Below are 234,418 nucleotides of genomic sequence, written 5' to 3' on the forward strand. Positions count from 1 at the left end.
CTCGGCCGACGAGTTGCAGCCCGTCAACCACCTCCTACATGTGTACCGGAACTTCGGAGAGCATTGCTTGCTGAGTGGAGTGATCTTCCCCAAGATCAGATCGATAATTTGATACCCAGCATGCCTAGGCGTTGTACGGACTGTATTTCATCGCATGGGAGACATACAATGTATTAACCATCATACCAACCATGTAATAGTAAGATTTTGTAAAGGAGATATTTTTTACAATTGCTCTAGGAAGCAAAAATCGTAGTTTTTATGAATGGTGTCATACATACACTATTGTTTTTGTTCTATACCTTTTGTTTAATAAATGGGCTTTATGAATATGTAACGTTTGTTTTGTTTCTGAACCTCTATTTGCCGGAGCTGGCATTATCCTTAATTTATGGACATGAGTGTATTTCTTCTCAATGGCTAGAAATAAGCATATTGGCCAACTCGTAATAAAATCACAGAAAAGTCACCAATCTTCGGAAATGAAGCCTGCTTCAAGTTGCAGTGAGTTGAAATAAACTGAGTTTGGAACATACTTTTATTTGTTGATTTGATGAATAAAATTAAGAGTTAAAAGTGAAGTTGACTTCGTTGAAAAAAAATGAAAAGCCGGGACATTTTTTGCAAAAAAGTCGGAACAGCCAGAAAAACAGAAATGACCGGGACTGTGCGCGGAAATACGGGCCGTATAGACGCCCTACGTACGGCTCTTATTATTGCATAGCGTGCTATAATGCAACAGACACGTAGTCAGCGAACTATAAATATATATTTAGTGCGGTGTTTATATAGTCACTTCCCTCCTCATTCTAGAAATATGCACGAATATGACACAGTTCCGCCCCCCCCCTCGATTTTTTTTATTTCGATAATATTTCGAGATTAATTTACACGTCCGTGGTTTATGTATTTACTCTATAATATAAAATCACAAACTCGAAAAGAGCCCGTTTCTAGGCAATGTGACCGAAATTAGTTACGATTTTATGTTACGGAAGTCGGTTACGAATTTGGGGAGTTTTCATTTAACTCTTGCCTATCGGGACCCATTTGATTGACCCCTGGGAACTAAGTTATGTGTATACCGAGAATCTCCCACATCCTACAGCAAAGCCCCTAGGATGGGAGAGATGGCGGGCCCCAACACAGGTTCAGGGTACGGGTGGCATTGCACATATACCTTCACGGGATGGACCTCATTCTTTTCTTGTTGCTTTGTAATTGAAAAATTTCCGATAGCGGTAACATAAGATATAACCAGTCTTGGGCTCCATAAAAATCTGCGAATTCGGTCCCGAGTAATTGCGTGTGGCGCTGGATTTTATTCGTTGGTAAAATGAATACTAATGAATATTTGCCGGGGCCCTCACGGGGGAGGAATGCCCTATTAGCTTCCGAGTCGGGGACCCCGTTTCATTTTTGGGGCTAGGATGAATCTCATTCTTTTCTGGGTCCGGGGTAATTTGTTGGGGGCCTTGGGTTTTATCCGTTAGTAAAATGAATACAAATGAAACTTTTTCCTGGTACTCCAGCGGGGGATGACCGACAAGCTACCAAGTCGGGGGCCCTCATGAGTGAATTGACAGGTTTCTCATTTTAGAAGCCTGGATGACCCTTTTTCTCGTTCGAGATATCTGTAATCCGCTTATAGAGCAAGCAGTTGTATATATTACATTTTCCCCTTTCTTTTCTCTTCTTCTATTTCTTTTTTTCTTAGTTTTCTAACATGCGCGCGAACAAGAAAATCCTTTTCATTTCCATTACAGATACCGCAAATAAAGATAGTCTAAATTTGTTGCCAAAAGTGTGTATGTGAAGGGGTTAATTACGACAAAAAATTAGCACATTCATTTCACATATTGGCCATAATTTAAATGTTTTATTTCGTAGAATTTATATAATCCGCTTCAACTTGCAATAGTGCTTCACTTTTCGCCATTAGGAAACCAAACATAGAACTTGTGTTTCGGCAAGCCACTGTATTTATTGCATGTCAATATAATTATTATTACATAATATATATCATTATTATTATGATCGTTATATTATAGTATTGTTAAATTATATCATTGGAATATTATCGTGTGAACAAAATGAGACGTAATGACAAAATAATAACGAAATCGTTAATAGACGCTGGTGTTTGGCGATAAGTTGCCAAACGTAACAGCAGGAGGTACACTTTACAACGTCACAGTAGTCTGATTCTGATTGGCTGATAGTGTGGTAAGAATAAAAACTTCTAAGCTTTAAGCCGGGTTTTCCTAGGAATAGGTTTGTTGCGCAGCGTGAACCGAATTAGACTATTTCGCGCCGACAGAAACGAGTTACATAATCACGCTACGCGTTTGTGTTTTCCTAGCGAGGCGCGTCAGATGAGGACGGCTATATTATAATATATGGCCTTGGCATCAGCCACTCTGTGGTCTGCATGCTCCGGTTTGAACGGAAGTAAAAGAAAACACACAAGAGCAAAGCTGCATTAAGAGCTGCATTAACCTTTCAAGCGGCTTTGCACAAGAGTGAAGAGAATATCGGCAAAACCGCGGCGCACGACGCATTTGACTCCTCCAGAAGCAGTCGGCCAATCACGCCAGACGTAAAGCACCGTCGTGAGCAGTATAGCGCTCTGTAGGAAAACAGTCATGCTGCTTCTCTTACTGGTGAGTGGACGGCGTGTCGCGCTGGGTGAATCGCGTTGCGCGGCACAGGAAACCTGCTCCTAGAAAAACCCGGCTTTAGATGTTTTTGGTTGGGGCTCTATCAGCCCCATCTTTGGGGGGCATGTGTTAGGTCACACAAACTCAAAGTTTATATCCCGTTCAATTTTTGCAAATATGGTCTATCATCTATCAAATTTCAACCTTATAATAAATAATTTTATTGACACTAGATGTCATTACACACAGCTATTTTCATGTTAGGTTTTTGAATTTGGCAACATCTTAAGTTTATTTACATTTTTATTTTAGCTGTAACACGTGTAGACTTATCAGGCGATTTATTTTGTGAGCACGATGAAGGTGAAGAAACAGAGTAAACGGATGAAGTGCAGGAGGAAATACAAGATCGTCAAGAAAGTTGCCGCCCACAACCGCAAAATACGTAGAGAATACAAGAAGAAAGCTCCCCAGAAAAACAAGAGGGTGAAAGACCCCGGCGTCCCGAACAGTGCTCCTTTCAAGGACGAAGTGCTCCAAAAGTTCCGCGAGCACCAGTCCAGGATGGACCAAGAGAAGGAGCTCAAGAAGCAACTGAGGAAAGAGAGGAGGAAAATGAACCGAGACCTCGCCAAAGGCATCGTCGCCGAAGATCCGGCTCCAATGGATGAAAGTCCCTCTGAGGATAGCGTAGAAGATGAGCAAGGAGAAAGCAACGTGGAAGATGATGAGCAAGGAGAAAGCAACGTGGAAGATGATGACCAAGGGGAAAGCAACGTAGAAGATGGTGATCAAGGAGAAAGCAACGTAGAAGATGGTCATCAAGGAAAAAGCACCGTGGAAGACGTTGATGGAGAAAGCAAAGAGGATGACGATGAAGAGAAAATAGAGGAAGAGGATGACTGACATGCGTAGACTCTGTACAGTGTAATTGTGTTTGTTTGTGTGTGTATGTATGTGACTTGTGAATAAGCATGAGCTTGTTGACTCTTCTCTGAAGCAGTGTACGCATCACGTGCGCAAAAATCACAGTACCGTGCTCTATAAATAGCACAGAGTTACATATAGATTCCTACATGGTGAAGATTTTGTTAATTTTGACTGCAGGGTTATCTGCGGCTGAAACTTGTGGTGAATATGTAATAAACGTGGCCTTTTACCATTATTAGATTGTTTATAGATGCCTTTTCATAAATTCTTATCACAGATTTGCTTTATGAGAAGTTTTCAAATTTTTAGTGTCTGTGGTACCCTTGGAAATTTAAGAACAAAAAATCTTTTAGCGGCCCTCTACTGTATCGCTGGGTATTTCGACGAACCGTAAACTATGTGACGCGTTAGTTGGGAATTCTAGCATTGTTTGGAACATTTTCACTTTATTCCTCTTTTTCGGCTATTTCTTCCCACCAATGCAGGGTTTTGACATATCCAGAGGCAATTTATAAGGAAGCCATGTGGTGATTGAGCGGTCATAGTGACGGACTTGCATCACAAGGTGTCGTGTTCGAACCCTGCCAGCGCCACAGTGGTGGTCGGCTGAAGTTGGTTTTCTGCGACTCCCAGCTTAGAGGTGGGAATGCTATCTCCCTGTTAAAGTCTCTCCACAGAGAGCAACAGGTCTACAATGGTACAAATATTCCATCGGTATTACACTTCATTCACAATTTGAAATATAGATGGCAGCACTAAAATTTTTCACACAATACTATGTATGCTCTCAACTTCAGCACAACTCACTAATTAGTAAATTGCCCAAGGTGTTATATAGACCTGAGTTGTGCTCAGTTTGAAACAAAAGAGGTAAATTTATGGCTTTGCTGCCCTTCTCCCCATTCTGATCTGACTTTTTTGACCGCTCATTTCTCAAATTTACCGTCCTGGGTTGTAACCCGCTCGGTCCCCGTAAATATGCTGTCTGAGTCAATCTTTTCGTCACTTAGATGCTGGAAGCTTGTTTTGGTCAATCTTTAGGTCATTCACTGATCCAGTCACTACTATGCTCGCACACTTTCTCGGTTTCTCACTGTTCATAATTCCAAATCATTTTATTGGCGCTTCCAAGAAAGGTCTTTCATTCTTGTCATGGTCAAAAAAAAGTGTGGATATCGTCAACATCCAATAGGGATAAAAATCTTATTTATCGGGAGTTTTGATATTGTCTGTTGTGGAGAATGTTTTTGGGGGAACTTAGTTTTACGATTTCTCATAAAAGGAGTAAAAGAAAAAGAGCCAAAGCCTGATTAGAAGCTGAATATGTCATTTGGTTTTCATTGTGGATATCAATGGCCGTGAATGCAGTGGCCCCACGCAAACTTCATACTTTAACTTTAAAATGGAAAATTTCAACATTTGCTAAACATAAGGGATTTTGCCATCATTTCTAATGGAAATCAGACTTCAGTGATGTGGAAAAAGCTAGTCTGTGGTTCAAATCCACTCAATCCCATTATCAGGACCAATAATTCAAGAGAAAGCAAAAGATTTCACAAAAAGTCTCAGTCAAGGGGGATTTCACTGCGAGCAGTGGATGGTTGACCAGATTCTCAAAGAGCGCCATGGCATTGTTTTCAGGAAAGTTTATGGGGAGAGCGTATCTGCATCTCGAGAAACCATTGAAAATTGGAAAAGTTATATTCTCAAACCAATGATAGAAAGGTGTTTAAGATGCAGATGTGTTTCACTGTGATGAGAATGGTTAGGCAAAAGCCGAAAAAATAAACCTAACTCTTACATTCTAAGGAAGAAAATGTGAAGGATGTAAAAAACAAAGATCTCTTGGCAGCAAACTCAGACGGTTCTGAAAAATTGAAACCGTTAGTTATCGGTAGGGTTCGTAAAAAACCGGTTTTTGGTTTTAATACCATTTACATAAAAAAATATAATTTCTGAAAACTATTCAAACACAATAATTAAAATAAAATGCTTATTGATGTAATTAACACAATTCCCATATTAATTAATCTATAAATAATTGCTCGAATTCTCTAGATATACAGGGTGATTATAACTAAACTTCTGATTTCAAAATACTGTAAAATAAGAACCACTGGTCAGAATAACTTGGAAATTTACACGAATACTCCTGCAGCAATGGAATTTTCTATGGGGGGGGGGGGGCGACTTTAAAATGTAAAATAGAAGATGCTGTACTCATCCAGCACATGAGAAATTCACTGACAGAATGGAAACGATAGCCAGTCAGGGCAAAATGATAATGTAATTAGTATCACATGATTTCATAATTCCTGGAAACTAAAAAAATAGTCATTTAAACAAACAGCTACAACTTCCACAAGAAATGTTTAATATGTGGATGCTTTTTCAGTAACAGACTAAAGTATGTCATGGTAATGATGTGCTTTCAATTCACCAACGTTTGCAATCCAACCACTGCACATAACGTTTTGGGGTATCCACAAAGCCGAATGTTGCAAGGATTATAGTAGCGTTCACCTGGCAACCAGGTGTATTGTTAAAATGGTTCTTCAGCAGCTGCTTTGCTGGTGTTGCAATGTGCATCTTGATACACGTTGTGTTATCCACCAGGCCTGGACAAAGGGGCCGTTCAAGTATTACGTAAGCAAATTTTTAGCCATTTTTGACCCCCCCCCCCCCTTGTCAGCAAAATTTCGTCATCAGCTCTGCCCCTCTGAATCCAACTCATATTTTCATAAAGGGTGGTTGATGACGTAAGAATTATCCAAACCCCACTCCCTCCTTGTCATCAAATCGGAAACCCCCTCCCCCATTGATGATGTAATACTTGAACGGCCCCAAATCATGAAAAAATTAAGTGCATCAAATTCATTAGGAGTGAATCATGTTTTCCCCCCCAAGAAAAAGCAATCCTGGGTATTTTTTTTATTTTCTGGGACTTTATAACTCATTCTCATGTTGGAAGACATTATTACGAAATCAAAAAAAAAATCCCATACTTACAATTTATTTCAGCAATAATGCATGTAAAATTTTAGATGCCAAAACTGATTTCCTAGTTCCCCTGGCATTTGTCCAGCCCTGCTGTTCACACACTGATGCCGAAATGATATGATTGCACAAAATAGATTATAGAGTTGGCCTAATCATTTACTTGTACATTTTAAAGGGTTTTTCCCTTTGCCAATGAAAATTCCATTGCTGCATGCAAATTTTCAAGCCATTCTGACCAGCAGTTCTTATTCGTGTTTTGAAATTGAAACTTTTTGATTATAATCACCCTGTATATAGCTGATTGTTTTTCATAAATCACTACTGTACATCCAAACCAAACGGTAACCTAGTCCATATTCAAAGGAATTTCTAACTGAAAATTATTTGGACGGGGATCACCTGCCACTTTGCGAACAGGCTGATTTCAGGCTTTTGCTAGTGCACAGTAGAACCTTGATTAACTGGGGGTAATGCTGAACATATGTTATAAAATATATTTAATATTAAGCCTGGTGGTGATATACAGTACGAGATGTGCTGCCACCTATGGAAAGAAAATGTGTGAGGTAATGTGTGTAAATTAACACACTAGACATTGTCCTTTAGGATTATAAGACCACCTGTCCCTAGCATGCTGTTGTCATGCTAAGGGCATGTCACTACTGTTGCTGCTTCTTTGCGAAGGGGAAAAAAGCCTGTGAGATAATACACCACCACCACATATATGTGTGTGAGGTAATCCTCATTCACGGATTTGCTTAAAACAGCATCACAATATAGCGCAAAGTTAGAAAATGCCGTAAGAATGAGAAATTTCAATACTGTATATTACTTTGAGCAACTAAGATACTTAATATGTAAGAAAATTCATATTCAGGCCAGATTTTTTTTAAAAAAACAATCACTTGTCATCTTACACCATTTAAAGATATGTCATTAGAATGTACCCCAAGAATATAAAATGTAAGAATAAAACTTTTTTTTTTTACTAATACAACCTCTGACAATGAAGTCAAAACGGCCGATCTGGCAAAGCAAAACGCTGCACATGCATAGCCGCAGGTGTTGACCATCTGCTGCCACCGTTGTTCAGTTGAGCGTCGTTTGTGTTCCGTGAAAGACTTGTTTTACGAAGTGCTTGTTTAGTGCGTTGGTTCTTAACTGGGAACGACGATGAATACTGCAAGGTACATTGAAATTTTGACCCGTTTCATGAAACGTCTACGCAGGGTACGACCTCAGTACGCATAACAAGGTTCATGGTTTCTTGTTCACGACAATGCTGGCCCTCACACAGCCAATATCGTCAGACAGTTCCTATCAAGAAAAGGGGGTGGGTGCAAATTGAACATCCTCCAGACTTCCTATTCCCACGACTCAAACTCGCTTTGAAAGGAAAGAGATGTGACAATATTCCTGACATCCAACAAAACGTGACGAGGCTTTTGGACTCCATCCCAAAAGAAGAGTTCTTGCAAAGTTTCCAGGACATGTATAGGAGATCTCAGCGGTGCATAGTAATGGGAGGTGACTATTTCGAAGGACAGTAAGGTAACTTTCGTTAACATTTCATCTACGTTAATGTTACAGGACTATTCACCGAACTTTATTGTCAGAGGTTGTATAATGAACTAATATAATTTTAAGGGGGGAGTATTATATTTAGGCCACTTTTATGGGATTTTGTGAAAAAACCACTTAGTTTAAACGAAACAATCCTGGTTATCGGGAAATCAAAAAACTCGGTGCTTTAAAAATGTTGAAACTCAACCAGTGGACTATGATGGCAACAAAAAGATATGGATGACATATGAGATTTTCGAACAATGGTTGAGGAAGCTAGATAGAAAATAGGAAAGTTTTATTTACTTTTTCGATAATTGCAGCGTTCATCCAAAAATAACGGACCTTTCAGCAATCAAATTATGCTTTTTATTACCTAATTCAACAGCAATTTTGGAATCGCTGGATCAAGGAATTATCCTAAATATGAAAACTTTTTACAGAAAATTACTTTTTAGCAAAAAAATTTGTGGAGGTTGGAATGGACGCAAAGATTTCTGTTTTGATGCTGTTGAAATGATTGATTCGGCATGGAAGTCAGTCACAAGTGCATGATTCGGAACTGCTTCCAGTCATGCTGGCTTTTGTTCAGAGTCTTTGGAAAACAATATTTCTCTGAACAGGGACGTAACTAGGATTTTTGCCATTCAGGGCAAACATTATTTTGATGCCCCCACCATTTCGTCATGATGCATTAACAGCTCTAGATGTAATATGTCGGTTTCAGGAAAAAGCCGAACAATCGTGGGATAAACTGAATAGTGTAGAATTTTTTTCTCACCGAAAAAGAAAAACAAATATACTTCATTATTTTTCACGAGGTAAATTTTTTTTAAAAATTCTATTATGAAACAACCCAGAATTAAAATTAATGAGAATTAGCATTTGATTTAATGGAATTGTTTGAATGTGTATACGTACACAAAAACGATCAGACAAAAATTTTGAGTGAAACCCTGCAAATTCGACATCTGCTTAGTCGACATGTTTGTCTATACTTCCGGGGTGTCGAGTTACCAAGAGTCTACTGTATCTCAGTTTGTTTATGGGAATACATTATTTACGGGATGGATATGATCACTACAGAAACAAGTAAAAAGAACAAAAAAATTACAACAACAAGAAAACAAGAGCATATTTTAATTGGTTGAAAATCGACTTTGATCTAATAATTCAACGACTAGTTCTCGACATAGAAAATATTTCCACACGCACAGAAAAAAAAAACAAATACAAATAGTAATTATAATAATACAGAGATATATAGTCATTTATATATATGAAAAAGTTTTCGAAAGACTCACGAAGCTTTGCAATAAAGTTTTTTCGATAATTAAATAATTACGATAAGTTACATTTCAGTCTGTTTTGTTAGCATTCTCTGGTGCTTGTGCGACGATATTCTGTAACTGCACTTGAGTCAGCGGTTGTAAGGACGTCAACTGCCCAGGGTCAGCAATTAGGATTATTTGTTGAGATGCCTCTGAGTTGCCATCAGTATGCAGCTGGATCGCATAAACTGGCGTGTGCTGCAATGAAATAAGCATTATAAAAGACTGTAACGATGGCATGTATGAATACATAGGTGTTGATAAATTTAAGCTCAAAAATTTATTATACGATAACAGTTATGAGAATGTACAGTGAAACCTCAATATAATGATACTCTGGATCAAGAAAAAATATTATTGTAGAAGAATTACCGTTATATCGAGAGACAGCAGTTTAACCCGAGAATATGGATATTTCTTTTTTTTTAATCAATTTTATTCAAACCTAACATAACTCTAGTCAATCGATAATGGCAATTTACTACAGATTGAGGTGCCAGAAGTATGTATGTGTATGTACCTACCCCAAAGCTGAATGTTTCGCATTGTTCTGCAACGAGCTCTCAGCTGATTGGAAATGTTCTGCCGTAAAAATCCCATTAACAGTGCTTTCTGCACTTTTTAAAAAAAAATTCTTCTACATTATTATGCAGTAGCACTAATTGTTTTGCAATGTACATTATAGATTTTGACATGTTTTGGGGGTATCTAACAGACTGAGTGCATATCTAGAATCATGTTTTTGAATTTGCAGCGCTGCCATCTATGAATGAATATTTGTACCATTGTAGGCCTGTTGTTCTCTGTGGCGAGACTTTCTATCGGGGAGATTGGCTCAATAGCTGAAAATCGTGGATCCTTATTGGGCTTAACATCAGGAAAGCCAGACATACCTGCTGTCATGCAGAGGTGGATGGCTGAAGATAGTTTTCTCTGGTTCCCTTCTGACTTTAAAGCATGAATGTGAGTTTGTTTCTATTTAAAAAAAAAAGTCAATACAGCCAGCAGCAGAAACAACCGGGGTATCTGTTGTCAATCGCCATTGTGCCAAATCTCCATGCAATGCTTGCTTTTTTTTTAATGAAAGAGTTACCTCCTCCAAATAACGAGCGTTAAATCACCAATAAAAAGTGCTCAATCACCAAAGTTGCTAAATAACAACAGGTGTTAATGAAGTCAATAGGTTTTCTGGATATTATGCTGAGGTGAACAGGAAAAAAAGTGTCATTTCTCTCCACCAGGAATATAACCCAGGATCTCTTGCATACCGAGCAAGTGCACTATGCAAGAGGTCTTGGGTTCGATTCCCGGTTAGGAGAAACTTTTTTCCTGTTCATCTTGGTATAATATCCAGAAAGCCTATCACTTTCATGTATCTTAGCTGGGCAAAAAACTTGTTAAAAAAAATTTAACAAGTGTTAAATCGCCAAGTAATAGGTATCCAGGGCCATCATTTTAACTTTTTCCAGGAGGGGAGGGCAAAGCACATGTACTCAATGTATGTATATATATATATATATATATACCTTTTTTTAGTGTATTTTCAAAAGCGGGGGGGGGGGGGGAGCATTGCCCTCCTGATTCCCCCAAATGACGGGCCTGTGGGTATCTGATGATTTTTCCATTGGGGAATGTGGTAGGCAAACCTGTGAGTGCAAGAAGACTGTACCTATGCCAATTACGAGTATGTATTCGTTCGATGAAATTAATACTTAAAAAATCATAAAAATCTCTCAATTATGATAACAATAATCCTCGTATAGGGAACGATCATACCTTGGTAAAATGTCACTACCAAGAAGACTGAATAAAAATAACTTCATATATAAGCGGGTTGACCTACTACTAAGTAATCTCAATTTACTAAATATTCTGGCAGAGACCAATAAAAAAGGGACATTATAGACCAGACACTGTTAGAAGTTATGGCGTTATATCGGTGTTTCTGAACCTTTCTAAAAACATGGACCAGTAAAACATCTGGAACAATTCGATGGATCATTCTGTGTTACAGGACGTTCCAGTAATTATCGTTGATCCAATTTTTTAAATGCATGCCCCATTTTTTTCCAACATTGCTTATTTGAATTTGTAACAATTACTAAAGTCGTAATACACAGCATTTTCATAATATAAATTATATTATGGTAATTATGAAAAAAATTATAAATATTCATCTCAGATATTTACCAGGTTTAACATTTTTTCCCCGCAATTTTAATTATGATCGGTTATTGTGTTTACTTTTTGGCAATTGTTTTTCAATGACAATTGGCTATGCCTTGTATTTTACAGATTGTTATTTAAGCAGCAATTTGTAGCAGCCCTTTATTTCTACACCCTTCAGCAATTGGCAAATTGCAATTAATGCAATAAATTGCAATTTTTAGCAAAATTTTATGATATCCCGTATTTAAGATCACAATTTCCTGCGTTCTCCTTGATATTTGGTGAACCTAAATATGAAGGTGTTATTTTATTTGAACCCATATGGGTATTACTAATATCAATTACAACGAGTGAATAATTTTATCAAGTCTGCCTGCAGACCACCTATTGCCATCATCATTGAGAAATGCTGCCTTATACCATACCGAGGTCTTACTTATATTAATAAACTTAGGCTTTGTTCTATTTTGCCCTTCTCAGTGTAGTGATTTCAATGGCCAGTAGTGTATAATAAATTCAAGGGCATACAGGTAAACGAGAGATTATGACCAGAAAATGTTCAATATCAATAAGTTTTGTGCATGTGTAAAAAAATTGTGTCAAGTGATAAAAGGGCAACACAGTCTAACAGCCAAGTGCATATCCAAAGGGGGAGAGGGCAATCACCTCCCTTAACCAGTCAAGTGGTTAAGACGGCGTTTGCCGTCGCGGCCATACGTAATGTTGGTGGCTACGACGGCATTTGCCGACGCGCAGACTTTCTTCGGTTTTTTTCACCAGTCAAGTGGTTAAGACGGCATTTGCCGTCGCTGATATACGTAATGGTGTTGCCTACGACGGCATTTGCCGACACACAGACTTTTCGGTCTTTTTCACAGATATGACGAAATAATTTGTCATACATGTGCTGCCATCTCTGTGCAGCCATCTTTCTACTCTATTATCTCATCACTAGATGGAGTTGACAATTATATTTCAAGGTCTGAGATTATTGTTACTATTATCTTTGTCATGCTTTGCAAAGCTGCATCCCCATCGTTTTTGTTTCAATTTCCAACTCCCTTGCGAAGCATCTGTTTTATTACTGATATATCTTTTAGCAAAGGTTCAACTCCTATGGTTCCACATAAATCCATCAACAGCATTTCATTTAGTCACAGGACATTATGACCGCCCCTTCCCACTTTTGGGGTGTCATATTATGTCTCGACACATTCCAGCTATAAAAAAAACATGCTATAAAAAATATATTTTAATATTTCAAACTTCCAAGAAAAGGGAAAAAGCGCGCCCATCTTCAAAAAAAAGTGGGCACTGCGGGTAACGCTCTGAGAAATTAATTGGACAGTTGACTGGTTAAGAGCCGAATAATATGGGAAAATTAGTCATTGTAAAATACGGGATGATCCGATTCACCTGCACAATAAGTCACTTCTCTGACTAATTACCCTGGATCTGCCTGCCTCTGCTCTATTTGCAGCTGAAGATATCTGCCTCGGCTTCATTCACAGCTGAGGATATGTGCCTCTGCTCCATTCACAGAACAGAACAGATGGACCGAGCATGACCAGGCTCTGTTGCTTACTTTTAGCTAATTGCCTCGAAGGGTGTGGTTGTGCCAGAGAAAATTCTGAAATACAAGGAGGAAAAAAAAGAAAAGATAATAATAATACTTGGGGGGGGGGCCCCCTATAATGGGATTTAAATGACTTCTAGTCCTGTACGTGCATTGATATGCGATTCGAAAAACCATGTGTGAGGTCAGGCACAATGAATATACTTAAGTTGTACAAAGATTTCACTCCATTCACAGCTGAAGATGTCTGCCTTCCCTCCGTTCAAATTTGAAAAGTTTTGTCTGGTTCTGTTCCTTTGCAACTGAAGATGCCTCTACCTCTATTTCATCCATAGCTGAAGATGTCTGCTTTCACTCCATTTGAATCTGAAGATATCTGCCTCCGCCCCATTCACAGCCGAGTATATGCCTCTCCTCCATTCGCAACTAAAGATGCCTGCCTCCGCTCCATTTGCAGCTGAAAATGTCTCTCTTTACTCAGGTGTAGATAAGGGGGGGGGGGAAGGGAATGGCCACTCCTCCCAAGAGTTATAAATAATATGGGAAATTATATTTCCTCATAAAGTACAAGACTATGAGGTGAACTTGCATAATTCATCCCTCCCGTCACATCTTGAGTCTACCGCAAACCCTATCTCCAGAAACGGAGAGTTATAATTTTTTTTTAAATAATGTCATGGATTCTAACAAATATATATATAACCAAGTTGTCTTGGTAAAGGTAGGTAAAGTCTTGGAAGGTAAATAAAAAAAAAAAGTTAATTACCTCCTGAAGAAGTTGACTCGAACACGCTTGAACAGAAATTATTGCAGGGAGTTTCTTTGGCACCGTACAAGTTCCAGCATTTTCCTACAAAAAAAAAATCAATTGTTTTTCCCCATGTAATATCCTATAAATAATATTTAATTATTTTACAGGTATATATAGTCATCACATTACATATAAGGCAAAAATATACACTCATTGTACAGTCTAACTCGGCTATAACAATAATTGACAGTTGACTCCCATGAAGAATTGTATTAACAACTCATCTAATAGACTCAGCCTTCACATTTTCTCTTCCTAGACGGCAATAGCACTATTGATTAGCTGTCTCTCAATCTTGTCAGGTTTGAGTTCATAACAACCACAGTTCACTCAAAACCTTGCAGAATGTGTTTTGACCAAAATGATCTGTTAGGCTCATTTTGCGCCTGATTACGGAACATTTTGAAATTTAAGTACTTTAACCCTCTAGTTCATGGGTTGGGTCTGTGAGGCTCATGCACATGTGTATATTTCTATCACTTACCAACAGGCGACAGGAACGATTTTCTTGAGGTTCCTGCTAATTTCCTTCCGTCTAGCACATTTGACCTGACAGGCGCACAGCGGCCATTTTTTCACCTCCTCTCGCAGCATAAAAATTTGTTTGGCTGGTTTTATGTCAAATACATGAGTTTTTGCAGAAGCTTTTGTATTTTTTTCTCTATCGACAACTCTAATAATGATGTTAATCACTTCGTATACATGAACTTAACTACTTTATACATAACTTGTATACATGAACTTAACTACTTTATACATAACTTGTATACATGAACTTAACTACTTTATACATAACTTGTATACATGAACTTAACTACTTTATACATAACTTGTATACATGAACTTAATTGGGTGTTTATTATGTGTTTTGAATGCGTGTTCAAGCAATCAAGACATTGCACCCAATGGAAGGTTAATATACCTTGGTTATGCATTGATGAGATAAATCTTGTCAGCGGGGGAGGGGGGCTGCTTGTTCGTTCAAAACTGTAGTGGTATAGGCGAGAGGTCCAGGGTGGACACTATCGCCACCCCTTTCCTCCCTTTCGTTTGAAGAGCCTGTATCAGCTTACTCATACCACGCTGAATGTACAATTGCAATTAAGCAGATTTTAAGCATACACATGCCAAAATCGCCATAAGGAGACTCTGTTTGATGATGGGCATGAGCAGTGCTTACGATTCGAGAAAGGTTGAAGAGCCCTGCATTAGGTTGTTGATAGGCTATTTCTAAGTAGAGAACCAATCAAACTCTATTTCAGCCAACATTAGCCAGCTGTTCATCTACTTTCCTCTTCGCAACGTCATCAAAAGGGAAAAGATTTTGGTTGGCAGTGGATGAAAAGAAAAACCATTTTGAAAGAAATTAAGGTGAGAACCCTTACAAAGACAGAAATTACCGAAGAGTTTAGGATTCAAAAAACTAAAGAGAGTCCTCTAATCAAAGTTCAGCAAAAAATTGTTTCTACGGCAAGGGGTTCCAGCAGCGTTCCACCATCCTGAAAATATTTCAGAGAAGTGGAATTCACTTGGACTGTTACCCTACATCAATTCTATAGAATCTTATATTCACCAACAATGTTACGATGAAGAAAACAAAATAAAAGATTTTTACGGAAATCATCAATAAAGGTGAATGACCAACTCATTTTTTTTCATGCTCTCCCCCTTACAGACTTTTGATTTTATGCACTAAATATCAACTCCATACAGGTTCGTAAAAATGAATGCAGACTGTATGTAGTAAAATTTAATATTTTAATTTTTGTCAATCAAAATTTTTTTTTATTTTCTTATGCACAAACTCTATCTTGAAATTTTTTTCTGTCCCGCCAGTTTCGAGTTAGAGAGGTTTGACTGTATAAGAATTTCATTTGGTGTAGAAATGACTGTCATTTTTCTAGAAACATGCCAAGATTGGGATATGAAACAGAGTAAGGTGAAAGTGATTTAGTCTAAAAAATGTATAATAACATTGGCTTAATGTACATGGGGGGGGGGGTTTCACTGGTGTGCAATCAAAACTAACTCACCTGTGCTGAAGAATTGCTTGTATCTATCACAGCAGCCTGGTTCGAAGAAGATAAGTCATCGGGTAACAACTGTAGACAGGCTATCCTGTTCCCACTGTCACCTTGTTCAATTTTTACATCTATACCTAAACCAAAATATATACAAACTAATGTTGAATTTAAGAGATGATGTTTTTCGACCTGAAATATGCTGACAAATATGATTTTCTGGATGTTATGCTGAAACGAATCTTTGGAAAAAAGTGATTTGTGTCCTCCGGAAATTCAGCCCAGCTCATCATCATTTGGGGTGGAAATCGCTGTAGTTAAGCAATGTCTTCACTCAGCGCTTCCTGCTAATAATGCATGTTATAAGGAAATGATGTGTCTCCTTAGTGCAGTGATTCCCAACGTGGGCGTTAATGCCCCCTGGGGGGCGATGGAATGATCCAGGGGGGGGGGGGCGGTAGAAGCTACGGGTATAACATAGGATCCTATAGGTTAGATTGTGTTGGGGGGCGATGGGAGAAAATTTTTTCTGAAGAAGGGGGCGATGGGACAAAAAAGGTTGGGAAACTATGCTCTAGTGCATTGATTAGCACATATGCCCAGTATACAAGGTTCGATTCCTGGAGGAGAAAATAACTCTTATTTCCAAAGATTTGTTTCAGCATAACATCTAGAAAATTCTATTCTTAGTATGTCAAATTTATTGAGAAAATCACTTTAGCAAGATCTATATGAATATGTGAATAATTACAGCATGCACACAATCCAAATCAAATTGGTATTTTGTGAAGAAGATATAAGTCAGTAAGTGAAGATTCAGCAAACACAATTACTCTTGGTATTCATGGGCTTTCGCATTCGTAGATTTAGTATTCACAATTTCCCTTACAATGATAAAATTTTATTTTATCATTCTAATTTTCTCTTTCAAAAAAAAAAAAAAACCTATTGCTAACACTCTGCAATCCACTACATTGTGTGTGTGTGAGCATACAAAGCTGGCTCTAAATCAGTGATTCCCAACGTGGGCGGTAACTGGGGGGCCCCTGGGGGCGATGGAATGTTCCAGGGGCGGGGAGCGGTAGAAGCTATGAGTATAACATAGGATCCTATGGGTTAGATTGCATTGGGAGAAAAAAATTTCTGAAGAAAGGGGCGATGGGACAAAAAAGGGTTGGGAAACTATGCTCTAAATCAGTGGTTCTCAACCGGTGCTCCATGTGAACTCCCAGGGGCTCCGCGGCCACTCGAGGAAAATAAAAAAAACCAATTATTAATATTTTTGAATAATCAAAATAGGCTCAGCTATAGAAATTGTATACAGAAAAGGGCTCCATGGGTCAAAAAAGGTTGACAACCGCTGCTCTAAATGATCTACTCTGGTTGATTTAAACAAGCAAACGTGTTTTATAAACAAAAAAGGGCTAACAAAGATTCAAATTCTGCATGGTTTCATGCTAAAAAAAAAGTGGCTCATAGAATTAAGAAATATATGGGGCGATTTGATTTACACGCTTTTGTTTTGTAAATTACTGAAAAAAAGCCCCTAGTGGCCAAGCACGGATCCACTTTTCATCTAACCCAATAGGCAAATTATATGGGGAAATAAGCCTTTGTAAAATAGGGAAAGATTCAACAAACCTATGCAAAAAATCAATCCAAACCTGATGGGTCCTCACCCTGGATCTGTCCTATCTCGAGCTAGAGTTCAGTGAGCTTCCTTCATGTGGAGTTCTATGAGTGGAAGTCTGAACATCATGGGTCTCAAGCAGTGATGTTCTGGGATCCCATACTTAGCTGGGTAACAGCTTACATACTTACATTCAAAAACCATAGCACCAGATCTCACCATGTAGGCCCTATAGTCATGAAGCCCCAGGCTATGAACATCACATAGGTTAAATTTGCCCTGGTACCATGAACAGCTCTGCTAGATTTTGAAAGTAGTCACATTTTTGCCCACCATATTTGACTTGGAAGCTTTATTTCTTCACAGTTCTCTATGGGAGCCCCCCTTCATCTAATTTTCACTTGTGGTCCCCTTAGAACAGCGGTTCTCAACCTGTGCTCCGCAGCCACTCAAGGGAATTTTTTTTTTATAATAAAATTAAATCAGTCACTTTGATGAATAAATAAAAAATGGGCTTATGGAGCGTCGCTATAGAAATTATTTCTAGAAAGGGCACCACGAGTCAAGAAGGTTGAGAACCACTACCTTAGAACATCCCAGGACTGTAGGGTGGTGGGGGGGGGGGGTGGTGTCATATGGCCCCTTGAGAGAAAAACTGGTCTACTGCACGTTGCTTTGCTTGCAGTGAAATGCAGTAGATTTTCACTAATGACACATATCAGATCTGGGTGCACCGGATTACCAAAATCGCAGGATTACTGGAAGTTAATATAGAAAGCCCATTTGAATAATATAAACTTCTATGCACAGACATGCAATGGCACATTTTCCTCTTCTATGCTTGAAAAATAACGGATTGCTGAACGGGTCGAATTAGTGTATGGCCAGATCATCAAGAGCCCACAGTGTTTCAATGACAGCCATACACATCGATGAAAATTTCAGCAAACCATTCAAGGAGACAACATATAGCATGTGTAAGTAGACACACTTAAGAAACCATCGATTAGCCTAATGTGTTGTTTGCCATAACATACTCGCAAGCTCAACAAGTCATGCGAGTAGTGTGAACCTGCCTTAAAATACCAGGGCTTAACAAATCGAGGGGGAGGGGAATCTCTAGGTGACAACTGAATATTTTAGGAGCCAAACATTTCTTTAACCCAAGCTAGCAATCATATATTGAAAATTTTAGGCACTGATAACAACGATTCAGTTGCAACCTGTTGCCTGAGATTTATCAAACCCTGCTGAAATGTATGGTTTGGTTTATTCACAAATCTTCCATACTCCCTGTGACTCTGTTGATTAAAAATGCCTTAAATAAGTTTTGATACTACAGAATGATGATTCTCAAAAAGGAAATAACTGCTTACAAATGTTGTCGTCATCCACGCTGGTTGCGACACTCTTTTTGACAGGTGAATTTTTGTGAGCAGTCCTCTCGTGCATGGCTAGCGTCGAAGTCTGACGATAATTTTTCCCGCACGTCGTGCACACGTAAGGTTTGTCTCTGGTGTGGACTATGTGGTGCTTGTAAAGACTTGAATATTCCGTAAATTTCTTGTTGCAGCCCTGAAAATTGCACTGGTATGGTTTCTCACCTGTAATCGATAACAATTTTAATGGACATCGTTAATTATTAATGATCCAAAATTGTATTTGCAGAAAATTTATCACCAACGGTTCACAGAAACAAAAATTACTGCTGGGAAAATGCATAGCCATGTAATTCACAGACATGACAATTCATTGACAGACGTGAAACTCTGGGAGGGGGGCGTGATGATGTGTGAATTGATGATGTCAATTCATATATACGCATATACATTAAATCAATAGACTTCACCTTCGATGCTGGGGGGGGGGGGAAGCAATGCCCCCCACATCTCTGCCCATGTTGACAAAGTGACATAGTCAGTGACTGGATGAGCATTTGAGTGATCAAGTGATTCAGGAAATTAGTGAGCGAGTAACTTTTTTGGTCGCTCACTTACTTGATAATTTACCCACTTCACTCATTCATTCATACTGTCACTCTGTTAATCATATCATTACTCAGCCACTCATACTATTACTCACTCTGTCACTCATACTGTTACTAACTCACTCAATCACTCATATAGTTACTCCCTTGTTCAATCACTCATATGGTTACTCACTTACTCGATCACTCACTTAATCATCACTCACACAGTCACTCATTTAATTACCCACTCTCTGTCATTCATAAGGTCACTTGCTTTCTCACTCACTTATTCACCAGTTTGTTCATATGGTCACTCAACTGCTCACTTACCCACTCACTCAGTCACTCTCAGTTGGTAACTCACCCCCTCACTCTCAGTTGGTAACTCACCCCCTCACTTGATCACTAATACAGTTACTCACTCTGTCACTCACCCAATCACTCACTGAATTGTTCACTCACTCACTCTGCCACTCATAAGGTTACTTGGTCACTTATATGGTTTGAGAGTCACTCACTCGCTTATATGTTCACTCACTCAATGGTGATCAATTGTTGTCAATGAATTTTCTTAGCAGTGATTTTTCCGACTGTGAATTCCCTTATTGGTGAATTTTGTGGCTGTGAATTTTCATCAACTGAAATATTGATCAGTTTCAGTTATGTGATGGTGTTTCTTGGAGAAACAAAGACCAAGTTTCATGTCAATGGATAAATACATTTTCAAAAACTACTAAAAAATATAAAAATAAAGGAAATACAATACAAAGAAACTGAATGAGACACAATCATATTTACCCGTATGTATCCTAATGTGATTCTTGAAATTTGTTGCGCTAGCAAAAGCTCGACCACACGAGTCACAGATATAAGGTTTCTCACCAGTATGGGTCCGTATGTGAACTTTCCTAATATTAGAGGTAGTGAAAGCACGGTCACAATTCGGATATGGACACTTGAATGGTCTTTCACCTGTTACGGGACATAATCATATATGTATGCATAGGAAGGTGGTATGAAACAATACATCATGCATTGTAATAGAGAAAATCCATTTACTGATGGCATTATTAATATTTTTAAAATGATGAACCATAGAATAAAACACGTGAAATGTAGTTGAGTTTGTTCATATTGGAATGGTATAATTCCGGGAGTTAATACACTGGCTTCCAAAAGTTTCGAAATGCAAATTACCAGTTTTTGAAAGCGTAATTGAATTTAAGTGGCTGAAAATCGATGCGGATGTAGATGGCAGTATGCAAATATCATATGTTACAGTTAATCACAATTGACTATCTGAACATATGCTAATTAGATAGTCGTTGAAGATGCACACATTCTGAAGGGTTACCACCCCCTCTGATGATCAGTATATCGCTATAGTAGCCAATCAGAAATGACGAGTAATCCCCCAAAGCTGAATATGCCGAAATCAGTGACATATGTCACAGAACAATCTGGAAGAATTTTTCACATATTACATTTATAATACACTATTGTGGGAACTTTTACTGCAGAACATTCACTGTCAGCTGAGGGGTTGCTACAGAACAATGCAAAACATTCTGTTTGGGGCAAGCGCGACTTTCACAACTGTGACATCCATGGCTGCAGCGTATTTGTGTTCCCCTAAGTATTCAATCTGGAGGGGCAAGATTTAAATTATGATGTCAATTGGACAGTCTTAGATTGGAACAGCATCCTGTTCATGGAGGAGCCCAGATTTGCCCTGGAATCAGATTATAAGTATGCAAGAGCCTGGAAAGAATGAGGCACACACACACACAATCAGGCCAAGAACATCACTGCACATCACTTATTCAGAATTGGAAGTGTCATGGTTATGCGCTAGAATTTCAATGGGATCATGCATCATCATTCAATGCATAAAGTTGCACATCTTTAAAGGTGATTGTGACGGTTAGGGTATGAAGTCCTAGACCTCTATTGTGAGATTACACTGCAGCAGTTGGTCCTGATTTCCTCTTTATGCATAATAATGCCTGTTTCCATCTAGTCAACATAGTTGATAAGTACCTGGAGAGTATTTCTCGTATAGAGTGGTCGACGCATTCTCAGACCTCAATCCCACGAAAAATCTTCAGGATGCCCTCAGGTCTCTTCACATTTACTTCCTCCAGCCAGTCTGAGAGTTGGAAACTGACCTAATGGAGAAATGTCTTTTCTGGCATATCTGCAATGCAAAGGTTTTTAACAGCTGGCTGATGCGAAGATGAATTCAGGAAAAAGAGGGAATTCAATTGTCCTTGCGACTTATATAAGTTGCCATCAGGTGGCAGTGTCAGCAATTATGAGCTCTGGCCTGAGTTAGGTCCAACCGTCCATGAACAGTCCCATTTAGTGCACACAAGCTCTAAGAAAAGATTGAGAATCATTGCCTTTGTCTAGTGATCTAGGGCGTTCACCCAGCAAGTAAGAGAGCGTGAGTTAGATTCCCTGTGCAAGTGCAGTTGAATTTTCTCCCTTTCCTGAATTTATCTTCGCATCAGCCAGCTGTTGAAAACCTTCGTATGAATAGTGAAGAGTGACATGGATATCTGTGATGGTTGATTACCTCATTTAAAGCATGGGCAATTGCTGTAAAGTTTGTGTGAAGGTCTAGGGTGGCCACATATTTTATTAATGTAAATTTGTTAGTTAGTTTTTGGCTGAACATAAATTTATTAATGACCCAAATGTGACGTTATCATATAATTTAGGAAAATTAAATACTGTTTTAATTTTTCCGTGTAATTCTTTCAATATATTTGCTACTTTCACGTCCAATTGCAGTGTTAATCTAAGCTTTGCTTTTCAATTTCTGTTTACTTTACTACCATGTGCTTAACACGAAGGAAGCCAGTGTATTTGGAAACCATCACAAGTGGGATACCCCGCAAGCATGTTAGTTGATTACATATAATGAAAACTCATATATAATGATACACAAGGGACAGAAGAAAACCAAATATACATGATTTATCATTATAGATGGAATATATTAACACCGTAGAAAGTATAGGGCAGAGAGTAATATCACACATACATTATACAGGTAATATATCATTAAACAATACTAATGTTAAATCCTCTGTATATAACACCCATACTTAGGAATCATATTTTGTTTTGATTTCTTTTCCTTTTGCTGGAAACTATCTACAGCCCTCTACAATGCGGCTGGACAAATCCTAATCACCAGGTCACCATGGCGACTAAAAAGTTGGCATTGGCATCTAAAATTTTCTATATGTGGTTGCTAAATCAAAGTCTAAAAATGACAAAATTTTCTGATTTTATAATCAACGTGTCTTCTAACATGAAAAAAGGGTCATTAAGTCTTGGAAAAGTCGAAAATACAATATTTAGGGCTGTTTTTCTTGGGAAAAAACTATCTTTGGCTCCTAAAAAATTTTTCTGGCCCTTAAGATTTTCTTTGATTTGTCCAGCCCTGTGCTACAATATCTATGCTCCATTTCCTTAATCCTAGAATACTAACTAAAATAAAAACTGCATGTTAACTACCTATACATCTAAGTTTCTGAGACATAGTTAGTATTCAGGGGTTAATCCTCTCAGTAGCATTGACAAGATATCTCGCCTCCTTGAAAACCTCTTATTTTAACATTGATAAGCTTAGCTATTTTGTAAAGTTTATTTCTCAATGGAGAACTCTTTTTTCCCCTATACCCCCCCCCCCTTACATTGCTCCTGCTGAAAATCGGATGAAAGTCTACTTCATTAAGAAAGACATTTTTAACACGAGCGCCATACCTGTATGAGTTCTCAGGTGTTTCTGCAGATCTCCAGAAGTTTTGAACGCTTTTGAACAAGTTGCTTCAGAACACTTGTATGGAGTTTCCCCTGTATGAACACGAACATGACTTTTGAGACCATAGCCAGTAGCAAATGCCTTGCCACACTTCGGAGCAGAACACTTGAATGGTCTATCTCCGGTATGAGATCTTTCATGCACCTATGCCAAGTGAAATAAATAATTTGATTTTTAAAAAAAACACACGCACACACTTTTTTCCAAGTACATGATAAAACTTCAAGTATGTGTTAGATAACAATAACAGTAGTACGGCATTAGCCGGCATGTGTGCAATACATGTATTTTCTGGCATGTTGGAAATTCGTCACAGATTCTGGAAAATTTGTAAATATCTTCATCCTGAAAACTTATTGAATTGGCTAAATACATATTGTGATCCTAATTAAACCTCACTTTTCCCAGCATTCACTTGTTACAGCATGCCCGAAATGGACCACAACCCCCAACATCAGGGAAGCTGATGCCCCTCGAGTTCTAAGGTATGCAGGCTAATGCAGGGGAATATGGTAAATGTCATAAGAAAAAAAACTAACATAGAACTTAAAAAATAATTTTTTTTCTTTCAAGATGAAAAAAAGGATATGAAAACCACATTAATTACTTTCAAGTGATGCGGTGTTGTGTATACTCGATCGCAGCCATCGTATTGACAAGGATAATTCTTTTCACCGCCGCTACTATTTGTTCGAGATTGGTTCACTTTAACTGGCGCATCTTTAGTAGTCTACATTGGAAAAATAATAACAAGCATAAAAAAAAGAAGCAATTTTAATAAGCATGGATGGGGAAATTTTGTTTGTGAATCTCAACACACATGCAGTCAAACTTTGATGTGCACTATGTTTCCAAAAATTGGTCTGTTTTGTAGTTCAAGACATCATCTCAAAGTTCTAAAAAAAATACTGGGCAAATTGTTCTGAAATTTTGGTCACGTGAACCCTATGTTTTTACTGACAATTTCCGGTAAAAATTTGGTCACAAGTGCATTTAGGGGACTGACAAAAAATTAAATAAAAAACAAGTTTCTGATCAACCATGTAGGATAAAAAACTGCAAATTTGGTATATAATTATATTACATATTGTATATAACTTTCATAAAATATTGTAATAACTTTGCACAATACTTAATAATTTTATTGCCAGATACATAGTGCAACTTCTATAAAAATTCCAGTTTAATGTCATGAAAATTCAGTAAGATATACATGATATTGTGAGCTGTAATTTCAAAACTTAAGGGATGTTCTACAAATTGGTATACAATTATTTGCTGTTATTTCACTATATTGACTTCAGTTTGTTTATTTTGACATCATACAAGTGTGTTATTCTAAAACACTTCTCTTACAAAGCATCAGACACACGTTTTCGCTCATTTGCATAATGCTGTGAGCTTATTCTTGGAATAATCGAACAGAAAATAACCATATACTACAATTTGTAGAAAATCCCTCATTATTCAATTACTTTCAGCAAGTTTCAAAATTATAGCTCACAATATTGCAAATACCTTTGTGAATTTTCATGACATTCAACAGGAATTTTCATATGAATTGCATTATATATCTGACAAGCAAATTATGAAAAATAAAATTTATATTTCTTGCACATGCGCAATTAATGATCACATACATTTACTAAAAATACTAATATCTCATTGAATAATGACTGGTTACATTTTTATATACTTTCCACACAGTATATCTCATTGTACAGCGCCATGTTTTCCGCAAATTTTGTAAAAGTTGATTGAAAACTCAGCATGCTATAAGCAAAAATCACGCGATGAAAATTGGAATTTTTATAGAAAACATTAGTGTTTTCGTGAATATATGTGTTATTGTCACACAAAAAATGCACAGAATCATTTCACAAAGTTAGTACAATATTTTTTAAAAAACTGCAAATCATTTGTAGCTTTTTCTGATACAGGGTTGATCAAAAACATTTTTTTGTTATTTAACTGTTTTTGTCGGTCCCCTAAATACACTTGTTACTATGTTTTCATTGGAAATGGTGAGTACAAATATAGGGTATATATGACCGAAATTTTAGAGCAACTCGCCCAGTATTTCTCTAGAAATTTGAGAAAATATCTAAACTCCAAAAAGAACACAGACTTTTGGAAGCATAGTATATCTCTGAACAATTAATATTGCTTAGAGTTACAAAAACTTTGATAGAATTTTTTTTTTGCTGGGGATTAAAATAAATTAGAGATATTAAAAAAATTTGAATGATAGAATTTGTCTTGACTTTTGCGGTGCAAGGACCAATTTGGTCAAGTTGCGCCAAAACAAATGACCATATAAAAATAAGATAAGACTTATTCTTCTCATGTCAAAAAAGTAAAAGTATGCATGATAAAAAACAATGTAGCATGAAATGCAAAACAATGACATAGATTGTAAAAAATATAATTTGTCATATAAACCAATGGCTTTGATGAACTTCAAAATTTGAGATGCATCGCAACGTGGTCACATAAAATGTCATGAATGGGAAGATGACTGTGACCAAAAGCGGTCGTAAAATGATGACAATGATGTGAACAAGTAAAAGTATGAGCAATGGACTGACAATGTGGGCACTCTGGTTGACTTGTCTTAGTGAAGATCGACAGTAAAAATTTAATACATATCTGAAACATAAAATAAAAACATTCCCAGATGCCTCTAAATAAAGTGAAGTATTTTATGGTCTATTGCAGGGCTGGACCAATCTATTGCCTGAGGTATGTAATAAACAAAACCACAGTTTGTGTGTTTAAAACAATTTTTTGTTAATTTTTTTCTGAAACGATTCTAGATATATAAATAAATGGGGGGGGGGGGGGAGAGGGAGAATCAATTTTTTCCACTTGGCAAAAACTGATCTAAACTTATGACTTAAACTTATTCTAAATAACGATACATGAAGACGAAAATAAAATTTATCAGACGTACTGCTTTGGCACCCGTTTCTTTATCATCAGTACTTTCTCCTTGCATCTGAAATACAATATCAAAATAGTCAGATAACAGGAATCGAAACATAAATTCAAATAAAATATACAGCATCTGCTTGAATCTAATGCACACATTATTTCTGAGCTGTGAGAAAATGCTTTACTGTCTTCCCATTCCTAAATCGGCATGCCGGAAAAAGGAAGGTTTGCTTATTGTTTTAACAGGGAATTTATATTTATAATTAAATTGGAATAACCTTGTTCATGGCTTTGTCAGAAAGTTAATTCATATACTGTCGAGCCTGTATATAACAGTCACACGGAAATGTGAAAAACACTTGCGCTATCTGATATTTGTTATAACCGATACACAATAAATACTCAAGTTATTAGCAGAATCCATTAGAAGCGGCATTTCTCAACCTATGGTTTGCAAAAATGGATTAATGGTTGTCGGACAGACTTGAAAATTTAATTATAATTGTTCATGTGTCATAAATATTTAATACAATCTTCACACAGGCTTGAATAAAATATTAGACCCACTGTCGTATATGACCCATAAGTCAGTGGTTTTCAAAGTCTGCATTGCAACTCCTATGGATGTTGCCAACCTATGTCAGAGGCAAGCTTTTAATGTTACGAATGACTAACTCACCGAACTCTGACCACTGTTCAGAGGTTTTAAGTAGTTCTTTATTAGATTGTTCTGGGGAGCAGCAGCTGAACATTGACTGTGGCAAAAATTTAAGAGAAATCACTTCTGTAAGTCCACCAAATTGTTACAGGAATTTTAATAGTCCCTGGACTTACAAAGACTGATAAGCGATTTTTTAAAAGTTTTTTTGATATTGCAAGTTCAGTGGGATGAAACAACTTCGCAATAGCAGACACTTTGTAATATTTGATTTCTTTATACATGGGCTCATCTGTATTAAGTTTTATTCCATGTAAGTGATTTTCTACAAAAAGAGGAAGATTAAAAACGAAACAAATTACTTGTAACATGAGAAATTAAAGCATAGTAACAAAATTACTGATACATATGAAAAAAAAAGAAATTTTTTCACGTTTTTCACAGGAAAAAAATCTCATTACATAATAAAAAATGAATTACAACTTACCTGAGGTGATGAAATTTGTTCCAGGTCTAATCCCGATGCTTCTCCGTTGAAAAGTTCTTCTCTTGACTGTGACAAGTAGGCCAAAGTACCATCTTCCAGCTGAACGGGTTGAAGACCTTCTGAAAAGTTTAATTATGATGGATAATAATCGACAAAATATTTATCACTTATCGCTACTAAATTTTTTAATATTTTATTTCTTTTGGAATTTTGAATAGGTACTGACACACGTTTCGCAAAAATATAATGAGCAATCAAAATAATTAAATGAAATGATTGAACTTCCTGTCACAAAATATCAAAAAAATACCAAACTCATATTTACCTCTTGGAAGAGAATGGATGAACGCAGTAGTTCCATCCTCTAGTTGCACAGCCTGCCCATCAATGAATTTAGGATTACCATCGCAACTATCAGACTCGTCAGCGATTGCGAGACTCTGGGTGAAACCGCTGTTGCTGCTGTCAAGTGGCATGGGATTAGATGGATTGTCCAAAGAGTTCTGTATAACATCCCCAGATTCCAAGAGAATTCCGGCATCGTTCAGTTCCATGTTCGTTATGTTCAACGGAGATGAAACAGTCGAGGTTGGTATTGAAGTAGCTGTGTTTTCTGTGAGTTCTTCTTCGGAAGTAGGTTCGGGTTTGCAATCCACACTGAAACTGACTTCCAAGGAGCTGCTACATTCCTCACCAGGTTTCTGAAAACAAAAATGCATTTAATAATTTCTGTCATGGTATTCAGCCACCTCGTTGGGCATTTTGCCTGTTGTGGCGTTGTATTTGTATTTCCTGTATGTGAGGGCTAATTAGACTGACACCTAAATGCCCTAAAACTGCTTCTTATACTGCACAGACCTACTGATACCTTAAACACAGGATTTTGATACCTGTGAAGAGACAAAACTAAATGTAATAACAACAGTAATATCACAATTTACGTCAGCCTACATTTATGCTGTCTTGTCCTGGAAATGATTTTTTCGCTTTTCAGTTGGACGCACTTTGAGCAAATATTGAAGCCATTTAATGTCAGGTTCTTAGAAAGGAAATGTTTCCCAGCAAACGTCATATTGGAAAAATAGACGGATAAAAAAGAACTAAGAAAATTTACACATTTATACAATACAGTGGACTCTCTCAATAACAGATACCATGAGAAAGTTTTGTATGATAATGGAGAGTGTCTGATGATGTATAGCACAATATATTGAGGCCTTGTTTCTCAGATTTCCAGTGTTCATTAACTGGAGGTGTCCGCTAACAGGGAGTGTCCATTGCAGAGGTTCCACTGTGTGGGAAATTTCTCGTTAACCAATGAAGCTCTTTTGGTCATGTGTGGTCATGCACATGCACAGCTCAGCTTTTGGCATGTGGAACGCTATAACATAGGTGGCAATTCATGGACTTGAAAAATCTGTAGTTTATCACCTGATGACATATTCCGTCTCAAAGAAAACATGTCAAACAAATAAAAGGGAAAATTTGGACATTTTTTGAAATTTCAATGGGTGACCATATATAAGTTCTGTTTATCTGGGACACATTTTTCGCTGTCCTAATTTTTTCAGCTATAATTAGCTACTTTGCTTGCTTTTGGTGTCATATTTGGCGACAACTACTGATTTAGAGATTTTCCATTCAAACAAAGCTCAATTTGAAGACTTTTAGGGATTTTTCCATGAAGATACAAAAAAATCAGAAGAATTAGATTTCCAACCAGAAGATTTTAATAAGACTGAAAAATCGGAAGGCTTCCCGGTAAATCGGAAGCATTGCCACCTATGCTATAGCTTATTTTCATATGTTACGTGTGCATGACAGTCTGAGAGAGTATAAAGTGTTGTGCGTGAATTTTTTAGCGCTGCCCTCCATTTTTCAAACTATGAGTAAAGTGCAATGATTAAATATTTATAGTTGTAGGTCTGTTGTTTTCTCTGGCACGACTTTTTAATGGGGAAATCAGCCTGCATTCGTAACTTAAAGTTGGGAACCACAGGAAAAAAACAAACTTCGGCTAACCACCACTGTGCCATTGGTGGGATACGGTGGTAGTTAGCTGAAGTATGGGTGTAGAGTGCAGGCCACAGCACTGGTTTGAAAATGTGTTGTAGGCCCTGAGTGTGCTGGAACTGGGTTGCGGGTGACTGAAGTGATCTGTAAATATGCTGTGGTTCACTTAAGTGAACTGGGAAGGAGTCATGGGCTTTATAAGTCATGTAAAAAAGTACTGCGAGCTGCTTGATTGATCTGGAACTGTGTCACAAGTAACTAAAGTAATGTGGAACTGTAGTGCAGGCCACTTAAGTGCTCCAAAACTGTGCCGCAGGTCATTTAGGCTAAGTTATATGTAAGTATGCCATGGGTTATTTGAGCGATATGTAAATGTATGCCCCTTAAGTGATCCATAAATGTACAGATTTGTTCCTTTTTGCAAAATTAGGTTTGAGCTTGCAGGTCACATCACAAGACTCTGAAGGCCACAGGTTTAGCATGTATGATCTAAAACAAAATCTGTAAAACATCTAAAGAAGAAAATATAAACATGATGCATACCTCGAGCAGCAACGATTCAGCATTTTTAACATCGGACGTTTCATCATCAATGGTGTCATGTTTCTTTGGTAATATATATGTTACTTCGTCCATCATTCACATATTTTCTGAAACACAAAAAAAGAAGAAAAAAGAAATGTTTTTAGCAAAGGTTAGAATCACTATTATAAGAATTGCTGCATGTATAGACTCGTTAACTACAATATACATCAGGGCTCGACATATCCTGGGCGCCATAGCATCTATAAAACTGGTTATTGGGACCTAAAAGTTTCTGTGAACAATTACTAACATGGATCCAGTCTATTTTTGTAATCAAGTAGGCACTTCATGCATGTACCGGTAGGCATGGTCTTAGATTAACAAATGATCATTCACAACTTGATTATTTATGTTGGGACTGGTTTTACAGTACTTGAAGACTGAAAATTTAGTTAACTACTTAATCACTTAACCTGTGTAAATAGGCCTTTAGACACATTGATATTCTTGCACTCGTTCCAGGCCACTCTTTTAGTTGTTCACATTCTTGCTCCAGGTCACTTACCGCAAGGCTGGCAAATCGTAGGAAAAGCTAGGTGTCAGAACAGTTCTGTGCTCAGATGGCAAAATGTTAAGTAACACAAACGAGACTCTAGAATGTCTAGAATAAGAAAACTTTAGGTGCCAATACCAATTTTCTAGTCATCATAACGCCCTGGAATTTGTCCAGCCCTGACTTACTGGCCTGGTCTTTTGCTCTCTCTGTCACTCTGTTGTTCACTCATGCGCTTGCACACTGCTATGGTGACTGCCGGGCATGTTGCCCACTTTTTTTGGTCACTCACAAGCTTATTAATTCTTTTGGTCACTCATCTTCAACCCCTAGGAGGAGATAGACTTCAAAGTCTGGGGACACGATGATGATGTCAATTGATATATACAAATATACCAGGGTTTACGCTAGATAAAAAACTCCTTTAGCAAAAAAAGGGCTAAATCTTTTGCAAAATGCTACAATGCTAATGATTGATGGTTGGGTGTGTGTACTCGTATTGTACCTCCCGTACACATTTTTGCGAAAGTAGCTTATATACTTCTTTTGCATTCTAAGATTTTCATTTGCATTTTGCGAAAAATGTGACCGTAGCTTAAACCCTGACATACACATGAGATCGCTCAACTCAACCTTTGCCACTGAGGGGGAACTCAGCCCATGCTTCAACTGGTTGCTTGCGAGCACCATGAGTACAAAATGCCCATGTTCAACTTCATGCTCCTGAGGACTCGATCAACATCTAAATTAAACATTCTGTAAACATTTTCATTCAAGAATTACAATTATGCATATCTCAGGCATTAATACGTCAAAGTAGCCATAAGAGAGGTGCTTTTCATTTGATGATGGATATAGGCAGTGCTCGGGACTCGAGAAAGGTTGGAGACCACTGCTCTAAACAGAGGATTTGTGAGCTATGGAGAATTTGTTGCTGTTGGCCGATAAGCCCCCTTCCATCAAAGCTTTGATTAATTTAGATAAAAAAGGCATTGTCTATGAATATCTCGTGCAAGGAAAAGACACTGGGGTCTCTCTCGTTAAAAATTCAAGGATGAAGGAATGCCGTGATAATGAGGTTGCCAATATTTTGAGCAGTTCATGTTGGTTTTGTTTTTACCCCCTACTAAATAAAATAATTATTTCTCTTTAAGCTTTGAAAAAAAAAAAAATAGTGTAGTTATTACAATGTGTAATGCAATGAAATTCTTCTCCGTTTACTTTAAAATGCTTCTCTCTTAAATTTCTCTCTCTCTCTTTTCATGATTGGGAATTGAGAAATTCCCATTTTAAAAAACAATCATGTGAGCTTGATAAAAAAAGAGAAATTCCTATTATTGACGTTTTGTCACTGAGACAGCCATCAACGCAGCAATTGACATTGTCAACAGAGAGAGCGGCGGGGAAAGAAAAGAGAATCAGCAATTCAAATCACACAGATCAAGGATTTTACAGAGAAAAATAGTGAATGTCGGGATAGATAATCACAATGAACACTGGGAACTTACAACTGCAGGACCACCATGCAAAGCGTCATTGACAAGATGGCCGAACGGCGACAGGAGGAGATCGCCTTTACACCGGCTGGCTTCGGACGTCACACGCTAGGTATAACAATACTGACCATATTTTCTCCGATAAGAATGGGGTACAATACGGGACGCTGCCAATTATTGCTGAAAAAGATGACCAAACAAAAGCTAAGTTGCCAAATACTGCCAGAATTACAGCGATACATTGACCAACGAAGATAATTCTTTCCGGATATCACGGTTCGTAAGCCGAAATCTTCGTTAACTGAAACGTGATTTCTCAATGGTGTCTGCGGGAAATGGTTTTTAACACATTTTGACTAACGTTGTATTAACGAAACTCTGGGTTTAAAACTTTTTTTTCCAATTAATTTTTATTCAAATTTTTGTACAAAATTAACATTTTCGGAAATTAAAAGGTTCAATGAGTGCCATGGTATTTTTTTTTAAATTTGTTTACAAATAAATTTAATTTTCAATGGCTTTTATCGTGATTTTTGATCTGGAATTTTTTTTCCTCACTATGAACAGAAATAAATCAACTCTATAATGCCCAGATCGCCCGAAGTCGGCCGAGTAGGTTAATGCCCATAACCGCCTCAAGTCGGCCCAGCTAGGGGGTATGGGTATGTTTTGGTGGGCTTTTGTCACCTACGGGGAAGGAGGTGAACGCTCTTGTCAGAGGCGGGAACGGAAAAGACAACTGGAACGCCCTATCAATGGGATTTTAAAAGCTGATGTACTAGAATGTTCCTTGAGAATGGACTAAGGGTACTCAATGCATTTTACAAAGAGATAATACTGTGAGGAAAGGGGTGTTTTCAGTATATATATATATATATATAGACAAATTATCTCCCGAAAATCCATTGAAATGAAAGGGTGAACGTCAATGCAAAGGGTGGCATGAATAGAAACTCATGGAGAAAGGGTGGGGGAGAAGGAAAGTGGCCGAAATTTGGACGAGTCCACTTCGAACACAAAAAACGTGGTATTTTCACGACCCTCCCAGGTTTTCTATCTGGGCGTTAAAGAGTTAAAACGTTTTTTAAAATTGATGCCGGGCGTGAGGAAGCAACCTTGCCGAAATGAGTGGCGGTTGGCGGTTTCTGTCGAAGTAATTTCAAACTTTAATAGCACCGCCATAAAAGTTTGTGCTAGTTCTGCGTCGCCATTCGTTTCAGTCAGAGATTGTGAGCTCAAAGTTTCTAGAAATTTAACTGGGAACTGTGTGCTTGCGCAAAGTGAACCCCCGATTTTCGGTTTCGACATGTGTCTATAAAAGGGGTCATATCTCTGAAGGACTAATTCTCCGATCTGAGTGAAACAAGTGTTGTTTTGAAGAGGTGTACATGTACTACAACTCATTTTGAGCTTCAAGTATGTATCTTTGAAGCTAAAAAAAGTTACAAGGCCACAGTTTAAAACGTTTGGAAATTTCCTGATTTTCTTAAAATGTCTCGATTCATGAGGGCAAAGTGCAACCAGAATTACAAAAATCGAGCACGAATGAGTGAGCACAAAATTTCAAAGAAATTGGTATCAAAAACACCGAACCCATGACCCCCACATCCAGGAGTAGGGCCATAGGCTGGGATCTTTTGCGGGCTCCCCCTGTCAGACTTCTCACGGGCCCTTCTATAGTTCATGTATAGCGCGAAAAAGCAAGAAATAATGAGATTTTTGCCGGGCCCTAGGGGTGGGGGGGAGCATTGCCCCCCCCCCCCCAGCATCAAAGGTGAAGTCGACAGATCTAATGTATATATGTATAATTGAATCGACATTATCATCATCTTGCCCCCCAGCAATAATGACCGTGCCACCCCCCCCCCCCAGACTTCCAAGTCTATCACCCTATCACTGCCTATGGTAGGGCGCTAGAGCCCTGTCAGCCCCGACCTTGTGGGGGCTATGGCCGGACCCGAACCAAAAATTAACACGCATCACTGCAGTGAATATACGGGGGATAACATAAATCCCTTGGCCGCAAATGGTGAACTGTTATTCCAAGCGGTATACTTACAATTAAAAAATTATCCATATATCCCGTGTAGACCTCAGATGAGCCATTCATATTGCAAGGAGGTCTCAAAGTTATTGAAATAAGAAAAGTTAAGATGAAGCACTACTAAATTACAGTGCATTAAAACGAATTCCAAGAGAAAAAAGTTCAAACATCACAACTCGCAGCTGAGGGTGCTGTGGGTGCTGGTAATAGCACCCTCAAAGTGATTCGGAAATCAAAATTTCCCATATAAAACTAAAGACGAGCACCCACGGGCTCAAAACACTTCCGACAACTCTGATGCACACGCAGAAACATGTTGGCTGAAAGAATATTTATAGCCATAATTATCATAATAGTTACAAGTTGGGAAAATAATTTTCATCCTTGATATCAGTAAAGAATAAAAACTAAAGCTCCGTTTAAACAAAGGGAAAAAAACGGGAAATTTTTCAAGAAAAAAGTCGGAAAGGGAAAAATGACGGGAATGTCCTAGGAAATATGGGTTACGCGCTTTCATTACCCTTCACTCTTGTGTAATCACTGCTACTAAACCGTAGACATTCCCAGGTGGAATTTCTGACGATTCGGTATTATCTTACTTTGATTAATTAGTGTAAGTTATCAAGGAAACATTTATTTTGTGGATATTATGCTGAGGTGAACTCGGAAAGAAAAGTCATCTTGTCTCCGCCGGGACTCCAACCCCGGCCCCCTCTCGCATACCGGGCAAGCATGCTACCATCTAAACCACTGGAGACACGACCCTGCCTTCCTTATTTCACGCACTGTGGCGGGAATAAGGCTTCACGCCACAGTGAAGTAATACTCTTGCTCGCTCGGTGGGCAAGAGGGCCTGGGTTCGAGTCCCAGCGGAGACAAGATGACTTTCCTTTCCGAGTTCACCTCAATATAATATCCAGAAAATAAATGTTTCTATATATATATATAAAAGTGTCCAATAAATTTTACTGGTTTGATAACTGAGAATACAACGGTATGACTTTGAGACCACACCCGCGGGCTTCGTGTAAAGTTTAATTTGGCCCGCAATGTCTGAAAGGTTGAAGGTTACGGAAATCAGTTGGCGTTTTGGTCCATCTTTTTGGACCATCTCTTGAAGATTTGATAAAAGGCTTTCCTTGTTTTTTATCTGTACAAATTATGGCACCAACACCAGCATAAGTAACAGTAGTTCCTTTTGGTGTCACTAGGAAATCAGGCATGTTATAAATTGTGAAGCAGAGGGCCAAGGACACAGCCCTGAGCTATTGAGGCCATGATAAGTCTAGGATTCGAAGTAGTATCGTTTATTTGGACTCGAAAATTACGTGAGTAAAGATCTTGTTTGACAAATTTAATATTCCAGAATAATAAGGTTAGACATATAATCTTATATATACCTCACCCTTCTCGTAAAATATACATTACAGGACTCTCGTATAATGTAAGACCTCGGTATAACGATGATTAGTCTACTTTCAACGTCGAATGTTTTGAATGTCCTGTCAGCATTGGCAAATTTTGTTTGCTCATTAAATCTCGCCCCGCTTATGAAGTCACTTTTATTCGGTCCGTCTCCGTGGGTGATGTTATACCAAGGTCTGACTTTTCAATGGGTGTGATTAATTAAGCAATATAAACTAGTTTATTATAATATTCTTATTAATTACAAGAATAATACTGTAGCTTATGATCATTACCCAATATTTTTTCAAATACTTAATGTAATTTTACATTACGTATTTGAAAACCTAGGTTAAGTTCTTTAATAGAAAAGTTGTTTTAATATATAGTTATCATGAAAATTACTTAAAAAAACATTTTATTAAATTAGTTCTAGAATTATTTATTCCATTAATTCTGGAATTATTTATTCCATTAATTCTGGAATTATTTATTCCATTAATTCTGGAATTATTTATTCCATTAATTCTGGAATTATTTATTCCATTAATTCTGGAATTATTTATTCCATTAATTCTGGAATTATTTATTCCATTAATTCTGAAATTATATCTCATTAATTCTGGAATTATAACTCTCATTATAATTAGGGTGACCATACGTATGTCCCGTATTCCCCGGGACAGTCCCGGTATTTTCGGTTTTTATGGCCGTCCCGACTTTTTGGCAAACGCATCCCGGTTTTTCCTGTATTTTACGAAGCCTACTTGAATTTTTTTTCTTTATTAAAGTCAAAGATTGAAGTTATTTTTCAACTCATAAATTATATTATGATAAGAATATTAATCTCCCACATTTGTCTTGGTGAAAGTGTTTTTATCATGGAATTCATTTTAATCCACTACAATTTGCAGTAACGTTTCATTTCCCGCCATTGTGATTTTTCCGTAAATTTCAGCAATATATTCGGTTTTGGTATCATTTTTGGCGATGTCCCGTATTTACCCGTATTTCTCTCGGGAAAATATGGTCAGCGTAATTATAATATAATCTGGATGGTCGTCTGCTTCTACCAAGGTCGTTTGTTTGCATCTCCTCATGTACCTAAAAAATAACTGAACTGTGAATTGCAACATTCAGTTCAGTTCTTCTGCTTAATTTATAAGGAACCAGACCGAATGAGGTCGCCTGCTTTTTTCTTAAATGAGCTTCACCTTATAAATTGTTATTATTTGTTGTGTAAGATGGCAGCAGCAGTAGTAGAATAGAAAAGAGGAAAACTTATTTTTCATGTGTCGTCTGCTTCCACCGAAGCTATTTGTTTTGAATGCTTCCTTATGTACCAGAAAAATAACTGAACCGAGTATTAGAATATTCAGTTCAGTTCTTGGGCTTCTACCACAAGGAACTTGACTGAATGAAGTATTCTGCTTTTCTTGAAAATTAAGCTCCACCTGATAAATAGTTACTATTTTCAAAATAAGATGGCAGCAGTAGTAAAATAAAAAAGGGGGGAACTTTTTGCCTGTCGTTTGCTTCTACCAGGGCTATTTGTTTTTGGCACTTCCTTATACCCAGGTTTTCCTAGGAATAGGTTTGTTGCGCAGCGTGAACCGAATTAGACTACTTCGCGACCGACAGAAACGTGTTTCATAATCACGCTACGCGTTTTTGTTTTTTTAGCGAGACGCATCAGATCAGGCGACTATATAAAGTATATGGCTTTGGCATCGGCTACTCTGTCGTCTGGTCGTCTGCATGCTCCGGTTTGAAGGGAAGAAAAATAAAGCACACAAGAGTGAAGAGAATATCGGCAAAACCGCGGCGCACGACGCATTTGACTCCTCCAGAAGCAGTCGGCCAATCACGCCCGACGTAAAGCGCTGTCGTGAGCCGTATTGCGCTCTATAGGAAAACAGCCATGCTGCTTTCCTTACTGGTGAGTGGACGGCGTGTCGCGATAAGCGAATCACGTTGCGCGTGGCACAGGAAACCTGCTCCTAGGAAAACCCGGCTTTAGTACCGAAAAAATAGGGGAACCTGAATTCGGACATCCAGTTCAGTTCTTCAGCTTCACTCAGAATGAACCACACTGAATGGAATATTTTGCTTTTCTTTTTTTAAATAATCACCACACAAATAGTTATTATTTTTCCGATAAGATGGCAGCATGAATATTATGGATGGAACAGTATAACCTCCGGAGTTTTAGGGGGGAAGAGGGGATCTCTTTAGCCTCCGTTTGCTTTTTCAAATGCTATTTGTTCAACTCCTTAAATACTACTGTATATCAAGGTCCATCCCTTTTCGAAAGAGCGAAAACTATCCCAAGATGGTCTCTCTCTGGGCGGTCAGCGGTCATGTCCGTCTGTATATCAAGGCCATAGCGGGGTGGAGGGGGACTTGGTGGTCTGGTCCTCTCCCCGAAATCTGAGAAAATGACCGAAAAAGGGGGGGGGGAAGATGGCTGAATCTATTGCTCTATCGTTTTGGTCTCCCCCCCCCCCCCGCTTCCCGAAACGAAAGGGGTTCCCCCCCCCCCGAACGAAATTGAACTCTATATCAGAACCAAGATGAGAATCACTCTGCGATTGACTATTTACATCGAGCTTATGTGTATTACTGGAGGGAGCATCCAGCCGCCGCGATGGCAGCGGCATCGAATGCGGGGAAATCACGTGACTCGGTGAAAACACAGTTCGTGCCTGGCAATTTGTCCATAGAAATGTACAGTTCGTTCTCTAAATATTGCGTTTTAAAGATTAAAAAAACAACGGATAGATGAAAAAAAAAGATTAAGTTATTTATTTCATTAATGCTGGAATAATTTCTTTCGTTAATACTGAAAAATTTCTTTGATTAAGTCAGGAATTTTGTTCCATTATTTCTGAAATAATTGCTTTCATCAATTCTGGATTTGTTTCTTTCATTAATGCTGAAATTACTTCTTTTATTAATGCTGGAATTATTTCTTTCATTAATTCTAGAATTTTTTCTTTCATTAATTTTGGAATTATTTCTTAGCTTAATTCTAGAATTACCGCTTTCACATGAATTTTGGAATTATCTTTTTCATTAATTTTGGAATTGTCTCTTCCATTGATTCTAGAATTTTTTCTTCCCTTAATTTTGGAATTATCTCTTTTCTTCATTCTGGAATTATCTCTTTCATTTATTTTAGACTATCTCTCATCAATGCTGAAATTGAAATTCAGCCGTGGCCAGAAATTTCGTTCGGGGGGGGGGGGGGAACCACTTTCATTTTGGGGGGGGGGACACCAAAGTAATAGAGCAATAGATTTGGCCATCGTTTTCCCTTTTTTCGGTCATTTTCTCACATTTCGGGGGGGGGGGGGGGGAAGGACCAGACCCCCAATTCCCCCGCTACGCCCTTGTCACACGCGGAAGCATATAGACAATTGTAAGATTGCGGAAAGTAACAAAAACTTAAATTTTGCTCAAAGCTATTTCACTTTTGATGCGTTTATCCATGCCGAGTGTTTATTTACATAACATTCATCATAACTTCTTGTGCGGAGCATGCCAGTACCCTTTTTTTTTAAAGAAAATGCTTCCAGATTGCCAAAAAATATGCATCTTCAAGAACGAAAACATCGTGTATTGTTGCTGAAGTGGGGAACGCTTCGAAAATGGAATTGATCCATTTCATGCAGAAATGTTCATTTTCGATTTTGACTGACGGCAGCAATAAGTCTGAGAAGTACTACCAACTTATTGTGACAGTATTCACTTCCAAAAGTAGTCTGATTGAAAATGTTCTTTTCCAGGTGCCTGTTCTGGTTGGTGATAGCACAGGAGAAAATATCTACAAATTGATAATCATCTGATTGGAAGAAAAGAATATTCCATTAGGAAATTGTATTGCCTTAAGTGTGGACAACGCGCCTGTTATGGTGGGCAAATTATGATGGTGTTTCAGCATTTTTAAAAAATAATATTGACCATTTTAGCTGTTATAGGTTGCCCGTGTGATCTCATTCATTTGGCTGCCGAAAAGGGAGCCGAATGTCTCCCAGGAAACATAACAGAATATCTTACCGATATTTTTTTTATTATTTTTAAAGTAGTCCCAAGTGAAAAGAGAAGTTTCAAAATTTGTGCAGCAAAAAACCTGAGTACTTGAACACGTAACAACAAGATGGCTCTTCTTAAACAAATGTTTGGCAAGGTTGTTGGAGCAATGGGAAGAATTACTGTCATATTTCGAAGGAAGAACTAAAGTAGAATAAGGCAGATACCCCCTAAACATTATACCATCCCGAAAGTCAGAGGGAATACAAATACAAATACAACGCCACAACAGGAAAAATGCCCAACGAGGTGGCTGAGAAAAAGATGCCCATAAAAATATGGATGTCATATATTTCAAAAATACAGCAACCCAATTACAAATGCAATTAACACAAATTGTAAACAATATATACACATGATAAAATATTATACAATGCCCATAAAGAATACTTATGGTTGTCTTATTCTAAGTATGGATAGCTTCTCGATTTACCCCAACATGTTTATCGTATTTCTTTTTAAATGTGTCAATTGTGTTACAATTTACTACCTCCGGGGATAAGCTATTCCATTTATTAACAACCCTATTAGAGAAAAATTCCCTGCGACACCATAACCTTGCATTGTCCCTCACCAATCGATACTAGTGTCCCCTTGTAAAAGCAGTCGATTGGCGGTGTACTAAAAGTTCATGGTCCATCCCATCCATCCCATTGAAAATTTTGAACACTTCGATCATATCTCCTCGACACCTGCGTTCGTCCAATGTAAACATATTCAGAAAATGAAGTCTCTCTTCATAACTCAAGCCTTGTGTGCCAATAAGGACACGCGCAGCTCTTCTCTGCACCCCTTCAACCAAGTCTATGTCCCTCTGCAGGTATGGTCTCCAAAACCTTACAGCATACTCCAGTCCAGGACGAACTAAGCCTCGAAAAAGCGGAAGAATGACTTTAAGAGAACGCGAAGAGACTTTTTTGAAAATGAGACCAAGCATTCTATTCGCTTTTTTCACCACCGCTGAACAATGTTCAGAAAACCTAAGCCGCTCGTCAATGAGAATTCCCAAATCGGTGACCCTAGTTGCATCCGGGATAGTGACACCATTCAACTCGTAAGAGAACCGTGGGTTGTTCGAACCAAAATGAGCGACCATGCACTTATCAACGCTAAACGTCATGCTCCATTCATTTGCCCATGCTGCAATCCTGTTTAAGTTGGTCTGGAGCAACTCCCTATCGCTTTGATTCCCGATTACCCCCATTAGCTTCACATCATCATCTGCGAATTTGCTAGTAATCCCATCGATACCCTGATCGAGTTTATTGATAAAAAGTGGAAAAAGTATGGGGCCAAGGACACTTCCTTGAGGAACTCCACTTGTGACGCCTGTCCAACCAGAGAATTCCCCATTCACCATCACTCGTTGTGGCCTATCTCTTAACCACGATTCTATCCAATTCAAGTTTCAACCAATCTCAATCTCGCGTAAACGCTTCAAAAGTTTACCATGTTGGACCCGATCGAATGCCTTCTGGAAATCAAGGTAAACAACATCTACATTTTTGCCCTCACCCAAAGCCTTAGTCACGTGATGATAGAAGCAAAGGAGGTTAGTTACACATGACTTCCCCTTCCTGAACCCATGCTGATTATCCGACAATACATTATTCTCGTCTATCCACTTCACAAACTGCCTTTTGATAATAATTTCCAAAATTTTCGAGGGAGCTCGTCAAACTCACTGGACGATAATTGGACACACAGCTTCTCTACAACCCTTCTTAAATATCGGAATATCAGTGGAATATAACGAATTCCTGTAAGACAAGAACAAATGAAAAAACTACTGGAAAAATGTTGCTAAAAAACCTAAAGTGTCTGAAAAGAAATCAAAAGAGTCCCAGAATATATAAAATGTCCTCGTGTACTGACACGGGAGGAAAGAATTTTCATGTTGTTGTCAAATGATGTAAACAGAGTATCTGTTCATTTCTGACATTTATTTTGCCATCTTTCGATATAACAAATTTACTGTTACCATCGAATAAGCCCATTATCCACAAGGTCAGATCAATTCTCCTGTATCTCTTGGAAGATATATTGTCAAAATTTGTTTGCTATCTGTCGTGAAAAGTGTATCTTCAACTAAGAGTATCAAACATGATTCAGTTGAAAACCAAAAAACTGATGCAGATTTAATGATCGTTAGGTCTTCAGAAAAAATGGTTTCGCTTTTGAAAGATTCACAAAAAGTAAAGGTAGAGTTTCATTGTTACGTGAGAAAATTTTGCATTGCTACTTGTAATTTACATGACTCAAAAGGTCCCTAATGATCATGAAGTGTTCGTTAATGCTGACGTGGCTGACAACGACTTAGTAGAGAAATCTTCACTTTCTAAAGCACGTTTTTTTTATGAAAAAATATTCATCAGTCATCTTAAGAGCAATTGAAATTTCACATGAAGATGAGGCTTATGATATTATCCAGTCTGAATTTTGCCATCTACATCATGAAAAAATTCCAGATGAAATTCTCAAAGAAGAACGAGCTGACATTCAGTGGAAATTGATAGGCGGACTCAATAACTTTGAGAACAAAAAAAATGTCCTGTAATCCAGTGGTTCTCAACCGAGGGTCATATGGCTCCCTAGTGGAACTGGAATAATTCAAGGGGGCCACGGAAGAAAATGGAGAAAACCAGATGGCTATATATATGACATGAATGTCGCTCTCCACTTCTTAATACAAGATATACAGAAGACTGGATGTTGTGAAGATATTTATTATTTGAGATGTTAATTTTTTAAGGAAGGAAAAAACTCATCTCTGCCTCTACCGGGAGTCGAACCCGGTTTCCTCTAGCTCTAGCGAAGGAAAATCTCTATCTCCTCTGTAGCTTAGTGGTCAGAGCACTCGTCCGGCAATCGAGGGACCCGGGTTCGACTCCCGTAGAGGCAGAGATAAGTTTTTTCCTACCTTAAAAAATTAACATCTCAAATAATAAATATCTTCACAACACCCAGTCTTCTGTATATCTTGTATTAACAAGTGGGGAGCGACATTCATGTCACATAGGTTTTTTATTGTATATCTCGTTTATTGAATATCACGAGAAAGAGCAGGGTGACACAGAGGTAGAAGGGAATGTAAAAGAGGATGCAGCGATTGTTGGCGATGTTTTCTGAAAGAATGTTGTTGTTGTTGTCATTTTTCTGTTTGCCGTGTCTTCTTCATATCATTAAATATGTCGGAGTATGCTGGCAAGGCTTCCTCTACTAATTTTTCTACATGTGAAGAACGTAAAATAGAGGGATTTATGTTATGAAAATAATCTATTGCTGATTTCAGCTTGCGAATCCCTTTCGCTATGTTACTTGTGGTGAACTTGTCTTCTACTACTTCATAACACCTGGTGAGGTGCATAACCCTTCTCTTTAATAGTTTTCTACAAATTTTTCGAAATTTTCTAGCTGCCTCCTGGTCGGCAGAGGCTTGATCGCCAGTGCTTTTTACATTGCGCAATCCGAATCGTTTCTTAAACCTATGAAACAACCTTTACTTGCATAAGATTCTGATGAAATAGACGTTTCACCAGCCCTTTCCTTATGGAATTGTAAAATTTTTCGCATTTTCTGTTATAATATTACAATCAATTAAAATACTTTTTTGTGTCAGTCTTGTACCCACAAAACACAGTGAAACACATGGATCCCATAGGTGCTGCAAAGTTTTGACTGCCACAGGTGCGGCTACAGCTACGACTGAACGAATTTCAGATTCCGTTTTCTTGATATAACTCACCGAACATTCGTTGATTCCGTAATGGCGGACCACAGAAGGTATTGACTTCGCCAAGCAGTCAATATATCAAATTTTTCTTGTCAAGTTTTCATTTTGATTTACGTTTCAAAGCATTATCAGTAGCACTAGAAAAATGAGCCATCCTAAACAAGCACAACTCAGATTTTGTAAATAAAACACGGGAACGACGATTGCTGAGTATTTTAGAGAAAAATTCCAATAAAGGAAAAAACCGCGAATACGGGAGGCCGACTGTACAGTAAATTTTGAAAATAAGTAGGATACATGTAGGCTGTTTATTTCCAGCTATAAGTATTGGGACTACCATAGCATCACTTTGCCTGAGGGGGTTCATGGTGTTGAGACGGCCCTGAATAGAACTCGGACTGGCGAGGAACTTAATAAATTATAGTCCAGTGGTCTGGAGGCCAATCTTATTTGCAAAATTTCCATTCAGTATAAATTCACGGAAAAAAATCAGTTCAATACGTATAAAAGATATCTTGCTTCTAGATGAGGGTCGAAGACTCTGGGTAAGACAGGGGAGCCACGAGAAAAAAAAATATGGTTGAAAGGGGGGGGGGGCCACGGGCCAGAAAAGGTTAAGAAACATACATACAAACGCGTAAATTTTTATTCCTCTTTAATGAAATCTTAAGAGATTCGAGCACCTTAGGGGCCGTTCAAGTATTACGTAAGCACATTTTTAATTTTTAACCATTTTTGACCCCCTCTTCCCCCTTGTCAGCAAAACGATGACCCTCTCCTCCCCCCCCCCCCTTGTCAGCAAAATTTCATCAGCTCTTCCCCTCTGAAACCTAACTCTTATTTTCATAAAGGGTGGTTGATGACGTAAGCATTATCCAAACCACCCTTCCCCCCTTGACATCAAAAGTCAGCAAATTGGAAATCCCCCCCCCCCCATCGATGATGACGTAATACTTGAACGGCCCCTTATAAAAATATGCTCATTTTTTACATTTAATTCTTCTTTATTTTGACTTTTACTCCACGGATTATACACAGGAAGTTGTCGCATAACTGCCAAGTCTCCCGGATTTTCCGGGAGTTCTCCCGAATTTCCACTCTATCTCCCGGACTCCCGAAAAGTTCTTATATCTCCCGAATTTCGACCATGATGGTAAAAAAAAATCCCTAATTTTAGGGAAAAATTATTCCCAAAGAATTTACTTGGAAGAGAAAGACATGCTTCCAGTTTTAATCCTCCGAAATGACGTCACAAGCGTAGTGTAAATTGTCACCACTGCGCAAAATAACAAAAAAAAATACAGTCGAATCCCGTTATAACGAACGCCAAGAGACCGGAGGAATCACTTCGTTAAAACGAAATTTCGTTATGAAGGAATTCTACGTTACCTAGCATTGTCCCTATGTAAAATTATTTGGGGGATAAGAAAAGTGTTCGTTAAAACGAGATTTTCGCTATAACGGTATTCGTTAAAACGAGGTTAGACTGTATTTAATTTTTCAGTGTGGGGATAAGAGAAAATTCGCTAAACAGCCAACGTCAATTGGACCTTGTAACATCCGAAATTGGCGAGATTACTTGTATTTTTGCTTTGACCATATTTCCAGTTGCGTCTGTATGGCCCCGTTTAGAGCCCGATGGCAATTGTTTTGTTGGCGTAATTTGATTGGAAAACAGTAATGACAGGTAATTTAACTTAACCTGGTTGGCAATGATTGGCGACTTGGAGCGATGTCTTTGCACGATGTCACGTTTTTTGCAAAAGGAGAAATCCCTACATTGTTTTCTAAAAAATTTTAGAATTGTATTGATTTTTATACACAGAATTTGGATCTGCGTAAAAACCTCCCGAATTCTGATTCCCCAAAGTTGGAAGCTATGCTATCGTATGCTTCTTGCAGGATTTTCGCAGGGAATTTCGGGATTTTTTTGCAAGGATTTTTGTGCGGAAATTACAGGAATTTTGCTTTTCCAAGGTTGGCAGGTCTGAAAATGCATCTAGGGTTTTTATTTCTAGATTCTAGTTCTTAATTTAGCCCATTACATGTTTAAATTCTTTATTTCATGCAAAATGCAGCTGGACCAAAGCTACCCTGATATGATTCGGGATCAGTCAAGTTGGCGCATTTTTTTCTTGATAATTATGTCCACAATAGTCATGGCAACACATCAAATCCCAGTGACGATGCGGTAATAATTTTTTTCCCTTCAAAATTTGGCAGAAAAGATCTTCTATGTAGACATGTACCACACGTTGGCGATTGAAAAATAAAAAATTATTTGGTTCCTACCGGCCGTCTTACATCATTAGCACATCGAGCTTTGGCCAGGGATTTCCCGCCTTTTCGCGAAGTGGCCGGCCCTTGCGAGAACTGGTTTCACTTCGGGCTTTGGCAGTAACATATACATAGAATAAAAATTTTGGTTTAAAAAAAAGAAACCTAAAATGTCAAGAAAATTTAATCAACAACAACAACACGAATCACACCATGAAGAAAGTGACTGTTTTCATTGAAATATTGTTATTTCAATGAAAATTGAATTCGTTGATTGTGATTTCTGTTTGCCGTTTGTTCTTCATATCATCAAGTATGTTTGGAGTATGTTGATAAGTAGAGCCCGGATTATATGCACTAAAAAAGTGGCAAAATATGTTCTAAAAATATGCAAATAAGCACTTTAAAATGCAAAAATATGCACTTACAAATGCAAAAACATGCACTTATAAATGCAAAAATATGCACTTGCAAATGCAAAAACATGCACTTATAAATGCAAAAATATGCACTTGCAAATGCAAAAACATGCACTTATAAATGCAAAAATATGCACTTGCAAATGCAAAAATATGCACTTATAAATGCAAAAATATGCACTTGCAAATGCAAAAATATGCACTTATAAATGCAAAAACATGCACTTAAAAATGCAAAAATATGCACTTATAAATGCAAAAACATGCACTTATAAATGAAATGCATATTTTGGAATTTTCAGTGCGTATTTCGGCCTTTTAATTGCACATTTCGATATTTCTAGTGCACATTTTGCATTTTAAGTGCTTATTTTTGCATTTTAAAGTGCTTATTTGCATATTTTTAGAGCATATTTTGCCACTTTTTTAGTGCATATAATCCGGGCTCTACTTATCAACATACTCGATGATATGAAGAAGAAACGGCAAACAGAAATCACAATCAAGGAAACAGTTGTCTTCCGGATATTATGCTGAGGTGAACTCAGAAAGAAAAGTAATCACGGCTCCACCGGGACTCGAACCCAGGCCCCCTCTCGCATACCGGGCGGGCATGCTACCATCTACACCACTGGAGACATGACCCTGCCTTCCTTACACTCATGCCCATAAATTAAGGATAATTCAGAATCACACGGAAATCGAAATCTAAAGTAAAAATTTCACCTGTAGAATTATCACACACATCTGCAAGAATGATATGCAAATTTCAGGAAGCCACCAGATGATGCCGATAGTACGTCACAATGACGAGAGTGTAAGAGGGGGTATATAAGGAATGGTGGCAATGAAGTGAAATTGATCACAAGAGTTCTATAAGGCGCTTAGTGCCATAAGCGAATAGTTATGACACAGAGGACGCGTGTGGATGATTTTTTGCGTGGTAGAATTATCGGAATGTGAGCGTACTCAGATGGAAGTATCCGAGGAACTTGGAATTGCCCAAAGTGTCATCTCTAGGCTTTGGCAACGATTCCAAGTGTCAGTAGACGTTACAGTACAGGTCGCCCCCGAGTTACAATGCCGAATGAAGACCGGTATTTGGCAGTAACTGCCAAAAGAAGCAGACGGAGCACAGCATCCGACCTGTCTCGTCAGCTATCTGCAGCCACGGGTACCACAGTTTCAAGGCAAACCGTGCACAGACGTTTGGGAGATATTGGTCTATATGCTCGCAGGCCTGTCAGATGTGTTCCGCTCACGGCAACTCACTGTCGGCAGCGATTAGCCTGGAGTAGAGAACATGCAATGTGGACATCGTCACAGTGGGCTTGTGTGATGTTTTCCGACGAGTCCAGGTTTAGCTTGCAGTCTGATTCACGTCGGACTTTCTTATGGGGAACGCCAGGTACCCGTTACCACCAAGAGTAACACTGAACATCATTGAACGACACCGTTACGGTGGTGCAGCATTGCTCGTTTGGAGTGGAATTATACTGGGTTCCAGAACAGATCTGCATGTTCAAACCGGAACCATGAAAGCCCAAATTTATCGGGACATCATTCTGGAACAACATGTACGTTTGTTTAGGGGTGCCATGGGCGCAGAATTTGTGTTTATGGATGGCAACGCCCGTCCTCACCGAGCAAACATCGTAAACGAATGCCTTGAATCTGAGCATATAACCCGTATGGAATGGCCAGCATTCTCACCTGACTTGAATCCGATAGAGCATGTGTGGGACATGCTTGGCGGACGAGTTGCAGCCCGTCAACCACCTCCTACATGTGTACCGGAACTTCGGAGAGCATTGCTTGCTGAGTGGAGTGATCTTCCCCAAGATCAGATCGATAATTTGATACTCAGCATGCCTAGGCGTTGTACGAACTGTATTTCATCGCATAGGAGACATACAATATATTAACCATCATACCAACCATGTAATAGAAAGTTTTTGTAAAGGAGATATTTTTCACAATTGCTCCAGGGAGCAAAAATCGTAGTTTTTATGAATGGTATCATACATACACCATCGTTATTGTTCTTTATCTTTTGTTTAATAAATGGGCTTTATGAATAAGTAACGTTTGTTTTGTTTCTGAACCTTTATTTGCCGGAGCTGGCATTATCCTCAATTTATGGACATGAATGTATTTCACGCACTGTGGCGTGAGGCGCGTTGAGGCATTAGTAGCCTCAACTTCAGGAAATGGCCCCCGGGTGGGACGGTTTAGAGAGAGATATAGATGGCTTTTTTCTCAGACCAAGATATATCAAGGAATGGGCCGGTATACAAGAGGCCCTGGGTTTTCGAGTCCCGGCGGAGACGTGATGACTTTTCTTTCCGAGTTCACCTCAGCATAATATCCGGAAAATAACTGTTTCCTGCACATTGAATGTTCAAATCAGTAGTTGATGGAAACCCTTCCTGGCGGCGATGTATGCTTGCATACGTCGAAATTTGCATGCAAAATTTCGAGATGACTGGATTGTTTTTTAGGGGTGCTCCCTGTTTTTTTTTTTTTTTTTTTTAGTGCAAAAGCCGTACCATAAAAGTAGTAAAAATTAGGTTATCAGTATAATTAACGTTTTGAAGGCTATATCCTTTTGATAGGAAATGTATAAAAATGCCAACTTTTGGGTCCAAGAGAGTAACCCAGTTTACGGTAGTTTTTCTAAAAATTGGAAGTATGCCTCTAGGTTTGCCAGTAATTTGCGGCCAAGGTACTTAATAAGGCGTCACCCTGAATATTCGCGTATTGCGCGTTGGTATCGGGTTCGGGCCCGGCATTTTCGGTGTCATTCTCTTCAGAATTTTGTGCTCTACGCATTCGCACCCGATTTTTGTAGTTCAGGTAGCCCTCATATATCGCAGCATTAAAAAAAAGATCAGGAAATTTCCAAACTTTTTCGAATTCACAGCCTCGTATTTTTTGACTTCTAAGATACGGACTTAGAACCCTAAACAAGTTGTAATATATATAATAACACATACCGTATATACTCATGTATAAGCCGAGTTTTTTTCTGGAAAAAAATCGTTCCTCAAGTGGGGGGTCGGCTTATACTCGAGTCAGTTTTTGATGGGAAAATATCGACCCCCCACAATCAGTAGTCATTTTTGTAGCAGTGTTCGAGAAACCGGCATTAGTGGTATGGGATATGCTCAAACCCCACAGAACCGATAATGTCAAAGCCGAGGCAAAGAAATCGAAAACATCATTGGCTGGTGGTGGCTAACGTTGATTGTACAGCCTTTAGATATGAGCATCAACAATCCTTTCAAAGACTATTTGATGAAGATGATATCCTCTTTGAAAGTGGCAATAGCGATGACCGCCCAGATGAGGATAAAAACGAAGATGCCGCACCCCCCAATGATGATCTGGTGGATTGCGATGAGCTTGGAGACTCAGAAAAAACGGATAAAAAAGTCTGAATCATTTTCTATTGTAAATTTCCGTAAACTATTCATTTTGCGTGAAAATACAGTATAAGAATTTTATTTCTCTGAAATGCACGGTTTTTTTGGGGTCGGCTTATACACGGGTTTTCAATTTGTTGCGGCTTTGGTGGTCCTGAAGTGTGGGGGGGGGGGTCGGCTTATATTCGAGTCAGCTTATACACGGGTATATACGGTATACCCTTTTTTTACTAACACATGTGCTTTTTTCCAAACAATACTTAATTCACCCCGATAAAGTAATTAGTCTCTAAGATATGATCCCGTTTATGGACACGTGTCGAATCCGGAAAGTCGAAAATCGTGGATTCCACTTGCGAGTGCGCAGTTCGTGACGATCGACACGACTTTCAGAACGCAGTAATGACACTAATTGCCATCTTTCTTCTTTAAAACGAGGCCCAGATGGTGGCGCTACGTCTATTATTTTTAGCTGAGTTGTTGAAATTTGAAATTAATTCGACAGAAACTTAGGCTCGTTTGGGCGGAATTGCCTCCGCACACCTGACATTTTCACGCCAAAAAAAGAAAAACAACACCCAGAACTAATTGAAATATATAATTAATGAAATAAATAGTTCTACTATTGATGGAAACTTAAATATTGAAGTTTTCGTATGGCCAAAGTATACGTACAATAACAACGTGAAATAATTAAAAGTCAGTGACGTGATAAGCCCATCAGCTTCCGGCTCGTATCCAAACTGAGATGGACCTCTTTGTGCAGACGCTCGAAATCGTTCCTATAACCATGTGTCTAGGTTTGATCGTCCCGTAAGCGAAAGATGACCGTACTCACCAGCAGTCACGGGAAGTGACATGAATCGTTGTCGACAGATCGCCGCCAGATTTTTGCCATAAAAACGACAATCTGGAAGGAAAGGGGGTATATGTACGTGTGTCACCAAGGGTGCTCCATCTGATATGAAATAACCCCCCCCCCTCGCCGTATCGCAAGGCATCTTAGAAAGACCTTCAGATGTATGCCGTCGTCTATACAAAGTACATAGATAATCATCTCGGATAATACAGACAAATGGCCCAAGAAAACCGAAAAAAAGAAATGATCCATCAAAACTCTGTGTGATCATCGCCATGTTTTTTTCATAATTCGATGTCGCCTCATCTCCGATTTTTTTTTTTACTTTGTGCTATCCGTTGGCAACTAATTAACAGAAAGTCATTTGCTGATGTTTGGCGCCGGTAAGATTACCCTAGATTCCGCCATTGCCGTTTTACTCTCGGGTAATGTGATCGCGTACGAGAACAGGAGTGCAGAGAGAGGATACACGAGGCGGGAAAAAAAAAGCCTAACCATGGTAGACGGATTCATCTGAAATTCTGGAACAAATCTCAATTAACCTTCGGTGAATGACATTTTTTTTTTTAATATGTAGCTTTGTTGGTGCCCGGGAGACCCGTCGATTGTGTCGCTCCAACTCTTCTCACATCGTAAGAATATGGGGTTTTTTTTTCACCCCCGTGTGTGCATCTAAAATGGCGGCAGAGTTATTAGGAAGCCATGACGAATCTGATTTTTCCGGTCGTTTTTTGAGATAAGACCGACAAAAAGCAAAACCAGCTGGAAATTTCGAATAGTTCGTGAATGATGAATGCGGCGTAATTCTGCATAATGGAATATTGCAGACACAGTAGCGGTAACGGTATCCTAGTATAATGATGTTCCTTGTCGGCAAATTGAGCTTCCACGAAAGTGTACTGAAAATGCTAAGTTATAGGATGTGTTTAGCTGCATTGTTGGGCACATTGTGTAACCAACGTCACCGAGAAGCCTAGTCTCAGTTAAAGACACGGAAATGATCAGCACTGCTTAGGCTCAGTTAACAGACCGCTAGTTAAAACGTTCAAGTCACCAAATATTTCTGTTTATCTGAACACCAAAGAATAACGTTTAACGTGAGAGAGAAAAGCAGTGGTGTCGAAATGATCGCTCTCTAACAAAAAAAAAAATTCATGTCACTGAGAAATTTCTTTCACTGAATGAAAAAATTTACGTCCCTGATAACCGTTTCTATTTGAACACTAGAATAAACGTTTCACACACACACATGAACGATAAATAAGTTTCTCTGACTGATACAAAGCCGCATTTTACGCCACCAGAGGTCCCTTTCACACACACCGGTTTCGTCTGTTCCGAAAGATGCTGTCACGGTTTGCCATCCGGTCGTTGTCTTTTGTTAACCATTGTTAATTAGCCGTTTGTTACAGCCTGCTAGTCGTTTGGCCGGCTGCAACTGTCTCCCGCCCTTTGTGAAGGGGCCCTATTTTTTCTTGAGTTGACCGATCCCCACCCTCGGGGACGGCATATTTGGGATGGTTTTCGTACGGATGAAACCGGTGTGTGTGAAAGGGGCCTAACGCATTTTTTCACGTCACTCAATAATGTCTATCGCATTTTTTTGACGTCAATCAATAATGTCTACAGCATTTTTGACGCCAATCAATAATCTCTACAGCATTTTTGACGCCAATCAATAATCTCTACAGCATTTTTGGCATCACTCAAATACTTGATAAAATTCAATAATCTTTATCGCATATTTTGACGTCAATCAATAATATTTATCGCAATTTTTAGACTGACCCAATAACCTCTATTGCATTTTCTAACATTCAAATAAGTGACGCTACTGAATAATCTCGAACACATTTTTTTGACCTCACTCAAATGATTGACGTCACTAAATAATTTCTATCGCATTTTTTGACGTCATTCAAGAATCTCAGTCGCATTTTTCAACGCCATCCAATAATGTCAGTCGTATTTTTTGACGTCACTCAAATAAATGACGTCCCTCAATAATCTCTTTCGTATTTCGACGTCACTCAAATTTTGATAAAAATGACTCAAATAAATGACGTCCCTCAACAATCTCTTTCGTATTTTGATAGAAATAACTCAAATAAATGACGTCCCTGAACAATCTCTTTCGTATTTTGATAGAAATGACTCAAATAAATGACGTCCCTGAACAATCTCTTTCGTATTTTGATAGAAATGACTCAAATAAATGACGTCCCTGAACAATCTCTTTCGTATTTTGATAGAAATGACTCAAATAAATGACGTCCCTGAACAATCTCTTTCGTATTTTGATAGAAATGACTCAAATAAATGACGTCCCTGAACAATCTCTTTCGTATTTTGATAGAAATGACTCAAATAAATGACGTCCCTGAACAATCTCTTTCGTATTTTGATAGAAATGACTCAAATAAATGACGTCCCTGAACAATCTCTTTCGTATTTTGATAGAAATAACTCAAATAAATGACGTCCCTCAATAATCTTTATCTCGAATTTTTTTTGAGGTCTCTCAATAATCTCTATCGTATTTTCTATTAGTTACGCATCTTAAATCGCAAAAAATGCAGGGCAACATCATCACATCACACAACATCATCCTTCACTTCCCGAAAGTGACGTTACATATGTAACCAAAACAAAAAATAAATATATATATATATACTAGCGTATATCCAAGACCAAACAATCTTAAAGAAAACAAAAACCACAAAGCCTTGTTCTCATTTTTATCTATGGGGGTTCATACCATAGTATGAAGCCACACACTTACACACACATACAAACCATGGATAAGAGAGTCAGAGAATCGACCTCGAAGGACGTTTTCGCACTTCGCTGTATAAACAACAGACGCAATTCATTCTTTTTTTATTGCATCATCATTCATTCACTTCGGTGCGAAGGATCACTTATATAAGAGATGTGCATCGAAAGGACTTGAAAATTAAAAAAAAATAAAAAGTGGGAATATCTGTTCCCAGTGACTTCCTAGAGACTTGTAAGAGGAGACAGTTCGCGAGGACTGTGTAACCGAACCCACAACAGACACTGGATGGTGATTCTGTCTCTCTCTCTCTCTGCTTTACCAGCCAACACTATGGAAGGATTTCTATGAAGCCTTATCTCTCTTGCCTCTTCTTCTTTTTTTTTTTTTGCACTCAACTCACACAGACTCATCATCTTCCGAAAGACGTTGTTTTCTTCTTTTTCCCATGTTGAAAATTCACCATTAGGACTATAACCACTACCATTTATACGAGAACAAGTTTAGTGGCTAATTGGGTGATAGTCCATCTTTTTTATTTTCTTGTCTCCAGAAAGAGAGGATTCACCATGGCTCGCAGCAGTCAGTCCTGGTGTCAACACCTCTTTTTCCATTCATTTTTTCCAGTCTTGAAGAATGTTCATACTCCAATTCTTTTTTTTTTTTTTTGTGCGTGCGTGTGTGTGTCCGCTGTATTATTATTATTTCGAAGCCAAAATGTAGACGTGAGCAGAGCCACGTACTTTAGGGAATGACAGGAAAAACGTCTTACTGCAGATGGAGAAGAAGATGTGGCTCTTCAGTTGGACCTATCCCTACTTTTTTGCAGGGCATGGTACATGTCTAGTTCGGAATAGCTCCCATCGTTGTCTTCTTTATTTATTTTTTTTTTGTTTATTTCTTAGTGTCTGAGAGGTCTGTCCTGCTTCTCATCGACGGTTAGATGACTTGTGTCACTTTTTCCTCTCGAAATTATTTATTTTAACTCGTGACTACGTGCCAATACAGTCGTTTGTCATCCGAAGGTTATGTCTTCACATCTGTGATCGAGCACGCACGCCATCTTTTTTATCTTTTGGGGGCCATCTGCAGTGTTGTGACCAGTACGTCTCGGTTGTCATTACATAACGCCCGCTTTTCGACCATTTGTCTTGTTGTCAATTATTTTATTACATATCTTGCAGGCGCGGGGACTTATTGTGTTCGTTTATGAATCGTCCCGTATTTACCTCCCCCCCCCCCCGGATCAACGCCTGGGTGAAGGTAAGCATTTTCAGCTTCGAATGGAGCGGAGAAGACATCTTCGGTTGTGAATGGAGAAGAGGCAGGCATCTTTAGCTATGCATGAAACGGAAGCAGACGTCTTCAGATACGTATGGAGCGGACGCAGGGATCTTCAGCTATGAATGGAGTGGAGACAGGCATCTTCAACTGCGAATAGAGTGGAGGCAGGCATTTTTAGCAGGAATGAAACGGAAGCAAACACCTTCAGTTGCCAATGAAGCATAGACATACATCTCCATAGTGGAGAGCAAGGGCGTAGCGGGGGGGGGGGGGGGGGAACTTGGGGGTATGGTCCCCCCCCCCCCGAAATGTGAGTAAATGACCGAAAAAAGGGAAAAAGATGGCCAAATTCATTGTTCTGTCACTTTGGTCCCCCCCCCCCCCAAAATGAAAGTGGTCCCCCCCGAACGAAATTTCTGGCTACGCCGCTGCTGGAGAGGATTGGGTATTTTTAGCTGCTTATAGAGTGGAGGCCGGCAGAGATGGATTTAACGGCGGGTGCACTGGGCACGCGCCCGAGGCCCCGACTTCTAAAGGGTCCCCGAAAAACCCAAGCTTCACACATTTTCCAATTTAAGAGGTCCAATATTTTCTTTTGCGCCCGGGGCTTCGACCGACTTTCATCTGCCACTGGAGGCAAGCATCTTCAACTATGTATGAAAATATAATATGCAGTCACGAATCCAGGCCGATGTGTTTGCAGATGTGACTTGTGTAGGTTCGTTGTCCCGTAAAGTACCTGACGTCACTCAAATAATTCACATGATTAAATTATCTATCGCATTTTTAGACGTCTCTCGATCACTACTCCCAAGAGTTTATGAGCAAAAAATCCAACATTTGACTAAGTGCCGTAATTTTTCCGCAAATAAGCCTCTGGGATGTCTGCAACTTCAAGAATCAGACGAGGGCGATTTCATTGCTAAAGCTCGTACCCTTAGCGTATTCTTATCCCCCTATTCCTCAAAACAAAATCTGGCCAATGTATTTTTCACCCCCACCAGGGTCTTCATTAGGATTGAGACGCACGTTTTCATTTTTCAAAATTTTTCATACATAAATTGGGCTCAGGACGCCCCGAAAATGACACTTTTTTTTCTTCTCCCGAAGTCGTAACTCAATGAGGCTTTCCTTGAAGAACTGTAGCTTAGGGCAAATTGTGTGTCAATTTAGTACATCACTTCAAGTCAGATGCAGATGGCTTCGATCACTCTTCCCAAGGGCTTGGGAGCAGAAAAATCCAAGATTCACTACTGCAACCCATGGCTTCTACTCTTTGTAAAATATCTATCTCCGAAGAAGAGAATAACAATGACCAATAATTTTCCAAGAGGTCAAATGTCTCCGTGACTAGTCAGCGTCTTCAGAAATCGATCAATTGCCATGTACGATAGCGATTATTCGCGTGGATGAGAGCGTGTTTGTTCGATTTCTTCTGCTCATTAACTTCAAGGCTAAAAAAAAGAGCTGGCGAGCTTGATGTAGTTGCCGGATGTCCGGGAGAAACCGTAATGTTACGGAGAAGGATTTCACCCTGAAATTAACGGGATCGGTAAGGGATATCCAGCTGAGAGAAATATTGCGCGATTAACATCGATTTCATTCCTTGCACGTAACGCTGTCCTACATGTTACGTATGTATACGTCTCCTTATTTCGCTTGTTTCAGTGAAATAAATGACGTCTTAACGGGTCAGTGAACGAATAGGATCCGAGGATTGCCTTTAATAGCCCCAAATTATTGCATTTTTGGGGCCATTCAAGTATTACGTAGGCAGATTTTCAGCCATTTTTGGCCCCCTCCCCTCCTTGTCAGCAAAAGTCAGCAAATCCGAAACTCCTCCCCCTCGATGCTGACGTAATACTTGAATGACCCCTTTTTACTATTTGTGAATTTTCATCAATTCCGAACTAATTTCTGAGTTTTCTTCCATCGATTCTAAAATTATTTCTAAATTCTCATCAACTCTGAAATAATTTCTAGATTCTGATCAGTTTTGAAAACAATTTAATTTTTATCAAATCTGAAATAATTTCTGAAATTATCTCTTTCGTTATTTCTAAATTTCCACTAATTCCGAAATAAGTTTCTTTCAGGTTTTTTTGAACCCTCCGCAGTCTGCTCGTGAAGTCAGTAAGTGGTCCATTTTCCCTCAGAATATTCAGGGGTCGTTGTGAGGAAAAGAAATGATCGAGCTCAGAATTGGCGATTCCTATGCCCCACATCCAATCACTACGCGGCTTTTTGTGAGCCAATCAGGAAGATTCTACTCCAAAATAAGAAGAAACGAAATAGGACGCTGTGTTTCAAAATGTGGCAAACTTCCTAGGTAGTCTGAATGGCGTTTATGGTAAACACTGCAGAGGCCGTATATCTCTAGGGGAGGTGCTGGTCAGACACGGCATACATTCTTTAACATAAAAATGTCTGTCTCGCCTGCGCAGCCACGATGTGATAGATATGAATACGTTCATTGCTTTTATGTTAAACGATGTTTGCCGTGTCTGACCCGACACGGTGAGTGTCTGCAGATGTGAATCCGCCCTAATACTTAACTGTTACAAGCATCTCGTACACATTCCTCTACGGCAGTGATTCCCAAAATTTTTGAACCACGACCTCCTTTGCTCATGTTGAAATAGCATTTGGTTTTCGTTTTGCCGATTTGATTCTTATAAGTCGGGGGTCTTCAACTCTTCGGACACTCCGGGCAAAAATGAAACGCCCCACAAAGAACGCGGACTACCAATTCACGTAATTTAGTGACCTTAATAGGAGGGGCCCGTTGGGCGCCGAGTTAAACAGGGACAAAAATAACTGAATTCTTTTATTTATTCTGAAATTATTTCTTTTATCAATTGAGATTAGTTCTGAAATAATTTTTTTCACTAACTCTGAAAAAGTATTTGAATAGTTACTGATTAGATTAATTAATTGTAATCTGAAATCACTTTAAATGATTCTTTAATTATTTATTTCCGTAATTCTGAAGTTAAATTTCTTCTCAATATATCTTGAAATCATTTGACATATGACATGAATGTATACATATATACGCTCTAGCGAAGGAAAAGCTCTATCTCCTCTGTAGCTTAGTGGTCAGAGCACTCGTCCGGCAATCGAGGGGCCCGGGTTCGACTCCCGGTAGAGGCAGAGATGAGTTTTTTCCTTCCTTAAAAAATTAACATCTCAAATAATAAATATCTTCACAACATCCAGTCTTCTGTATATCTTGTATTGAAATAATTTGTTCCAGTAATAATGCAATTACTCTTTTATTGAGATTGTTTGTTTCTATCAAAAATCACGAAATTATTTCTTTTGTTGATTTTGTTATTTTTTCAAGTTTTGTTATGCTACTTTTTTTTTAAGTTTTTTTTTTCACCAATTTTTAAATTATTTTTCAATTAAATTCAAAAATTATTTCTATCCGTAATTTCTGAATTTTCATCAATTCTGGAATTGTTTCTTCCATTTATATTCTAGAACTATTTCTTTCGTTACTTCCGAAATTATTTCTTCCATTTATTCTAGAATTATTTCTTACATTAATTCTAGAATTATTTCTTTCATTAATTCCGAAACTATTTCTTTCATTAATTCCGAAACTATTTCTTTCATTAATTCCGAAACCATTTCTTTCATTAATTCCGAAACTATTTCTTTCATTAATTCCGAAACTATTTCTTTCATTCATTCCGAAACCATTTCTTTCATTCATTCCGAAACCCTTTCTTTCATTAATTACGAAACTATTTCTTTCATTAATTCCGAAACTATTTCTTTCATTAATTCCGAAACCATTTCTTTCATTAATTCCGAAACCATTTCTTTCATTCATTCCGAAACCCTTTCTTTCATTAATTACGAAACTATTTCTTTCATTCATTCCGAAACTATTTCTTTCATTCATTCCGAAACCATTTCTTTCATTAATTCCGAAACCATTTCTTTCATTAATTCCAAAATTTATTTCTTCCGTTTATTCTAGAACTATATCTTTCATTAATTCCGAAATCATTTTTCTCCTCTCTCTTACATTTATTCTAGAACTATATATCTTTCATTAATTTCTGAATTATTTCTTCCATTTATCTAAAACTATTTCTTTCATTAATATTCTCCGTTTTCTCTCTGTATCGTTCCAATTTTAGTATTAGTACTGCCGAAGCGAGTACTCATTAATATTCTGGAATTATTTCTTCCATTTATTCTAGAACCATTCCTGTCAATAATTCTGAAACTGCGAGATATACAGAAAACTGGATGTTATGTAAATTCTGAAACTATTTCTTTCAACTAATCCTGGAATTAATCGTTTTCCAATGATTTCATTCATCTCCTAAAAATGATCGGCGGGCGGGCCACGACAAAAAAGCCTCCAAGGGCTGAATGTGGCCCACGGGCCATCCGTTGAAGGACACCCCCCCCCCCACTTTATAAGCAGATGATTCTTATAAGCGGTGGCTACTGTACCAATTACCACCAATTCACTCGCCGAAGGATACGTCCAGTTCAGACGTAAAAAAAAACCACGCCAAGTGGTTCTAAATCATTTCGAGAGTTATAAAACCATTTCTAAAAATAGAACCGAAACTTTGTTTCTGTTTTTTAACCGCGAGTGTCGCTATAAATAACCGCAATTCCGCGGAAGACATTGGCGTCAGTCTGCTTTCATATATTTTTAATGAGTTGTGTGGTGTGTGTGTATATATTTCTTATTTTAGTCGTTGTCCGTCATATATTTTCAAGATAGCAATTAATTTCTTCGAAATAGACTCGGTACGTATCACTGTCGAATTAATTTCGCGAGGTTAATTAGTAGAGATGAGCCGCGTCATTACGATGCGTACGAAAAAGGGAAAGTTTACTTCTTTTTTTCATTTTGTACGCAAGGTCGGCAGCAACGACATCTTGTAATTTAAGATTGACAATAATTGTACCACACACACACACACAAAAAAAGTACAGATATTATTCAAGTTTTTCTTAGAAAAGACACGCAGAGTTCCGACATCTTGTCGACAGCTCTCTCCTATCTGGAATTCCATATCCCTTACGGGAATTTACATAGACCATATTTTTTCCCTAAATGCTCGAAAAAACGCTGTCTATTCATATTGAATTTTTTTCTCTTTCTGATGATATCCTAGCTTTATGGAAGCCATTCTATTTTTTTTTTCAATGGACAGTGATATTTTCGGACTTGATCGGCCATTGACGTCAAGTCTGTTCCAGAATGAGTTCGCGTCGTGGTCCATTTTCTTTCTCTTCTGTTTTTCCCTATCCCTTGGCGCCAAATTTCCTGCGAAATATATATATATATATATATATATATATATATTGCTCTGGAATTAATACCGTCTTGTGTTTTTTCCGGGACTCCCGACGCCAGTCCGAGCTGTGGTGCTTTCCTCCTGGGATTGCGAGAAGCATTCATAGATGGCGCCTTCCCCCCGTTTGAGAAATGGCTAGAGATCAGGAGGGGTTCTTAACCCTTTTTTCCCCTAGCCGCGACCCGAAATCAACAAAAAGATCGAACCAGCTTCGCGACTCGTGGGACTTTTTGGTTCTTCGAAATTAACGTAGCCAGTGACGCAATAATTTCGTTTACAACTGGACTGTAAGTGGATTCATACGACTCATCTCAAAAAACCCCCTACGAATCGACTTAGGGTCGTGACCCATAGCTCAGAAATCCATGGCTGTAAGTGGATTTCCACGACCCATCTCCTTCGAATCAGGTTTTGGTCGTGGCGCATAGCTCAACAATCCTTGGATTTAAGTGGATTTTATACGACCCATCTCGGAAGCCCCTGTGAATCAAATATCTGTGTAGTGACCCATAGCTCAAGAATCCATGGTTATACATGGATTTGTACTACCCATCTCGGAAACCCTGAGAATTAAACTTAAATGGTGACTCATAAATCAAGAATCCCTGGCTGTAAATGGATTCATACGAAACTGCTCGGAAGACCCCGCGAATCAACTTGGGGTCGTGACCCATACCTCAGAAATCCCTGGCTGTAAGTGGACTTCCACGATCCATCTCGGAAGCCTTGCGAATCAAATATCTGTGTACTGGCCCATAGCTCAAGAATCCATGGTTATACATGGATTTGTACTACCCATATCGGAAGCCCTGAGAGTGACTCATAGATCCCTGGCTGTAAATGGATTCATACGAAACTGCTCGGAAGACCCCGCGAATCAACTTGGGGTCGTGACCCATACCTCAGAAATCCCTGGCTGTAAGTGGACTTCCACGACCCATCTCGGAAGCCTTGCGAATCAAATATCTGTGTACTGGCCCATAGCTCAAGAATCCATGGTTATACATGGATTTGTACTACCCATATCGGAAGCCCTGAGAGTGACTCATAGATCCCTGGCTGTAAATGGATTCATACGAAACTGCTCGGAAGACCCCGCGAATCAAGTTGGGGTCGTGACCAATCGCACAATAGGTCCTCGGTGTTAGTGAATTTTAACGACCCATCTCGGAAGACCTTGCGACCCATCGGTTAAGAATCCCTGGACTAAATCAAGGGTTCTTCACACCTTTTGGTCTTCATCAGGGGTTCCTAACCTATGGTTCGCGACCCAAATTTGGGTGACGTGTGCTTCTGAGATGGGTCGTTCAAATTCACTACGAGTCAGGAGCTCTTGAGCTATGAGACACGATCAACCTCATTCGCAAGGACGTCCGATATACGGGCCGTTCAAATTCACTTACAGCCAAGGATTCTTTAGCTATGGTCACAAATCAACACTGATTTCCAGGGCTTTCGAGATCTGCTTATAGCTAGGGATGCTTGAGCGGGATCACAACCGAAACTTGATTTGCAGGGGCTTCGGAGATATGCCGTAAAAATCCACTCAAAACCGGGATTCTTCAACTATGGGTCACGCACAAAAAATTGTAGTGGGAAATATGTTTCTGAACTCACACACACACACAATGGTTGCAGAAATATCCGCTGAGCAAACAATTTGGGATAGCCTATAAAGGAGAGCGGACTCACCGTCCTTAAGACGAGGAGTCCGCAGAGACTGGAAAAATCGATAACACTGACACGCTTTTGCTCAAGGATAGTTGATGAATCAGCGTGTATTTCATTTTTGCTCTAGTTTCAGATATTTAAAAAAAAATAGTCATTCCATGTCTCGTAACCTGACACATATGAGTCCATTCTATTCAGCTGATTACTGCGACTTGTCTGCAGTTGTTAATATGCATTCATCAGAATTCATCGTAACATTGAGAACGTCTTAATGAAGTCATAAGAAAGAAAGAAAGAAAGATTCAATATATATATATATATACACTCATGTCCATAAATTGGGGATAATGCCAGCTCCGGCAAATAAAGGTTCAGAAACAAAACAAACGTTACTTATTCATAAAGCCCATTTATTAAACAAAAGATAAAGAACAAAAACGATGGTGTATGTATGATACCATTCATAAAAACTACGATTTTTGCTCCCTGGAGCAATTGTAAAAAATATATCCTTTACAAAAACTTACTATAACATGGTTGGTATGATGGTTAATACATTGTATGTCTCCCACGCGATGAAATACAGTCCGTACAACGCCTAGGCATGCTGAGTATCAAATTATCGATCTGATCATATGGAAGATCACTCCACTCAGCAAGCAATGGTCTCCGAAGTTCCGGTACACATGTAGGAGGTGGTTGATGGGCTGCAACTCGTCGGCCAAGCATGTCCCACACATGCTCTATCGGGTTCAAGTCAGGTGAGAATGCTGGCCATTCCATACGGGCTATATCCTCAGATTCAAGGCATTCGTTTACGATGTTTGCTCGGTGAGGACGGGCGTTGTCATCCATAAACACTAAAACTGCGCCCACCCATGGCACCCCTAAACAAACGTACATGTTGTTCCACAATGATGTCCCGATAAATTTGGGCTTTCATGGTTCCGGTTTGAACATGCAGATCTGTTCTGGAACCCAGTATAATTCCACCCCAAACGAGCAATGCTGCACCACCGTAACGGTGTCGTTCAATGATGTTGTCTTGGTGGTAACGGGTACCTGGCGTTCTCCATATGAAAGTCCGACGTGAATCAGACTGCAAGCCTGGACTCGTCGGAAAACAACACACAAGCCCACTGTGACAATGTCCACATTGAATGTTCTCTACTCCAGACTAATCGCTGCCGACAGTTGCGTCGTTGCCGTGAGCGGAACACATCTGACAGGCCTGCGAGCATATAGACCAATATCTCCCAAACGTCTGTACACGGTTTGCCTTGAAACTGTGGTGCCCGTGGCTGCAGATAGCTGACGAGACAGGTGGGATGCTGTGCTCCGTCTGCTTCTTTTGGCAGTTACTGCCAAATACCAGTCTTCATTCGGCATTGTAACTCGGGGGCGACCTGTACTGTAACGTCTACTGACATTTCCGTTATCCTGGAATCGTTGCCAATTCCAAGTTCCTCGGATACTTCCATCTGAGTACGCCCACATTCAAGGCGGCCGATAATTCTACCACGTAAAAAATCATCCACATGCGTCCTCTGTGTCATAACTATTCGCTTATGGCACTAAGCGCCTTATAGAACTCTTGCGAACAATTTCACTTCATTGCCACCATTCCTTATATACCCCCCTCTTACACTCTCGTCATTGTGACGTACTATCGGCATCATCTGGTGGCTTCCTGAAATAATTTGCATATCATTCTTGCAGATGTGTGTGATAATTCTACAGGTGAAATTTTTACTTTAGATTTCCGTGTGATTCTGAATTATCCTTAATTTATGAACATGAGTGTATATATAAAGGTTCCAAAATTTTCCTCCGTAGAACTCATTTATGTTTTATTCAGAATTTGACATCAAACTAGATTATTGATTTCTGTCGTTAGGGCAAAACATGCTTGACTGCTGTAGTAGGCTTTTGTCGAATTTTTAAAATAACATGTTCAACTACCGAGCACACAGCAAATTTGAAATGCTGTGCAAGTGACGCAACATCTTATCACTCCGATCTGAAAAGATGTTGCGCTATCATGACAGATCGATGGCGCTTCGAAATGTCCTGATATTGTACACCCATACTGAGTTGGCCTCTGGCGACGTCATGAAACGTCACGATGAGCGATTCCATTTATCTTCTTTCGGTAAAAAGGTCGCAGGGAAGAGGAGCAGGTTGGTATTTTTTCCATCGAATTTTTATTCCTTCCACCCGCCCCCCGTTTCCCCTCCTTGGAAAATGAACCCTCACTTCCCGCGTCAAGATCAGAGGCCAACTCAGTATGGGCATACAATACTTAAAATCTCAAGGATCGAAGTTTGGCGATCCGAAAAGAGCAACATCAATTCAGAAATGGATTTTAAGCCTCCAATATTAACTTTTACAGCACACACAAGGGGTGTTCACTGTTCAACCTTTTCAAGAGTGTGCAAGCCACTTCATTGGCAACCGTATTCACCGACAGAGTTTAACTGAACTCGCAGGTTAAAGGATTAGAGATCGAAACGAATTGGTTAAATTAGGGATTTTAACCGATCCTTGTCAGCCTCTAATCCTTTACGAAGTACAGATGATTGGATACCAATCGAAGATAATTGGAAAGAAAAGTTGAACCCCTCTGTGGGTAATCGAACCACCAACCTCGCACTTTCCGGGCGCGTGCTCTACCTTTAAGCTACAGAGAAAAGACATTTTCTTTCCTAAAACCACTGTGTTCTTTTGCTCTGAATGGGACTGCGCAATAGACAGCCTCCTAACTCAGCAATAGCTCGTAACGGAATTAGCCTCCAGATGGCGACAGAGAATGAAACTAAACTTGCTGTGTTAGGAGGCTGTCCGTTAAACCCAAAGGAACACAGTATTCTTACGAAAGAAAATTTCTATCCTCCGTAGCTTAATGGTGGAGCACGCGTCCGGAAAAAAGTGCGAGGTTGGTGGTTCGATTACCCGCAGAGGGATCCGACTTTTCTTTCCAATTATCTTCGCTTGGTATCCAGTCATCTGTACTACGGGGCCCCGAGTGGCGAGGTGGTGAGATGCTCGTCTACCACCGTGAAAGTTGCCGTCACGGTCCCGGGTTCGAACCCAAGGGAGGATACAGATAAGATATTTTCCCTAACGACCTTGAAGCGACCACCGATAGACAGCACCTTCATTTGCAATCCATCTCGTTAATGGCAGTAAGTTGCAATGTACCCCATTGAGAGAACTCAAATGCACTGTACCTCCAATATGAGAGTTGGTGCTTGTGATGAGGTAGTCATCTGTAGTTCGTTAACCCCTTTCGCTTACACGCTATTGGCAAGAAATTCGGATGACCTCTATTTGACGAATCGGCGATAAATATGGTAACGTTGTCCTAACCTAATCGCACGTTAGAAAAAGGAAAAGAGGAGGGGGAAAAAGTAGAAGAAAAGGAAGGATAAAACAAATGGAAGGAAAACAGCATAATAGATAAGAGAGTAAGTATGAAGTAGATTTCATCCCCACCGCTCCCTGTTCTCTTTCGCTCTTACATGTATATAATAGAAGGATATACATCATATATGTGTGTGTGGGGGGGGGGAATCCCTAATCGAAATAAACGAAGGTGAAAAGAACTATTTCATATTGTTGCAATAAAGCTTCGCGATGATGAGGAGAGAGGAAAGAAAGCAGAGAAGTTGTTTGAATTTATTCCACTGGCGTTTGGACGCAATATTACGTTCTTAATCGTAAAGTGATTAAAGTCGAAGCAGGAATTTTTTTACGTGCTAGGTAAAATCCATTAGACCATCTCAGGGTGTGAGGAAAAAAACTGAAGAAATTGTTGGCATATGAGAGTGTCTTTGAGATTTAGAGTTAGCGAGTGTGAAATTAGTATATATATAGAGAGAGAGAGCAACACAGAGTATTGAGATGATTAGAATTGATAGCATCAAATCTGTATCATGTTCCTGAATTAATACGGAAAAAACAATATTTTTTGCTACATACTTTGGTGGTTGTTTAAGCACAAACATCTTTTGATTGTTGCACAAAGTAATTATTATTATACACAAATTTTGTTACTTATAATGATGAGGAATCAAATCGAAGTTGGTGATTTTTTAGTGACAACAACATAGCGTTGTCCTATCTTTGCTGTTGAAGCTTTATCGTATTGCGTGCGGTCGTAATAGATATGCTTAATTCAGGCGGATACTTCAGTAACCGTTGACTTTAGAAACACACTTAATTTCCTATCCATTTTTTCTCAAATGACGTGGGATTTCTTAACCTTTTCAAGCATTTTTTTTCCAAATTTCACGGATCCGCATTATAACTGCCGAAGTGGAAATCACCAAACCTTACTGTAAAATGCCACACCTTTTTTTCAAGAGAAATATGGTTTTTTTTTTTAATTTTGTAATTTGTGCAGGTGAGAGAGGAGATAGTGCTTTTGCCCTCAACTTCGATAACAATCAAAAAACAACTTTTTATACTGGACTCATACTTCTATATTACCCCGAAGCGAAGGGAAAACGGTCTCTCTCCTTTACGTCAAATTACATGTCTTTACCTTATTAAACTTGTGAACAAAAACTGACTCCGGCAGTTGGATGGGAGATAGAAAACATGTTTACGAACAAAGTCCTCTGCGCAAAGCTAGGTGTGTTCGGAATTGCCGAAATAAGAGGGTTTTGAGGGAAGCGAGCTATCTCATAATTGCCACCAAAATACAGAGCATAAGTTAGCCGAGATATCTCGTCATTACCACTATTAGGATAGAAATACCGTAAATTTTTTGAGCGGTTGTATAACGATTGTACACGCTGATGGTGGCCACAGAAGTAGCCGCAAGTCTAACAAACATGCACGCATGTTCAATCTTTATGTATAAAGCGTGCTTGAGCGTCTCTCTCTCTCTCTCTCTCTTTCTTTAGGAAAATTTTGTGTAAGTATTTTGATTGCACACGCGGTTTGAAGATTTTATCAATTTCGATTATACATTGCTTGTACGAGCTAAACTGAAGGTGTGTACCAGTTTGTACTGGTCTTCATCCTTTGGACGCTGTAGCCCAGCTCGATAAGATACTCGCCTAAAGTACCAAAGGATGTTTAGAGGTGTCGCGAGTTCGATACCCGCTTCATCCTTGTCAAGCAACTTTCCTGACACAGGGGTACAACAGAAACGGTGACTTGGCCAGGGAAAAAGATTGCTACCGCAGGGAGTCCCCCATCGAGGGGTTAGCGCACCAACCTCTCGATGAGTATAAAACAAACGAGCCTGCCGTTCGGATCCGGCAATAAATTGTAGGTCCCGGTCTGATTAATCCTCGTTTGCAGAAAATGACCGTGATGCGACAAAAATGATCAATGATCTTCATGCTTCAGTGTTAGGTGAGTACTGATTCAACATTCCCTTCTCGTTAGGGGTGTTGACTGATTGGTGTTGCTAATTTTTGTTGTCATTTTACTTCCGTAGGTTGCCAAAGCAAGAACATCACCGCCCGGGCTCGATATTATACACGCAAGTACAAACTAGTTCTTGTGAGAGCATACTTTAACCTTTGGATCGATAGGGGAAATTGTGCATCCTTATGCAAAAAACATCGAATATGCCATCACCTCCTAGAGATAGAAGGCCTCTGCACTGTTTGCCATAAACGTCATTCAGACAACCTAGCAAATTTGCCTCATGTTGAAACACAGCATCCTATTTCGTTTCTTCTTATTTTGGCGTAGAATCTTCCTGATTGGCTAACAAATACCGCATAGTGATTGGATGTGGGGCATAGAAATCACCAATTCTGAGCCCGAACATTTTTTTTTTCCTCAGCAGGGAAAATTTTTATCCCCTGAATATTCTGAGGGAAAAGGGACTACTTATTGATGTCACCAGCAGACTGCAGAGGCCTTCTATCTCTAGGAGGTGCTGAATATGCACGCTTGTCAAGCTTGCATTTCCTTATGTAGCCGCCTTTGCACAACGCAGCCGTGTTGTGAGAGCTGAATTTTCTCCCCAATCATCATTACCAGAATTAATGTCGCTCGAGCCCGCTCAATTTATATCTCCTCAGAATTACCTTCCAGATACCGACTAACGAATGCAATTTGGGAACAAATACACAAGTGAATATCCCATACACTTTGGCGTGAAAAGCTGTCTGTAATAAGCAAACCGACATCGCCAAAGCCCGCCAAGACAGAACAAAACCGACCGTCAATCCGTCATAATTGCATTAATTTGATAATAACGTAGCAAAACACTTTTCCATCACGAAGTTGGTCCCCTGTATAAAGAAAGAGAGATAGAGTCGGATTAATTCCTACGAAATATCGATTTATCACGATCATTTCACCACCATTTAGAATCGACGTCGAAAAACAAAGTAGAAAAATAAATAAATACGATAAATATATATCGTCGCATCCGTTTTAGCGAGAGACGTTTTAATATGTTCCATCCGGGCTACGTGTCGTCACGTAGCGTCGTTCAATTCAAAATATACAGCGAGGGCGAACAAGAGCGAATTCATTCGGCACACTGAGTTCACTTACCGACAAACAAGAGAATCCCGAGATCGCCATTCAAATACAGCGAAACCTCGATATAACGATACTCGGCGGACAAAGGAAAAAATATCGTTGTAGAGGGATTATCGCGTTGTATATCAAGAAGCAGCAGTTTAACATTGCAGTACAGACATTTCCAAGCAAGACTTAAGAAACATATCGTTGTACAGGGATTCCCATCGTTATATCGAGCGAGATTTCACTACATTTAAAAAAGAAAATCTGTCAATATTGGAGACAGAAAATTTTGTCACCAGACATTTTTATAAATTTATTTTAAGACCGAATTATTCGGCCTTAAAATAAGTGTTTCCCAACAAGATAATTTTCTTTCCTTCCTGAGCGGAAGTGTCACTACCGGAAGGAAGTTCCCGGCCAATCAAGCTCACTGATATAGTCCGATTTTTATTCGTTTATTCATTTTGTTTTTGTTTGTATCATCCTCCTCCCGGCTTATTCCGTTCCCCCCCCCCCGATTCAAATTACTGATTGGCCGTGGGTGATGTGACGTCACTCGCTTTCGACCAATCGTCTAGCGACGAGGTTTGTTTGTCTCGGGCAGTCGTTTAAAATAGTACTCATTCTCTGCTCTTGTTTAATACCGTTTGGGTCAGGGATTGATGACACCGGACTGGAATTTAACTCCCCCTCCGATTGTTGTTGACAAGGTGGTATTGGAATCAACACGTGTGTCTTCCGACTGCAAATTTCAAGTGTCTTCATTTTCTGCAATTAAGACCCGAATGATATCCGCGTACCTTGATGCCTTGAGCACGATGTATATTTAGATTCCATTTGGCCGTCCAGAAAGGTATATTCCCAAGGTACCACCAAGTCATCCACCCAAACTAAGCAAACATTAGCTTCTCCTCCTTCCTAAGGGCGTAGTCTCTTCAAATACGGAAAGATCGAAGCTGCCCTGTTGTGTGCGATCAAAGTGAACTTTCGATTGGACGCACGTTTCGAGTTACCATCTAGAGTCCTTTTTCGGTCTGTGGAGTGTTGGTGCTTGCTGTGTGCGTGTGTGTGTGTGGGGATTTACTAGAGTTTCTCCCGATGAATCGTCAGACGTGAAAGGGGTGGTGTGGAAAAGAAAACTATGTATGGACTAATACTGGAAAACCTCAGCCAGTATGTGGTGACCGTGTACGGTGAAGAGAAATGGGAAGAGATTCGCAAATTGGCGAATGTTAGGTACTCGACGTTCAGCACCCACCAGGTTTACAACGACACCTTGATACCGAGGCTCACGTCAACCGCTTGTCAGGTAAGTGGACTACTAATCAGACTCTCTTGACCGTTATAAAAACCATATGCGGACATTGGCAGGGCCGTCTCAAGAGCGTCCTGGGGTTCCTGGCCGTGATTTTTTTTTTGAGCCCACCCCCCTAGCTGGCTGGAAATGCCGGCCTACCAATTTTTCATGCTTACTTCTCGAAATTTTAAATATCATTTTCATGAGGACCCCGGGCCGTACCCGGGTGGGATCATGCGTTAAGATGTCGGCCAACTCTGGGCTCGGGGTGAAGCATCTCTGGAAGGGTAGGCCTTCATTCCTCAGAAACTAATACTCGGAATATAGGCCTACCTGTTTCGGACCAGAAGAATTCGGGTGAAATTTGATATTGCCTTCCGAATGGCAGTGTTCTTCAACCTTCTTTACGACTACACGCCGGTAAAACTAGCTGAACAGATTCACGGACCGGGTGGAAATTTGAGAAATAACTCACAAACCGGGGAAAAAATTGGAGATAATTTGCAGACCGGCAAAAACGACAACTAACGGGAGAAGTAATTTGCGGACCAAAATAAAAAAAAACTTAATGAGAGGAACTATTTGCGGACCACCAATAAATAAAGGAAATAATCTATATATTTGACATTGTAATATAATTTTCTTTCATCTTGCACGCGTCGCTAATTGCCAATTTTTTTTTTGGCTATCAACTCCATCCCTGTTTTCTTAGTTATATGTGTGTGCATTTTTTCCCTCTTTCGTTATTATTTGTACCGTTACATGTATCAATAATTGTTTTTGCGGGATCACACAAGCTTGCTTAGTAGCTAAATGTTTTGCGTCTGTGTTTCCAACTGACTAAAGTATAAGAACTTATCCACTACTCCGGCCATACCACAATTCACAGCCATTAATGAGATGGTGGTCGCCTCAAGTTCGTTAAAGAAAATACCGTATACTTCCCTCGGGTTCGAACCCAGTACCGTGACAGCATCCTTCACAGTTGTAGACGAGCAGCATACCGCCACGCCACGCCACACCGTGGTGAAACCCCTTTATGAGGGGTTCCTCATTAAGGTATCCGACTACGTTGAAAACGTCATTTTGGAAGAAAAAATATGGATTGCATTTTTTTTTTTATTTTTTATAAAAGCCCTATTTGTTGTGATTCCAAAACGGTCCTTGTTTTGTTTATACGATGCTTAGAATCAAAGTTACGTTCACTTTAGTGTTGCGTTTTTACATACAAGTAATACGCGCATAAAGACTTTAAACGTGTTTTACGAAGAATGCTGTTTTTGACATTTTACTTAACTTTGTGACATGATTTGTAAAAATTGATGCATTGCATCCTCACGAAATTTTAATGTGATATGGGTGCGCCAAAAACGAGAAAAACCTTTCGATAGTCTGTGGGCGATTGAAGTAACATTCCCTTATTGATAAGTGCCCTATAGAGCCACTTTAGTGATCTCAATGTTTCGCGGATCCAAGTGATCTGGAAATGTGTTCGGGCCGCTTAAGTGCTCTGGAACGGTGCCACGCATCACTTAAATAATCTGAGAATGTGCCGCGGGTAGTTTGAGCGATGTAGAACCACACTGGGGCCATTTAAGTCCTCTAAAACTACGTCACATGTCACTCAAGGGATCTTTAAATGTGTCTCGGGTCATTCAAGTGTTCTAGAACTGTGTTTCGGGTCATTTAAGTGATCTGAAAATATGCCACGGGCCGCTTAAATGTTCTGGAATTGTACCACGGGACACTTAAGCGATCTGTAAATGTGCCGCTTAGTTCATTTTTACAAAATTAGATTTGAAGAGGGCAGGCCGCATCAAGTATTCCCCAGGGCCATATTTGGTCCGCGGGCCAAGGAACTTTGTGTGATTTATCATTATATGGCTTAGAGGGTGGATCGCAACGGATTTATTAAAGATAAATTTTTTGAGTTCATAGCCTTCAAATAACATTGAAATTAACAGAAAGTGATTATAATAACATATAAATGTATTTTCTTCGGAATTTCAATTTTAAAAAAAAAATTATTATTTTTTGCATTAAAAAAATAAGTTTTTGATCGTGGGAAGGGGTAACGAGAGAGCCCCCCCCCCCCCCCGTGTACGTCTCTAATCCCACCAATATGCGTTAGGTTTCAGAGGGGCAGAGCTGATGATGAAATTTTGCTGACAAGGGTGGGGGGGGGGGGTCAGCGTTTTGCTTACTTCTGCTAACAAGGGGGCAGGGGTCAAAAATGGCTAAAAATTTGCTTACGTAATACTTGAACGGCCCCTATATTTTAGCCATAATTTTCGACAGTACCCCTGATTAACAGGCTATTTACATTCGTTATTTCTAGCGACGATAGCAATTAGCTATGTTCTCATCACATTACCTTTTTTGTATAAAGGTATTGCTCTTGAAGTTTGACATGCGGACGCTATTACCCCATTTCTTACGCCACCTCGTTGGGCAAAGTTACCTTATTAGGACCTCTGTATTTGTTGCTGAATGCATATTTGGTGTCCTGCTTACAGTGACGAAACTTTTCCGAACTCGCAATGGCCCCTCGAGATTACAGCCGACTTAGGTTACGTAGATCTTAATGATTCCAACGAGTGAAAATGTGTCATATTTGATGGTCGGGTTCATGTTGTGCCGTTTAACAAGAGAGAGTTCCACACCAGACCCGATAATAATTTTGTGTCGAAAACACAGAAGTAGTCATCTCTAAATTTCGACATAGCAGGTTGGTGGCATTCCACGTTGAAGCAGACTAACACTTTCTCAAACCAAAATACCGATATTTTGTTCCAAGTAATAAGAATATGTACATTGCAAATCTGGTTCCGTGGACGTACAGGAGCACCAGGTAACGGTGCGTGCGCGCATGTTTTCATATCTGCAGGTAGTCTGCCTGATCCATGCGACGTTAAGTCTATTTTATCTTGGTACAATCACGGGTTTACACACGATACTCAATACTATCGGCACGACTGGCTTTCGGCCCGCTTTCCATCCCAATAATAAAACTCCTCTCGAAGTCTACAGGCAAATTTTTGAGTTTAGGTAAGAGTAAAACGGGGACCGTTTCGAGTTTTGGTCAAGAAAAGTCATGGACATTTTTGAGTTTTTGTTTCAGAGAAATTTTCGATTTTGAGCAGGTAAAATTTTGAGTTTCGTTCAACGAATTTCAAAGTTTGATCAGGAAAATTTTTTAGTTTAGGTCAGAGGAAGTCGGGGACCATTTTGAGTTTTGGTCAAGGAAATTTTAGATTTTGATCACACACAGCGACATTTCCTGAGTTATAATCAACGAAAAGCTTGAAAATCTTTTACTTTTCGTTAGAGAAAATCAAGGAATGTTTTCTGTTTTGAGTTTTTTGGTCATGGAAAGTCAAGGATATGATCAAGAAAATTTTTCTAGAAACCCTGATATTTCAAATTTCTGTATAAATTCTGCTTATAATCATTTTACTTGTCACCTATCACAGCTCAATTCCCCTTCTTGGTGCTGATTATTTTCCCACATTTTAATTTCAGTCCCCACCACGCAATTTTTATTCCTTCGGGGCACTCGTCGCGAAACACCATCTGAATTTGAAATGTTTTTCGCACCAAAAATACCGCAAATTTCGGAATACAGAGGAATAAAACAGCCATATTACTTTTATTGTTTTTGGAAACGAGCTGAAATCTGAGAACCACCAAATTACACGGCCCCGATTACGTAAATGAATTGAAATCCGAAAACCCCACAGAATCGATCAATTTCCAGCGTAAAATGTCGGTGAACACTTTTTAATCAGAAATATAATACGTGTACCAGCTACGGCAATGAAATTTGAAACGTCTTTTGCCTAACCGTCCACTAGTTGTGTTTAAAACGCTAAAAACCCGTCTAGACTCCATAAAATACCGAATACAAATAGGCGTTTCGTTTTCGTGGTGTCCAATCGTCATTTTGCACTGACGAAATTCTCTGCAGGTCTGGGTTTCGAGTCTGATTCGGATGTCATTTGAGGAAGCCGTTTAGGCTAAGGAGGCGGATTCACGGTTTTTCGCCGCCCTTCTCACATTCTAGTCTAATTTTCTTGGTTGGCCTCTATGCCTTTGAATACGCCCGTGTCTTCGAGTCAGTATTTTGGTCACTCGCATGCTTGAACATGCTCTGGGTAACTCTTTTGGTCGCTCACTGACCTGGTGTCTTGCTGCCTCTAGGTCGCTCTTTTGGTCATTCGCATCCTTGCACGTGCTATAGGTCTCAGTTATAGTTACCTCCTTGCTCTCATATTATCTAGGTCATTCTTTTGGTCGCTCACTGGCCTGGTCTCTCGCTTTCTGTAGTCATTCTTTTGGTCTTTCACATCCTTGCACACTATTTTGGTGTGGTTCATTTCCTAACACAGTATTTTGATCCTTCTCATCCTTTCACGCGCTCTAGGTGTTAGTTATAGTCACTCCCATGCTCTCACATTATCTATTCTTTTGGTCACTCACTAACCTGGTCTTTTACTTTCCTCTTAGGTCACTCTTTTGGTCACATCATTGCACACTGTGTTGGTAATTTGCATCCTTGCAGGCGCTCAAGGTCTCATTTACAGTCACTACGATTCTCACACATTATCCAGGTCACTCTTCACCTCTAAAGGGCCCCTCAAAACCGCAACTTTACACTTTTTCCCTAATTTAAGGGGACCAATATTTTCTTCTGCGCCTGGGGCCTTAACCGACCCTAATCCAGTTCTCGCTTTAAGTCATTCTTTCCGGCACTCCAATTCACACACACTCTCTAGGTCACTCTTTCAGCTGCTCACTGACCAGGGCCCTCACTCCTTACGTCACTCTTTTGATCACTCACGCGCTTGCACATTGTTTTGTTTACTCAGATACTTCCAAATTGTCTAGGCCACTCGTTTGGTCACACATTGACCTAGTCCGTCGCACTCTAGACAGAGGCAGATATATGGTTTTACCATCTGTGGGCAGCACAAATTTTGTCACCTTTCTCCTATATTACTATAATTTTCTTGATCATCTAATTCCTCAAATTTCTCGCCCTGACCCGCTAAGCGTCCCTGTAAATACGTCACTGTGAGGCAGGCTCTGGGCATCACAGCAAAATGAAGTCATATTGTCTTGTCTCGATTATCTAGCCTTGTATGACTCAGATGGCCTCGCCAAGAAAAAAAAAACAGCAATTTTTTTTAATATTTAGTTTCTCAGCTGTGGCAACAATACTCCTACCATTTGCCAATGTCTGGCGAGCGTTTACTTTTTTTCTCCTTCCCGGAAAGAACTGCAGATGGCACTTGAAATGAATGGGAGGATTCAAAGCCATCTTTCTTCTCGTTCCTCCAGAAAATTATTGATATTATTTGAAGTTTTCTTTCATTTTTCTGGACGGACGCTCAGTTTTCAAAGATAACAAGAATCTCTTATCCGGGGGGTGGACTCTTCCCTTCTCCTCTTCCGTAGCAAGTCTACGGAGACTTGTTTCGGTTTTATATGGCCGATCCTTTCCCCTGAAGATAAGCTTGAATTATAGAGAATCTCCTCGTTCTTTCCTTTCTAGATTTACGTGTTTGTGAAATACCCTAAGAGAGGGTTCGTGTTCGGCGATTTATTGCAGCATCGTTCCTGTTTTAAATGAGCTTCCACCAACTGCCAAGCAAGACCGTTTCAAGAACATCATGGGTCCTCGGGCAGAGCGATTTTTCCTGAGGCCCTCCCGTAACTGGCTGGAAATGCCCGCCTACCCCCCAATTCACATGTTTACTCTCGAAAATTTTAGGCAGATCTCAATTTTTATGAGGTCGCTCGAAGCCTTCGGGCGGTACCCTGGTGGGTCCATGCGACAAGATGGCACTTCTGCCAAACTAGCTTAATTGCTGGAAATATGTTATGGAGATTTCAAAAATAGTTTATGAAACTTTTTTTTTTAAACTGAGGTGATGTTTCTTAATCATTCGAAAAGTGCTCTGTTTGTCCCCTAGCAGGCGTGGACCCTGAGGAGGGAGAGGGGTGACGGCTTTCACCAAGAACCAGAAGTACAAGTAGAATGTAAGTACGGGGGATAGCCCCCCCCCCCCACAAAGGACCAGAAATATAAGGTAAAATAAGGAAAAATATTTTTGTTTTTTCGGCCCGAAAAAAATTGGGAAGTAGGATTTTCGCTGGATGTTATGTTGAAACGAACCTCTTTGGAAAGAAAAGGTGTTTGTCTCTTGCTGGGTATCGAACCCGGGTTCTCTTGCATCCCCGGGCAAGTGCGCTAACGAATACACCAGAGACGCAACCCTTAGTTCCGTATAACACGTGTTACTAGCGTGAAGCGCTGAGTGGCGACATTGCAGCCTCCCTTAACTACAACAATGGTCGCTCTCCAGGTGACGACAGTATCGAGATTTTTTCCCCTCCCCAACAATTTTGATTTCCAAAGATTCGCTTCACAGTATAACATCCAGAAAATCCCACTTTTCAACAAATATCGGGCTGAAAAAACACCTATACTACCTGCACCTGGGACATCTATCGCTCAAGTTAATGGAGGCTGCAATGTCTTCACGCTAATGACGCCTGTTATAAGGTGAAGGTTGTGTCTCTGGTGTACTAAACTACTCCAAAGACCGTAGGCAGAACGGACACTCGATTTTCTCATATGTCCTATCCAAAAGATATTCATCCATATTCAATATTATTCGGAGAGCAAGAATATCATATTTGTAAACTCATACTGTTGCACCCCGTGGCACCATTTTTCACCTCTAAAAGGACGTTAACTCACTAGTGCCATCTACTGTCAATTTATTTCTCTACTTTGTTACCTGCGACTATGTTATATTAGTGTGTAATTAATTTGTTTTAATAAGAAATTTTTTGAATCACAATGGTTCGTTTTGAATCCACCTACACTTGCTGGTTGGCATTTTGCAAGAAGTCACTGGAACGTTTGAGAACATTCTTTGAGCGCGTTTAGTGACGAGACATCTTAGAAATATTCCCGTATTATTAGAACTATCAAAGTCATTCAAAACCAGCGTTAATTTTTATTTCGAGTTAATTCATTGCTAAAAACACGTCAAATTAATCCAACACATATCAGTTAATTTTTTAAATAAGTATAACTTAATGAGTATTATATTATTTTTAAGCTTTCGTTTCCTGTATTGTAGTTTAAATAAAAGTGTAGCAGGTTTATCTCTAGGTGAATCTCGTACATCGATCACACAATAACATTTGAACACGTGATTCTTTGTAAATAAAACACTGATATGGGGAAAAATGTTTTCAATTTTTTGATTTGACCAAATAACTACGGAGTTATAACGCTTTAAAAATTGATCACGTCACTTCACATAATCTCGCCAAATTCACCGAACGTATAACTTGGCAGACGAGGTGAGCACATTGGATTAATTAATTCTATTTTGATTGACGATTTAGTCGTAAAGGAGATGCAAAGTCGTACTGACCGTCTATCAGTTACTATAAGTAATTATTTACTACATCAGTTATAAGCAAAAAAATACGATACAATTGGAATATTTATAGAAAACGTTTACATCTTCGTGAATACACGTGCTATTCGCATGAAAATACAATCGAATCCCGTTATAACGAACTCCAAGAGATCGGAGAAATCATTTCGTTATAACGGAATTTCGTTACAAAGGAATTCCAGGTTTCTGTATTGTTTCTATATGAACTTATCTGGTTGAAAACTCTGTGCGTTATAATAACGCACAGAGTTTTCAACCAATTTTTATGAAATTCACACAAACAAATACATGAGATATCATTTATAGAAATTTAAAATTTGATAATTTATTATTCAGTGAGACATGAGTATTTTCAGTAAATAATTTTTTATTGCTCATGCGCAGGAAATATCTATTTTTTTGATAATTTGATTGTCAGGTATATGAACGGTCGTGAAAACTCAGAAAGATATACGCGATATCGTGAGCTATAACTTAAGTCACTGGCTGCGAGTGTACGTGGATGATGAGGGACCTTCCACAAATTGGCATTTCGATTATTTTCTGACATTTGATTGTTCGTCCAGTTTCTTCATTTTGACACATACACATGCGCTATGTTCAAGTATTCCTCTTATGAAGCATCAGACGCGTCTTCGCTCATTCGCATACAGCCATAGGATTATGTTATTTGAAATAACCAAATATCGCCAAACCCACAGCCTTATAAGCTTCAAAATAATCGAAATACCAATTTATGGAAAATTCCTTATCATTCATGTACTCTCAGCTAGTAACTTAAATTACACCTCACGTTATATCTTTCTGCATTTTCACGATGTTCAACTGGAATTTTTTATGCAAGTTATACGTCATTGTATAACCAAATTGGCAACCAAATTATGGAAAAATAAAGTAGAAATATTTCCTGTGCACATGCGCAATTAAAAACTATTTACTAAAAATGCTCATATCTTATTGAATAAAGAATATGTATCAAGTTCTAAATTTATCTTTACATCGATTGGTGGTAGATTTTCTGTGAATTTCATAAAGAAAATGTTCGCAAAGTTGTTGGTTTGATGAAAAAATTGGAATTTTTTATATAAAACATTTATATCCTAGTGAATATTAATGCTATTCTTACGAAATTACACACAAGCATTCTTCAAAGTTAGTACAATGTTTTGTGAAAGTTGCAAATAACTTTTAGATTTTTATGATGCATGGGTTGATCAAAAACCTTTTTTTGCTTATTTAATTTTTGTCATTCTCCTAAATGCACTCGGGTCTAAATTTTCACTGGAAATTGTGAGTACGAGCATAGGGTTCACATGCCCGAAATTTCAGAACGATTTGACCAGTATTTTTCTAGAAATTTGAGAAAATGCGGAAAAACTCCAAAAAAGGACGTACTTTTGGCAATATGATCCTGATTTTCCTCTAGAAATGAAGGTTTCCGACCCAACTCGATCGGTAATAAATTGCGTTACGGTTAGGAGTCGGTGTGCTGTGAAGTGGTTATAGCCGAGGTGTCGTTACAACCGAGTATGGCTGTATTTGAGAAGACATTTGATAACATTAGATGAGGTGCATTTACAGATTTTTAGTTCAGTGGAACCTCTCACAACGGACCTTTTTCGAATTCCGTCAATGGGTTTTAACGTATTTTATTACCTGTTAACGGGCACTCAAGGTTAGCAGTCAAAATTTTTGTTCCCCACGGGTGTCCGTTATCTCGAGAGGTTTCTACATATAGGCTGACCATACTTCCTCGAAAGAAATACGGGAAATGGGATTCCAAATACGGGACATCGCCAATTATCGCCAAAAACTACGCCGAAAGTAAACAAAGTTGCCAAATATTGAAGAAATTACATAAAAAATCAAAATGGCATCAATAAAGCATTACTGAAAATTGCAGTGGATTTAAATGAATTCCACGAAATAAAACAAATGTGAGAGATTAATATTCTTACAAGATATACGGAACACTGGATGTTGTGAAGACATTTATTATTTGAGATGTTAATTTTTTAAGGAAGGAAAAAACTCATCTCTGCCTCTACCGGGAGTCGAACCCGGGTCCCTCGATTGCCGGACGAGCGCTCTGACCACTAAGCTACAGAGGAGATAGAGATTTTCCTTCGCTAGACCGTACATATGTGCCGAACGGAACCGTGCAATGGACGGTGAACCGATCAGCCAATAGCTCATGGACGACGAGCCACCAGATGGCTATATATATGACATGAATGACAATCGTCCGACAATCGAGGGACCCGGGTTCGACTCCCGGTAGAGGCAGAAATGAGTTTTTCCTTCCTTAAAAAAAAAATTGATGAGTGGCTGACGGAGGTGTTCTTTCGTGAACTAGTGGAGTCGGGGCCGGCGGAATGTTTTTGCTGGGTCGGAGATCTGGCGGGCGGTCCACCTGTGCTCCTTCTTGACCATCGGAGGTTTCCGGAAGCTTCTCGGAGTGTGGCTGCTTGGGATGGAGTGGGGTCCCGGCGGGACGGACCCGGTGGCTTGCGAGTCGGGAGATGTTCGCCGGGCCTGGATGTGTGTCAGGAGAGTTCTTCCAGCATGTCCCAGCTGCAAGGTAATCCGCTTAATATCCCGCAAGGGACAGAGCGGGGGCCATGTTTGGTGTTATAGTCGTCCGTGTATCTTGTATTAACAAGTGAAGAGCGACATTCATGTCATATTAATATTCTTATTTATAATTGTAATTATCATGATATAATTTATGAGTGGGAAAATAATTTCATCATTTGACTTCAATAAAGAATAAAAATTCAAGTATGCTTAGTGTAAAAAGCGGGAGAAACCGGGACACTTTCGCTAAAAAGTCGGGACTGTCCCGGGAAATACGGGACGTATGGTCACCCTACCATATAGTACCATATAGAGTGCCGCTTCGTTCGACAATCAAGGAATCGTCCAACAGATCTCGATTCACATCCCAATTGTAAAAAAGACAGAACATCAACAGCTGGATTGAACGAAGAAGGGCGATTATTGCCTTTTTATTTCGGTGCTGAATCTTTTTTCTCATATTTCTTTTGGGGGGGGGGGTGATATTCTTGCGGGCGTCAAATTACAAAAGTCTGCTCTGGGTTTTGACCTTCGTCTTCTTGTGCCTCTTCAGAAGCTCCTTTACCTCTTCCTTGAGAGGAAAAAGACTGTCGTCTCATCTTGACAAGATGGCTCGTGGACCTACTCTTCTTTGTACGGTGGGAAGAGCTTGAAACAAAATAAATAAGAAATGGCGTGTTGTTATCTCTTGAAAATTTCTATTTGTGTGTTTAAAGTGTTTTCTCTCTCTCTCTTCTCTCTGCTTTCTCTTTGTTACTGTTTCGAGAGTGTTTAAAGTGTTTCTGTTGCACCCTGTCGTGGAGGATTTTGGTTTTTATTTTACTTGTGCTTATAAGACTCGGGTAGGAGGAAAACGACTGCACGCAGTAATTGAAATTTCGGGAATCTTATTTACATTGTAATTTTTATCTCGATTTTGAGAGAGGGGTCTTTTAAAGTTCTCTGGAACACGGATGACATACGAAGAATTCGTGATGTGATGATGCAATCATCCATACCAGAGACGTATTTACGGGGGAGGGGACTACACAGGCTCCAGCCAGCACCTCCTAGAGATAGAAGGCCTCCGCAGTCTGCTCGTGTCGTCGGCAAGTAGTCCATCTTCCCTCAGAATATTCAGGGAAAAAAATTCCCTGCTCGTGCCAGTATTACCGTTGTGAAGAAAAAGAAATGATCGGGTTCGGAATTGGCGATTTCTACGCCCCACATCCAATCACTATGCGGTATTTGTGAGCCAGCCAGGAAGATTCTACGCCAAAATAAGAAGAAACGAAACAGGAGGATGCCGTGTTTCAAATTGTGGCAAACTTGCTACGTAGTCTGAATGACGTTTATTACAAACAGTGCAGAGGTTCTCCAGCCCAGGGAGGCAATTTTGAGGTATGAATGGTCAAGAAAGTCAGAGTGAATCGCGAGAACAGCAGAACCGTAAATCTGCCTGAGAGCACGGGAATAGGTCTGTGAGCGACCAAAAGATACTGAGCATGTGAGTTATCAAAAGAGGGACCAGGTCAGTGCGTGATCACGAGACGTGATAAAGGATAAAAGTCACCGCTTCTTATCCTGTATGCAATATTTCAAACCATGTTTACATATGAACCATGTTGCATGTTTAAATTAATACAAATTTTCGTTTTGGGGACTCGTGATGTCGCAATGTGGTCTGCCACGGATGTTGTCCTTGCGTAACTTTTTTTTTTTGCTGTCCCTTTACGTTAGAAGCTCCTCAGGAATATTAACATTTGAGTGCGTTTGATTTAATAAAGGACTAAGTCAACGAGTGGCAAATAGAATGACATAGAGAGAGTGAAAACGTATGAGTGACCAAAACAGCGTGCATGCATGTAAAAGACCAAAAGACTGGTTCAGCGAGTGACCACTGAATGAATGAACGCCAGAACTTTGGCGCTGGACTTATCCAGTTGCGTGCGAGTGACCTCTAGAGGGACTAAATCAGTGAGCTACAAAGAGTATGGCCTAGAGAGGGGTAAAAGCATATAAGTTACCAAAACAGCGTGCATGCATGTAAAAGACCGAAAGACTGGTTCAGCGAGTGACCACTGAATGAATGCCAGAACTTTGGCGCTGGACTTATCCCGTTGCGTGCGAGTGACCTCTAGAGGGACTAAATCAGTGAGCTACAAATAGAATGACATAGAGAGAGTGAAAACGTATGAGTGACCAAAACAGCGTGCATGCATGTAAAAGACCAAAAGACTGGTTCAGCGAGTGACCACTGAATGAATGAACGCCAGAACTTTGGCGCTGGACTTATCCAGTTGCGTGCGAGTGACCTCTAGAGGGACTAAATCAGTGAGCTACAAAGAGTATGGCCTAGAGAGGGGTAAAAGCATATAAGTTACCAAAACAGCGTGCATGCATGTAAAAGACCGAAAGACTGGTTCAGCGAGTGACCACTGAATGAATGCCAGAACTTTGGCGCTGGACTTATCCCGTTGCGTGCGAGTGACCTCTAGAGGGACTAAATCAGTGAGCTACAAAGAGCATGGCCTAGAGAGGGGTAAAAGCATATAAGTTACCAAAACAGCGTGCATGCATGTAAAAGACCGAAAGACTGGTTCAGCGAGTGACCACTGAATGAATGAACACCAGAACTTTGCCACTGGACTTATCCCGTTGCGTGCGAGTGACCCCTAGAGGGATTAAGTCAGAGAGCTACAAAGAGAATGACTTAGAGAGGGGGTAAAAGCATACGAGTGACCAAAACAGCGTACATGCATGTAAAAGACCAAAAGATTGAAAGAGAGACCGAGGGGACCAAGTTAATGAGCAACCAGAAAAGGCACCTAGAGAGTACGCAATCTCGTGATTGACAAAAGAGTGATTTTAAGACAGGTGTGGGGGGAGATACTTCATTGAAACGGAGCACAACTCCGGTCTATTGCCGTAAGCAATTAACTACTGATTGAATTGTGTGTTATAAGCGGGTCCGGGGTTTGGCCACTATGAGGAATAAATGATCAAGAAAAATGGACTACAATTGCAGTGAAAACGCACTTCGTCTGATAGCTATCAAGTCGATGTAACGTATAAGCTATTTGACTAAAAATGGATAGCTAAACCCGATGACCAGGGAGAACAATTGCACGTACACCCAGTGGCACATAAGGGCCGGAGACCGCAGCTTGGAATTTCAAAAGAAGTGAGGAGAAGACTTGTGTGGCAAGTAAGAAGATGAAGTTGGCATGTTCAGGTGGAAGATTCGAATGATCTAAATACACAATGCATACAAAATATATACAACGCCTCCACTGTGAGAACAAAACCTCCGTCCACAGTGCTGGGCAGTTTTGCTTCCCTTTATTTTTACAGAATATGCAATATACACAAACACACAGAGCCTCTACTGCGACGGGAACAATCAAACAGAGCTCTCTTTCCAAAATATATCTTCGCATCAGCCAGCTGTGGTGTGACCATACGTCCCGTATTTCCCGAGCAGTCGCGGTTTTCTTTCTTTTTCTGGCCGTCCCGACTTTTTTTTGGCAAAAGCGTCCCGGTTTTTCCCATTTTTTACACGATGCCTACTTTGATTTTTATTCTTTATTGAAGTCAAAGATTGAAATTATTTTTCAACTCATTAGTTACATTATGATATAATTACAACTATAAATAAGAACATTAATCTTCCACATTTGTCTTGTTGAACGTGTTATTCCGTGGAATTCATTTTAATCCACTTCAAACGCTTCGTTTCCCGCCATTGCCATTTTTCCGAAATTTCATCAATATTTGGCAACTATGTGCACTTTTGGCGTTGTTCTGGGCGATAATTGGTGATGTCCCGTATTTGGAATCCCAATTTCCCGTATTTCTCTGGAGGAAATATGGTCAGCCTAGCCAGCTGTTAAAAACCTTTGCATGCATAGCGGAGAGCGACATCATATCCTCGGATAAGTCGCCATCTGGTGGCATTTTCAGCAATTGTGAGCTTCGGACTGAGTTAGGTCCGACAGTCAATGTACGGTCCCGTTCAGTGCGCACGAGCTCCAAGGAAAGATTGGGATATTCGTTGCCTCTGTAGTCTAGTGCGTTCACCCGGAAAGTGAAAGGGCGTGGGTTCGATACCCCGCAGGGGCCGCGTTGTGAATTTTATCTCTTTCCAAAATATATCTTGGCATCAGCCAGCTGTTAAAACCCTTTGTATGGATTGCGGAGTGTGACATCATCCTCAGATACTATGTGAATGTTAACATTCACCGGAGAATATCGGTATTTGCCAGCTATCGGTCTTTCACAGTAACATATACATACACAGGGTGTCGCATCAAGACCGCCCAAACTCTGTATAGCCAGATTCCTTGCTTGGAATAAATAAAAAATGCCCAAAGAACTGTACCTGTACCACACATAGCTTTCGTTATGCCGTGGGACACTTAAGTTATTCAGAGATAACTTAAGTGTCCCGCGGCATATTCCCAGATAACTTGAATGGCCTGTGGTACAGCTCCTGTTCATTTTAGGGCCCCGGGGCACATTCCCAGAACACTTGAATGACCTGTGGTACAGCTCCAGTTCATTTTAGGGTCCCGGTACACATTCCCAGAACACTTGAATGACCTGTGGTACAGCTCCAGTTCATTTTAGGGTTGAACGTGGCACATTACCATAACACTTGAATGACCTATAATACAGCTCCTGTCCATTTTTGGGTTGCCCGTGGCACATTCCCAGAACACTTGTATTACCAGCGAGACATTCCCAGAACACTTGAATTACCAGCGACACATTCCCAGATCATTTGAGTGACCAGCGACACATTCCCAGATCTATTAACTGATTCGTGACACATTCTCATACAACGTAAGTGACCCGCGTCTTATTCACAGATCACCACAGTACGGTTCCAGAGCACTTAAATGAACTGCGGCACATTCACAGATCACTTAAGTGATCCTACGGTACATTTACAGATAACATCAGTATCTTCTTGCGACGCTGTGCCAGATCGCTCAATTAAGTAGCCCACGACACGTTTTCAAATCAATGAAGTGACCCACGCACACACACACTCTCTCTCTCTCAAACTTCGAGCACCCTAGAATAATATGATTAAGAAATCGGTCATTTCGACTTACGTCATCATCATCATCGAAGGTTCTGGTCACTGCTTTTACATAATTGCCAGACTCGTAATCGAAGCCGAACAGATGATAATAGACGACCTTTTTTTTAACAAACGGACGCGGGTCACTGACTTCCAACTGACAATATTGGCCATTAAAGATGGCAAGAACACAAATTTAATGTCCTCCGGGACGTAGTACGTCATTCGCCATTTTTTCTTTTCTGCCTATTGTAGTGTGTGTGTGTGTGTCTTCTTGTCCTCTCCACCAACTCTTCAAATCCTCCGAGATGGCGATCGCGGTACGGATAGTGCTTTCCGCACACGCACGCAGCGGGTGTACGCGGCGTCTTCGCTGCATTTTTTACGGCTCGCCGTTGCCCCACGGGGGGGTTGCGGCAGCCATAAAATTTCCCAAGGCGGTCATTTCTTTTCTCAGTGAAATGGTAGGGAACAAAAAAAAACTAGTCTTTTTTCCCGGGAGGTTTCTGGAAAAACATATAATTTTCTGGAAATTTCATTTGGCTGTATTTTTCCGAGATTTATTCGATTTTGTGGAGCCAGAGGTGGAATTTATGGTTTTACCGTCCCTTATATACCCATTCTAGTATAAGTTTGACCACTCATTCCTCAAATTTGCGCCTTAGTGGTCATTCAAGTGTTACGTCAGCATCGATGGGGCAAAGGGGTTTCTGATGACAGGTGGCAGGGGGGGGGGGAATTTGGATGATGCTTACGTCATCAACCACCCTTTATGAGGATATGGAATATACTTAATGGTATCTTTACTCGGTGCGCCAAAAACGGGAAAAAAACCTTTCGGTAGTTATTTAGCACCTGAACTAACATTCTCCCTAATGATAAATCCCTAATAGAGCCACTTTAGTGATCTCTAAGTGTTTCACGGATCCTTCAAGTGCTCTCGAAATGTGTCCGGGCCGCTTAAGTGCTCTGGAACTGTGCCACGCATCACTCAAGTGATCAGTAATTATGTCTCGGATCGCTTAAGTAATGTGGGAATGTTCCGCGATTAACTTGAGTGATGTAGAACCGCTTAAGTGCTCTATAACTGTGCCACTTGTCACTCTCAAGGGATCTCTAAATGTGCGACGGATCGTTTAAGTGTTCTGGAACTGTGTCGCGGGTTACTTAGGTGATCTTTGAATGTGAAAGTGATCTTCGAGGCGTACTTCAGTGATCTGAAAATGTGCCACGGGCCACTTAAATGCTCTGGAGTTGTGCCACGGGTCATTTAAACGATTTGTAAATGTTCCGCTTAGTTCATTTTCTTGCGAATTTTATTTTTTAAAGTTTTTTTCATTAAATTTTTCTTTTATCGTCTGGGGGGAGGCGCAAGAGCCCCCTATGCCCCCCCCCTTCCGCTTATGTTTCTGATCCCACCAATATTTGCGTTAGGAGGGGTGGGGGCAGTGCTTGCTGACAAGGGGGGGGGCAAAAATGGCATAAAATTTGCTGATATAATACTTGAATGACCCTTTAGGCGCTACAGCGGAACCTCCCTTTTAACGGACACTAAGGAAAACACTTTTCTGATTTCCCCCCCCCCCCGATCCCGTGGAATAATACTTTAATGTACAGGGTGATTCTAATTAATGTTCCCGTGTGCTCTCTGAGTAGTTTTTCTCAAAAAAACTGCTCATCCGAATACAGCCGAACTTTTAGGATGTCTTGAGATGTAGGACAGAGCGATTCGTGAAGTAAATAAAAAGAAATGGTTCTCAATTTTTTCGATCACCGAGTGGAAATTGGCGCCTTTTTTTCATTGAATTTTACGTTTTTCCATGGTTCACATATACAGCCAACACCTTCTGTAGCAGAAATCCTCCGCGCGAGGCTTTGGCGTCACTGAAGTCGTCCGTTTCACCTGTAGAAACTGGATATAGCAGTCTGACATATGCGAAATTTTAACCTTTTTTGCAGTGTATTCAATGATTTATAGGTGAAATGGACGACTTCAGTGACGTCACGAGCTTCGCGCGCGGGGGGCTTTTTGCTATAGAAGGTGTTGATATGGCGCATAAACCAAGTTTGAATGGAATACGTCTTTCAAGAATGGGGGGGGGGGGCGCTATGTAGGTCTGAGTAGTTTCAGTATTCTGACACTGCTCAGACCGATGTATATACTGTCCCGTCAGTATGCTGACACTGCTCCTATTGTACACCCACGCTGAGTTTGCCTGTGGCTACGTCACGATGGGCGATTCCATAGATCTTCTTTCGGGGGAAAGGTCGCAGGTTGTTATTTTCCGTTATCGTCTTTTGCGCTGTTTTGGCGAGTTTTTTCCCCCGTTTCTCGTCCTTGGAAAATGAACTTTCCCTTCGCGCGTCAAGGTCAGAGGCCAACTCAGCATGGGAGTACAATACCTATGTAGAGCTCGTTCTGGAGGACGCATTCCATTGAAACTTGATATATGCGGTCCATGGGAAATAAAGGAAAACTCAATAAAAAGCACCACTTTTTCACCTGGTGGTAGAAAATTGAACTATATTTTTAATTTTTTTTTTTTTTATTTCACAAATCTCTCTCCCTCCCCCACACGGTCTCATTAAGATATCCTGAAAAATTGTCTGTATTCTGATGAAAAACTGCTCAGAGCTGTCTTTCGGAAACTTTAATTATAATCCCTCTGTATTTCACTCCCCCGTTAGCGGACACTCTCGATAGTATTCATCGACATGGTTTAAACTGTAGTCACATAATTTTTGGATAAGAGATGATCAACATATTGGTTAAAAACCTGAATTTTAACCAATCCGAGTGGATCTCTTATCAAAAAATTGTGACTATAGTTCAAACTAGTGATTCTCTCCCAACGTGGGCGTTAACACTCCCTGGAGTGGGGGGTGATGAAATGTTTCAGGGGGGCGGTAGAAGATACAGGTATAACATAGGATCGTATGGGTTAGATTGCGTTGGGGGGCGATGGGAGAAAAAAATTTCTGAAGAAGGGGGCGATGAGACAAAAATGGTTGGGAAACGATGGTTTAAAGTTTAAACCATGTCGGTGAATACCGCCCTTTGTAATGTTGGTTTTAGTTGTGTGTCGATACTTGTGAAGAGAAGCCAACGTTACATGTTATGATGATTGTTTTTACCTTCTTCACACTTTAATTAAATTCAACTTTTATTGCAAAATGTGTGTAGGGCACGTATCTCATGTACGGGTAAAAATAATTAATTGATTTAATGAAGAGAAGAAAAGTTATATATATACAGGGTGTTGCCTTGAGAGCGTCTGTACACGGCAATCCAGAAAGAATCAGTCGGAATATAGGCATAAGCGGGACGGACACTCGATTTTCTCATGCGTCCTATCCAAAGGATACTATTACCCATGTTCAACATCATTCGGAGAGCAAGAATGCCGTATTCGTAACACCATCCTGCTGCGTTGTGGCGCCATCGTAGGTAGTAGCAACCATCATGTTGCGTAGTGCCATCTGCTGTTAATTTTATTTCTCCACTTTTTACACACGACTCGTTATTGTAGCGTGATTAATGTTTTTTAAATAAGAAATTTCGAATCAATAATGGTTCTTTTTGAATCCACACCTACACTTACTTGCTGGTTGGCATTTTGCAAGAAGTCACTGGGACGTCCGCGCATTCGTGGGAGCGTGATTCGTGACCGAGACATCGTCTTAAGAAATATTCTCGTGGCATTAAAAACACCAAAATCATTCAAAATGAACGTTAATTTTTTTTTATTTTGAGCCAATTTATTGCTAAAAACACGTCAAATTAATCCAATACATATCAGTTAATTTTTTCAATAAGTACAATTTAACGAGTATTATAAAATGTTAATTTTAGTAACGTCTATTATATCGACTACAAATGCAACGGATTAGTAACAACGGATGTCTTAGTAAATCTCGTATGTAGGGTCATTTATTTCACAGCATGAGCAGAATACAGCCTGTGGTGTACATAAAGTCTCCTGTAATCATTTCTCTTCGTCTACTTTCTGACGTTGAACTGTGCTTCACAGGCTGTATTGTAATCGTGCTGTCAAATATGTTTCCTTTCTACTTATTTTATTGTCCTTTCTATCCCGCTCGGCGTCACACCCTTCATATTTTTTTTGCGATTTTCACCGACTGAACATTGCTTTCTATACCATGTTCTATGGCAATTTTCGTTCTTCTTGATTCCTGATACCACCTCCCTCTAAGTTTGTCACTACTTCAAGGCAACACCCTGTATATATATATGTTACTGCGAAAAACCCAAAGTTGGCCAATTCGAGAACTAGCCTTGCAATGTCCGAAATTCGGGCTTTCGCAAGAATTTGGCCAGCCCCTACATACATCGATTCCTTTTTATCTCCATACTAGCTGCTACCCGTGGCTTCGCTCGCGTGGGTTTGGTAATCTGAAAATTGTCCCAGGGTGATTTCTTAATAGAATATTTGAACCCCACATGACCCCTTTTAGGGGTTGAATTTTCAGAAATCCCGTCTCAGTGAGGCTCTATATTATAAAACATAATACTAACCCAAACTTCATGTTTATTGATAAAGCATAGTTTTCCAAACTTGTTCCACGCATCGCCCCCTTCATCAGAATTTTTTTTTCTCTCATCGTCCCCAACTCAAGTGAAACCATAGGATTCCATTTTAAATCCGTAGCTTCTATCGTCCTTTGGACCATTCCATTTCGGAAAAACCCCCTTCTTGCTTAGTCTTTACGTCATGAAGTAAAACTTCTGACCAAATTTCATGAATTTCCTCGGCGAATTTCTTTATGTTTGTTACCTTTGAACCATCTTTTAACCCACTTAGGGGGGGGGGGTCGAATTTCAAAAAACCGAATTCTTCTTAGTGAGTCTTTAAGTCATAAATCAAAAATATTGACCAAATTTGATATTTATAGCTTGAGTGGTTTCGGCTGGGCGATGATGAATCAGTCAGGACATGTTACTTTATAGATTAGGCATTAATAAAACATCTCTTTATCGAGACGATTGGTGATTATGCATATCCACCGGTGAATCACTTTTACGTGGTAACATATACATTTTGATGTCAAAATGTATAGGAACCAATTGCGACCGAAGTCAAACGTCATACAAATGTAAAAGTCGTGTAAACGAGGTTCCGTTGTGTGTGTATATCGTACCTCCCCGTTAGCAGACACAATTTTTGCCCCCCTCCCCTATGGGAACTCTAACTTTAGAGGTTATCTGTAGTTATAGTTTCCTTAATCCCTCCCGTGCATGTGGCCCTGTCTTTGAGTCACTCTTTTGATCATTTAATCACTAGCTTGCTTTTACACTGTCTAGGCCAGTGGTTCTCAACTTTTGGAAGTCCGTGGCCCGGTTGACTTTTCTTTTTGTGAGTAAAAGGCCTTGTCATACACACGAGTAACGGCAAATAATTGGGTGAGAATGAAACGGCAAACCACCGGCCCGGTTTGGTTAATGTCGGGGCTCGGTACCGGGCCACTGCCCAGCGATTGAAAAACACGGCTCTAAACAACTCTTTTTCATCGCCCACTCACTAGGTCGCACTTCTAGTTGCTCGCTGACGTGGTTCCTCGCTCTCTAGATCATTTCCATAATTAATCTCTAGGTCAGTGGTTCTCAAAGTTTTGTTACCTGAGGCTCTCTTGCTTTGGTCACTGTCGATCCGCGTCTCTCCAAAATAGTCCAACAAAGAACCCTCCTATTCAAATGTGGCTTAGTAAATATAGGTACACAAATAAGAATTCGCGATAAGAGCACATAACAGGTAATTATTAACAGGTGAGATTGAAAGACTACATCACTAAAGTACATTGATCGAGAACGAGTGCAAATCGAACACATCTGAAACGCGAACTTGGATACACCAGATAATTTGCATGTGTTGCCAAATCACAACATCTCGCCACCCTAGTTGGTGAATTCGTCGATTCCGTAACGCCGTGGACGCACAACAGTTCGTTTGGAGTCTATGGCGAATCTCTCCTGCAACCTCTTCCTTCGGACAATCAGTCGGCATCGAAGACAATGGCTCTTCCGCTGGTCTATGTCCGGTCTGCGGCAGTTGTGTACATAATGGAATTGTGCAGCCCGGATTACAAGCGCTGAAAAAAGAGATAGACTAGGAACTAAAGATAAGGATGTATCTGCATTTAAAAATGCAGCTGAGATATGCCATGAAATCAAAAGTAAAATGTGCGAAGAATGAAAACAAATTCATCTAATAATGCCGAAGTATGGCACTAAAAACAAGAAATATACACAGAAACGAAAAAGTATGGATTTGAAAATGCCGAAAAATAAAATATAGTAATAAATTGTGAGAATATACATTTAAAAATACCAAAATATACCTTAAAACTTCTCCAACATGCCCTAAAAAACATTCATAAGCATATCAAAAAATATACGTAAAATGAAAAAAAAAACATACATTAAGTTTCCCTAAAGGAGGAAAAAACGTTCGCACAAAAAATGTAAAAAAGGAAGATATTAAAAATACAAAATACGCACAAAAAGAAAAGTATGCATAGAAAAGCTAAATATGCACAAGAATAAAGGAAAATGCTTATCAAAAGCATTAAAATATGATGAGAGAATATAAATCTAAGAAAAAAAAAATATGCAGTAAAAATAAAAAACATTCAATAAAAATAAAAAATGCAATAAAAGTAAGATATGCAGTCGAAATGAAAAATATGCAATAAAAATTGCAATAAAAGTAAGATATGCAGTCGAAATGAAAAATATGCAATAAAAATTGCAATAAAAGTAAGATATGAAGTAAAAATGAAAAAAAATGCAATAAAAGTAAGATATGCAATAAAAGTAAGATATGCAATGAAAATGAAAAATATGCAATAAAAAATGCAATAACAGTAGAAAATATGCAATATAAGTAAAAAAATATGCAATAAAAATATAAAAAAAAGTAAAAATAAAAATAAGTAGTAAAAATGAAAAATATGCAATAAAAAAATGCAATAAAAGTAAGATATGCAGTAAAAATGAAAAAAATGCAATAAAAGTAGAAAATATGCAATAAAAAAATTCAATAAAAGTAAGATAAGCAGTAAAAATGAAAAATATGCAATAAAAAATTCAATAAAAGTAAGGTATGCGGTAAAAATGAAAAATATGCAGTAAAAATAAAAAACGCGCGCGCGCAAAAAAGAAGAAAATATTGCTTTAGAAGTGCAAAAACATGCATTCAAAAATGGATAAAAATGATCTCTAAAACGAACAATGTTTTAGTAATAAAATATTTTCTTAAAAAAAAATAAATCTAAATGTACTTAAAGATAAAAGAATAAAAATTATCTTAAAAACTTCAGCGCAATGCGATTGATAGGAAAAAAATGCTTAAAATACGCGCTTACTCTAAAATTTCTGTGATTTTATGCATTTACAGTTGTTCCCGCTTACAACGTTTCACTCTGATTAGTACGATTCATTTTTGCGGTTTGTCAACTCCAATTCTCGTTAAAATTTCCCGTTTAAAAATCCTTTTATTCCGCTTGTTTTGTTTTTTTTAAACGTTATAAGCGGGATCCGCTGCATATGAACTAACTATTAAAAATTGCTTAAGACGCGTAACTGCTTATGCACTTGCGCATTTTCATATTATCCAGGCTTCTGGCGGTGACCAATTTATAGTTTCTTGTTTCTTTTTTAATGGACTCTCCTAAGGGACGGCTGGACGCTGGTCACGGACAAGTTATTGAGCCGTTCCATCCACGCTATATGAAGTCCGGCAGCCAATAAGGTCTCCGCTTGACGCACCGATTCCTTTATTATGATTTATGACCAGCCGAGGGCCACGCGGAAGGCTAACTTACGGCCCGTTAATGCTTTCCTCGAAGCAACTGGCCATTTGTGAGCCCTTTCATTTCACCCCTTCGTTCGACCATTTTCTTTACGATTCTCATATAAAACGAATTTGCGATTTGTTTTTTGTTTTTTTTTCGCATTCCCCCACCCGTTACATGGACGTATTCTAGCAGGTCTAGATTTTACAAATATTCGCTAGCGATCCATAATCCATTTTAGCAATTTGCAATTACGAGGAGTTGTGATTTACAAGGAAGCATATTTACGGGATGGAGGGGGGGGGGGAGCTAATGGGGCTATAACCCATTGTGGCTAGTTCGTAGAGACGGCAAATTAATTTGAATAAAAAAGTATTGACGCAAAAAAGTTACCTAGAGCAGTGGTTCTCAAAGTGTTAGTCTCTGCGTCGCTCCAACGCAGGGGCGGCTCAAGCGAGGGTGCAAGAGGTGCGGTGCACCCGGGCGGCAGCGTAGACTTCAGTTTAAATTTCAAAACTTCACACAGTGGAAATTCATAACCATCACGCTTTTGAGTCATACCTCGACAACAGAGATGTTGTTGAGAGAACTTGTGGGAACAAATAGACAGTGCCTATGACCGTAATACCAAAAACAAGAATGTAAACTATCAGGGGCGGCTCGAGACAATATCTCTATTTAGGATCTGGGATTTTTGCGACTCCTCTCTATCCCCCCCCCCCACAGCCCTACATCCTGCGTCAGGGTCCCTCGACTGGAATCTTTCGCGGGCCCCAAGCCAGATTTTAAATGGGGGACCCTTCTACAGTTAATTTATAGCGTGAAAAAAAAAAGAAGATAAGGATGTAGTCCCCCCGAGTCCTGGACGCTGTCAACCCTACCCTCGTGGGTCATGCCCCTCCCTAACTTATCCCAACAATTCGGAACAAAAACGCTTTTAGGGGCGGCATATGTGTCTTCGCACCCGGGCGGCAGGTAAGCTCGAGCCACCCTTGCTCCAACGGGCGTCACCAACCTCCGTCAAGGGCGATTAGTGTATTGATGTGTGCCTGTTGAGTGCTTTGATTACAAATGGTTATTTTTCTAGACCAGCGTTCCTCGACCAATGGTCCGCGGGCTAGAGGTGATCCGCAGAGAGACTTAATAATTGAATTCTAACTGAATGAAAAATTATTCAACTGCTGTAACTGATATTAGTAATATCCATATTGGGTTGAAATAAAAATTCTATACCAGGTTCACCATACCTCTTCAAGGAAAATGTAGGAAATCGCGATCCTAAAATACTATGGGATATCACTAATTGTAGCAAGAAATGTATTTACGACAAAAATTTGCCAATTACTGCCAAAATGGGTGGGTGCGGGAATAAATGACTGATACAAATCTCAATAAAGAAAAATGTATTCAACGAAAAAAAAACATACAAATGACAGGACATTGAGAAAAATAAGGAGTACTGGGATGTCTTAAATACGGTAAAACACGGGATGCCACCAGTTACCATCAAAAACGTTGAGACAAGTCGGCAAAATGCTCAATTGTTGTCAAAACCACTCAAATGTTGAGGAAAAACCGTTGAACCCGACAATTATGTGAGATGAATATTCTTATATACAAATACAACGCCACAACAGGTGGCTGACTGGATCCCCGAGCCATTTTTTGGAGGCCCTACCTACTACTACTACACCACACCCCCCCCCCGTAACCCCCCAACGAATCGGTACATGCGGGAATGTGCGTGTGGTGAAACCTGACGTGAAGTTTTGTTGTTTCTCTGTAATGCTTGTTATGTGTAGTGCTGCCATCTACCACTAGTTTTTCTAACTATGAGTGAAGTGTTATGATTGAATGATTTATCGTTGTAGGACTGTTGCTCTCTGTGGCGAGACTTTTTAATGGGGAGATCGGCTCGCATTTGCGCCTTGAAGTTGGGAACCAAAGAAAACCAACTTCAGCCGACCACCACTGTGGGGTTCGAACCCGGATCCTCGCATCGCGAGTCCGTCACTATAACCACTCGACCACCACAGCGGCTGGTGGAAATATATAGCCATAGTTATCATAATAAGTTATGAAAACGCTGTTTATTTACGAACTTAGTTAACATTACAAATTCAAATAAGCATCATTGAAAAAGCGAAAAAAATGTATTAATTTTTTTTTTTTGAAACTACTAAAAATAAGGGAATGTCCCGTAATACGGGACACAAGTGATCCGTCGAATTGTTTCAGACATTTTACTGGCCTTTGGGTCTAGAAAGGTCGAGGTTCTAGACTATGGTAGGGTCAAGGAAGTCGCGAGTGGAAAATGTTTGAGAACTGACCCAGAAATGACCAAAACAGTGTGAGTGACTACATTCGAGTGCACCGCGGATAAACGATGACCACGACAAGGAAGTCTCGACAAGAAAATGTTTCAGAACTCCTGACCCATAGATGACCAAAACAGTACGCATACATGGGAATCGTTATTAGAGTAAGAAAGAGTGAAAAGTTCGATGAGAGTGACCAAGACAGTGTGCAAGCATGTGAATGGCAAAAGTAGTGACTATAGAGCAAATACCTTGTCAGTAAGTGACCATAAGAATGACCTAGAAAGTGTACAAGCATTTGAAGGACCAAAAAGAGGGAACAGGGACGAAAAGTCAGTGAGCATCCAAAAGAATGAAAGCGATACGTTGTAAGTTAAACCCCGTAGAATTTCTACTGCTTGTGCTACGTGGAAATGCTGATTGGTTAATAACCTGAAATTCAGGTTTTTTGACCAATCAGCGTTTTCACGCAGCACGCGCTGTGGAAACCAGCTCCGTCCTCAAAACCCTCACAGGTCGTTTCAGGTCATTGTTGCTGCAACGCTTTTCTTCGATCAGGGGAACTATAACTTATTTTTCATACTTTTGCCCTAGATATCTTGATCTAATTATCAAATTAAGAAATTATTTCTCGGGTCTAAGGAGAAGACATTTTTAGGGGGCGGGGGGCACTCCATGGTCTGACTTCTTCAGACGTAATTAGCCTGTTATATTATTATAGAAAGCTGGGACACAAACACAAAACTGATTTATGGGCTTATAAAATCATCGGGGAAACGATCGATGCCAGCGAGACATTCGAGATGAAGTTTAATGGCTCCATCTATCTCCGTCATTATCTAAGACAAAGGATAGACCGTAAAAGCCATTTGCTTATTGAGTTATAATGTCATCACTGCTTATCTGGGCGAATGTAAGAACTTTAAGGTGGGCCGTGGGTTATTATGGTGACTCTCTAATATCAAAAATATTGGTTTCTGTTCCCATAAAAGCGTGAAAGTGGTCTAGATGGAATCCATACATCGACTAATTTGATAATAGCTTTAACTGGTCAATGAATAATTAATTGGAGCGTGGTCTATATAGGCCAGCGTTTCTCAATCTTTTTAAGCCCTTGGCCACCCATATTTTCTTCTCTTGGGGGCCCCGGTCTTACCCCCGCCCCTTCTCTCTTCCAGTACTTTTTCTACTTATTGAATTGAATTCAATCAAAACTATATTTATAATGAACAAAACTTTCATAGATAAGATCGATCTTTGGAACCCTGGGGCCCAGGCATGGATTCGTGGGGGGGGGGGGGGAAGAGAAATCAACCCTGCCAAGAGCCGAATTATATATGCCGTGAAAATAGATCTGTGTAAAATACGGGATATACTTAAGAAGTTTACACAAAATAAATCAACCTTCCCGACACATCCAACAATGGGTCCGCGCCTAAACCTGGACTGAGTTCAGTGAGTTTCGTTCTTGTGGAGGTTACACACACACACACCATCATGGGTCCTTCGGCAAAGCGATGTTCTGGGGGTCCCATACTTAGTTGGAAATAACAACTCTTACATTTTTTTTCCCATATTTACCTTCGCGAATCGTAGTACCAGATCTCATCATGTAGACTCACTATGATCATGAGGCCCAGGGCCATGCCCACTTAAGGAAATGCGTTAACATGGCCCTGGTTCCATAGACAGATCCGCTAGATTCTGAAAGTAGACCCATCCCCCCCCCCTCACGGACAAATTTCGCTTAAAACTTTATTACTTCACAAGCTATCTATGGCCCCCCCCCCCAACCACCTGCCATGGTTGCGCTGCCCTTTCCACTTGGTTTTCATTCGTGCTTACCCCCGAATTATCTCAGATTATCCCAGAACCACGAGGGAACCATATGGCTCCAGGTTGAGAGCAACCAGTTCTTGAAGGAACAGAAGTTTCTCCCCCCCCCCCAATATTTAATATCGTAAATCCAATATAGCCAGCCAAAAGACGCTCTTGAGATACTGATACAATGTGGCCCCTCATCGGGCTCCCTCTCACTCGTTTAATTAATGTAATGACAATTTCGTAATAACGAAACGAGTTGGCCGAGCTTCTTCAATTGTGAAAATATATTCACGACGAATATTCTTGGATAATGTAATGAATTGGCCGCAAATATTCGTCCTGAGAAGGGACCGCGTGATCATTTAAAAACAGGGCCCCCGTGTTGATGAAGATTGTGGGGGGGGGGGCTCGTTATGTAGCTCTTGCGTCATGAAATTAGCGTCAGGCGTGATGAAATGTTATGATGAATTTGTTGTGGTCCGTCAAGGACAAAAAAAAAAAAATCCTGTTGAGGGGAGGGGGACATGGTTAATCCCCATAACGTTGGAAGTGCTTCTGTGATATGAGAATGGCTCAGCACAGTGTTTCTCAACCTGGTTCCCCACCCCTTCCTTGTGGTCCTAGGATATTCTAAGGGGCCGCGGCTCAAAATCTAGTGGAAGGGCAGCCGGGCCAAAGAGAATTTAAGGCGTTACTACTACGTTCAAATGACGATTTTTTCGTGAAAATGGTTTTATAAATTCATTTGGAAAAGAATGTTTTACACAGAATCCAAAACAATTTCGTTCTTGTGCATGCAATAAGTAACAACAAAGTTGATGGCTGATTTAAATCATCTGCAAACAATGGTTTCGAAGGCAACAAACAATTTTCAAACGCGTGTTTTTTGAAGATTCATTTTTTCGTTACTTTATTCCACGCAAAACCTAATTTCTCACAAAAACTATGCAAGATATTCGCATGAAATTATTCAAAAGCGTTTCAGCTGTTAGGATGGTCCTGTTTGGGGTAGAACAAGCGAACGGCCAAAGCCTCCTAGATTCACTACTATCCAGGAGGATTTAGTATGGGTCCGGGGACTTCGTGTCCATAAGGAACAAACATGATCAGATCTGGTACTTCTAAGTACGGGCTGACCTAGAGAGGTATAGTATCTAGGAGGCTTTGGTATTGGGACCCTAGAACATCATATTGTCCAAGGGTCCATGGCGTTGAGATGGCCTTCTTATAAACATGACTTCCATTTCTCCCAAGAACCCTCATTGGACCACAGGACCGAAAATTGGCTATTTTCGTGAAATTTTTGTTCATCATAAATTTACTCGGAAAAAAAACAAGTAGAGGAATAAAGCTCCTCGATGAGAGGTAACGGCTAGATAAGACAAAGGGGGGGGGCACTATAAGAGTATATGGTCGGGGGGGGGGCGACGAGTGAGAAGAAACCTCTACAACAGCTTTAATGCAACTCTGGTAATTGGATTTCACTACGAATTCCCTATGCAGATATAGCATGGTTTGAAAACTAATAATTATCCCACCGACATTTATTTATAATTATTGCCAAAGCCATAATTCGTCTGACCGAGGTACCGCGGTGCCCTCGTGGCACTTTTTATAACCTCTTCATCATCACTCTGCCGATTGTATTTGTAGTTGTGCCGAAATTGTCATGGTGGGTGTAAAAAGTTATTTTTTTTGCAAATATATTAATATTGCTGAGCGCCATCTAATGGCGAGTTTATACGTGAAAAAAGTAGATAGGAAAGGGAACGGCACCCATTGCATTCTCTCGAAGAGGGCGTATCCAGCTTCTCCTCGTGAGGAGGTGCGACCGAAGAATGCACCCCTGTATAGCCCAGCACCCATATATAGCCATGTCTGTTTACCAATAATTCACATTATGAATTTCCGAGACGAAGAAGATGCGGTGAAAACCGGTGCTTCGTATCACGTACAATGGCAATAGCAGAATGCACCCCCGTGTGAAGGGACAGCCTGATCATAGTACGTGTGATGCAATAAGATGATAAGGAGGAGTGGGTGAATGCTGAGCCCCCTTATCGATGATGATGAATCCCTTTGCCAATCACGATCATGAATTGTGATGAAAGGAATATGAAAAATTTTACATATATATACCTCCACCGGAGATGATAATTGGAGATAAGATGGTTATGTTTTTTAAAAAAATATTTACAAGCCTTTTATGCAGGTTTGACCATCAAAGGCACATTCTTAGGTCTGGGGAACTCAAGGAATTCTCTAGGACTATATGGAGGAGATTTCCCTCAAATGGTCGAAGTCCGAGTTCTTTCGCTAAGCTCTTGACATATTCACATATCGTAAGGACCTTTGTGTCTGCTCTGATATTACTGTTTAGGGATCGACAAAGCGGAACCCGTCCGGGTCGATCTAAAATTTAATTAGAAACCATGTTTCTACCAAATAAAAATTAAAACTTACCCCTCTCGCATTATGAATGAAGTGACACTGGGCAAGAATTAAACAACACTTAGTCGAAAAACAAAACCATTCTATTCTTTTCTTTTCTTAAATCAGAGTGACAGAAGACGCTCTGTCCTTCTTTTCTCCTCAATTACATGATGTGTACTACTGAAATATACTCACACAAAAAAAGGAAAAAGAAATAATAATAATAATACAGCTCGTACATATGGTACCTCTGCCTCCCTCTGTTGGGAAGCAGTGGGAGTCGCAACATCCTCCCACCATTGGAATTGCAGTGCGCCTAAACAAAATTCCAATTATACAAAATATTGCTCCGAAATAAACATTACTGTGCATAGAATCAAAAAATAGCTATATATATACACATGCAACTACAAAAGTTGAAAAATACATATGCTCTGCACAATAACCCATAATAAAAGTTAAATTTTCAAAATTTGAGTATATGAAACATGTATAAAAATGCATGACATTCATAAAATAAATACATATTATGTAGTGCGACACATATTGTTGATTTTGTTTGAACACACGACTGTTGAGTGTCACAATATAAGTCTGTCCGGTATTTTCAGCTCTCGGCCGAATCTAGACCTTCTCTGTTCGCTGCATTTAATTACCGGATCTTGTGAGTCACTCAATTCTAACGGGTAAAGTCTTTGTACAGGTCGAACTAGAGTTCCAGATCTCGTTTGGAGTCTTACCACGCGCGTGCTACCGTCTCTGCTGGGAAGAACTTCTGTTATTCTGGCCATGGGCCACAACACTCTTTTCTTGTCTTCCAGTCCCACCAAGACCACATCGCCGACTTGGAAGTTTCTTCCTTGTTCACTTGACCGTTGAATCAGCTGACCCAAGTACTCCTTTCGGAAACGGCTTCTCAATTCACCTCGGAGCTTCTGACGGTACTTGAGCCTAGCGTTGGAGCTCTTATGATCAATCACGTCAAGATCCGGAACTCCTGATGTTGGGATTTCTTGGAGAAAGGATGCTGGAGAAAGCGCCACCAGGTCGTCAGAATTCTCTGATACGAATGTGAGAGGTCTGCGGTTCACTGTAGCCTCAACGTCACAAATAATCGTATAGAGTTCTTCAAAATGCAGAGATGATCGGCCTAGGACCCGCACTAAGAGTTCTTTGACTGATCTTATCAGTCTCTCCCACCATCCTCCCCACCAGGCTGCAGTAGGAGGGATGAATTTCCACTTGATTGGAGACAAATGCTCATCGTTGGTAACTTTAATCCAGTCAATTAGTTTTAGCGCATTGCTAGTTCCCACAAAATTAGTTCCATTGTCGGAGTACACAATGGATGGTCTGCCTCTTCTGGCCGCGAATCTGCGGAAACTTTGTATAAATGCTTCGGTGCTTAAAGAGGACACTAACTCCAAGTGTATGGCTCTATAGATAGCACAGGTGAACAGTACGATCCAAGCTTTGGTTTTAGATTTCAAATAGAGAGGTCCACACAAATCTATGCCTACTATTTCGAAGACATTGGCCTCCCTCACTCTGTCGAACGGAAGCTGTATCGGTACACTTGTCCCTGCTTTGGCCTTGTGTCGTTTGCAAGGTACACATTTGGAAATCACTCGTCTAATTGCCCGTTTTGAAGATATAATCCAGTACTTTTCTCTTAGTATTGACGCTAGGATTTGAATCCCTGCATGGTTATTATTGACATGGCATTGCCAAATCAAAGAGTCCACAAGATAGTGTTTCGTAGGAAGGAGCAGCGGGTAAAGAAACGGAAATTCATCGTCTCTCTCAATAATTTTGGTTTTAATTCTCAATAGTTCATTCTCGTCTTCAACAACGGTCAGACCCTTGAAGCGATTTTCCTTGACAGGAAATGATTCTCGTTGCACAGACAACCAGAGGAGATTTTCTGCGTTCTCCTTCTCATACGCATCCACTAGATTTCCTTTCGGGATGACTTTTTTTTGTGCTCTCAAGATGAATCTTCTCACCCAGCAAAAGATGCGCACAATGCGAGAGAAGTTAGAGAATTTTTTATACCAACTAATATTTTCATTATTATCATTAACGCTTAAATTTACAGAGAAAGATTTCTTTCTTTCTACAGTTACTAGACGCTCATCTGTATGCACTTCTAGACTAGGCCAGGTATCTCGATTTTCTTTCAACCATAACGGTCCTTCCCACCATCTGCTCTCTATCAGGTGGGCTACATTACAACCGCGAGAAGGAAGATCTGCTGGATTCAAATGACCTGGGATATAGAGCCATTGGTTCGGATTTGACAATTTTCCTATTTCTCGCACTCGGTTGCCCACAAATGTGCCCCACTGGTCATTACGTTTGATCCATGCAAGGCAGGTGGCAGAATCAGTCCAAAAGTACGAGCTAATTGAGGAAACATTTAAGGAATTTACTATGAAATTATTTAATCTTGCTCCTATGACGCATGCAAGAAGTTCAAGTCTGGGTATCGTAATTTTCTTTAGTGGAGCTAGCCTACACCGTGCACCTACCAACTGCACAGATACCTTATTCTGATTTTCGCATCTCAGGAAAATAGCCGTAGCATACCCCGCTTGACTGGCATCACAAAACACGTGTATAGACCAGTTCTCATGATCTCCATATCCTACTCTTCGTTGAAATTTCAGCTCGGCCAATAACCCCAGTTGTTTATACCAGCGGACAAAATTATCTCTTATATCATCAGGTAAGGGAGCATCCCAATCCGTTTTTAATACCCATGCTTGCTGAATGAGCAATTTAGCTTGTAACATCACTGGGCATACAAAACCAATCGGGTCAAATACGCTTTGCGTAATAGATAACATTTCTCTTTTCGTTGGATTCTGAATTTCTGGGTCTAATTTGACGGGAATGGTAAGACTATCGTCTGTTCTATTCCATAGATATCCTAATATATTGACTGAGGCACTGAAATCTGTGTGTTGGACGTCCGGGATCTCATGCTCCATAATGTCCACTTCCTCAGAAGGGCCAAACTCCCACATTCTCAACTTCATTTTCGCTTCCGCTAACATCTCAGTGGATATTGTTATGAATTCTTTCAATTCTTCGGTATTGTCAACGGAAGTAATGCAGTTATCTACATAAAATGATTTTGTAAGCTTCTTAGCAAGATACTTCCTGTCTTCAGGTGCCTGAGATAAATGGTGTAATATTACCGCACCCAACAAAAACGGACTACTTGTTACTCCAAATACAACTCGATTATGCCTGAACACTTGTATTTTGTTCTCTGCATCCCACCATAAAAATCTCAAAAAATCTCGGTCTTCCTGATTCAGTTCAATTTGTAAAAATGCGCGTCGAATGTCGGATATCACCCCTATCGCCTTTTCCCGAAATCTCAAAATTATGGAAGGGATTTGCTCGATGAGATTTGGTCCTTTTACCAGGCAATCATTGAGTGAGGGATTCCTACCACTTTTACAAGAAGCATCAAATACAGGTCGGATTTTGGTGGTCAAACTATCTGGTTTTATGACAGGATGATGGGGCAAATAGTGGCATTTTCGATCTAACTCATTGTCAGGTACCTTTTCTATTACTCCTTCCTGTTCCCATTCATTAAATACTCTTCCATAATCATCATAAGTAGAGGTTCTTTTCAGCTTGTGAGTAACGCTATACAACCTTTTCTCGGCTATGTGTCGATTGGAAGGAATACCTTGACGTCCGTCCAACCATGGTAATCCTACACAGTATCTACCATCTTGTTTCCTATCCAGTGATCCACAAAATTGTTCTTGAGCGTGCTCTTCCTCCTCCGCTTTAGTCATATGACTCCTGTTTTCGCCAATGCCAATTGTTTCCAAGCTCCATAATTCTGGAATTTTTAACTCCCTTATTGATAGATTTGTCACTGTCATAGTGCTAGCGGAGCGGTCAATTGGACATTTGTTATCATTCTTCTCCCCACATACTGTCCATCCCCACTTTGTTTCGATGGCGGTTAGACCACTTTGCAACTGTTTCACTCGTCCGGTCAAAATCTTACCATATATGTCTGCGCCTATCAGTACCTCAACTTCTGGGCAATTAGTTCCTACATCGGTTAACCATATTTTATTAATTTTGAGCTCTTCTAGTAGCTTACTGTCAAGGGCTAACCGTGGGATACTTCCGCAAATCACTTCCTGACTCAAAAATTCGAATTCTAACTGTGTTTTTAAATATCTATCGGTTGCCCCCAGAGTTGCACGGAATCTCTTATGGGGCTTAGCACTGATTGTTGAACCCCCGAATAAGGTATGTGATATAGTTTCCACTGTGACGCATTCGAGGCCCAATTCTTCGGCTGTGGACCGTTTAATATACGACTTTTGCGATCCACAATCTAAAAGCACACGGACTTGCTTTGAGAACTTCCCCGTAACCTTAAGCTCTAATGTCATTAATGCCACAGATGAAGTACATTTCTCCTGAACAGATGTGCTTTGCACAGTGCTTGAATCTGAAGAAAGGGTTTTATTATCCTCTATCGTACGTCTATCTTTTGCCTTTTTCAAAGGTGTTTCGGGACATAGTAACGTGAGATGATTCTTATTACAAATATGACAACGGACGAGGGTACGGCAAAATTTTGCAATGTGATTTCTTTTAATGCATTTCATGCAGCATTTTTTTTCTTTAATTTTTTCTAATTTTGCATTCAGTGAAAGAGACATAGCCTCAAAACAATCTTTACTCTCATGTGAGGGACGATCACAAAAAATACAGTTCAACTTAACGTTCCCAGCATGTAGGTTTATTGCTGTGGGAAGGGGAGAATCTCCCTTTTTCTGTTTTTCTCGGGGTCGTTGATCCCTTCCTCCCTCGAATCCCTTTCTTGCCAACAACACCCTTTCCTCATTTTCTACTTCATGGTGCAGAAAAGACATGAGTCTCGTTAACCTTGAACTTGGTTGTCGTTGAGGGGGAAATTCTTCCTTGGGGATGGAGTGCACATCTGTGGAATTTTCTAAAGCGGGGGAGGAAGAATACGAATAGCGTTGCCAGGCCCTTAGAATTTCTTCTGACAAACAACTTTCTACTAAGGGATATAGCCAAGCTCCATTGCTTTCAAAATCAACACCCATAGATTCTAAGGCCCGTAACTGAGCTTCTATGGTATCTACCAATTTTCCCAAGGGCAGCTTATTTTTGTTATGGCCTGAATTATCAATTATCAATTTTAATAATTCTCTTACATAGACCTCAATCAATAATTCGGTTTTACCAAACCTCTGTTTTAAAGCATTAATTGCCTTTTCATAATTTTCCGTTGTGACAGGATATGCATTGATAAATTCTCTGGCTTTGGTTCCAGATTGCATAGCCTGGCACAAATAATGAAATTTATCAATTTCGCTCAATTCATCATTATCATGAATTTGTTTGAATTGAGCCCAAAACGGTAAATAATTGATTAACTCGCCATCAAACTTCTTAAGCTCAATTTCTGGCAATTTATACTGAGTACGTCTATTCGAACTAATGACAGATTCTGCCTTACTGCCCTGTTCTGGACTGGCATTTTGTAATGCCTCATTTACCAGACGTTTGATGGTAATAAACACATCTCTATACTCTTCCGTGGTATCATATTCTTTTGAGACATCGTCATCACTAACATCTTTCAAGTCTAGAAGTGCATCTAGAACCGAACCGTCTAGATTTTCTAGTTTTTCTTTTAACTCTTCAAGCTTGGTAAATTTATCTAGAATTTCACTCTGATTCACTGGTTTATTACCTAATTCCTCTTTAAGAGAGTTTACCGTTTTTGTGAATGAACTTCTAATTGGCTTTCGTTGTCTAACTAACTTTTCCATGATGGAAATTCTTCAAATAAAATACCTTCGATTAAAATCTAAACTTATTTCACTTGGAAAATCCAAAAATTGTTTTTCAACTAAATTTAAAATTATTTCATTTAAAAACTCTTAAAATCAAAAATTCTTTATCCTGGCTGGCTCGCCACTTGTTTAGGGATCGACAAAGCGGAACCCGTCCGGGTCGATCTAAAATTTAATTAGAAACCATGTTTCTACCAAATAAAAATTAAAACTTACCCCTCTCGCATTATGAATGAAGTGACACTGGGCAAGAATTAAACAACACTTAGTCGAAAAACAAAACCATTCTATTCTTTTCTTTTCTTAAATCAGAGTGACAGAAGACGCTCTGTCCTTCTTTTCTCCTCAATTACATGATGTGTACTACTGAAATATACTCACACAAAAAAAGGAAAAAGAAATAATAATAATAATACAGCTCGTACATATGGTACCTCTGCCTCCCTCTGTTGGGAAGCAGTGGGAGTCGCAACAATTACCGTTACGCACAAACCATCGCGCTTGCGTGACTCGTATCAGGTATTTATTTTGTTGAGGCTCGAGTGCTATCCAAGTTGTATTTTTTTTGCTGTATATCCACACAGGTGACGCATACAGGCATGGCCCCCCCAAGGGGGGGGGGGCTGACAGGGCTCTAGCCCTGGGGCCCGGAACAGTTCTCATCATTTTTTGCTTTTTCACGCTATAAATTAACTACAGAAGGAGCCCGTGAAAAGTCTGACCGGGGGCCCGCAAAAGATTCCAGCCTGGAAGCCCCCTGTCCAGGATGTGGGGGCCATGCATACAGGAGTGTGGGGCGAATCAGCATTTTATAGAGTATTAACTTATTATTCATCAAAAGTGTAGATCTGGCACTGAAGAGGCGACGGATCATTACTGAAGCAATTTTTGCTTTGTTTATTACGGTGTCATACAGTGTGCTTGGAAGCTTAGTCTAAAAGATCAAGCCGAGATATTTGGTTTGTGTTGACGGGAAAACGTTAATTCCATCGATAGTGGTGTGGGCGTTCGTGGGAAGGATATTTCGAAGAGGGTCACCCACATAAATACTGATTTTGTTTGATTTATGACAACACGGCTTCTTTCGCAGCCATGACTCTACCTCAGCTATTGTGTATTGTGCGTTATCCAGGGCTTTCTGAGGATTTCTTTCAACCTGGATAATATAAGAATCATCGGCAAATAACGCTGTCATTCCCCTTTGGGCTCTGGGAAAATCATTCGTGTGAAAGTTATGGAGTTGTGTGTGGCTCAGGAACGCTTCCTTGAGCTAAATGGAAGCTCGTGTTTGCTTAATTTCTGATAGTGAATCGTTAATCTGGACCCGAAACGTTCGATCCTCCAGATAGCTTTTTCACAAATTTCAGATTGAAGAGAAGATATAAAACATATTTTTCATAAAATATAATAACTTTAATAAAAGTTGACGTAAAATAAAAATTCAGATATATGTATTTATACGTTTTAATTTCTTTAAAAAAATTAAATTTATGATTTCACGTTATAAAGAAAAATATTGCTCTTGGAAAAATTAAAACATTACATTCCTAAAAATCTTTTTGCAATAGATGTCAGCACCTTACACGTCGAACTAGAACCGTAACTAGAATTTCCGCCGCCCCACGACGTTAAAATTTGATTACTTTATAACGGTGATTACTTGTTTTCAATTAAAATTGCCGCCCCTTTAAATTTCGATACCCGGGGGCAGGTGCCCCTTCCCCCACCTCTAGTTCCAGCCCTGCATGAAACACGTAGGACGAGACTTCCCAACCTGCGGGCGAAATGCTGCTGCTGCCCGCCGGGTCGAGAGAAGTGTTCCGGTAGAAAATTATGGACACACACACACACACACACACACACACACACACAACGCGATAAAAGCATACTCTGACCATATTTCCTTCATCAAAATACGGAAAATCTAGCTCCATACGGGATATCTCCAATTATCGCAAAAAATAATTCCAACTACAGCCCAAAAATTGTCAAATTATAAATTAATTAAGTCTTTAAAAATAATCAAGATATCAGGATAAAAAATCAAAATTTTATATCGGGATATCAAAAAACGGGACATTTTATGAAAAAAAGAAGCTGCGACAACCAAAATTAAAAAAGGGGGATGTCCCGTAAAAAATATGGGTCTCGTAGTCACCCCTTTCTATACCAGTTTCTGGTCCGTTAACTGAAAAAGTTGTGCACCCCTGCCAAAGGACAGGGGGGTGCTCAACCTTCTGGGAAGAGTGCGGGCCACTTCATTCATTTAAAAGTTTTCTGGAAATTCACTTGGGTTATCTGGAAATGCGGATCGAGCCACTCAGGTGATCTGAAAGTATACCGCGGGGGATTTAAGGGATCTTTGAATGCGCTTCGAGTCACTTAAATGATAATGTGCCAAAATGATCTATAAAAAATGCCGTGAGCTTCTTCAGTGAAGTAAATGCTGTGAGCCAGTGCCGTCTTGGCGCATGGGCCCACCCGGGCACAGTCTCACGAGGCGAAGGGGCCTCACAAAAATGAAATGGGGTTGAAATTTTCGAGAATTTGTCAGGTATGGCCTCAGAAAAATCATTTGGCCCAGGAGCCCTTGATGCTCTTAAGACGGCCCTGCTGTGAGCCACTCAAGTATCTGAAAGCGTGCCGCCAGCTACTTAAGTAATTTGCAAATGTACCACGATCATTTGGAAACGTGCTTGGGGTCGCTCAAGTGATCTAAATGTGTGCCGTTGGCAGCTCAAATGATCTGGAAATATGCCTCGGGCCACTTAAGTGATCTCCGAGGTCCGCATTTGGTTCGCGGGACGTGGATTGAGCAGGTGTGCCGTAAAATATTCTTTGTTGAATTTCATTAAAATGTCCTTTTTTACTGTCAGATAATTGTTTAATAAGGTTTGAATACAAATATTTCTCGGCACATGTTCTCGATCTCGAGGGGAAGCTGTTGCTGGAAAATAATGAGGAGCCAAAAGCCGCAAACATTCTGGCGAAATGCAATCAAACTCGGTTATAGCGACATCGAAGATTCCTTTGAATTTTGTCATTGTAACCGAGGTGTCGTTTTAATCGGAATTGACGTTTTCCAGGACACATTTTAAATTTTAAATTTATACTCAGCATTTCAAATCAAATACAAAAATGAAATTATTTCACTATGATTAAAAGGTGACCATATTTTGTCGAGCAAAATGCGGTGAAGTCTGGTCTAAGACGCAGGGAATCGCCTTTTCTTGCCAAAAATATTGCCGATTGTCAGCGAAATGGACAAATTTTTTCCTTATAATTAAGCAGAAACTTATAGAGATATAACAGGGATTGAGATAACATGAACAATTTCTCCACTTGCCCGTGTGCTGAAATCGGGCCCTTGTTCGTGAGGCATGTGCGTCCATGCAGAGAAGTTTACATTATTTTAATGAGATTTTTTTGTCAACTCCTTCCAAATCCAGCATAACTGTGATCTTTGTGTGATGCTTTATGCTCTACCATGTTTGCGTTAAAGCAAGATTTGTTGAATAAAAAAAGATTGGGACATTCTTATAGGCATTTCCTAGGAATTTCTTGGTTAACGGAAGCAAAGTGACAAAAAATGCGTAGTTATATCCTTGGTCGTTGCTTTTTGGGTAGACATTGCAAGCAAGTTTCGTTAACATCATTCTCCATAGGAATCAGCTGAGGCCATCGATTATGAATATTATAACCGAGTTTACGTTACAACCATTTGGTCATATGAGCCAACCCACACACGCCTGTTCGAAATCTACGTTTTGTAGGGGGCATGCCTAAAAGCATAAGTTTGTTGTTAGTCATTCGCGTTTTACTTGTCGATTATTTTCTAGATCAAGCAATTATATGCTTCCATATTTCTTTATAAAGGTTCTAGGAGTGACGGAAAAGGAGTTCCTGGAAGGCATGGGAGTGTTCTTCGTGTCTTTCGTCGGTCACTACGGATACGACAGGGTTCTGTCCGTGCTCGGTCGTCACATGAGGGACTTCCTCAACGGCTTGGACAACCTCCACGAGTATCTCAAGTTCAGTTACCCGAGGATGAACGCGCCGTCTTTCTTCTGCGAAAGGGAGACGTCGACTGGTCTGACGTTGCATTACCGCAGCACCCGGAGAGGATTCCTCTGGTACACCATTGGGCAGATCAAGGTAAAAAAAAAAACCACTAAAATAAAAAAAATATCAGTTTAGAATAATTAACTTACTTTCAAAAGTCTCCCACGTGCAATTACTGCAGATATATATATTTCTTTTTTGTTCCCAAGAGAAGTCGGCCGTCACTTTTGAAACAATGCCGTAGACGTCCACCACTGGCGTAGACGTCCGCGTCAGTTCAAAATGATTAACTTTCTAGTCCTTAGGCAAGGTTCGCACTAGCACGATATGGCAAGCAATGCAGCATGCAACTCCTCGTAGAAAAACCCGAATTTCAAGTTTTTTAACCAATCCGCGTCGAGCTGCTGCTGCATCTCTTGCCGTATTTTGTGTGTGTGTGTGTGTGTGTGTGTGTGTGTGTGTGTGTGTGTGTGTGTGTGTGTGTGTGTGTGTGTGTGTGTGTGTGTGTGTGTGTGTGTCCTGCCTTTAAGTGAAATAACTTCTAATATATATTTTTTGTTCCCGTTGAGGAAGTCGGCCGTCACTTTTACAATACTGCCGTAGACGTCCGCGTCATTTCAAAATGATTTAAATTTCTAGTCCTTAGGCAGGGTTCACACTGGTACGATATGGCAAGCAATGCAGCATGCAACTCGACGTAGATTGGTAAAAAAACCTGAATTTCAAGTTTTTTAACCTATCCGCGTCGAGCTGCATGCTGCATCTCTTGCCGTATCGTGTCAGTGTGAACCCTGCCTTATAACTGGAATAACTTCTAATAAATATTTTCCGTTCCCGTTGAGGAAGTCGGCCGTCACTTTCAAAACGCTGCCATAGACGTCCACGTCAGTCCAATATGATGAACTTTCAAGTTCCTCACGTGTAATAACTTTGGATATTCAGTTTATCGTTCCCAAGTCACGTTTAAAACGCTGTCGTAGACGTCCACGTCAGTTCAAAATGATTACTAACTTTCTAGTCTTTAGGCAGGGTTCACACTGGCACGATATGGCAAGCAATGCAGCATGCAACTCGGCGTAGATTGGTGAGGAAAACCTGAATTTCTCTATGTTTTTAACAATTTCTTCAAGTTTTTTAACCAATCCGCGTCGAGCTGCATGCTGCATCTCTTGCCGTGTGATGTTAGTGTTAACCCTGCCTTAAGTGGAATAACTTCTAATATATAATATTTTTCGTTCCCGTTGAGGAAGTCGGCCGTCACTTTTAAAACGCTACCGTAGACGTCCACGTCAGTTCAATATGATCAGCTTTTCAACTCTTCCACCGTAGAATAACTTCTGATATATATATTTTCCCTTCCAGGAAGTCGGCCGTCACTTTTACAATACTGCCGTAGACGTCCACGTTCTGAGCCACGAGAGTAGCGTCGGCGCACTGCACGTCATCATGCAGCTTTCGTTCGATAATCGGGCGTTCCAGCTCGAACAGAACAGGAACTCCCACCGGATAGACAAGACGATGTTGCCCATAAAAGCTTTCTTATTCCTAGAGATATTCCCGTTCTGCCTGGTTTTCGACAACAACCTCACCATCAAGACCATCGGAAAGAGTCTGAGAGCCGTCATGCCTGAAATCGCTGGGAAGAGGCTACCAGAGGTTTTCGATCTCACGAGGCCGTTGATCCAGTGCACCTGGGAAGCGGTGAGTTCTGAGTCCGAGAATAATTAACTAATTCGGCCAAATGATGCGATTGGAGCGGTTTCTTTCGAATATTTTCATCCGGATTCTGATTTTTTTCATTTCCAGATACTAGTCCATTCCAACAACATATTCGAGCTGTGCTCCGTCCTGCCGATACGTAAGCACCAAGACAGCTGTGACAATTCGATACTCTCGTCCGAAGACGACGACGACTTGTACATTGATGACGTCAGTGAGTACGTCAGTATTTTTCTTGAGAAAATCGCTTTAAAAATACAGGGTGGTCATAAAGTAACTCAGCCCTTCATAAATACGAGCCCCCCTTGCAACTGCAGAAATCAACGAATTCGAACGAAATTCGATACGTAGGTGCTTCAGAATATACGGTCGAGAATGAGAGGAGACGCAAAATGTAGCTTCTGTGATTACGGTTGCAGCAAAAGCATTTCGGAAAATTCAAATGGCAACACCCACTTTCACTCCTTGCAAAGTGATCGGAGCAGTAAAATGCCATAAATGGCGTTAGAACGATACCTGTAGCATAATAAACACCGGCGCTTAACGGAGACAAAAAAAAATAAAATACGCGGAAACAACCAATGCATGTAACATTACTGCCGCCGGAAGTTCTCCACCGAGGGGTTAGCGCATCAACTTCATTGGTGAGACATTCTTTCTTTGTCTGCGTTCTACGCCGACGTCTATTTTGCTACAGGTACCTTTGTAACGCCATTTATGTTTTTTTCACGGCTCCGATCACTTAGCAATGCATAAAAATGAGTGTTGTCATTTGAAATTTTCGAAATTCCGTTGCCGTGACCGTCACTGCGAAAGCTAGGGTTTCGTTTTTCTCTTCATTCTCGAGAACATACTTTGAAACACCTACATCTCAAATTTCATTCCCATTCGTTAATTTTTGCGGCTGCTAGCGGCTCGTATGTTGGCAAAGTTGTTTTACGACCACCCTGTACATAAGGTACATAAGAAAGTTTTGCGAAAATAGCCAGACCGAGGTGGATAGCATTTATTTTGGCGAGAAATTTTTAGCTTTCTACAGAACTGATTGACCACTCTACAAGGAGTGATACAACACATCTAAATAAATAATTTCCGTCGCACAATGCGTGTTCGCAACGCAAACGGTGAACCGTTAGATGGCACCGTCGTCGAACACGCTGATTTGGCATTTATCACCATTTCCATCACGGATTGTAAACGTGATAAAAAGGTGGACACATATTTCAGTATGGCAGCGTTTTTCAACCTATGGTCCGCGGATCACCACTGGCCCGCTTAAAAGGAAGTTATATTCCTTCAAGTCGAAGTTTTTGAAAATAACAAAAATTTTAAAAAATAGCAGTTTATAGTATTTAACAACAGTTTAAAATAGCAATAGAATTTAGTATTTAGCAATAGAAGAATCCAGCATTTATCATTAGAACTTCACGTTTAACAATAGAATTTGTCATTTAGCAATAGTAGAATCCAGCATTTATCATTAGAACTTCACGTTTAACAATAGAATTTGTCATTTAGCAATAGAATTCAGCGCATTTAGCAATAGAATTTAGCGCATTTAGCAATAAAATTTAGAATTATAATTCATCATTTAGCAATAAAATTCAGAATTATAATTCAGCATTTAGCAATAAAATTCAGAATTATAATTCAGCATTTAGCAATAAAATTCAGAATTATAATTCAGCATTTAGCAATAAAATTTAGAATTATAATTCAGCATTTAGCAATGAGTTGGGAGAGATTCGAGAATGATCTAAATACACAATATATTTAGATCATTCTCGAATCTCTGCCACTTCTTCAAACTCCCATTTCCCAAATTTCTTCTTAATTGCCCCACAAGTCTTTTCACTTCGTTTGAAATACCAAGGCTGCGGATTCCAGCCCTTTATAGCGGTTTTAGCTATCTATTGCTAAATGCTGAACTGTACTCTATTGCCAAATGATAAATAATTCTATTGCTAAATGATGAATTCTATCATTAATAATGAATTTAGCAAATAAAATCAACATTTGAAAGCACTGAATTAACATTAGCATTTTGTAACAGAATTTAGCAGATTCATTTAGCCGTGCAGTTGCAAAAGGTGAATGACTTTCTCACGAAAGAAGGGCAAAATAGGAAAAACAATCAAAAAATTCATGATTGCATGATTGCCGCTGTGGTGGTCGAGTGGTTATAGTGCGGACTCGTGATGCGAGGATCCGGGTTCGAACCCCACAGTGGTGGTCGGCTGAAGTTGGTCTTCTGTGGTTCCCAACTTCAAGGCGCAAATGCGAGCCGATCTCCCCGTTAAAAAGTCTCGCCACAGAGAGCAACAGTCCTACAACGGTAAAATCATTCAACCATAACACTTCACTCATAGTTAGAAAAACTGGGGGCAGATGACAGCACTACACATAACAAGCATTACACAGAAAAACAAAACTTTACGTCAGGTTGCACTACACGTACACGCACATTCCCGCATGTACCGATTCGTTGGGGGGTTCCGCGGGGGGGTGGGGTGCATTTGGGGTGTAGCAGTAGTAGGTAGGGCCTCCAAAAAATGGCTCGGGGATCCATGATGTTCTTAAGTCAGCCACCTCGTTGGGCAATTTGCCTGTTGTGGCGTTGTATTTGTATTTTTCGAGAGAAAATAATCTTTTTGTATACAACTTTTTAGTTTATAATTCGTTTCATTTATACGAGTTTCGTGTCTGCGTCCGTTTCCATAATACAGTATTATGTGCGTCTAGTTTATTTCTGAATATTCTCATTCAATAACTAAATATGATGAAATTAGACTAACTTAATTTTTCGAAAATTTTTCATCTCCAGAAGTTTGACACGTTTTACTAACGCAAAATTTCGTATAAATAGAGCTGTTATTTTAATGCATCTTTCTTTTCCTCACTCTGAAATCGGAATTTCCGATAAGTCGAACTAACGATAACTCGAAGTTTTTTTGTCGGCCGCCGCTGCTTATTCGACTCATACAGATTTGACTGAAATTATAGAAAAACCAAATTTTTCCTCAAAATGAATGCTATACAATTCTCAAATCGGCTGTTTTCTTCGAGTCATGAAACTTTCACATTTACCTGTGTACATGCTTCACACGCGTTATTACTGATTAGCTAACCACACTGTCATGGAAAACCCATGAAAATTTAATTGAATCATCATGATCATGTTTAATTCTGTATGATTCACATGATTTCAGACATGGAAGATAGGTTACTTCATTTGAAGGGTCAGATGATGTATATGGAGGAATGGAAAAGCATGGCCTACCTAGGGACACCCGTGTAAGTTTGATGGATTTATTTTTTTTTTGAATCTGATACCACTTATAGTCGCCCCGCTTAAACGGATATTAACGGTACCAGAACAAAATATCCAATTAAGCTGGGTATTCGATTATGCGGGAAACAATTCACAATTGCCGTTTCACACCGTTAGTATAATTTGCATATTGAAAATTGATGGAGGATCAATAGTGTAATGAAGCTTCTGGAATAAATCAGGCATCAAAATGAAATGAAAAATTTTTCATTTCAAGGAAGTGAAAAAATTCATCGTTCTTACCTTTTTTCACGCATGCAGTTTGAGTTCTCATCAGTTTCTGCGCATTCGTTTTCAAATTTAAAATCTTTCTTAATTTTGAAATTAATTTCAAAATCTTTTCTTGCGTAATTTGAAGTTACCCTGAATCTTCCACCGGAAATGTTTCGAGTCCATAAAGAACAAGTTTCTGTTACACCAAGAATCCAACACTAGTCCCGTTTGGATCAGTTGTTCCATCATAATTGAAAATGTCATCCGGATGATACTCAATAAGAATTTGAGCTAAAATTTCGTGAAATTATTTATCAAAAATTTTGTCATCCGACCGGACCTGATTCTGCTTGTAATGTCTTAAATGCCAGATTGTTCCTTTGCTGCCATCTACAGGGTGTTTGTTCTGTTAATGGACCGAGACAAACTCAGAGGGTTGTTAGTAGGCATCAAGAGGAACAAAAAATTGCAATGAAACATGGCGTCGCAAACCACGTTGAGAGGTTGGAAATCGCGAAAAACGCATGCGGGCTCTGAGTCCAGGGGAGACGGAAAGTGGATGTCAGTTGATCGCTAAAACGCGTTCGTGGGTTCGCTCACCATATCTGACGTAAGCAGCGTCGCGAAACGCATGCGCTGGGGTAGGATCACGCGCTGCGGGCGACGTAAATCAGCGCTATCGCGGTAGTAAGCACGTGTAGAGCAGTTAGTTCTTTGTTTCAGTGAGTATCGTGATGGCTGACTACACGAACGAGGAATACGCTGATATGATTTACGGTCGAGTAGATGGCAATGGATCACGTGTCGTCGCTGCGGCAGACATCAAAGCATGCCCGGTATCTTCGAGCGCGTCCGAAAATCATTTTTACGTCGTTGCACACGTCGTCGTTGCAGCGTGACGTGGAAACCTGCATGCGTTTTTCGCGGTTTTCACCCTCTCAACGTGGTTTGCGACACAAAGTTCCGTTGAAAACTTTTGTTCCTCTTGATGTCTACTGACAACCCCGAGTTTGTCGGTCCATTAGCAAAACATTTTCACGGTTTCCAAGATCTTTGGCGATTTACTCCCCCTTTTTTTTTTTTTTTGTGCCGAATCATGGCGCCGTTAATTAATGACTTTTTGACTCGCAGCACGAAACCATTGTAATACCGCTTGATCGACAACGTCGAAATTAGATTTTCTTTGATTGAAATCGATTTTGAGTAGAAATAATAAAATAGAAAATTTTTTATTGAAATCGAAATAGACTTTGGTAGATTTTCTTTCATGAAGTCATGTTGTTTATGCAGATTTTTTTAACCCCCTCCCCCCTTACGATCATGGACGTAATATTGCGTCCAAACGCCAGTGGAATAAATTCAGACAAGTTCACCCTGTTTTCTTTCCTCTCTACTGAGCATCCTGAAGCTTTGTTGCAACCTTACAATTTTTTTTTTCATTTTGGTTTTTTGGATACCCCTGATAGTGATTTTTTTCCCCTCACATACAATGTATCTTTCTTATAAGAGTGAAAGAGAACGGGTAGGGTGAGGGTGAAAATATATAGAAAAATCTACGTTCCATCTACATTCTTATCAACTTATCTATTATACTGTTTTACTCTTTCATTTTTTTTCTTCCCTTTCTCTTCTACTTTTTTTTCCTTCTCCTTTTTCTAACGTGCGATTAGATTAGGATAAGGTTACCATATTTATTGCCAATTCGTTAAATAGAGAGCATCCGAATTTGTTGCCAATAGTATAAGCGAAGGGTGGGGGGATTAGATTATCGAGAAAGTTAGCGCTCTCTATGAGATTAATGGAGAACAAAAATGAAATAGTTAAATTAACTGAAGACCACTCTTAGACTATTCGAGGCCAGTACCGACCTACGGTCTAGATTTTTTTATGTCTTAACTTTTTACATATTTGTCATAATTTAGTGGATTAATTATAGTGTTGTCATGTGAATTCCAATATATTCCATTAAGCGGGGATAAGTTGAAACTATTCGATTACACGGGGAATTTCCACATTTCCTCTTATGGAAGAAAATTTGCTTTCGGATGATTTTATCCATTATAAGCGGTAGTATCCGTTTATCCGTTACCGATTAAGCGGAGCCGACTGCAAATGGTAAACACCGTGAACTAATTGCTATTTCTTATCAATAAATGAGATCATTTCTGCGTATAGTAAAATATTCTATTTTTTTCTTAAGAATTCCAAAAAGAAATCGTTTCGAGAAATACATATAAATCCCTGTTCTCTAAGCAAAGCAAAAACGACTAAAAATGTCATTACAGAGATAATTTTCTGCCGAAAAACCACCGAAAAAACGAGCGCGCGCGGAAGTGAACGGAATAAGGCACCCTTTGATGACTCGCGCGGGAGGCTAAACCTAGGGGATACAGAAAAAGACAGGAACGGGGTTCCCCATATTTTCATGAATGAGAGGCCTAGCCATGGGAAAAAGACTAAAAGTTTGGGATGGAAAGAAAAAAAAACAACAACCCCTTCGTTAAAGTCCTGAACACCACCGAGCAAGCAGCGCATAACTCTGAATGAACACCATGTTACGCATCAGACAAACCACAAGAGAGCTTGTGTGTGATTTCAGCTGCATGCGGTCACTCCCTCTTGCCCTTTTTTTCTTTTCCGGAGGGATATTGGATCACCTGATGCACAACAACAACAACGGCACCAAAGAAGATCGATGTTGAACGAAATTTTACCATGTAGGGGTTAAAGATCATGGGAAATCGAGATTACGGCTTGCGAGTTCAATATCTTGGACTGTGCGGCATGGATCGAATTGTCTCCCATCCATATGGTGGAAACTAATTGGTGAAATAGTTGTGGTTTCATTCTGCGAATTGTTTCCTCTCACTAGATGGCCCGAAATTTCTAGAAAATGTTCAAAATCTCTTTCAACGCGTCGGCCTTTTTCTTTGTCTTGCCGAGAAGTTTCAAGGCTATTTCGCAATGTCGTCCCTCAGTTTAACAAGCATCTTAATGATTAAGATGACAACTTGGATTTCGCGATGCCGTTGAAATGCGTTCGAAACTATACGGTTACGTGATGGAAAATCGTGGAAATTGAAATACAAGTGATTGTGCGTCAACTGTCGTTCATCCCGAGGAGATATTTAAGTAAATATCTGTCCTTTTTTTTTTTTACATTTTCAGTATGAGGGATCTGGACGCCATGCTCCATACGGGACTTTACATAAACGATCTTAGCATGCATGATTTCAGCCGGGACATGGTTCTTGCGGGCCAGCAGCAATCTGCAGAGTTGAAACTCGCCCTTGATCAGGTAAGGAATCTTTTGATGTCATTGTATTTGGAAAAAAAAAAGGGTTTGAGGAATGGAGATATTTTTCTGTATTTCATGGCCACCTAATGGTGGTGTAGCGAGCTCTATTGAGTTCAGCGCATATGAGTATTATTGTTGTTGCACGTTCAAAATGGATGTTGTTTGTTGTTGGATAATCTTTGATGGGGGATGTAGTAATTCATTATTGTGGTATTTTTCTTTATTAATACACATTATCTCTCTATCGCTGTCTGATACATTACCATTCACTGATGAATGTAGAGAGCCCCCCCCCCCCCCGTCATTACCGAATGTATTATCTAATGTGTTGAACATAGTTTCTTTCGTTGCCAGATGTAGTACCATCCGTTGCCGAGTGTATTTGCTTTCATTGCTGATGAAGTGAGTCTCTTTCATCGATAAATTCGGTTTATTCTGTGGCGCTGCTTGTCTTGTACAGTTTTTATATTTTTATTATATTTTTTATGCCACTCACTAGCTAGGCATTATCTAGCGTGTTCTTGTATTGGAGTTCAGTCTGGCTCCAACTGTCGACCGAATATGTCTCTCTCTCTTCTATTAAATAACTAAAAAAAGAAAGGAGTCATGACTGTATGTTTCCGAAATAACAACCAGACACATCCACCAGCACTAGCATCACCATAATTCCATTGCCAAATATAGTATATAATGTGCTGAATGCAGTCTTTTTCACTGTGCAGATGTAGTTAGTCTCTTTCATTGTGCTGCGGATGTAGTTAGTCTCTTTTATTGTGCAGATGTAGTTAGTCTCTTTCATTGTACAGATGTAGTTAGTCTCTTTCATTGTGCTGCTGATGTAGTTAGTCTCTTTCATTGTGCTGCTGATGTAGTTAGTCTCTTTCATTGTGCTGATGTAGTTAGTCTCTTTCATTGTGCTGCGGATGTAGTTAGTCTCTTTCATTGTGCAGATGTAGTTAGTCTCTTTCATTGTGCTGCTGATGTAGTTAGTCTCTTTCATTGTGCTGCTGATGTAGTTAGTCTCTTTCATTGTGCTGATGTAGTTAGTCTTTTTCATTGTGCTGCTGATGTAGTTAGTCTCTTTCATTGTGCTGCGGATGTAGTTAGTCTCGTTCATTGTGCAGATGTAGTTAGTCTCTTTCATTGTGCTGCTGATGTAGTTAGTCTCTTTCATTGTGCTGCGGATGTAGTTAGTCTCTTTCATTGTACAGATGTAGTTAGTCTCTTTCATTGTGCAGATGTAGTTAGTCTCTTTCATTGTGCTGCTGATGTAGGTAGTCTCTTCCATTTTGCAGATGTAGTTAGTCTCTTTTATTGTGCAGATGTAGTTAGTCCCTTTCATTGTGCAGATGTAGTTAGTCTCTTTCATTGTGCAGATGTAGTTAGTCTCTTTCATTGTGCTGCTGATGTAGGTAGTCTCTTTCATTGTGCAGATGTAGGTAGTCTCTTTCATTGTGCAGATGTAGTTAGTCTCTTTCATTGTGCTGCTGATGTAGTTAGTCTCTTTCATTGTTGACGAAGTGAGTCATTCATCGATAAATTTAGTTTGTTCCATTGTCGAATGTAGTTTTTTTATTAATGTGGTCTCTTTCATTGTTTTTGTGGTGTAGTCTTTTTCATTGCTATTGTTGTATCTTTCATTGCTTTTGCAGTGTGGTCTCTTTCATTGCTATTGTGGTCTCTTTCTTTGGTGAATGTAGTCTCTATCTCCGTCAAATTCATTCTCATTCACTGATGAATATAACTCCTCTCTCTCTCTCTCTCCCCTTCATTGCCAAATGTAGTATTTGATGTGCCGAATTTCTTTCATTACCGAATGTAGTTTTTCTCCATTGCTGATGTAGTCTATTCTATTGTCGATGCAGTCTCTTTCATTGCCCAATGTAATATCTGACGCATTGTCGAATTTATTCTCTATCCCCCCGTAAAATAATAATAAATAAATTCGACTTTTCAGTGTCCATTCTTTGTTAGAAAGTACCTTGTAAAATCTTTTACAAGGAGCATTTGTTTTATAAGAAGTCATCATGTCCGATTCTTGAAGAGACAGAGAAGGAAAAGATAACATTTTTTTTTAGAATTTTTTTGACGTTATAGCGAATGCTTCTTAATTTCCAAAACTCGCTATAACAGAATATTTTTGGTATCTTTAGCTGTTTGACATTAACTTGAAAATCACTCGTTATAGCGAGATTCTCGTTATAAGCAGTATACTCGTTATGACGGACCTTACTATATTTCTTCCTATACCTCCGAAACTTACCCATCCAAAGTTTCTAGTTAACCAACTAATGAAGTTATAACCAATTTTCTATATATGTTCCCGAGTCCGAATTCGAGTGCATATTTTTATATGTCTAGGCCATCATTATGATCCATGAGAATCAATAAACAAATCCCACTGTAAAATGTTCTCCAGAGCAGAATCGGCGATTCATTAAGCGATGACCTTAGTACTTTTTCCGTTCCTTGAATGACCATTTAAAGGCGAAAGTCGCACGTAGCCAATGTCAATCCACTAATCACTTCTCTCCGGGATGGATACTGTCTCTTTGTGGTGCATTGCAGGAGTCCAATTTTAGACCCCAGCTCAAAATAAGACTTGCTGTTAAAAAAAAAAAAAAAAGGGTCAATGATTTAAGGTCGAAAACGACACCGGGTTTGATTATAATAGCCCCGAGCGCCATTATCACGGATCTATATCTTTGGCCTGCATAAGGCTCGCACCACCTACGGATAGGGCATTAATTTGAAATGCGAGATGGCTTTTTCCGATGTTTTTGCTCTTGATGAAAGGACTTTGAATTCAAACATAGTCCTAGTCTTAATATATATTCGACGGACGTTGCCTGACGATTATCACGTAGGCCAAACTCTTTCTCTCTCAGAAAACATTCACAAGGTATATGCCTCGAAAAATAATTACACTTTTTGGTGACGTCAAGAACGGCATTTTTCATTCGCGGCACCCAAATATGTGGGATTTTTTTCAAGACTCGCATTCCTCGTAAGTGTGAGTACGTACGTACTGTATCGTCTTGCGTATTTCTGCAAAATTCCAGTTTGTCGTCGCGTCTCGAGTCTGACGCAACTCGCTTTCTTTAGCCAGCGTTTAACACGAAGTATGTATGTATTCTGTGTATACGAAAAAATCCCTCTGTGGAATTTGAGAACCCCCCCGCAGAAGAAGAAAAGAAGGCTTACGGTTCCATATCCAACGGGGATGAAAAGGTTGGACCTGTGTAACATGACGTCATCTCAAAAAAACCCGGTTTCCGACGTGTAATACAGCCGGGAGTAGGATGACCATGCGTCCCGTATTTTCTAGGACATTTCGTATTTTAACATAATTTTGACCATCCCGGAAAAAAAATTGAAAACGTGTCCCGTTTTTTCAAGCATTAGAGTTGCCATTTTTATTCAGGTGAACAAAAGGGATTAGGCCAAGAAAAGTGTTCCCTTTTTTAATGTGTAGCCTTTAAAATGCACGCTTCGATAGTAATGTTTCATTGGCCCATGGTCTGACTCAATCAAGACCCCCCCCCCCCCTCAAAAATCGTTGGAGATTCTTATTGATATCCATGTATAAGATATTTTTACCGTAATCGATTTTTTTCATGTTCGATCATGATTCGATATAAAATCATCCTTACATGGTGTCCCATGGATTCTAGTGTGCCTTAATCATGGTTCAAGTATGAACGAAGATGTGAAAAAAGTGTGGAAGACATCAAAATCTTTATCCTGAGGATGAATGTGGACGTGTGGTTTTTACTCTATTAGTTTTAAGAAGGATAAAATTGCTGGTACCTCAATGAATAGTAGTCACCTCTCTTGCCGCTGTGCGGTCGTGTGGTCATCGCGCTAGATTTTCATACTGAGGATGAAGATTCGAACCCCGTTGACGGACAGTGGTAGTCGGCTGAAGTTGGTTTTCTGCTGTTTAAGTCAAACATTTACCATCTTCACTTCAAAATATGGAAGACAGTGGCTCTACCAGCATAACTCTGACAATACAAATATGCTAGGACTACACATATACTCAGAACACACATTTCGGTAGGGTTAAGTAGAAGTACTCACCGGCAAACAGTAGTGGTCGGCTGAAATTGTTTTTCTGTGGCTCCCAAATTTGAGGCGTGAATGCGAGCCGATCTTCCCCTTAAAAAGTCTCGCCTCAGAGAGCAACAGGCCTATACAAATGATATAAGTATTCAATCATTACACTTCACTCAATTCACTTCTAAAATATAGATGGCATCACTGAAAATCAGTCACAAAACTATATACACACTCAGACTGTTAGATACACACACACACACACACTTTTGTCATAACTCGGTAGATAGTAAATTGGCCATGGCCATGGACCCGAGTTGCGCCAGCACCTCCTAGAGATAGAAAGCCTCTCCACAGTGTGCTTGTGACGTCAGTAAGCAGTCCATTTTCCCTCAGAATATTCAGGGGGAAAAAAAATCCCTGCTTGTGCCAGTATAATCATTGTGAGAGAAAAGAAATGATCGGGCTCAGAATTGGTGATTTTTCCATGCCCCCCTCATCCAATCACTATGCTGTATTTATGAGCCAATCGGGAATATTCTACGCCAAAATAAGAAGAAACGAAATAGGATACTGTGTTTCAAAATGTGCTAAACTTGCTATGTAGTCTGAATGACGTTTACGGCAAATACTGCAGAGGCCTTCTATCTGCTGAAAAACAATTTCAGCCGACCACCACTGTTTGCCGGTGAGTACTTCTACTTAACCCTACCGGAATGTGTGTTCTGAGTATATGTGTAGTCCTAGCATATTTGTATTGTCAGAGTTATGCTGGTAGAGCCACTGTCTCACATATTTTGAAGTGAAGATGGTAAATGTTTGACTTAAACAGCAGAAAACCAACTTCAGCCGACTACCACTGTCCGTCAACGGGATTCGAATCTTCATCCTCAGTAGGTGGTGCTCCGTTTCCAAGAAAGAAAAGTCAAGTAGGAGTACGTGCAATATTATGGACTACATAGGTCAGCGTTTCGTCCTATATAATGGCACCCTAGCTATGATATGTACACATTCCTGGTAACTGTTGAGATGATACTGGGATTAATAACCGTGATTGAGAACCACGACTCTAGTACAGACTATAGACACTATATAAGGGCCTTAGTACAGACTACGAAAGAAAGCCAAACTACTCAAAATTTTTAACAAATTAAAAATTTTATATAATTATTATTGTTTTTAAAATTGTCTACCAAATTATATTTTAGAATGAATTAAAATTTGAGCATTATTTCGCACGAGTTTTCATTTTTGTGTGAAAATGCATGGCCATAAATATGACAAATGAAAAAAAAAAATACGGCTTCATTTCAGAATTATGCTGCATTTGTAAGTTTTGGCAACAGATGGCACTACATGTCATTCCGGACAATTTCCACAAGACTTCGTGATTGCAAAACAAGAAGCGGTTCGACGGATAAAAACAGATTCATTTACAGAACAGCAACTCATACATGTATTTACAACCTAATCAGAGAGCTAACAACTTTCTCGCAAAGTTAAATCACAACTGACTTTCATCCAGACTCTCCTCTTGTGATCGCTTCACCATTTATAGCTCTGGCCGAAACTTCGAGAAAAAAACGTATTCCACAAATTTCTATTTCATAGTACCAAGTTTGTGGCGCCACTGTCTGGAGGGGCGGAACCCTCTGGAATGTTCTCTGCCAGCCCTCCGCCAGTTCTCCGCCAATGGCACGTCTTTTGCGCTAAACGGAAACCGGTATCAACTGCTGTTGCGAACAGAACCAGAATCAAGAGTTTAAAGCCCGTGACTGGCACTCTATTTCGAGCCATTAGCGGGCGTAAGGGCTGGGGGCCCATGGGAGCCCAATGTGAAGAGAAAATAGAAAGACAAGAGAGTAATGTATGGGTAAATGTGTTAAATGCGCTAAGCGGCACATTTCCAGATCGCTAAGTAATCCTAGGCAGAGCCTGTTTCCTCGCATGGGCAAACGGTCATTACCCCAACGAGAAGTCTGGCGCTCGGAATAGAATGAAAATTTCTTCCTTTAACCCCAGAGGTACTCAACCTTTTTCTAGTCGCGAGCACTGCTTGTACCCATCATCAAAAGAAGAGCACCCCTTACGGCGTGTTTGACATACAAATGCATGAAATCAGGATAATTTCAATTTTTAAATGCAATTTGTATAAGATGATGTTTAATTGGAACTGTGTGCTCGCGAGCACCAAATCGGGCAAGAGCATCGAGCACTCTAAGCGCCTCAGGGAACAACGTGGTGCTCGCGAGCAACGGGTTGAAGATGCCTGCTTTAACCTCTTCGAAATGTGTGTTTACGAGACAAGCGCAACTCTCGCAACGTAAACACGCGTTAAGGGGGGCCCCCACATGAACTCAGAACATTCCGGCAATGTATCGATTCGTTAGTAATTCCGCAGAGGAATATGCACGAGGTTCATGCACGGTTAAGTAGTAATAGTAGAACTCACCTCTCTTTCTTTCAAGCAGTCGGGACGAACTGGAAACGATAATGGACTGGAAGCAACGTTGAACATAAAGGGTCGTTCAAGTATTGCGTCAGCAGATTTTTAGCCATTTTTGACCAACCCCCCTAGTTTACTACTACTCGTCGTACACGTTCTTCATTTGTAACGAATTGGTACATGCCGGAATGCTCGTGTACGTGTTGTGAACCTAACATGATCAGCAAAATTCTGTGCAAACTCTAACCCCCCCCCCCCCTCCCTTCACAGGAAAGTTTCGTCATCTATGCCCCCCCTCTCCTATCCCCTAACGCTTATCGAGATCAGAGGCGGGAGCGGGGGCGATTCATTCCCAACTCGCTTCCCCCCCCCTCACCCCGACGATCAAAAATCGGTTTTTTTGGTGCCAAACACGCAGCATTTAAACGGCCCTATAGGCACACTTTCAGATAACTCAAGTAGGCCCGTGGCACATTCACAGATCGCTTAAGTGACCCGCGACACTTAAGCGGTCCGTGGTGCATTTATTGGAGTGACTCGTGGCACATTTTTTGGAGCACTTCAGCGGGCCCCCAGTGCAGTTCTGCATCACTCAAGTTACCCGTGGACACATTCCCAGATTACTTAAGTGATCCACGGCCTAATTACAGATCACTTGAGTGACACGCGGCACAGTTCCAGAGCACTTAAGCGGCCCGGACACATTTCCAGCTCATTCGCGGATCCGCGGAATAGTTAGAGATCACTAAAGTGGCTCTGTAGAGGACTTATCAATAGGGAAAATGTTAGATCCCACAAACTAGGGAAAGGTTTTCCTTGTTTTTGGCGCACCGAGTAAGATGTCAATAAGAATATTTCATATTTTTCTGAGGGTGGTTGATGACATAAGCATAATTCAAACACCTCCCCCCCCCCTCCTATCGATGCTGACGTGATATTTGAGTGACCCTTAACTAGAACCCCCTTTATATACGTATTATGAAGGTGCCTTACCCTTAACTACAGTTTTCTGATCGTAGAATTTGCGTCGAAAACCTCTCATCGTTTTAGATGCCACAATTCATTGCCGGCAATAGATCTTGCGATCGACTACGTGGTATGATAAAGAAGTCCTCTAACTTATTGCGGATACAAAAAAAGAAAGTGGCCTCCAAAAGATACTACTACTTCTAGGAGGCTTTGATACGGCACATTGTGGAGTCGTGGAAAACTGTCAACTCGAAATACAGTTTTATAGGTTTGTCATTCAGCTGATAAAAGTGGATTTTAAAGCCTTAAATTGTTATTCCAAGAGCCTTATGGAGGTGAAATGTACCTGTCCCTTGAAATACAAGTGCAACGACAGGTTATCGTTTAAAATGTGGAGCGTCACCTACTTATTGAAAATAAATGCTGTATATGAACAGCACCTCAGATAACCTTGCCCTTGATTTATCAAGAAGCCACTGTACACATCTATGGTCAAGAGGAATAAGACTTCACACAACCAAAACGTCGATATGTTTAAAAATAACACACAATGAGAGAGCGCCATCTATGGCTTAAGCATTGCGTGTTACAGTTACAAATCGTGAAGCTTATTATCACTCGCGTGTAGTCGAAAATATAATTGTTAAATAATTTTTTTTTAATGGTAATTATTCTAATCTGGGATTGAAATTCTACTGTGTTAATGTAATTTGAAAATAAAAAAAAGTTATCCATTGTAACACGTTGTAAATATAATAATTTATATATTAACTTCACCGTTTATGATGTTACTTTATTTAAGGCAACTTGACACGTCGATTTAAATGCAGTTCTTAATGCTGCATCGCATACGGTTTGAGCATTTCGAGTTGTTCGTTGTTTCGCGATTTGCACTGCAATGAGATGTTTTGTGAAACGTTTCGTACTCCCCGAGAATAAACGAGGAGCTTTTCAAAAAGGAACGTGTCCACAATCGCTAAATTTTCAGAGGAGTTAAAAAAAACGTTTTCCTCTGGAATGGGCTGCTCAACAGAAATAGAAAATATTCCAACAGGTAGCAAGCATATCGAAGTGTTATCGTGTTTCTAGATCAACATTCGAGGGAGTTATCTACACACACATGACCGCCCAGAGAGACCATCTTGGGAAGGTTTTCGCTCTTTCCCAAAGGGATAGAGGGAGAAAAAGTAAAATAAACCGTCTATTTTACCCCAGGAAGCACCATTAACATTTCGCGAGCAGACATTCAGTGCCCCTGAGGTTCACATTCTTGCATTTAAAAAAAATAATAACACAGTATTCTGCAAACTTTTCAATATTACATTCACTGGCTGAAAAATACCGGCGCAAATCTGTCCAGCCCGTCATACCTCAGCACAAACTCTCGAATATCGACCACGTTGATGTTAATACATACTACAAATCTTATATTACAATTTATGTGCATGTATGCGTATATCACCTGTACATTTTGGATACACTTTCCATTGCTACAAAACATGCTACATTTCAATATTGCACACATTATAACATATGCACAAAGCAAAATAAGATTAGGGGAAGGAAAAACAAATTGTCAGACAGTTAGTCGAATCAGAACAACCAGAATCCAGCTAGCATTCACCAGAGCAGCGCGTTACATCACAGTATATCAAGATGCACACGCGCGTGAAAAGTCACAACACAGATCACTGTCCCCCCCCCCCCTGCCATATTTCACTGCAGTCTCGCGCAATATCTCGCTTGACGTGGTTCGGCGTCGTAGGGCTGGTCTTCGGAATCCCTCTGCCTTCTGATGAGGAGGTCGTCGTGTTGTTTCAAAAAAAGTCATCGTTTCGTGCATTTTGTAGCAGTTGATGGGATTATCGAGGATCATCTTTCTTCCAATTTTCTGAGCGATCTTCAAGTCGTACTTCGGCATTTTTTTTGTGGACCTGGTTTGAACACCTTCAGAACATGGGCGGAGATACGGAGGGAGGCATTGCCCCCCCCCCCCAGCGTCAAAGGTAGAGTCGACTGACCTAATGTATTTATATGTGTATATTATATGAATTGACATCATCATCGTGCCTTCCCCCAAACAATAATGACCGTGCCCTCTCAGACTTCCAAGTCTATCTCCGCCTATGCTGCAGAAATATATATCTCAAATGGCAATTTCCTGCATGAAGTTCAATCTGAGCGCTAGGTCACGGGGTCTGAAACGCTTCCGACGCTCATGACCAACGGACACTTTTTTTTTTAATTAAATCGATGCATTTTTCTATCAATTAACGGAGGACACTTCTCGCTTGCGGACAAAATTTTCGTTGCAATGCGTGCCCATGATTCTGCTGACAAATGCGACTTTGAAAGCGCTTCTGAAAAATGTGCCGTTTTGAAAGAAAAAAAAATCCCCCATAACGGCTAGAAAAGAACAACCGCTTCATTATGTTCCCCCTTTTGAATGAAAAATAGCGAAGTGAATGGAAAAAGGGCGGGCATGTGTTCCCTTTTGGCAGGAACGGCTAACTTCACCTTGTAATTTCTACCAAAAATATTGCCATTTGAATGAAGCCCGTTGCATTATACGACAGAGCTCATCACAAAGATTCAGAATAAAAGTGATTTTAATAAGAGGTGGGCCAAACTTCAATAGGCAAGAAGTGGAAAATATTTATGTGTGTAATAAGGGAGCAATCGGGTGAGTGACTCGCTCACTAGCTAACCTGTTCACCCACTTGCTTATTCGTCCACTCACTCGCCACTTGAGTAATGTGGAACTGCATCACCGGGCTGCTTGAGTGCCCTGGAATTGCGTCGTGTGTCACTCGAGTGATCTGCAAATGCTCCGCGGGCTGCTTAAGTGGCCTGGGAATGTTCCGCGGGGTCATTTAAGTGATCTGTAAATGGGCCACTTAACTCATGCGGTAACGGGCATGGGCGGATATATTGCCCCCCCCCCCATCGTCAAGGGTAGAGTCGACTAATCTAATGTATATATGTGTATATGGATTGACATCATCATCGTGCCCCCCCCCCAGACTTTATCCAAGTCTACCTCCGGCCATGGTCACGGGCCGCATCAGATGACTCCAAAGACCACGTTTGGCCCCCGGGTCATGGGTTGAAGATATATTATTTACCCACAACAAGTCAGCTCACGACACTTAACCTCATTCCGCTAGCTACTCGCAGTCGTATCGGAAGTGCCGGCCACAATAAAGTGACCCGAATCCGCGCATGGACATCCATTGATGGGTGACTTGATGTTTCCATTCCAGGAACTTCAGAAGAGCCGGCAACTGGAGGAATCCATGAGGAAGCTCGACATCGAGATGAAGAGGACGGACGAGCTGTTGTACCAGATGATACCGAAGCAGGTTGCCGATCGACTTCGCAGAGGTGAAGCTGCAGTTGACACGTGCCAGGTTCGAGAAATCACAGTCTCAGAAGTACCTTCTTTCTCAGTTTAATTTTCAATGAAATGTATGTAAAATATTCACACAATTTTTCGTTTTCACACTTTTAGTTTTTCGACTGCGTGACTATATTATTCAGTGACGTGGTGACGTTCACGGAAATCTGCAGTCGCATCGCGCCTATGGAAGTCGTTTCCATGTTAAACTGCATGTACAGCCTGTTCGATCAGTTGACGGAAAAACACGACGTATACAAGGTCAGAGATTCTTCTTTTTCCGGATCTATTTAGTAAATCATAATGTATCTTAATTTCAGCATGACAGTGTCCGTCAAAATGCGGGTCGAGGCTCCCCGAGTGTAGTCGAGGGCTTTATTATACAGGGTGGGCGAAAAGTCCGTAGAAACTTTAAAAACTCATAAAAACCGGAAAAATAACCGACATAAAAAACGGTTTGCACGGTTAGCATCGCTAGGTCACGGGGATTTTTTTTGACAGGAAAAAAAACTCAGAAAATAAGTGGCGCTGACGTACACAAGTCAAAGAAAAGATACGCAAACAACGGACAGAATTCCTTCTAATCGTTTATTACAGCAGTATGCGTTCCACATGGTCACCGCCAATGGGGGTAACACATTGCAGGCGAGTCACAAATCCAGCAACGGCAGAGTGCAGCAGGTCCATGTACACGGTTTACAACGGTCAACTGGTTGTGGATTGGGAGCGCGAGTTCTTATAACCGTCTCATTTGCATATTTCCACCGAAGTCGCTCGTACCAGCGTCACCTATTGGCTGTTTTTTTAGTTGTTTTTTTTTCCTGTCTTAAAAAAAAATTCCCGTGACCTAGCGATGCTAACCCTGCAAACCGTTTTTTTAATTTCGGTTATTTTTCCAGTTTTTATGAATTTTTAAAGTTTCTACTGTCTTTTTGCCCACCCTATACACCTTTGTAATCTTTGATATCTTAGTGAATTGTGGGTTTGTCGGACATGCCCGGGTATCCTGGGGGGGGGGGGGTGCTGAAGTTGCTTTTAGCAACACCGAGCCTGGGCGTCTCGCGGTTGTTCTAGTTCCCCAGTTGAGGATTTTTTTTACTGTCCTCTATACCTTAGAACAGCGGTTCTCAACTGGTGCTTCGCGGAGCCCTTGGGGCTCCTATGGGACTACGGGGCTCCGCCATAGAATTTTTTTACTGAAAAGGTCTCCGCGAGTCAAAAAAAAAGGTTGAGAACCGCTGCCTTAGAAATTTCCCCAGGAATATTAACGTGGGGGGGGCACGTTTGGTTTAATAAAGTTCCCCAGTTGAGGGCGTCCATTTTGAGAGGAGTTGTGTACCTACTCTGTGATTGGAACGTCATCTATAGCTAGAGGAGCCTGTAGTTAAAGGAGGTGTTGGGGTTTACCGATTCTTTCTCAGTCATAACGGACACGAGTGTGGGTACGTCAAAACAAAAATAGAAAAACGAGCAATATTATTGGGGATCAAACTCGGTCGGCCTCGCTTAATCGAGTATCAACGATACCAGTACACAATATCCGATTATGCGGGGAGCAATTCAAATGCCATTTCACAACGTTAGTATAGTTTGTACATTGAAAATTGACGTGAAAAGGATCGCAATATTAATAGATCTTCTCGAATAAATCAGATATCAAAAATGAAATGCAAATTGTATATAACCTCTGACAATAAAGTTCGGCGAATGAAGTCAGAACGGCCGATCTGTCAACACTGGCGAAGCAAAACGCTGCACATGCGTAGCGACAGGTGTTGACCATCTGCCGCCACCGTTGTTCAGTTGAGAGTCGTTTGTGTTCCGTGAAAGACTTGTTTTACAAAGTGCTTGTTTAGTGAGTTGGTTCTTAACTGAGAACATTAAAATGAACAGGAAAATCCACAAGGAATTTCTACCTGATTAAACGACGATGAATGCTGCAAGGTACATTGAAATTTTGACCCGTTTCATGAAACGTCTACGCAGGGTACGACCTCAGTACGCACAACAAGGTTCATGGTTTCTTGTTCACGACAATGCTCGCCCTCACACAGCCAATATCGTCAGACAGTTCCTGGCAAAAAAGGGGGTGGTGCAAATTGAACATCCACCATACTCGTCAGATCTCAATCCTCCAGACTTCTTCCTATTCCCACGACTCAAACTCGCTTTGAAAGGCAAGAGATTTGACTATGTTCCTGACATCCAACGAAACGTGACGAGGCTTTTGGACTCCATCCCAAAAGAAGACTTCTTGCAAAGTTTCCAGGACATGTATAGGAGATCTCAGCGGTGCATAGTAATGGGAGGTGACTATTTCGAAGGACAGTAAGATAACTTTCGTTAACATTTCATTAACGTTAATGTTACAGGACTAGTCACCGAACTTTATTGTCAGAGGTTGTATTTAATTACAATCTCTCATCGCGATAACTAAGATTTTTACTTTTCATTAGGAAAAGAGTGCGCCCTTTATATTGGCTAAACAGAGAACAAAGATAAAATAATTAAATACACTCATTGAAAACAATTTGATTACTTTGAGGCCAGTACCTATACTCTCTCAAATTTATTTATCTTAACTTAGTAGAGAGTATATTTTCCTATCAATTCCAAATGTTTTTCCTCGATAAAAATAATATGCGTATAGTGGTTGATGTACAGGGCGAATATACACTCACCAATAAAAAAAGCAGCACGACTGTTCTCCTACAGAGCGCAATACGGCTCACGACAGCGCTTTACGTCGAGCGTGATTGGCCGACTGCTTCTGGGGGAGTCAAATGCGTCGTGCGCCACGCGTTTTTGCCGATGTTCTCTTCACTCTGGTGTGTTTTCTTTCCCTTCCCTTCAAACCGCAGACGACACACGCAAACTTCATGCAGACGACACACAGAGTAGCTGATGCCAAGGCCATATACTATAACATAGCCGTCCTGATCTGATGCGCCACGCTAGGAAAACACAAACGCGTAGCGTGATTATGCAACACGTTTCTGCCGGCGCGAAGCGGTCTAATTCGGTTCACGCGGCGCAGAAAACTTATTCCTAGGAAAACCCCCGGCTTTACTTCCAGCTAAGGATTGTTGGTCCCAGAACATCACTTTGCCAAGGGCGCCAATGGTATCGAGACGACCATGCATAAAACCCATATAAGAAGGAGGCTCACTGAACTCTAGTTACGGGTAAACGCAGACCCAGGGTGATGTGTCGGGAGGGTTGATTTATGTGTAGGCTTGTTAAAAGTACGTCCCGTATCTCACACAGTCCTATTTTCTCCATGTAATTCGGCTCTTGGGGTGGATGGTCACCCACCTTCTGAATCTCTGCGTGGCCCAGGGTTGCCGAGATCGGTCTTATTTATAGAATATTTGTTCATTACAATATTAGTTTTGATTAAATTCAATTTGATTAGTAGAAACGGTCTCGGACGAGGGAAAGGGGGTGCCCAGGGTATAAGACAGGGGAGCCACGAGAATAGAATAGCATCTTAAGGGATCGTGGACTGAAATATTTTGGGAAACACTGTCCTTTTCTTAGCTCACTTTCAATTTTTATTTTTCTTGTCCAATAGGTTGAGACTATAGGAGATGCCTACATGGTTGTGTCTGGAGCACCGGTACCAGGAGAGAACCACGCGGAGAAAGTGTGTCATATGGCATTGGATATGGTCAAAGTTATTGGTGATCTCAAAGACCCTTCCAATGGAGAAAGCTTGAAAATAAGAGTCGGTAAGTATTTCAGACTCGTTGAATTGAAATATTTCTCTGGGGGAATGCCCGGCTTTTTCTTAGTCATTGTCAGGTGGAATACTATTCATATGTTCAGGTTGTATCTGACCCTGAGGCATCAAAATTTTCCGAAGATGATGTCATTCTCCGTTATTAATACGAAGGTTTCGACAGCTGACTGATACGAACCTACAACCAGAAGAGAAAATTCAACTTCCTTTTTTGCGAGAAATAGAACCCACGTCCTCTCACTTACTGGATGAGCACAGTAGGCCACCACCCTACAAATGCAATGAATCCTCTCCCCCAAGAAATCGAACCCTAGTGAGAGGACGTGGGTTCGATTCCCCGCGAAGGCAGTTGAATTTTCTTATCATCAGTCAGCTGTGCAAACCTTCGCAGTAATAGCGGAGACCCCCGCTATTACTGCTAATTTTTGACCTCCTTCCCTCTTGTCAGCAAAACACTGACCCCCGCCCCCCTGTCAGCAGCTTAGAATATTTCATATCTTCAAAAACAGGTGGTTGATGACGTAAGAGCAACCATCAAACCCCCCCCCCTCCCTCGATGCTGACGTAATACTTGAATGACCCCCTTATTACAACACCTACAGCTAACCAGTTAGAGATGGTCGAAAACGTGGCATCGTAATTACGATCACCTTAACTCACAGGAACAGCGCGAACAAATATATTAAAAAAGTGGTGAATAAATAATAAACAACATTATTTTACTTGATAAACTATCAACAGATAATGATTCATTCTATAAAACCATGAAAAGATCATAGTTTTTTTTTAAATCAATAATAACGTCTATAATACCCTGGGTTTGAAACTTTAAAAATGAATAAAAAAGCCGGAAGGCGGCGCTGGTACGAGCAACTTCGGTGTAAATATGCAAATTAGACGGTTATAAGAACTTGCGCTCCTATTGACATCATCGTGCCCCCCCCCCCCCAGGCTTCCAAGTCTATCTCCGCCTATGTCCACAACCAGTTCACCGTTGTAAACCGTGTATGTGGACATGCTGCACTCTGGCCGTTGCTGGATTTGTGACTCGCCTGCAATGTGTTTAAACCCGGTGGTGGTCATGTGGAACACATACCGCTGTGGTAAACAATTTGGAGGCATTCTGTTCGTTATTTGCTTCATTGACTTGTGTACGTCAGCGTCACCTATTGGCTGTTTTTTGAGGGTTTTCTTCCCCCCTATCAAAAAAATTCCCGCGACCTAATGCTAACCCTGCAAACTATTTTTTATTTCGGTTATTTTTCCGGTTCTTATTCAATTTTAAAGTTTCTACGGACTTTTTGCCTCACTCTGTATTTGGTTCTTTTGGGCATGAGGAAGCTTAAAATGTTTGGTGTAAACTTTCGATTTCACTTTCCGGGTCACGAGGTCAAACGAAATATAAAAAAATAGGTAAATTTTTAAAGTTTTTGACAAAGTTTATTTTCTACCCACCAATATTTTGAAAATTTTGATACCATACTATATCTTTCTTTTGAAATTTGAAACAATAAGTAGTGTTTTATCTACGTGTGTTAACTCTCTCTCTCTTATCAGCTCCCAACCTGCCGAATGGCATACATTATCAAATGTTCTGAAACAAACTCAACACGATTGTGCATATGTTGTTGGGCCCGATAAGAAAGCTGTAATAACACTTCACATAGATTAATTAATTTATTTATACAATATTGTTGTCTCTGGGGCCTATACAAGAGGTTGCGATTGGAGATGACAAAGAGATATTGTTCGGGATAATTTTTCACAAGACTTCGAGATTGCAAAACAAGGAGCGGTTCGACGGACAAGCACAGATTTATTTACAGAACAGCAATTGATACACGTATTAACAAGCTAATCAGACAGCGAACAACTTTCTCGCAAAGTTCAATCACAACTGACTTTTCATCCCTCCTCTTGCGATCGCCTCACTATTTATAGCTCTGGTCGAAACTTCGAGAAAAAGAACATTCCACAACTTTCTATTTCATAGTACCAGGTTTCTGGCGCCACTGTCTGGATGGGCGCACCCTCTGGAATGTTCTCCAGCCCTCCGCCAATCGCACGTATTTCAGCTAAACCGAAACCGGTATCAACAGATTTCGATATTTCCGAGAGCCATCGAACAAATTGCGCCATCTATCTTCTATAGATAGTAACAATATTGTTTGATATTGGACAAAAAAACTAGTGTTATGGAGAATGGGAAAAATGGAAGGTGTAGTGGTATTATTTTTGTGATTATCATTCTTCATACTCACACACACACACACGTAAATACTCCCTGTTCATATGTGGCCCACACGTAAAAACAAACACTACACAGTCACTAATTACTCTTATTAATTATTATGTGTTTCAGCGAGGCTGAAAATTGTATTATCTTTTATATATTTTAAAATTGTTAAATCCCTCTTTTGTCAAACTTAACCCTGTTCGTCGACGCAGCGATTGGTCTCGTTCGACGGGGAATAAAATCAAGAAATCGAATTCAAGATCTCAGAACTCTCAACTCATAATTTCAGCAGAGATTCAATTTTCATCAAATTCCAGATATTTATCATGATCGTGTTTCGACATGAAACCTTGCTTGCTCTCCCTTCCCTAGTCCCTCCTCCTCTTCTTCCCCCCAGGGGTGAGTCACCATTTTCGCAGGTTTTCATCGAGAGGAGCATGACGTGGTCATCCCGTGACCCCTCCGCGTCCAATCGGAAGGCAGACAAAGTTCAAGATCTGGAGAAAAGTGGAGAAAAACGCGGCTTTTTGTCGATGAAATGATGCTGTTCGGACACACTCTTCTCTGTCTCCGTGGGTCTCTCGCCCCGACTCTCCCCCCCTTGAACTCTCGTTGTCTATCAAGGCAAGGGGATTCCGCTTCCTGAGCTTGCCTAAATAAAAGACCCTCAGGACTTTCCATGGTGTGCTACGACTTCTTCGTATGACGCTGGTCAATGTCAGCCGCCTACAGAATGCTACGTCTCTGATATCAAAAACACCACGCTGATCCGCTTTCATAATGAATACCTCACTGTCTTCCTCGGTTACGCAGCTTCCACCTCATCGCGACTAGAGCTGTCTTCCTCCGATAGGCCGCATCCATGATGATGAACCCCGATGAATTCTGACGGTCAACTAGATCTTCCGTCGTCGATCATGCTCTTATCCTGGACCGTAAGTAAATGAACTCTAATCCTCTGACAAAGCATATGTTTCGCCCAAGTAATGTCATTACCCTACCCCATCTTGACAGCTACACCGTCATGCGAGTTGTAGAGAAACGGTAAAATGTGTTAAAATTTTTGTCTGTATGATCATTAATTATTAAAATGTGAAGGGATCAAACTATGAACAGTAAATAATTGTTTTAATTTGTAATTTTTAATGACATATCTCTTATGATATATTCTAAAATTTATTGTGTGTGCATACGGGTGTAAATGTATACTGCATATGTAAATAGAATGTTAAGACACGTTGCTTTAACAAAAATATAAATGTTTTATTAAAAACTATTATTTACCTTCTGGAAGGAAAAGAAGTCCCTTGAAGGGTTGAAGGTCAAAAAAAAAAAAAAAAAATTGTGTGATGTCTCCCTCTCCATTAAAAGTTGGGATACACCCCAAACAATTAGTGACTGATCAAGGGCACCTCATGAAGAATTGTCGTCAACGCCAGCAAATGATGGATCCAGGAGCCCTCAGCTGGGAAATACTCACACGGGAGGCCTAAACAACCCATTCAGGTCAGCAATGCCCAACCAGGGAAACCAGAACTGGCCGGTGAGCAGGGATTAAGGGACCCTACGTCACCCATGGCCACCACTGTTGTCGTCCCCTTAATTGAACCCAGAAACATGTCTTACCAGCTCCCAGTAGTCAAGGTACTGATACACACACATACATTTAAAGCATTAATAGACACAGGTGCATCAATAAACATAATACACAAAAACATTCTCAAACACATTCCACACACTATTGAACATACCAACATACAAATCAAGGGCGTCACACCTGGCTCTATGCCCATTTCAGAAACGGTGACACTTGACATACAAATACATGACACTACCCTCCCCGTCACCTTTTTTGTAGTGCCCAAGAACATTTCCACACACTACCAAGTTCTTTTGGGCTTCGATCTCTTGAGCCAAAACAACATCAATGTTTTCCCGAAGGATAAATGCATCGTGGGACCCTTTGGCACACTCCCCTTTGAGTTAACATCCCAAGAGTCCCTCGTTAACACTTGTACACGAAGTAAACAACAGAAATTATTTGCATTTCTTCCTCAAAAAGTGACAGTTCCACCTATGTCAGAGAAATTTGTAAAATTGAAAATTTCACATAACACCTTACAGGTTGGGACCTCTGTGTTGGTGTCAAGGAATGACAAATTAAGACTATCCATTTTGTTGTCACAATCTCTTAACCAGGTCCTTCCCAATAATGAAATTCTTGTCAAGGTGGCTAATTTTTTGGACAACCCCTTGACTATAAACAAAAACACTAAGTTGGCATACATTGAACCCATACAAAGCCTTGAGGGGGAACACATAGTTAACACAACTGAAGTTCTTCCCAAGGATTTGGATGTGGTTGAGAACATGGACGCTTGGGGAGGTACCTTAAAGTTGGATCATTTGGAAGAACATCAACGTCAACAAATGTTAGACCTGTTGCAACAATACCCCAATCTGTTTGCTTATTCAGTTGGTGACCTACCTGGGACCACCACCCTATTTCACAGAATTCCCCTCCAGGATGATAGGCCTATTAGGCAGAAGCCCTATAGGGTCCCCTATCATCTTCGAGAGGAACTGGATAAGCAAATTCAAGAACTCCTAGATGCGGACATCATAGAGCCGAGTGACAGCCCTTATTCTGCACCAGTCCTCCTGGTTAAGAAGAGCGATGGCTCGTACAGGCTGGTGACAGACTTCAGAAAATTGAATGAGAAATGTGTCCCAGACAGTTTCCCCTTGCCTCTCATCACCGAAATGGTCGATAATTTGGCTGGCGCCCAATATTTCTCATGCATGGATATGACCAGTGGCTATTTTCAGTGCTACATACATCCCGAGGACCAGCACAAGTGTGGTTTCACCACCCACCAGGGTCACTTTCAATGGAAAAGAATGCCTTTTGGGCTAAGAAATGCCCCAGCCACTTTCCAACGCCTTATGCAAGTGGTCCTCGCCAATTTGTCCCCCTTTCAGATAGCCACTTACCTCGATGACCTTGTGGTTGCTTCAAAGACATTCGAGGAACACCTAGTTCGTCTCAAAATGGTCTTCGAGCGTCTCTCAATCCACAACCTCAGGCTTAAGCCTTCAAAGTGTGTCTTTGCTCATAAAGAAATAACCTATCTGGGGTTCAGAATTTCTTCAGGGAATGTGGCCCCTGATCACAGTAATTTGAAGGTGGTCCAAGCCTTCCAAACCCCAACCACCAGAAAACAAGTCCGGCAATTTCTCGGGTTAACAGGCTTCTATAGACGATTTGTTAAAGACTATGCCACCATTGCACTTCCTCTCACACAGTTGACCAAAGAGTCCGTCCCCTTTGGGTGGAATGACGCAGCCCAAACTTCATTTGATACCCTTAAGGACACCTTGCTCAAAGAGCCAGTCCTTAAACTCCCCGATTTTGAAAAACAATTTTTTCTATTCACTGACGCCTCAAAGTTTGCCCTAGGGGCTGTTTTATCCCAAAAGGATGATGAGGGTCATTTCCACCCGGTGGCATATGCGAGCAAGAAGCTTAAGGGCGCTGAGATAAACTACAGCGTTGTGGAAAAAGAAGCCTTGGGAGTGGTCTGGGCCACCACTTATTTTAAATATTATTTGTTAGGACGCCCCTTCACTATCTACTGTGATCAGGCGTCACTTTCCAAAGTGCTCAAGCTAAGAGACCCCACCTCCAGGATAGCGAGATGGATAATGACTCTGTCCCCGTACCAATATACCATTATCCATTGCCCTGGAGCATCCAACAAACCTGCAGATTTCATGTCAAGGGGGGTCAACACAGTCGAACAGCTGCAAACCTCAGTTGACCCAGCCCTGAAAATCAGAATCCACAATCTTCAAGAAGATGATGTCCAGTGCACCAAAATTAGGCAGTGTTTAAACGAGGACAAGGTGCCCCTACCTAAGAAAATGTTATTCTTCACACGTGATGACTGCCTGTATGCGACTCTGAGGAAGCCCAAGGGAAGGCTACAAAAAATAGACAAGTTGGTAGTACCAGCTGTTTTGACAGAGGAGGTGATAGCTCTGAATCACTCGACTCTATGTACTGCCCATCCAGGTCTGACCCGCACCTTGGCCCGAATAAAGACCTTCTTTTATTGGCCAGGGATGTATACACAAATTAAAAGATTCATTGAAAATTGTCATTCCTGTCTTGGGAAGAGGGGTTTTCTAAAAAACAAATTGGCACCACTACAGAGGATGCCCATCACTAACAGACCCTTACAACTGGTTGCCATGGACGCTGTGGGACCCCTTCCCATTTCCTCTGCGGGTAACAAATATTTATTGGTAATCACTGACTACTTCACGAGGTATCCTGAGGCATATGCAGTCCCAGATATAAAATCTGACACTGTTGCATCGGTCTTGGAAAAGTTTGTTTGCACCCATGGGGTACCAGAGTCCCTTTTGACAGACCGGGGAACTAACTTTTTGTCCGAAACCATGCAACAGGTGTATCAGAAGCTTGGTATCAAGAAACTGAACACCTCAGCCTATCATCCAGCCACTGACGGGGTGACAGAAAGACTGAATGGTACTATCATTAGTTCTCTGAGTCATTTGGCAAAAGATTCACCAGACGATTGGTGTCGTTATGTGGATTTTGCCTTATTGGCTCACAGAACTAGTGTGCATACAACTACTGGCAAGACCCCAGCTTTCTTGATGTATAGTCGAGACCTCAACTTGCCCTCACAACTGTTGACCTCTCAGACACAAAGGTCTTACGCAGCCACAGTAGATTATGCCCGGGACCTCACACACCGATTACGACAAGCACACAAAATAGTCGAGTCCAACCTGCTCAAGGCAGCAGAACGACAAGAAAGGACTAGAGAAAAGGTGGCAATTTCCAAGAACCTACAGGTCGGTGATACTGTGTATTGTAATCAACCAAACCTCAACAGAGGGGTTCATCGGAAATTAGCACACCCTAACAAGGGTCCATACACTATTACGAGGAAATTGGGACCAGTTAATTTTGAGATTAGACTAGTGAACCAACCAAATAGGACCTATAAAGCCCATGTGGACAGGTTGGTAAAAGTCAAGTCACCACCAGTAGTGGTTAGTAGAGAAGAGAGGGGTGAACGACACCCGAATACTGGTTCACAAGGCGACTCGAATAGTCATTTTGTACAGGGGCACTATAACCTTAGGCCCAGGGATAATTACAATTTTGTACAATAATTTTTTTTTGTTTTTGTTTGACCACTTATACTTGTGTTTTTGTTGATGGCGAGATTATGTTCTGCCAGCGACTATATTGTTTTTCTGGAGAAGGGGAAAGGACTTTTCCCTTCCTTCCGGTATCAGTGGATGACAAGCGTTGTCCTATTTTCTCCTTGCCAAGGACTGTTAATGGGATTTGCCATGAGCGAAGTGAAGCTGCTCCCCGGGAGGGCAGTAACCACAGTGATAGAGAGCTGTTCAGGTTGTTTCAGTGTAGGGGGTAGGGGTGAGATAAGGGTCAGGCCTATAATAGCTTTCTTTTTGTCTAAAACGTGTTGTCCCCACCATCCCCCCCTGTCTTTACCCAGCACCCTCACTCCAACTGCCTGCACGGGTTTCTTCACACCTCATGATCTGTCTCATTTACACTCCCAGGGACCTGTACTTGTTTGTGCTGTGTACGTGTTGTTCTGTCGTTCATGTCTAACCAAGAGTAGAAAGGCCTTTATAAGGAGGACAACAAGCGCTTTTCACTATGTGGTCCTCTGAGACTTGCCGTAAACCCTGTTGTCCTTTCGTCTCCGGAGTCATTCGCACCTCAACAAGGTTTTTTTTTTTTTTTCCCCTCACGTTTCATTTTTCTTCTTCTCCCTCTCCGCACGCTGCGCTGAAAAATTCTGATGTAATCAGAATTTTTCTCGCCATACCGGGAGGGTAATGTTATGGAGAATGGGAAAAATGGAAGGTGTAGTGGTATTATTTTTGTGATTATCATTCTTCATACTCACACACACACACACGTAAATACTCCCTGTTCATATGTGGCCCACACGTAAAAACAAACACTACACAGTCACTAATTACTCTTATTAATTATTATGTGTTTCAGCGAGGCTGAAAATTGTATTATCTTTTATATATTTTAAAATTGTTAAATCCCTCTTTTGTCAAACTTAACCCTGTTCGTCGACGCAGCGATTGGTCTCGTTCGACGGGGAATAAAATCAAGAAATCGAATTCAAGATCTCAGAACTCTCAACTCATAATTTCAGCAGAGATTCAATTTTCATCAAATTCCAGATATTTATCATGATCGTGTTTCGACATGAAACCTTGCTTGCTCTCCCTTCCCTAGTCCCTCCTCCTCTTCTTCCCCCCAGGGGTGAGTCACCATTTTCGCAGGTTTTCATCGAGAGGAGCATGACGTGGTCATCCCGTGACCCCTCCGCGTCCAATCGGAAGGCAGACAAAGTTCAAGATCTGGAGAAAAGTGGAGAAAAACGCGGCTTTTTGTCGATGAAATGATGCTGTTCGGACACACTCTTCTCTGTCTCCGTGGGTCTCTCGCCCCGACTCTCCCCCCCTTGAACTCTCGTTGTCTATCAAGGCAAGGGGATTCCGCTTCCTGAGCTTGCCTAAATAAAAGACCCTCAGGACTTTCCATGGTGTGCTACGACTTCTTCGTATGACGCTGGTCAATGTCAGCCGCCTACAGAATGCTACGTCTCTGATATCAAAAACACCACGCTGATCCGCTTTCATAATGAATACCTCACTGTCTTCCTCGGTTACGCAGCTTCCACCTCATCGCGACTAGAGCTGTCTTCCTCCGATAGGCCGCATCCATGATGATGAACCCCGATGAATTCTGACGGTCAACTAGATCTTCCGTCGTCGATCATGCTCTTATCCTGGACCGTAAGTAAATGAACTCTAATCCTCTGACAAAGCATATGTTTCGCCCAAGTAATGTCATTACCCTCCCCCATCTTGACAGCTACACCGTCATGCGAGTTGTAGAGAAACGGTAAAATGTGTTAAAATTTTTGTCTGTATAATTCCATAGGGGGCCCCTAAGTTCATACCAAGTGTTATTGTTCTGCTCATTGTACATTAAAATTTTCATTATTTAAATCTCTCATTACTTGGACTCCTGGTGTCAATGGTTAGTCGAGATTGTGTTGTTTTTGTTGTTGTAAGTTTTGCAGCTATAACGAGCCTGGGTGTATGGAATAATACCCCTCCCCTCTCTTCACGGCCAACCCTAGTTAAATTTCTAAATAAGTTATAGTAAACGTTAACAACTAATCTAAAGAAGCTACATAACACTAGTGATAGTGGGAGATTCGATAATATATAGCTTGGGAGTTTGTTCCCTTCACCAATGGTATGAGGAAAGAAGTTGTATTTAAAGCAGTCAGTGTATGGAAGCAAAAGTCGGTTTTATTTTCAGGGAATGGTGGAGTCTTCTAGAAATGTAGGAGGTTTATCTAAGATACCAGAAGAGGGATTATCTATGTTAAATTGATCATGGAAAATTTTATATAACAATGTTAAAATCTAGAAATGAGACCAAGAGTAGAGAGAGAGAGGGAGGAGATATTATTATATGAAGTTCGTTTCTCTAAGTTCGGACACGGAAACGAATCAGTCGTCAGCAAATCGGGTGGATTTATTCTAGATTGATTCGAGTTTGTCTATATTAAGCCGGGTTTTCCTAGGAGCAGGTTTCCCGTCGCGCGCGCAACGTGAATCGTCCAGCGCGACACGCCGTCCACTCACCAATAGGAAAAGCGGTGCGATTGTTTTCCCTACAGAGCGCAATACGGCTCACTCCAGCGCTTTACGTCGGGTGTAATTGACTGACTGCTTCCGGAGGAGTCGAATGCGTCGTGCGCTGCGTGTTTTGCACATCTTTTGTTTTCTCCACTTTTTCCTTCTTCAATTTTTGCTCTGTGTGTGTGCTTTCTTTCTCTTCTCCTTCAAACCGGAGAGTGCAGACGACAGAGTAGCTGATGCCATACTATATAGCCGCCCTGAGCTGCTGCGTCGCGCTAGGAAAACGCAAGCGCCTAGCGTTATTATGTCACACGTTTCTGCAGACGCGAAATGATCCAGTTCGGTTCACGCGGTGCGAGAAGCCTGCTCCTAGGAAAACCGGCTTTACTGGAGGGGTGTAGGGGGGGGGGCCAGATTTTTCAACGATGTAAGAAATATATCGGGGGAGATAAAAGTTTGGTAACAGAGTAGTCTTCAAGGGCGTAGTGAGGAGAGGGTCTTTTCTGTCACTTCGGTACTCCCCTCCCGACGAAATTTCTGGCTACGCCACTGGTAATCTGGTATCCCGAGTGGAGTATTTAAGGTTGCGGCGGAGGAAAAAAAGTATGTTTAGACACTTGTGGTAAACGTAATCAACATGTTTGTTCCAACGTAGGTCGGCTGAGATTATGACACCTGTACTGTATTAGATTAAACAATAAAACAATTATTTATTTACAAATATAAACGAAGGTAAAATAATACGGGATTCGGACGAGAGCAGGGACATGCACAAAGATGGGACGGGCAAATATTAACAACAAAAGCTCTCTGGCCAGATGCCCTTGGATTTTTGTGGTGTTGCCACAAAGAAAATGATTTTTTGTAAGTGCTGGGAAGACACTACAGTCGTGCTTTTGAATTCCTCGTATTGTAGAGAACTTCCCACCCATAGCAAGAACTATACGAGACTGCATATCGTACTTCACAGCGGTACACACGCGCTTGCATACATTCTCATTTTCAGTACTGTACTTGCAAGGGGCATCGCAACCAGACCAGACCAGAATTGAACGTTTCCGTCGCTGCCCAGCCTTTGCAGGCTGTCTGGCGACTTACAGATCACCAGGGGTGGTATGAGAAGGAAAAAGACAAGTTTGTGCATGTGTGTAAGGTATGTAGTGTATGTGTGTGTGTAGAGAATGAATGAGCCAGGAGAGTATTGTTTACAAATCTTCGCGAAATGAATGCTCATCGAGATAAAACACAACACAATCGAAGAACAAGGGGGAAATGTCTTAAGGGAAGTAGCTGATGATATGCTACCCAAAAACCCCAACATTATAAATATTTACATAATCGAGAGACACTGACCAGAGATGTTTGAGGTACTGTTGAACCCTCATCAGTCATATAACCATAATCAAGAACGTCAAAGAAAAAGTTATAATGAAGACATGACACATACCATCTCTGTATTGTAATAACATCAGTTTCAACACGACACGAACCCAATGCACCATTTTATGCAAGCGCAAATCACGAATAAATGAGAAAAATTATTAATTGCGATAAAAAAAATAAAAAATAAAAAACATATAAATGCCTCTGAATTGCGATCACAGCATCCGCAATATCAAACAAAACTGATATTAGATTGATAAATTAATTTGAAAAAAAAAAAAAATCAAAATCATGAAAATGTTCTGCAAATTACATCAATTCGTCACCCAATCCACGCTCAGCAAGTCCATTGGCCTAGAGTGTACTGTGGGTATTCTAGGGTCATAATAGACAATTTCTCTAAGATGCGGGTGTTCAGAAGATCGTAGCCTGTCAAAATGAGCATTGGCAAGCTCCTTGATATAGTCCAAGATTAGTGGTAAGTCAAGATCTTTACGGATGTTTTTTCCTCTCACATACCAGGGGGCTCTGGTAAACTGACGAAGAACGATGTTCTGCTGTGTCTGTAAACGTTTCATATTTGCAAGACTGGCATGAGCCCACACTGGGACAGCATATGTCAGAATAGGACGAATAATAGTTTTAAAAAGAATTACTTTATTCCTCAACGTTAGCCTGGCCTGTGGGAATGTGATTCTGGATAGCATCCCAACTGCTTGTGAGGCCTTATTTCTTACGTACATCACCTGAGGAGAAAATGAGAGCGACTTATCTAGTATACAACCTAGATACTTGACTTGGAGTTTTCTTGTCAACACCGTGTTGCCGATGTATATGGGAGTTCTTGGAAACTTGTACCGTCTTGTGAAGAGAATATATTGACATTTTTGATGATTCAACTTTATATCGTTGTCTTGGCACCAGTCCTCAACGTCTTCAGTTGATTCTTGTAAATTTTCAATACATTTTTTCCCTTTTTTGTGATTGGTCAACAGGATGGCATCGTCAGCAAATAGACCAAGCATTCCGCGCTGAGGAGCTGGGAAGTCATTGATGTATAGCGCAAAGAGCAGTGGTCCCAAACAAGAACCCTGCGGGACAGACGCTCTTATTGGTCTAACAGTTGAGAGACAGTTGCCATTTTTGACTTGGAATCTTCGATTGGAAAGGTAACTGTTTAAGAAGATGATGAAATAGTCAGGCAAACCCAGGTCAATTAGTTTGGATAATAAGGTCGTGTGATTCGTTTTGTCGAAGGCCTTACATATATCCAGACAGAGAGCACAGACATGTTCCTTGTAGTTGAACGCAGTCATCACAAACTCGGTAACTCTGTGCAGCTGAGTAACGCAAGAATGCCCCCGCCTGAATCCGTGCTGCTCACTTCGAAGAATGCTGTTGAAGGACAGGAAAGCGTCAAGACGTGAAATATAGATACGTTCAAAGACTTTAGAAATGTTACTGAGTAAGCTGATAGGTCTGAAGTTTTGAGAGAAAAGTGGGTCAGTTCCAGATTTATGAAGAGGTTTGACAATAGAAAGTTTCCAGACATTAGGAAAATAGCTTGTCTGAAGCATGCTATTAAATATATTAGTGAATGATTTGAGGATAGAAAGAGGAAGATTTTTAAGAGCGAGATTTGAAATTTCATCATGACCAGAAGCTTTTTTAGTTTTGAGTTAATCATGCCCCCGATTTCGTCAACATTGGTCAAACCAGCAGCACCCATTCCGCGCAAGGCATCCGAGCGAACTCTATCCAGGAATTCTTGAACTTTTCCATGATGAGCTGAAGCAATACTTCGAGATTGCAGACTGTTTGGCATGAATTGCTTTTCATAGTTATCAGCAAACGTTTCAACAATCTCTTCATTTGTATACAACAGTTGACCTTGTTCGTTTGTAATTTTGTCCACCGCTGGAGATTTTCGTTTACAGATTTTCCACGCCTTCCAAAGTGAGCCATCGGATGCTGTGGCCTCCTCAATGAAGTGGGTGAATCTCTCATTGACATATTCAGTTGTTTCTTGTCTTATTTCCTTTTCTAGTCTGTTTAGAGTGGTTTTGTCAGACCGTCTTCTAAATCTTTGCCAGAGTTTTCGGACCCGGTTTTTTAGTCTGATTTTGTCCCGTAATTCTTCCGAAATGCCAAATCTGTTTTCTTTTGCCTTAATCTTCCTGGTAGAGGCTTGAATAGCTGTTTTAATTTGTTCAGTCACATCAACTACTGCATTTTCAATACAGTTCGTCGTCAATTCCGCTGAGTTCCACACTGGTAATGTTTCCAGCGTAGAGCGGAAGATTTCCCAGTTGGTAACCAGTTGATATGGAATATCCTTTGGTCTAGTTATATCGATGGTGAAAATAATAGGGTTGTGAGTTGAATTAAGTTTGGCAGTTGTTTCGAAAAAGATGTTGTGCCTAAAGTTTTTGGAGATTCCATAGTCCAGAACATCGGGTCGATAAAATCGACTAGTAGGATAATTGGTTGGAATGTTCGATGAATGAATGCACAAGCAATTATTCCTACAAAATCTTTCTAGAACTCTACCTTGTCTATTTGTGGAATGGCTGAAGAATGTAGGGCTTTTACAGTTCCAGTCGCCAGCAATTAGTACCGGATTGTTGATATTAACGAGATAGTTTAGGAGATTGATATCAACATGGTTATTAGGTGGTTTGTAAATTGCACAAATGGTTATTGGTGATCTGTTGATGAAGATGTTTACTGCCAAAGCTTCCATTTCAGTTGAAGAAGGAATCGAAAGTTTTTGGTGAGGAATGTCCTTTTTAACGAACACCGCAATTCCACCACCCCTTCCATGTAGACGGTCTTCACGTAAACAGATAAAATTAGAGATATTGGAAGTATGAGAAGGTTTTAAAAAACTTTCACAAACCAGTGCTACATCAATTTGTAGGTCATAGAGTAATTGTTTGAATTCTTGTAGTTCCTGTTTAAGCCCAGTGGCATTCCATGCCAGAATTTTCAGCGGTTTGCTGATAGTTGATACTGGTGTATTAATTTTTGAGCGCTGAAATAAAACCAATCAGAATTTGAATAAGGTTATGAGCCTTATCTTCAGAAATGCCCATATTGACCAAAAGTTCTCGCACAACATTGGAAAAGTTCTCCATGTTGTTCTTCTGTGAATTCTCCACTGTTTCATTAGTAGTTGAAGACATACAAACTGAATGTACAGACGCATCAGTGGCATCAGTTTCATCAATGACAAGGTAAGGTACTGGCATTTGCCTGTTTACAGAATTATTATAAGATTTGGAAAGTTCAGACGGCTTAACTATGTGATCGCCGAAAGAATCATCACGATTATTAAGATGTTTGTTGAATTCATGAATTACATCTGTGAAATTAATTCCAAATTGATTATTTTTGTAATCTAATATTTTCACTTGCTCGGCTTCGTTATACTTTCTGTTCAGCTCCTCGACCAGTTCGGCTTCCGTGAGATGCACTTTGCCTATTCCAAGAATATGTGGTCCCTTTAAGACTTCGTCTACAGAACGTTGTAATACCAACGGGATTGTACTAGCCTTGACCCAAGGATTTGACTCTGTTTTAGTAGACAACTCATTTTCAAAAAAGTTGTTTTCCCCATTTCTGTCTCTTCCTCGTTCTAAAACTACGTTATTTCCTACGCTGCCTAGAAGGGGGAAATCTCGAAGCGAAGGTGGAAGCTTGGAGATGAAGGTTCTTCCAGATTCACCTGTGGAAGCAGGTCTGGCAGGGCACTTAGAATACGTTCCTGTATGAGGGCCTCCACAGAAGTAACACTTTATCTTGTTCAGATCTCCCTTAACCAAGCAGCTTCTAGTACTGTGTCCTTCTGAACAAAATGCGCATATGGCTTGATTATGGCAAAAATAACTTGTATGTCCGAATTTCATGCAGTTCCTGCATTGCAAGGGAAAACGATTTCCTCTGTATCTTTCAATCTCTATTGGAACCCCGTCGATGTCGACCAAGTTGGCAATTTCTTTAGAGTTGATCGGAACTTCCACCAAGAAGAGCGGGAGTACTCTTCCTGAAGTATAGTTTTTGAGATTGCATACTTTTATCACATCGAATCCTTGTTTTGATAAGTCATTAGTGATGTCAGAGTGGTTAACATTTGCTGGTAGACCACGTATTACAAATTTTAAGGACCTTTCACTATTCATTTGGTACGTATGATACTCGAACCTGTTATCGTCCAAGAACCTTGTGACGTTCCTGTGATAATTTTCACTAAATAAATTTAACAGAATGTTCTTCTCTGTCGTTTTAGACACTGGAGCAAATTCACAATTGTTTTTTATATCTCGAAAGGTTGCAAGCCAGTTGGATCCCCAAGAGGATAAGACAATTTGGGGTACATTAACTTTTTTTCGTCTTCTGTTGACTTGAGTGAATTCATCGTTGTCACTATTAGGATAATCATTGTCAATTCTAGATTCTACCCTACTCGGTTCCACTGAATCCGACTCTGCATTGCACTCTCCAACCCCACCTGAGTCTCTCACTGGACTTCGATGACTTGTTGAAGCGATTGCAAACTCATTTGTTGATTTATCTTCAAATATGGGGGTAGCAGTAGCTCCAGTGGAGTTGTTATTTCCCGTGGAGAGCATCACCTCATTTGCTCTTGTAGACATCTTTTTTGCCTTTTTTCTAGCTTTTGATCTCTGTGACTTCGTCAATTTTGGCTGATTATCTGGCTCGTCAGTTGTGACCATGGAACCAAGTGCTGGACCCGGTTTCTCTTTCGAGATCCTGGATTGAAGAGACGGCAGATAACGATCTGAAGTTTTTGCCATACATGCATTAGATGGAGGGGCCTTGGCAACAGTGATATTTTTGTTAGCATGCTTGTCACTTTTAGAGTTCTTGGTTTTCAATTTTCCCACGTTGAATCTGCTTTTTTCGTTGCCATTGCCTTCGTCAGGGATCACTGAATTTCCAGTTACAGATGGCAAAACTGGATTAGCCGTTGAATTAGATAACTTAACACAGTCGGAAAGTTCCTTGGTGATCCTATTTACTAGTGCCGGATCATCATGATCAGTATCAGTGTCAGAGTCCGATCGTTTTTGCTGAGGCTTATCACACTCATTCGGCACTGGGCATTGAGATGACACAAGGTTGGATAACACACATCTTTTCAACTTCTTTTTAAGGGCTTCATTATGCTTACGTGATTTACATTTACTTGAAATATGACGCTTTTTACTGAAACCATTGATTGAGGCCTTCACCAAATTATCAGATATGTTGGCATCATCATCACAACCTTCACTGATAGTAACAAATTTACACAATTTCTCAACATCAGAATTAGGTAGTAGTGTGACATTATTATTCATGACAAGTTCTTTTACCAAACAATCGGTTACATTGACATCATTGATACCATGTTCATCATTACAGACCACATTACCCAGAATTATAGCATCAACAACATCTGTATTGTTAACATTGACTTTTGGGTTACTATTATCATTATCAAATGCTAGCTTTTCATTTACACCACACTTGTCATGATCATTATCATGAATAACTCTGTTTGATACATACATGGAACCATTAACTGATTTGATAACATTTTCGTTCGATTTGTTGATACATGCATCATGAATTAATACCATCTTAACATTATCACATGGTTTCATATCATTGACACTCTTTTCAAAATTAAAGTCATTTTTATCACATAAATATACAGAATTATCGATTGATTTGACACAATCATAAATATTATTTGGGCTGATTACCTTATCATTTATCTTTGAAACATTTCCATTCACAAATTCTTTACCTGTAGCAGAGTTTTTAACACATAAATTATCAGCCATTACCTTCTTACTCTTACGAATTGATTTAGCACACTTGGGACCAGGATCAGTTACCAAGTTTACAGGCGTTTTCTTAAAGCTGTTAGACAGCTTATGAACACAATCAATACCCTCAAGATCTCCAAAAAATAAACAACCTGTACTAATTAGTTTTTTGAGTACAGTATCATTGTTATGTGACATTTTGAACTCAACAAAATATGTTATCAGATTTTGCAATTGATCAACCACAGAACATTCATCACTAATGCCATCGTTACTCAAATCATACATGTTCTCAATCCAAGGCAAAAATTTCTCTGTCAGTGTCTCAAAATTATGATTCCCCTCGAAAACGAAACTCTCTGCCATCCGGCGAAAAGCCACAATTTCAGCGATTGCCGCCGGATCGGCATAGGGACAACGAAGGGGCATTTTAAGTTTTTAAGTGAGCACTCAAAAAGCAAAGACTTACCCCTGATGAGCCACGTCTCTGGTCTGGACCGGGTTTCACTTCACAACATACATATCTCGCCCAAAAGAAACAACCGCAGATAGCGGAAAAACACAGATCGATCCGCGACACTGAAATACAAAACAGGTTGAGGGTTCTTTTGTCCACTGATGACCACAACTCGAACAAAAAGTCGATGATAGTCGAAGCCTCTCCTGGATTCACACTGTCAATGCGTGTCGTTGTTTCACTTCCAGCTGTAAATCCACGCTAGGGGCATCGCAAGAGTTAAAAAAAATATTATATGATTCATAAAACATTTTATACATATCAAAAGATTTGCAACTGATGAAATAATCTCAATTTCTAAATAGAAAATAACAAATTTCTAACGCGGAACCTACAATGTAATAATAATTTTTCGTTTAAAAAAAATCTTCTGTTAAAAGTTTTAGTTCTCGGAATGTTGTTATATCACGCAATAGATGGCGCTAACTGTGATTGATAAAATCATTTTTTTACAGCAGAGGTTCTTAACCTATGGGTCGCGGAGGCTTCTGAGATGGGTCGTTTTGAATCCATATTTAATATCCAGTTATAAATCCACTTGTTTCCGAGGTGCCCAAACGATTTTTTGGGACCCTTCTGGACTCTCGTTTTACGGGTGTCCTGCAAGTGCTAATGCGGCCTTTGTCTCATCAACCGTCCGTCGTAGAGGCGTGATTACAATTTTAAAAAGAAATGCTCAAAAGGCGTTCAAAAATTACCCTGTACCTGTTTTGAGAGTGAAAATACAGTGTGTAACAAAATAAAAAAAAAATCTAATTTTTATACCGTCCCTGCGTCCTCTAATTTCCAATTAGAAAGTTGTTGACCTGTATCTGCTGTGAGGCTAACAAAAAAAAGCCCCCGTGTTTTTAAATCTCAATATTCACTCAGATATTTTAATTCCAAAATCGGAGAAAAGTTGGGAAATAACAGCAAAAACTAACGGACACAACGCTTCTTTCCCCTCAACTTTTCTCAGATTTTTGAATTCGAATATCTCAGTGAATATTGCATTTAGAAACTTTTTAACACAGCTTTTTAACTGGAAGTTAAAAGACAGGGACCGTATAAAAATTAAGATTTTTTTTTATCACACACTGTATTTTCACTGTCAATACTACTTCACCAACTCTGGCCATATCGCTGTATTGCAATTTACTGCCATTAATGAGATGGGTGGGAAATGAAGGGGCTGTCGATATCGGAGGTCGCCTCAAACTCGTTAGGAGGAAAAAACACCTTTTCCACATCCTCCCTCGGGTTTGAACCTGGGATCCTGACAGCGACCTTCACGGCGGTAGACAAGCACCTTACCACCACACCCCTCGGGCGCTTTCACTATCAATACTGGTGCAGGGTAATTTTTGAACGCCCCTTGGGCATTTTTAAAATTGGAAACTACCTCTACGACGGTATAGTTTCAGGACACCCTCTACACCCTCTGCATCTTGCGACTGCGCCACTCGGGCGCTACTTGTTTCCTAGGCGTCCAAACGATTCTTTTGGGAAGCCTCTTGGACTATCGTTTTACATAGTACTTTTGGGAAGAAGTCGACGTTTTCGAAATGTGGATTCTTCTGCTACAGAATGCACAGGAATGCGTAAAATTACCTATAGGCTTATATAAAAATATTAACTCATTAAACGAACTTTAATGAACATGATGGATATTCGAAATCAGTGAAAGAACAACATGATTCTAGAGAATTAATGAAAAACATTTCCATAATAAATGGAAAATGGCTTCCATAAGTAATGAAAAATAATTGAAATTTGAAGCGAGGAGTATAATTCCAGAATTAATGAAAATTCAGAATTCGTGAAAGAAATAATTTCCGACTTGGTGAAAGCTTCCAATAATTTACCCCCCCCCCCTTTTCCACCAAGGCTTAGGCCTTGCTGGCCCAACTGTTAAGACGCCGTGGAAAGATTCCGCTTCCTTCAAAAACTAAGCATTTCATTAATCAGAAATAGTTAATGACATTCATTAAAGTAAAAATTGGCCCATGGGTCGCGAAGTTCACGATGTTCTTTCTCATTATGGGTGTCGCGGATGACAAAAAGGCTAAGGACCCTGCTTTATAGTACGATTGTTGTTCGTGAATTATGTGTATAAGTGAATATATTTTTTTCTAGGTATTCATTCCGGAGCCGTTGTCGCAGGTGTCGTCGGCCTCAAGATGCCTAGGTATTGTCTGTTCGGCGACACAGTTAATACGGCGTCGAGGATGGAAAGCACCAGCGAGGTACGTTAATAGCTACCGTGTACATTTTTCCTATTTGTATACATTTAGTGCGTTACGAATGGGGAAAATGTGCAGTTCTTTAAGCGCAGTACACTTTCACACAAATATGATGGGACAGCTTCGAAGTTTGTTCTGCCGCCCTTTTCCCATCCTAGTTTGGCTTTCTCGAACGTTCCTTGCTTTAATTTGCCACCCTAGGATAAATCCCGTTTGGTCATCACTCCTGTGTACGTGCCTCAGTCTGTAAGTCACTCTTTCGGTCACTCACATGCTTGTAGAATTTCTTGCTTGCCCACTGAAATGCTCTCTAGGTCGCTCTCATGCCGCTGTGGTGGCCGAGTGGTCATAGTGACGGACTAGCATCGCGAGGACCCGAAACCGACCATGACCCCCCCCCGCTCTGTCCCCCATAGGGGATATAAGCTGGTCACCTCCCAGGCCATGCTGGAAGAGCGATGCAACGTCCGGAGCACTAAGCACCGAAAGACCACCAGCGGGCAAGAAGACAAAATGTTGAGGTTACATGGGGCAGGTGCATACGCACGTCGCCAGCAGGCCACAAAGGCCACGAAGGGGCCCACGAATAATAGGCACATATATATAAAAAAGAGAGCTATATAAACATAGGCATACGTAGAATTTTCTCGGGGGTTCAGATTTTTGTTTTTCCCTTCTGAGGGGAAGGGTTCATGTTTTCTCCTGTAAAGTAACACTATAATCTTGGCTCAAGGGGGGGTTAGAACCCCAATCCCCCCCCCCTGCCTACGCCAATATGTATAAAAATATATCTACAAACATATAAACACTCATATATATAATGTATACAAGACAGGCGACATTGTCCATTGACAGGAATCAAGGAATTTCTTTGTCACCCGACCCGAAACCGACCATGGCCCCCGCTCTGTCCCCATAGGGGATATAAGCTGGTCACTCAGAGGGTTTGGGCCATGGTGGAAGAGCGGTGCAATGTCCGGGGCACTAAGCACCGAACGACCACCAGCGGGTAAGAAGACAAAAAGTTGAGGTTACATGGGCAGGTGCATACGCACGTCGCCAGCAGGCCACGAGGGGGGGGCCTACAAATAACTATAGACACATATATATAAGAGAGATATATAAACATATATATATACGAACATATAAACACTCATATATATATAATATATACAAGACGGGCGACATTGTCCATTGACAGCAACGGGAATCAAGGAACTTCATTGTCTATCAGAAGTCGCGCACAAAGACACCGTGAGACAATCCCAAAATATCTCATCTCATGCCAGAGGATCATAGTCTGAGTCTGATGAAGGGTTGTTATCAGCTTGTGAGGGAACCGAAAAATTCGTACTTTGGCACTGTTTCGTGACTGGGATTTTGTCTTCGTTTGAAATGACTCGAGGACCCGTGTTCGAACCCCATCGTCACCCCAGTGGTGGTCGGCTGAAGTTGGTTTCTAGTGGGCCCCAACTCCCAACTTCGAGGCGCGAATGCGAGCCGCCCCCCCCCCTCAGTTAAAAAGTCTCGCAGCAGAGGGCAACAGGCCTACAACAGCACATTATTCAATCATTACACTTCATCACTCGTAGTTTGAAAAATCAATGGGAAATGGCAGCACTGTAAAAAAAAAAAAAAAACATAACACAGAAACAAACTTCACGTCAGGTTCAGAACACGTACGGCTTCCAGCATGGCCCCAAGTGTTTTTCGACCAACAACAAAAAAATCTCATCGAGACAGAGCGGCGGAACATGATCTCGTTAGGAGGAGACGGCCGCTCTCATGCTGACGCACTCTTTAGGTCAGGCATGCTTTTCCCATGGCCTGTGGGCCAAATCCGACTCCCGCCCAAAATTATACAGGGTACATAGATAACGGGGAGTACGGCATGTTACTGGCGAACCGTGATTCTAGAGGCATACTTCCAAGTAGGCAAAGTACCCAAATAACGTTTAGTACTCAGATATGCTATTTATGTTACCAGAGGTTTTGTATTCTTATGGGCATTGCATAATATTTCATTATATATACTGTTTGTAATTGCATTTGTAATTGGGTCGCTGTATTTTTGAAATATATGACATCTATGTTTGTTATAGGCATCTTTTTCTCAGCCGCCTCGTTGGGAAACTGTACTGTAAAACCTCGTACTGTTGTATTTGTATAGTTATTAACATACTCTGCCCTCAAAAACATAGTTAGAAAGTTGTTTCCCTCTTTCTTGATGTCAAGAAAAAAAATTCACGTTTTCAAGTGCAATATACCCTGAGATATTTTAGTTCAAAATCGGAGGAAAGTTGGGAAAAAAAGCTCCTAAAATGCAGAAAAACAATTTTACCGGCATTTAAAGCTGTTTTTTTCCCCAATTTTCCTCCATTTTTCGATTATTGCATTTGAAAACAGTGCAAATGTTTTTAGTTGGCATCAGGAAAGACAGGGCAACAACTTTCTAACTGGGTTTTTCAGCACAGGGTGACCGTATAAAAAGTCACCATTTTTATTTCAATAACTATACAAAACCCCTTGCAACATCTGAGTGATACCAAAGCCTCCTAGAAGTACTTTACTAGTACCTCCTAGTAGTATCTAGGAGGCTTTGGTGATACCCGTTACAGTCAAATCCCGTTTCAACAGATACCGTTGTAGTGAAAATTCTCGTTTAAACGAAAACTTCTTAATCCCCCAGGAACAATGCATAAACCTGTAATTCCTTCATAACGAAATGATTTCGTTCGCCGTTATCTTGGAGTATGTTATAACGGGATTCGACTGTATTTGGATGCTTTTTCTAATTGAAAGTATGTCTCTAGGATCAATGGTTCGCCAGTAAAATGCAGTACGCCCTGTTACCTATGAACCCTGCATTGTTACCTATAAATTCACCTCTTTTATAGGTACAAGTCTGGCCCGCGAGCGGCAAAACTACCGCATATCTGGCCCAGGGACTCATAACGTTGTGCACTCATTGCTCTATGGAAACCAAAACAAACTAACAATTATTGACGTTATAGCCGAAGTGTCGTTACAATCGGGTTTGAGTGTAGTATTTATTTTATTTTTTTTGTTTCCTCCAGGCCCTCAAAATACATATCAGCGAAGAGACTGCACTCAGGCTGAACACAGATCACTGGGACATCACCGAGCGAGGGACGATTTCGGTCAAGGTAAGAACATCGACCGTCTAATAAAACGTCGGTCCATCACGAGATTAAACTCGGTCACGTCCGCCCACAGCAACCATAACTGGACTTGGGGTCCAATACTTTACAGGAAAGCACCTAAAAAGAGGGAGCGAGCTCATCGCCTTCCACTTTTGTTCCATCTCCTTCCGGTCATATAGGCGCCTTACTGTTAGATGCCTAGAAAGGGGGGGAGTGTGTGGGCACATCGTCCTCCATCTTTGAACAAACAAAACAAGTTTCGCCGCGCCCAGTTCAAAAGTTCTAATCGCCAAAAACAAAATACATTTTAGGGAAGCAACGATTGGGGGTTATAGTGATAATTCAGACGTCACATTCAAAGATGGCGGATGAGCCTTCCTAGGATTTCATATAGCTCTACATTTCGGTTCTTAGAAAACTTGTGATATCTTCAGTACTTTTTTTTTCATTTGACATCTTCAGTGTCACTTTGGCATCTTTGGTTCCGGAAACGATACATATGCAATTAGGTCTGCATAGAAAGGGAACCGTGAGCCCAGGGGAACTGTATTAAGCCTATTTCGTCCACGTGATGAGCTACCTTTCCTAGTGACGTCGGAACCGTGGGTGCTCTAGCAACCACAATAACTTTTGCATGGGTCTGAGCACCGGCATCAAATCAGGAATCAAAATTTCCCTCGTAAAGATCAAGACGAGCACCCACAAGTTCCAAACACTTAAGACGCAGCTGTCCTTTCTATCAACAAACGCGCGGCCAAATATATTCTCGTGATGGACGGACTACTATCGCCATTTGGCCGTCATTTTCTTGTACTTAGAAACAAAAAATCACGGTGTATGTCTTAATTTTTCAGGGAAAAGGGCAAATGAAGACCTACTGGCTCAACGACTACAAAAGGCGATCCAGCGAAGATGATCCAATCAGCTTGCCGTTCTCCCTCCCTGGTTGCCTGGCGTCGACGGAAGCCCATTCCTTCTATTCTCCGGTGAGCGTTGGCGCGAACCGGATGCGTTCGGCTTCGCTGGCGCCGTCCATGCTGTCATCGCCGAAATGTGGAATGGACAGGTTCGACAGCATAGCCGCTGAAGTCAAGAGAACTAGGGTCAATTCCCACACGATAGGTTGCCAGACCCTTATAGAACCGATTCACCCTCACCATAGGGTGAGGTTTGCCAGCATCAGCAGCACCAACTCCCCCTGGTCACCGCCGCCGCAGCAACAGCCGCTGGCGCCACCGCAGTCTAGCAGCTTCTCGCCTGCTTGGGACGACTATCCCGGTTCGAGCAGCTACCAGTGCATGTGCTGCAACCACCAGTGCCAGGGTAAGATGGCCGCCGCCACCGCAGCAGCAGCATCGTCGAAACCAGTGAAGATCGAGAAGACGCGCAGGTCCATAAAGAACGCCGTCAGGAGGATACTGGTCTTGCCCAAGAGCTCCTCAGAAGACCAGCAACCTCAGATCTCGGTCCCGTCGAATCAAAAGACTTCGCACTGTACAATCTTATGAAGTGGTGGACATCGGCCACATCGTGCGACGTTTGATGATTTTCTGTGATCGGATTTTTATGTAGAAAGGATGAAGAAGATCTCGAATCGGACGTCCTCTCCGAAGACATCGCAAGCGGCTGACGTTTTTAGATCCAAGTACGTGTTGTGGAATCAATGATGGTGCGCAACGCATACCAGAAACTATTCGGAATATTCGGGGAAGCATCACTCAGTCGAATATTGGAACAGATTGCTTTCAGAAGACCTATATTCCTAAGTTCCTATAATGAAAACAATCTCAGCTGGCAGAAGAATGGAAAGAGGGCCGGTGTGTAATGTTTGGTGGATGGTTCCAGACAAAGGCAACACCATACACTAGGGGGCCATTCAAGTATTACGTAAGCAGATTTTCAGCCATTTTTGACCCCCCCCCCCGTCAGCGCAATTTCGTCAGCAGTTTCGAAGATTTCATATCTTCAGAAAGGGGTGGTTGATGACGTAAGGAACCTAGAAACCCTCCTCCCTTCGTCATCAAAAGTCAGCAAATCCGAAACCCCCCCCCCCCCCACGATGCTGACGTGATACTTGAATGACACCCCTAGAGATATCTCTAGTATGGTGTTATTCCTTCCAAACGCGTGTTTCATGTAGAATATTTTTCGTCTCCGTCTACATCTGCAGGGAAATCTTATGGTGACGGCTAAGGAGTCAATGTTCCGTCCTCTTAGCTGTCCGAAGACGACTGACTGCGACTGGAGTTACGATGGTATTTATGTGGAGGTCAGGTTCAGCTTGCATCGGACTACTACTAGTACTACTTACGTTAGAGGTTCCTAAGGAATATTAACGTGGAGGCGTGTCCGGTTTTACTACTTAGTACTACTTAACCGTACATGTTCCTCGTACACATTCCTCTGCGGAATTTCTAACGAATCGGTACATGCCGGAATGTGTCATGTGTATGCGTGGTCCCTAACGTATTTATGTTGTAAGAATTGTGCTTGTTGCGTGCTCTTGTGCTGCCATCTGCCTTTCATGTGCTGAAATAAAGGTGGTAAAATGCTTAGGTTTTCATGTTATGTTAGTATCATGTTGAAGAAGTGCCTGCTCTCTATGACTTGAATAAATGAGAGACAGATTCGTATTCACGCCTCGAAGCTAGAAAACCGCAGAAGCTTGGATCGGACTGTCGAACATCACACAGCGATTTCGTGACCGCTGAAGTGTACAATCCCCCTGGAAGTTTAGATCTGACAACTGGAGTATTAAAAATACGATACAGCAAATTTCTTACGAGTGGCGAAGACTCGGTCGCGCATGCGCACAGCTTAGAAGGAGTATCGCAGTGACCTCTGGTGTTGTTATTGGCAAAAGACCCATGGTGGGAGGGGGTTCAATGCAATACTCCCTCTTTGCTGCGCGCACGCGTGACCGAGTTTTTACCACGCCGAAGAAATTCGCTGCATCCTGCATCGCATTTTTAACATTGTTTTTTTGTCATTCCTCACAGGTGTTGAAATTCTGTGCGCTGAGTAACAACGGGTGAGCGCAAGTGTAAGTAAAAAAACCGGTGGGGGGGGGCAGTTTAGTCCAATTGTGAGAATTGAACTTCCGGTTGGAAAGCACACTTCAGCGGGGAACATCTTCAGTGGTGACTAAATCGCTGTGTGATATCAGACAGTCTGATCCAAGCTTCTGCGGTTTTTCCCAGCTTCGAGGCGTGAATGCGATAGATAGAACCGCTCACAACCCCGGACTGATGCAAAGCACCTTACTTCCGTTACGTCAAAAGAGGCAAAGTTACGTCGGAAAAGTTAGCAAAGATTTATAGTGAATGCGAGCTGGTCTCCCTTATATCCAAGTCTCTTCACAGACATCAGATACACCTTCAACATGATTCTTGCATAACATGAAAACTCAAGCACACGCACACATTTACCATCTTTACTTCAACATATGGAAGACAGATGGCAGCACCGGCAATAACACGAAACGATCACAATTCTGACAACATAAATACGTTAGAAGCCCCCGCATATACGCGCGCACACACGCGTTCTGGCGTGTACCGATTCGTTAGAAATTGCGCAAAGGAATGTGTCCGAGGAGCATGTGCGGTTAAGTAGTAGTAGTCCGATGCAAGCTGAACGTAACCCCCCCCCCCTTCCATACAAATAGCAGCGTAATTTTATTCAGTCGAACAGCTAAGAGGATCACATGGCACAATAACTCCTTGTCCGTCACCAATAAAGATTTCCCTGCATGGTGTAGTGAACAAAACGTCTGGAAGTTCAAATTTATCTGCAACAATGCTTAAATTCTACCTGATATAGAAGTTTCTTCAGAGTTGTTACGCAACAGCATCTTCTTCAGAGGTCTACTCACCCATCGAATCTGATATCGTACTCATCCTTGAGCTGATTATGAAGAAATCACGGTCCCATAACACAAAGAACCCGTAGATTCAGGTATGTGCTAACGCTACTATGGGTATCCTGATGGCTTCTCTCGCATCAAGAAAGTCCGGTTCGTTTTGTTTGCCGACGTCAGCATTCCCTCTCGAAAAAACAAGAAGTCTAGACACCGTATGATCAGACCACACAAAAGCCACAGTAAAATCTCTCAAAAACAGCAATTCGCTCCGACAGAGACGAAAAAAAAAAGGTCCCTTCCCTTCTATTATATAAAATACAGAGTTGTCAGGAGACTGCTGGAGGTCTTGTCTGACTACGACAATCACGAAGATAGTCGAGGAGATTCGAAGGAGACCTATAATCAATGGCGCTCATACTTAATCGCGGGCAGATGCTGCTGGTAAAAGAAACCGAGAAAACTCGAACTCGACTCCTTCTCAGGAATCATTTATCCGACCTGAAAGTAACTGACACAATAGACTTATTTCAATGTCAGCGCGTAGACATTTGGATGCTACAGCGCTCTCGTCCTAACCTATCCACCATCCAATACCAAGGAAAGTCTCGTCGAATCCAAGTTAGCGGAGGAGCCACTTCATCAACGTAGATGATTCCAAAAGGTTGTTTTAACAGCCAATTCATATTAGAAGTCAAGGATTCTAGTTTTTCATGCCGGGATTCATTACTTTCCAAAGTTTCTCCTATCGTGAGTGCATATTTGCAGGATTTAACCCTTTCATGGAATCCATACTTCCAACCAACTACTCCTTTGTAAAACAATAGTAATTTTTTTTGTTAGGTCGTCACTGGAAATTGTGAGTACAAGCGTAGGCTTCACGTGGCCGAAATTTCAGAACGATTTGCCCAGTACTTTTCCAGAAATTCGAGAAAAAAAATTTCAAAAATCACACAGAATTTTGGCAATATATCGGACCTGAAGAAATCAAGTGTTATAACATCCGAGTCGGTCGTTTTTTGACTCGAATCTCAAGGACTCATTTCTGTCTTCGTTTTAGTTGTTTGATGACTGAACTCTCAATTCGCTGACGAAAAGTGCTTATACCGTGTGAAAAATCGAATGTGACTGACACTTCTTCTCTGTAAATATACGGAATAATTATTAGAGAACTCTGTCATCACTTTAATGTATATTTCTAATTTATTTGACTTGTGCCGTCGTTGTACATATGGCATAAATAACGTGACGTTTTTGTTCGATCTCTTTCCTTTTCTTCCCCCTCCCCCCCCCCCATGACTGGCTTGTGTTGACTTTTTTTGTTTTGTTTTGTATAAAGCCTGCAAAGTTATAATGTGTTTTTGTTTTTTCTTGTCTATCTCAATGGTGTTCAAACTGTAAAGGTCGCTATACACCATCGGGTTCGTCTCCGCAGCTGAACAGCCAGATGCATCCACACGATTCAGGCTTACCTGTACAGAAGAAAACTGTTTCAGTTCGAGTAAAGAAATCAATCTGTTGAGGTGGAAAACACTGTTGAGATATAGCCAAGTCCGCACCCGTCCAGCTTGGCCCAATACATGTTATGCTTGGTCATGGATGAATATTGCGGTCGCTCCACTACTGGCAATGACCGTCAAATGTTTGAGGCTAGAAAGTATTGGAAGGCTGGTCGAAAAGAACGACTGACGACTTTCCAGCCTCAACTCCTAAGTCAAAAAGGAGCCGTCTTTCATCCTGATCTTCCAATCCGTCCAGCCACAAACTGGTCGAAAAACGCTAACAAACACAACACGAAGAGTGTCCTGGAAACAGTGAGCCAGCAGCCTATGCCGCTGGTGCTTCTTTGCAGCAGGGAGGGGGGAAACAAACATTGGAAGTAAATATTCGAATAACTATTGGACCAGGCTGGACATAAGTGTGGGCCCTATCTTATGCCCTTCACACACGTGCAGGCTTGCCTTTACACTACTACTACGACTTAACCATACATGCACCTAGCACACATTCCTTTAGGGAAATTTCTAACCAACTGGTGCATGTTGTGCGTATGTCCCTAAGGTATTTAAGTTGCAAAAGTGGTGCTTGTTTCGTGTTCTGCAGGTGCTGACATCTGCTTTCCATACTTTGAAGAGAAGACGGTAAAAAAAAAAAATCCGAATTTTCATGTCACCTTCAACGGAAAAACGTGAAAGTGTGTAGCGGCCATGCCCGTATTTAGAGGTGTAGTTATATATTTCATGCCGCATTGCCCTTTTATCAGACTGAAAAATGCAGTTAAATCTCTGTGAATGTGGATACTGAATAAAATTATTAAATGGATAACATTGTAATGTCCCGTGTGGATCCCAACGAAAATTCGGATAAAGTGTATGTAACTGAATGCTTCGTTTTTGTCCGTTATCTCCAAATACAACGTAAACTGCAGGGGCCGTTGCAAGAAATTTCTTTCGATGGGGGGGAAGACAAAAACGGTAGAACAACAGATTTAAAGCGTGTCAGTCCCCCTCCCCACCAATTATTTGGGGGCGTGTGACATTCCCACTTGACCCACCATTAAACACCACAACACTCAGATTGAATTAAAACAAATGCACTCAATTTATTTACACGCAATTCAAAAAAGAACTAAGGGATTATTAGAAATTTACATCATAAACTAGTGAATTTTTACCCAAACAAAACAAAAATATATATATATATTATTGTAAATGAGACCCGGTACCATCTTCCTCCGATTAACAGTTATTTTACCGCGTACACAAATATAACGTGCACGGTTAGAACGAAATCGGTGCACGTGTTACGGTCAATGTCCGAAGTCTGGCCGGTTCGCAAATTCCTGACTTAACGAATTTGGGCCGTTTCTCAGGCAAAAACTGGCAAGATTTCAGACATCGGACGCGACAATTTTAAGGACAGCTAGCAGCGCGAATCGACTAGCAAACGGTATACACTCGGACGTACACGAACCACAAAATATACCATAATTTGCGCGTGTACCCATCCATCCCAGTCTTCGAGACCAGATCAGCAGCAGTCGTCGGTGCAACACCAGCAACAGAGCGTCGCGCAGATGGCGCATAAAAGGCAGTCCCGGCATCCGCTGTCTTGCTGCCTTTTCGGCTGCTCTTGAACGTATCTGCGTAAAAAAAACCGGGGAAAAGTTGACGTTAGTTTTCTACTCGACACGAATATACAGTTTGCATACATGCAGGGATATCATGTTCAAGCCGTATCTACCGGTTCTGAAATGATGACAAAAACAAAATTGAAATTTTCTTTGAATTAACCCTACAATACTTAACTAAAATAAAAGCTGCCAATATGCTAGTGACGTAGAATTAGTATTCAAGGGTTAAGCCGGGTTTTCCTAGTATCAGGTTTCCTGTGCCGCGCGCAGTGATTCACATAGCGCGACACGCCGTCGACCCACCAATAAAAAAAGCATTGCGACTGTTTTCCTACAGAGCGTAATACGGCTCACGACGGCGCCGTACGTCGGGCGTGAATGGCGGACTGCTTCTGGAGGAGTCAAAAACGTCGTGCGCCGCGCGTTTTGCAGATATTCTCTTCACACTTATGTGTTTTCTTTCCTTTCCCTTCAAACCGGAGCATGCAGACGACACACAGAGTAGCTGATGCCAGGGCCATATACTATAATATAGCCGGCCCTGATCTGATGCGCCACGCTAGGAAAACACAAACACGCAATGTAATTATGTAACACTTTTCTGCCGGCGCAAAAAACCTATTCCTAGGAAAACCCGGCTTTAAGCAGCAATTAGAAATCATTGATCATTTTTGTCGCACCGCGGTCATTTTCTGCACGCGAGGGCTAATTAGACCGGGACCTACAATTCATTGCCGAATCCGAACGGCAGCCTCGTTGTTTTTTTATACTCATCGAGAGGTCGGTGCGCTAACCCCTTGATGGGGGACATCCAGTGATAGCAATCTTCTTCTGTGGTCATATCGCTGTTTCTGTTGTACCCCTGTGTCAGGAAAGTTTTCTGACAAAGACGATCACCGGGTGTCGAACTCGCGACACACCTCTAAACATTCTTTGGTACTTCAGGCGAGTATCTTACCGACCTGGTCTACCCCCCCCCCCCTCACACACACACACACACACAATTTCATATCTTTTTTAATGAAGTTTGCATCTGTTGAAAATTGGAAAAAAGTGAACTCAGGGGTATGAGGGAAAAGTTTTCCATTGAGAAATCAACTTTACAAAATATCTGGCCATGTCGAAGCTAAAATAAGGGGCTTTTGTGAAGGCGCATATCTCACTTAAAGGGTTAAATACAAATTTCTATCCATATTTATTCAAGAATAAGAGTAAGTGCTCCACGCGAATTATTTTTTATTTTCCAACCCTTTAAGGGGTCTCATACCTTTTAACATGGTGCAATAACTATGCCTAATAGAAATATCATTAAAAATACTATTTAACCATTGATTTATTCTAAATTTCTTACACACGTTCTTGATTGTATTGTGCTATTCTACGCTGGTATAAAGTTTCACGTATGAAGATAAATATTTAACGTTTTGTAAATTTTCAAAAAAAAAATGCATTAAAAATCAGCTTGCGCGCGCATGATAAAATACCGTGACATCAATGCAATTGATTAAAAATAAGGGAAACTCTTCAATTCATGAAATGAAGCAAAACGTTGGGATTTCATTGATTGAATTTCATTTAAAATTAAATTTTACATTGATGTCATGGTATTTCATCATGCGCGCGAGCCGTTTTAAATGCACATTTTTGAAAAAATTTGCAAAATATTAAGTACCTAAGATATGGTAAAACTTCATACCAGCATAGGATAGCGCATACAATCGAGAACATGTGTAAGAAATTTGGAATAAATCGATGGTTAAACAGTGGGTTTACGGAAAATTCCCAGCTAGGAAAATTCACCGACAACAGTTCGATGCGAGTCAGAAAGCGAGGGAGTGAGCGATTGAGTTACTGAGTCAGTGAGTGAGGTACTGAGTCCATGAGCGAGTGAGTGAGGGAGTGAATCAATCATTTGTGACACTACTAGGTTAAAACTAACTAATTCACTCACTAGGTTACATACTCACTAGGTCACTCACTCCTCTCTCACTGACTCAGTAACTCAATCGCTCACTCCCATGCTAATTGACTCGCATCACTCCGGCGATGAATTTTCCTAGTGGTGAATTTTCCGGCGGTGAAGCACGTAAGCAGTGTTTTTAATGATATTTCTATTAGAGCATAGTTTTTCACCATGTTAAAAAATATGAGATCCCTTAAGCGGTTTTTAAAAAGTTCCTGATCCGCATTATAACTGCCATATTGGAAATGAAAGCGTGTTAAGAACCCGAGATATTTAGGGGATGACCGAAATAAAGCAAATCAGGTTCGACGAGATATCTCGGGATTCTGCTAAGGGTTGGGGGGGGGGAAGCGCATCGGAATGGAAGAGACGAGACTTCTAATGAATCCATCGTCGACGGGTCCTCTCAAGTTTGACGTTCGTCTAGTGCGCGCTACTAAGCAGCCATTCAAGTATTACGTAAGCAGATTTTCAGCCATTTTTGACCCCCCCCCCCGTCAGCAAAACACTGACCCCCTCCCAGCAAAATTTCGTCAGCAGCTTAGAATATTTCATATCTTCAGAAAGGGGTAGTTGATGACGTAAGCAACCTTTAAACCCCCCCTTGTCATCGAAAGTCAGCAAATCCAAAACCCCCCTCGATGCTGACGTAATACTTGAATGGCCCCTAAGCTCGCGATGAAATATTTCGTGACAGCCGTACATATCGATGAAATATCTCAGCAGATCATTCAAGGTCAACTCTCAGCGTGAGCATGTAATAGACTTTTCATGATGTGGTGGTTGGCCGAAGTTGGTTTTCTGTGGTTCCCAACTTCAAGGCAAGAGAATGCGAGCCGCGATCTACACTTTAAAAAGTCTCGCCAGATACCAACAGGCCTAAAACGGTACAAATATCCAATCGGTACATGTCAATCACAATTCGAGAATTGACGGCAGCATTATAACGAGCATTACACAGAAACACGTTTGTTGACGGCAACCTTCGTCTACCACCGTGAAGGTTGCCGTCAAGTCCCAGGTTCGAGAACCGTGGAAAGAATATAGATAAGATTATTTCCCCCCCCCCTAAAAATTACGTGCTTGAGGCGACCACCGACAGAGAGCACCTTCGTTTCCATCCAATACGTTAACGGTAGTAAATTGCAGTATTATGGCCGGAGTGGGTGTGTGGTGAAATAGTAGATTTTTCACCCCCCCCCAATAGTGAATTTATAGTATGAAAAAACAATGGTAAGAATCGTTCTGGAGCCCTGTGAGCCCCATCCTCGGGGGAAGGGAGCAGTCCATAATACGAGGTTGCCCTCGGTCCCATCTTACCCCGGATTTATCGAGACTACTGTATATATATACAGTGAAATCTCGATAAATAACGATACTCTGCGGACTGCGAAAAAATATCGTTGTAGCGCAGTTTTTTTGGAAGTGTCCATCGTTGCTCCTAGGGACGTCAAGGGGTGGGAATATTGATATGTGAGCCTATCTGTGCTTTGAAGTAGTTCTTTTATGAGTGAAAATAAACTAACTATTCCGGGGAGCCACATGTGAACCATATATGGCAAGAGAGCCGCTGGTGACAAAAGCTGCAGAACCACTGTTGTAGAGGGATTTGTCGTTATATCGGGTGTCCTTGTAGCAAAGTTTCTCTACTCGTATACAGTAACTATTACGAATAGAGATTTTCTCAAACATCGTAAATCCAATTGAAATAACCTGCCCCCCCCCCGGACCAAGTGGTTTTTCTGAGGCCCTACCTTATAAAAATTACAGACAATTTCGACCGGATCTCATTTTTGTAAGGTCCCTCTTCTCCTGAGGTGCCCGGGTAGGCCCATGTGTTAAGACGGTACTGCCCCCCCCCCCACAAAAGAGAAGAGGGTGGAACTTTGGCCAAGGATCTTTTATCAAATTTTTACACTGTTAAGCGTTTAGAAAATCAACATAGTGGAGCAGAAATTCTGGCCTGTGGGGGCGGATAAATACCGCTGCTTTTTATTCTAAATATTTTACGACAACTATATAAATAGGCCTACTATTTCGGGAATTCTCTGAGATTCCAAAATGTCGGAAACCCCAACTAAACTTATCGTAAAATATCGTAAGCCCACGACATATTTATTCACCTGTGAATGCCATCTTTGGCATTGACCCACTGCCTTTGTATGGTTGGGTGCCGAGACGGAACTGCTCACGTTGATTCGAAAACTTGTTTTCGTTGAATTTATCCGTATATTTGCTCCACATGCATAGAAACTACGCATGCATACACTAAAAGGTTGTCCAATTGACGCTGAACATTTTCCCCATCCGGGAAGTCGCAGAATGGGCCAAACTCGGCCCCATCATGCATTTCGAGAATAATTATAAAATCAACCGATTGGTGAATGAGAGTGCAGTGATCTACATTAAAAACGCTCGTTATAATTGAGATAAGAGTATTTTTAGAAAATTCTATCTCAATTATGACGAGCGTTTTTATCATAGATCACTGCACTCTCATGCACCAATCGGTCGTTTGAAATTTTTATCACCGATGATAACCGGTTCCCCACCCCCCGGGTTTATTTGCTTCACACTGAACACGGGGAGTGTTTAAGACCTCTGGGGTGCTCGTCTTGAGCTTCATGTAGAAAATTTCGATTTCTGAATTAATTTTGGACAGTTGCCCGATAGGGACGATCCTAATTATTTCGCGGCACGTTGCAAAAATAGCTTTGCGTCCTTCTAAAACTGGTTTTCCCAGTGTCCAAGGGCACCCTAGCGCAAACCAGGTTCACGTTGGCACCCGAAAATGACTGTCAAACTACGATGTCATAGTAATGAAAAGGTCATTAGGCAATAAATTGCACGTTTCCGTTGCTCAGCGAAAAAATTGCTGGTGCGCCCCCCCCCCCTGCTCTACAATGTCTGTATGCAGAGAGCCATGGGGTGGAAGGACTGTCGGAGCTAGAGAACCGAATATCTACCCTGGGTCACAACTAGGTACCCTTTCAGCGGGAGCAAGCACGCATTTTGCCTCCCCCGTATAATTCTGAATAATTGGTTAAGGAAGAATTCAGCACCCGGCCCGGGGCAACAGATTCACCGGCTTGCCCTGTCCTTCTTGACATAGTAGGTGGGGAAGTCTGTTAAAATCCCAGTCTTAAGGGTTCCCCGTCTTGGATAGAGTTTTAGGATATGTCCACACTCATGTACAAAGTCGCGCAACAATTCGCTCGACGACAAGTCGCAGAACACATGTTGCGCGATTTTTTATATGAGTGTGGACGTACCCTTCAAGCTATTACGTACGTTGTTAAGAAATTAAAATCAATATGTGATCAGAGTATCCGTTAGCGGATCCTATAATTTAGGGCGTATAAAATGTGAGAATATACATTGTATTTATTCACCTGCCAAAGTCCAGCCCTGGGGCTAACCTGAAATAGTTGGCGATGCTGACAGCTATAGCACTGAAAGTTTCAAAAATCCTTGGTCAGGGATGCACACTACATACCCCCCCCCCTTTCAGTCCGTGGGCCAGATATGCAGTATTTCTGCCGCTCGTGAGCCAGAAACTTGTATACAGAGGGTGGTCATAAAGTGGCTTCACTGGTATACGAGCACCTAGCAGCCGTAAAAATCCACTAATGCAAATTAAATTTCAGATACAGTGTTTCCATGTATGCGCTCGAAAATGAGAACTAAAACCGAACTTCATATCTTGTGGTAACGGTTACAGTATCAAAATTTCGAAAAATTCAAACCCCAACACTCACTTTTATGCACTGTAAAATGATCGCCGCAGTAAAAGCAACTACGAATGGCGCTAAAACGGTACCTGTAGCACCATAAACGCCGACGCAGTCAAAGGAGGATCTCACCAAGGGCTTGGTGCGCTACCCACTCGGTCGGGGAACTTGCAGATTTTCGGAAAAATCTCCAATGGTCGTTATATGTCCTGATCGTGAAAGTTGCCATTTGAATTTTTCGAAATTCCGTAGCTGTAACCGTGAGAACTAGAGTTTTGTTTTTCCATTTCATTCTCAAGCGAATACTTGGAAGCACCCATATCTCGAATTTCATTTGTTGATTTTTACTCCCTCTAGGGACTCGTATATCGGCAAAGTTTTTCTATGACCATCCTGTATATTGGGGTGACCATACGATCTGTATTTTACGGTTTATTCTCGTAATTTTTGCTTCCGAACCTTATCAAAAATGTCTGGTTTTTTTCCTCATTTTCAATGAATCTGTTGAGAATTTTTGAAAAATCAATAATTAAGAATATTTTCATTACTTATAAATTAAATGTATTATGATAATTATAGCCCAATCGTAATCAGTTACAGTCATTCACATCTCTCGTATTTGTCAAACGCATACGTTTTTACTTTGGTGTTTTATCCGTTGCCACTTGCAGTGGTCCTGTTTCCCACCATTGATTTTTCAGCTATTTTACCGGCAACTTAACTTGTCTTTGACAACAATTTTTTTGGCTGTAATTGGCGTCTCTACATGACGATTTTTTGGATTTGCAGTTCCACTTGTGTAATTGGCTTTTTTGCCATAATCTTCCTCTCTCCCGTATTTTTATAAAGGAAATATGGTCTGCGTAGGCATTTATCATGTGTATTGATACTTTTCTCCCGAAACACCTTTCGCGGCGCTTGGAGGTTATACTGCATCCCTAGTCTATACGATAGTAGCCCATTTTTCAATGTGATACGAGAAAACTGGTATACATTTATTAAGTATATAGTAAGCAGGTGTGTTGCTGTGATATCATGTGGGCATCGTGCTAGACCACAAGGGTGCTCACCCTTTAGGAAAGTGCGGGTCATTTAAGTGATCTGTTTATGTGCCTCGGACCTCTTAAGTCATGTGGAAATGTGCCGTGGGTCATGGGCGGAGATACGGGGGAAGAGTAATGCCCTCCCCAGCGTCAAAGGTGGAGTCGACTGATCAAATGTATATATGTATTGACATCATCAACTGTGCCACGGGTAACTTGAGTGATGTTGAACTGCACCGCGGGCCGCTCAAATGCTGTGGAACTGTCCAAACATCACTCACGTTATATGTAAATGTATCGCGGGTAACTTTAGTGTTACAGAAATGTGTCGGGGGTAACAAAGTGATCTGAAAATGTGCCGTGGATCACTTAAGTGATCTAGGAATGCGCCGTGGGCCACTTAAGTAATCGTAAATGTGCTACGGGTCGCTTAAGTGCACTAAAACAGCCACAGGGGGTTACTCAAGTGATCTCAAAATATTCCACGCCTTCCTTAAGTGATTTGGATCCAGGTTCGAATCCCGTTGGCAACACTTTCCAACTTCGAGGCATGAGTGTAGGCCGATCTCCCATTTCAAAAATCCTTCCACGGGGGGCAGGTAGACCTTTATCATGATACTTACAAGTCAAGCTTTTACCATCTTCACTTCGAAATACGTATGAGAAGTCGGAGTTATGCAGCATCAGCATAACTCCGACAACATAAATACGCTACACACATTCCGGCATGTAATCAGTCCATTAGAAATTCCTCAAAGGAATGTGTATGAAGCGTATGTATATGGTTAAGTAGAAATGAGTACGTGCTTTGATCAGCGTTTTATCCGTCTGTAATATGCATATATTCCTAGCAGGGTTGTTTGGTTTAAACCATGGTTTTAACCAAGCGGCTTTTTTTGAAAAAAACACATAAAAGCGACCTATATAAATATTTTTTCCCTTAAAAATATTATATTGGTTCATTATTATATATATATATAGCCAATGTTTTACTCTTACTACATTTTATATTCTTGGGGTATATTCTGATGGTATATCTTTAAATGGTGTAAGATAAGTGTTTTTTTTTTTCAAAAAAAATCTCAAAAGTGGCCTGAATATATATATATTTTTATATTAAGTATCTTGGTTGCTTAAAGTTACAAATAGAAGCCAAAATTTCTCACTCTCGTCACATTTTCTAACTATTGGCAACATTATGATGCTTTATCTTTAGGAGATTCATGAATAAGGATGGCATTAAAGAATTTTGATGTGGTATATTATCTCACAGGGTGGTTTTTGTTTTTTTTCTTTCACAGAGAAGCAGCAACAGTAATGGCATCATCATGCTAGACACACACACACACACAGGTGGTCTTATAATCCGATAAAGACACCAACTGCTCCTAAGGGACAAAGACCAGTGTACTAGTAGTTGCATTTCCTCAGACATTTTCATTTTCTTTCCCATAAGGGGCCGTTCAAGTATTACGTCATCATCGATGGGGGGGGGGGTTCCGATTTGCTGACTTTTAATGACAAGGGGGGAGGGGGGTTTGGATAATTCTTACGTCATCAACCACCCTTAATGAAAATATGAGTTAGTATTCAGAGGGGCAGAGCTGATGACGAAATTTTGATGACAAGGGGGGGGGGGGTCTACGTTTTGCTGACTTTTGCATTGGATTGGATTTTCAATTTATTGGCGCAAGGACCAATTTGGTCAAACTGCGCCAAAGCAAGACATAAAAATGAGAAAAATGTCATTCTGTCATGTCAAAAAACTAAAACATATAAAACAATGACATAAATTGTAAAAACTATAATTTGTCGTATAAACCAATGGCTTTGATGAATTTAAAAATGCGAGATGCATCGCTATTGTCATTTAAAATGTCATGAAGTGAAAGATGACTATGACCAAAAGCGGTCGTAAAATGATGACGATGATGTGAACAAGTAAAAGCATGAACAATGGTCAATGGACTTTGACAATGAGGGCACTCTGGTTGACTCTCTCGTAATAATAAATATGATTGTGTGAGGCGACTGTGTCCTATGCGCAACCGGGCAAGCAGAACTTCCTCCTTTCGGTTAGTCCTGCAGCTCGAACGCCAGTGGCCAAGTGTGGGCTTGATGGCATGAAGTTTATTATTAATTTGATTGTTCCAATGATCCTGCCAGTGGCGATGCATCACTTCCCGGAGGATTGAGAAGTGGTCACTGGCAGGTACCAAAAGGCTATTATCAATGTTAGTTGTTGTTCGAGCTGCGTTGTCTGCTTTTTCGTTGCCCGGTATTCCTACATGACTTGGTACCCAGTAAAATTTTACTGTGGTACCGTGATGAATGAGGTGATGCAGTTCATGAAAAATGGCATGAATAAATGGATGAATGTGAAAAGTAAAAGAACACAATGCTTGCAATGAGCTAAGAGAGTCGCTATAAATGATGCATCGTCGGTGGCGTTTGCGTCGTATATGACGTAGAGCCTGAAGGATTGCGTACAGCTCTGCCGAGTAAATAGAAAATATGTCGGGAAGTTTGAAAGATGTCTCCTCACAGCAGATGTAGGCACAACCGACATGCCCAGGGCTCTTAGAGCCGTCGGTATATATGGGGAAGTACCTGTTGTACCTACCCCTGTGCCTAAAGAATATCTGTCGATATATGACATCTGCTGTGGTAGCTCTAGAGTATGATGATAATGAAAGAGAGACATCTGGCAGAGACTGCTCCCATGGTGCCAGTTGCCAAGCAATTGGGGCCACGCGACTGATGTTTAATTCTAGTTCTTCCACAAGTGCCCTCATACGAAGACCGTAAGATGGAACACATGAAGGTCGAGCCGCAAAAAGTCTATGAAATGAGGGATTAAAAATGACATTATGAAGTGGATGATCTGGAAAAGATTTCATCTTGATAAAATATTTCAAGGAAAGTTGCTGCCGTCTTGATGTCAGTGATGGCTCGTTGCATTCGACATAGAGGCTTTCCATGGGAGAAGTTCGGAAAGCTCCAAAGCAAATGCGGAGAGCGAGATGATGAATTGGGTCAAGCACACTCAGATAACTCCGAGGTGCTGACCCGTATACAATGGAGCCGTAGTCAAGCTTTGATCTTATTAGAGCTTTATACAAGTGAATGAGTGACTTACGGTCTGCTCCCCATGATGTAGACGAGATGACCTTCAAGAGGTTCATCGTCTTCATGCAACGAGCTCTCAATTGTGCAATATGAGGTTTAAATGTAAGTTTCTTGTCAAATGTAATGCCGAGGAATTTTGTATTCTCTACAATAGGTATTTGACTGTTATTTAAAAATAATTGTGGGTCATCATGAAGCTCACGACGCCGGCAAAAATGCACAGCGACGGTTTTGTCAGCGGAGAAAGAGAAACCGTTATCATGAGCCCACTTGCTGATCTTGTTGAGAGCAGTTTGTAATTGTCTCTCGGCTGACCTCATATTCACTGATTGATATGATATTAACAGATCATCCACGTAAAGTGCGCCAGTGACTGACAACGGGAGTTGGTTCAACACCCCGTTGAGTCTCAAAATAAAAAGTGTCACACTTAAAATGCTACCTTGAGGTACACCTTGTTCTTGAATTTGGGGAGCTGATAATGTGCTTCCGATCCGTACCTGGAAGATGCGGCGAGCGAGAAAGTTCTTAATGAAAATGGGCAAGTTGCCCCGCAAGCCGCAATTATAGAGGTCGGAGAGAATTCCGTGCCTCCAAGTACGATCGTAGGCCTTTTCTATATCGAAAAATATGGCTAGCATATGCTCCCTCTTCACAAATGCTTGTCTTATTGATGTCTCAAGGCGTAACATATTGCATGTTGTGGACCTGAACCGTCTAAAGCCGCTTTGATGTTTCGATAAAATATTGTTAACCTCAAGGTAGTGCATAAGGCGATAGTTGACCATGCGTTCCATAAGCTTACATAGACAACTGGTCAAAGCAATAGGTCTGTAACTGTTAGGTTGCTGAGGATTTTTTCCAGGCTTCGGGAATGCAAGAACAATGGCTGCTCGCCAGGTGTCAGGAAATGAATGGCTGACCCAGATCCGATTGAATAAAATAAGTAAATGTGACAGTGATTCTGGTGATAGATGCTGAATCATGGAATAATGAATAGCATCGGGCCCTACAGCTGAGTCAGGACTTCGCTGCAAGGCCGTCGTCAGTTCGTGAAGGGTGAACAATGGTACCCCTCCGGTGTAAAAGGCCGGAAGGTGTACGATGTACGTTCGGCTGATGATTTAATGGGATGAAACGATGGGGGATAATTCGCATCACTGGAGACTGTGGCGAAATGGGCGGCGATGGTATCCGCAATATCCCTCACATCGCTGATAATAGTGCCATTGGTATTTAAAATGGTAAGTGGATGAGACTTATAATGACCATTGATTTTTCGGATCCGGTCCCAAATGACTTTAGATGAAGTAGATGAAATGATTCCCGTGGTAAACTTTTGCCAGGACTCGCGTTGAGCCTGGCGCCTGGTTCTTCTCGCTATCGCCTTTGCTTTTAAAAATGCCAACTTGTTGTCATGGGTAGGATACCGCCGGAACCTACTCCATGCTTTCTTTTGTGCTTTAATAGTAAGATTACATTCGTGGTTCCACCAAGGTTTAGGAAATTTAGGAAGTTTCGAGGAGACATTGGGTATTGTTTCATTTGCTGCAGAGATGATACAACTGGTCACAAGGTCGACACAGTGGTCGACGTCGGGTTGTGAAACCATATCCTCCGTGATTTCTGCCTTGACCGTGAAGTCTGCCCATCGGGCGGCCACAAGCTTCCACCGAGGAGGACCCTCAGGTATGCTATGGCTTCGATCAAGGCCCTTAACCACTAGAGGAAAATGATTGCTCCCGTGGAGGTCCGGATCAACCGACCAGGACCAGTTGGGCAAGAGTGAAGGTGAGCATAACGATAAATCTATTGCAGTGAAACTATTGTTTGGGGCATGGAAATGAGTGAAACTGCCATCATTCATGATGGCAAGGTCCATGTCTTCTAACAGCCGTTCTACCATTTCCCCACGAGGGGTGTTGCTGTTAGAACCCCATATCATGTTATGAGCATTGAAGTCTCCAAGAAGAAAAAATGGTGGAGGTAATTGATCAATCAGATGTTCTAGATCTCTCTGTAAGATGGTGTCATTTGGTGGCAAATAAATGGAACAGATGGTAATTCTTAGGCCAGTAGAAATTTCCACCGCAATGGCTTGCAGGTTCGTGCGCAGCGTTAGAACGCGCGACGACACGTGATGTGGAACCAGCAGAGCAACACCGCGGCAAGCTCTACTCCCGTCATCGTAATTGATACGGAACAGGGAATGTCGCCTAAATGTTCCATGTCTCCGAGGGCTTCGTAAAAGTTTCCTGGAGTGCCACGCAAACAGGATGATAGTGATTGATCAAATCCTTGAGATCTTCGTAATTGGATCTAAGACCACGAATGTTCCATTGAATAATGTTGGCCATAAATTTCAAATAGATGTAGACGGTTCAAGGTCTTTGAACTTATTTCGGTCCAATTTCCGGCGAGTAGTACCGGATTCTGTAGGATTATCGAGATCCATGTCACCAATTGATTTGTCATCAAGAAGTGACATGTTTTGTAATGTAGGCTGCTTCTTTGCTCTCTGAATGGCTTTTCTTGAATATCCGGTCTTGAATAGTTTAATTTTAGATTTATTTCCACTATTGATTTTTGTCTTAGTAGCTGTAGTTACTTTGAATGTGTTCGCTGTTGCTTTTCCTGCTTCTTCGGAGGTGGTGGACTCCTTCCGTATTCCAGCAGAGCAACAGCAGCCACAACTATTACATGGTTGGTTATATGATGTTTGAGTTGATGTATCAGCTATAGGTTCAGTCTGAGTTGTTACAGATGCTTTCGTGACATTGTTAGTCTTATTAGCTGTTGATGGATTTGTTAGCATATTAGAGTATGATCTACTAGCTATTGGAGTTTGGTTAGGGATTATACGACGACGTGCTTCAATATATGAGATGTTATTTAGGACCTTGATCTTCTGAATCTCTTTTTCTTCATTCCATTTCGGACACTTTCTGTCAAATGCGGGGTGGTCGCCACCGCAATTGACGCACTTGAATGATGTTGAAGTGCAGTTGTCCGAAATGTGGTCCTTCTCACCGCATTTTGCGCAGGTGGGTTGACTGCGGCACGCCGTTCGTGAGTGACCGTATTTTCGGCAGTTGAAGCATCGAACAGGGTTAGGAATGTATGGCCGGATTTTGAGGTTATAATAACCTATTTTGATATCTTTAGGTAATGTTGGGGATGAAAATGTCAGGATTATATTACGTGATGGAACTAGATTGCCATCTTTGCGGCTCATAATATGTTTGGCAGATGTTACGCCTTGAGACTCTAGCTCCTGGGTTAGTTCATCTTCATCCATGTTAATTAAGTTAGGGTCTGAGATGACACCACGTGAATAATTCAGCGTGGGGTGGATTTTGACTGTTATGGGTATGTCCCCGAGAGATGTGAGCTTTTGAATGAGTTCGGTTTGTTTGGGAGTGTTAGTTTCGACGAGAAGGTCTCCTGAACGGAGAGCCTTCACTGATTTCAGAGTTCCAACTGCGCCATAGAGAGCTTTATCAATCAAGAATGGTGATACTTTTGACAGCTGTTTATTGGTATCAGAGCTATGCAAGAAGAAGAATGAGACAGATGATAGATTTGAAGAAGCGGTTTCTGTGACAATTGTTTCACTAAGTGCAGTTCTTTGACGTTTTGGTGCATTTTTTGTTTTTCCCATATTTGAATGGGTATTGTTCCACTCCCACCCACCATGCCCACCATGGAGCCCTACGAGGGGACGCGCACACGTAACCGGTGAAGGTTAGTAGCAACGTCAGGTTAGGTGGCAGCTATACACCACCAAAGCAGGCGAGCAGACGCGTTCAAGATCCAAGATCGTCGTGAAGCAGCACCAACAAACCTCAACGACGTCCGGCAGGCCCGGCCCCTCTACCTGCCCAGTAGTGTAACCCCTTCAGCCACCGAGGCGACCACAGCCGATTGACCTGGACGGGGCTAATCCAAGCCTCCCGTTTCGGCTGAATCCGAGGCCAAAGCTAGCGCATCAGGCTAACCAGGATCCCCATCTCCAGCCTTACGGGTCTCCACGCACGGCAAACACGCAGGTAGACAGCGTCCCGGATGGAGCATACGCTAGAAGCAATGCCCCATCCGGGAGGACCCCTCCCCGCCGGAGCGGGGCCCACAATGAGGGGTTGGACACAGAAGACAAACATGTACAGGACGAAACGAGACGCAAGACATGTACTGCAAGATGTGTAGAAATAAACATGTAATTTGGGCTATTGAAGGTGAAGTATATGAGCACAAAAAGCGATGACAATGACGTGTGATAGATTTGGCGTTACCCAGAGTGCACCACGAGGAGGCCTATCACATTACACCCCACTGACTTTTGCTGACAAGGGGGTCAAAAATGGCTAAAAATTTGCTTACGTAATACTTGAACGGCCCCTAAGTAGCACATCTCATACTGTATATTACACCCAATCTTAATATTCAATATAGTTTTTTTTTTATACTTTCATCATTAAGCCCAGTTAATCGAGGTTCTAATGCATGGTAGTAACAGCTTTATGAAAAATAATCAGCTATATACAGGGAGATTTTGTAATTAAATTTTTTATTCCAAAACTATACAATAAGAGCTACTGGCCAGAATGACTTGAAAACTTGCATGGATACTTTGGAAAAATAAAAAAATTGCAAGTACTGCAAAATGTGCAAGTAGATGATGCTGTACTTGGCCAGCAGTACAATATATTTTGTACAACCACATCATTTCGACAGTTCAACAGCATCAGTGTTTGGATAGCACAACTTTTATGGAGATGCACATCGCAATACCAGCAAAGCAGCTGCTGAAGAACCATTTTGACAACAGAAGGATGGTACGACACCTGACCCTTGCAACTTCTGGCTGTGGGGGTGGCGGAGGATACCTCAAAATGTTAGGAGCAGAGCTCGGATTGCTAACTTTGGTGAATTGCAAGCATATCCACATCATGACCGTGAAATAGCTTGATAAGTTGTTGAACAAGCGTTCACCTCATTGCCATTTTACGGTGGACAATAAATTTAACATTTCTTAAGTTGTAGTTATTTGTTTAATTACTTCATTTTTGTAATGTTCCATGAATTATGAAATCATGCAATGCTAATTAAGTTATCATTTGCCCTGAATGGCCATCGCTCCCATTGTGCAAGCAAATTTGAGTTGGATGAGTGCAGTGTCGTTAATTTTGTATTTTTAAGTACTTTTTTCCACTTTGCCATATAAAATTCCATTGCTTCAGGAATATTCACATGTAAATTTTCAAGTCATTCTGAGAATGGCTCTTCTTCTACAGTGTTTTAAATCAGAACTTTTGTTATAATCACATCCTGTACATCGCAAATCATCGCTAATTAATCTGCATTATTTGCTTTATTAAATACATTATATTCAACTAATTTTTATCACAGTTTTTGTAAAATAGCTTCCTAAGTATACTTTGGTAATTGGAGAAAAAACACTTTTAAATTATATGGTTAATAATAACATTAAGAATTTTCAAACACAAAAAATAATTCATTAAGAAAAAAATAATTAAATTGCAAGAAATGGTTTTTACTGAAATGTAAGACATATTTATAGATTAATTAATATGTGAACAATTTATGCATAATTACATTAGTATACCTGTATAAATGACATTAATGAACATTTTATTTGAATTATTTTACAAAAATGTTATTGTTTTTAATGTTAATGCTATTTAAACCAAAAAAACCCGGGTTTTTTACCAACACTGATCTCGGCTCTGCGACGCCTAGGTATCATAATTAAAAATTCAAAATTATTTATAATAATTGTTTTAAATTTTTTCAACAAATTATATTGGAGCATAAATTAAAATTTTAGCATTATTTTGCATAAGTTTATATTTTTATACGATGAAAAAATATAAAAATTTGAAATCCAGCTCCATTTTGAAATTATGCTCTACTTATAATTTTTGGTAACAGATGGCACTACATCAGACGATATGATTCGGATACAATATGTAAGTATTGATTTCGAAACCAAAAATAACGCAATGGGACGTAATACATCATGCATGCCCAGAGCCCACGGACCAAATGTGGCTCCCGGAATTATCTGACGGGGTCCGCGACCTCAAACCTAATTTTTTAAAAATTCACTAAGCAGCGCATTTCCAGATCACTTAAGTGACCCTCGGCAGGGCCCGATTCTCAGATGGGCAAACAGACAGGTCCGCAACTAGAGGGGGGAGCAGGTGGGCCTCGTGCCCTGGACGCCAGACCAGAATGGGATGCAATTTTCCTCCTTTAATTTCTCCTTCAACATTACAATTGGGTCGCCGAAATGCGTGCTTGCCCCAGGTGACATAGGTTGGAAATGAAGGAGTCATCTCAAAAAGTGATCGCCTCAAACTCGTTAAAAAAAATATCTTATATTCTTTCCCGGATCGAAAATGGGACCTGACTGCAACCTTCACGGTGGTAAACGAGCATCTTACCACCACGCCACTCGGGCATACGGGACGACTGAAAACTTTCAGCCATGCTTCTCCCCCCCCCCCCCCGGACGGGACCACTTTACCACAGGCCAACTCCGATCATATATATCGCCATACGGTAATTTCCAACCAGTGGAGTTGGATGGGAAATGAAGGCGCCAACTATCGGTCGTCACCCCAGGCTCGGTAGGTAAATAACTTGGTTCTGATGTTCTTGCCCGGGTTCGAACTCCGTGGACCTTGATGGTAACCTTCATGGTCTTCACAGTGAAAGACGAGCAACATCTTACCACTACGCCACTCGAGCGCTAACTCCAAGGGCACCCCCCCCCCAAACTGGAATTTTTAGGGGTCCCTCTGTAGTAAACTAGTAGAGTATGAAAAAAAAAAAATTGCAATCGTCCCGGGCCCTGTCAGCCCCGCCTTTGTAGGAGGCCATGCTTTCAGTTGCAGCCTCGACATCCGGAAATGTCTCTTCTGAACTTCTTACCTTGTTTAACATCTATAAAATTTTGTCACCAACCTGAACTAATGGTGAAAATTTTTGCTGTTTATTCTGAAGAGGTGTCTACTGCTACTAAACTACACATACGCTTCGTCCGCATTCCTCTGTGGAATTTCTAACGAATCAGTACATGTTAGAATGTTCGTATTGTGATTTTAACGTGAAATTTGTTACCGTGTAATGCTTGTTATGTGTAGTGCTGCCATCTGCCATCAATGCTTTTAACTATGAATGTTGAATCAATTCTGTGGGTGCTCGGACCCGTTCTACAAACTTCCGTGGGTGCTCGAGTACCCACAGCACCCCCGGCTCCGACGCCACTGCTTGACGCGAACTTCGTAAAGGTGTGTTTCATATTAAAAAAAATTCAATACAACTGATAACGAGCATTTTAGAAATCGTATGGTGTGATTCAATGGAAAAATTCGATTTTTTTTTAATAATTTCTCAATAAAAAATTTAAAAAATATAAATTATACAATCGGGCACTCTTAAAAAATGGAGTCTTAGCGGAATGCTCTTATTGCTGCCCCCATGCGGAAATCAAGTCACGGCAACATAATCATCTTAATAAAAACCTTTTTATTAGTTAAAATCACATGTTCTCAAACTTTCAGTCGTGACGGACGCACCGTCAATGACAGCAGTCTTCGTCGAAGTGCTCGCTATCACCAATGAGTGCTCGCATTTTGATAATTTGCGCCCGATTTCATGCACACGAAGCCTTGGTCGTGTTTTAATCAAACTATCCCATTCAAGTTAAATTCAAGAATTCGCATTATGCCAGTGTCCGAGTTGAAACATTTGTCACAGCTGGAATATGGGTGCTCTTATTATGTTCGCGATACAAAAAAAAAAAAAATTTGAAGATTGCTAATATACGTTCATGATCATAAGAGCACCCTTATGGTGCTCCGATTATATGTTACTTCACCAAACACCAACTCTGGCCACATCGCTATATTGCAATTTACTGCCGTTAGTGAGATGGGTTGGAAGTAAAGGCGCTGCCTATGTGGTCGCCTCGAGTTCGTTAGGGAAAATATCTTATCTATATCCTCTTTTTTGGTTCGAACCCGGGACCCTGACAATAACCTTCACGATGGTAGACGAGCATTTTACCACCATGCCACTCGGGCACAACTCTGAAATATACTCTAATTTAAACCAGAATGATGTTAATCCTTCAATTTGAATAGGATATTTAAAGCGCATGTCTGTCCCGAAAGAAATAAAGCATACAGCATTGTTGAGTAAGGTGCGGACCAGGGATGGCGGATGATTGCTATCGTCCTTCCTAGAGCCAGATAACATGAGGAAAAATTGGTCCGACTCGTAAAATACGCAATCATATCACGAACATATACAATTAGCCGCCCCTTTCGACGCATCGCCATGGATTGGTGTCTGTGTTGAGTGTTTCCCGGTGGTTTGAATGTGTGATAAAATTTGATATTCCATTTTCAAATAACAAATATAACCTCGATTAAGGCATTTTTATTTATTCAACCATAAAAAAATCAGTGTTCGTATACGCAATGTTCGTATGATGATCCCCTCCAAGGCACACGAAATTTCCCCCCTTCAAGATGGTACAACAATTTCGCTATAGTACAAGTCAATACGGACATAAAAACAGCGGATGATTTTTTCGCTTTTCGTCACAAACATTTTGGTTGCTTTGTCGCGCGCACACCACATATAATATGACACACAAATAATTAATCACAATATGAAGTAATAACGAAACATAGGCAAGAAATAGAAGAAAGAATTATTACATGGCACAGAAGTGTGAGCACCACGGACCAGAAGTGTTAGTAGAGTTAGTAGTTTTTTTTTATATCAATTGTCCGCGCAACAGAAACAACAAATGGCCATGCACAAAGCGCACAGACAACAATCCTTCGCGCAGTCGTCATCCGACTTCCTTTCTTGGACAATTCTATTGGAAAACAGTAAGAAGTTGTTAGTCAAACAAGAAAACAGAACCACTTTGAGATGAAAATATTTATAGAAAAGATTCTGTATGCAATTACAGTTGGCACCCCGGTTCCACTAATCAAGGTTTCAGGTTTCATAGAAAAGATTCCTTTTTTTTTAAATGCTGTTCGTAACCCATCATCCCGAAACCTGTGATGGCGAAATCCATCGTAAAAATAATTTAGAATAGTTGTGAAGTCATCTGTTGAGCAAAGTTTGAGCCAACTAATTTTGTTTGACCGATGTATCCCCCAATATCTTCTAAATGACAGTTAAATAAGACCTTTAAACAATTATGTATTTCATTTTATCAATAAATATGAAGCTTACATGTAGCGTTCAATTTATTTCTGGACTGAAATTTTTTTTTTCAATGAACATCGTAATTAGAAAGCGTAATCAAATTGGTTTTTAATGCAGACCAATATTCGAATCTTAAGAAATAAAATCCTGAACAATATTTTTCTCAGAAACATGAGTCATGCTCAATTCTTGGCCCACGAAGGCAAATATTACATAAACCCGAATGAATACCAGAACTTTGATGGATTAAAATATGATCCTTTCAACTCGTGACAAATCAAAAATTCTGGAGTCGCTATGAGTTAAAATCTAATTGAGGAGGTAGTGCCCAAAAGTACATTAAAAATTACCCATGTCTGAGACTCTCGCCTACCAGTTCCCCTCTTTAAATTGGGATACTTTCATTGGAATCACCCGGTATGTCACACCATGCGGAGAGTTTGCACAACATTACTTTATTTTCAGCTTGAATATTTTTCGAGCAATTTATGGATCATCACTATGTATTGTGAGCATCTAGCATCATAATAGTTATCAGATTACTATTAATTAAATGGTATAAATAGTTAACTGTGGTTTAATAATAATTATGGGGGTTAAAATCTCTAAAATAACCTTTAAAAATGTTCAAAATAATGCACGTTAAATGAACATATTTTTTAATTACTACAGGTATTATACATTGTATATTTTTTTTAGAATAAAATTTTATATGCCCATGAATTTAGTTATTGTAATTATAGCACCGAAGCGGAAAACGCTGCTTCCATTTTTGTTGACTCATTCATATAAACCATAAAAGCCCTTTCCCTACAGGGGTGTCGGAAATGTTTTAGACCTGTTTGTACTCGGCATGAGCTTAATGATGCTGAATTCGGAATGAATTTTCTAGGTGCTAGCCCCCAACCCCATGCTTTAAAATACCACTAACTCCTACGTCACTGCCTCTCTAAACGGTCACCTTTCGTTCCTCAGAAAACATCCCGAAAGGGAAGCGAAAAAATATGTAGGAAAGAGAAGTGGGGAAAATGTAAAAAATTCATTAGAAGTTTTTGCCCTGTCGGAAGATAGGTCCTTTCAAAGACTAGTTCGGTTCATTATTCACCTAAATGCGGTTCAGTCTAGAAAAAATATTTAAAATAAAAAACACCACAGACACCAGTTAGTAAAGTTAGTATTAGTTGAACCACCACCTCATTAACAAAGAGCAATAAGAACAGAGCAAAGAAAAACACTACAACACATTAAAAGTTTTTGATGCGTTACGTCAAATAAGTTTTCAGTGAATCTTTGAAATAAATGAACATATTAATTGAACAAATAATTGCACATAAAAACATGTAACGAAATTTATATTATATGATAGTAACCTATTATTTCAGAATCATGACCGCAACTAGGGAAAAGCAGGGGGGTTCTGGTGCCCCGGGCGCTAGACCAAAGGGCACAGAGTTTCCTCTTTGTCCATTCAAAAGAACTGGGATGGGGTGCCAAAATATATACTTTCCCCCGGCCGGTGGGGTAAATTTTTGTTTCCAGTTCCGGCCCTATTCAGAAGCACGCCATGACAGGCTGCCCTCGTTGGACTCGGGGCCCAAGTGCGAAAAATCCCTGGGTCTCTGACATTACCTACAGATTTGATAGTATTATTTCCTTTTGTGAATAAACTATCCTTCATTAACATTTTGATAGTTAAAATACAGAAACTTTGTTTAGATATTACATTTTTGTTTGCGCAAGTACTTTTTCAAGAGCGGGTCCTCAAAGCACAAGGTCCGCTGCGAACGCAGTTCTTGAGCACCCTTCAGGGCGGCTCCCAGCCATGAGGCTCATGTATCACTGACTAGCACACTGGAAAGCAGAATGACTGAAATGCTTGTCTAATTACCAAAACAAAAAAAAACCGTTCATTATAATTAATGATTCTATACGTACATCGTTTGGGGCCCTGGTTGCTGCGGGTAGTATGGCCCCGGCTGGTGAATTTCTGGACCAGGCGGTGGAGGATAATACGGCTGTTGTGGTGGAGGATATACCATTCCGGGTGGCGGCGGTGGCTGGTTGTAACCTCCGTAGTTTTGTGGTGGATATCCGGCCATAGTATAACTATATGCTTATATTCAGTCGAGAATCCTGAGATTTGTTCAGACCTAAAATAAAGTATTGAAAGAAATAAGTATCCGATGTATTGATGAATTGAATGCCTTATGGTACAATCTAACACGCACTAGCTTGTCCACTTCATTCAATGCAGAGACGTGTCGGTGCAACACATACATCAAGTCAGGTGTTATTTGATAAGGTGGGCACAATAAAGGCTTGGCGAGATAAAGGTGCTAACTGAATGTCTTGATAAGAACGATAAATACACGCAACTACAACTACGGTGCAGATAAAATAAAAACAAAGGGATGCTTCTTTTTAACTAGATTCAAAACAACCTGGACACGAGTTCTCATTTCTAAAATTCACACGTCGTAACTCACGATAATAGTAGAAAAACATATGTACAAGTATTAAAAAATAGCCAAATTAACCCTTTTTTCATCCAAAATCATAGACGGATCAGAAAAATAGATGTTTGCCCAAGTGACTGAATGCATTTTTGCTTCCAGTTGTTAGCCAAAGGGACCCAGAACTATAAATAAAGCAGGGGGGCCCAAATCATTGAATGTTTTCATTAATTCTTTAGTTATTTTTCATTAATTCTTTAGTTATTTTTCATTAATTCTTTAGTTATTTTTCATCAATTCTGAATTTTCATCTATTCTAGAATAATTTATTTCATCGATTCGGGAATCATTGACGAGTGTAAGACAACAAATGAGATGGCATGGTCCTGAACAATTGCTTTTAATGTAATCGCACATTTATTCTTCTTAACGAAACCCCAGAACTTTTCTGCAACGACTCCCAGTCCCATCTGATCTGTTATCAAGACAAAATCTGTTAATCGCGCAAACACCCAATCGTTCGGGAAAATACAGTAACATTCAATTATAACGAGTATGGCTTATAACGACAATCTTGATATAACGAGTGATTTGCAGGTGATTGTAAAAGAGCTAATGTTACAGAGCACATTTTCTTGTAACGAGAAGTCCGTTATAACGACAATTTTCCCGTGATTGAGCTATCGTTATAACTACTACTACTGTACCTATTGTCATAATTTTGAGTAATTTATTTTCTTTTTTGACTCAATAATAAAATGTTCCGGGCTCTGCCACGAAGCTGGGCTGGAAGAACTCCTTGCAATGGAATAAGTCCGGCGGCAGAGTTCTGACATTCATTCATTCAGTGCCGTCTTAAGACACGGCTCGGGGGCCCTCAAGAGAAAAGGGGGCCCTCACAAAAATTAGATCTGGTTGAGATTTTCGAGAATTTGCGTGGTAGGGCCTCAAAAAAATTACTTGATCAGGGGGCCCATGATGCCCCTGAGAGCTGGTATAATTTCTTTGATTAGATTGTAATTTTCATTAGCTTTAGAATTAATACTGATTAATTTGAAATTTCCTTTAGTTCTGAATTTTGATCGATTCAAAATTCATTACTTCGCTAATTTTTGTGTTAATTTACATTTAATTGCGTGTTCATATTTTTTGTACGAATATTTCTCAGCAGTCCTATATATTCTATGATGATTTGTGATTTTTTGATTATTCCCCTTCTCAAAATATTTTGTATCGGGCTAAAGATTCCCCAAGCATTCCTAGGGTCCCGACTTTGTCAAGACTTCCCAGGACCTGCTGTTACTTTCGCATCGAGCCTCACGTCTTTCTTTCGAGGCAACGCCGCCCTTAACACTCTTTTTACTTTATAAGAGGAAAAGATGGAGCATAATATGAATATAACTTCCCTATAAATCACAACTGCATGCCCTCGTAGAAATAAATAGCCTTCAGTTGTTGTCGTTTGAATTGCCAAGAAATCGCCTTGAACGCATGAGTGCGGTTGCGGAAAAAAAAAAACCTATTCTTCAACACAATACGGCAATCGAGATATTTCTTTCCGTCACCGGAAACTTACATCACCATCATGCAGATAGATACCATTTTAAATTTCTGCAGTTACTGCATTTCTACAAGAAAATTCACATGACCCAAAAACGCACACTTGCACCCTAAAATCATACTACCATCATTCACTGTTTCGTGAGAAAAGTGTTTATTTCGTCGTATAGTATTATATATAAATATCGAGATATGAATTATATAATACAGGGCGACCCATAAATTCGGAATAGAAATTGAAGGCATTGGTATATCTGAATGCGATTTGCGAAAAAGTTATTATTCTCACGAAACGGGATTTTATTTTTTTGGTACAGAAAAAAAAAGAACATTAGTTCAGATAGAAGTGATAGAAAGCACTGCACGAGAGCAAATAACGGAATTTCGGACTGAACCTTTGTTCATCTCTTCTGTGCACGAAACATCGCAAAGCTTCAGCCGGAGATTCGTGGCTGAGGTAAAACAATTTCATCCATATTGCCTTTATCCACTAATGTTCATCACGATGTAAGCGCCAGCAGTGTCCGCCAATTCGCATCTAGATGCGTGATTGACGAATCAAAATTCAATTTTACTCCTCCAAATTTCACTGAGTAGTAAAAATACTCTCAAATTTTGAGTATTTTTCTTCTTTTTTTATGGAGATATTTCTGTTTTTCATTTAAAAAACTCTTTTTACAAAAGGACCCTTAAAATTTTGGAGAGGAGCAAAATTAATGTTCAAAATTAATTATTTTTTTCGGATAATAATGAGCGTTAGTTACTGGAAAATTCAGAAATAAACTGCTAATCGTACACCCTGCATTTTATAAGACTCTTATTTGCATATTTCCAGTACAGTGGAACTTTGGTTAACGAGCTTAATTCGCTCCGCTAATGTGCTCGTTATCCGAATAACTTGTTATTCGAATCAAACTTCCCCATAGTGAATAATGGAAACCCGGATAATTCGTCCCACAATTATTCATTCACATGAAAATGACATTCAATCAATAATACAACACATTAATATGGTGAATAATACCATAAAAAATATATAATATAATGCCGCCAGAAATAAACATGGAATTCGATAAGATTTGCAAATTAACTTGCTCTAAACGACGAGAGAGAGAGAGAGGGCCTTCTTAAGAGCATCATGGGGCCCCCGGGCCAAGTGATGTTTTTAGGCTCTATCTTGAAAACTCTCGAAAATTTCAACCACTTCTCATTTTTGTGAGGCCCTCTCCTCTTGAGTTGCCCAGGTAGGCCCATGCGTTAAGACGGCACTGGAGAAGGACTATTGTTTAGGAAGATTCAGGGACGCACTTTTCAGTAAACTTATTCTTTTCGTGTGACTCTTAAAAGGAACCTATCTAATGACTTTTGCCTCCGTTTTACGATTTCTCGGAAATGGAGCAATTGCATTTTCATTGGACAGATTCATTGCTCGCACACTGCTAGAGCTTTATTTGATTGGTTCTTTCCTACAGAATTTTGCACAAATTCTCGCATTTTATCCATCTCTCTAATCTCATTCGAAGCGAAGGACATCTCATTTCTCTCTCAGTTTTTCTATCCTCAGACGAGATCTTATCCATAAGCTCTTGCTGTTTCATGCACTGAGGGGTCTATCAGTACATCTACGGTCAACTCCTGATCAAGCAGAATTTATTTAAAAAAACTTATAATGGGACACCAAGTTTTGTATCGTAAACAGTCACGCTCGTACTGGAGACTAAGGAGTACTACCCATAATTCCACAGTATGTATGTGAAAGAAAGCGAAAAACCATCAGCTCAGTTGTGATAACGTGACAATAAACAAAGTGCAAAATGTTTGCTCGTAGTGCGAATCCTCGCTCGTTAATCGAACAAAAAAAAATTTTCAAAATTTTTGCTCGTTGTGCGAATTGCTCGTTAACCGAAGTTCCACGGCAATTTTTTTTTCTGGGTAGTGCCCTCTATTGACAAATATTTGAACTAATTTTTCCCCTTTCGTGAGAAAGGGTAAACCGCATTCAAATATTACCAATTCCCTCAATTTTTATGAATGTTCAAACTATTTACGAATTTATGGGACACCCTGTGCATTGGTTCTCAACCTTTGGAAGCCCGCGTACAATTTCCGAGTATTTAAGTGGCCCGTGACACATTTTCAGATCATTTAAATGACCCTGGACATAGTTCCAGAACACTTAAGCGATCCGTGACACATTTAGAGATCCCTCGAGTGACATGTGGCATAGTTTAAGAGCACTTAAGCGGTCCCCGGCGTGGTTCTACATTTCTCAACTTACCCGGGTGACGAGACAGTATTACACCGCAGATTCAGAAGGGATAACCGTCCCTTCTAAGAGCCGGATAGTATGAGAAAAATGAGTTTATACCATAAAACGATTCGACGGACCCAGACAAGACTAAGCCCCCTTGTAACATGAACTTTTTCCAATCATCAATTTTTCTGAAATTATTTTTCCATTAAATATGAATTTTTAATTTTTCTGAAATTGATTCCATCAAATATAAATCATTAGTTTCTCCGGAATAATTTTTTTTTTATTTATTTGATATGAATTTCCATCAATTCTGAAATTTGTTTCCGATTATTTATGAATATCTTCATTAGTTATGAAAACATTTCTTTCAATAATTGTGAAAATACAGAGTAAACGAGAAGTCCTGGACACATTTCGGAAATTAATAAAAAATTAACCAATTGACATGAAAAGGTGAGGTTTGCACTAAAATACTCACTTATCATCGCCTGGAGCTTGAATTATTTTTCTAATTAAAAACAAATTTCTGTTTCAGGTTTAGGGACCGTTCAAGTATTACGTCAGCAAATTTTTAGTCATTTTTGACCCCCCCCCCCATCCCCCCTTGTCAGCAAAATTTCGTCATCAGCTCTGCCCCTCTGAATCCTAACGCTTATTGGTGGGATAGAGACGTACACGGGGGGCATGGGTGAGGCCTCGTGCCCCCTTCTCACGATCAAAAATTTATTTTTTTAATGCAAAATTTTTTTAATTCAAATTATGGAAGAAATACCTTTACTTTATATGTTATTATAATCAATTTCTGTTCATTTCAATGCTATTCGGAGGCTATGAACTCAAAATTTATCTTTAATAAATTCATTGCGACCCACCCTCTTAGCCATATAATGATAAATCGCATAAAGGCCCTTTGCCCCGCGGACCAAATATGGCCCTGGGAGTTATTTGATGCGGCCTGCCCTCTTCAAACCTAATTTTGTAAAAATGAACTAAGCTGCACATTTTACAGATCACTTAAAGTGTCCCGTGGTACAATTTCAGAGTATTTAAGTGACCCGTGGCACATTTTCAAATCATTTAAATGACCCGGGACATAGTTCCAGAACACTTAAGCGATCCGTGACACATTTCCAGATCACTTGGATCCGCGAAACAGAAATCTGTGTGAAACAGAAAAAGTGGCTCTTTTAAGAGCCACTTTTGTGAGTGGCTAAGAAACCACCTAGTTTAAGAGCACTTGAAACCACCTAGTTTAAGAGCACTTAAGCGGCCCCCGGAGTGGTTCTACATTACTCAACTTACCGGCGGCACATTATCAGATTATTTAAGTGATCCACCGCATATAATTACGGATCACTTGAGTGATGCGCGGCACAGATCCAGATCACTTGGCTCCGCGAAACATTTTGGGATCACTGAAGTGGCTCTGTAGGGCACTTATTAATAGGGGAGAAAAAAAAACTTCAAATACCCATAAACTATCGAAAGGTTTTTCTCGTTTTTGGCGCACCGAGTAAGATGTCATTAAAAATATTTCATATTTTCATAAAGGGTGGTTGATGACGTAAGCATCATTCAACCACCCCTCGGTCTTCACAAGTCAGCAAATCGGAAACCCCCTCCTCCCTCCATAGATTCTGACGTAATACTTTAATGGCCCCTTAGCGGTAAAACGAGAAACTTCACACATAACAGGCAACGCAAACATTGTATAATTAATGTTTATGACAATTTGCTTTGCACAAAACTGTCACATTTCAATATGAAAATCCGCTTTGGATACACCTAAATGGGTGAAAGGGTGCTCGTGGTGAAATATTAATAAACATTATGTGGTACGTCATAAACGTTAATCATGTACTTCTTGTGTTACATTTTATGTGTTAGGTCAAGTTTATCGTTGAACAGCGACACCTGTAAGTGAAATTTGATTTTATTTTTTCATCAAAACAAGCTTTGGGACAGTTTCTCAACCCGTGGCCCGCGGACCCCTGTAGATCCGTGAGTAGTCTGTAACAGGTCCGCGGGATCATTTACTACCATCGCATTAATGACACATTTTGTACTTTGAAATTGTAATTTTTCAAATTTTTTATGATACGCAAATTAGTAAAAAATACATTTTGGATTTCATGGGAGGAGGGATGGTGTCGAAATTGACTTAAGGTGCTATACAGGGAAGCCGTGGATCCTTAATCGACACTACAGGGGATCCACCGTGCATTGACCTTGACACAACTGAGCATCCGCATCATCAAAAAAGTTTAGAAACACTGATCTAGGCCGTGATAAGAATTTCAGTGCGAACCGTACCTTTTTATGTCAATGGGTTGATTTGTTTTTAATTTTTAAAATGTGTACAGGTCTTATCCCCACTGTATTGCTTCTCATCAATTCTGAAATCATGTCTCTCATCTCATCAATTCTGAGAGAAATCATTTCTCACCAATTCTGAAATTATTTATCTCACCAATTCTGAAATTATTTATCTCACCAATTCTGAAATTACTTCGCATCAATTTTGAAATTATTTCCATCATTAGTTCTGAAACGTCTTCACAAAGTAATTGAGAAATTACTTCTTTTACCAATTTAAGAATACATTTTTCCATTGAGGTTTTTCCCCAGCATTTCTATAAATTCCGTAACTATGTCGTCGGGCCGCTGCAAAAAAAGCTTCGAGGGGCCACACGCGGCCCGCGGGCCATGCGTAATAGAACTCCTACTCCGTCTCGCAAATAGCACAGCTCACACAACAAATAACGTTGTTCGTGACAGTGCAAAAAAAAATCCGCTACTCCATTGTTTGGGCGGATCCCATTACAAGTTGCGAAGGTAGATATACCGTACGCCTCGCTATTAGTGTTACATTGCGATCTCTAATGTACGAAAGTGTTGGACGGTGTTATTGATACGATTACATAGATTTTGAAACAACAAAAAAAACACGCAATCAATATCAAAACGTAGATAATGAAAAACAAAATACATACGCTCACCTGTGCGTTCGGAGCTCGAAAAGACCAGTTGCGTATCCTATCAGCTATGATATGCTATTGACACGGGACCGAAGTTCACGGGCGTATCTCTCTCTCTCGTCAAATAAAAATCCACACGACAGTCATGCACCCGTGACGCGATACGTAATAATTGATGTGGAGCGAAGGAGGAGGAAGATGTATTGATACACTTTATAAATGATTAGTACCTATCTGCACGATCGTCTGAATATTAATAGATTGCGAGTAAATAACGATGTGTTGCAGAAGTTATAAGGGCAAGGGGGGGAAAGAAAAAAGGAAAGAGCAGACGATCGTTCGTACTGCTGCCACGTTGGTAAAAGTAAGTGAGAAAAACAAAAAAAAAATTTAAAGTAGTACAATAATTCCTCGTGACTGTTTTTTTTTTTTGTTTTTTTGGTGACGTCACAGGAAGTTGCGTGACGTAGCTGGTTGGCAATACCATATGTAGTCACGTGGCCTTGTTTCTGTTGCGAAGGGAAACTCGTTTTGTATTCTTTTCAATTTCGCTATTATTTGTTTTTTGTTTTTTTTTTCAGAAGAAAATGCTCTTTTCTGTTCTATTTTCTTGAGGAAAAAACGTGGAGGACGATCGATGAAACACGAAATAATATTTTTTTAAAGCTTTCCCCCCCCCCCCCCACTCATAAATGGTGTGAGATACAATACCCGCCGCTTTACAAAATCGAATCGCTGAAACGGTTACTAAGAAATCCTCTTCACATTGTAACCAATCATATTTCCTCTTAATAAAATCGCACTCGAAAACATTTTTTGAAGTGAATTATATCTGGTATAAGGAACTCTACGTGAAACTTCAAAAGAACATTTTTTAACCCTGGGAATTTATTATTCGATCTCACATTTTTGGCGTCTAGAATTGGCATCTTTCACGAATCTTTTTATTGATTCGAAATTCAGCATAAGAAAAAACGGTTGGGGAGAATCAAGAAATGGGAAAAACATAGATGCCGGAGCCTGAGGCTATTTGGAACAACTCCCTAATAAATTTCGTGAGGGGGGAAGCTGAGCCCTCCTCGATTAATGAATACGTGCAACCCCGCTCCTGCGTAAGAACTCGAATTCTACATAAGCAGGATGACTTTCGTTCAAATTAAGCACAACTCCGGTCTATCGCCACGGACAATTGACTACCGAATGAGTTGTGCCTGAGAACCTAACAGTTTGAGTACGCATTTAGCTGTGTGAGAAATGTTAGTACTGTCATCTAATTTTCTTCAACTTTCAACCCCGCAATGTGTTGGGGTGAAGGGATTAAAAACAGCTAACAACTCAAAAAGGGGAAATTACGTCAGTGCCGTCTTAACGGGCTCACCCAGACATGGCCGGGAGGCCTTAAGTAAGGGGGGGGGGCCTTGACAAAAATGAAAACCATTTAAAACTTTCAATAATTTGCTGCATAGAGCCTCAAAAAATTCGCTTGGATCGGGGCTCATGATGCTCTTGAGACGGCCCTGAATTGAGTCGGATTTTTCCGACGCAAATGTTGACGGAAAAATCCTATTCGTTAATCGGGAAAAATCATAACAAGCACTCAAGCAATTCCGACGATAAACAACGCAACATCGTGTATCACACAGACGAACAAGGACCACTCAGTATCAGTACGTCAAATTTTAGTGTATGCTGTGCTGAGCCATGGCCGATTCGATGTCGGTTGAGTCGGCCGGGGCTGAGCCATTCTGCCATACAGGTATCTGAGTGGATCGACGTAGCGTTGCGGGGACTACAGGTTGACTTCAACCGCTTTGGTATATCTGTAACAAGAACAGTGAACTATTTACAGGGGCTTAGCGGGATATAGCCCAGGGAATGGAATTCCCCAAATTCGCGGAATGAGTGGCCAAGAAAATTAGTAGTATGGAAGGAGGACGGCAAAATTTGTATAAACCTCAATAAATTCGCCTGTGCCCAGACAACAAGGAACCAGGTTAGTGAGTAACCAAAAGAGTGACCTGGAGAGTTTGCAAGCACGTGAGTGAGCAAAAGAGGTACTTGGAGTGTGAGCAAGCATATGAATGACCAAAAGAGTGACGTACAGAGCAAGCGACCAGGCCAGTGAGTGACCTAGAACGTGTGCAGCATATGAAAGATCAAAAGACTGGCCTAGAGCCAGCGCCAGTCCTAGAAATTCTGCCGCCTGAGGCGAATAATATTCTGCCGCCCTTAAAATACGAATACCTGAAAAGAGTTTTCTTTCTTCATCTCTATTTCCTTGATACAGTGTTGTTGGTCCAAAGTGTTGGTCACGACCCCCCTTGTTGGGCGGTAACGTTGATAATTTACGATATCACGACAGAATTTCCTAAATAAAAGCGGCCTGACAAATGTGCTTTTGCGTGCTTTTATGAGAAAACATGAAAAGTAATAAGTTAATATTTATTCTGAATCCGGAGACGAAATTTACTTATTGAGAATCCAAGAATCGATCTCATTTTCTAGTTTTTAAAATCGGGATTCTCCTCGTTATGTTGCCTACACACGTGTAGCATAAAGAGGTTTTTCCTACTTTCTTATTTATACGTTGCTGCGAAATTATCTAGCGAAGTGACATTTCCGAGTTCATACGTTTGTGATTAGAGGCGTGCGCAGGAGAAAACATGGGGGGCCATGAGCCCGCGCCCTCCCCAAAAGACTATCAAAAAATAAAAATATTGAAGGATAATATCGTTATACTGTATGTTATCTTTATCCATTTCTGTTAATTTAAAATGCTTTTTGAAGTTTAGTAGCTCAAAATTTCTATGAGAGAGATTCCTTGTGCTTGCTTCCCTTACCCAATGTGCCTCCTCTAAAGGGTCGGTCTTGCGTATACCAATACTCGTTACCAGGGTGCAGCGTATTCTGATGTGGTAGGTCAGGTCTTCTCATGGTGCATCTTGGGAAACGCGAATTCTACCACCTGTAATTGTACCTCTTGATCATTGTTTGGTGAATCTGTTACAATTCTTCGATTGAAATTAGTAACTGGATTTTGATCAACGTGCCATATAAAAAAACACAATATGATATGATATAGGTTAATATTTTATAAGCAATAACGTTAGTTAAAATACCAAATTTGCCTCGAAACTTTAACAGTTGTTATTTGTACAAGGTAAAACAACGTTAGAAAAAATTGGCAAAATGCATTGATTCTACCCTTTCTGTAATTACAATGAGGAACAATATAAAAGCCAAGGACGGATGCACTTTACGAGTTTTACAGGGGCCCTGTACGTGAAGAAGACGGATAACTGTGTAGCCACGCCATAAGGGCCCTACACGCAATGCAATGAATTTCTGAGGAGCTGTTGAGAACTGACACTATAACGAAACGGATGCGCCGTGAAAGCCAGTGTTTTAAAGCATCCAGATGTCTGCAAATATGTTTTGTGTGTAACTATTTATTGTTTTGACTTACAATGAAGCTCCGGAAGGGGCGGCAGAATTCGGTCGTGGGAGTGATGTGGGTTTTTGGGTGGCGGCTGAGGATGTTTAGTTGGGTGCCGGGCGGAGATGCAGGGCTATTGGCGCCCTGGGTGGCTTCGCTGAAACACCAGTAGGTTTTCCCGGTGCGTCCGCGGTCTTATGACCACTGTGCTTAAATTGCAATAGCGATAGAGCCTGGACGTGCTTGGTTCATTCTAGACCAGACCAGAATTGAACTTTAAGCCGATTCCCAGCCCGCGAGGGCCAACTGCCGGCATAAAAACTGGCCAAGAAGGCCTGTGAAGAAGAAAATGTGTACATGTTTGTAGATAGATATGTGTTTGCATGAATGTGTAGTGTATGTAAAAAGAACTGGTCAAATTGGTGAAAAGTCATGATCTGGCTATAAGCAGGCAAATGTCATCACAGTTCACAGAAGCAGGCAAATGTCATCACAGTTCACAGAAGCAGGCAAATGTCATCACAGTTCACAGAAGCAGGCAAATGTCATCACAGTTCACAGAAGCAGGTCACACAATCTGCAGCTTGCAACATATATTCGAAGTGGAATGGGGGAAAAAACATCACATGGGAGTCGTGACGCAAAAACCCCAGCTGTAACATCAAAAATTCAATACAGGTAATGAAGTTCTGTTTCAACTCAGTGCATCAGAAATTAATGGGGATTTACTATTGACAAATTTTATGTAAGCAAAACAATCCAAAGTTCGAAAAGAGTCTTCTCGCTCTTTTTTTTTTTTTTACACCTTTTTCAAATGTACATCATATGCAGGCCAAGTTCAATTGGGAAATATATGTATATATACAAAATTCAATAAAGACAAGATACAAATCGAATAGATGCGAATAAATGTCAAAAGTGGATAGATACATAGTATGCAAGTAATGTGAGTATATACAATTGAATGAGAGAATTTATGTATTAAAATAGTATGTATACAATGAGATTTGTAGAAGAAAGCATCTTTACAAATTCTCCCATGTAAGGCGCCCAATTTGTTTGGGCCTCCTATATTTCCTTAAGCAGTCAGCATCATAATCAACAATTTCCCTCAGATGTTCGAATTGGGAACTGAACATTCGCTCGAATTGATCATTGTTTAATTTCTTAATGTATGTGAATATGTGAGGTATGTCCAAGTCTTGTCTGATGTTTATTCCGCGAACAAACCAAGGGGCTCCAACAAATCTTCTGAGTATTTTGTTCTGCATAGTCTGTAGTTTTTTGATATTCGTTTTACAAGCATGCGCCCAAGCTGGCGAAGCATAGAGTAGAGTAGGCCTTATTATGGATTTAAAAAGAATAATTTTGTTCTTTAATGAAAGTTTTGCCTGCGGAAATGTGATGCGATTGAGCATACCCATAATTCTATTAGATTTGTTTATTACATGATCAATGTGTGAAGAGAAAGATAGATTTTTGTTGAGGATACAGCCCAAGTATTTTATTTGTCTAACAGGGCTTAAAGATTGCGTACCAATTTGAAGTCGTCTGTCCGGTATTTTACGACGTCTAGTGAACCATAAAAATTTGCATTTGTCACTATTCAGTTGGATGGCAGATTGATCACACCAATATTCTATTTCATCCATGGTTTCTTGTAAATTGTTGAAGGCCTGATTTGCATCCCTGCTACTGCACAAAACTGCACAGTCGTCTGCAAATAAAGATATTATGCCATTTTGGGGACAAGGTATGTCATTAATGTATAGCAGGAACAGTTGTGGCCCCAACACACTGCCCTGAGGCACAGAGGCATGAATTTGTTTTATTGAAGAAAGTGTATTTTGAATTTTTACTTGAAAAGTTCGACCTAAAAGATAGTGATAGAAGAATATGATCATATACGGAGGCATATTTAAGTCAATGAGTTTGGAAAGCAATGTAGCATAATCACAACGGTCAAATGCTTTTGCTATGTCTAAGAATGATGCAGCCACAAAATCAAAATTGTTAAAAGCTTCATTTATGAACTCTGAGACTCTAAGTAGCTGTGTTACACAAGAGTGCTCAGGTCGAAACCCGTGCTGCTCGGGTCTAATTAAATGATTTTCACTGATGAATTGTGTAAGTCTATTTGCGACAATCTTTTCAAAGATTTTACTCCAGTTGCTCAGTAAACTAATTGGTCTGAAGTTTTGTGCCATAAGTGGGTCAGTCCCAGCTTTGTGAATTGTTTTTATAACAGAATGTTTCCAAGGTTTTGGAAAATAATTTAATGTTAAAGCACTGTTGAAAATTTCTGTTATGTGAGTAATGATATTTTCTGGCAGGCACTTCAAGGCCTTATTGCTAATTTCATCAGCACCTGGTGCTTTTTTGACATCCAACGAGTTGATGATTGAGCTGATTTCATCATTAGTTGTTAGATCCATGTGACATGTAGAATTATTTGTGTGGAAGTGAATAAATTGTGCGACTTTTCTACGAAGCCGCAGTTTAGTACTGTTAGGCTGATTCCTATTGGGTGAAAATTGCCCTTCATAAGTAGTTGCGAATGCTTCAGCAATTTCCTGATCTGTGTAAACAATTGTGTTGTCTGTCTTTTTAATTTTGTTAATTCGTGTAGTTTTGGGCTTACATATCCGCCAAGCTTTCCATAAATTGCCGTTTTCTGCTGTAGCATTACCCACAAAGTCAGAAAAACGGTCATTGATGTGAGATGCAACTTCTTTTTTGATCTCCTTTTGGAGTCTGTTTAAAATTATTCTGTCTAAGGCACCTCTGTACCTCTGCCACTTTTTCCTAACTTTGTTTTTATGCCTAATTTTATCCAAAATTTCTTTAGGCAAACCAAATTGATACTCAGATTTGATTTTTTGAGTAGAAGAGGCTTTAATTGAGTCATTAATAAGATGGGTCAAATTATCAACAGCTTGGTCAATGTCATCACTGTTTCGGTTATCAACAGTGTTTAGTGCGGTTGAAGAAAGTCTGTCATTATAAGCATTCCAGTCAATGTGATTTACCAAAAGTCTTTTTCTGGGTATTAAAAAGTCAATGTTGAAGAACAGGGGATTGTGAGGAGAATACAAAATTGCCTTAGTATACATTTGTATATCGTACAAAAAATTTTTTGCTAGACCAAAATCAATGACATCAGGCGTTCCTCTGTTTTGGCCAGGGAAATGAGTTGGCTGAGGGGAAGAGATTACTTGAAGAAAATTGTCAATACAGAATTTCCTAAAAATTTTACCATTTCTATTTGTTGACTTCGAGAAAAACAGAGATGACTTGCAGTTCCAGTCACCTGCTACTAGAACAGGTGAGCTGGTGTTGAATATTTCTTTTAACAAATTTAAGTCCAAGCTGTTATTAGGCGGTTTATAAATTGCACAAAAGTCCATTGATACTCTATTTATATGAATAGAGACCGCCACAGCTTCAATATCAGTAGAATCAGAAAGAATAATTTGTTGATAGGGAATACAATTTTTAATAAATGTACAGACTCCTCCCCCCCCTGTTATGTAGTCGATCCCGTCGCACGCATTGATAACCACCTATGTTGAAAACCGTGCTGGGAAGGAACCAAGTTTCATTGATAAGTGCAATATATACTTGATAATCAAAAAGCATTTGAGTAAATAAGTGTTTAGAGCCTCTAAGGCTATTAGCATTCCAGGCCATTACAATGAGCGGCCTGGGAGGAGCATCAATTGTTTGAGCTATTGTTAGGCGATATTAGAATAGTAATCAAAACTGAGAGTATTTGTTGAATCTTGTTTTTGTCAATGTTAGCCCCTTCCAACAATTTTCCAAAATTGTTGATTAAATTTTCAGTGTCCGTGCAATTTTTAGACAGGTTATCAGAGTTGGAATGATCACCATGTGTTTTTTTAGCGAGTGAGATAGCATTTTGATTAGAAAAGTCCACTTCCTCATTTGAGGTATGATAGCTATCATCATTGACCATGTCGATGTCACTCATGTCCAGCTCTTCTGTGTATATAATAAGCTGGTTCATCACATTTTTATACAATTTTTGATGCAATTCTCGGTAAATATCATCAATTGATTTAATCACTTTACCTCGTCCTAAGGGATGTTGCCCTTTCCTAACAGTAAAATGCAAAAATTCTTGTTTTTTCCTTAGTTCTGAAATTTCAGATTCCATGTTTCTGTCATGTGTTTTATCAGAATTAGGTGAAATGTTTGTGTTATTAGTAGATCTTATGAATAATGAGCTGTGTCCTATGTTAAAGTTGTCTTCATCTTGACAAGGGAGAGTTGGAAATTCTTCCATCGAAGGGCCCCTAAGTGATACAGGCAGTTTAGATTCAAAAATCCTGCCTTTTTTCCCTGGCACTTCAGGTCTAACACTACATCCAGAATATGTAGCCGTGTGAGGGCCACCACATAAAAGACACTTCAATTTAGATTTATCACCTTTATGAGTACAATTCCGAGTCTCATGAGACCCTGAACAAAATGCACACGCAGGGAGGTCCCTAAAAAAATAACTGCTGTGCCCGTACTTTTGACAGTTCCTACACTGCAAGGGAGACTGTATTCCTCTGTATCTTTCGATACTAATGTTGATGTCACCTATGCATGTTAGATTAGCAAAATGCTTATGTTCAATCAAAACTTCTACCAAAAAAAGTGGGAAAGGTCTCCCATTTGAATAATTTTTCATATTACAAACCTTGACCACTGGTATACCCTGCCTTTCAATGTCTGCTTTAATGTCAAGGGGGTTAACATTTGCAGGTAACCCTCTAATGACAAACTTTAAGGTTCTGTTGCTATTTGTTTGATAAGTATGATATCTGAATTTTTTGTCATCAAAAATTTTTGTTACCTTCCTATGATCAAGTTCTGAAAAAACTTGGAAGGTTATTTTGTTGTCCGTTGGCTTTTGTTGGGGGGGAAACTCACATACAGCTTTAATTTCGCTGAAATCAGTAATCCAGTTGTTTCCCCATGAAGTCAAAATAATCGGTGGAATGTTAGTCTTTTTCTTTTTCCTACTTACAACAGTAAAGCCATTGTTGTCATTAGGCTGATTAGCCAAATCAGAGTTAACACTACTAGGCAATTGTTGCTCTACTGTTTGTTCCTGTTTAGTGTTATTTTCAATTTGCTGTGTCGCATTTATATGTGAAGATTCGTTTCCTTCGACTGAAAAAGTTGATGTTTGTGAAGAATGTGTGTCACAATCAGAAGATGAGTCAGTAGAAGATGTGTCGTTACAGTCATTCTTACTTTGATCACCATCACTTTTTCCTACGGGAGGGGTAGCCCCCACTTCATTGGGTACAAGATGAAAGCTGCTGTTATTATCACAATCTAGCTGATGTTTCCCAGCTGATCCCGAATTTTGGAACTTATCAAGTTGTTTGTTAAGGGCCTTGTTCTTTTTAGTCCTTTTATTGGCCTTTTTACATGGTGTTTCAGCCAAATAAAGTTCGCCCTTTACCTGCTTAATACCTCTTGAAGGGGTAATACTATCCAACAAGGAAGCAGAGCTGCTAACACTTGAATCATGTATCTGATTCTTTTTCTTTTTTTTCAGTTTCTTGACCCTTTTGCTTTGAGATTTTTCAGGTGAAGGGTCTGTGGAGGGGGTATCAATTGGCTTTTTCACACTTCGAAATTTTTGATTCATACTATGCTTGCAAGAAGAGGTATTTAACCCATCAAAAAGGGTTTGAGCTGTGGACAACAAAAGATCATGTACCGAATTTTCCTCGTTATTATCAGTATCCAAAAGCATGACATACACTGAGAACAGTTCAACAAAATTATCAGCAATATCACATTCATCATTTTTGTTAACATCGTTACCTTCCTTGTACTTTTCCCTAATCCAATCAAATACAACGTTATCAAATATCTCTCTACTCTCACCTGAGTCAGCATAATCTGCAGCTAACGCACTCAATCGTTTGACTACAGAAATGTCATCAATGTTTGAGAAAGGACAAATTTTCCCCATTGCACTGAGTAATTATGAAACAGAACTTACCTTGGTTTGAAATCACAAAAAACCTAAGAAAAAGGGGCAAAAATGGGGCAGACGTATCACTGGGGAGGGGGGAAAACACCGTTGAGCACACACTTGAGCACGCACACAGCACTGAAATCACCATAAAACTGCATGAAAAACGACCGTTGGAATATCCGTTGGTGACACCTCCACTCTGACGATTACCAATCACAATCCTAAACTGGATGTTTGTGCATATGGACTCTACTCCTTGAAATCCAGCAACTTAGCAGGTGAATAGCCGCAGAGATTGCACATGGGACTCCAAAAAAATAAAATAATAATTAAAAATAGGGCAGGCGTAACACTGGAGCGAAAACACAATTAGCAAGCGAAGACTCAAGATGACCGTTATGCCGCATTGCAGACATCCATTAGGCCTACGGTTGGTCGTTGGCGAAGACTTCCGTTATACTACTGACGGAGAGAAAGCTACATGCGACCGATCGTGACGAAATCCGAGCAGCAACACATCCTAAAATCTTGGTTCATTCTGACTGACTGACTGACTGACTGAGGTAGATACATTTTCTCAGGGCGTACCGAGTCTTAAAGACTCCCATAAGCTTCCCTGTTTGATGCTGCTCCGTACGAGCTGGATGAAGAAGTTAAGAAGCTGTTTGTATGTGATAGTTGAGTGTGTGAGTGTAAGTGTATAAGAGGCGTGTCAATAAAAGATAATAAAATTTACAGCCCATGCTGTACTCAGAGAGTCAGTATACGTCAAATTAATTCAGATCATATTAGAAAAAATGAATTCGGTAAGTTGTGGCTTACTTATCACAGAAATTTGAAATTTGTAGAGCTATGTCCGAAGGAGGTGAAGTATCAAAATTCAAGAACGCATTTTATATACAATTACAAAATCAGTCAATTATCTCAGCAAATAATTGACAAAAAAGTGGAATACTGGAGCACCTAATGGTTACAAAAGAGTGTATATATATGTTCATTCTAATAAATGGCGTGAATACAATATATATGATTACATGTGGATACAAGATTAAATGCGATAAATATTGGTAGGCGTTCAGTATATATGCAACACTATGCTTCCAATCCGTGTCCGGAAAATTCACCGCCAGCAATTCACCGACAACAATTCACCGCCGGAAAATTCACCGACCAACAATTCACCGCTAGGAAAATTCACCGCTAGGAAAATTCACCGACCAACAATTCACCGACCAACAATTCACCGCCATGCAATTCACCGCTAGGAAAATTCACCGACCGACAATTCACCGCCATGCAATTCACCACTAGGAAAATTCACCGCTAGGAAAATTCACCGACCGACAATTCACCGACAACAGTTTTAGTGCGAGTCAGTTAGCGAGGGAGTGAGCGATTGAGTTACTGAGTGAGTGAGTGAGCGATTGAGTTACTGAGTGAGTGAGTGACCCAGTGAGTGACCGAGTGAGCAAGTGATTGAGAGAGTGACCGAGTGAGTAAGTGATTGAGCGAGTGATTGAGAGAGTGACCGAGTGAGTAAGTGATTGAGCGAGTGATCGAGTGAGTAAGTGATTGAGCGAGTGACCGAGTCAGTGATTGAGTGACAGTCAGTGATTGAGTGACCGAGTCAGTGATTGAGCGAGTGACCGAGTCTGAGCGAGTGACCGAGTCTGTGATTGAGTGACCGAGTGAGTGAGTGACCGAGTGAGTGAGTGACCCAGTGAGTAAGTGATTGAGTGACCGAGTGAGTGAGTGACCCAGTGAGTAAGTGATTGAGCGAGTGATCGAGTGAGTAAGTGATTGAGTGAGTGATCGAGTGAGTAAGTAATTGAGCGAGTGACCGAGTCATTGATTGAGCGAGTGGCCGAGTCAGTGATTGAGTGACTGAGTCAGTGATTGAGTGACCCAGTGAGTAAGTGATTGAGTGACCCAGTGAGTAAGTGATTGAGCGAGTGACCGAGTAAGTGATTGAGTGACTGAGTCAGTGATTGAGCGAGTGACCGAGTCAGTGATTGAGTGACCGAGTCAGTGATTGAGTGACTGAGTCAGTGATTCAGTGAGTGACCGAGTCAGTGATTGAGTGACTGAGTCAGTGATTCAGTGAGTGACCGAGTCAGTGATTCAGTGAGTGACCGAGTCAGTGATTGAGTGACCGAGTCAGTGATTGAGTGACCGAGTCAGTGATTGAGTGACCGAGTCAGTGATTGAGTGACTGAGTCAGTGATTCAGTGAGTGACCGAGTCAGTGATTGAGTGACCGAGTCAGTGATTGAGTGACCGAGTCAGTGATTGAGTGACCGAGTGAGTGAGTGACCCAGTGAGTGAGTGATTGAGTGACCGAGTGAGTGAGTGAACCAGTGAGTAAGTGATTGAGCGAGTGATCGAGTGAGTAAGTGATTGAGTGAGTGATCGAGTGAGTAAGTAATTGAGCGAGTGACCGAGTCAGTGATTGAGCGAGTGGCCGAGTCAGTGATTGAGTGACTGAGTCAGTGATTGAGTGAGTGACCGAGTCAGTGATTGAGTGACTGAGTCAGTGATTGAGTGACCCAGTGAGTAAGTGATTGAGTGACCCAGTGAGTAAGTGATTGAGCGAGTGACCGAGTAAGTGATTGAGTGACTGAGTCAGTGATTAAGTGACCGAGTCAGTGATTGAGTGACCGAGTGAGTAAGTGATTGAGCGAGTGACCGAGTAAGTGATTGAGTGACTGAGTCAGTGATTGAGTGACCAAGTGAGTAAGTGATTGAGTGACCAAGTGAGTAAGTAATTGAGCGAGTGACCGAGTCAGTGATTGAGTGACTGAGTCAGTGATTGAGCGAGTGACCAAGTCTGTGATTGAGTGACCGAGTCAGTGATTGAGTGACCGAGTCAGTGATTGAGTGACTAAGTCAGTGATTGAGTGACCGAGTGAGTGAGTGACCCAGTGAGTAAGTGATTGAGCGGGTGAGTGAGTGACCCAGTAATGACTGAGTGACCGAGTGAGTAAGTGATTCAGTGGGTGAGTGAGTGACCCAGTAGTGACTGAGTGACCCAGTAGTGACTGAGTGACCGAGTGAGTGATTGAGCGTGTGATCGAGTCAGTGATTGATCGAGTCAGTGATTGAGCGAGCGAGTAAATTGTTTAGTGAGGGAGGGAGTGAGTGAGTGAATGTTCAGTAAGTGAGTGAGGGAGTGAGTGAATTGGTTAGTTAGTTAATTTTTTTAACGTAGTAGTGTCACAAATGATTAAAAAATCCGATTGTTCCGAAAACATATTTATGATGAAGTGTAAAGATTATATGGTAAAAAAGAATGTGTTATTGGCACAGGTGGAGGGTGTGGAGGTGGATATTTACCCTTCCCCCTTCCCCTTCTGTCCACGGAATACATCCGCGGTGATTCGTACCCCCTCCCCTGTAAGAATGTTCTTTGGTTTCCTTTCGGTGACATTTTGATTGATTAGCAGTAACAGTCAGGACAAAAAAAAAATAATCACGTGACCATGAGACCACCTTCTACGACGCATTTTGGTCGGGAGTTCATTTCAAACTGATCGTGGTCTTGAATACTGTAGGGAGTTGATATTTTTATTCTATTTATCTCAGATTTGCTCATTCCAGTCAAGTTTTTGATTTTTCGTTGGATTCGGACGTAAAAAATGCCTCTTGAATTTGCTAGTAGTGAAAAGCGCAAACCAAAGTTAATTGTTGGTGGACATTTATTTTATAAAGACAAACAATCGGCGGAGAAAATATTTTGGAAATGCCAGGAATACCAGAGAATCAAGTGCCCAGCTCGCGTGAGAACGCAGGGTGATGACATCATCCGAGAGTTAAATGAACATAACCATGGTGGAGATGCTGCTAAAGTCAAAGCAGGCATATTTATCAACAAAATTCATGCAGCTGCAATCGAAACACGTGATTCACCCCACTTAATAATATCTGCAGTGTCTAGTGAAATAAGTCAAAGTACTTCATCGAATCTACCATCAATAGATAGTTTGAAGAGGACCATCAGAAATGTGCGGCAACGAAACAATTGTGCACCAGCAATTCCTCGTCGTCGCAAGGACATAGTTTTGCCCCCGGACTACATGAAAACCGAAAAAGGTGAGAATTTTTTAATTTATGATTCCGGATCGAATGACGATCGTATACTGATATTCAGCACGACGAAAAATTTGGAAATACTGGGTCAGTCCGAACACTGGTATGCAGATGGCACATTTAAAACTGTGCCTGAGATTTTTTCTCAGTTATACACGATACACGGAATAAAAGAAAACGTGTCCATACCATTGGTATATGCTTTGCTTCCAGATAAGGAGGTAAAATCTTACGCTCGGCTATTGAAAAAAATAAAAGAACTGGAGACGTCCATTATGCCCATATCTATAATGGTTGATTTCGAAATCTCTATGATAAAGGCAATTCAATTTGAACTGCCTAATGTTCAAATCCGAGGCTGTTTTTTCCACTTTTGTCAGTGTATATTCAGAAAGATAATTACAAGTGGCTTGAAACAAAAATATGAAACCGAGGTGGATTTTGCGTTAGTAATGCGACAACTATCAGCACTTGCTTTCGTTCCCGTAGCAAAGGTAATTGATGCTTTCGAGGAGATATGCGGAAGCAATTTATTTCCAACTGAAGCACAAGAAGTGCTTGACTACTTTGAAGACACTTGGATCGGGCGTCCTCATCGTCGTGGTGGTCGTCGTCAGCCGCGCTTTGACATCGACATTTGGAACTGCTTTCAAGGAGCGCGTAACGATTTCCCTAATACCAACAATTCTATAGAAGGATGGCATCGAGCGTTCCAACAGCAATTATCTGCTCACCACCCAGATATATGGAAGTTCATCGGTGCCATAAAAAGAGAACAGAGTTTGAATGAATTTCGGATGGAGCAAATTGTAAGTGGACAAAACCATCACATTAGGAAAAAGAAATACCGGGACTCTGCGCAGAGATTAAAGAATTTAGTTGATACGTATCATCAAGGATGTGACATTAAAGACTATTTGAGAGGTATAGCTCATAATGTATCATTTTAATTATGATATCAATATTTGTGAGAAATGAATATTTTTCTCCCGTTTTTTCTTACATTTGCGTGTTATCTGTTTTTCTAGTTTAGTAGATTGGAATCCTTTAATTATAAATATGTAAGGAAGAAAATCATGTCGAAAATTGTTAAATAAATACTGTATGTTTTGATTGAAAATTATGTCAGATATTACTAATTAAATATTGTAGGTTTTGATTGAAAATTACCAATTAAATATGTATGTAATGAAAACTGTGTGAAAATTATCCTTCTAAAATACTCCTCTAACATTGCCCAAAAAGAATGCCATGTTTTATATCGTTTTTTGAAGCTGTGGTTCCGTGAGTTTCAGTTTTCGAAAATGTTATTTGTCACCCAAGAGGTTTTATGTCCAAGAATTGGATGTTTAAAACGAGATAATTTCATACGATTTTTGAACTCACGCATATAACTTTAAACAATATGAGGCTATGGCTTTCTTTTGCCAGTTTTGCTGATGGAGAAAATTAAACTTATCTTTATATTCACTTTATTCCATTAATTTTTTTTCCAGCATCAGTAGTAGGACATAATATTAAATGGCCTCTACAAAACGAACTAATAGGAAATGGGGGATTATACATAACCACCGGTAAATGTTAGAAAATAACTAAAAGAGCTCTAGAACAATATTGTAAAAGTGAAAGCAATACAGCCAGACTCGGTTATAACGCCGAAATCCCGCGGAATCTTCGATGTCGTTATAACCGAGTTTAACTGTATTTAAAATACTGGTTTTAATAGGTGTGGCATCATCAACAACCAGTTTCGATCCACTGCTGGATGTAGGTGTTCTCCTTAGATTTTCCCTCAAACGAAATGCGATATTTTATGAAATTTTCGGAACTTCTATATGGTAATATTGCAACAAAAAATTTAACAACAAATTCAAGAAAACTTCGACTATAAACGAGTAAAACCGTGACATTTTTCAAAAAGTCTGGATGGAGAAGAAAAAACAGAAAAACCGGACTGTCACGGAAAATACGAGACAAAATGCAGGACATGTGGTCACCGATGCTTAGATTTTCAAAGATTTGTAAAATCACCCCTACCAATAGCGAGCTCTAAATCCACCCCCGCCTTCAACATATAGGCTTGTGTCATCTGCGAATGAAATTATTTTACCGTTCTACTTCATTCTACATAAATCATTAATATAAACTAGAAATAATTATGACCCAAGGGCCGATCCTTGTGGTCGAAAGGACCCTCCATTCATTATATTTCAAATGTGCTGATTTTACCATTTATTATGGCAGCTTCTTTCCTGTTGTAGTAATATGTTTTTAAACCAATATAGTACATTACCTCATACGCCTGTTGAGACGTGTTTTTATTTGTTAGAATATTTAAATCAACATAATCCAATGTTCGTTTTAAGTCTAAGACTGTAAATCAAATGTCAAAATTCAACCCCCTAATAAAGGGGGGGGGGGGGTTCGAAGGTTATATGGAGTAATCATCACTGAGCGAAATCACTGAAGCCATAAATATGAAATTTAGTAAGCATTATATTTTATTACACTTTATTACCAGTTCTTACCCGTGGCTTCGCTCGCGTGGATTTTGCAATCTCAAAATTACTCTCACCTCATAACCCCCATGGGTGATAAAGTTTCAGAAATCCTGTCTTAGTGTGTATCTGCATTATAAAATATTATACTAACTAAATTTCATATTTATGGCTTAAGCGACTTCGGCCCAGTGCTGATTGCTCCATATAACTTTTGAAACCCCCCTTAGGGGGTTGAATTTGGAAAAATCCCTTCTCAGTGAGTCTATATTACAATATTGATCTAATGTCATATTTATAGCTTCAGCTGTTTCGGCTCGGCATGATTTCAACGTTGACCCCCACTCTTATGACGCCCTTAGGTGTTGTCGAATATGGAAAAACCATTTCCTAGTGAGTAGTGAGTCTTTACGTCGTGAAAAAAACTATTCACAAAATTTGATATATTTACAGCTTCAGCGGTTGTGGCTCGGCGATGATGAATCAGTCATGACATGTTATTTTATATACAGTACTAGGGGGGCTCTGCCCCCCCCCCCTTTTCTCTTCACAACATATCTTATTTATTTCGTCCCACTTTATCAGCGTCCTATGGAAAGGGACACGTGAAAGCACCAGCTTACAGAAGAAGCGAATTTTATAATAATAAAGCAACAAAAAACAAATGTGATTTATCAAGTAACCCCAGAAAACTTCCCCATGGGGGTCCCCAAACTCCAATTCGTTGAATTTTAGGGGGGGGGGGTGCCCTGACTGGATTTATCTCGGGCTACCGATGTGTTGTAAATTTTACAATGTTAAACAACAAAAGCCAATGAGATTCATCCAGGAGCACACGAAATGAAACCTATCAACTTTTAAATGGGGCCCCGACCTGAAGGCTTGTCGGACATACCCCCTGTGAGTGGCCACGAAAATTTTTAATTTTTATCAATTTTAAAACGAATAAAATCCAGGGCCCACATCCAGTAACGGGGACCCCATACGCAGATTTTTAGTGGGGCACACAGACACTGGATTTATCTCGGGCTTGTGCTGTTGAAAATTCTATAATGTTAAACAACAGAAAAGAATGAGATTCATCCAGTGCCCCCAAAATGGAACGGGACCCCTGACTCGGAAGCTAATCGGGCATCCCCTGTGAAGGCCACTGCAAATATTCATTTTACCAACGAATAAAATCCAGCCTCCCCCCCCCCCCCCACGCAATTACCCGTGACCGAATTCGCAAATTTTATGGGACCCCAGACTGGATATACATTGGGTTTCCGCTATCGCAAATTTGTCAATGTTAAACCAGCAAGAAAACAATGAGTTCCATCAAGAACCCCTGGAAATGAAACCTTTTAACTTCCCCATGAAGGTGTATGTGCAATCTCCCGGGTACCCCGACCCTGTATGTTGGGAGCACTGGTGATATATGTATATTTTACGTATACATACCTCTCGGCATGACCCCCACGATGGCAGGGCTGACAGGGGCCGGAACGTTTCTTATCCTTTGTGATATTTTCACACTATAAATTAAGCACAGAGGGGCCCGCCATCTATTTCAGCTTAGGGGACCTGCTGTAGGATGTGGGAACCTCTGGGTACATGCACATAACTTGGTCCCGATGGGTCAAATGGGTCCCGATATATGCAAGAGTTAAATGAAAACTTGACCCCAAAATCGTAACCGACTTCCGTAACACCAAAACGTAACAGATTTTCATCACTCAAAAAACGTCACCGACTCCCGTAATAAAAAAATCGTCACTAATTTCCGTTGCATAGGAAGTATATATATATACGTATATAGTAAATATAGAGTACATATAGATACGCACTAAGGCGGGATTCCTGAAAGTTCATCACGTGAAATCGCGGGTAACAGCTAGTTCAGCATAAAAAAAATCCATTGGTCAGCGATGCTTTTTATAATATCAAAGTGATAACAGGAGATGATTTTAAGCATTTTTAGGGGGTTGATTTATCGCGTATCCACTTACTTTACTATCTTTTAATTCTGTTATTATCCCTTTTAACATTCCATTAGAAGGTTCTGAGTAAAACAGAGTTAATGGAATTTTGTTGAATATACTATCTTGTATTGGGCAACAGCAATTTGTAATTTATACAAATACAAGGCCACAACAGGCAAAATGCCCAGCGAGAAAAAGATGCCCACAATAAATATGGATGTCATCATAAAGTCATTATTAAAACTTTCCGCCATATCTTTAGGATATGGCACTTACTCACTCAATAGATCACTCACTCACTAGATCGCTCACTCACTTACGGACTGACTTACTCGCTTATTGAATCAGTAACTCACTCGCTCACTGACTCACTGAATCACTTACTCACTCGCTCACTGACTCACTGAATCACTTACTCACTCGCTCACTGACTCACTGAATCACTTACTCACTCGCTCACTGACTCACTGAATCACTTACTCACTGGGTCACTCACTCAGTAACTCAATCGGTCATTCCCTCGCTAACTGACTCGCATAGAACTGTCGTCGGTGAATTTTCCGGCGGTGAATTGTTGGTCGGTGAATTTTCCTAGCGGTGAATTGAATGGCGGTTAATTGTTGGTCGGTGAATTTTCCTAGCGGTGAATTGAATGGCGGTGAATTGTTGGTCGGTGAATTTTCCTAGCGGTGAATTGCATGGCGGTGAATTGTTGGTCGGTGAATTTTCCTAGCGGTGAATTTTCCTAGCGGTGAATTGCATGGCGGTGAATTGTTGGTCGGTGAATTGTTTGTCGGTGAATTTTCCTAGCGGTGAATTGCATGGCGGTGAATTGTTGTCGGTGAATTTTCCGGCGGTGAATTGTTGGCGGTGAATTTTCCGTAAACCAATAGAAACCCTTCCAATCAATGAAGAGAGAATTAGAACTATTTACACTTTTTACAAAACTAAACCAATTCATTGGGCCATATCAGGCCAGTATGTTCTTAGGTCGAAGAAACCTCAACACCTCTACCGCAGGATAAGGCGAGATGTCTCTTATGTGCTGATATTCTGATGTTTCAGCTCTATCGAAATATCCTCTACATAGTTTGACTAAGTAGTCATGTATGGTTTCAATGTTCAAATCCTTCATTATGTCAATATTTCTGATATACCATTGTGCTTGGTTCATTCTGTATTCTGGGAGTTTTAGTAACGTTGTTTTACCTCACACAAATAGTAACTGTTAAAATGTCGAGACAAATTTGATCATTTTTGAGCTATGTTATTGTTTATAAAATATCAATTAATATCATATCATAAAGGGTTTTTTTTTCCATACGGCACAATAATCAAAATCCGGTCGCCAATTTCAATCAAAAAATTGTAACAGTTTTATTTTATGGGTGGCGGAAGGGGGTTCTATAGTTCATTGATGTCTTTCTTCCATGTAATATAACACTCTACTGTATAATTGTTTTCAATATTTTCTATACAATTTTTCAGATGAAATTTTACTTTCGCCAGTTTATTGGTTATGGATAAAAGTGCCTAAGAACGCCACCATTTTTTTCATGGTGAAAAAGTTTAGCAAATATGGATGTTTAGAGACTGAGAATGCTTCCGTGTACGCACAGTTTTATTGCTGCACAGAAAAAAATCCATCATATTGGGGTTTTTTTTTTTGTGCAAATGAAATAAAAGGCAATGTGCCCCCATGTGGAAAAAAAAATTAAAGGGCGCATTTCATGTAATAATAACATTTTTCCTTTTTACCGCGAGCATCTCGGTCCTCATCGTGGCCTCCTCCATCCTGGAACTAGGACCCTCTAAGACTGAGATCTTTGGTGCTTTGGTGGGGGCCTCTTCTTTAATGAATTTATGGTGCAAAAAAAACTAGTGAGTTTGTCCGAGGCTCCCGCGCTACAGCCATGCCAGCCCTATCCTTGTAGGGGTGCTCATAGTGCTCATAGAACAAGGAACCATGTCAAAGAGTGTGACCCAGAGCGTGTGCAAGTTTGCAAGCATTACAAAACCATAAATGCGCCTAATTCCGGTATTACACTATAAAAGTTTTCTAAAAGTCCTTTTATAAAACTTGAAAAATTCAACCAGTAAGATTATCGGTTGCATTTGCTGGAATGTAACCTATGAGCTTCATTGGTTGGATTTTTTAAGTTTTATAAAAGGGATTTTAGAAAACTTTTATAGTGTAATACCGGCCTAAGAGCAAGAAATACCAATATTAGTGATAAATGCAATGTTGGGGATAAATACCTCATGGCTTCGATGAAACGCATAGGACTAAAGCTTTCGCACTAAATGTAAAATAGTACTTAAAAATGCAAAAATTGGATTTGCTCTATAGCTGCAAATAATTCTTAACTTTATTTAACTTTATACAGTCCACGCTGATTAATGTGATCACATCGGGACTCTGGGTTTCTGATAACTGTAACCGAATGATAAGAAAATCCCAAAAAAAGTCCGGTTTGCAAGTAAGGTGACCATACATCCCGTTTGGTCGAATGGGACGTATAGTAAACGAGCTTAGGTAAAACGGAAAATACAACTGGTTTTCTTTCCCCATATAATTATAGTTGCAAAATGTTCAATTCGTTCTATTTTTCTTCTTTTTTTTTATTCTATTCTGAAACGGTACCTCTTTTTTTTTCCTTTAAGCTAAAATTTTGCAATTTTTAGTAATCGGCCATTGTGAGCCGTTATCGGAATGCGAAAAAAAAATCTTTCAACGGGAAAAAAATTTCATCCAAAGTCTTGATAACTATAAACGAATTTTTTCCTATGTTACAGTATCGGTTTGTTCCGTTCCTTGCAAAATCGATAAAAATACCCAAATGATAACATTATCCGTGATGATAATAAGCAGCGCCGACTGTACGTCTAATTAGCATACTTGAGGCTCCCAGAAGCTTGGAGCTTTTTTATTAATGGTGAAAAAAAATATGTATACAAGGCGTCCGTAATTAAAAGACCCTATTTTAAAGTAGCCTACAGGCGAAACCAGTCATCAGAAAAGTGTGAAATTTTTGTGGAGGACTTCATGAAGTGATGGGAATTTGTTTCGTGGAAGAAAAAAATTAGTTGCACATGTAGCCACCAGAGGGCTTTTCACTTTGAATACCTGTAGTGAACATATAAATTTACGTGATGCCAGCAGCAGCTGTTACAAAACCTAGAAACATTCGCGGAGATCTTGTTCTTTGCTGCTCACAATGACGATAAGTTTGCGAAATCGCGCTTTCTTGGTCAAATTGTTCTACCAAAACAGAAATTCCGCAGTAACTGCTACGGAAATATCGGACTTGGAAGAGGATTCGAAAAGGTCCAATGAATGTTGAAAACCTTCGGAGTATGAAAACGAAATCTGAAACCACAGGATCGTTTTGCTGTTCCTTCTTGGAAGAGGAAGAAAGCCCGTTTCTATAGACGCAGTACAGGAGGTTTCGCTTCAGATGGAACAGGACAGAGCTTAAATTCTCGTGGTAGCGCCAGGGTTAGGCAAAGCAGCTTGAAAGTTAACTCTTGATGCAGCGTTGGGGCATGTAGCACAGGGGTTGGATAGGCCACATTCAACTGCCCATAAGATCATGCGGAATATCCTCCGATATTATTCGTACAAACTTTCGCTTGTGCAGCTGTTGTTTCCACGTGATTGTGACGTTCGACTCCGGTTCTCACTGCAGTTTTTTGCTCGCGTTGAGGTCGATTCAGAATGGCCTTGGAATATCCTCTGGACAGACGAAGCGCATTTTCACTTTGATGGTGCTGTCAATACTCTCATCTGTGGTCATTCTGTGGTTCCCAACTACGAGGTGCGAATGCAAGCCGATCCCCCCGTTAAAAAGTCTCACCACAGAGAGCAACAGTCCTACAACAGTAAAATCTTCAATCATTACATTTCACTCATGGTTCGAAAAATAGGAGGCAGATGGCAGCACTATAACAATGATTGCATAGAAACAAGCTTCCCATTAGGTTCACAACACGAACACGCACATTCCAACATTCGTTAGAAGTTTCACAGAGAAATATGGACGAGGTGCATGTATGGTTTAGTAGTAGTAGTCAACACTCACAATTGCCGAATTTGGGAACCAAAAAATCCGCACGCTATCTTAGATGTTCCGTTGCATTCACCAAAAGTGACGGTATGTTGTGGATTTACTGCATCATTTATTCTCGGTCCCTACTTCTACGAGGAGTTACGTTCTGCAGATCCAGTGACATGTTCGATCACAGGGAACCGATATGCATTGCTGCTGTTACAGAACGAAATTGTTCCGGCTCTGCAAACACGTCACTGCCTTGCAGACACAATCTTTATGTAGGACGGAGCTCCCCCACACATTGCAGTGTTTGCAGTGTGTGTTAAGAAAAAATGTTCTTAAAACATATTTTACAGAAGAACGTGTCATCAGCCGGCACTTTCCCGATCCCCCGGACCTTAATCCATGCGATTTTTGGCTTTGGGAGCATTTAAAACGTCTAAAAAGTTGTGACAATCCAAGAACTTTGCCTGAACTTGAAGGCAGCATTTCACGCCACGTTCTGATATTTCCCCGCACACACTTCGGTCAGTTTTGGAACATGCCATATTGCGATTTCAAATGTATCTGAAAATTATGGCCATCATCATATGGAACATGTTTTGTTGCAGTAACAATTGTAAGAGTGTTTAGCAATTGTTAAAATTGTAAACGTTTGCCTGTCATTTCTTAATAAAACGCCATCTGGTGGCGACATGTGCAACTAACACCCCCCCCCCCCTCCCCGAAACAAATTCCCATCACTCTTCATGAAATTTCCTCCACAAAATTTCACAATTTCCTTATGACTGGCATTCCATTTCGGAAATTGTGACGGAATTAAAAATTCTTCAATCCATAGTATCAAGAGTTGCCGAGAATATCTAATTTCAGACATTACCTCGCAGTGGCCGACCGCGTCTACTTAATGACCCAGACCAGCGACTTCTGGCGTAGAGTAGACAGTGGTCAACAGTGGACAACACACAAGCAACACTGCGCCAAATAACAGCAACAATCAATGTGGGGCGTACGACAGACGTGTCCGTGAGGACAGTGCAGCGAAATTCGGCTTTGATGGGATATGGCAGCAGAAGACCGACTCGAGTGCATTTACTAACAGCACGCCATCGGCTGCAGTGCCTCTACTGGGCTCGTGAACATATCGGTTGGACCCTAGATGACTGGAAAAACGTAGCTTGGTCAGATGAGTTACGATTCCAGTTAATAAGAGCTGATGGTAAGGTTCGAGCGTGGCACAGATCCCACGAAGCCATGGACCAAAGTTGTCAACGAGCCACTGTGGAAGCTGGTAGTGGCTCAGATTTCTCTGAAGAAAAAGGAAAGGAGAAAAATTAACCTAGCCGAACGAAAATATCCATGTCTTTCTAGGTGGCATATTAAGCCATAATACCTTCATGGGTGGACTCTTCCCGTGATGCCAAACAAGGTGACAAGTTTTGTTACGCATTTAAGTGGTTTGTTGGACATATTTACTGCATTTCATCATGTTTGGTATATTTCGGGTTCTAAATTATTTCTATAACTGATTTTCACTTTGTCATGGTTAAAGTTTTTTAACAAAAACATGTTACTCTAATTTTTTTGAATGAATTTCATTCGGTGACCATTCAGAGTCAGGTCGCACACAGATCTTTGATGTATAACATTCTTCGTAATCGGTAGTGGTGGTGTTGGTAGTTTTATATTGAATATTGATAAATCTAATAAGACACCTATAGTGACCCCCGCTTTTGATTCAAACATGGACAAAAAAGAAACCCGTGCGGGAAGTTCAAATCAAGCAGACTCCACACATTACCCATTTGATATGGACCCAACCACACCAAGTCTAACACTAAATCTTACGGGAAACGAGCACGAGAAACACGATAAAAAGAAAAAAAGAGCATCGAATTGACAAGAAAGATTCTAAAATTCACAAAATGTTCAAAAATTTGGCCAGGTCTTTAAATGAAACCTTTAGCCTTAGCTCCCGTTTAGTAAACATAGAAAAATTCTGATGCCTCCATGACGTCGCCAAACTTTTCGTTTGACTCCCTGTAATCTTCGTCGTCAACGTCAGATATGGCTGACAAACTATCACGGCATTACCAATATAGCGGAATCCTTCCAGATTGCGCAAAGATAGCAACTCATTCCGGAAAAATATTTCGACTCTTTCAGGAGGTCCGAATCGTGCCAAAAGGAGATGCACACCAGAAAGCAGTCGACGAAAGTTCTGAGAACTTCTTTTCATGGCGTCACTAATGATGAACCAGAATGAACTCGACTCCGTGTGTGCTGTCGTCAAGCGACGGAAGCAGAAGGACAAAATCCAGACCACAGAATCAAAATTTTCCTCCCGGGACTAGCCCTGGCTGGCCATTGGAGGGCTTACGAACTGTCGCCTCTTGGAAACCAGATCATGGCCCGCCGCTCTGTCTCAATGAAGGGGATTAGCAAGTGGTCGAAGAAAACCTGAGCCATGCTGGAAGCTCCGAATGTATGTGTTGTGAACCTAACGTGAAGTGTGCTTCTGTGTAATGCTTGTTTTATTTAATGCTGCCATCTGCCGTCAATTTTTCCAATTATTAGTGAAGTGTAACAATTGAATAATTGTATTGTTGTAGCGTGTTGTGTCCCCTGTGGCGAGACTTTTCAAAGGAGAGATCTCGGCTCGCATTCGCGTCTCGAAGTTGGAAACCACAGAAAAACCAACTTCACCGGCCACCACTGTTGCAACGGTAGGGTTCGAACCCGGGTCCTCGCTATGACTACATGTTTGCCACTATGACTACTACTTGACCACCACAGCGGCTCTTGGAGACCACGTATGAAGGGAAAGACGAGAGCGTAAATGAGTGCGTCTATGTAAATGCGTGTATTTATAAGAGGAAAAAAAAAATTCCAAATCCGGGTTTAAAAAATAAAGTCTTGGTTTCACAAATTTCTTTTTTTAAGAAATGCGGTCTCAATCATCTATATATATATAATTGATTTTCTGTGTGTGTGCGTGCGTACGAGTGTTTTCTCTATACAAATCTACAATTTTAGATCGATCGTCGCCAAATTTTGCATATATACCAAATGGGACCCGGCTTGAACGATAGGCTACTTTAAAATTTCGTCAGACCAGGGCAAATGCCAAACTGTCGGGCAACAATGGTTTTTGGACCTCAACAATCACTTTCCGAACGTTTACTTTGGTTACCGTGGTTCCCTAGCAATGCGTTTCAGACGTGTATATGCCTTTACAATGGTTTGTCATTTTTTCAATGCTGTACGTATATGTATAATAGTTTATGCCTTTATAATGGTTTGCCACATTGTTAATACTCCCAATATAATGAGGCTTTTTGAATAGACGTGGTAATCATCATCAGCATCGCTTTGAGGGTTGGGAAAAGGGGGAATCCTCATAGAAATCAGTGTTAAAATTGCCGATTTTACTGTAGAAATGAGGAAATTTAGGGGAGTTTTCTGTCACATCAATAATTTTAGAAATTGCATTGAATGCTCATTTTGAAACATTTTGTTCGCTTAGAGATACGAAGCCAAGAAAATTAAATATGAAGTAATTAGCCGGACCTACTTTTGAGTTGGACATTCATGCAATAACATTGATTTCAACTTTTCATTTACTATACGAGTATCTTCCCAAGCTACTACTACTTCACCAACTCTGGCCATATCACTATATTGCAATTTACTGCCATTAATGAGATGGGTTGGAAGTGAAGGCACTGTCTATCGGTGGTCGCCTCGAGTTCATTAGGGAAAATATCTTATCTACATCATCCGTTGGGTTCAAAACCGGGACCCTCACAGCAACCTTCACGATGGTAGACGAGCATCTTACCACCATGCCACTCGGGCACTATCTTCACAAGCATGAAAATTAATGTCCGTATTGTCTTTTGATATTTAAACTGCATAAATTCATGTGGGGTAAGATATTATGGGCCCGTAAAAAGTACATCGAAAAAATTCCACAGCTTGAATTAAGCTTTTTTTTGAAGCGGAAATAGGCAGAAATAGATAACTTGAAGTTCGGGGGGGGGGGGGGGGTTGTAATCGAAATGCCTAGCACCCTTATTTATTTATTTATTTATTTTTACGTTTCTTTAAATCTAGATTTGTTTTTTTCATGAGTCGTGCAGGAAGTCGCCATATTGGTGAACTTAGACACGGTTTGCATGTCCCTCAAAGAATGAGGGAGATATCACGTGATCCAAAAAAGCCTCATTGAAGAAAACCCGGGCAACGCCGGGTATTATAGCTAGTCCTCTATAAAAGCATCGTTAGTACACCAAGCAGTGCATATAAAATATATATTAATATCTAATACTGTAAGTTATAATGCATAAAATTGACTGAAATATAACTTGTATCACAGTGTTCTTCGATCTCGTGGAAAGTTAGCTGATTGACGGACTGATTTGCTTTTGTATATTTCAGCTGACCTGATGTGTGTATAGGTTTTCTTCTTTTTATGTCGAAAGATCAAATGATTGTCGGACTCGTATGATGATATGTGAATGTATATCTACAGTGTGATAATTACAGTGTAAAATATAATACTTAAGTGAAGTAATTATTTATTATAAACCCCAGGGAAACTAAACTTCTGCTCGCGAGTTGTTAATGGTTGCTCCCTGGGGTAAGATGTAAAGTTGATGTTGATGGTTTTCTTTTTTTGTTGTTTTGTTTTTTTTTGTGGAGAAAATAAATGCTCCCTTCGGGGAACCCCGTATGGCGAACTATGTTTGCCGGACCGGGGGTTAGTATCTCTTAGTACGCCAAGTATGTAAGTTACATGTACGCTTAGTAAAGGAGGTTAAAGAACTCTTAGATGGAATTCAAACCTTCTTCTTACTCGAAGTATGAAAAGTATCGATAAAGAAAGAGAGAGAGTAGTTCATGTATGTATTATCTGCTTTTATATCTTTTTATTCTTTAAAAAAATTCTATTGTTCGATGAACTCTCAAAGTTTCCCACAAAAAAGTAAAAAATTCCCCACGGGTACAAAATTTTAGCCAATTTTTTCCATGAATGCGAGGTATTTCCCACGAGTTACCATCACTGAAGGAGAGAAATACAGTGTCATGCAGTAATGGTAACCTCGTCAAACGAAACTTCCCGTTAGAAGGAAACATTTATTTTCTGGATATTATGCTGAGAGGTGAACTCGGAAATAAAAGTCATCTTGTCTCCGCCGACACTCGAACCCAGGCCCTCTTGCATACCGGGCAAGCATGCTACCATCTACACCACTGGAGACACGACCCTGCCTTCCTTATTCCGAGTTCGCCTCAGCATAATATCCAGAAAATAAATGTTTCCTTGATATTGTTCCGGATAATTTTCCACAAGACTTCGAGATTGCAAAACAAGAAGCGGTTCGACGGACAAACACAGATTTATTTACAGAACAGCAATTTACACGTATTTACAGGCTAATCGGAGAGCTAACAACTTTCTCTCAACGTTCAAACACATCTGACTGAATCTCCTTGTGCCTCTCTGAGCCTGTCTAGCCTGCCATCTTGTGAGCGCCGCACTATTTATAACCCCGACAGAAACTTCGAGAAATAGAACATTCCACAAAATTCTATCTTACAGTTTCTCAGTCGGCGGCGCTACTGTACGGAGGGGTTGGACCACTGTCTGGAGGGGCGGGGCTTTCTAGAATGTTCCCGCCAATTTTCCGCCAATCGCATTCTATGCGCTAGACCGAAACCGGCATCAACTGATTTCGACATTTTGAGAGCCATCAGAAGAAATCGCGCCATCTATCGTTCATAGTTCGTAACAATATATATGTATATATATCTTGGGCTGAGAAAAAAACCCCATCTATTTCCCTTCCCGTTAGACTTCTGTGTTTCCCAACGGGGATCCACGCCCCACAGATGGGCACTATGATTTTAAGGGGGACAATTCGATTTTTTAGTGTGGGGTAATCAAGATTTATGAAAATCCATATATTTAATAAAAAAATAATTTCTCAGATTTAATGAACATTCGTGTTTAATAAAGAATGATCTCAGAATAACTAAAATTCCCTCAGAAAAATCACTTGGCCCGGGGACCCATGATGTTCTTAAGACGGCCCTGCTGTGTGAATAGATATTCCACGTAATGACTTGGCCATTACGCTTCATGAAACTTTTGTCACTGTCCGCACTGTTAGCGGCAGTGGCGTAGGAAGGCGGGTGCGGGGGGTGCGGCCCGCACCGGGTACCAGCACTGAGGGGTGACAAAACATTGCCGGTTTTGTATTTAATGCTCCTTTTTTTTGTTACATAAAATAACATGTCAAATAATTTACATGGGCCTTTTATAGAAGTGGACGAGGTGACCTATCACTGTTTACTGATAAAAGAAGAGCGTTGAAGAAAGCGATAAGGGATAGTAAAAAGGACGTTGAATCTAGGTTGGCAAATAACATTGGCTCTGACCCAAAATCATTTTTTAGATACATCAATAATAGATGTAAGGGACAGTTGCTCCCCCCCCCCCTCACCTAGGAGGGTCTAGGTTAGAGAGCAATGTAGGCGCATGTGTAGTGCTTTCAATGACTTTTTCGCGTCGGTTTTTAATGGAGATAATGATATTCAATGTACGGATGTTGCATGGGGTGATAAAATCCTCAACGATATTCAAGTGGAGGGCGTGGAGGTCCTAAATCTTCTACAAAATGTATGTGCAAGCAAAGCAACAGGACCAGATGATATCTATCCCAGGGTTCTCAAGGAATGTACTAATGAATTGTTGGGGCCAGTCGCACAGATATACATTAGTAGTGTTGCTGAGGGTATCGTCCCAAGGGATTGGAAACTTGCTAATGTTGTTCCGATATTTAAGAAGCATCCTATTATATTTATTTCTGAATAGAAGAAGTAACAACCTTCCAAGGGGCGATACTGGGGGGAGGGGAGCAGGCAGGTCATGCGATAGACTTGGGGCTGCCAAAAAAAAAAATTCACCCTTTATTAACTGTCTCTTCTACATTACACGAAGATGCCAAATTGCGTGATTGCCCCGGGTAGCAAGGTAGCTAGTTGCATCCCCTCCCCACACACACACATACGGTTTTCAGTACACTGCATAAACTGTTGGTGAGCAAACAATTGCAATGGTGTGTTCTTAAAATGGACATTGCGGTTTTGTTCTCTCAGAGCTGTTTTATGGACTTTTCACATAACCCTGGAGCATGCTGGGTCGGGGTCAGGATATAGCATCTGCCCTGCTTGGAGCAACTTGGGTTCTCGTATTCTGGGAATTCCGACGGCGATAGATCAAAGGGTGTAAAAATGCTCAGAAGAAAAAAGGAAAACGGGAGCTATATGTTTCAGAGTGAAAATAAGTTTTCTCCAGCCAAAGAAAAAAATTGCTCTCGAAATCTTAAATGTACGACAGAAAGTCAAATTTTATAAAACGCAGGAAGATACTTCAATTGACTCCGAAATTCAAAAAGGAATGGTGGCTGGAAACCATTGAGAAGAAATATAAGAAATATTTATTTCTCCTCTAAGCTAGAAACCCTATTCATGTGATCCAAAAACTAAGCTTACCATATCCGAAGACTGAGAAAGAAGGACATCTGCGCACGCAGCCTTGGTGACGTCACTAATCCTAATTTCTCCAATAGATGTCGCCACTATTCCGACCAATAAAACTGCCCCCAACACAATAATTTTTTCCAAATTTAAAACGAACCACTAAAAAAAAGCAGAAACCATAGGCGCAGATTGACTTGGAAGTCTGGGGGGCGCACGATGATGATGATGTCAGCTCATATATACATATATACATTAGATCAGTCGACTCCACCTGTGACGCTGGTGGGGGGGGCCCTGGAATTCCCAGAAAAAATTCTGGGAATTTCGACGGCTGTTTGTCAATGTATGAGAAAAAAGAACACAAAAACACTTTTTTTGCTCTCCCAAAAGTGACTCATTAACGAGGTTTGACTGTATATATGTTTCAAAGTGGAGAAAAGAAAAATTTCCCCATTAAAAATGATAAAAATAATTTCGGAAACTTCAAAAGGAGGACAAAAAGGCGAATTTTCCGAAACGTAGGAGGAAGCTTGAAAGGACATCAGGACGGTTGGTAATCCCTAATTGCAGTGCAGTGGTGGTAGGGTTACCATATTCGAAAACTGAGGAAGGACCTTAGAGGAGAAATAAATATTTCTTCTATTTGGGAATATATAAATTTCTTATATTTCTTCTCAATGGAGACAACTGCGGGCGCTTGATGACGTCACTTATCCCAATTTCCGCAATAGATGACTCTAATATTCATCCCAATAAAACCGACCGCAACAATAATTTCTTCCAACTCTAAAACAGATCTGCCAAAAAATGCAGAAACAGAAAAAATTCTAGGAATTTCTACGGCTATTGGTGATAGCATGTGGGCCAAAAAAAAAACTCATATCAATGCAGAATAAATAAAATCTATATATATAAAATTGATTTTCTGTCTGTGTGTGTGTGTGTGCGTGTGTATGTTTTCTATACAAATCTACAATTTTAGATCGATCGTCGCCAAATTTTGCATATATACCAAATGGGACCCGACTTGAACGATAGGCTACTTTAAAATTTCGTCAGACCAGGGCAAATGCCCCAAATGGAGAAAAAACTGTCCGGCAAAAATGGTTTTTGGACCTCAACAATCACTTTCCGAACGTTTACTTTGGTTACCGTGGTTCCCTAGCGATGAGTTTCAGACGTGTTTATGTCTTTACAATGGTTTGTCACTTCTTTAATGCTGCCAGTTATGTATAATAATTTATGCCTTTATAATGGTTTGCCACATTTTCAATACTCTCAGTAATGAGGCTTTTTGAATAGACGCCATAATCATCACCATCATCTCTTCGAGGGTCAGCAAAAGGGTGATCCTCATAGAAATCAGTATTAAAATTGCCGATTTAACTGCATAAATACGGAAATTTAGTGGGGGGGGGGGTTCCCTGCCACATCAATAATTTTAAAAATTCAATAGAATTCTCGATTTTTGAAATATGGAATTCACTTGGAGATACGAAGCCCAAAAAATTAAAAATATGAATAATTTGCCGGATCTACTTTTGAGTTGGATATCCATGTAATAACATTGATTTCAACTTTTTATTTATATCTTCTCAAGCATGAAAATTAAGTTCTCCGTATTGTCTTTTGATATTTATTTGCATAAATTCATATAGTTTAGGATGTTTTTAAAATTAGTTATGAGCCCGTAAAAAGTGGATCGAAAAAATTCCACAGCTTTAATCAAGCATTTTTGGAAGCTCAAACAGGCAGAAATAGATAACTTGAAGTTCAGGGGGAGGGAATCGAAATACCTAGCACCCATCAAAAAAAAGGGGGAGGAGACTATTCATTTCTATGTTTCTTTAAATTTAGATTTGTTTATTTCATGTGTCGCGCAGGACGTCGCCATATTGGTTATCTTTAGACACGGTTTGCATGTCCCTCAAAGAAAGAGGGAGATATCACGTGGTTCATAAAGCCTCATTGAAGAAAACCCGGGCAACGCCGGGTATTATAGCTAGTACAGTATACGTTTCAAATTGAAAAAGAAAAAAACAATTCCCTCCCCTTAGACAAAAATGAAAAATAATTCTGGAAATCGGAAAAGGAGGACGAAAGGTCAAATTTTCCGGAACGTAAGAGGACGCTAGAAATGACGTTAAAAAAAAGAGGAAGGTTGGTAACCCTGCAAAAACCCTCATTGGAATCCAATGACACGGATGTGCTGCCATCTATCCAGCAAAATGCAATGTAGAATCTTTGTTGAGTTTTTCCTCAAAAGCTTGCATGTTGTACTGTAACCTAGTGTATTACGCTTTAAAATTGAAAAAATGTCCTTGACTTGGAAGTCTGAGGGGGCAAGGTCATTATTGCTGGGGGGGGGGGGGGGCACGATGATGATGATGTCTATTCATCTATATATATATACATTAGATCAGTCGACTCCACGTTTGACTCTGGAGGGGGCGGGGCATTGCCCCCCGTATCTCCGCCCATGGTACAGGGTGCGCAAAAAGTCGGTAGAAACTTTAAAAATTCATAAAAACCGGAAAAATAACCGAAATAAAAAACGGTTATCAGGTGTGACGGGAATTTTTTTTAAGATAGGAACAAAAAACAGCCAATAGGTAGCGCTGGTACGAGCGGTGCGGTCCTGGGAGTACCGATCCGGTCCATGCAATCTGGACCTTCTGCCGTTGCTGGATTTGTGACTCACCTGCAGTGTGTTATCCCCTGTGTGGTCATGTGCAACACATGTAATAAACGATTTGGAGGCATTCTGTTCGTTGATTGCGTATCTTTACTTTGACTTGTGCACGTCAGTGCCACCTATATCAACTGTTTTTTAGTTATTTTTTTATTCCTGTCTTAAAAATATTCCCCCCGTGACAGCGATGCTAAACCCTGCAAACCGTTTTTTAATTCTGTTATTTTTCCGGTTTTTATGAATTTTTATTGTCCACCCTCTGAATATATTTTGGAAAGAGAGAAAATTGAAATGCCTCCTGTGGGGAATCGAACCCACGTCCTTTCACATTCCGGGTGAACGCACTAGACTACAGAGGTAACGAACCTCACAATCCTTCCTTGGAGCTGGTGTGCACTAAACGGGACCGTACGTGGATCCCCCTGTATATATTGGAGAAAATACCAGAACCAATTGAAAAATTTTCCAATTATAAATCCAATCCACATTGGCGCGAATGTGATGGAAGAATCCGTAACGGAAGTTTCACTTCGAATTCAACGAGTGGTAGAAAATGGCTACTGTAGGGAAAGAAAAGAATGTAAATACACTTGGACAACTTGCCGCAACATATCAAAGAGCTTATAAAAGGAAAAAAATCAGTGAAGGAGAAAATGGAGAGTCTAATGCTTAAGACGGATCATTACACGAAGTCCACTGAAAGAGAAACTCAAACACATGTGTGCAACACTTCCCAGCAATACGTGACAGTAAACAAGTGCTAATTCATGATGATGATGCGCAAAAAGCGAAGGGATTTGCAGTAAGGTGGCATTCATAGCCGGGGCAAGCACACATTTTGGCGGCCACCTGTAACATGTTCACGGAGAGTTTGAAGGTTGAAATTTCCGCCCTCTCTGGACCGAATCGCCAGACCCGCCTGCTTCCACCGCTTAGTTGTGGCCCTGGGTGGGTCTGGTGAGCCCGGATCAGGTGGGGTGCGAATTTCATTCTTTAACCCAGGGGTTTCTGAACCATTTCCAGCCGCGACCCAAAATCACCAACAACATCGGCTTTGCGACCCACGGAACTGTTTGCTCTTTGAAATTAATGAAACTAGTGACGCAGTAAGTGTATTTATAACAGGACTGAAAGGGATTCATTCATACGACTCTTCTAGGGAGACACTGTAAATGAGGTTTGGGTCGCGACCCATGTTGCTCATAAATCCGTGCCTGTAAATTGTTTTGTACGACCCATTTATGAAGCCCCTACGTATCAAGTTTGTGTCGGTGATCCATGGCTCAAGAGACCCTGGATGTCAGTGTATTTCTACTACCTCCCTCGGAAGCCCCTGTGAATTAGGTTTGGGTTGAGAACCATAGCTCAAGAGCCCCTGGCTATTAGTGGGTTTGAGCGACCCATCTTGGAAGCCTGTGCGACCCAAGTTTGGGTCGTGACCCATAGGTTAAGAACCCCTGCTTTAACCTCTCCTTCAACATTACAAGGGGAAGCCAAAATGCATGCTTGCGCCGGCTCACCAACTTGCCGGCTGAATGACACTTGCGGCCCTGTTTGCAGTTGGTTATGAGGTCCATCCAGTTCTCTTCTTCTGTAATACGCCACAAAATTCAGTGAACGATATAAACTGTATTTTGCGGTTGCTGGCTATCTAAAAGCATGCTTCCCCCCCCCCCCCCACACACACACAAGGGTGGAACTGACAGGGTTCTAGGACGATTCTCATAATTTTTGTTTTTTCACGCTATAAATTCATCATAAAGGCGCCCGTAAAAATTTGGTCTGGGGTGCAGAAGATCCCAGCCCTGCTCCAGCATGTGGGGGGCCATGTCTACAAAATATCCAAAATCATATCCAGCGCATATAACCCAACGGATATAGAAGAAATAGAATTCACGATTTAAGAAATTGCTCCCGCAAAGCTCCTGGTTTTGACGGAAACAGTACAAAGGCGATCAAAATGCTCACACTCCGAATGTTATTATTTCATTGAACATTTTCAACTCTCTCTTGCAGAGGACTTATTTCCCATCATTTTGGAAAAATGCAATCATCAAAGTTATGCAGTGGAACCTCCCCCTAACAACACTCCTAGTTAACGGACAGTTTTCTGTGGTTCACAGAACCTTTGCTCCCGATATTTCGCCTCCGACATTTCGTTCCCGTCATCTCGCCCCTGGCACGTTTCGTCCCCGGAACATTTGGCCTCCCGAAATTTCGCCCCGGGAATTTCACCCTGACATTTCTCCTGCCCTGATCATATGAGTGACCCAGTGAGTGACCACATGAGTGACTCAGTGAGTAATCAAGTAACTGAGTGAGCGTGTGAGTGACCAAGGGACTGACCGTGTGAGTGACCAAGGGAGTTACTGAATGATGGAACGCATATGTATGGACCAATTGAGTGGCTGCATGAGTGACAGAAAGATTGATAAAGTGAATGACCGTATGACTGACCCAGTGAGCGATTGATTGATTGACAAAGTGAGCGATTGATTGATTGACAAAGTGAGCGATTGATTGATTGACAAAGTGAGCGATTGATTGATTGACAAAGTGAGCGATTACGTGTTTGACAAAGAGCGATTACGTGTTTGACAAAGAGCGATTAAGTGATTGACAAAGTTCGTGGGTGGAGTGTCTGCAAAGATGATCCTCCTCAACCCTCCCTTTTTATAGGTGGTTACGTAGCACTGAGTGACCAAGTGAATGACCGCTTTCACTTTTGGTCACTCAGTGCTACGTAACTGAGTGACTCACACTTTAATGGATCCTAAGAATTTGGAATTTTCAGTTTGAGAATAAAATATTTTTCCCGAATTTTTTTACGTTGCTGCGAAATTTTTCAATATAAGAAGAGGTATTACCGTCCTGAACAAAAACATTACAATCCCCGAAGGTACCTTTTCCCTCCCCTCACGCTTCCTAGATATCCAGATGGATTTAAATAAAAACCTTCATACTTATACACTGAAGAGCCAAAAAAACTGATACATCTCCCTAATATCGTGTAGGGAGCCCGCAGAAGTGCCGCAACACGACGTGGCATCGACTCGACTAATGTCTGAAGTAGTGCTGGAGGTAATTGATACCATGAATCCTGCAGGGCTGTCCATAAATCCGTAGGAGTAAGAGGGGGGGGTGGAGATCTCTTCTGAACAGCACGTTGCAAGGCATCCCAGATACGTTCAATAATGTTCATGTCTGGGGATTTTGGTGGCCAGCGGAAGTGTCTAAAGTCAGAAGAGTGTTCCTGGAGCCACTTTGTAGCAATTCTGGACGTGTGGGGTGTCGCATTGTCCTGCTGAAATTGTCCAAGTCCGTCGGAATGCACAATGGACATGAATGGGTGCAGGTGATCAGACAGGATGCTTACGTACCTGTCACCTGTCAGAGTCGTATCTAGACGTATCAGGGGTCCCATATCACGCTCCATACCATCACAGAGCCTCCACCAGCTTGAACAGTCCCCTGTTGACATGTAGCGTCCATGGATTCATGAATGAGGTTGGTGTCTCCATACCCGTACACGTCCATCAGCTCGAAGCAATTGGAACCGAGACTTGTCAGACCAGGCAACGTGTTTCCAGTCCTCAACAGTCCAATGTCGGTGTTGTCGGGCCCAGGCGAGGCGTAAAGCTTTGTGTCGTGCAGTCACCAAGGGTACACGAGTGGGCCTTCGGCTCCGAAAGCCTATATCGATGATGTTTCGTTGAATGGTTCGCACGCTGACACTTGTTGATGGCCCAGCATTGAAATCTGCAGCAATTTGCGGAAGGGTTGCACGTCAGTCCCGTTCTTGCATGATCTTTTTCCGGCCGCAGTGATGTCGTAGATTTAATTTTTTACCGGATTCCCGATATTCACGGTACACTCGTGAAATGGTCGTACGTGAAAATCCAAATTTCATCGCTACCTCGGAGATGCTATGTCCCATCTCTCGTGCGCCGACTATAACACCACGTTCAAACTCACTTGAATCTCGTTGACCTGCCATTGTAGCAGCAGTAACCGATCTAACAACTATGCCAGACACTTGTTGTGTTATTTGGCGTTGCCGACCGCAGCGCCGTACTCTGATTGGTTCCATATCTCTTTATTTGCATACGCATGCCTGTACCATTTTTTTTGGCTCTTCAGTTTAGGTTCACCATGCATCATCGAGGAGAATGCAAGAAATTGCAATGCTGAATACGGCTTATCACTAAATTTTGCCAAAAATTGCAATTTATTGCACTTATATGGTCACTCGCAGGGTCAGGGCAGGTGAAATGTCCGGGGGGTAAATTTTCATTATATTTATTTAATTTCATTTTCATTTCTTAACTCGATCACTCATATATTCACTCACTTGATCACTCATGTGGTCACTCACTTGATCACTCATGTGGTCACTCACTTGATCACTCATGTGGTCACTCACTTGATCACTCACTTGGACACTCGTACCGTCACTCACCTGGTCACATATACAGTCACTCACTTGGTCACTTATGCAGTTAACCACTCGGTCACTCATGCGGTCATTCACTTGGTCACTTGTACCATCATTCATATGTTCACTCATACAGTCACGCGTACGATCAGGACAGGCGAAATATCAGAGATAAATTTCCGATTTACTTGATTACTCACTTACTTGATTACTGTGATTACACAGTCACTCATGTGGTCACTCACTGAGTCACTCATGTTGTCACTCACTGAGTCACTCATGTGGTCACTCACTGAGTCACTCATACGTTCAGGGCAGGGGAAATGTCAGGGCGAAATTTCCGGGGGCCAAATGTAACGGAGACGAAACGTTCCAGGGGCGAAAGTTCCGGATCCCGTTTTCTGTGATCCCCGGACGAATAGGTTTTTAATAGTCACTCACCGATAGCGGACAGTAAAATCAGGCAAACTCTCATTTCTTAATTTTTTGGTCATAAACCGAGAATTTATCATATTCAAATTAGTTTAATCCCAAAGTCGTGTTGCCAAAAATGATAAATTGTCAATTAATTAATTACCTATTTACTGAACTATGGTCCAGGATGGTGAGAGTTCGAATGGTAATGTTGGTTCTGCCTGTTGATACGTGTGAAGAAAGCCAACATTACAAGACTGATAATGTTGTCATGAATGTTTTATATCTTCTTTTCACATTTATTTTAATTTAATTTTTATTGCAAAATATATGTAGTGCACGTATCATGCGAGGGCAAAAATAATTAATTGGTTTAATGACGAGAAGAAAGGTTATTTACATTTTTCCATATTTATCAGACTTCCCAACTTTATTTGGGAATTATGCACAGTCATCAGTAAAAATGATAAATGTACTCAAATGTCATTACGCAATTTTTAACGAGACGAATTTTGAATTAGCTTAACTACCAGTGTATCACCTTTACAGTAGCATATACATTTTAACATTGAATATATATATAGTATATCGGGCGTCCAGAATTAAAAGACCCCATTTTAAAATAGCCTACAGGTGAAACCAGTCATCAGAAAAGTGTGAAATTTTGTGGAGGACTTCGTGAAGTGATAGAAATTTGTTTCAAGGGGAAAAAAATTAGTTCCACATGTCACCACCAGGGAGCGTTTAACTTTGAATACCTGTAGTAAACATGTAAATTTATGCGATGTCACGCAGCAGCTGTTATAAAACATAGAAACATTCGCGGAGATCTTGTTTCCCAATGTGTTTGCTGCTCACAATGACGATAAGTTTGCGGGATCGCAAACAATTTTTTCTTGGTCAAATTATTCTACCAAAATAAGAAATTCCGCAATAACTGCTCTACGGAAATATCGGACTTGGAAGAGGATTCGAAAAGTCCAATGAATGTTGAAAACCTTCGGAGTATGAAAACGAAATTTGAAACCACCGGATTGTTGGCTGTTCGTCCTGGAAGAAAACCCGTTTCTATACACGCAGTACAGGAGGTTTGGCGGTGGAAGAGGAGGTTTTCGGGTGAAAGAGGACAGAGCTTCAAATTCTCGTGGTAGCACAGGCGTTGGATAGGCCACATTCAACTGTCCATAAGATCATGCGAAATATCCTCCGATATTATTCGTACAAACTTTCATTTGTGCAGCGGTTGCTTCCACGTGATTATGACGTTCGACTCCGGTTCTCACTGCAGTTTTTTGCTCGCGTTGAAGTCGATTCAGAATGGCCTTGGAATATCCTCTGGACAGACGACGCGCACTTTCACTTCAATGGTGCTGTCAATACTCTCATCTGTGGTCATTCTGTGGTTCCCAACTTCGAGGTGCGAATGCAAGCCGATCCCCCCCGTTAAAAAGTCTCGCCACAGAGAGCAACAGTCCTACAACAGTAAAATCTTCAATCATTACACTTCACTCATAGTTTGAAAAATAGGAGGCAGATGGCAGCACTATAACAATGATTGCATAGAAACAAGCTTCCCATTAGGTTCACAACACGAACACGCACATTCCAACATGTACCAATTCGTTAGAAGTTTCACAGAGAAACTTCTAACGAATTAGAGTGAGTGAGAACTTCTAACGAATTAGAGTAGTGAGTGTTGACTACTACTACTTTTTAGTAGTAGTAGTCAACACTCACAACTGCCGAATTTGTGAACCAGAAAATCCGCACGCTATCTTAGAGGTTCCGTTGCATTCACCAAAAGTGACGGTATGGTGTGGATTTACTGCATCATTTATTCTCGGTCCCTACTTCTACGAGGAGTTACGTTCTGCAGATCCAGTGACATGTTCGATCACAGGGAACCGATATGCATTGCTGCTGTTACAGAACGAAATTGTTCCGGCTCTGCAAACACGTCACTGCCTTGCAGACACAATCTTTATGTAGGACGGAGCTCCCCCACACATTGCAGTGTTTGCAGTGTGTGTTAAGAATGTTCTTTACAGAAGAACGTGTCATCAGCCGGCACTTTCCTAATGGTCTCCCCGATCCCCCGGACCTTAATCCATGCGAGTTTTGGCTTTGGGAGCATTTGAAACGTCTAATAAGTTGTGACAATCTAAGAACTTTGCCTGACCTTAAAGGCGGCATTTCACGCCCCGTGCTGATATTTCCCCGCACACACTTCGGTCAGTTGTGGAACATGCCATCTTGCGATTTCAAATGGTATCTGAAAATTATGGCCATCATGTGGAACATGTTTTGTTGCAGTAACAATTGTGAGAGTGTTTAGCAATTGTTAAAATTGTAAACGTTTGCCTAAATGTGTCATTTCTTAATAAAACGCCCTCTGGTGCTGACATGTGCAACTAACCCCCCCCCCCCTCTCCTTCCCGAAACAAATTCCCATCACTTCATAAAGTCCTCCATAAAATTTCACAATTTCCTGATGACTGGTTTCGCCTATAAGCTACTTTAAAACAGGACCTTTTAATTGCATAGGAACCAAATGCGACAGTATATCGTATAAATGTGAAAGTCGTATAAACGAGGTTCGAATGTATATCGTACCTTCCGATTAGCAAACACTCCCCGTGAGCGGACAAACTTTTTGGTCCGTTATCGGAAGGTTCTACTGTACCCACTGGGTCAGCCAAAAGAATACTGCACCTCCTATAGACGAATTGTTCTTCTTTCTCACATCTCCAAATTATTTTGAAAGGATCTTGGCAGGTAGACATTTAAAATATATTCATGACAGCAATCAGTGTCGTCTTAATGCATGGGGGTAGGGGGGGGGGGCTCACCCGAGCTTCGCCTGGGCCTCAATTACAGAAAGAGCCTCATGAAAATATGATCAGGTCAAATTTTCGACATTGAATATGCAAGTTGGGTAGCAGGTATTTCTAGCCGGGGGGGGGGGGGGGGGGTCGTAATAATCCCTTTAGCTGAGGAGGGTGATGCAATCTAGCACGGAAAGAACAATTTTGATTGAAGCAAAAGCACTGCACTACCAACCAGCTCGTGAGGGTCATTGAGTGCCTCTAGGAGGATAAAAATGACAAAGATTGTGCAGTAGGAGGATTTGTAGTAGCATATCGATTTGGTGTAGCAAAGCTTCTGACTGTGTTTGGCATCAGAAGTTCCTACTTAAAATGATAAAAAGGGGGAACAATCTTCGATATTAATCAAATTTTTAAGTAATTACTTATTTTTTAGAACTTTCTAAGTCAAAATTATTGATTAAATTTCATTTAAAAGATTCATTAGAGCGTTGTGTTAACAAAAGCTCCAATTCGGGATTAATCATCCATAATATTTTTCATTTATGATTACTTTCAGGCTCTCAAGAGAACACTTGTTCTATATTCTGATGATGTACAATTAATATGTACTAATAAAAAAAAACCTCAAAGACTCCGAGTAGTGAGTAATCTTTCAGGAGCTGGTTGAAGATACTAACGAGTGGAACCTGTTTAACCCTATATGGTTCATTCCCTAATAAAGGTATTGAGTGGGGGTTTTTTTTTTACAAAAACTTATGTGAATTGATGTGCTATTGGCAAATTTTAATTGAAAAGATACATCATCAGAGCAATTTAATTAATTAGAGTGGATTTTTTTGGTCAACTGAAGGTAAAATATTCAGTTTGCCTTGATTTTAATGTTATCCATAAACAGATAAAGTCTTGCTTAACAAAGTTGAATAGTTTTTACCTTGAATTTTATTTCGGAATTAGGTGCGATTTTGTAAATCTCCAACAACGTAAAATTTCAGTAGCACCCAAAAAATGAATCAAGGAATCAACTCTTTCTAGATAAAAAAAAAAACTATTGTAGCGCTTATATAGCCCTATTTTGTACTGAAATGACACTGAAAGATGTACTTTTCAAAATACCCAAAAAAGGACAAGCTTAACAATTTTTTTATCACATGGATACAAATAAGTAATACTAGTGTCATAGTAGTCTTTCATTTCTTTGTGGAAATTTATGAATATCAGCATCTGATACTTCATCTTTTGTTTCCTACAAGACATGCCTTTTTCAGTGGAATATATTTTTATTCTTTACGTAGTTCTATCATTTTGAGAGTGTTCTCCAAAATTGCCGCAACCTCTATCACACTGCTATCTGCGTTCTCCAGCGTAGGTCTTTAGTCTTTGAAATAAACTCATTTGACTCTTTACAAACCACAAATACGCCTCATTTATCAGATTTTGAAAAAAAAAGAGGGGTAAAGAGTAATTTAGACGATTTTTCTTGAAAGATAAAATATGAGTTTAATCTATCATCTGAATTTTTTTAATACATAGCTATTTCTGCAAATTACAACTATTGTTCTTATTATATTTATGCCGTTTTTTTAAGAAATGTATTTATCTCTCATTTTGAAAAAAAAACTTACATTGCCAGTTATACGTTGAATAAAATTCTTTACAATTGAACATAATTAGAGTAGAGATTGATAGAGTGAAATATCGGTTAAAATAATGCTTACTTATTTTATTCCGGGGGACCTGAACTATTTAAATCACTGTGTTCCATTTTAAGTTTCAGTTTCAGCGGCAATTACGCGTTCCAATCAAAATTAGTTTCGGTTTTCGCTAGAGGTATCTATTGTCAATTCCTTAGACGACATTTTCTGATTTTATGGGCACGTGATGGAATTTTGTTTTTTCAATTTTCTGCTGAATTTTTTTTTTTTTTCAAATGTGTGCTGTAATTTATTATTTTAACAATATTTAAGAAAGTTGAACCCACTTGCAACAAAATCGGATATAATGAAATATCGGTTAGAACTACTTTTCTCTCTCTCTCTCTTCCAACTATAAGAAACTTCAAGCTATGAAACGTGCCATCACCGAGAAAAATTAGTTTCTTCTATTTCAGCGTCTAATATACTGTATCTTTGACTTTAAATAACACTTTCAGATTTTACACGTATTGATTTTGGTGATATATTTTTGCTTTCTATATCGTTTGTTTTAGTCGAAAAATTTATGTCTCAAAAATTCACAAAATACTTGAAAACTGATATACAGAAAACTGTATATCTTGCATTAACAAGTGGAGAGCGACATCATGTCATATGAATTTACTATTGCTCGACATGCACACGGCATGTAAGAATTTTGACCCGGTCATAAATTTTTTCCTATCGTCCGCTTCGTCCGATACTTAAACTTTTATATATTGCATATTCCTCCCAATATTTAATGTTGATATTTCCGGGATGACGAGAATCACTATAATTTCAACTTAGATGATTTTTACAAAAGATTTTCTTCCGGTTCTTCGACCATCATTGTATAATATTTGCCTCCCGAGACTATTTTCATGCACGCGGTTATGAGCTAATCCAAAATTGGAAATTTTTTGTACCATTTTCATTGGCGGGGACTTTATATTTTTAAATTCCAATTAATGAATTTGTTCGTTTTGCGATACTTATGAATTTATTATTAGAATTGAGAATCAATTTTTTTCCCCGTGCTTACTGGAAACGAACACACACATCCACAGAAATGAAGATCAGTAAAAACGCAGTATTTCCTATAGTACAACATATAAGTAAAGATCCGAGAAATAACTAAAAATGTCTGGGAACAGTCTTGGGTAGGTAGTAACGTGTTATCTTGAGGAAGATCGGAGTATTAAATAATCATTGATTCAGAAATGAGTACTTTAAGTCAACAGCAGATGACGCTAATAAAACCCTTTTGCGCATACACACATTTTTAATTGCTCTTTCAATTCTCAACCAAATTGCACATAATTTTTATATATGATGACTGATTACTCAAATAATATGTTTCTGAAATTTCCAAATGCCCTCCATCACCTACTGTGACGAAAATCGGACATGGCAATCGCAGGGCCGTCTTAAGAGCATCATGGGCCCCCGGGCCAATTGGTTTTTCTGAGGCATTTCTCCTGGAAAATTCTCGGAAATTTCAGTTAGTTTTCATGTTTGTGAGGCCCCCGGGCCATGCCCGGGTGGGCCCATGCGTTAAGACGGCACTGGGCAATCGACCTGTTGCGGGAACACGTTGAACATTCAAAGCGATCCAGGGCCGTAACGTGTCTTTTCGGGGCCCAGGGGCAGACTTTTTCTAACGTCTTCCTTGAAGGGGTTATTACTCTGCAAAATAAATGTAGTTTTTTTTTTTGAGGGTGGGCATTTGGCTCAGGGCCCTGTTGGCAGTGCTCCGATTGCCCCAGCCTAGTTACAGGCCTGAAGCCATCCATTTTGAGGGCAATCGACCGATCCCTATGCTGACAGATATCTAGCCCAGGATACGAAGATTCACTTAATAGTGTTTTTTTTTTCGCACAACGATAATTTTAATTAAAATTTTTAAAATTATGAAATTCATTAATTTGATATTTTAAAGATAATAATTAAATATCTTATATATAATAATTTATAACGTCGACAATTAATACATTTTTGAACAATAACAATCATGCTCTATAAGCATGTGACTTCTCCACAAATAATTTTTCCATTTAAATAGGTGATGTAAAATTCCAGATTATAAGACCAGTGGGATCACAAACGGGCCCAAACAGGCCTATGAAGAAGGAAAGAGTACAGTGTGTGTCTTTATATTCAGTTTGCGTATGAGTGAGTGTGTGTGTGTGTGTGTGTGTGTAGTGTGATGAGAAAGAGAATTTCGACAAAATCGGGGTAATGCTCATGGCTCACAGAATTTAGCCTGATATTTCACATTTTCATAAGAATAAACTAAGCCACAGGATGATTTCCGAGTTATCACACACAATGATAATTTTAATTGAAATATTTTAATTTGAGTAATGGAGTGCTGAAAAAAAAATTAAAGCATAATTCATAAAATTTC

The 234,418-nt window shown here is 40.3% G+C and overlaps 2 protein-coding genes, 1 long non-coding RNA gene and 2 other non-coding genes across 12 annotated transcripts; 2 read left to right on the forward strand and 3 right to left on the reverse strand.

Moving 5' to 3' along the window:
* Positions 1-9,276: 9,276 nt before the first annotated feature.
* Positions 9,277-32,220, reverse strand: LOC149081409 (uncharacterized). 5 transcript variants are annotated; one of them, XM_089238231.1, is made up of 12 exons: positions 32,174-32,220; positions 30,131-30,237; positions 27,900-28,275; positions 27,575-27,693; positions 26,449-26,493; positions 24,103-24,225; positions 23,438-23,639; positions 20,459-20,632; positions 19,068-19,295; positions 16,074-16,198; positions 13,996-14,079; positions 9,277-9,682 (listed from the first exon to the last, which is right to left on the reverse strand). In XM_089238231.1, exons 2-12 carry the CDS (start codon positions 30,224-30,226, stop codon positions 9,512-9,514), a joined length of 1,743 nt encoding a protein of 580 aa, XP_089094357.1. In that variant the 5' UTR covers positions 30,227-30,237; positions 32,174-32,220; the 3' UTR covers positions 9,277-9,511. The 5 variants fall into 5 exon arrangements, with proteins under 5 accessions (XP_089094357.1, XP_089094360.1, XP_089094361.1 ...); XM_089238234.1 differs by having other exon boundaries at positions 31,887-32,215; XM_089238235.1 differs by having other exon boundaries at positions 30,586-32,191.
* A 25,335-nt stretch (positions 32,221-57,555) lies between these two features.
* On the forward strand, positions 57,556-57,627 carry TRNAA-GGC (transfer RNA alanine (anticodon GGC)). The gene has a single exon. It is a non-coding gene; the product is annotated as a tRNA-Ala (tRNA).
* An 11,019-nt stretch (positions 57,628-68,646) lies between these two features.
* On the forward strand, positions 68,647-160,232 carry LOC149081411 (soluble guanylate cyclase 88E-like). Its single transcript, XM_089238237.1, has 12 exons — positions 68,647-69,291; positions 108,545-108,823; positions 110,093-110,431; positions 110,537-110,663; positions 113,659-113,743; positions 117,162-117,291; positions 128,029-128,175; positions 128,277-128,423; positions 131,737-131,893; positions 151,745-151,854; positions 154,929-155,018; positions 155,870-160,232. The coding sequence occupies exons 1-12, from the start codon at positions 69,124-69,126 to the stop codon at positions 156,521-156,523; spliced, it is 2,433 nt and encodes an 810-aa protein (XP_089094363.1). The 5' UTR covers positions 68,647-69,123; the 3' UTR covers positions 156,524-160,232.
* TRNAA-GGC (transfer RNA alanine (anticodon GGC)) lies at positions 78,800-78,871 on the reverse strand. The gene has a single exon. It is a non-coding gene; the product is annotated as a tRNA-Ala (tRNA).
* A 1,219-nt stretch (positions 160,233-161,451) lies between the features above and the next one.
* LOC149081413 (uncharacterized) lies at positions 161,452-190,763 on the reverse strand. 4 transcript variants are annotated; one of them, XR_016193451.1, is made up of 3 exons: positions 190,401-190,755; positions 183,067-183,281; positions 161,452-162,016 (listed from the first exon to the last, which is right to left on the reverse strand). It is a non-coding gene; the product is annotated as an uncharacterized LOC149081413 (long non-coding RNA). The 4 variants fall into 4 exon arrangements; XR_016193452.1 differs by having other exon boundaries at positions 190,395-190,648; XR_016193453.1 differs by lacking the exon at positions 161,452-162,016 and adding an exon at positions 180,327-180,790 and having other exon boundaries at positions 190,401-190,763.
* Positions 190,764-234,418: the final 43,655 nt, after the last annotated feature.

The sequence above is a fragment of the Pholcus phalangioides genome, unplaced genomic scaffold, assembly GCF_987345545.1.
Source record: "Pholcus phalangioides strain wild (caught in Gottingen) unplaced genomic scaffold, Ppha-v1.0 ptg000010l_1, whole genome shotgun sequence".
NCBI classification, from domain to species: Eukaryota; Metazoa; Arthropoda; class Arachnida; order Araneae; family Pholcidae; genus Pholcus; species Pholcus phalangioides.

What these genes read in the sequence shown, in the direction of transcription:
- LOC149081411 (XM_089238237.1), top strand. Translation starts at nt 69,124, where the DNA reads ATGTATGGACTAATACTGGAAAACCTCAGCCAGTATGTGGTGACCGTG. An exon ending in TCCAGTGCACCTGGGAAGCG is followed by an intron (nt 110,432 to 110,536) that starts GTGAGTTCTGAG and finishes TTTCATTTCCAG; the next exon opens with ATACTAGTCCATTCCAACAA. An exon ending in TGAAACTCGCCCTTGATCAG is followed by an intron (nt 117,292 to 128,028) that starts GTAAGGAATCTT and finishes TTTCCATTCCAG; the next exon opens with GAACTTCAGAAGAGCCGGCA.
- LOC149081409 (XM_089238231.1), bottom strand. Translation starts at nt 30,226, where the DNA reads ATGATGGACGAAGTAACATATATATTACCAAAGAAACATGACACCATT. An exon ending in CAAGCAATTCTTCAGCACAG is followed by an intron (nt 14,080 to 16,073) that starts GTGAGTTAGTTT and finishes TTTTTTTTGTAG; the next exon opens with GAAAATGCTGGAACTTGTAC. An exon ending in CGAGTCAACTTCTTCAGGAG is followed by an intron (nt 9,683 to 13,995) that starts GTAATTAACTTT and finishes ATTTCATTGCAG; the next exon opens with CACACGCCAGTTTATGCGAT.